This window comes from Rhinolophus hipposideros, assembly GCF_964194185.1.
Source record: "Rhinolophus hipposideros genome assembly, chromosome: 8".
Classification (NCBI taxonomy): domain Eukaryota; kingdom Metazoa; phylum Chordata; class Mammalia; order Chiroptera; family Rhinolophidae; genus Rhinolophus; species Rhinolophus hipposideros.
In genome coordinates, this window is record NC_138054.1 from 38,386,077 (window position 1) to 38,592,084 (window position 206,008).

The 206,008-nt window shown below is 39.0% G+C and overlaps 1 protein-coding gene and 2 pseudogenes across 5 annotated transcripts; 2 read left to right on the forward strand and 1 right to left on the reverse strand.

The window, feature by feature from the left end:
• Nucleotides 1-244: 244 nt before the first annotated feature.
• On the reverse strand, nucleotides 245-200,532 carry AK5 (adenylate kinase 5). 3 transcript variants are annotated; one of them, XM_081056817.1, is made up of 14 exons: nucleotides 200,067-200,532; nucleotides 195,627-195,813; nucleotides 190,856-191,023; nucleotides 186,540-186,709; nucleotides 186,328-186,441; nucleotides 155,822-156,013; nucleotides 103,148-103,238; nucleotides 96,135-96,211; nucleotides 62,727-62,769; nucleotides 58,158-58,202; nucleotides 30,247-30,410; nucleotides 28,715-28,831; nucleotides 17,405-17,584; nucleotides 245-1,631 (listed from the first exon to the last, which is right to left on the reverse strand). In XM_081056817.1, the coding sequence occupies exons 1-14, from the start codon at nucleotides 200,124-200,126 to the stop codon at nucleotides 1,563-1,565; spliced, it is 1,677 nt and encodes a 558-aa protein (XP_080912943.1). In that variant the 5' UTR covers nucleotides 200,127-200,532; the 3' UTR covers nucleotides 245-1,562. The 3 variants fall into 3 exon arrangements, with proteins under 3 accessions (XP_080912943.1, XP_080912944.1, XP_080912945.1); XM_081056818.1 differs by having other exon boundaries at nucleotides 190,856-190,951; nucleotides 200,067-200,477; XM_081056819.1 differs by having other exon boundaries at nucleotides 1,431-1,631; nucleotides 17,401-17,584; nucleotides 200,067-200,395.
• On the forward strand, nucleotides 134,311-134,709 carry LOC308501104 (large ribosomal subunit protein eL32-like; annotated as a pseudogene). Its single transcript has one exon. The product of its transcript is annotated as a large ribosomal subunit protein eL32-like (transcript).
• LOC308501105 (small ribosomal subunit protein eS27-like) lies at nucleotides 164,364-164,566 on the forward strand (annotated as a pseudogene). The gene has a single exon. The product of its transcript is annotated as a small ribosomal subunit protein eS27-like (transcript).
• Nucleotides 200,533-206,008: the final 5,476 nt, after the last annotated feature.

Here is a 206,008-nt window from a genome sequence, read left to right on the forward strand (position 1 = left end):
TTAGCAAACACTGACATTTTTGTTTAAGAATGGCTAACAAGGAAATACAAAAATTACCATGTATCATGAATACACTGAGAGTTCTCTCTGTAATAGCTTCAGACTGATCTATGGCCAAAATTAAAACCATATGAGCATATCGTAAATCTCAACTATGACTGTTTGCTTTCAATTCTGTTTGGAATAGGCTTCAAATGCTTTCCAGAATGATGTGAGTTACAAATAAATAGAAAAAGAGTTATCATGTGTTCCATTTACTTTATTCGTACATAGCCATTTCAAGAAAAAAAATGTCTTTAAAAATACAATTTCGTCCCAGAAATGGATTCTTCACTGCACAGCCATTGAAGAAAAAAAAATCATGCAAACGAACTATGGTCTGTTGTAGTGACTGAATGGAGAAGATGCAGTTATTCCAGGAGAATATGTAATAAGCTCTGGTTTTGGCAACTGATAGCACAAAAGAGAACCCAAACTTCACTGGCTTGATGCGAAGAAACAGTTTTACATTTGGGGAAGATAAGGTCTGCAAAGCCCTGAAAAAGGCCCATGTGAAACAAATACAGCACTGGGGTCTGCTCAACGTTGTGCGCTGACATGTCCCTCTCACGTCCACGTCAGTTTTGTTACTGTTAGTGTATTTCTTTTTATTTGCTTGGCAACAGTATTAAGTAAATTGGTGATCATTTAAAATCAAAAGTGTAAGTTGACATTAATCCAGTGGATGCAATAATAAATCACCTCATGCTTTTAAATTACATTTTGTCATTGGTATTAATGTAAAATTGCCAAAATACACCACCAGGTACAGAAGTGACGAGGGTAGACAATTTTCTCCAGTTTGTTCTCTTAGCCATTATGACAGTATTCCAAACTGGCCAGTTTCATTCAAAATGAATAGAGCAATGTTATTGGTGACTATCTGGATTTTGCTGTCTTGGAAAAGCTATATAATTGCACATTTTTTTCTTATCAAATTATCAAATTTAATCAGATTTCTTAGCAATAGTTGGCATTGTCAAGCTAATCTCTCTGGCTCTGAGCTACTAGTGGATAAGACTTGAGCAAACAAAGAGACCGTCACCAGAGGAAGGTGCCCAGGCTTGGCCCCCACATTAAAGGCTTTCATCAGGAAGCAGCATGTAGATAGATCTTGGGGAGAGAAAGGCGAGTTAGGCATGCTAACTCCCATCTGATGAGAGTAGACCGAATGATCAGACTCTAGCAAGTCCTGAGGGCACAGCTGACACGGACTGGTACTGCACCGCTGCCCACACACTAACTTAGCTCTGAGGTGTAACCTACTGATGGGAAAGGATGCGTGCTGAGTCCAGACAGCTGTCTGAATTAAGACGAAAGTTTGGGTAATACCAAATACACCATGCATGATTTCCAGACGCCTCCCAGGTCAGGCTGGGAAGCAAACAGCAATGTCAGGATTTGAGGGGGGTCACAAAAAGTTTAACCTGAAACATATTGTGTTAAGGTATGAACCTTTTCATATTTTTCTCTGTCTCCACTCACAACACACGTGCCATTTCAACATACGTGCCATTTTGCCTTCAGAAAATAGAGTCAATAGCTGTGCAGAGTTGAAGAAAAACTTCCTCTGGTGTCCCCTCTGCATTTACCTATATTTAAAAGGGAAAAAAAGAGAGACAGAGTTATACTTAAGAAATGTTTGTAAATTTTTAATGAATTTTAAAGAAACCTTTAATAAAAAAAATTGCTCGCAACTTGCTATACAGAATTTTAAAACACAAGACTCCAAAAACAGAAAAAATGAAGAGTAGTTGTTCAAAAACTAAACGTTTAAATTAAAACGAGATACCACTACACACCTATTAGAAGGGCCAAAATTCAAAACACTGACAACACCAAATGCTGATGAGAATGTGGAACAACAGGAAGGCTCATTCTTTGCTGATAGGAATACAAAATGGTGCAGCCACTTTGGAAGACAGTTTGGGAGTTTCTTACAGAATTAAACATATTCTTACTATATGATCTAGCAATTGCACTCCCTGATATTTACCCTAAGGAGTTGAAAACGTCCGCACCAAAACCTGCACACAGATGCTTATAGCAGCTTTATTCATAATCGCCAAGCTGGGAAGCCACCAAGATGTCCTTCAGCAGGTGGATGAACATCGAGATAAAGGAATATTATTTAGCGCTCGAGAAATGAGCTATCAAGCCATGGAAAGATACGGAGGCATCTTAGATGCATATTACTAAATCAAAGAAGCCAATATGAAAAGGCTACATGCTATGTGACATTTTGAAAAAGGTAAAAATTATGGAGACAGTCAAAAGACCGGGTTGTGGGGAGAGAGGAATGAATAGGTGGGACAGGATTGTTATGGCAGTGAAACTGTATGATTCTAATGATGGGTACATGTCATGCATTTGTCAGGACCCACAGAAACTGGGCTCTTGGTGATACTGTGTTGATGTAGCCTTCGATTGTAACATGTACTACTCTTGTATGGGATGTTGGTAGTGGGCGAGACTGTGCGTGTTTGGAGATAAAAGAACTCTATGCTCAATTTTTCTGTGAACCGAAAACTGCTCTAAAAAAATTAAAGGTTTACAACAAAAACTAGGTGCCCTGTTAAGGTAAATTATTGCTAAGGGTCATGGAAAGACTGGACTTAATTAAAATGAGACTTGTGAGTGTTGGAACATTTGGAGCAGGGCAGAGGTTGGGGGCTGAGGGTGGGGGCTGTGGAGAAGAAAGCAAAAGCTGGGACCTCCACTTGGAGGTGTGCTAAGGGCAGAGTCTGCTTGGAGCTGTGTGCACCAGGGCAAGGAGCCAACAATAGAGGAAGTAGGGAGGGAGGGAGCTAATTTCCTGGGCATGGAGGCACTACCCTGTTTCCCCGAAAATAAGATCTAGTCAGACCATCAGCTCTAATGCATCTTTTGGAGCAAAAACTAGTAACATAAGACCGGGTCTTGTATTAATTTTTGCTCCAAAAGATGCATTAGAGCTGATGGTCCCGCTAGGTCTTATTTTCGGGGATACACAGTACTACCCTTTTCTTAAAACTTCCTACTATCGTGCAAACCACTGAGCTTTGTCCCACCACATATGTACCATCCACAAAACTAGAGGCTTGGTGGTCCACGTAAGACTCATGGGAAGGGAGAAGAGGATAGTGAGCTTGCTAAAATACAGCTTTTTCAGGCTTCATCTCTAGAGGTTCTCATTTGGTAAGTTTGGGCTGAGCCTTCATCTGCATATTTAAAAAATTATCTGGATGATTTTAACTTGGACCATCTTGGACTACACTTTGAGGAACACAATGATTTTTTTTCAACTCTCGTTTACTTTTGTTTGGGCAAACTAGTTTCAGTTTTACAACACTATGGAATTCATTGATTCTAGAGGTAGAATGAGATCTCAAAACATTTAAATATCCCAGAAAATAGATACAACTGTGTTTATAGAATCACTGTTTGTAATTGCCCCAAACTAGAAAAATCTCAGAAGTCCTATTGGCAGTAGATGGATAAACTGTGGCATAGTTACAGAATGAATGCTAGCATAATGGAAAAAACAAAACAAAACTACAGCTACATTCAACAACATGGATTAATCACACAAAGTTGAGGGAAAGAAACAAGTCTCAAGAATATGCATACTGCGTGATTCAATTTATATAAAGTTTAAAAACAAGCAAAGCTTAAGTTATATTGGTTAGAGATCCATGCATAGGTGGCAAAATCATAAAGAGAAGCAAGGAAATGATTATAAAAGTCAGGATAGTGGTTACTTCCTGGGGAGAGGAAGGAAACAGATCAGGAGAAACACATGAGGGAGCTGGGATTCTCTTACTTTCATGCATTCCTACATGTATATCTCGCAATAAGAAATTAAAACAAAAATATTGAGGTCTCCTTAGCCCCATAAATGTGTCCTATGGAATCCTCCAGGCTGGAGACTGTTCTGAGAGGGCAGGGACTTCGCCCCTGCATGTGTGGCCCTCACAACACCTCACCTGTGTTGCTTTACCTCACCTTCCTTTTCCTTTCAACCAACACATTTCCTGGGTGTGTGTGAACAATGTGTTATGTGTTGGAGATACCAAGTTGAATAAAACACAACAGTTCTGCTCCCAAAAGCTCACAGCTCAAAGACTTAATAGGAATTTACACTATTATGTGGTAACCATAGGAGCTAGAGATAAAAGAGCACCTTCACAATCGTGGGAGGGCACAGAAGCTTTCCGAGGAAAGTCATCATCATTTAAAATAATAAACTTGACCACTACTGACTGAGGCAGAAGTGCTTTTTTTAAAAAACATTTTTTTTAAATCCCTTCCACTTTCATTTCACTGCTGCCCTTACTAGCTATCTTCCTTCTTCCCTCTCTCCTGTCCTCTATCCCCCAATCCGTGCTTTCCTCACAGCGTACCTTCCCTTTCTAGCTCCTACTCTCACTTTCCCTCTCCTCATTTTCTCCATTGTTCCATCCCCTGCTCCATCCCCAGCTCCCTTCCCTAGAAGTGCTTCTTAAACAATCAGGGAATTCTAACAATGGCCTTAGAAGACAGGTGGTGTTTTCCCCATTTCACAGGTGATGAAACCTAGGCTGTGGAAGATGAATTGTATTTCCCAAGGTCGTGCAGCTAAGTGTCACTGACCTGGTTCAAACCCATATCTCTGACTCCAAAGTCTTTGCACTTGTCGACTATTCTACTACATCCACCAACTCAAAGTGGCTGGATGGTTGAAGTCGGTGGGAGTGGTGAGAGGGAAGCTAGAATGGTAGGCAGAGGTTGATTTATCAAGAGGCTTGTGTACTCTATTATGTGAAAATAATGGGGAGTCACAGAAGGGTTTTTAAGAAATGGGTTGATACGATCCAACACAGGTATATAAAAATCTGTGATCAATATTTGTTTCATTGGAAAGAATTGCCAAAAGTTTGAAGCATAAGGCAAAGAGTGACGGTGCCTGGTACTGTCCCTAGTGAGCTACGGCTCGGACTAGCCCCTCATCCTCTTAGCCATTCGTACAGCTGACTGACACTTTTATAGGTCAAGTAAGTTCTCTGTCCCAGCACCCAGTGCGTTGTTCCTGGCACAGACACTTCCCAAAGTCCACTTCAGATCTCCCCCAGAAGAGGAAGCTAACTAGACGAGGGACTGACCCCAAGTTACCTTCTACTTCATCTGCATGTAAGTATTCTTAGAATTACCTAGTGGAGGGCCTATGGGACTCAAAAGTGAGTGATACCTTTTGCTTCATTTGGACAACTATATTCTGGAACCTCTACAGTCCTCACAAGGTGGTTGATACTCTCTCTGCAGTTTCCCTCTTTGTTCTGCAGTGTCTTGCTGAACTGTACTAGTTCCTTGCATTGAACTGACGTAACATGCCCTTTCCTAACTAGGCCTGAAATACATCCCTCCTCCAACATATTCTCTAACCAGTACTACTCAACTCTCCTCAACCATACATGCTTTTCTAAATTTATCTTCCTTCCGAAAGAAACCCATGGCTGTATTTCCCATTCTTGTCTCATAATAGCGATCAGGTCTCTTAACACTGGTAAATTATTAGTACAAAAGAAATTTTTTTTAAAGAATATTGATTATATCCTATTTTTCTGCATTGTTTGTTACTGATAACCTGGTGTTGGAACATAATGCCAGTGTTGGGTTCACGTAATTTGGTCTGACCATTATCCAGAATTTCTTTTAGACTTTGGTGGAACCGTATTTGTTCATTATAACTCTTCAGTCCATTGTCTTTCCTTCCCCCTTTTGTCATCAGAATGAACCAATGGCTCCTTCAACACAAACAACTGGTCGTAATTCACGGTGATGTTGAACTTTTCACTTCTTGGCCATATATTACCCTCCATTCTCCCACATCTACACACCCAGCTAGATGGTAGCTCTGTGAGGGTAAGGTCATGTTCAGCACTGTATCCTCACTGCTGGCTTTAGATAGGTAGGCAAAGAAAAGCCGAGTGAAAGAATGTATCCTCATTTCCGTATTCCCTCTTCCCTCTCCTCACAGAATCGAGCGAGTGTGGGACAGAAATACACGGTAGGAGCTCATTTTCTGACCCACAATCTGGACTTCATGGAAAGATACGGGGTTTTCTCTTATACAAAGTAGGCAACTTAGTTTCAGAAACAAGGGCTAATGTGCACAAGCACCTGAAGGGAGATACTTGTTTTCCGAGGACTGGGAGGTGGAAGGCTTAGCTGGAACATTTCCTGCTTCTGTTTCCATCTAAAACCAAACTCCTCATTTTGTTTTGTGGCTGAAATACAGGGATTTATTAATTTAATTAAAAGGAAGTTTGTCATTGCTACTCAGCCAGACTCGGTGTGATGTGTGGAACCCAGGGACATGAGGAGATTTAAAGACAAAATCAAATAATCAGGCTTTCTAGATGGAAAAAGCAGCCTTTGACTTGAGTGAGTAGGCGTAGGAAATCTATGAAGCTGTCTGGGGTCCTCATTAGGGCCCAAGAAACGAAGTTCTGAGAACAAAATTCTAGAGGCAGTGAGGCAATTAATAAAAAATTATAGAAGGGGCGTGTGTGTGTGTGTGTGTGTGTGTGTGTGCAACAAAACAGCCCAGCTGAAGCGGGTGGCACCAAAGCCTTCTCTGTTTACTCTCCAAATTTCTCCCTCTGTTCTTCACAGGTTACCTGGACATTTCCTGAATCTCAAAGCGTCTTCTCCCTGCTCATCTAATTCCCACATGGAGAATATTTTAGGAGAACAATAAGTGGCTTTTACATTTTCAGGTATTACTGTGTAAGGCAAAGGAAATGAAAAAAAGCCAGCTTACTCAGTACTTTTTAAGTTACAGGAACTATTCTCGCTGCTTACAACTTTAGCTAATTTAAACCAGCTAACAAGGTGCTAGTTTAACATCCTTAGTGAACAGATAAGAATGGTGTGTAATTAGCATATTGATTGTTTTGAGTGAAGGAGACTCCCTCAGCAATTGTGCAAAATGAAAAATAAGGTGTCTTCCAACATACAGTAAGGTTTTGCTCCATAATCAATACTGACAATACTAATTTACAGCAACTGTCTTTTCCCATGAATAGGAAAAGTAAGCTTCACGATGTCCTTTACTCAAAAGAACTCCAGTTCGGAATCAGCAAAGTCAGACTGTATGAGGTTTTAATGTATTTTAATTGAAAACTAGGTAAGTGGATTTGCTCTGACTTGAAGAACTTAACCGTTTTTGGTCTGAGACTTGATATAAAATCATGCAATAAGTGATGTCCTGATCGGTATACAATTTTTAAAAAAATAAAACAGCTAAAAGCCAATGAACAGGAAATGTGATTAAATTTCCGAATTTTCACCTGACTTCTCGGAGAGCAGTCAGTGATAATATGTCCGATCAGTCAGTGGAACATATTACTAAATGAGGAAAGTGGTCACAACACTTTGAGAATTGCACATTTTGTCTACTCTTCCTCTTTAATTCTGTGAATTTGAAACCATTAAAACAGTTGGCTGGTTCAAACACTGTCCAGATCTATTTGTGTTTTTCCTGAGTTTTTCCACACTGTTCAAAACATTGCCTGAGTTTTACTTTTGTTTTTCATATCTTGGCGCCACGAGGCTTCTGGGACAAACCAAGCTGTCACAAAGTGCTTTATGATTACTGCGTGTGCAACCGAAGTTCTTCCTCTTCTAATCTTGTCCTCTGTTAAGAGGACAAGACGCTCAGCGCAGGGAACCCTCCCTGCCAGAGGAAAGCAGCAGAGGCTCAGCCAAGGCAAAGCCCTTCAGAGGCAGCAGCACCTGCGCCCCATCTGGGGACAAGCATTAGTTGCAATTTTTAAAAGTTAGGGTTATGTAAAGACTGCTCCTGGGGAGTCAGCATTTCACATGTCCGGTCAGGCCACGTATTTCTCCTCATCCTCAAGGTCATAGAAAGCAGGACTACATATACCTTTACTTTAGAGAGCATTAAGGACAAGCTTTAGCAACAACTGGAGAATGGTTTATAATCTGCACTTTTATGGCTTCTCTATATACAGGACTTCCCAAAGGATAAGCAGTTCGTCCATTTAAAATGTTACATGGTACTGCCTTTCCTTCTTTCTCCTCTTCCTCCCAATTCTGTCTGAAATTTAAGTTTGACTAACAGATATGAAAAATCTATCCTTTCTCAAATTGACTTTCCTAAAACACATCTGATCAGTCATTCCCTGTTTAAAATGGCTCCCTCACTTACCCATAGTATTTAGTGCACATTTTCTAGGCGAGTCTAGCTAGAACTGTGTTATCCAATGTAGCAGCCACAGGTGCCTTCTAAACACTAGACTGGTGGCTAGTACAGCTGAGGAATGGAATTTTTAATGCTATATAATTAAAATTGGCCTAACTTTTAAAACTGGTATTTGACTCCATGATTAAAAAATTCAGTTATATTGGCACAACTTGGGTATGTGAAATCTACCTTTTCAACCATAAATTTTATGAAACACAAGTACAATTCTAGATTTTTGATGAAAATTTAGCATGTTAATTGAGATACACTTAAGTACCAGATTTTGAACACATATTAAAAAAGAATGTAAAAGCATCTCAATAATTTTTATATTGATTACACGTTGAAATGATAATACTTAGAATATATTAGGTTAAATAAAAATATATTGTTAAATTAATTCCACATGTTGCTTTTTAGTTTATTTGTTATTAAAGTGACTACTGAAATATTTTAAATTACATATGTGGCCCACATTGGACAATGTTGGTCTAGAAAATTCATTGAATGAGGGAGGAATGAATGAATGAATGATTTGGATTGGATTCAAGGCTCTTCACAGTCTTGCCTCAACCTTGCTTTTTCATTTTTTTATTTTTCTAATTTAAAAATTTTTTTATTGGGGAACAGCGTGCTTCTCCAAGGCCCATCAGCACCAAGTCTTTGTTCTTCAATCTAGTGGAGAGCGCAGCTCAGCTCCAAGTCCAGTTGCCGTTTTCAATCTCTAGATGCAGGGGGCACAGCCCACCATCCCATGTGGGAATTGAACCAGCAACCCTGTTGTCCAGAGCTAGTGCTCTAACCACCTGAGCCATCCGGCCGCCCTCAACCTTGCTTTTTTCAGTCCGGTCTCCCACTACTTTAGTTCATCTGTAAATCACTACATCTTGTGCTAACACTATTGGGCTCTTTTACGTGTCAGTGCTGTGTCCCCTCTCCATCTGAGAGGGTTAAGTACAAGGATAAGAACTTGTACTTATCCTTTAGGACCCAGCTAAGATGTCCTCTTTTCTCTGAAACCTTTACCCACCTTTACAGGCTCAAGCTCTGTGTTTCAAAAGACCTGGAACATTCTGTGACTCCTTGCTGTGTGTGAAGAGTTTCATAGATTTCTTTTCCTCTTTGAATTCCCAGCAGTTTGCATCATGGCTCGCATATTAAAGATGCCCCCTAAATGTCTGAATATGCCAAGGACCTTAGATGGAATAGAACCAATTCTCTGCTGTGGAATCCATGGCAATGGCTCCTGGAGAGGTTTTCAGTTAAAGTGACCCCAGTTAAGGGACTGAGCTGAGATCGGCCAAGGCAAAACCCACCATGTGATTAAAGCAACCACAGAGGAAGAACATCAAGAATGTGCACGGAAGAGAACAAAGGTCTGGAGTTCTTTCCTGCCTGCTGTTCTGGGGGGATACAAACAATCCCTGAGCACAACTCATTTCAACAGGACCACAGGGGTGCAAAGAATATTGCACCGAATGAAAAGCTCTTTTCAGGAAATCTAGTCGAGGCCTGCCAATCAGGAAGGGAGGGGGTGGCAAGAAGACTATTTCATGCAGTCATAAAAATGAGTTTCATAGGAGTCTCAGAGACAGATGGAAGATTTATGCCTCCTTTGTCAAGTGAGAGGACAGAACGTTAGGGGTCCTCAAAGTCCCATTCTCCTTCATGCACCTTTCTTTCTACTGGCGGGTGGAGGGAGAGTTGTCTCAGATCTAGGCTGTGAGTGGAGCTCAACCCCCAGCAGTTCCAGATTGAATCCTGGGAGGCTTCAGACCCAGAACTGAGAAGTGAACGCAGCGGAGGTGGGGCATTGACGAAAAAGGCCAAACAGCCAGGAACTAGGAAATCCCTGAGCTTTTCTATATCCAAAGACTCATCTCAGGGCAATGTGCAGAGAAAGGGAAGTGGAAACGAATGGGTTTAAAAAAAGCCTCTGCTGACCACAGCTCAGCAGTCTCTCCACAAAAACAAAAGCCTAAACAAGGAGGTTTATTTCCTGCACAGTTGTTAGTACTAGACAAATACAACCAAACTGGAAATAAACTGAATAAACTATAGAATATCCATATTACAGAATATTACATAACTATTAAAAAGAAAACATTATTGTGATATGTATTGATTTCCAGATGTTTCAGAGAAATGTGTACAGGGTGGAATTTTTATGAAATCAGAGCTGTCCACCACATGGGTGTGTGTGTGTTTATACAGGGTAGATAGGTCAGGTGAGAGAGGGGAGGGGTGGGGGGGGAGAGAAGAGGAGAGAGAGAAAAGGAGGAGGAGCAGGGTGGGAGGGGGCTGGAAAGACACATAAACTGCTCACACTGGTTATTGGAGAGGAGCGAGGTTGGAAGGTGCATCGTTAGCTTTTTTTACTTTTCAGTTTTTTATAATATAGATACTTTTCACTTATGATAGTGAGCTTTTATTACTTTAGTAATTTCAAAAAACATCTGTTGAAATAAATCTAATCCCAGCCACCAACATGGACACAACAATTTTAACACAACTAGGGCCATTGAATCTCCTGCTAATGCTGTCCTGTATTAGCCTACTTGGTCTTCAGAGAATCTCAAAGGCAGTTCCTCCTACTCCCTTACCTTCTGGGGCATGACGATCTGGCAAGCATTCCTTGATATGGCCCTCTCCTAGATTCCCACTAAAATTCCCGTGGAGATCCAGAAAAAGATAATAGTCACAGGCATTCTGATAAATTGGATTGTTACCTATTGCCAGTGGAACTAGATTCCATTTTCTGATCCTGACTTAGAAAATGACCAGAAAAGCAGGCATCTGTCCCATTCTGCTATGTTGCCACGACTTTCAAAGGCAAGAGCTGTTCTCCCTATGCCCCGCCAGGACATCTTTTTCTATGTCTAATTTAAGACTATATTAACAAAAGAACAACTGAGGAGAGGGGGGACTCATCCCAAACTACCAATCCTGGTGCAGAAGGGGCAAGCAAGAAGAGCCCCGGGAGGAATTGTATCCAGGGATCTTAGGGGACCCCGCTCAGCAAGCCTCAGCCCCGAAATTCCACATTAGGGGAGGAGGAGCTGTGCCTTCCAGTGTAAGATCTGAGTGTGAGCAGTTTCGAGTAAACAAGAGCACGTAAATGCGACTAATGATAATCTGCCCCTCCTGTGGGTCTGGAGGGTCCCCTCCCCCTCCACCCTTGAGTTGAAGAATGAGGCACATTATAGTTTCCAAAGGTGGCTGCAACAATCTGTCCCACCCCACATCCTCTTCTGAATGTGATCTTGCCATTCACCCATGGAGCGATGAAGTATAATCATCCTCCCCTTGAACCTGGGCTGGCTTTAGTAGCATTTTTGTAACCAGTAGAATGCAGTAGAAACGATGCTGTGTGACTTCCTGGGCTAGGCCAGAAGTCTTGCATCTACTGCCTCGGTCTCTTGGAACATTTACTCCCTGGAGGCTCTCTTTGGGATGCCACTTTTGGAACCCAGGAGCAATGCTGGGAGAAGTACAAGCCATTCTAGCGAGGTCACATGTAGTTGCTCTGGTTGACAGTTGCAGCTAAGTCATCCCAGCCCAGGCACCAGACGTGTGTACAAGGACTGGTCTTTGAGGCAGAGACAGTAGCCCTCATTATAATGGCCCCCAGCTGTTGACTCATCCAGCTGAGGCCCCAAGCACCGTGGAGCAGAGAGGAGCCATCCCCCCTGTGCTTTTTCCAAATTCCTGGTGCACAGAAGCCATAAGTATCAAATAATGGTGGTTGTTTTATGCCACTAAATTTTGGGTGCTTTGTTGTACAGCAATAGATAACTGGAATAGAAGATAAGAGTAAACTTAAGACAAACTGAGGTTTCTGAGGAAATCAGCTACAGAAAAGGCAAAGGCACACCATTCCAGTGACTCGGGAGGTAAGAAGACCTTTGAAAATTACAAAATATAGAAATTAGAAAAATTTCAAGTAAAATTTTTTGAATCTTCAACAATAAATATTTGAGTACCTTTTTTCCCCCTTGCACCAGGCACAGTGCAACATACTGGAGGTCACGCTGTGAACAAGACAGAAATAATTCTTCCCACTGGAGAATTTACTTTTTATTGGTAGATATAGAAAAGTAAAGAAGTAACTGTAACCAATCATGATAAATACAAAGATGGAGAAAGAAATAGTGCTGTAAGGCGACAGAGGCGGGACAATTAATGCATACTGTTGCTAGTTTAAACAGCACGTGACAAGACGTGATTGCTCTGAAATAGGAGCAGGAAGTCATGAAGTGAGAATAGGCTTAGACTGAAAAGGAAATGGCATGAGATGGAAAAAGTGTGCTAAGATAAGTAAAACTACACGTGAGAATTAAAATCAATGTTAGTAGCTGAAGAACAGGAATGAGGGTGTGAAAAATTGAATTGGTAATGTGGAAAACAAATCTGGGATTTCCCCCTAGAATGTAGATAGCAAAAAATGAAAATAGCGGAGTGGGTTATGTAACTGTGCTCTCCAATGCAGAAGGACTATTGAACACTTGACATGTGGCTACTCTGAATTGAGATGTGCTGTCAGTATAAAATACACATCAGATTTCAAAGACTTGATAAAATTAGTGTCACCCGTTCCATTTTGCTTTTTAAAATGTGGCTACTAGAAAATTTAAAATTACATAAGTGGCTCACCTTATATTTCTAGTGGACAGAGCTGGTATGAAGGAAGAGAGTAAGATCCAAGAATTTTGTATTTTTGAGGAATTTTGAAGAAAAACAAGGAACAATGGCACATAAAAAATAATCAAAGAATAATTGATTATTCTTTGAAACTTTCTTGAGTTAAAAACAATATGTCTATGCCAGTGAAAAATCAGTGAAAGCAGACTTAGATCTGGACACAACTTTTGAAATGCATGGAAAAATTGAAAAAAATTTTTTTAAAGATACCAGTTGCAAAAAAGTTTACTTCCAAATTTGTCTCTGCCTTTCCTCCACAATACTTAATGCTTGAAAACAGTGGAGCAATGTTTACTGACTTTACATTGAAAAATATTATGATCTAAATTTTATATCCAGTGGAACTGTCATTTGTATGTAAAGCCCCTATAATGACATTCTCATATAGTCACAGATTAATCGAACTGAAAATTAGTTGGAATTACTTTAGCCAATGGAAAGAAAAATCAAAATTAAGAATTCAAGTATAGAGAGTTCAAGATATAAAAGTAATTTGGGGGTTTTCTTTTACAGTCTAACACAATTAGACTTCAAACTTAGGAATTTGGTCGATAAGGGTTATCAACTGGATTTTGCATCCAAGGGGTGAAATTTGACCTTACGGTGTCTTTTGCTTCTACTCTTTCATGGTCATACCAAGAACTGCATTTCTCATTCTTTATCCCTCCGTTCACAGGAAGTCTCCTGCCAGGTTAGATGACTACCCAGAACAACAATGGGTACTGTTGTATTTCAGGACTTAACTAAAAACGGGTAACCTATTTATGAAGTTCGAACACTGCAGCAGAAGAATTGCTGACCAAAAACTTATTGTCTTCTTTACAAAAGCAGAGTTGCCAAGGAACTTGATTTTCTGCATCTGTAAAATGCATGTTTAATGAGTCATTGGCCTCTCTTTATTTTTCTTTAATGATTAAGACTAATAAGTAACCTAGGGACTTTTTACTCTGACATGCTACATTTCAATTATTTTTTTCAATAACAAATTATCTCACTCTGGGGAAAAAAAGGCTTCCTCTTATGGGTCACTGCTAGTGAATTGGGCCTGCCTGCGGCACCGCTGTTGAGGAAGTTTCAACAGTGACCCTGAGGCAGCGTCCAGAGTGTATAGGAAAGAAGTGTCAGTAACCACAACTGGTTGCTGACATCTATCCTCAGTGCAAGGAGAGAGGGAATGGAGAAAAGTTCTGTTCTAACTCTTTCTCAGATGCAGAGAGAGGCTGGCTTTATGAGGGGTTGGGGTGGGTGGGGGGAAACAGCTGGAAATTCAGGGGATCTATTTGTATCACATATGCCTCTATCCCTTGGTTTGTTACTAGAAGTTCGAACATTATTTTATGATGACGGCATAATAAGGACAAAAGGAAAAAGGCAGTGACTGTATAAATTCTGCTTTGCTTTTTTATTACCTTTGTTTGAAATTTCATTGCACTTTTCCCGGCTAGCTGGTGGCCCAAAAGGTGGGCTGTCATTAGGCAGTGGTGTCAGCTGATGGATTCACCATAAGCATAACTGGCCACACTGAAGCCTGAAGGAAGTGTTTGTGGCGGGTGGTCTCTTTCTGGGCTGGACCACGGTACGGCTCTAATTTCTAAGTAAGTCTCACTGAGCTGCTGTTTGTCTCACTTGCATCTTGAATTGCATTCATCAGCCCCACCTAGTTTTAAGAAAACTCCTTACATGATTTGGGAACCCGTGTGGATGGTGAACAGCCCTGCTTTGGGCTCGGTAAACCAATGAGAAAGGGAGGAGGTGTTGACAATCCAAGAACATCACGGGAACAAGACACAAATTATCACTTGGAATCACAGGAAGATTAAGTTGTTGAGAGAAGACCAGGCAGGAGCCCACAGGCCAGAGAGCACAAAGGGACAGAGACTTTCCCTTTCTTTAGTGGAAAAAAATAAGCCTGTCCCTCCCTTTGTCCTGCTTCCCATCCACTCCCCCTTCTGTAGCCTGAGCCATTGGCAACACACCACCCACCCACCCACGGAACACCTGCAAACAATTCTCACCTCCTGGGCCCAGCACTCTGCCCTCCCAGTCTCTATGTGAGGTGGGAGGGAATTTGCTCATTTCCACAGGCGGCTGTGTTGGTAGAGGACAGCCCTGGGCGAAGGCAGTCGGATAAAGTAGCCCCTCTGAGAAGTCCTCTGGGAGTTCTGCGGGCTGGAGCCCACACGGCTCTGGAGTCAGGGCTGGAGTGGTTTTAAATACTTGGGAAGTGGATCATAAATGTTAGCTCACCACGGACCTGGCTGCCAGCATCTCTAAAATGCAGGGGAAGCTGAAGAGGTGAGCCAAGTGGCACTTCCTTTTCTAGTAACTTAGATATTTCTAAGGAGGATTCCAGGACTCAGATTTATCTGAGAACTTGGTTAGCCCTGCACCCATCTGCCAATCATTTGTGAGTGTGTAGAATTTTTGTTGGAATAATACAAGACAGAAAGCAAAAGGATTTTCCGACTCTGAAAGTGGTTAAATTCTCAATTACTTAGGGATTTTCCCACCTCTACAAATCTTGAAAGTCGAAGACATCTCTTCTGTCTCGATAATTTCTGTATGTGTTCCAGGCTGCACACGGGGTGGAAATCACTCATCTTGGAAAGGCCTTTGCAACACTGAATTCTTAAGCCCCTGCTTGTATACAATGCACTTTTTGTATGCTTGTTTTAAAAGGCCTAAATTTTTATTTTATGCAGGCAGCAACCAGAGATTACACGAAGCACAGCAAAGAGGTTTTATCTTGCACATCAAGTCCTGTTAATTGATGTAGCTGCTTGGAGTGTTGTGCTAACAAACAGACATATTGAGGCCACATCTGGTACTGTAGGAAAGAGTGCGACGTTGGATTAGCAATGTCTGCCCTGAATCCAGAAGTTGAGGACTATGGCTCTAATGCCACCTATTGGACATCGCTGTGTTAAATCAAGGGACACCTTTCAGACCTCCATATCCAGGGCTAAGTTCTTGGATTCTGGGAAATGGGCCATTAACACATTTAGAAGCTAAGAATTCATTATCAATTGTTTTCCCCAAGGAATGTTAATGAAGCTGCCAGAGACAAGTTCATTATTTGTGGATTGATGTCTCCTATCAACTTTCTGTGAATAGGAGAAAGTAGATGTTTACTCCTCCTGTTCTGCTTTGGGGCCTCAGGATTTTGTTCCTGGAATACTGCCCCAGCCTCCCAGTGATCTCCCAGGCTTACGTTTTGGGGATCTGTTCTCTCCAAGGCTGATGGAGTGAGCTGTCTAAATGAAAACCCTGATTACGTCTGTCCCCTTCAGTCGTTCCCATCATCCAAAGGACAGTTATTTGCTCTTACATAAATAAGGTTCATCTTAATCTGTTTCTAGCTTGCCTCTCCAGCCTCGTCTCTTGTCCCTCTTTCCCTTGGCACTTTATGTCACAGCCAAGGCGAATTCCTTGTTCCTCCTGACCTTTTCCACTTGGGGCTCCTTCCATGTGGAGTGCCCTGCTCCCCTCACAGCCTACCCTCCCCAACTATCCCACAGACTACCCTCGAGGATCAACTGAGTTGATCTTCTTCAATGCCTTTCCTTTTTCCTTAGATTGGGTTAAAAGGCCTTTGGAAATCACTCTGCTTGCTTTGACCCCTTATTTATCTATTATATGTCCCCTGCTAAAATCCTAAGTTCTACCAGGCAAGAATCACATCTTATTATCTACATCCAAACCAGTAGGGCAATGGATGGCCCATAGGAGGTGCTTGAAACATGTTTATTAAATGAGTATATGAATTGGGTAGTTTTGGGTAGTTTTCCCAAATTAATGAAATTAATAATTTCTGTATGTGTTCCAGCATGGATTATCACTTATGATCATTAAGTTGACACTACTCATTTCCCTATGGTATCTTCATTGTTTTATCAAATTATCTGCTCTCTTGGCCCCATATACTGCTTCTTTGAATAACAGTAATTGTAAGAAATTGAGGCAAAAGAGCCGAGGGCCAATTATGAACTGTGAAAAAAATCTAGAAATTCAAAGACGTTGAATTTTAGATCTAGAAGAGACCTTCTAGATAATTTTGTTCAGCTGAGGTCTAGAAGGCAGAACTTACGCCTCATCCATGCCTCCCTCTCTCCCTTCCTCTCTTTCTCTCCTTTTTTGGGAAAGGCATTGTTTTCAGCAATTATAAAGGCATCTGTGAAAATTGTATGACCAGATTTCATGGTCCATATGACGACAAATAATTTAATTTTGATTGCTACAAAAGTGAAGAGAATAAGGGATCCATATTTTGACCCAAATTGTGCAGCTGTGTGCAGCTGTAATTCCCAGATTCCTTAACCAAAAACGTCCTGTTCTCTCTCTCTCTCTCTCTCTCTCTCTCTCTCTCTCTCTCTCTCTCTCTCTCTCTCTCTCAATGGGTAACTGGCTCATTTGGAGCAGGAAAGGGAAATGATTCACCTTATGTAGCTGTGTCTTTGTCTCATAGTAGGCGATCACCGGGATGGATGCTCGGTAGTAGGTTTCAAGGCGCTTGGCGATGGTGGACGTGTTGTCTGTGCCCGAGCTGCTCTGGAGGAGGCGGGCGGTCATGGTGTCTGCAGAACAATCCAGACAGATCACCAAGTGCGGGTCTCCAATCTGGGGAATGAGGGAGCATGACACGGTCAGAAATTCTACTCCATGATGTTCTGGAAAGGCCTGGGACCCCTAGTTCTTCCCATTCTTGGCCTTTTGGTTCTTCTCAAGGTCCCAGAAATGCATCATGACATCGTTGGGACTGGACTTCATGGCTTCTCATTTCCAGGTCAGTGGCTTTCCACATGCTGCCTCAGAGCTCTTTCTTGCCCTCAGCTGGTGTCACCTCATGTAATGCAGGGATTATATAGAATGCTATCCAACGCAGTTACGATCTGTTCTCCACACTAAGGGGAGGTGTGTGTGTGTGTGTGTGTGTGTGTGAGGTTTTCTCGTGGAAGCTTTCCCTGACCTACTGAGGCAGAGTTAATCACTTCCTCCTCTGTACCTCCATTATATCTTTAGGTAAAAGATTTTTATTAAAAATATAGCTAACATACAATATTATGTTAGTTTTAGAGGTAGACCATGTTATTCAACATTTATATACCTAAAGAAGTGATCACCATGATAAGTCCAGCAACCATCTGACACTGTACTATGCTATCACAATATTATTGACTATATTCCCCATGCTGTTTGTTACATCCCCATGACTTGTTTTATACCTGGAAATTTGGACCTCTTTTTCCCCTTTCCTTCTCCCCCCTTTAAAAATTTATCAATTACAGTTGACATTAAATATTATTTTATATTAACTACAGGTGTACAGCATAGTGGTTAGACATTTGTATAATTTAAGAACTGGTCCCCCTGACTAGTCTAGTACCCACCTAGCACTATACATAGTTATTACATCATTAGTTATATTCCCTATGCTTTACATCCCCATGACTATTTTGTAACTACAAATTTGTACTTCTTAATCCCTTCACCTTTTTCACCCTGCCCCCAACCCCCTCCCATCTATCACTCCAATAAATCTAGTACCCATCTGACACCATACACAATTATCACAATATTATTGACTATAATCCCTATGCTATACCCTACATCCCCATGATTACTTTGTAACAACCAATTTGTACTTCTTAATCCCTTCCCCTTTTTCACCTCTGCTCCTCCGTAACGGCCCTCCCATCTGGCACCCATCAAAATGTTCTCTGTATCTTTGAGTTTGTTTCTGTTTTATTTTGTTCTTTTTCAGGATTTTTCTCCTGTTCTTTCATCTGGGATGCATTTCTTTGTTTCCGCATTTTGGCTGCCTGTCTGTGTTTGTTTCTATGTATTAGGTAGATCTCCTATGTCTCCCAGCTTGGCCAGGTGGCCTTATGTAGTAGGTGTCCTGTGGGGCCCAGTGGCAGTTTCCCTGGTCACCTAAGGTGGATGCTACAGAAGTGTCCCTTGAGTAGGTTATGTGTCCCTTGAGTGGGTTGTGTGTTATAGTTGAGCCTTAATTGCTATTGGCACATCAGTGGGTGGGGTTGACCCTTAGGCTGACTGGCTGTGGGGTTTGGCCTCGTCCATAACTTATAGGCTGCTTTGTGGGGAGCTTACCCAACTGAGTGGGATTCTCCCCAGCAGGCTCTGGTGCCTGCTGAGATTGCCCTTTGGGTGTGCCATTTGTAAGGCTAATTGGGTGGTGATCCTCTGTGGTGTGAAACCAATTTACAGGTATGTTGGTGCTGGGGCCTCTTGGGCGGGGCTCCCTCTTGGGTGGTGCAGGCCCAGGTCACCCACTGCCTGTGACTGGTGGGGGGCTACCTGGTAGGAGCTACACAGTGATCTGCAGTAGTTTGCTGCCTGTGCTAACCCTGGGGGTATATGGGAAAGGCCATGATGTGAACCGAGGATGTCTGCCACTAGTACTGGGCCTGGAGTAACTCTGCAAACAGCCAGGACATCTGGAGGCCTGCTGCCACCTGCCGGCTCTCTTAAGGTTCAATTACTGATAAAGCTTCGTGCAGTATGCAAGTTGGGTGAGGTAGGGTCTCAGGGAGTCTCTAGATTGGGAAGAGTTGTGGTCACCAGGTTAATGTAGACTCTAGTTTGGTGCCAGTGCTGAGCCTGGAGCGACTCAGCAAAAGTCTCAGAGCACACCGAGGCCAGTTTCTGCCTGCCTGGGGCCTGTGGACTCAGATAGTTTTCCAAGAAAGAGTGTAATGTGGGAGAGGCTGCTGCTCATGGAGAAAGTGGCTCAGGCAGTGCTCAAGTTGAGTGGGGCGGCATACTAGCTGAGTCAGCAGGGCAGACCAGTGGAGCTCACCAGGCCAATCAGATTTAGATTTGGCCTGTGGGGGTGGGCTCAACACAGGAAAGATGGCGCCCACCTGCTGGCTGCACCAGCTCAGGACTCCTCACCAGGAAAATGCCGACTGTCCTCCAGTCCTCCCCCTGAAGCCACACATCTCAGTCTGCCCCCTGTATGTCTCTGAGGTCCCTCGAGTCACCGTCCCTCCTCTGGAGCTCAAGGTAAGGGTCTGTGAGTCAGTCTGTGTGTGGGCTGTTTAAGAGGATATCTGGGTTTCCCACAGCCTTCTGTCCCACCCAAATGGTTGGAATCACCACTGTTTTTTTACAACCAAGTGGTGTAGGGGCTCCTCTTCTTGGCACCAGTACTCCACGGCTGGGAAGCCTGGTGTCGGGGACTGGGGTGCTTTGCTCCTCTGGGGGGGGAATCTCTGCAACTGAGATATCCTTCCTGATCCTCAACCACCACAGGCAGATTGGGGACTGTTCTGTGTTTCCGCCCCTCCTACCAGTCTCGATGTGGTTCCTTCTTTATATTTTTAGTCTGCTTAGCTAGACTTCAGATGGTTCTCCAGGTTGATTATTCTATAATTTAGTGTAATTTTAATGTGTTCAGGGAAGGATGCAGCCACAGTGTTTATCTACTCTGCCATTTTTGATCTCTCCGTGCCACCATTCTATCTTATATCAGCCAGAGGCAGTGTAGTGTGACTGTGTCTATATTATGTGGGAGTTAGTAAGCATAATGGTTGAATACACGAAGGTTGGAGTTAGGCTGCTTAGGGTCAAATCCTGGTGTGGTGACTTGTCTCCAAGATAGTCTTAATTAATTCCTTGCCTCGATGTACTCCAAGCTCTTCCCATATTGAGACACAGAGCCCATACCTCCACCTCCCTGATTCTAAGCTGACCTATAACTATTATAACCAACAGAATACAGTGGAAATAATGTAATATGTTTTTAGAATCAAGATCATTAAGAAATTTTCCAGTTTCTGCCTGGTCAACTGCCAATCAAGATGTCTAACCATTCTGACTGCTAAGCTGTGAGGCAGCCCAAGCTAGCCACTCAGACAGAGGCCATGTGGACAGGGATACCCATTCAGCCCTTGGCTGTTCTAGAAATCCCAGCCCTGGCTCCAGAAATGTAAACTCAGCTTTAGCCACTATCTGACTGTATAAAGGACCCCAAGTGCCAACCAGCCACCCAAGTCCATCAAACCCCAGAACGGTATTAAAGACAATAACAAATTGCTATTTTAAGCTACCTGACTTCATCATTAACTGAAAGTGTCACCCAACTTCTCTACATCCCAATTTTCTCATTTTTACAATGAAGATAATTACAGAATTGCTGTGTGGATTACACTAAGTAATGTCAGTATATTGTTTGGCATTTAATAATAAGTATTAGCTATTATGCTCATTTCCTCTATTACGCTATGGTCTCTTTGTGTGCAGGGGTTAGGAGTGCTCAAATCCTGGTTTCATGTCTTAAATATATAGTAGGTAGGTGATTAAAAATGTCTTAATGAATGAATGATGATGATATAATCAGTAGCATGAACCTACCCATCTCCCCTTCTCTTAAATGTTCTTTGGCTCCTGATGTCTTTGTATCTGTGTTGCCTCTATTACCAACCCCAATTCTGTGTCAAAAGAAACTGTGACTCCCTCCTGATCTTGCAGTAATTAGGCTGTAAGTAATACAGGGAGGATTGCCACCTCACTGTGGAAAGTGCCTGGGATGCATGGGAACAGTCAGGCTGGGGAGGACTTTTAGGTAACACACAGAATGATAAGTTGCTACTAAGTGTTGATCAAACATTTATCTACCCTCTCTGAGGGATGTACTTTAAGGGACAGAGTGGAAAGAGTCTCCAAAATCTAGAAGAGTGAAATAAACCTCTGGAATATGTCATGCAACTTTTCTGCTGTATTAATTGAAAACAAAAATGAGCATTTGAGCAGCAAGAAAGGCTAGATGATAGTTTAGAGGAAAGTGACCCTTGTCTACCAGCAGAGGGCGAGCTAGGGTTCAGTTACAGAGTTGAGCTCCCTGGAGCTGTTTCTGGTTGGAGCTGCATGAGAAGACTAGGAGATTTTTCCATTTGTGGGGGTTTCCCATTCTTGGGGACAGGAAAGATAATTCAGGGACTCATTCAGATACAAATAGAAATAATGTGTATTTGAGCAGGAGCTGTCAGTAAATGACCCTCTGGACCAAAATAAGTGTAGGAGGTAGAGGTCGATTTGTCTTCTACATTGATTCTCAAATTGTGGTCCTTGGACCTGCAGCACAGGCATTATCTAGGAGCTTATTAGAAATGGAGTCTCAGGCAAAATCCAGGACCTGCTGAATCAGTCTGCATTTTAAGGAGATCAGGGGATTCTTCACAAAATAATTGCTTGAGAAGCTGCTCTACCAAGCCATTTCCTCATGCTTAGACTATATGAGGTTTGAACTAACCTATCTCTCCTGGAATCAGCACTCCCTTCCTGCATAAAAAGCCATACAGCATCATTCCATTTGGAAGTGGCCTGTACCACTGATGTTTTTAATACCTAAACATTTTTGAAATGTTCAAATAAGATACCACTTAATTATTTTTCCAAGCACTTTGATATGTATCTTTAGAGAGTCCCTCGGAGAAGAGTCTCTTTCACTGGACTGTGGTTAGGCTCTAGCCTCTAGCATCCTGTGATTGGGAGAGCAGAGAGCTCTGCCTTTGTCTGACTCACAGAAACTTGGGGACAACTCCCTGCTCCCGGCATCACCCTGCTGGTATCCTTGGGGTTCTGCCACATAAGCACTGGGTTCTCCATGTGCTGGGTATTCAGAGGACCTCTAGTAGAGCACAAGTGCCCTAGGAAGGGTGGCTGAGATACCACAAGCAGCATTTCAGCGGCTAAGGGCTTTACATAATGGCCATCCCTTTAACCCGTTCAGCACCCCTGCTGGGAGGTATTATCTCTGCTTTAAGGATGAGGAAATGGAACCTCACAGAGGTTAACTTGCCCAAGGTAATTGCGGGCTAGTTTGTGACAGTCCTCAGCTAGCTGTGTGTAACTCTGAAGCCTGGTGACTTCACCCTCGGGAGGACACCAGAGCCTTTAAAATGGGGTTCAGGTCCGATGCCTGGAGGGCCAAAAGGAGCCAGGAGAGGAGGGCCAGACGGTGGGAAAGGAAGTGGGCAGTGTCAGAGGCCACTTTATTTTTTGGAAGCTGGCTCTTGCTGCCTCTTGGGATGTTGTGTGATCAGCACTCACCCCAGCTGAGAGCAGCCACCAAGATGACTATGTCAGCTTCAGTGACTTGTGCTGATGGTTTCGGCTTGGTAATCCCAGCAGGTGAAGTGGGAGGGGGAGTGTGCCTTGCTCGCCTCTGACCCTCACTTTAGTTTTCTTCTGATTAAGTAAGGACTCCGGTTGGGCCATGTTTACCAGTGGGCAGGGTCATGCCACGTAAAAACTCTCTTTTGTTGAGGATGACAGCTATTTTGTTCTCTCCGGATGCCTCCTTTTAAAATAACTTTTTCTACCTCAATAGAACGACAGTGGGGATTAAATGAGTTAATGTAGGTCAACCGCCTGATCCATTTCAATGTCAGCTAACATTATTTAACATGGGTCTGGCAATATAGTCATCCCTTTGAATTGTAACAAGCCTTGATGGTCAATTTAGATTTAGAAAGAGTCAGAGGCCCCACCCACGCTTTTAGCCTGTCACACGCTCCAGCATGCTTACCAGTCTTTGCTCTTGGGGTAAGGGCCCCTGGCTAACAATAAAGAGGCATGCCAATATCCCCTTTGCCCTCACCCTGAAGTGTGTCCCCTTGGGGAACCTTACTAGAGGAAGGGTATCTAGGTCATTCCAGCATTCCTAAATATGTAGCCCTAATAATAATAGTAATACCCCCTACCCCCTTGCCACCATAACTTCTGGGCCCACACTGCCATTACCCAGCTCAGAGTTCTGCAATGAACCAGATGTCAGATGAAGAGAGCCGAAAATCTCAAGTGGAAAACCCCCAGGTGGTTCCCAAGGATCTTCACAATTCCAATTCCGAACAACTAGAACACACCCACTACAATGTCCACTGGCCAGACTCATAACCTTTTTTTTAAACTAAGAGTTTATTCTGCAGGTTAGAATACATTTATAAACAGAATCATTGATTCTGTAGATGGAAAGTGTTATGGGATAGTTAAGAGTAGTCAGGCAGAGGGCTAGTAATGTCATCATTCACATATCCGGGAAAATTATCTACATATTCAGGCTAAGGGCAGAATTTCAGCTAACAGGTTGTTGGGAGGGAAAAACTAAGAGCAAACGCATGTATTTTGCTTCTGTTAATGTGTTTAGTTTGGCTATTCTTGAGTAAACCATTGGGTTAATAGAGGAAAGTGTTTCAATTACACACTAGGGAGACAGGCTAAGCACATACCCCTCATCAAGATGGTAATCTATAAGTGGGGATAATAATATTACTGAATAGGATTGTAAAGATTAATAACATGACATGTGTAAAGCATCTAGTTCAGTTCCCAGCACATTTTAAGTGCTCAAAAAAATAACAGCTATTATGCTAGTAGTTATGTATTCTGTATGATTTTAACTATAAAAATGGGTACAACAAAAGAAAAAAATGGGTACAACAAAGACTGGAAGAATATACAACAAAATGCTAATAGCTGTTGCCTCTGGGTGATTAGTTATTCTTTGTTTTATACTTTTCTGTATTGCCTCATCTGAATAATTTTTATTTCTATAATCACAAAAACTACACATAATTTTGAAAACTGTAATGATTTATTGAACACCATATGCAGGTTTATAAACATGTAAGGCACTTTTCAAGGATTCCATCTAATCTTCCCAACAAGCATTGAGGTAGCTATTTTCCATCTATATTTTAGAGAAGAGGAAATTGAGCTTTGTGTAATTAAATGACTTGCCAGGCATTTGAATACCGAAGTCACTGCAACTGAGGGTTCTCAACTGGGGTGGGAGATGGGGATGGCGGTTAGAAACCTCAGCTCTTTTTTCATATTCCTTCTGTCCCTGTGTCTCTCTCACACACACAACTTGCTGATACCCTGCCCTTTTCTAATACACCATGTTGGATATGGAAGGCACAGATTAATCCAATGGGGGCAAAAACCAGCCTTGAGAATAGAAGGAAGATAATGGACAAGTCATACACAGACTTACCCCTAAGTTGTGAACATAGCTGTAGTCTGCTATGGTTTTTAGTGATGTCATGTACAGTAGCCAAGCAAATCCTCAAAGGACCTTGCATCTCAGAGAACTCAGCTATAGGTATGCAAGTGTCCGCCTAGCTAACAGAACTGCATTTTTCAGCTACATATGGTCCTGTGCAGCAGGCACATTAGTCTTTGCGATACAGAAAGGCTGGTGTGATGTCCGCAGGCCAGTTAAAACCATTCCCAGGCCTGAATGGGCTTAAAACACAGTTGCAGGCCTGAGGAGTGTACAAGAAACACTCACTATGCTGCCAACCAGGCTGACTGCTCTGAATCTCTGGAGAAAATCAGATGTCTGTATTGGTTTTTGCCAAATTTCAAATTAATTACTCGCCTGTAATTTAGAGAAGGCTGTAAAAATGCTAGGGTTCCTGCTGGGCATAAATGAATCAATAGCAGCTTATTCTGTGTTTGCAGCATCTTTGTTCTTCTGGTCACGTGTAAAGCCAGTGCTTGTTTCTGTGAGTTGGATGTGTTCTCTTGCACAAAAGCCTGACTGGTATTAGAATTAATATCATGCTTGATCTTTGCAACTCCTCCCAGCATCATGTAAAAGCCTGTTTTGGTAGACATCTCACTTGAAGGTCATTGGTTTAGTAATGAAATGCTGCACTTGTGTATTTTTTAAACTGGCATCATGAATTTTAGCATTGGTGGAAACTGTCTAGTCACCATGTGATGTCTCCTTCTTACTCCTAAGTTCCAGTTAGGTTTCTTCTCTGCACCATTCTAACACCTGTTTGACTGGGGCCCACAGTGGGAGAGGAAGTTTCGCTTTACTTTAGGGAAGATCAGATGGGTGATTGGAATTTACACACAACCAAAGGCCAGGGACAGGCCAATTGTGTGTCTAAAGCCTTAGCTCACTCTAACTGGGTTATAAGCAAAGGAGAGACGTGTGACAGAGCAGGGATTTACAGGTGTGAGTCCTGTAAATCCTGTAAAAATAAATGATTCCAAACTGGATAATAGCTTATGGCCTTTTATAGCTTATAAATTCATTTATGTTTGTTATATCATTGGATGCTCACAAAACCCTCTAACTAGGGTTTGGCAGACACATTATCTCCATTTTACAGAGGAGGAATCTGAAGTTGAGTAACTTGCCCAGAATATGTGGCGGAGGTGAAAATCCAATTCCTATCAAAGTCCCAATAGCATTTTTTTTTGCAAAAATAGATATATCCAGCCTAAAATTCACATGAAATATCAGGGGACCCTGAATAGCCAAACAATCTTGAAAAAGAACAAAGGTGGAGGTCTCACATTTCCTGATTTAACAACTTATGACAAAGCTACAGTAATCAAAACAGTGTGGTACTGACATAAAGACAGAAAAATAGACCAGTGAAATAGAATAGAGAGCCCAGAAACATGGGTGCCAAGAGCATTCAGTGGGGAAAAACAGTCTTTTCAACAAATGGTGCTGGGAAAACTAGATCTTAAAAAGACATTTGTACACCCATGTTCATAGCAGCACTATTTACAACAGCCAAAAAGTGGAAGCAACTCAAGTAGCCATTGACGGATGCATGGATAAACAAAGTATTACTCAGCCTTACAAAGGAAGGAAATTATAAAACATGTTGCAACATGAATGAAATCTTGAGGATATTATGTTAAGTGAAACAAGCCAGTCACAAAAGGACAAAAACGGATTCCACTTATAGGAGGTACCTGAGAGCCTTCAAATTCATAGAGACAGAAAGTAGAATGGTGGTTGCCAGGAGCTAATGGGAAGGGGAAATCAGGAATTGTTTAATGGCTGGAGAGAGTCAATTTTCTTTTCATTGATGACTTGAAAAATTTATTTTTCAATTACAGTTGACATACAATATTATATTAGTTTCAGGTGTATAACATAGTGATTAGATATTTATATACCTTACAAAGTAATCACCCCAATAAGTCTAGTATCCATATGGAGAGTTTCAGTTTTGCAAGATGAAGAGTGTTCTGGGGATTGGTTGAACAACAGTATGAATACACTTAACACTACTGAACTGTACACTTAAAATTGGTTAAGATGGGAAATTTCATGTTTATGTATATTTTACCATGATTAAAAACTCAAAGGAGAACAATTGTCCCAACTCCACTTTGTAAAAATGTAGTTGATTTATCTTGAAGTCTGAGCTCTTAAAGTGGTTTGTTTTGTTGGGAAAGGGTCATTAGAATTCTGGGGCGTGCTCCCCCATCAGGAATTGTCTGGAATCACCACAGTCACAGGCTGTACCACACAAATCCATTTCTCCCTGCCCACCCTACCTCGATGGAGGCTCTGCAGCTGCAGGGCAGCCCTGGTGGTTTCAGGGCCCACCCTTGCCAGCTAAGCCAGGGAATGTTTTTCTTTGACTCTGGTTGGAAGCAAGAAACATAGGGGAAGGTGAGCAATTGTCCTTTAACTATTTAGATACCATCTAGGAAGATAAATAAAATAGAGGCTCAGAAGGAGGTCAGACTAATACCTAGGAGGCACATGAATACAATTGACCTTAATATTGCAGTGCTGGAGATGGACGGAGATGGGCCCCCAAATCTTAGTTCTATCAGCGGTTGCTCCTTACCGGTGAGTTGTCACTTACCAGCTGTGTGACTATGGGCAATCATGTAACTTCTCTGGGCTTAATCAATCACCTTTAACATGAAGAAAATACCTCCTTATCTATCTAACAAAGCTTATTAAATGTATGTATTAAATGAAATAATACAAATGAAAATGTTTTAAAGCTAGTCTACAGAGATAGCTATATAAATATTAATTTTTGTAGGCTCTAGAGTCTTTGTTTAATAAATGGGACCAACTGTCTCCCTCTTGCTTGGACTTTGTAAAATTAGAGATAGTGTATATAAAGTGTATGGCACAAGACCCAGCCCAGAGTATGGTCAATAAATGATAGCTGTGACGGTGTTTACCTACTGCTCTTTCCCTGTGAGTGACCCCTCCTAGTGAAGAGAGTGGGACTGGGGGTCATTGGGATGGTGGGAGGTTGGAGTGGTGCATATATTTGATTCTGCCTGTCCAACATGCATTCTCCTGCCTTCTTCTAAGGGTATTCCTATTTTTCCTTGGGTAATTTCCCTTGCCTTTGTCAGTGTGTTGGTTCAGGTGTGGTACCCATTCCGTCTGCTCCATTCCCATCCCTGCCCTGGTCCTCCAGGCTGTATGAGGATATTCCCAGATATGCCATCATATGACACCCTCCCATCTTCCCCTTGGCCACAGTGGGTTGGTTCAGTGATGGGCCATGGCCTAATAATCCAGGATAATGAAAGATCCTGGGTCTTTTGCTGGACCCATTGGAAAATAGAAATACTTTTTTGTGAGATCACTTAGATAGGGGACTATAAGCCTGGAACAGGAAGAAAATGAAGTCAACACACAGGAAAGAAAATCCAAGAGATGGAAAAAGACAAATGATGAACAAATTTGAATAGATGGATTCAATCAAGTGTAAACTACTCCTAGATGGTTTAGTTACTTATGCTGATAAATCCACTATCATTGCCCCCTCCTGTTTATTTCTTTTTTTGCTAATTTTTGCTGAGTTTCTGCTATTTGTAACTGAAAGTTTTGATTCATGTAATTGGGAAAGGGATAGATTTTGAATTTATCCTCCAACCTCAAGGATACCCCCACTTTTCTTCTGTGCTGATCCCCATAACAAAACTCACCCAACGTCCGAACTCTTCCCCTTGCTTCACTTCCCGAGGATAGCCGTCAATCAGGAAGCCCTTGGTGTGGCCTAGGCTGGCCACCATGGCCTCCTTCAGGAGCTCCAGAATGATGCCCTGCAGCAGAAGGAGAGTGGTCAGGACCTGAGATCTTCCACAGAGCAATACTAGAATTCTCTCAGTTCTCCTAAGGCATCCCATTGCGGGAGGGAGAAAGGTTCAGATAAGAATAACAGACAGACAGCCAATATGCTGTATTTCATTAATTCTAAGACTCATTCTTCCTCCCGACCCACATTTTAATGTCTATGAAATTGGCAGGTATCTTATAGCAGTGCTGGGGTATAGTTTAATTGTAAGTGTCTTGTCTTACTGGTATATTTTTACCAATTATATTTTACTGGGGTGTCTTAAAATAATGCCATCTTAGACTAGACTAAATATAGTGGCCATATTTCCTATGGTAGCCCTCCATGAATTAGGCATAATGGCTGTTTAAAACCAGGCAAAACAATGTGTAAAATGTATTTTATTGTTGATTTTTTTCCATAAATATTTTATAAAATTTGACATCCTCTGACTTGAGAAGACTTTCAAGTGCCTGAGGCAGAAACAGCCTGGCCTGTAGGAGGAACAATGAGGCCAGGGTGGGAATGAGCAATGTGAGTGATGGGAAATAGTATTGGAGAGGTAGCCGGAGGCCAGTGCCACAGGAAGGACTCTGGATTTCATTTTAAGTGTGGCGGGGAGCCATTGGAAGGCTCTGGGGAAGGGAATAACACAATTTGACTGACACTTTGAAGAAATCCTTCTGTCTGTTGTAAAACGAGTAAACTGTAGGGGGAAGAACAGCAGGCACAGGGAAGCCAGCTAAGAGGCAAATGCAATGGTTTGTTTTCTTTCATCAGGACCATTCTGTCTTCTCAGTGGGAAAGAGATTGTATCTGGTTAAGGAGGAAGCCCAAAGCTCTGTTAGCTAATAGGGACTGGATTGTACAAGCCCTAATGACAGGGCCTGGGACTTAGTATGGCAGGGATGAATATTTTTTGATACTCAATGGCATCCAGCTTCTCAGAGTTGGATGGTGACTTGAAAAGAAAATAGATACATAAAAAGATACACATTCTTTACTTAAACTTCATAAGGAAGATACCAAATTTCAAAATAATGCTATCATACCTCTTTCCTCCCCCCCCCAAATAATGGAAACTTTATTTTCTATTTTCCAGATGGTTCTAATTCTAGGTTCTGTTGTACCATGTTCATCTCTGCTTTAAATATTTTAACTCTATAGTGGAGACGAGTTTTAGTGGAAAATATGAAATGGGCTAATATTCAAGGGGCTGGGAGAGCAACAAGACAGAAGGAACCTGGGCCTGGACAACATAGACGTCCTGCTTGCCTCCGACTGTTACCTAAGAAAGAAATAAAGTACAGCCAGTGTCCTTTTGAGTTTCTTTGTTGCAGCAGCTTAGACTAATAGCAACACTCCAAAATATCTCCCCAGCCAAGGAAGGAAGCTATTGCTTACTGAGGGCACCATGTCTCCCCGTTCCATGATGTCTCTGATCAATTTGCTTCTTTCAGATTCCGATGACAGCTCATTATGCAGGAGCTCACCAGTTGAGAGATGTGTAAATCCATATTTTCCTACCAGCTTTTCACACTGTGTGCCTTTGCCAGAGCCAGGGCCACCTAGAAAAGAAGTCACGTATCTGACATGCATCCCAAGTCTGGTGCCTCATTTTTGACTATATTCACCATGGTGGGAAAGCCTCAGGACTTCGCTCACAAAGCATGGATTGAGCACTTACGATTTACTGGAAGCTGTGCTGGGAGATGTGGGTACAGTGGAGAATGGGAATACAGTCCTTGCCCTCAAAGAGCTTACTGTCTGTGGAGTGGGGCAGGTATTACAACGAACAAGCAGTTTCTATAGGTGGTCTAGTGGGGAGGCCCTCAGGCCGCTACAAGGGGTACGGGAGGGATGCAGGACTGCCTTTGGTAGAGATGCAAGTCAGGTGCAGGCTTCCTGGGGAGACAAATCTGCTCATGTGTAAAGCACTGACCACAGTGCCTGATGCATGTTGCGTGCTCACCAAATGCTATGTGTTACTTTTTAAAATAAATTGTTTTCATTTTCAGACAATCATAAACTTACAGAAGACTTATAAGGAGAGTACAACAAACACTCTCAAACATTTGAGGATAAGTTGCCAACCTGATGCCTCATCACTACAGAACACTTTGGTGTCATTTCCTTCAAAAATGGAAGCAAGCACATCCTTGTACATAAACCACATCTTCATACTCCCTTCAGATTTCAAGGCAATTGTCTTCATTGTTCCCATAATATCCTTTAAAGTTCATGGATCAAGTTCTGAGTCATGCAGTGCCTTTAGTTGTCATGCCTTTCAGGTTTCCTTCAGTATAGAGCAGTTCTTTTGTGTTTCCTTGACACTTTCGAAGATTATAGTTATTTTGTAATGTCCCTTGATATGATTTTTTTCTGCTCTTTTCTGGTTATTATTGCCAAGTGCTTACCGTCCCAGTCACTGTCCTAAGCATTTTATGTGTATTAATTTAAAATAGTCTTAAGAGGCAGGCACTGTTATTGTCCCCATATTACAGGTGGGGAAGCAGAGGCGCAGGGAAGTTAACTGCTTTAGGCTAGTAAGGAGCAAGGCTAGGATTGGAAGCCTGGACTGTGGTTCTCAGAGGCGTTCTTTCCTCTCTTCCCTCATGCCCTTGGCACACGGCCATCATTCTGCATCTACATGGAGGAATGGGAGAGGCTTTGGACTTGGGCGACATGTCAGCAGGATGACTTCCCTGAAAAGCATGTCACTTTCCAGCTCCATAGCATTCAATAGTTTGCCATTCCCCACAGAATAGAATCCACGTTAGAGGGGCATTTCAACCTTCCAGAACCTAGTTCCATTTAAGCTCTCCAACCGTATATTTTCATTTCTCATCCTCGTCCAACACTGTCATGTCCAACCACATACTGTCCCTTCAATGACATCTTTTTCCAGGTTGCTGTGCTTTTGCTCCTTCAGATCCTCAGCCTGGAAAACCCTTCCTTTCTTCTCTATCAAGATCTTCTTCATCCCTTAGGCCTAGATCAAACGCTTGCCCCTGTGCCATAAATTAGACCTCTCGCCTCGCCTCTGTTGGAGTGAGTGGCTTATACAGCACTTGGATGCCCTCGGCCTGTCTTACCCTTGGTCCCTAGGTCTCTCACTAGCACAGAACCTTGCACACAGTAGGTGCTCCATAAATGCCTGATGAATCGAGGTTTTCCTGTTAAAGGGAATTTTGAATATTAAAATGCAATACATGATTGAGATTTCAGTATGGAAGTAAGGATTTATGACTTATTCTGCAATTTTCCTGGCTTGCTTCTCTTCAGAATCAAAACTCCTATCTTGGGACAGTTGGAAACTGTCCCTCAAGAGGGACAACATTAATTGTTGTTTCTCATTCATAGAAGGGCCTCTCATCTCTTCTTTGCCTTGGCAGAAAGGAAAGGAAAGGCCCACGTTTTTCCATCTTCTGCTCATCCACACAGCTGCTCTAAGCCAAATGGAGAGGGTTCAGATCTCTACCATTGTTGTCTCAGATGGGCTAGATGTCATAGGAAAACAGCAATTACAAAGGCACACCAAAATACTGCAGGCCACTTAGAAGGAGCAAGCGACTGCCAGCTAATGCTACATTTACTCCAAGTCTATGACTCCTGTCTGCTGAGATAATAGAAATGGGTGAGTGGGAGAACAAGGAAAGGCCACTCAGGGAAGAAGTGCTTCCAGATAAATGAGTAAGGGGAACAAGGGGCTGCACTCCTGCAGAGGCCATGAGGGCTTCTGTGACCGGATTTACCCAGAAACTCTTTTCCTAGGATGGCTAGAAGCCAGTCATGTGGGAAAGATATTTTCAGACTCAGCTTACTAGGCAAAAATGCTGTGTTCCAGTTATTTTCTCCCTTCAGCATCCTACTAATACAACTATTATAGTTTTTGTTTCTCTAAACTGTTATTTAACAAATCTCGACACAAAGGCAATTAAAAATCTTCAGCTCAAATTAACAACAGCTGTGTGTTAAACAGCAGCCGCCCTAGTTAGAAATCCTTCCTGGGAGCAACAGCTGTGAATTCTTAGCATTCTTTGGCCAAATGGTGCAGGCACAGTGGAATTTTAAGTAATCTACACAATGCTTTGATTCTTCCCATGGCTCCGAACTGGAGAACAAAGTGATTTTTATCACTGCGATGAAGGCACAAAAACTGCTAGTAGAAATATGAGTTTTCATATACTGTCACTTAGATGTCTTCGAGGCCTTAACTTATGACTTTTAAACAAAAAAACAGTGGGGCCTTCATATCCCTCTAGGGTAATTTGTTGCATGGAAAAAAAATCTTTTGAGGTGCCACATATCACAATGAGTGGGCTGTGTTCTCTGAGGACAATATGACTGATAGCAGATGATGAGCTATCACATTTACTGTCATCTCATTGATTTTCAGTGTACCATTCAAGCCTTAACCCCCAGAGCAAACCTATACTCAATACAGTGTGTGTGATTCACAATGAGAGTTTGGAATGTAACATACCATGTTGAAGGGGTCTGTCAACACTTCCAAAAGCAAAAAAAAAAAAAAACCAAAACAAAACACAAAACAACAACAAAAAAAAACCCGGTGAAAAATCTTTATTCTCAACCTCAAATGTAATTTAAAATGTTTTCATGTGAGGCCAAAGGTGCTATATTGCGAGAGTGGACCGTGTGAACTCCCAGAGAATTCGCAGTCTAATGGGAAGATGACAGGGAACCCAGCATCACAGGAACTCTGGGAGGGACTCCTCAGCCAGGCAGGGGAAGGGTGACCGATGAGCAGGCACAGTTCTCTTTGCCAACACAGGGGGAACGTGGAAAAGAAGAAGATAAGGCTGAGCTTGGTATATTCAATAAAGTGACTTGGAGTATGATAGGGTCCTGCAGAGAATGGTAGGAGGGGAGAAGTATGATGTCCTGGAAAGGGCACAGGACACATGGAATAAACCCTGGCTCTGCCACTTACTAGTCATACGGCTATGGATGAGTCTTAATTTTTCCGAGCTTCAGTTTCCTGTCTGTAAAATGGGAGGGGCAGGGGGAAACAAACACCAGTTGTCTGCCTCCTTCTAGAGTTGACTCTCCTTCCTCATCTCCTATACCGACCAGTTGCTAAGCTACTGTGAAAAGTTGAGTCTACATTTGAAAAGTCTCTGAAATATGTCCTTTTGTCCCAAATTTTACTGAAAATTTCCCATGTCCCATCTCTCTTCCAAGGAATTGGTGCTTGGTAAAGGCTACTTACAATGAGGGGAGGTTACTCATCCCTCTAGCTCTTCCTGAGTTACGTATGCAGGCTGTCATCTAGCATATTGAGGTTTGAATGAAACGTAATCCAGCAAATCTAGGGACTAGCCATCACCTTGGGATGTCCAGACCACTTGCAGGTAATTAAGATATATATCAGTGTGTGTGAGCACACACACATATTTGACAATATATGTACATAATATATGTATCTGGTTTAGAAAATGCATAAAGTTTATTTTCTCTAAGGCACAGCAGAGAGGACAACCTTCTCTGGATTCGAATTGCTCTCAGAAAAGCTCTCCGGCCTTAATTCCCACCGCACCCCAGTCTCAGCATTCTTTAAACCTCCTCAGCAACAATCACTTGGCCTAAGTTTAGGTCCCTATTGATCTGGCTGAACCTGAGAGTTCATCATTATGTAGGTCTGTCCTCCCACTCTGATCATGTCTTCCTCTCCCTTTCTCATTTCCCTTGATCTCACTTCTTCTCAACTTGTTCTCTGTTCTCTTGGTCCTCAATGCGACCTCAGTGAGTTGGCCCATCCCCTTTGGGCTCCACTTACCTCCCTATCCAGCCGGACACCAGGCCCTTTCTAGTATCTTTGAATCCTTTCTTTCGTTTCTCTTCTGTTGTGCCTGCTATGAGAACCACCAGCCTGCTCTCTCTGCTCACCCCATCACTTCTTTATTTGCATCTATTCTGGGTTGCTAAGAATTCCCTGAGAAAGTCAGAAAACCAAGCCAACTGGGTTATACCACCTAATTTCATAATAGCTTTTAATGCTTCTTGGTAAATGTATTCCTCTTTTGCTGATACCAAATAGGATGTCCACGAATGGATTCTAATATATTTCCTATTGTCCTCAAATCCTCAAATGTATTCTTATTCGTCTCACTCTTATGCATTTTTAATCCTCCTATTCACTAAGAAGGTGAAGATTATCTTTGCTCAACATTTTCTACACATATTATGTATCTTCATCCTTTGCCCTCTATCCCTTCTTTCTCCTGTTTGGAAGACTTTATACAACTATTCAATGTAAGGCTAACTTCTTTGCTGTGGGTCTTATAGTACTTTGGCATTTTCCTTCACAGCGCTTTTCACAGTATATAATAATATGCATATGCACTAAATAATATCTACATAATATGTAATCACTGTATATCATACATATATAACCATATAGTACATGTATATAATAACTATATATTGTATATAACCACATATGTTTATAATAACCATATATATATTTACTGTGGTCCACAAGTACAGGATGTGTGTATGCTTTTTGCTCACCAGTGACTGAAACACAGTAGACACTTTATAATAGTGGCTAAATGAATAAATAATTTAATGACAAACGGATCTCCTCCACCTCTCTGCTCCAAAATCTTGATCCTTTCTTTCTTGTCCACATTACATTGATTCCTCTCAGTGGGCACAATCTCTTCCCTCTGCTGTGTAACAACACACTTGGTTCTCTCCAATCCAAATGAAAGTATGTCCACATTGTTCGTATCCTCTAGTTGTCTTTATATTTTTTCTCTTTGTTTCCAGTAGCCTAAACTGCCCATTTTAATTCCCTCCTCTTTTATTGACTCCCTATCCTCTTGCAAACTACCTGCTACCCTAATCCCTCTCTGAAACTGATCTTTTAAAGTTCAACAGTGATTGCATAATTGTCATATTATTCAATAGCCTTCTAGTCTTTACTATCTTTGACTGTTTAGTAGCAGTGAACACCACTGATAACCATCTTGAGGTTCTCTCTTGCCGTCTTCGAGGACACAGTTTGCCCACACTCTCTTCCTTCCTTTGCCAGGCTGAAGCTCAGAGAGAGAGTAGAAAGGGCTGTATCTCACAGATCCCGGTACAGTCTCACAGACAATTGGTTTAGGGCCAATGTCTAGGAGACAATTGGTTTAGCGCCAATGTCTATTTAGGGCCAATGTCTAGGAGCCTCGTGGTCCCCACAAACTCTATTCCCTTTTACATAAAAGGAACACTGAACCAAAACACCTGAGTTTCAGGTTCAACTCTCAGACCTCTATGTGGTTAGATGACTTTAATCAGATTACTTATGCTCTATGAGCTTAAAGCTCTTCAACACAAAATAGAGATGATCATAATGCCTATTGGCTGTGAGGACAAAATGAGGTCATACATGTAAATTGCTTGGAACAGTGGCTGGCGCAATAAAATACTCAATAACCACCATGATTATTATCTGTAAAACAAGGCAGCTAGTGTTAGTGAAACTTCCCATCCTCCCAGCTCTAACATTCCAGGCTTTTACAAAGATTAGACACAGCATTTTTATATTATGGTATTATTTTAACATCTTTAAAGATGGATACTTTTCACAGTTATAGCTTGTGAAGGTATCAAATATCTTTTGCAAATCAACTTAATCCTATTTTTGGAAAGTTTTCAGAGTTGTTTTAAAATCTATCAGATTTCTAAACCTTGAAATATTTTTTTTTCCTCTTTGAATGAAAATGGGCTCAGGTTTTTATGAGGATGGGTTCAGGTTTTTATGCCTGAATGATTCCTTTCAGAGAAAAGCTATTATGCTATCAGATCATGAGCTGACGGTGCCCTAGGAATGATCCTCAACCACTGTGAGCCCGAGAGTCACTTTAAACCTTCTGTGTCTGGGATGAGCTGTATCGCCATGCCGAGTTTCAGCAGGCTGTTGCCAGGAATCGACTCTCTCTGATGGGAAACAATTAAGAAAAATAGATCTTTATCCTCAGAAAGCCTCTCTATCAGTCTGAAATGCACTGCTGCTTCAGGTTATTTGGTGATAGGATCAAATATACCAGTGATAGGGGCAGTTGAAGGTTACATGAAAGAACTTTACATGGGACTGGGCACTTCTTTGTTTTTCCTTTTTTAAAATTAGTTTCGGGTGTACAAAGCAATGTAATAGTTGGACATTTAAACCCCTCATAAAGTGATAACCCAGCCCCCCAAGCTACTACCCCCCCTCTGACATCTTATATAGCTGTTACAATACCATCAACTATCTTCCCTATGTTGTACTTCACATCCCGTGACTATATATACCTATATATTTAGTTATAGTTGACATTCAATATTATTCTACTTCAGCTCTTCAGGTGTATAGCGCAGTGGTCAGGCATCTACACGGTCTATGACGTGATCCCCCTGATAAGTCCAGTGCCCGTCTGGCACCTTATAACACTTTACAACACTGTTGATTATATTCCCCATACTGTATTAACTATCAATTTATATTTCTTACTGCCTTCACCTTTTTCACCCTGCTCCCCAACCCCATTACCATCTGTCACCCTGATAGATCTAGTACCTATCTGTCACCACACCTAGTGATTACAATATTATTGAGTATATTCCTTATGCTATACCCTACATCCCCATGACCACTGTGTTACAACCAATTTATACTTCTTAATCCCTTCCCCTTTCACCCATCCTTAACCTCCCTCCTATTTTAAAGAAGTCTCTCTTAAATTCCTTGTAATACTTGTTTGGTGGTGATGAACTTTTTCAGCTTTCTTGTCTGCGAAGCTCCTTATCTCTCCTTTGTGACTGGGCACTTCTTCTTTTTCTTTTTTTTAAAGATTTTATTGGGGAAGGGGAACAAGACTTTATTGGGGAACAGTGTGTACTTCCAGGACTTTTTTTCCAAGTCAAGTTGTTGTCCTTTCAATCTTAGTTGTGGAGGGCGCAGCTCAGCTCCAGTTCCAGTTGCCATTTTTCTAGTTACAGGGGTTGCAGCCCACCGTCCCTTGCGGGAGTCAAACCGGCAACCTTGTGGTTGAGAGCCCACTGGCCCACGTGGGAATAGAACCAGCAGCCTTCAGAGTTAGGAGCATGGCGCTCTAACCGCCTGAGCCCCCGGGCCGGCCCGACTGGACTCTTCTTGATGACAGGGACTGTGTCTCATTTTTATCAGTTTCTAGTGCATAGGAGGCACTCAATAGCTGTTAGATAAATGAATGAATGAATGAATGAATGGATGGATGGATGGATGGATGGATGGTGGACAAGCTTCAGGGAGGTAGCCCTGTATATGGCATTGGGAGTTAGGAGACTTTGTTTCTGGAGTATTCCCGCATAGGACTAGCTGAGTGATCTTGAGAGAGTCACTTTGTCTCTTTGGATGCTAGCTTCCTTGTCTATGAATTAAAGAATCTGGATTAAATTAGGGGCTTCCGGTGTTATTTTGTATTACTCTTCCTAAATTTTCCAGTTTCCCTTCCATAGTGCTCCCTGAGGAAAGATTATTCATCCTCGCCTTTTGGAACTTGAGTTCCCAAGTCTCTTGCTTTGGCTAATGAAATGTGGGCAGAGGTGAATGTGTGTCATATAGGCAGAGGTTTTTTTTCCTCCCCTTTGTTTCTTTTAAGCCAATACATGGCTTTCCATGTCTCTTTTCTCTTTGCCATGAGCCTGACAGTATTTTGGATAGTAGGGACTCCATCAACATGGTTACCAGAGTGAAGCCCAGTCAACTGTTGAACATAAAGCATTAATCGAACAAGAACGACAAGGAGAGGAGGAGGAAGAGGAGGAAAAGGAAGAAGAAACATCTTTGTTGTTCTGTAGCAGAGAGATTTTTAGGAGGGCTTATTTGCTGCTGCAGTATAACCTAGCTTCTTCTGACTGATACCGTCCCAAACTTGACTGGGGATCAGAATCACCTGGGGTATTAAGAGACTTTCCTGAATCAGTAGATCTGTCAACCTCTGGGGTTGAGGCCTGGAAATTTACAGTTTTAGAAAGTTCCCCAGGGAAAGTGTAGAGATAGATATCTGTAATTAACTTTGAAATGTGTAAGGAAAAAAAAAAAGATATACTGATGGATGGACAAAGGGATGGATAGAAGGACAGATATGGGATAAAACAAGTCATAGTAAAACGTCCAGGGTAGGGTATACACGTGTTCACTGTGGAATTCTTTGCCGAATGTGTGAAATACTTTCGTAAGAAAAAAGTTGATCTTTAAAAAAATCCCCCTGGTGACTCTGATGATTAACCCGATTTGGAACTTCTAGACAAGATAATCTAAGGAAGGCAATTTGCTGTGAACTCCCAGTGGGCACTGTAGGGAATCTTTGTGGATATTTAATATTTACAATGTAATAATGCTGAGATAATGATTCTATCATGAATGACTACTTGTTTTCATGGTTAATAAAAATCCTCATTGCCTTATCAATAGCAGAGCCATCCTCTGTTTTGCAGACGAAGGGAACTTTTTGTTTTCTCAGCGTCAAGCCAGAGAAAATAGGAGGGGAACTGTGGCCTGTTTTGTACCAAAGGAGTGGTTCAGAGACAAACATCTTTGAGACATCATTGCAGACTGCTCTGATACAGGCACCATTCACAACACTTCGGTCTTGATATTTGACCTAATAAGTATCTGTTCTATGTGACTTATTTGTAACAATTCATTTAATCCTTACAACAATTATTTGAAGTAGGTGCTATATGTAACCTATTATGCAGATGAAAAACTTGCCCAAGGAACCACTATGTTTTGGTAACTGCTAAGCTCTAGAGCTTTTCATATGTAAGATCATTCTGGAAATCAGAGAGACCTGCTGTGCAGAAATATACTACACATTCTCTAGTCAACCAGGAGTGGGGCTTTCATCATGGCCCCATAAGCTTGCCAGATGAAACACAGGATGTTAATTTCAATAGTGTAAGAGACATACTTACACGAACACTGTCACTGTTAATCTAAAATTCAAATTGAACGAGGTGTTCTGTATTTTTATTTGTTAAATCTGGCAACCTTATCAGACCCCACCACTTGTTAGCCTGATGACTTTAGGGACCTGATTTCATCTCTGTTTTGACAACTCTAACAGTCTATGATTTTGTGATTAATTCAGCTGAAACCCACCACAGACACAGCAAGACATGTGAAATGTCTAATTAAGACAAGACTCTGAAATTGTATTTCATGACTCTAACTCTTATGTTGACAGAACACAAAGAAGGTTCAGGTCTTGGGTGAGAGGAAACAGCAGGAACCATGGTGGTGATTCCTAAATATTTCCACCCCACGGTGCTGGGTGAGCTCCTATAGTTCATAGCGCCCTAATCTCAGCTCCATCCTAACCCCATCTCCAAAGGGAAAGAAACAGGATTCCCAAACTACTCATGAAGAAACACCACTGAAATATCTGTCTTTTGTTTTTTCACCCAAGCGGTCTCCAGGGCCTGTTCCAGATTTAATCCACCGAATTTATAGGCTGGAGTCTTCCAAAAGTTGCTTCATCTGGCTCTGCTGGTTTTGGTCTCTGAATCTTGGACTTCATTGTTCTAGAGTGCTCTGTCTTTTCTAAATTCTTCTTAAACTTATGAAGCCACCTTATTTCCTATTTTGTAGCCCCCTTCACCTATGATCTCAGGCATGCCTTAATGATCATAATAGGCAATTTATAAACATAGCCTCTCCCTTCTATTTTTAATTCTCTTATAGAAAAGTTTTTCTCCAGTGTAAAAATATATATACTCTTTATTGATGATTTAGATAATTCAGAAAAGCAAAAAGAAGAAAAATCTCCCATGGCCCCACTCTCTAAAGGTAACTGACAAAAACACATTTTGTTTTGTTTCTTTGCAGCTTTTTTTTACACATGGTTTTCTGGTTTGGTTTCCATTGGGAATCTGTTTGCTCTGATATTTCTCCTCTTTGGACTTCTGTATTCTCATCTGAAAATAAGCTTATTGGACGAGATAAATTCCAAGGTCATTTCCAGCCCTACCAGTGTATGTTTTTGTCTTTGTCAGAGAACTTACAGAATATCTGTGCTTGCAGTCCTTTCTTTTTTTTTTGACTTAGCAATTTTTTTTTATTCCTCTTTACCTTTCCCCACCCTTTTTAAATTTTTCAATTACAGTTGACATTCAATATTATCTTGTATTAATTTCAGGTGTGGTTAGACATTTTATAATTTAAGAAGTGATCCCCCTGACTAGTCTAGTACCCACCTGGCACTATACATGTTATTACCATATTATTGACTATACTCCCTATGCTTTACTTTACATCCCCATGACTCTTTTGTAACTTCAAATTTGTACTATTTAACCTCTTCACCTTTTTCACTGTGTCCCCGCAAAACCCTTCCAACCTATCACCTCAACAAATCCAATACCCATCTGATACCATACATAGTTATCACAATATTATTGACTATATTCCTTATGCTATACCCTACATCCCCATAATTACTTTATAACAACCATTTGTGTTTTTTAATCCCTTCCCCTTTTTTTCACCCACACCTCCAAACCCCTTCCCATCTGGCAATCGTCAAAATGTTTTCTGTATCTATGAGTTTGTTTGTATTGTTTGTTAATTTTGTTCTTTAGATTCTACATATAAGCTAAATCACATCGCATCTGTCTTTCTCTGACATATTCCACTCAGCACAACACCCTCCAGGTCCATCCATGCCACTGCAGATGGCAAGAACCCATTCCCTTCCATGGCCGAGCAATATTCCATTGTTTATATATATTATCTCCTTTTTATCCATTCTTTCATCAACAGATGCCCAGGCTGCCTCCACATCTTGGCCATTGTAAAGAGTGCTGCAATGACCATACGGATACACAGGTCCCCTTGAAGTAGCATTTTGGGTTTCTTTGGATAAATACCCTGAAGTGGGATAACTGGGTCCTTCATTGTCTCTTGTTTTAGCTTTTGTTTTAAAGTCTACTTTGTCTGGTATAAGTACTGCTACCCCATCTTTTTTTTCTTTTCATTTTAATGAAATATCTTTTTCCTTCTCTCTACTTTAGGTCTGTGTGTGTCTTTTAAAGGGAGTCTCTTGTAGGCAGCTTATGTAAGGGTTTTGTTTTCTTATCCATTCAGCCCTCCTTTGTCTTTTGATTGGAGCATTTAATCCATTTACACTGAAAGTAATTGTTGATAGATATGTAGCTATTGCCATTTTATTATTCACAATTTTGATTTTTTTTTTCTGTCTTAAAGAAGTCCCTTTAACAATCCTTGTAATACTGGTTTGGTGGTGATGAACTCCTTTAGCTTTTTCTTGTCTGGGAAGTTCTTTATCTGTTCTTTGATTTTAAATGATAGCCTTGCTGGGTACAGTAATTTTGGTTGTAGGTCCTTGCTTTTCATCACATTGAATATTTTGTGCCAATCCTGGTGGCCTACAAAGTTTCTGTTGAGAAATCAGCTGACAGTCTTATGGGAACCGCCTTATAAGTTACTAGTTGCCTTTCTCTTGTTTTTAGGATTTTCTCTGTTTTTAACTTAACTTTGCCATTATAATTATATGTCTAAGTGTGGGCCTGTTTGGGTTCATCCTGTTTGGGACTCTCCGCACTTCCTGAACCTGTATGTCTATTTCCTTCGCCAGGATAGGAAAGTTTTCAGTCATTATTTCTTCAAATAGTTTCTCAAGCTCTTGCTTTCTTGCTTCTCCTTCTGGTGCCCCTATGATGGGAATGTTGTTATGCTTGATGTTGTCTCAGAGTTCTCTTAAACTATCCTTATGTTTTTTTCTGCTTCTTTGTTCTTTTTTGCTGTTCCAAGTGGATATTTTCTGCTACGTTGTCTTCCAGATCACTGATTGGATCCTCTGCTTCATCTAGTCTGCTGGTGATTCCTTCTAGTGCATTCTTCATTTCAGTTATTGTATTCTTCACTTTGGACTGGCACTCTTTTATGGTTTCTATGTCCTTTTTTATGCTTACTATCTCTCTGTTGAAGTTCTCACTAAGTTCCTTGAGCATTCTTATAATCATTGTTTTGAACTCTGTCTCTAGTAGGTTGTTTGCCTCCACTTTTTTTAGTTCTTTTTCTGGAATTTTCTCATTGTTTCATTTGGGATGCATGTCTTTGTTTTCTCATTTTGGCTGCCTCTCTGTGTTTGTTTCTATATATTAAGTAGATTTGCTATGTCTCCCAGTCTTGGCCAGGTGGCCTTATGTAGTAGGTGTCCTGTGGGGCCCAGTGGCACAGTCTCCCTGGTCACCTGAGCCAGGTGCTCCAGGAGTATCCCTTGTGTGGGTTGTGCGTGCCTGCCTATTGAGCCTTGATTGCAATTGGCACATCAGTGGGTGGGATCGACTCTCAGGATGACTGGCTCTGGGGTTTGCCTTCATCCACTTATGGGCTGCTGTGTGGGGGGCTTACCCCATGAATGAAATTCACCCCAGTGGGCTCTTGTGCCTGTTGAAATTGCCCTTTGTGTGAGCCACTTTGGGGCTAATTGGGCAGTGCTGTGCTGTGGTCTTGAAGCCAACTTCCAAGTATGTTGGTTCTGAGGCCTCTTGGGAGGGTGTCTGCTGGAGGCCCAGGTCAGCCACTGCCTGTGACTGGCAGGGGAGCTACTTAGTAGGAGCTATAAAGCAATCTGCAGTTGTTCGCTGCCTGTGCTAAACTTGGAGGGATGTGGGAGTCGCTATGCTGTGAACCAAGGACAGCAGCCATCAGTACCAGGCCTGAGATAACTCCACAAAAAGTCAGAACACTGAGAGGCCTGCTGCCACCTGCCGGCTCCCTTAAGTTTCAGCTACCAATAAAGCCTTGAGCGGTATGCAAGTGGGTGAAGCAGGGTCTCAGGGAGTCACTAGATTGGGAAAAGTTGTGGTCACTAGGTTAATGTAGACTCCGGTTTGGTGCCAGTGCTGAGCCTGCAGGACTCAGCAAGTCTCAGAGCACTGAGGCCAGTTGCTGCCCACCTGGGGCCTGTAGACTGACAGTTTTCAAAGAAAGAATGCAGGGGGGAAAGAACTGGTTGCTCATGGAGAAAGTGCCTCCGGTGGTGCACGAGTTGGGTGGGATGAGGACCCAGCTGAGTCAGCAGGGCAGAGCAAAGGAGCTCGCCAGGCCAATCAGATTCAGATTTGGCCTGTGGGGGCGGGCTCAACCCAGGAAAGATGGAGCCTGCTTGCCAGCTGCACAGAAGCAGGACACCTCACAGGGAAAATGCTGACTGTCCTCCAGTCTTCCCTCTGAAGCCACACACACAGCTCAGTTTTTCCGTATGTCTCCGAGGTCCCTCGAGTCACTGTCCCTCCGCTGGAGCACAAGGTGAGTGCCTGCTGCGAGTGAGTGAGTGAATCTGTGCGAGGGCCTTTTAAGACGACGTCTGGGTTTCCTGCCGCCTTCCATCCCACCCAAAGGAATCCCCTCTGTTTTTCACAGCCAAATGTAGTGGGGGCTCCTCTTCCTGGCACCAGTACTCTGAGCTGGGGAGCCTGGTATGGGGGGCTGGGGTCCCTCACTTCTCCGGGTGTTACCTCTGTGGCTGAGCTATCCTTCCTGATTCTCAACCACCATACAGAGGTTTGGGGCCTGTTCTGAGTCTCCACCCCTCCTACCAGTCTTGATGTGGCTTCTTATTTATATTTTTAGTTAGAGGACTTCTGTTCAGCTAGACTTCAGATGGTTCTCCAGGTTGATTGTTCTATATTTACTTATAGAAATATAAGTAAATGTGTTCACAAAAGGATGCAGACACAGCATTTATCTACTCCACCATCTTGGATCTCTCTGCTTGCTGTCTATTTTTGTATTGTAAAAGGAAGTGAGGATATTTAAGACAGGTGAGGGCATTTTTGGTGGATGTTAGTTGGATTACCTCTGGGGTTTTGCATTGGGCCACACCACAGAAACTGGAAGTCTCCTATGCTGTGACGAGAATATAAAATTGGTACAATCTTTCTGATGGGCAATTTGGTAATATAAGTCAAAGTCTTAAAAGTTTTCACATTAATGAATTTATCCTAAGGGGGAAAAAAATCACTGTTTTGGTTACATAGATATTCATTACAGCATTTTAAATAAAAGCAAGAAATTGGGGAGAAATGCATTGCAGTAGGAATAAACTGAATAAATTATAATATAGTAATACAAAGGAATAGTATGCAGTCATTAAAATTTATTGAAAGAAGATAGATACAAATAAACACATATAGTATGGTTCCATATATATAAAGTTAAAAAATATCTATGGCATTCCTTGCAGGGGGCAGTGAAAAAGAGGTGGTACAAGGGGGTTGGCTATGTTCAATTTCTTGATCTGCATGTTAGCAAGATGGGTATAACCAGTTAGTGAAAATTCATTAAGCTAAACACTTATGATTTGAGTGCTTTTCTGTTTTCCTATTTCAGCTTTGTTACCAAAAATATTTAAAAAATGAGATAGAATATTAAGTTTTACAGTCTGAGAAAGGTGAATATTCAGTTTTACAGTCTCAGAAAGGCATGATATTTTGTTAAGTACAAAAAGTAGGTTTCAGTTTCTTGATATCATTTTGATGAAAAAAATGTATATTTAAAAAATGTCTACATAGAAAAAAACTAAGAGGAACACAAATAAAAATTTTGATAGTATTCATTCTCATGCTTTGAGATTTTGGGTGATTTATTGTTGATACCTGTTTTCTAGAATGAACATGTATGATTTTTGTAAAAAGAAAAGAAATCCTTGAATTAAAAAAAAATTCTGGCCAATTTGATTTAGGACAGATTTTGGCTACATGTGTTCAGAGAGACATGAGACAGTGGGAAATGATAAAAATAGAATGTATTAACTCATTCCACAAGTAAATATATAGAATCCTGTATTTTAGTACTGAGGACATAAAGATGAGAAGACAAGTACCCTGCTCTCAAGAAGCTTACATCTATAAAATAACAGAGTAAACTGGATATTTTTAATCAGACAAACATATGACTCCTAGGAAAGTTATATATGTCTTTAAATATTTGAATGGATACAATGGCAGGGGGAAAGCTGATTTGCTCTGTGTTGCTCTGCAGGTCAGTACTAAACTAAATAGTAGAAATTTTGCAGAGCAAGTTTTAACTGAAGCTTAGGGAGATCTAGGTAAAAACAGTAGCTGATGAATAGAAAGAGACCCTTCAGCTAAAGGGGAGACCAACGAGATGCAGTCCATGCCTCCAATAGGGCTCAAGGCTAGGAAAGTCCCATTCAAGTTCAAAGACACCACAGTGGGGTATGAGAGAGAAGGAGTGGCATTACTGGGGCTTTGGTGGGTAGCCCAAGAGGCATCGCTGGGCAGCTCAAGAAGAAATACTTCAAAAGTAGGGCTGCAGCCTCTGCCCACTTACCAGGCTACTGTCCTGGCTTTGAGAGTAGACTGCAGACCTCTTGGAGGCCTAGCTTAATTCTACTTTCTACTGCTGCCTTGGACATTGGTGGTAGTTCCACAGAGGAGCATCTTCTGTCTATTGTTTTGGTAAGCTCAATCCTTTCAGGGATGATTAATAACCAAAACTGAATAAATTATAATATAGTAATACAAAGGAATAGTATGTTTTGTAAAAGTCAAACCCACTTTCCCTGCTGCCAGGAGGAGGCCCGCATTAGAATCTGCTGTAGAAACACAATTTCTATTTTCTTTTTCATTCTAAAAACAATTAAACCTTGTGATTTTTAAACGGACACACGACAATTTGAATATAGACTACATGTACCAGCTTCCTTTGCAGGTAAAAGTGTCCCTGTGACCAATGGGATAAAGGCAGCAATGGCGAATACAACATCCAGGAAGTAGCCTTAAAGGGACGAAGGATATTCGTCTCCCTTATTTCCTCTTTCCTGTTTAATAGAGTTAGGACATAATGGCTGGGGCATCAGCAGCTGTTTTAGGACTTGACGTGACTCTGGAGAAGCCACATAGAAGAGTAATGAAATATAGTTCCTTAATCTGAGTGTTAGGGACCACAGCATATCATACCAGTCCTATGGCTGCTTGCTCCTAGAATTTTACATGAAAGCGATATTTCTACTTGCTTAGCAGCCATTATTATTTTTGAAAACGTGGAGTTGAAAAAAATCCACATTGATTCATTCTCTAAATAGGGCTAGTTATTATTAGTTATTCCATTATTCATAAATAATAAGTGCCCTGTTCCTTCAAGTTTGAAATAAAGGTTGGATGATTATTCATCAGTGATGCTCAAGATTCATTTCCTAAATTTGTTGGGGAAGTAAGCTAGACTGACCTCTCTCTGAGCTCTGTGCTTCTTTTGCCGGGGTGGAGTGAGTACAGTGGGCACAGTCTCTCATTTTACACCATCCAGTGATGTTGTGCAGTGTTGGAGATAACACTTTAATTCCAGCTTCTTCTTTGGAGAGGACTTGAAAACAAGTGCTCTAATCAGTTATTTTTGTTTGTTCTGAGATACTTCAAAGGCAAACCTCTCTAAGTTTTGCAATCACTTCTATTTTCCCTGAGAGCATTAAAACACACATACACGCACAGCCTGTACAACTAGACGGGTCAATATGAGATGTATATGGGCAAAAAAGGGAAGTTTTTCCCTCTTGGTGCTACCTTGCCTGGTCACCAGCCCTGGACTGGCCCTTGGTCAATGTCATTTTTATCACATCATTCCACAGCATCCAGGGCTTCTGTGATTTGGCCCACCTCCTTCCTGTTCTTGGGCCATGAGGAGAACATTCATACTACTGAGACTGGTCCTCTACTTAAAACCTCCCTTCTGGAACTCTTCTTTCCCCAACCCTCTCTTGAACTTAGGGGATCCCATCCATTCTCTGAGGTCCCTTTGATTCTCAGCTTCTATAGGAAGAGGCTCCTGACATTCAGCCATTGTGCTTTCTTTGTCCTCTCATCCCTGCTCACATTCACTGAATAGCTTCTTTGTCAGTTAATCCTACACTGTCCTGTATTCGTTCTAAAGTTTTCATAAGCATCAATTTTTGCTTCATCAAATAGATCATAAGCTCTTTGAGGGGTGGGGACATTAAAATTTTTTAAACAAAATTCTGCCCCATACTTATTGCAGTAATGATGCATGATACAGCCTTTGCTTGCTCTTCTATCTTTAATGAGAATTTAACAACACATTAACCCCAGTCCATACTCCCTTCTTTGAAGAGTGGTAACACTCAAAATTAGTACCACCAATGTGATGATTTACTAGCCATTTGTTTGGTGTTTTGCTTCCTGGCATCTATGTCAGCTACATAATAGTAGATTGGAACTTGATTCTGATATAGAACCCATGTGCTACCTAACTCAGCAAAATTTATCAAATGCTACAATTGTTTTTGTTTTTTGGTAAGAAGTGGTCAGAAAAACTTTATGAAGTCTCCATATTAATCTTTCAGGACCAAACCAGAGGAAGCGTCTGTTAGTTATGGCTGGTTCTTAAAAATGACCAAGCCCTATGGTTTTACTTCATACCTCTGCTCTTATCATTATGACTCTGAAATAATTATTGGTAGAAGACAGACTAACCGATTTATTTCTGATAATGGGTCTTTATTTACCATAACTGAGCTTGGGGAACTTGGGTTGGGTATATTTATCTGAGTTCTCATCACCTTGCATTCCAATTAAGTCCATTCATTCATTCATTCATTCACTCATTCACTCTACAGACCTATATTGAATGCCTACTAAGTGCTTTGCACTGCTTAACAATCTCTGTTTCTCAAGATCAGATGTTGGAATGAGGGGCAGTCTCAGATCTTGCCTCAACAGCTCTACCCAGTCAAGCTGAGGACTTCCAAGAAAAACCAGACTCTGTTCTGCATGCTACTCTGCCTGTGTCTGCTTTTCATGAATTTACTATAAGACTTACTGCAAGCAGGAAAATATTGTTAATTTGACTAAATTGGTTTCTTCCACTTTAACCCGAGGTCATTGGGCTGGCGTGGATGGGAGAATATGTGGCAGTAACTCGGTGGCCGACTCTCTGGTAGAAGGCATTCCTCGAAGCATAGGAAAGACACGAGGAACATCTTTAAAGTCAGTTTCTCCCACAACATGAGAAAAAAATATCAGCTGGGTCACAGGAACCTGGTTTCTTAAAGCAAAATAACTGTACTCATTTACAAGAGCAAAGAATCTTTCATTGCCTTGACCACCTAATGGTTGGTTTAAATATATTTCATTTACAGCTAAAATGAAACTCTTGGTGATGGAGCTTGGAGCAAAATGCGGGGGAAGTACTTCAGGAATGTTACATTCAGGAAGGCTAAAAACTGTCCCCTGAATCACTGGCTTGCTGTTTTCTTTCATTCCTCAAGGCTAGATATGGTCTCCTATAGGAAAACCTGTGTTGTGCTGTTGTAAACAAATGCAGGAATGTGTCACAGGAGGAAATGGCAGCTGATAGGTGGGTTTAAGCCAAAGGCCTAAGAGATACTTTATCACTTCAACTGGCCCTGATCCCAGCCAACAACAGCTGCTCTAGGTGAAATGCCACTTAACAACAGGTCAGCCCCTTAGGGACTGTTCAATTTTAACAAATGACACCAGAAACAGACACAGGATTTTACACAACCTCTTCACCTCTGTTATGACTCTCCCATCTTATAGGTATCTTTTCCTTGTCTCCCTTTTTGTAGAATCCTCTCTTATTGGTTGTATCCTTTCATTTAGCATATACTAGTAATAATGATAGCTAATTCTTGTTGAATATTTACCAAGAGCACTGTGACATGTGTTCTTGGTCATCGACTCTATGACCTAGGTACTGTCATTACAGGTGAGAAAACTGAGGAACAATGGATTTGCCCAAGGTCACACAGCCAGAACACTGGAGAGCTGGGATTTGAACTCGAGTAGTTCATGCTCTTAACTAGACTCTCTTGAAACAAATGTGCTTGATTCTCTCATACTTAAAAAAGATTCCACTTTTGACCTTCCATCTGCTTTAGAAACTGCCCTAAATCTTTCCTTTCTCAGTCAAGTTTCTCGAAAGTGGTCTGTACACATCCTCACTTCCGTACCTAATTGCCCCTGAACTCAATGGCGTTACTCCTTTCTGTTCCACTGGAACTGTTCTCGTCAGTCACTAATAACTCTTTGGTTGCCAAACCCAACAGACAATTTTCATTACATTGTATTTACCTTTCCCAGTGGAAACTCTCTCCTCCCCTGTCTTCTATGACACCATTTGCTCCTGATATTCCACTTTGCTCTGTTCTCTCCTTCTCTGGCTCTGGCCCAGGTGTTTATTAGACTCCAGGTCTCAGCTTTCCTGCAGCCTCACTCTGCCTAAGCTCACTGGATGATCTCTTGCACATACATGGCTTCCTTGCCATGGATACCCTGGGGAATTCCACATCTCGGTCTACAGCCAGAACTAGTATTTTGGGTACCAGATGTCAAAAACCTCTAGTTCAGTGGCCATCACCTCATGGATGTTCCATAAACATCTCAACCTTAAAATGTTTAAAACTGAATTCTTTATCCATCTCTCAAAACCCATTTCTTCTCCACATTCCTAACTCCTCGAATGTGGCACCTCTGTCTACTCGGTGGTTTAAACTAGCCACTTCTGAGTCTTGCTAATTCTTCACATTCACCGGTATACACAAATGGATCCTTCTGTGTATGGATTCTACTTCCTAAATCTCTTGGATCTATTTCCTCTTTTCCATTTCAACTGTTTCTTGTTCCTCTTTTGTATGACCATCCAGATGACCCCCTGCCTGGCCTCCCTCCTGCAGCCTAAACTCCCTCTCACTGCTACGAGAGTGGTCTTTCCGAAATTCAAATCTGATGACACGTGACTGAGTAAAAAGCCTTGAAATTTCCCCATTGACACAGGATGAAGTTCATATATCTTAGCCTGGTGTTGTCAGCCTTTCGTGTCCTGGACTTTGCCTCTGTCTCCAGCTCTGCCTCTCACTGCTTCCTACCCTCTCATCTCTGAGGCTTGCTCTTGAACCCTTGTTCCCTCTCCTTGCCATGGGAAGAAATTTAGCTTTCTTCCCACTTAGCACTTGGCTAATTTCTTTTCTTTCTCCAGAATCAACTCTGATTTCCCCACTCCATCCCTATACCCCTTCTTTAGTCTTTCTCTCCATCACCTAGGCCTCTGCCATTGCAAGTAGCAAGCTGTGCTGTTTGCTTTCTCCCTATAACATGAGCTCTTTGAGATTACAGAATGCTGCCTTTCATCTTTGTATGCTCAGACCTATAACTTGGCTGCTACATAGTAGAAAATCAATAAATGTATCAAATGAATTAATGAAACTCACCCAAAGGAATATATATTTAATGGAGGAATTTAATATAGTGGAGAGATCATCTATTTATCGTTAGGGACGTTTAAGCAGCATCCTTAAAGTCTTTATATCCCTTGGCCTAGGCTATTTTTTCCTCTATCTCCATACTAAGCCATTGTTTGAGGTCAATATGTAGTCAAACACTTCACAAACACTTGCTCATTGTTGCCTGTGGCCCTCTGAAATAGTTTTGGTAATGCTCATAAAAGAGGTTCCCATGCTATGTCTTCTTAATAAATATGCTGACATCAATGTGTGTTAGGAAGGGGTTCAGTAATGGTTCAGATATTTTTATGCATTCAAATCATTTCCTGTTTTGAAATTTTTACAGAATTTCACATAATTGGGAGAAACATGGCTGGGGCACTCAGAGGTCTGTCTCATTGATATTCATTTGATGTCTTATTATTTTGTCTTTGTTTTCAGACATCAACAGCTGTGTAAACAGGAACAAAGTAAAATAGAAAATTGAGGCACTTATTCAAATAAGTATGACAAATCCTTCCCTCCCCCTCTGTACTCCCATAACCTCACCTACATTTTGGCTCCTTACTACATATCTCTATACACTTATAGAGCATAGGCTTGGAAATCTGAGAAACTTTGTTTGAGTCTTAACTCTATCACTTATTAACTGAGTAACCTTGGGAAAGTTACTTAACTTTTCTGAGTCTCCATTTCTTCATCTGTAAAATGGGGAAGAATAGGAGTACTGATGATTGGTGTGAAGGTTAAATCAGATAATATGTATAAAGACAGCACAATATCTGGAACATAGTCACCAGGATACATTAGTTTTAATATTGTTATGAGGTAATTCAAGTCAATATTTTGGAGGTAGAGGATGAAAACTTGGACTTACTTAATTGCCTTTGCAGTTCACTTCCTTCCTTAGGGCTATGGCTCTGTTATTCATGCTTCCAATTAAAAGAGCAGTTAGCAAGGTCAACTCATTGACTGTTCAAACTTGGGGTGGACAGAGAACGAATATTATTTTGCCATTTTAGAAGAAATTCAGAGAGCCTAAGGGATTGGAGCCCCAGAGCCTTGCTACAAACACGAGATTTTGGGTGTTCTCTCATGTTCAGTGCTGTGTGCTTCTAGAGTCCCCAGCATCGCCAGGGGCCACTGATCATTCTTAGTGGGTCTGAGAACAAGCAAGAGAGGCTTTCAGTGAGTCAGGTCTGGAGATGTGGCCCTTGCTGAGTGAACAGGCTGAACGTCTAAAACTTCACGAGGTGATTCTGTTGGTAAGTTAATGGTGCTTCCAAAAAGATCTCAACAAATGGGTAGGGAGACAATGAGTGTGAGAGTATGAGGTCTCCATTCACTTCACCTGCAAAATTCAATGGCCGTGTTCCTTTCTTTTTAGCAGTAATTTGCCCTTCTGGATGATTGTTAATTAACTCAGTATCATTGCTTTCTTTGAGGAAATGATTTAAAAAACATGGAAAAGAAAACCCATTTCTGCCCTGTGATACAGTGTTCCAAGGACTGTTTAGTGTCTTTTGAAACTCAAAGCTCTTTATGCATAGCGAGCCATTATAAAGGTTTATTAATTTGGTCTGATTAAATTAAGAAAGTGTTTTGTTCCAGTTCGACATAACTTAGAACCTTTTCGTAATGAGTTTTAGGGTCGTTGCCAGCATGAAATGCCTGCATTTCTTCAACATTAGAAAGAGAAACACCCCATGGTTTGTAAATGCATTTGATGTTCTCTTGGAAAGTGGCCCAATATCTCTCTTCCTTTACTCTCCCATCCTGAATAGTCTGGACTTTGAAAATATGGGTGTCGGCTTTGGAGAATGTCAATGGGACCCTTCCTTAACTGCATCCCTTCAGGGGAAAAGAGCTGTGACAATTACGGGTCTGTATCTAGAGTAGGGGTGATGTTTCATAGTGAAGGCAGGCCACAGGCTTTGGAGTCAGATGGAAACTTATTTCTCTATATGCACCCAGCCTAGCTCATGAGCTGCCTGTTTTCACTTCATAGTGGAAACTCAACCAAGTCTAGCCTACGGTTTCTTAGTCCAATCCAATGATTTTTGATAACCTTGATAGTCCACTTCAGCTACAAAATTCATATGTTAAATCCTAAAGTCCAATATGATAGTATTGGGAGGTGGAGCCTTTGGGAGGTGGCTAGGCCATGAGGGTGGGACTTTCATGGATGGGATAGTGTCCTTATAAAAGAGGCCCCAGAGAGCTCCCTTGCCCCTTCCACCGTATGAGGACACAGCAAAACATGGCTGTCTTCCCAACAGGAAGTGGGCCCTCACTAGTCATTGAATCTGTTAGTACTTTGATCTTAGACTTCCCAGCTTCCAGAACTGTAAGAAATAAATTTCTACAGTTTATAAGGCACTCAGTCTATGACATTTTGTTATAACAGCCCAAGCAGATTTAGACAAGTTCAAAGTTCAGACAAGTTCAGTCTCCAGGTCAAGGCTCTTCTCCCACCTCAAGGGTTTTCTTTACCCTTCCTCCAGTCCTGGTTTTTCCAGTGCTGTGGATCCCTTGAGGTGTACCCTTTCCACCTTCCTTCCAGACTCTGCTTTGGAGTCTCCTGCTTGTCCTCCTGATGTATCCTCTTTGTTCAGTTCTAACAAGCACCCAGACTTTTTTTTCAGGCAACCATTGGGTACACAGAAACATTCAGAACTTTTCCAGACCCATAGGAGCCTAGAGAAACAGGGGCTTTTAGTAGATGCACCCCTTTTTCCCAGATCCCTTCCTCACATTTGTGAGGTTATTTGCTTTTGAAAAGACAAGTGAAACCAAGGCACCAGGAACTTTTTCCTCCAAGACCTCGGGTGTTGGTCCTCAAAATGAGGTCCACAGACCCTGGGTGGAGGGCCCTATTTTGATTACAACACTATTTGATTAAAACTATTTTCTTTTCACTGATGGTGCAGAGGCAATGGTTGTAAAACTGCAGCGCAAATCCAGGCAGCAGCACCCAAGTCTGCTAGTCACGTATTCTGTACCACCGTGAACTCACAGTAAAAAAAAAAAAAAAAAAAAAAAAAGAAAGAAGTAAAATGCCACTGTTACTTAGAATACCTTTGACGAGCAGTAAAAAAGGTTGATGTAATTTCAACTCTTATGCACACTTCATTGTAATACTTTGTGCGACAAAATGAGAAGCACACACAAAAGGCACTTCAGCACACGCAGATATAATGGTTTTCTTGAGGCAAAGCACAGCGTGATTGTTGAGTTGTTTAACTAGTTGCTTTTTAAGATGAACATCATTTTCACTTTCTGAGAGACTGACTAACAGATAAAATATTGTTTTTCTGACTTCAGTATCTGGCAGACATTTTCTTAAAAAGAAATAAAGTAAGCCATCCTTTCAAGGAAAACAACTGGCAGCATTTGTTGCTAATAATAAAATCCAAGCTTTCAAACCCCGATCCATCACTGACTAGTGAATTATTTAACTCTCTAAAGTCTTGAAATATCAGGATGGTGCTGCTACTCCATAGAATAGATACAAGCATTAAATAAGATAATATTATAAAACATTTTATATAGTGCCTGGCATCTGTTAAGTATTTCATAGACATTGGCTCCTATTATAGCTACATCAAGTTAAAGCAATTTGATTTGTTATTCATTTTTAATTTAACCAAATATGTGAGTCAATTTCACCAAAAATGTTCAACCTGAGCCGCAAAGAGATACTCTCTAAAAATTAGAGTTATTCATAGTTCTTTAATAATAGGGTAACAATGAGATGACAATAGAGCTATAATGGAATAATGACAGGCACTGAAATATTAAGCTTTGAGCAAAAATTCTCATTGCTCAAATTTTCCTCCAGGAAATAAATAGGACGAGTTGTGCAGTGGTTAAATGCACAGAACACAAAAATATTGTACAAGTACCTCCCAAAGCTTACTATTTAAAAGCAGTTTATCAGCACCAGTGCCAAGATACACAAGGCCATATGTGTCCCGGACACAATGAAAGTTACAGCCATTGAATGACGTCTTGATCATTATGCCATTAGTATCACGCCTCACCTATAAAGTCAGATGATTTTCCATACTGAAGCACTTCTACCAAGGCTTTGGATAGGAATTAATGGGAATTCAAGTTGTGTTACATTTTTGGGCACAGGCACGCTATGAAAAACAGAGAAAGGAAAAAGAAGCCAAATAGATTGGATTGGAGCAAGATAATGCTCAAGAGATTAAAAAAGAAAAAAGGAAAAAAGAGAGAAATGTACCAGAAAAGATTGTGAAAAACTGTGGGCTCCTGTTAATGGGATATAATGAGGCACTTTAAAGGGTATTTTTACATTTTTCCAAATATTTTTCCATTTTCAATAATGACTGAGTCTCAGTTTTTATATATTAGCACAGTTCTTATATCTTGTGTGAATAACCAAAGTCCTTAGGACGCTTTTCAGTCCTTTTGCTCACCAGGTTCTATTCTGTGAGATCTCTTACAGTATGTCCTTTAGAAGGTACTTCTATATAAACAGCTATTGAGCTGTTTATGAACCTTCTTCATGAACCAAGAGGTAATAGTCACACAACATTCAAAGGGCCAACTAGGTCCGTCCTTGCCACCTTTCTTTGCCTTTGTCCACTTTCCCTGGACATTTTTTTTCTAATCAGATGACAGTGCTATTATCTACCACTACTTATAACTATTTTGCGAATGAGCAAGAAATACCATCAGCTTAGGTGGGGGAGCGCGGGTAGGGGGAAGTTGGTATTGCTTGTTCTCAGTGAGAGGGTGGCAGCTACATGGAGTAAGGAGCATCTGATTAGGCTCATAATTAGCCTGAAAACCATCCTGCCAGAAACAGCTACAGCAGCAACCTGCCTGTCAATTCCATTCCAGGAATTCCAGTCACTAGTTTGGTTGTTATGGAAACTGACCACACTGCTTCCTAAAGAATTCATTATTCCAACAAATATTTGGTTTTTTAGTCTTTACAGGTATCTAAATGAGGGATGTATACACAAGAGATGAAGGAGCACGGAGGAGGAAGGCTGGTGATTAGACAAGACTTCACAGGGAGTTCTAACTTAAACCTGACCCTGGGGCACGATTAACTCTGGGAGAAGACATTTCAAGTGAAGAGGTTGGCAAATGCCAGAGAAGTTCAAGAGATAATAATGATGTAGGTGGAGCTGGAGGCAAAAAGTTGGGGTGTTGTGGGAGATGGGAAAGACAGTAGGAGAGAGCAGTGAAGGCCAGTCTAAGGAGTCTGGCCCTTTTTGTGGACAAAGGGGAACTGATGGTTACGGTGAAATAGAAAGAGTGCTTTAGGAATATTACTGTTATCTTATGACTAACATTGAGGATGTTAGCCTAGTGTCTGCTAATATAACAGCTCCACTGTGGTTCTGGTAGACGCCGAGACAATAATTTAATAAGTGAAAAATCCAGTCGTCTTCTTATATAACCACACTTGTTTCATTGAAATCAACTGACTCTGTTCATTAAAACTACTCAAAACTGCTAGGGGTGTGTCTATAGCATCCTGAGTATTTTTATAAGCTCAAATTGACCTGCAATACTACAGCCCCAAAATACCACTCTACCGTCTGTCAAGGAAGTGTTTAGAACTAAGGCCTTTATGTTCAAGCGGAGTCCAGTAAATAGCCTAGAAGTGATCAGTGATTTTGTACCTTCTACGGCCCAAACAGTAAGCTGAAATCTTTTTTCACCACAATTGTAACTGACCAGTACGTTGAAATACAGGAGAGTTTGGTTGGCTATAAGAAAAACTTTTTGTTTAGAGCAGCAGTTTTCAGAGTATGGTCTGTGGAGACCCCTTCGGGGTCTCAACCTTTTCTGATGCCAAAGATTTTATATTGTGCTGTTTGACCTTCTGAAGGGCACAAGATTTAGGAACAGGTGAGCTGAAAGCCTTAGTTATACCTAAACAGAAGGAAGCGACATTTGAAAATACATATCGAAATTCAACTGTGAGTGCTAAACAATGAGGAAATCTGAAACAGTGTTATTGCTAGAGTCAGTGACAACCACAAAATGCTATATTATTTGTAGAAGTATTTTTGGACCACATTATTCAAAATGTAGCTATCTGTGTGACAATAAAGGCTCATTCTTTGGATTCCTGAACACCAAGTTTAAAGGGTCCCCCTCTTCCTAATTTGGCTCCAAAGATAAAAGCTAAACAGATAGACAGTATAGTTTATTGTGTCTTGGCCTTGATGCCAAGAAAGCTGATTAAAGTTGATGTGGAAAGGGAAATTTTCTGTGAAATTAGGATGATGAATTCCTCTTTAGTAAAAAGGAGAAATAGTATACTTTTACTTTCTGAAAAGAATGTGAAATAAGTGTGTCAAGAGTCCATCCAGTTCCCCAGGTTATGGTCACCTAGAGGCAAGCAGGTCAGAAACAGAACTCACTTTGGCCTCAAGGATTGTCACTGCTTCAAGACATGTTCTCCTCGGCTAGAATTCTTCCTTCTCTCACTTCTCATCAATCCCTCAGTCACCCCATTCCTTTAGTTCCATGCTTAAATGTCACTTACATAGGGAAACCTTCCTTGGTCAGTCTATATAATTACCCATTTCTATCTCAAACACTCCAACAGGTTCTCTGTTTCAGCTCTTTGTATGCCTCCTAATTTTGTGACAATAACTTGATTAGTTCTTATTTTCATCTAAGGTGGAAGCTCTGTGATCCCTGCTCATTGCTCAGCGTGGGCCCAACACTCAGTAAGTGTCTGGTGGATGATTGAATGTGGGAGACGGTTGGGGTATCAACCCACATGACTGAGTGGTAAAGGGGGGAGAGACCACTTAGAGTCCTGCTTTGTCTATGCTGAAAAGATACAAAACCTAAAATAGCATAAAACAGTGTAAATAAAAGCAGCAATCTGAAAGCCTGTGTGTGAGTGTGTGTGTGTGTATCTTAACCAGGAAAGTGGCAAGACTTCAAAACAGGGTGAGAAATGAATTGCCTTTTCTTTTCTACTAAGTTGTTATTATTAGCAATCGCATTAGAAAATTTGAGGTTACTCACCAATTATGAAAATAATTTTACACTTCCTCAAATCTTCCATGACACCTTTAAAGTAAGAATAATTTATTAGCAAGAAATACTGTGTTTCACTTATGTTATGTAAAACCCAAAATCTTGTAGATTTTTTTATAAGAAAATTGAAGTTGAGTAAATGTGTTAATAGGCCATAATTAAAGGGCACCGATGACCATTTCAGCCTTATTCCCAGAGCCAGGTAACATATTTTCATTTTAACATACAATATCACTTTTAGGTAGTAAAACTGGTAAGGCATTAAATAGCATGAGTCACAAAGAAAGATAATTTAAAAAAATATTAGAGAAGTTTCTAAGTGTCTCAGTTCTGAGTTATTTCACATTCGTAAACATTCGCTAATCTCTCTTTTTATAAAGAGGCGTTAAGATATAACTAGGGAGTCTGAAAGACAATATTTTAAAAATAGTTGCTATTTACAGAAAACAATGCTATTTTCCACATTTAAGGTAGTGATATAAAATTTCTTTTTAAAATAAATGTATATAAATAATAACAGTGAGTCAATTTACAGAAAAATATGAAGTAAATAATATATAGTGTAATAAGTCGCACAGAGATGATGCGAAAATCAAGAAGGTGGCAAATGAAGACTAAATTTTGGGAACCACTGCTTTAAGGCAAAGAAATGATTAGAAATTTTGGCGAAGTGTGAAGTCCTGTAGAGCAGGAGTGTCCAAACTTTTTTCAACGTTTTTCACCAAGGGCCATATGTGGTAAAATACACAAACAGCGGGCCACTCACTCGAGGTGAAGTACGCATTGCCTCACCTGGTTTATTTAAGTAAACTAAATGTATTTTTGGAATTTGCTGCGGGCCAATTAACAATGGATCACAGGCCACAGCTGGCCCGCGGGCCGCAGTTTGGACACCCCTGCTCTAGAGTTTGTGGAGCTCTAAAAGGTTTTCAGCTGTCATGGGGTGTAGTAGGTAGCCATGGGGGATGGGTAGACAAGAACTCTATTTTAGTCCTGTTGTCAACTGACTTGACCTAGACAAGTGACTTACTTTGGACTTCAGTTTCTCCATCTGCAAAATAAAGGTGTTGGACCCAGTGATTGCTAATGTCTCTTTTGGTTCAAATACTTGTGATTCTGTGGTTCGTATAAGTCAATAGGCCACACAAGGAAGTAGCCCTCATTGTCCCTTGGCCACAATTATGATGTTATTATTGTAAGTTTAAGATATCTTCCTAAGGTAATCCAAAATTCTAAGAGCTCTTGGGTGAGAGTGAGGTCCCCCAAGGAGATAACTACAGTGAAAAACTTGAATTGGGAATGGCTCCGTGGGGTTGGGGTCTCTGGACTTGGAAAATGCCAATGGTTGCTGCTTGAGTCTGGAAGCAGGGGGTCCTCAAACCAAAAAAAAATCAGTTTAGAGTGAGGACCTGAGGACAGAGGAAATAGCAGTCCTACCTAAGAATGCTTCACCAAGCAGCTTAGAAAAGTAATTCACCATTGCTTTAAGCCCATAGGACTTTATGTATGAAGATTAGACTTTACATGTGCTCAAGAGTTGAACCCACCCTCACAAGGGAGTCAGTCAGGCTTCCGCCCTGGAGGCAGAGTGTTTGGGCAGGGCAGGGCACAGGTGTTGCCTAGTTCAGGATGCTCTGAAGTTCAATGAGAACCAGTAGAAGCCACTTAGGGAGAGGTACTGCTCCAACCCAGAGGCCGTTGGGGCAAATGAGGCTGGTGAAAGCTAAGAAGTAGGCCCTAGGAGACTCAGATACTCACCATGCTCAGGTCCATCCTCTAAGCAGCTTGTCTAACACCCACGGGGGTGGCGGTGGGGGTGGGAGGCTGAGTCCCCAACAAGAACTTTCAGAAAGGTTTCTTTGATGTGCTTAGGCAAAAGCCAGGCAAAGGTTCTAAACCAGTGAGGTGGGTGGGTGTGGAGTGTCGCGGATTATGGTAACAAGAGTTAACTTCAAAGTCAAGTTTTTGGAGCACCATGCTGGACAAACAAACAACATCTGAGGCTGAATGCTTCCCTCAGCTGGACAGTTGTGACTGCAGACAGAGCAACTGAAGATAGTTTTTAATACTTTACTAACCCCTATGCTAAGGGAGCTACTTTTCAAACTGCAAGACACATTGAATAGACTAATATGTTACAATGTAGGATACTATGATTTTTTTTTTTACTTCCTGAAAACTGTGCATGCAGTTTTAAAGTAAAGACACTAGTGTTCACAAAGGTATTAGGTGTTTTTTGTTGGAACCCTGGACTCTTGGGGTGTGAATTCCAGATCCTGGTCTGGGAAGATTCCCAGAGCAGTCTTCTCAGTGGGGAGAGCCCTAGAAAGTGGAGCAGGATTGGATAGAGTCAGCCCTGAGTTCCTAGTCTAGGTGGAGCTCTGGGCTCTTTTCCTGGTTCTTTTGCTCATCCCATGGGTGTGAATTGACTAAAATGACAAGTGGAATGTGATTACCGGAGAGAGAGAAGAATGTTTTCATTTCCCATCTTGGTGACAAAATTGCAATTTTTATATTTAAAATGGACTTATAGGACTCTGACTTATATACTTCATAACGTATGTGCATGATCAGTACTTTCATAAGTTAGAGCATTCTTCTGACAGTTATAAAACCTACTTTTTAGTGGCATTGGAGTGGTTCATTTATATATACAATGCTACCTTTTTACAGTACTCCACTGTTAGTTGAATGAAAGGCCCAACTCACAAGGGGGTGGCGTGGGGGAGGAGGGAGGGAGAGAGAGAGAGAGAGGGAGAGAGAGAGAGAGAGAGAGAGAGAGAGAGAGAGAAAGAGAGAGAGAAACATGAAAAATTAGGTTGGGAATAGAAAGGGAAGGAGACGGGAGAAAGTTTTGGAAGCGGAGGTAAGAAGTGAATTTTGGGTCTTTGGAACCATTTGCTTTTCACACTGAAGGATGATTTTTTTTTTTTGATAGTTCTTTTTAATCAAAGAGACGCTACATTCTCTTTACAGAGTAGCCCATGGTGATCGGAAAAATCCTATGTTACCTGGCGCTTTCTATTGAAGGCAAATACATTGTGCCCTTAACACATGGGACCAGATGGTCCTCTCACGTTCTCTAGACTTCCAGTTTACTTTTACGAAGCTGAGCAACTTTTAATCTATTTGCAATCTAGGAAAGTGGCTATGTTTGCTATTATTATGATGATTTAGTATAGTTGTATTCTAGTCCAGTTTTAAAAAATAGTTATTCTTTTAAAATTAATGATGGTACATTCATGCAATATAGTCATTACAAATTCGGGTTATAGAGAGTTTTTTTTTTGTTTTTTTTTAAGGGAGGGCGCAGCTCACAGTGGCTCGTGTGGGGATCGAACCAGAAATCTTGGTGTTATTAGCATCACGCTCTAACCAACTGAGCTAACCGGTCACTCCCTATAGAGAGTTTTTAACGATAGAAAAAGTTGGAGATAATATTTGTATATGCACATGTATTCTCAACAATGTGAAAATAGGTATATACAAGTAGACAACATACTGGAATAAAATATACTAGAATATTGTCATAAGGTTTTACATGACTCTTATTTTCTACTCTAAAAAAAATTTCCGCTATGAATATGTGTTAATTTTATAACCAGGAAAAAAGGAAACTTTATTAGGCCATCAATCCATCCCTGTCCAGTGGGGACTGAGCTGATTATTTGCACTTGGCTCATGTTTACGTGCCTATCCCCATGAATCGCCATGATGTCATCTGGTGACTGAGATTTCACATATTGCTATTGCCATTACCATCAATTGGCAGTTTATCTACCACCTCATACTCATGGGTCAGTGCAGATTTGAGCTGGGGTTATTTAGAAAGCTGAATCACTTACTTGTATATGTTTGTAGTCAATATAAACATATTTCCATGGACCATAATTATAACAACATTTATTACGGAGGGGAAATGTCAGAAGGTATTTTACCTAGGGCAATCGTGAACCTTATGTTTCTTGGACAATCTCAAATCCACATAATTTTGTCTATTTTCAGTTCCATGTGTAGCTAATTATAGTTGGATTTTTAAATTTTTGCAAGACTTTTAACATGACAAAAATGACAAAGCAGCATAATTTGGGTGTCTCTTAGATTGCGTACCAAGGGTACATCACAGAATAGTAACCACTATCCAGGAAAATGACTGTGTCCAATAAATTTGAAGAATCTTTTATTAAGTTAGGTGGCTCTCAGTAAATGCAGGACTTGTGGGAGCCTTGCTGTGCTATCATACATGTGACTCTTCCAAAGGCAATCGAGTGCTAAGTGTTTGTCAAACATATTTTACCAGAGCATCCTGTTAACTGAGTACCTCAGGGATCATGTTCTCTTGGCAGTGAGGAAATGCATCTCTTAGGCAACCTGTGTTTCTTTACACGGACCAAGAGGGGAGAGATCCAAAGAGTTCCCATCTTGACTGTGTTTCCTGGCTAAGGGAAAAGTACATGCTATTGGTAGTTTATTATCTTTTTATTGGTGTTTAATAAAAAAGACATGCTCAAAGCCACTAAAAGGACAACACTAGTCTGCTCAGTAAAGGAAACTCACCTCCCGTGGCGTCCTCTCCAAATATATTTAACTGGTCATCACCCTGTTTATAAAAAAATCAAAATATTAGATGATAATACTAAAGGTATGGTGTTAAACTTCTGGCCAACACTAACATACTTAAGTTTCCAAATAACTCTGTAAAGGAGGTGCTGTCATGATCACCTTTTACAGATGAAGAAATTGAGTGTTGGAGAAGTTAAGTTTACAAGGTCACATAGCAGTGTGGGACAAGGTCAGATTCGAACCTGGGCTGTATGAGCCCAGAGTTCATGCTCTTCTTAAGTGGTAAGATATCCTGCCTCATTTTCTTGGTGCACTATCTATCCGTGGTCAGAAAAGCTGATTTCAAGAAGACAAAACCCTTTAGTACCCGAAGGTCACTGATAGGTATAGTCACAGCTATTTTACAAACAACTCTGTAATTTAAAGCTGGACTTGGCAAACTGTCTGTAAAGGGCCAGACACTAAACATTTTCAGCATTGTGAGCCATCTGGTCTCTGCATATTAACCACTGGCCATTGTTTGCCAATCCCTGAAAACTAAGGCACGAAATAAGGGAAGTTGGAATGACCAGCTTTGATTGATGCTTGCCTTTTAAGCTTTCATTTTATTTTCAAAGCAAACATCTCTCTATTTTCCTTATAGAAAAACCAACCCATGGTGATTGGAAGAAATCCAGAAAATCATTTATAAAAAGGCATTTGGTGAGAATTTTCAATCCCACTTAGTCTCCATCCACCCCATTTTCCCACTTCCTCATCCCTTATAGGTAACCACTCATAGAAGTTTTTTTCTTTTTTCTTTGGTATCTTTTCAAATACACAAAAGCTGACTTTCAGATATCTATGGATACACTTCAATATAAGTATATAATCTTATTACCTCCATTTTGTATGTAGAAAGAAGCAGACTTATACATGCATATGTGTGTATACTTACCTACTGATCTATACTATGCTTCCCCTTTATATTTTCACTTGTCAGTATTTCCTGGAGGACTTTCCATATCAGCACAGAATGTTCTTGGTTGTACAGTATTCTATTGTATCGAAGGTACTGTAGTTGCTGCTGTTGTTTTTAAATAGTTCATTAAGTAGTTTCCAATCTCGGACCATTTTTGAAAAAGTAGCATAATGAATAAATGTATATAAATGTCATTTCATTCACATATACCTGGAGGATAAATTCCCAGAGAGAAGACTGTGTGGTCAAAGAGTACATGTATTTATAATTGATAGATTTTGCTAAATTGCTCTCCACAGAGGTTTTGTCTGTCAGGGACAGTCTCTGGCTCACGCTTTACTCCAGCCTCTGGCCTCAATTCACTTTGATGCAGGACTCAGTTAAATGGGATTGCCTGGTTGCATTAAGCTCCCTTGAGGTGATCTGCCTTGAAAGCACTTTGTTGGAAAACAGAGACTTGCCATCCTTTTTTAGAAATTATGCCTTCAGGTCAACTTTACTGCTTGTCTTCTCACATTTGCCTTTATGTCCAGAGTTATTCCAGGTGGGAGGAGAGGACTGAGTGGAATGGTCATTCAGGGACACTCTACATTAACTAACTCTCGTCCATGAATAGAAACGTCTTCTGTTATTCGTTAGTGAGCCTCCCCAACCCCTGCCCTTGTTGAAATTATTGCATTTTGGAGCTGGGAGTATAGGGATCATCTAATCCGATCCTTTGTCCCCTCTTCTATTTCACAGCTGAGGAAAAGATGGTTAGAGAGGTCGTGTGAGGGGCCCATGGCCATGTCATCATATCCTTAGTGAAGCGAGGGTTGGGATGAGAACCACATCTCCTACCACACAGCATGGCTCCTAGAGAGTTAGCTACTATAGTGGATCTGTTACTGTCCTGCCCTCACCTGGCCAGTGCCTCCATCCCCCAGCTGCTGCTATGGCTCCCAGGTCAGCTGGCCCCTCCCTCAAGCTGGGATGGCACTAGTGTAAGTTGTCCTCTAGTGGTCCCCTGGAAACCGGCTGACCACATCAGGCTGACCAGCTGGGACCACATCCTCGCTCAATTCCTACCCCTGCCCTATCCTGTATCTCTCTCCACCTCCTAAGAGTACCTCCTAATAACATACTTACAAAGAATCCCCATCGCAGGCTCTACTAGAGAAGCCCACCTGAGACAGGGTCCTAATCGCAGCAATTATTATGTTTGCCTGAAGTGCAGCTACATCAAAAGAGGCTCAATAGCCTTTCCAGAAAAGGATTGTTTAATCAGACTCCGCTCATTGCTTGTCAAACAGCTATTGCATATATTCAGGTAACATTAAGAGGAAACCACCGAGTCCTCTCCCTCAATTTTAAATATTATTGTTGAATTATCAGACTTACACCCCCCTTCAGGCTAAATGGTATCAGATCTTTCTTGTACCCGACCATTATGATTTGGGAGTTTGATCAAGGTTAATGTCAATTCATAAAACAATGCACCATGTTATAAAGGGGCTGATCTCACCTCTATTGGGTCGCTTGTGCCTGACCTGTTTTTAGCCATAGCTCTTATGCACAGCCTTCTAGTCTGTTGGCTCAAATACTTTAAATGAACCCCCGCTTTATTTCATGAATGCGTCCATAGTGACCACGTTTCTGGTGCACTGAGGCAACTGTCGTCAGCTCTGCCAGGAATGTGGCGCGTGACTCTCACTGACAGGAAAGCCCAGGCGAATGGGATGTTCGATTGGAGGGTGTTTTCAGTGATGCTCAACACAAGCCTGATTCCAATGTGAATCTTTGGAAATAGAGTCATTTTGGCAACTTAGACACACACACACACACACACACACACACAAAATACCCAACTAATGAATAACAAATCCTTCTGGTTTTGTTGAAAAAGGTGCTGTCTAGCCCCTGGAGACCCTAACTCTTCTCTTTCTTTTCAAATACGAGGTATACGAGTCTTCTTCATGATTGGCATTAATTTCAGAATGTCAGTTATATAAGGAGCAAAATGTGATACTCGTATAAGCTCATTCGAGAAGTATCTGGTAAGGTGTTCACATCCAGCTGCATTGCAGGGACTTCTTCAGTCAGATGTGCTTCGAGAAAACACAATATTGACTACCAAGTGCCACCTGCGTGCCTGTGGTGCTTCTTTGTGTTACAGCCTTTTACTGTGTTGTCGCTCCATCCAGTCAGCCCTTTGTCACCTGTGAGTCAAAACTGTGGGGTGAGGCTTTGTGGGTACACCGAGACAGATGACTTTCCACAGTAATAAATAGGTTTTGGGGGGCGTGGAGCAGTATACCAAATCTGAACAAACTGACACAGAGAGATAGTACAAATATAGGCACAGATTTTATGTAATTGCCACTTATGACTCACGAGCATGGAATCAAGATACAGCCAACAACGATGTGATTAATACTAACGACGGTGGGAAAAGCTGCAGCAAAACCAGTAAAACACACAAAAATCAAAATCAGGTTGCCATATCTTTTTATGCTACGTATATGGTAACATGCTAGTAATTGATGGGGGAAAATCTAGAATCCTGTTGAAGTGACACATTTAGATCATCAAGATAGGATTTGTGGCTTTATGGGGAGACTACATTTGGGCAACAGAGTTGTTTTGGTCTCTATCCGTCATTCTTCGGTCAAACCAGAGCCGTAAGGAGAACAAAAGCAACTTGCATTCAACTTTATTTCCCCATGTGGATTCGTAGGCAAGAAACTGCTTTGGCAAGACTGGATTCTGGTATTACTTATAGGGAGAGCAGCTAATTGGTGTGTTTTCCTTTTTGATTAGAGCTCCTATTTCACGACGATGTGTAAGAGGACAGAGTACAGAAGGCGACTACATTGAATAGAAACAAAGATGGATTCATTTGCTAAAAGAGGGACTGAAGCTGGGTTATGGGGATTTGAAAGTGAAATTCTTATTTTACTGGAAGCTGTGAATGAAGTTCTGAAATGACTTAGATCTCCAGCAGGAGACTATTAGAAAATAGAAATATAACTACATTTTATCAGCAGGAAGAAGGGAGATTGGTACTTGAGGCATGTTCTGAGTGTTTACAGTTCTCCGCTAAAGCATGTTTTCATTGAAAGTAATGGGCAAGTTGAAAAAAAAAAAAAAGATGGGAAGTGGTATGTAATTTAGTTACAGACAAGAATTTATTTTATAGCAAGTCCCATTTCTGTTTTACTAAAGTATATACAATTAGAGGTCTGCTTGCTGTGGAAACCCTTGTATAAATGAGCAAACAGGGATGAAAAAAATATAGGGGATGTTAGCCTAACCTTTTCCCAGTCTTATTAAATTGCAAGTTCTCTACATGGACTGCTTTAAACCATGGTTTATACATCCAGTTCTCTAGGTGGAATAGTATTTCCCTTCTTTTATGTATAAATTGAATTTATACATAAAAAATTATGGGAATTGAAATGTTCGTCCCTCTAATAAGATATTTTAAAGCAAGAGTTTTTCCTGGTGTCTTCCTAGAATTTCCTGTTTTCACCTCACTGCCAGAAGAGCATGTGAGAAACACTTCTATCTTGTCTTCATCTGCCCAATGCAGCACCTTTGTCAAGCCGGGCTTCATAAGGCTGGTGGTATAAAGGAAGGAACCAAGGTCCCATTCTGATTTTGTCTCATTTAAAGTTAATGTTGACCAGAAAGTCACATCTGACCAGTCTTACCAAGAAGACGTATTATACTTGGCCTTTACCTCTGTTTTCAGCTTCCTTGTAAAACACATACAAATGGCAGCTTAGCTTCAACCCCTGGGAACTGTAGAACATACTGGCCTGTCTCTAGCTCTTTTGTTAGGAGCTATCAGACTGTAGACTCCTGATGAGATTCTCTACACAAAATGGAAAATCAGGTTAATTAATAGAATAAAACAAACTGTGTGCCCATGTGTTTATCAGGGAGAGAAATATCGCCCAGAGGAGTCAGTCATCCTTTGTCTCACCATCTTTCTTTAACAAGGAACTAAGATTGGGGAAGGTAGACGTGAATGAAGGGAGCAAGAGGAAGGTTCCAGACTCTGACAACTCCTCTATTCCTCTTCTGAGTTCTCTGCCCATCATGGGTGTACCCCAATGCCTTCTCTGCAGTCTGAAGACTTCTAGATGATCACCATCAGTCATAACTAAGTTTTCCTAGGACCACCCCTAAATTTACAGTCCAGCTCTGACCTTTCCCTACTTCTATTGCTTTCATTATTCCCCCACATGAATGCCTGCATTCAATTCTCTGAGGTGCTACAGGGCCGGGCTGAGTGAGGAGTCGGACAGGGTTAGTTAGTGGCTGTGGGGCATAGAGCAAAGGAGGAACTAAAGATAACACCTGGGCTGGAATTCTGAATCAGACAGGCAGATCAAAAGAAGTCTTCTCACTAGAAACAATTTGTAGACCTGAGATGATGGGGCTTTAATTAGTGCCAAACAAGTCTCAGGAAGGGCTTAGGGAGAGACAGACTGCTGAGCAGTTGCTACCTACAACTTTTATCAAGTTCAGGCTGTTTTGCCCATGCTAGTTAAGATAAACTCTACATGAGATAATGAAGCTATTAATTTTCCCAGAATGTGACCTGTTTAATCTGGCCTCTGTATCCATGCCTATCATGTTTGCCCTGCCTAGAAGGCCGTCTCATTTGCCCTGAGCGTGTTTATATTCTGCCTCTCCTTTCAGCTGCTGTACAAGGCCTGGTAACGTTGGGTGCTCCCACAGAGTGTGATGGGCACATGTGAAAACGGGCAATCTTACAGTTTTCAGGAAGGATACTTTGTTGCTGCTATTCTTGCTTTTTCATTATAAACTATGATCACTTTATCTTCATTATTATCAATTTAATTTGTCATGGGTCATTTCCTTCATGCTTCCCTGCGTGGTGGTACTTCTTTGCATTGACAGTCTTTGGAGATAGACTTTAAGGTCTGCAAGTTGGATGGTTCACAGGTGAATCTCCAGACTACTCCAGCTACAGAATTTACGTCCCTAAACACCTCAGTGCCCTGTGCAATAAAGGTTAGTGCTGTCGCAGAGTTACAATTTTCCCAAGATCATGCAGAAGGTGCTACCAGGCTGCTTTCTGGAATGACCTAGGTGTGTGCCTCCTGGAATACGTCGTACTCGAAGGCCAACCTTCACATCTCCTCTTTGTTTTAGCACCTTAGTGCCAAGTTCCACAGGAGGTACAAGAGAAACATTTTACTATCTTTTGAAAATCCTTTGGCAAAGAGTATTTGGGGAATACTGAAAGGCATGATGACATCATATTGGAAAAGCACACATTTATCTCACTACCAAACAACCCAGTAGATGCAGGAGCCAAGGAAACTGGCCTGCTGTTTCCCACTTCTCAAGGTCTCTCACACAGAATGCTGTACAGAGAAAAGCAACAACTACCAAAAGCACAAATAAGAGCAGCTCAGAAAAGACAAACCTGTAAGACAAGTTAACCTTTACAAGCTGGAACATTCAGAATGCAGGGCTGGACTCCTGCTGCTGAGAGAAGGCCCTTTCCCTGGGGCCGGAAGCTGGAGGCGTTCTGCCTCAGAGGCACAAAAGCTGCTGTGTACAGTCCTGCAGTTGTGCACAACGCCAACACTCTTGGCTAGGGGGCTGAGTGGGACTGAACCACTCACCAACCTGTGCGTCCCCAAGGAGGTGTATACCTAGAGGATTATTCACTTTTCTAATTTGCACAAAGGCACTGCTTGGACTAGCAGTGGCCTGCCTTGAGGTGAAGTTTGACCAATTTTTCCTTCTACTAAGTATTCAGAATAAAAAATGAAGAGTAGGGGGTGGGATGAGAAGCAAAGAGAGTTTTCCAGCTCTTGCAAATGTGGCTTCGGTGGTATCAGTCAGATGCCACCTCAGCTGCTCCGAGGATAAGCCTGGTGCTTCTGATGCCCACATGGCCTTGGGCTGGCCCTCGGGCCCCGCTTTGATCCAGTGCCAGCACCTAAGCCCCTCCTCTGTCTCCTTCCCTGATTCATAACATAGGAACTAGCATTCCTTTCCTACTTCCACAGTGATACTGTTTTGAGGATCAGGCGGGGCCTGAAGAGAAAAGGCAGGTGTAAACGCAGGGTGCGCTTACTATTATGAAACTGCTCTACCTTGGGAGAGGGGCAGGACCAGTCATAGACGTGTCTTATGAGCGCAGAGTGGTTTCCTTCCCCTGAAGTTGTCACTTCAAAGGACAATGGGGATGTCCTAAAGGCTGGAATGAATCCTTCTCATCAACGCCTTTTTATGTCTTTTCTGCATATGTGCTAAAATTAAAGAATTAAAAAACACTTAAGAGAAATAAATATGGAGGAAATTATGCCACGGACTTCACACTGGTATGTATTTTAGAAAAAAAAAATGGGTAGAAAATTACCATATGAAATTGGTGAAGGTACAAACTTCTGGTTACAAGAGAAGTAAGTCCTGGGGATGTACAGCATGGCGACTATAATTACCCGTGCTTACTGTATTATCTGAAAGTTGCTAAGAGAGTAGATCTTAAAAGTCCTCATCACAAGAAAAAACAAATGTGTGACTAAGGGTGATGATGGATGTTATCATGGTGATCATTTCACAATATATAAAATATCAAATAATTATGCTGTACATCTGAAAATAATACAATGTTATATGTCAATTATATCTCAGTTAAAAAAAATTACTGTATGAGAACTGGGTGGCCCATCAAATAATTATTTTATGCTATAAACACTGTTTACCTTTGAACTTAGCTTCACAAAAACACACTCATAAATCGTCAACCTTGGTCTCCCAAAGCGTTTTCCCTGCTCTGATTCGACTCACCACTGAACAGCAGGCACTGTACACGGAGCTCTACAGGGAGGACAGACGGATAGTCACTGTTGTGAATGTGTTCAAGAAACCCTGCAAAGGAGGAGAAGGAGCCTCCACATTGTAAGAAAGGAACCTGAGGATCCGGGGGTGACAGAACTGCTGTCACACCTCTGGCATGGGAGACAACCGATACCTGAAACCTTCAAAGACTTGGTGAGCTTTTCCCCATCGATGAGTGAGCAAATGAGGAAACTTGGCATTATTTTCTATGCAGGAGTGTGTTAGCACATATGACAGGACAGTTACTGTTTGTTATATGTCCAAAAACATCCATCTTGAAGTTCATCTGGTTCCACAGAACCTATGGTGTATTCTTTAGACTTCAACGTCTTATATTTATGCAGTACTTCACACAATGGAGGCGATTTCCACTTCTAACACCCGAAATGCAGTGTGGGATGCTAGGAAAGGCACTGCACTTCTTCCTGGGTTTGGGTCCAAACTGGTATGTGTTCTTGGTAATCTGAGGGTCTGTCCTTCCAGGCACCCGCCTGGGGAGGCAGACAGACATGGCCCCTGTGCCTGTGAGCTTCCTGTCTAGTTGGGGAGACTCTTATTAATTAGATAATCATATCAGTAAATGTACATCAAATATGAATGCATATAAATAAAGAGTTATGGGAAAATTAAAATAGGAGCTCTGATGTGCACTGGGGTTGGAGAGTAGGCTTAAAGTTGGCTAAGTGGGGAACGGAGGGGAGGGTGGGCGAGGGACTACAAGTTTGACCCAGGAAGAGCCCTCAGCTGACTACAAGGCCCAAAAGAGGTTCAGCCTGCACCCTAGAGAAGCTGAAGCAGGCCAGTGAGCCTGGGTGCAAAGCGCTGGGAGGATGGTGACCTAAAGGCATGCTGCAGGGCTTGGGGTCTCAGTGAGGGCTCAGGTTTTATTCCAGGAGCAATGGGAAGAAAGGCATTGTGGGTTGTCCTGGAAAGTGACGTGATCAGTTCTGTGTTTTTATAAAGATTGCTTTAGATTCTGTGTGGAGCATGGATTGGAGGTGTCCTTCTGTTTAAGGTGGGGAGAACAATGGCCACCCATGAGGCTGGTGGCTAAGAGGAAATGAGATGGTCAAAAGTACTTTGTAAACAGTGAATTGTTGTCCAAATATAAGATGGTATTATTATATCCTTTTTGTCTTAGTATATCAAGGTAGCCATTATTCTCCATGTCTTCAGGAAAGTCACAGTTCTTATTCGAGGTTAAATTTGGGGTCAGATCCAGTGCTAGAACCCATCCACCAATCCCACCGATTCTTCCAAATACAGGTTCTACTCTACCACCTTAAAAATAAAAATCAATCTAGTGGGCTTCGGTGGAATTGGATGGAAACAAACATTTCCCCAGAACGTTCTGAGGCTCCTGTGTTTCTGACCACAGATGACAAGCCCAGCATTGATCTCGGCTTGGACTGGGTGAACAGGACATGGGTCTGAAATGCAAAGTGAAGACATGCAAAGTCTTAGAAAAGCCTTGGGGAAAATAACTCACCAAACGTGACTTTCCTTTTTTATTTTTTTAAAGAGTATTAAGCTCAAGAGCAACTACAGTACATATGTTTCTTCATTTTTTTCACTTAATTGAGCAGTTGCCATGGCAACTCAAGAACAGCATACTCACTGCCTTTCATGAATTGCAGATACACATTATTCATCTAAAAGTTGCAGCGAGCTTTAAAGGGTAATCTTGAGCTGTTCCTTTTTTTCTTGGCCTGATATCAGTATTCTCTCCTCATGGGACCGTGAAGTGGCAGCCCTTTGCTTTCATGAATGAGAAAATGAGAGAAAGTTTGGAAATTTCATTAGAATTCAGACCTGCCAGCCAGTCAACGACATTGAAATATCAGTGTGTTGAGCAGGAGAGCAGAGAAGCAAATGGAAGAGGGGGCTCTCTTTTTCCAGGAGCACAGCACGACATTATCACCTTCGTGGCGAAGAGCTCCCAGAGTTAGTCTCCAGAATATGATCCTGGAATTAGGATGAAAGGTCCTGCAGCTCACTCTCCCGGGACCTCTTACGTTTCTCTCCTCTCGTCAATTCCTCTGCTTCTGCCCTGGCCCCAGCTCCTGTCATCTCTTGTTGCCTGAATTACTAAAATATTCTCCTAACCAGCTTCCCTGCAACCAGTCTTCCCACTTAGTCCATTCTTCTTCACATAGGTGGCAACAATATATTTCTAAAATGCAGATCTGATGGTGTCTCCCTGCTCCAAGGCTGACAAGGAATTCCAACCAGTGTACACTTAAAAACCTTCCTGACCTGGGTCAGGCCATCCCTCCAGGCTCGTCTGTGTCATTGTCCACTCCCACAAGCCCTCCTGGCTGTCTCTCTGTCTGCACTGTATTTCTAATCTCTGTATTCAGCCTATTATGTTTCCTTAGAATGACCTGTCTCGTTGCCTACAACTCTTCTTATTAAAAGACCCATTTTAAGAGTGAACTCAAGTCATTCTCCTATCTCCCATTGGAGTTAGAAGAAATAGGTCTGCAAAGAGAGAAAAATAAGGTCATGCATAGAGGGGTGCAGACATACCATGGAGAGGAATTCTTAATAGCCTTTCTGTACTAGTTCTGCATTATTTCTAATAATGCTTAGGTGCATTCTTCCTTGGATTTGTGAGAGGTCCCTAAAGATTTTTTTTTGTGGAAGCTAGCTTAAACTGGTTTTTGTGACTTGCAAAAAGGTTTTTCTTTTTGGTTTTCTGTAACCTCCTTTAATGTTATCACAATCTGTCACCCTAGATACTTTCTCCTCCACACATCCCAATATTCAAAATCTCCCTTCTTATTAGATTAGGTTTTCATAATTAAATCCAAATTTAATTGATCCAAATTTCCTAGAATTCTTCAATGCTGTTTGTTGTTCATTGTGTTTTAGTGGAGCCTAGAGTGTCTCCAAGACAGTTCTAACACTGTGACAGACTCAGAGGGAAGATTGGGGCTTTTTGTGCTGTCCTGTGAGAGCGTCTGACTTGGTCTTTACAGCAAAGCTCTTTAAAAAGTCAGAGGGAGGATTGAAGGTGGAGGTGTGTTGAAGTGTCCCCTATGTATGTACTGACAGAAATGTGTTCATGTTTACAAGCTTTTTGTCTTGGTGATTCCCTTTGGCTTGGTTCCCAGCACTTTATTTATTTGAATTTTTAATTATTTATTTTTTTCAGTTACAGTTGACATTCAATATTACTTTATATTAGTTTCAGGTGTAGAGCACAGTGGTTAGACATTTCCATATGTATGCAGTGATCCCCTGATTAGTCTAGTACCCTCCTGGCACGACACAAAGTTGTTGCAATATATTGACTATGTTCCCTATGCTGTACTTTACATCCCCATGACTATTCTGTAACTGCCTATTTGTATTTCTTAAACCCTTCACCTTTTTCACCCAGCCTCCCCAATTCCAATTCCCTCTGGAAACCATCAGTTTGTTCTCTGTGTCTACTATGAGTCTATTTCTGTTTTGTTTTATTTATTTTGTTCTTTAGATGCCACATATAAGAGAGATCATATGGTATTTGTCTTTCTCAGTCTTACTTATTTCACTTAGCATAATAACCTCTAGGTCCATCCATGTTGTCGTAAATGGTAAGTTTTCATTCTTTTTTTATATTTCACTGGATAAATGTACCATCTCTTCTTTATCCATTCATCTATTGATGGGCACTTAGGTTGTATCTTGGCTATTATAAATAGTACTGCAGTGAACATAAGGGTGTATATATCTTTTTGAATTAGTGTGTTATATTTCTTTGGATAAATACCCAGAAGTGGAATTGCTGGGTATAAGGTAGTTCTATTTTTAATTTTTTGAGGAACATCCACACTGTTTTCCGTAGTGGCTGCACCAATCTAAAATCCTACTAACAGTGCACGTGGGTTCCCTTTTCTCCACATCCTCACCAACACTTGTTTATTGATTTATTGATGATAGCCATTCTGACAGGGGTGAGGTGGTATCTCATTGTGGTTTTAATTTGCATTTCTCTGATGATTAGTGACATTGAGCATCTTTTCATATATCTATTTGCCATGTATATGCCCTTTTTGGAGAAATGTCTATTCAGTTCATCTGCCCATTTTAAAAAATTGGATTGTTTGGTTTTTTTTGGTGTTAGTTGTATGAATTATTTATAAATTTTGGATATTAACCCCTTATCAGATGTATTATTGGTGAACACCTTCTCCCATTTAATAGTCTGTCTTTTCATTTTGTTGGTGGCTTCCTTTGCTGTGCAAAAACTTATCAGTTTGATGTAGTTCTATCTGTTTATTTTTCTTTTGTTTCCCTTGCCCCAGGAGATATATCAGAAAAATATTACTAGGAGCAATGTCACAGAGTTTACTGCCTATGTTTTCTTCCAGGAGTTTTATGCCTTCTGGTCTTACGGTTTAGTTTTTGATACATTTTGAGTTTATTCCTGTATATGGTGTAAAACGGTGGTCCAGTTTAATTTCTTTGCATGTATCTGTCCAGTTTTCCCAACACCGTTTATTGAATAGACTGTCTTTACCCCACTTGCCTCCTTTGAAATAGGTTAAATGACCAAATGGATGTGGGTTTAATTCTGGGCTCTCTATATTGTTCCACTGATCTACCAGGTCTGGCAATTAAGTTTGCGAACTTGTTGCAACGATGTTGCTAACCTTTTTTGATGTCAGAGGCATTATTCATTATGAATTTGTAACAACTGGACAAACAGTGAACCAAGTTTACTATTCCGAAGTGCTGAAAAGGCTGCTTGCAAAAGTTAGACGACCTGAACTTTTCACCAACAATTCATGGCCCTTGCATCACGACAATGCACCAGCTCACATGGTACTGTCTGTGAGGGAGTTTTTAACTAGTAAACAAATAACTGTATGGAAACACCCTCCCTACTCACCTGAACTGGCCCCCAATGACTTTCTTCTTTACCTGAAGATAAAGGAAATATTGAAAGGAAGACATTTTGATGACATTCAGGACATCAAAGGGTAATATGATAACAGTTTTGATGGCCATTCCAGAAAAAGAGTTCCAAAATTGCTTTGAAGGGTGGACTAGGCGCTTGCATTGGGGCATAGCTTCCCAACAGGAGTACTTCGGAGGTGACCATAGTGATATTCAGCAATGAGGTATCTAGCACTTTTTCTAGGACAAGTTAGCAAACTTAATTGTCAGGCCTTGTATGTGTCTGTTTTTATGCCAGTACCATGCTGTTTTGATTACTATAGCCTTGTAGTATAGTTTGATATCAGGCAGGGTGATACCTCCAATTTTGTTCTTCTTTCTCAAGTTTACGATGGCTATTTGAGGTTTTTGGTGGTCCTACATAAATTTTAAGATTGTTTGTTCTAGTTCTGTGAAAAATGCCATTGGTTTTTTTACACGGATTTCATTGAATCTATACATTGTTTTGGGTCGTATGGACATTTTAATGGTGTTAATTCTTCCTATCCATGAGCACGGTGTTGAGTTTTACTATCCATTGTATCTTCTTAAATTTCTTTCTTCAGTGTCTTATAGTTTTCTGAGTACAGATCTTTTACCTCCTTCATTAAATTTATTCCTAGGTTTTTCTTTTGTTTGTTTGTTTGTTTTTTTGATGCAATTGTAAATGGGATTGTTTTCTTAATTGCTCTTTCTGATGGTTATTGATGTGTAAAAATGCAACAGATTTTTGAGTATCAATTTTGTATCCTGCTACTTTATGGAATTCATTTATCAGTTCTAATATTTTTGTGTGTGGATTCTTTAGGGTTCTCTCTCTATAGTATTGTGCTATCTGCAAATAATGACAGTTTTACCTGTTCCTTTCCAGTTTGGATGCCTTTTATTTATTTTTTCTTGTCTGACTGCTGTGGCTAGGACTTCCACTAAATGTGGTGAAAGTAGCCATTCTTGGCTTATTCTTGATATTAAAAAGAATGCTTTTAGCTTTTCCCTGTTGAGTACGATGCTAGCTGTGGGTTTGTGGTATGTGGCTTTTATTATGTTGAGGTATGTTCCCACTTTGCTGAGAGTTTTTATCATAAACAGATGCTGGATTTTTTCAAATGCTTTTCCTGCATTTATTGATATGATCATATGATTTTCATCTTTCATTTTGTTTATGTGGTGTGTCACATTAATTGATTTGTGGGTATTGAACCAACCTTGCATCCCGGGAATAATCCCACTTGATCAGGGTGTAGGACCTTTTTAATGTATTGCTGAATTCAGTTTACTAATATTTTGTTGAAGATTTTTGCATGTATGTTCATCAGAGATATTGGCCTACAATTTTCTATTTTTGTAACATCTTTGTCTGGTTTTGGAATCAGGGTAGTGGTGGCCTCATAAAATGAGATTGAGAGATTTCCCTACTCTTGAATTCTTTGGAATAACTGGAGAAGAATAGGTTTAATTCTTCTTTGAATGTTTGGTAAAATTTGCCTATGAAGTCACCTGATCCAGGTCTTTTGTTTATTGGTAGATTTTTGATTAATGATTTGATTTTGTTTGTAGTAACCAGTCAGTTTGATTTTCTGTTTCTTGTTTCAGTCTTGGAAGATTGTATGCTTCTAGGAATTTAACCATTTCTTCCAGGTTGTCACATACTGTTCACAATATCTCCGTATAATCCTTTGTATTTCTGTAGCGTCAGTTGTCACTTCTCTTTCATTTCTGATTTTATTTATTTGGGTCCTCTTTTTTTCTTGATAACTCTGATTAAAGGTTTGTCAATTTTATTTATCTTTTCAAAGAACCAGCTCTTGGTTTCATTGATCTTTTGTATTGATTTTTTAAGACTCTATTTCATTTATTTCCATTCTGATCTTTATTATTTCCTTCCTTCTTCTCATTTTGGGTTTTGTTTGCTATTCTTTTTCTAATTCCTTTAAGTGTAAGGTTAGATTGTTTACTGGAAATTTACTTGTTATTTGATGTAGGCCTGTAATGCTATGAATTTCCCTCTTAGCATTCACTGCTTTTGGTGTGGTCATGGATTCTGGGTCATGGATTTTATTTTCATTTGTCTCAATGTATCTTTTGATTTCTTCCTTGATCTCATCGTTGACCCATTGATTATTTAGTAGCATGTTATTTAACCTCCATGTGTTTGTGTGTTTTTGTTTTTTTTTCTTGTAAATGATTTCTAGTTTCATACCATTGTGGTCAGAGAAGACACTTGATATGATTTCAATCTCCTTAAATTTATTGAGACTTGTTTTGTGGCATAACATGTAGTCTATCTTGGAAAATGTTCCATATGCACTTGAAAAAAAGTATATCCGCTGCTTTGGGGTGAAATGCTCTAAAAATACTAATTAAGTCCATTTGGTCTAGTGTGTCCTTTAAGGCTTTGTTTCTTGATTTTCTGTCTGGTAGGTTTTTCCATTGGTGTCAAGGGGGTGTTAAAGTCCCCTACTATAATTGTACTACTGTTGATCTCTCTATGTCAGTCAATATTTGCTTTATATATTTAGGTGCTCCTATGTTGGATGCATAAATGTTTACTAGGGTTACATCGTCTTGTTGAATTGATCCCTTTATCATTATGTAATGTTGTTCTTTGTGTCTTGTTATAGCCTTTTTTTTTTTTATTGGGGAAGGGGAACAGGACTTTATTGGGGAACAGTGTGTACTTCCAGGACTTTTTTCCAAGTCAAGATGTTTTCCCCTCAATCTTAGTTGTGGTGGGTGCCATTCAGCTTCAAGTTGTTGTCCTTTCAGTCTTAGTTGTGGAGGGCGCAGCTCAGCTCCAGGTTCAGTTGCTGTTGCTAGTTGCAGGGGACGCAGCCCACCATCCCTTGCGGGAGTTGAACTGGCAACCTTGTGGTTGAGAGGATGTGCTCCAACCAACTGAGCCATCCGGGAGCTCAGCGGCAGCTCAGCTCAAGGTGCCATGTTCAATCTTAGTTGCAGAGGGCGCTGCCCACCATCCCTTGCGGGACTTGAGGAATTGAACTGGCAACCATGTGGTTGAGAGCCCACTGGCCCATATGGGAATCGAACCGGCAGCCTTCGGAGTTAGGAGCATGGAGTTCTAACCGCCTGAGCCATCGGGCCAGCCCTGGCCTTTGTTTTAAAGTCTGTTTTGTCTGATATAAGTATTGCCACCCAGCTTTTTTTTGTTCATTTCCATTTGTGTGAAACATCTTTTTTAATCCCTTTACTTTCTGTCTGTGTGTGTCTTTTGATCTGAAGTGGGTCTCTTATAGACAGCCTTAGCATGATTTTTCAGGGTGACATCCCCTGAACATAAGCCCTAATGTATCTTTTGGAACAAAAATTAATATAACTCCTGGTCTTATTTTCAGGGAAACATACTAGCTGTACATAAAGAAGACTGATAAACATTGAAGTTGGAAGAGTAGACATCTCTGGGGAGGCCTAGGGGAATGTCACTGGATGAGGGTGCACCAAAAGGCTTCAGTTATTTGCAATATTTTATTTTGTAAGCTGGAAAGTGGGTAGATGGTATTTGTTATATCATTCTCTATAGCTTTTAGTCTGTCTTATATATCTTTCAAAAATCTATTTACTTTTATTTCTAGTTTTGCTTCTACAAATTTCTTTTATTCTTGTGAAGAGCGTATTTTCCTCCACAGATAATAGGGAGGTCAAATGGAATATAAAAAGATTAATGGATATTAACTAGTTCTGGGAAATAATGGATATAGTTAGTTCTGGGAACTAGCTGTAAGTATTTAAGGAAGCCTGTGTGTTTGGAAATCACAACAAGTCTTGGATGTCTTGAATAATACTGTTGCTAGAGAAAGGTTCTGCTTCATGTTCTAGGGGCTTAACCTGGCCTGGCCGCATCGGTGACTGGCATCTTGGGGGACTAGCTTATTGATCAACGAACTGCAGATACTCTAGCCTTTAAAGTACGCTCTGCATCCTGAATCACACAGGACTAAATTGGCCTCAGTTTGACAGCTTTTATTCAAATAATTTAAAACAGCCTTTCCTCTTTAAACCTTTCATCTTTAGAATCCTTTTGTTCCATCAATAATCTTTGCTTTATTATTGAAGTATATCTGATTAGAAATAAGTGGAAATACCACAGTATTACCCTTTTTACCCTCTGGCTCAGTAATCCCCATATTAGGAATTTCTCCTTGAGTAATCAGAGATTTGGGCAAAGTTTATGTGCAATGATATGTCAGGGAAGCATTACAGTTGACTCTTGAACAACATGGTGGTTAGGGGTGCTGACCTCCTGCACAGTCGAAAATCCATGTATAACTTTTGACTCCCCTAAAACTTAACTACTAATAGCCTATTTACTGTTGACCAGAAAAGCCTTACATTGCATAAACAGTCTATTAACACATAGTTTGTATGTTATGTGTATCATATACTGTGTTCTTACAATAAAGTAAGCTAGAGAAAAGAAAATGTTATTAAGAAAATCATAAGGAAGAGAAAATATATTTACGGTACTGTACGTATTTATTTTTAAAAATCCACATATAAGTGGATGAGCACAATTTAAACCCCCTATTTTTCAAAGGTCAGCTGTATTTATAACATTGAAAAGGTGAAAAGAAAAATAAGTGCCTTGGAGGAGGAGAATGATAAAAATAAATACAGCATTCCTATAAAATTATATTTTATACTGTCATTAAAAATGTGTCCACAAAAATTATTCAACGACATGGGAAGTTCTATATTATTAAATGAAAAATTTGATGATAACATTATTAAATATCTAACAGTCAAGGAAATACTCCAAAATGTTAATACTAATTTTCTTCTTCATGATTATAATTTTCCTAATTTTCCATAGCATATAGTTTTGCTTTTACAAATAAGAAAAAAGTTATTCAATTTAAGAAAATAACAAGGAAATGGAAGCATATTATGTATCGAAAAAGAAGCAATCACAGAGTTGACATTTCTTACAATCTTAGACATCCATTTGTTTATATGGCTTGCTCCTTTTATAAGCCAGTGGAGAGATTAGGATAATCTCTTCCTAATCAAATAGTAGGATAAAATGCAAGCTGTTTTTCTCTTTTTGGAGGATGAGGAGAGGTGTTCTAGGGTTTTCATTATTATGGATTCTGGGGCAGCAGTATGGATTATTGGAAAGAGGGATTTGGAGTGAAGACATTACCGTGTTTCCTCGAAAATAAGACGTAGCTGAACAATCAGCTCTAATGCATCTTTTGGAGCAAAAATTAACAAGAGACCCAATCTTATTTTACTATAATATCAGACCAGGCCTTATATAATATAATGTAATGTAATATAATATAATATAATATAATATAATATAATATAATATAATATAATATAATATAATATAATACCGGGTCTTGTATTAATTTTTGCTCCAAAAGCCGCATTAGAGCTGATGGCTGGCTAGGTCTTATTTTCAGGGAAACATGGTAGTTGTGTGAGGTTGAAGCTAATGATACTTTCCTCCCAGGGCTGTGGGGAGGATTGAACCAGATCACAAGAGCTTCTGACAGGATAAGTATTTAATAAAAGCTGTTGACTCTGGATTTTCTTCAAGATTATGAATACACTACAATAAAGAAACTACAAGTTTTAGGTTGTGTTCTCTGCCGGTTTCCCCCAGACAAGACTAACTAAAAAGCAAAGTGCTTTTAAAAGGAATGTTGTTGCATTTACTGTTTAGAACCAAGTGTATTCTTCTTGAGTCATAAAGCTTCTAAATTAAAGACAAGACAAACAAACAAAAAGCCCACACCTACTACCACGTGGCATACCTCAAACGTTTATCCCATCTGCTTCTCTCTGGGTCCATTCCTGCTCCTGCCTTTGTGGGAAGTTCTAGCAAATCATCAAAGAGGTAAATGGGCACTGACTGTCTCTGATTCATCTTCACCCGAACACCCTGTCTTACTTTGGATCTGGGACTGAATATGGTTTCCTGATTTCTCAAAGTCCCTAGCCCCACCGAAGGCTATCCTGAAGTGGAACTATAGTGTGTGTGGTTAAAACTTAGTCTCAGTGATGTCAGACTGCCTGGTTTTGAATCCTTGACATGTTACTTAACTTCTCTGGGCTCAGTTCTACATCCATAAAATGGAAATAATAGCAAAACCTCATAAGGTTGTAGTGAGGCTTAATGCATGTAAAGTGCTTTGAATAGTACCTGAAACATAGCAAGCACTCAAGAAATTTTAGCTATTATAATTATTACTCTTCCTCCAGGTTCTTGCTCTAAAAATGTCTCATAAATACAAGGCCAGAAAGCAACTTCCTCAGTAAGAAGGATGTAGAGGTTAGAAGCAACAAATTCTGGTGCTGGACACTGGACAGAGTGGAGTTGTATTACAGCTCTGCCACTCTAGCTGTGTGACCTGGGGCAAGCTGCTTAATATCTCTAAGTCTCAACTGAAACTTGGGGCTAGAGGTAGGATTGTTAAGATAATTGAATAATGTTTAGCCTTGTGCCTGCTTTGGTGTAAGTACTTAATACATTTTAGATATTATTATTGTTCTAAGTGTATTGTGTGTATCATCTCATTTAGTCCTCACAAAGCTCCCATTTTTCAAGTGAGGAAACTTTGGCAAAGAGAAGCTTAAGATCACACAATCAGTAATTGGCAGAACGGGAACTCAAATCCAGGCATTCTGATTCCTCAGCCCATGGTTTTAACCACTGTACTCCCCTGTACACTGTCACTTTTGCTTGATGATAAAGAATTCATTCTTATTTTAGGGCCAGTGGGTGACAATGAATATGCTTCTACTCATCCTCACAGGGTTACCCTTAAAAAGAAAAAACCCACAACAAAACAACAACAACAACAAAAAACCTATGATTTTTTTTTGATATTTGATAGTACAATACTTTTTACTGGTTTGAATTTAAGTCTGAAAAGGATTGTACAATTACCAATGTTCTAAGGTGACAGAAATTTTATTCAGCTGCAGTTAATTCCATTTGGTTAAATGATATTATATAACTTGATGAAAAATTGAGAGAGACCTTCTAATGACACAATATCACCCTCCTTATATTCCTCAGGCATGGTATTTCAGGAACTAAAGAAGGTTAGTGGGAGGGATATTTAGATATCTCTGGGATAATGGTGGTGGGAGTCGACATATCACACACACACACACACACACACACACACACACACACACACACACACACACCACACACCTTGGCCCTTCTTAAACAAATAGACTTAGAGATGGAAAAGACCTTAGGAGGCATATAATTTTTTCACTCACAGAAATCACTGGTTTTTACAAACATCCATGAGGAATTGTGACCTAGAATTGGAACATCTTCAATGAGTTGGTCAACTGGATGACACTATTGAGGAAACTCCTCGTACGTTGATCTGAATGGCATCTATTTGTAATTTCCATCTCTGGAGTCCAATTCTCTCTTACACAGTAATACAGAAGTCTATTTCCCTCTTCTAAAATGATATAGTCCCTTACAGAATGGAATTGCTTCACTGAACAGTTAATGATTGAGCATGAGTCAGGTGCTATGCAAAACGTATTGGGAATAGAGCTGTAAACAAGACCACAAACCTCACCAACCATGGTGTGGACAGGCTAGCAAGAGCCTGGTCAGGAAAATGTTCTTCTTTTCGTATTTCCAGATCCTCCCACCACCTTTTGTATGATAGTTTTTGAATCCCTTAACATCCTAGCTAACCCCTTTGAAAACATGTAAACTAAAAAAAAAAAAAAAAAAAAAAAAAATTGTAATCATTGCGAAGTAAATTTGTTTTAGTCTTGTTCTCCATTTAGAGTTTACAGAATGTCAGATTTCTTCCTGTACTTCCCTTTAAGATTCTTCTTCATTCTGTTTATGGAGAAAATATTTCTGAATTGTCCTCCCGTCCTTTGTCAAGCATTATGCAAGGAATTAAGGAACTATGGTGAAGTACACATTGACCATCTCCCTAGGTATAATCTACTGTAGGAGAAAGATGTGGACAAAAGTAGCCATAATCCGCACAAGTGCTGTAACAGAAACAGAAATACATGCTGGTAAAAGTAAGGAAAGCCTGCTAAAAACTTTCAGGATGGTCCTGGAACACCAAGTAAATTCTTTATTTTCACTATTTCACTATTTTTTTCTCTCTGTGTCATTATTTAATGTATTTCAAGGAGGGGTCCTTTAAAAATTCTCAGTGGTAAACACTGTTGTTCTGTATTTTCTATCTACATTGAAAAGAGGATATGAGAAACTTATAGTAGATAATCATCATGTTAAGACTTTATGTTTGTATAACCATGTGTATAGTTCTCTTACATTTGACAGAATCCTTGATAGGATTCAGTTCTCTAATCTTCCCATTATTTTCTTCATTTTATAGATTTGGAAACTAAGGCTTAGAGAAGGAAGTGATGTGATAAAGTAGTAGAACAATTCAAACCCATCTAGACTCTAAGCCTGGAGGTCTTCACTTGCTCTAGCCACAACCACCATCCCTAATGAAAACATGGACTCAACAGGAAAACTGAAGTCAGGATATACACTGTGGCCTGAAAACCCATTGAAAGAGAAAGGTAGTTCATCAGTAGGTGGGCAATGATAACTGCTCCTTGGCAACGAACTTCAGGGAGCAAAGGACAACCTCATTACATCCCTCTCCTGCTAACTCACATTTAAATTTCTGTAAGCCTGTGTTTGCTTTTAGATTAGGTTTTCAGGTTTTTGCACACTCTCCTCACCCTTACTTCTGCAAATACACAATAACCCCAGAAGGTTATTTGGTTTCCCATGAACAGTTCCAAGGCACATCAGATGATGGGTCACATGTGAGTTCTATTTCCTCCCCTTTATAAGGCCATGATACTATTGTGTTATCACAAATATTTTCATTTTGCCTTCAAAATGACAGGGCATTCAAGGTTATTCCAGTTAATAAGACGTCATAGGAGCCATGAAATTAATTACAAAGCTTGTCTAACAAGAATAATAAGGTTTTGAAAAGAGAAAAGCAAACAGTCCCTACTGGTCAGTATATGTTTTTACCCTCTGGAGTATATCCTATTGCTTTCAACTAAAGAATTCTATCAGTTCTTATTTCCTTCTGCAAAGATCTCCCCTATAGTCCTGTGATGGGGCATGAGCGAGGTGCATAGCGATAAGGCATTTACTTTTATGTCTTCAGAGTGTGGAAATACATCGAACTCTATGCTCAAAATGGTAACCTAAATGATATATTGTCTGTTTTTTAAAATTACTGGAGTGACATTGGTAAATACATTATATAAGTTTCAAGTGTACAATTTTGTAGTACTACATCCTCTGTATATTGCATTGTGTGCTCACCAGCCAAAGTCTAGTCTCCTTCCATCATCATATATTTGGCCCCCATTACCTTCTTCACCCCCCTTACCCTCATCCCCTCTGATAACCATCATACTGTTGTCTGAGTCTATGAGTTTCTTTGTGCACGTGTTGCTTTCTGTTTTATAGCCCACATATGAGTGGAATCATATGGTTCTCGTCCTTTTCTGTCTGTAATGTCGCTGTTTAATATTTAATATCTATACTGAAAATATGAAGGGCGTACCTGACTTTGTAGTCAAGAATGGTGAAAATATATTCTTATTAATTTATGAGGTTTAGAAATATGGCTAGTCTTTCCTCTTACAGAATCAATTAGCTCCAAACTGCCTATGGCTGATGGAGACAGTCCGGAAGAGCTGGCTTCCTAAACCTGCAGCAGGTATTTTTGTTTCAGTGTTTGGGAAAAGCTAGACTTACACCTTTCTGACCTCAGTCCCTTTCCAACACCCTTGCTTTCATTTTTCTAGTAGGCCACCGTTAGTTTTCACCACCAACTACAAGCGTTGAGAGGTAAACCTGGCTACTCCAGCTTCCCAGCTTCAGCCAGCCCTTGTAGGACTCACCACAAAAACCTGACTTATCCATCAGAACAGGACTCAGTGTATCAGCGACACCTTGATAAGTCCCCAAATTATGATCAGTGCTGTGTTACTCAAATACACTGTTTTAAGTCAGCTTTACAAATACAAGCTAATGCGTGTTTTGGTAAATGTAGTATTTCTTGATTGAGAAGCTGAATAGCTCTTAGGAAATACCTGCCTCCCAACCCCAACTGTTATCTGCTGGGAAATGTGGCATTATGAGTTTATAAGTCTGTTTTGGTCCTGACAGTGTGTCTGTCAGTGTGGCAGACACAAAAGAAATACCTGAGTGTCCTCCCTCTAGAGAGGAAAGAAAGAAGAGGAAATATTTACTGGATGGTCTACTGTTCCAGGTGCTTTTACAAAAATTATCTCTTTTAATACAAATAGCTTACAAGGTCTGCTTTTATAGATGAAGAAACTCAGGCTTGAAGAGGTTCAGTAACTTGCAACCCATAAGTGTGGCCCTGCATTGGAAGGAGGTGTATGCGGCTCCATAGTCTTTCTCATACTGGATGCATGTAGGAGACTGTGAGGGAGCATATGAGTCAACATACACTGAAGCACAAAATTAAACAGAATCAAGTGCTAAGGCTTAGTGTATGAACCTCAAATGCTTTAGGTGTTCAGTAGAGCAGGCAAGAAATGAATGTTTAATTATTAGAGAAGGTCTCAAGAAAGAAGCAGGATTTAAAACGATCCTTGCAGGATTGCTAGGATCAAATCTTCTTTAATAAAGTTCTTTGATAAAGAGCTAGCACATATTTGTGACATGGAGTTAAATTTTTAAAGAAGTCACATGTACTTCTAGTTCTTTGGGCTCTGCCTCCAAACTGTCCTCTAATCACATCCCTTCCTGTTCTCGGTCCACCACCACTGACGCTGCTAATGCTCTGCTCTCTGTCTCTTTGTAGCACATATTTGGTAAAACTCCACCACTGAGTGAAGCAAACTATCGACCATCTCTGTGCCCCATGGAAGTTCCACAGTACTCTGTACCTTTAGTGCCTAGGAGAGTGTATGGCACCTATGGGACACCCAATAAACATTTGCTAAACAAGTGGGGAAAAATTGAAAAGGATCACTTGGCCAAAATAAGTTAGCAGGCACTAACGTCAAATGGGCACTCGGACAGCTTGCCTAGTCTGCTGTTTCCTTAGCTCACTCTCTGCTGGATTCCACAGTTCAATCCTCCACCTGCTTCAAACCCCGGACTCTCAGTGGACAGCTCTGTCTTGGAAATCATCTCAGAGGTGCTCATAACTTCTTACCATTAAACATACAAACCCATGTTCCCATCCTGTCTGTGTTTCTTGTTACAAACCACATGTGGTCCTTCTCTACCTGGGCATTAGAACCCAGCCCTACTGCATTCCTCTCTCTTGCGTGTTCTCTTTCTCTCTAACGGGTGGATCCTTTGTATGAGTTTTTAAACATGCTCAAGTGTCTTCCATTACAAACAAACCCAAACAAAGACAACTTCCCCAATAGCAATTTGTAAGGTCACCATTTTCCTCCGTGTTTCTATATGCAATGTCCATTTTCCATTCTCCCTCTTCCCCATCCTCCCATCATTTGACACTGTCTGCTTCTTGAAATACTATTTTCTTCAGCTTCGGAACACTACGTTCCTCTGATTTTCCTCCTGTCTCTCTAAGAGCTTCTTGTATATCATTTTGCTGCCTCACCTTTCTTTACCAGCCTTTAAGTTCCCTCAGGGCTCAGCTTTGGACCCTCTGCTCTTTTCGAGTCTGCTTTCTTTCGCTAAGTTACACATCACCACTTACAGTGTAAACTTCTACCTATATTCAGCAGCTCACAAATTAATATTTTCAGCCAAGATCTTTCTTCTAAGCACCAGACCTGTATATTTAATTGTTCACTTGAATCCCATATTTGAATGCGTTAATACACTTTGAACTCAACATGTCTAAAATTACACCCGTGCTGTTTTTTTATGAAACTGGTGTTTCTTAGTGTTCTTTTTCAGTGAATGCCACTACCATCCACCCAGCTGTACAGATTCCATCTCCCTTGGCTCGCATGTCCATTCCAACAGGAAGTCCTGTTGATTTTGCCTTATAAGTACCTCTCAGATATGTCCCTTTCTTTCCCTCTCCTCCACCACCATAGAGCAATGTGGCATCCATGCTATCTTGTCTGGGCCACTGGGCCTGTCACTGGACTCCCTAGATCCATTCTTGCCTTCCTCCGAGTGTTCTCCACATTGCGACCAAAACAACCTTTCTTTAAACACAAATATAGTGTTGACGCACCCTCCCGCCTCCTTCCCCCCAAACAAAACAAAACTACTATTCCAGGCTTCCCATTGCTCTTAGGATAAAATGAAAACACCTAAGCTGCTCTACAGAGCCCTAATCTCCAGGTTTATCTCACACACCTTTCCCCTTACCCTGCTTTCCAGCGGCACTGGCCTTCTTTTGGATGCCATGTTTCTTCTTGCTTATGCAAGCTATTTCCTTTTTCTGACCATCCCCTTTGAACCCTTTCCTGTTACCTCACTTTCTCACAATCCCTGCTACCCTTTACTCATCTTTTAGATTTCAACTCAAGCATCTTGTACCTTAGAAAAAGCTTCTCATTACCTCACTCAACATATCTATGTACTTTTCCCAAGCATTTAACACAGGTTTAACTTTATATTTATCTATGTGATTATTTTATTATTATCTATTTCTATTTTAAGCTCCATGATAGTAGGAACTGTGTCTTCTTTTGCTTACATTATATCCCCAGTACTTCATATAGAGTCTGACACATCAAATATTCTCAATATTAAATGAATAAGTACATTAACAAAGTTGAAGGCACGGGCATAGATGAAACATCTGTGTAGTGAGAGAAGAGGTGCTACGATGGAACTTGCACGCAGCATTTTAAGGAGAGGGCAGAAAAAGGAAAACCATGTTGAGGGGAAGAGAAAAAGAATGGCCACAGAGTGGCATAAGACAAGGGAGCCCAGAGTTTTGAGAAAGCAGAATGTGTTATTGATATCAGAACTGGGAGACAACCTCCTGACTGGCAGTGATGAGATGACTTTTAATGGTCTCTTAGTGGAACAGAGCAGGCAGAAGTTGGTTTATAGGGCAGAGTGGGAGGTAAGGACACAGACTCGTGGGAGGTGATTTCTCTTTCTCCAAATTTGGTGTTAAAGGAAAGGGAAGAGGAAAGACCGTCTCCCACTTGACATTTCTGTGACACTTGGCAGTCTTCATGGCTCCTTCTTTCTTCATAGTGGGGCTGGTGGGTTGGTAGATAGAGAGAAAGAAAGGTACTTCAAAGATGAAAGCCTTGAGAAAGATAAAGCAATAACCTTAATGGAGCAAGGTCCTGGGAGAGATGGAAGGGAGGGGATCAAGGACTTGGGTGGACAGTGTAAGTACCTTATAATAACAAAACATTCCTAATTCCTCCCTTCTGTCTCTTGCAGTCATTCATTTCATTTATACATGAGCATATATAATCACTCGTTCATTGTTGCTATGATTGTTTTGAACAAACTCCTCTCTGTTAGATCAATTAAGAATAAGAAAAATAAAGGTTTTTATTTTGCTTTCACTTGTTCATTCTCTGATACTCTTCCTTTCTTCATATAGATCTGAATTTCTGACCTATGTCATTTTCCTTCTCTTGAAAGAACTTCTGTTACTTGCAAGGCAGATCCACTGGCAACAAATTTCCTTAATTTTTGTTTGTCTGAGAAAGTCTTTATTTCCCCTTCACTTTTGAAGGATAATTTTACAAGATACAGAATTCTAGGCTGTTGTTTTTTTCTCTCTGAATGCTTTAAATATTTGATTTTTTAATATTTAAATATTTGACTTTTGAGAAGTTGAGTATATTTCTTATCTTTACTTCTCTGTAGGTAAGGTGTAATTTTCCTCTGGCTTCTTTCAAGATTTTTTTCTTTATCTTTAATTTTCTGCAGTTTGAATACGATATGACTAGGTAATTTTTTTTTTGTATTTATCCTTCATTTATGTATTTATCCTTGTATTTATCCTGATTGGTGTTCTTTGATCTTCCTGTGTCTGTGGTTTGGTATCTGACATTAATTTGGGGGAAATTCTCAGTTATTATTACTTCAAATATTTCTTCTGTTTCTTTTCTTTCTTCTCCTTGTAGTATTACCATTACATGCATGTTATACCTCTTGTAATGGTCCCACAGTTCTTGAATTTCTGTTTTGTGTTTTTTTTCTTAGCCCTTTTTTCTTTGCCTTTTAGTTCTGGAAAGTTCTATTGTCCTATCTTTGAGCTTAGAGATTTTTTTCCTCCAGTCTACTAATGAGCCCATTTAAAGACATTCTCCATTTCAGTTACAGTGTTTTTGACCTTTAGCATTTCTTCTTGATTCTTTCGTAGGATTTCCACTTCACTGATTACATTATCTATCTGTTCTTGCATGTTGTCTACTTTTTCCATTTAAGCCTTTAGCATATTAGTCATAGTTTTTTTTTAAACTTTTCTGATAAGTCTAATAGTCCTGCCATATCTGACTCTTGTTCTGATGTTTTGTCCAATCTCTTCAAACTATGTTTTTACCTTTTAATATATTTTGTAATTTTTTGTTGAAAGGTGGACATGATGTACTAGGTAAAAGGAACTGAAGTCAACAAACTTATAGAAATGTGGTGGTAAGGTATAGGAGGAGGGGGGAAAGTGTTCTATGAAATGCAAGTAGTTTATGATTAGGTCCCACTCTTTATGATTAGGTGTCGGTCTTTTGATGAGCCTATGCCCCTGCTTCTCAGGTTTTTTCACCCCTTAAGTGGGGTAGAGTGGCTTGAGGGGACTGAAATCGAGTATTTCCATTCTGCCAGGTAAGTTAGGCTGTTAAAGCCCTAGCAGGTTAGGTTCTGGTAAAATAATTTCTCCTAACGGTAGACCTTGTTAAGAACAGAATGCTCTGGTGTATTTCAAAATGGTTCCTTTCTCTCTCCCCCTGCTGGAAGCATAAGGAGATTTTTCTCTGATGTTCACTGTGGAACCTGGTCAAATTCTTGGAAATAAAACTCACAGAAGCGTGGGAACTCTTATGACTGGACACTCTGGAGTTTTTAACTCTCAGACTTGCCCACACAGAGCCTCCAGCAATTTGTTGATTACAGTTTGGGTTTCCTACCCGGCACTGTTTCCTGTGGAGCTTCTTGCTTGTGGGTTTCCGCTCTGGTAAGTTGTGATTCCCTGAATCTGCCTGTCTTTCCAATTTTTGCTGCAGTGGTTTGCCCTGGGACCTCAATTCTCTAACAGATCTAAGAATTGTTGATTTTTCAATTTGTTCAGCTTTTTACTTGTTCTTCGGCAGAGTGGTGACTTCTAAGCTCCTGCCATACCAGAAACCAGAAGTGTTCAGACAATTAGTATTCACCTAGTTGAAGATATGGTGGTCTCTGTCAGCTACAGAAAGGCACCAATTCCTGAAAAGTTCAGTAAGTTGGGTTTAGAGGAGGAAAGAAAGGGTGTTCACATTTATGGAGTATTTGTTCTGTATGAGGGAACTTGCATTCCCCACTTCCTGCAACAGCACTTCCTAGTGGAGTCATCATCATCATTTTCCAGGAGAGAAAACAAGGGCTCAAAAGTGTTAGTAAGTTATCAAAACAATCATATATTAAGTAGAAGAACTAGGAATAATTTTATTGGCTTTTAAAATAATAGACAATTTAGGAATAGAGACAATGGAAATGTAATGGCTGTACGCAATGTCAGAGGGGTAGTAGATAGAGGTGGTTATCACTGTATGAGGGACATAAATGATAAATGTTTAAATATTACATTGTTTTGTACACTTGAAACTAATAAAAAATAAAAAATAACAGACATTTATTGAGCACATGCTGTGTACCAGGTTGTGTATTAGGCATTAATGATACACAGAGCAGAATACAGCCTCTGCAATACAAGAGAATATCACAACAGAGGGTCTCAGGGGACCCCTGAGAAGGTCAACTGAACATATAACAAGAGAAGGGCTTTCTCAAGGAGAAGCTTGGTCTTAAAGAAGCATGAGTGTTATCTGGGACAGAGGTGATGAGGTTGGGGAAGCTTCCATATAAAGGAAAGGGACTATGCAAAGCACAACTCATTTGAGGGGACTGTAAATGGCTTGATGTGGATGGAGCATTCAGTGTGTTTGGTGATTGGCAAGGGATAAGTTTGGGGAGGAAAGTAGGGGGTCAGATTCTGATTTGAAGGTTCCCACGTAAATGGTAAGAGATTCCAACTTAATTCTGATAGCAATGAGGAGCCAAGAAGGGTTTTAAGTAGTGGAATGCCATGATTGGTTTTGCTTTTCAGAAAGATGATTTTGGTGGGTGAGGAGCTGGGGTAGGGACACTGGTTAGGAGGCTGTCTCAGTGGTCCCTGAGACAGAGGGAGGCTGAGGGTGTGGACCAGGGTAGCAGCAGTGGACCCGGGAAGGAAGGAGCGATTCCCTCCATAGGAGAAGTGACCAGCTTCCTGATCAAACTGATATAAGGAGGGAGAGAAAGAAAGGAGGCTAGGAAGACGCTCCTTTTTCTGGCTTGGGCAGCTGGGAGAACATTGGTATCACTCACAGAAATAGTGAAAACAGAAGGAAGAACAGATATTGTGGGGGAAGATGGTAAGATTGGTTTTGGATGTGTTGAGTTGAGATGCACATGGGAAATCCAACCATTGCTGTTTAGCTGGCAGACATGAGACAAGGAGCTCACCAGGGAGCTCTAAGTGAAGCAGAAATCATGGCTATGACTGAGCTTCTAAAAGAGAACGTGTACAGTGAGGAATGAAGAAGCCACTGCCAGGATACTGGGGAGCACCCACATTTAAATAATGGACTGATGGAGAGGAGTTCAACAAGAAAACCAAGAATGAGTGAACCAGGAAGTAGTGGGAGCACCAAAAAAGAGCAAGCACATTGCAGGGCAAAAGCTTTGTGGCTCACCAAATGGATTTCTCCCTTCCTGCACACTAAGGAAGCTCCATTTTTCCAGCTTCCTTGCGCATAGGGAGAGCCAGGGACTGGGGACGCCAAATGAATGTGAGAGCAGGTAACATGCAATTAAGAGCAGGTCTGTCTTCCTTATGCTTTTTTTCCTTCCCATCCATCATCCCTTTGGATGCCACATGTAAAAGAACCTCTAGAAGGAAAGCTCTCAGATTTTGAGTTTCATTTGTTACCGTAACAGAGCCGAGACTAGCTTTCCTGGTCCTGGCTCTGCAGACAGTTGTGTTTGAATTCTGTTTTTACCTTTTGCCAGCTGTGTGACCTTGAATAAACTGCTTAATTTTTATGTGCCTCAGTATCCTTATAGTAAATATACTATAAATTAGTATATTAGTATATAGTAAATATACTATAAATAAATAATCATATAATAAATAGAATATATTTTATTATTTTAATATATATTTTAAATAAAATACAATAAATAATAATAATAATATAATATCTATCTCATACAATTGTCTGAGGATAAAATGAAGTAATAAATGTGAAGAACTTAGGACAGTATGAAATACTCTAGAAATATTAGAAGCTTGTGGAGAGGAGAATGTCAAGAATGGGGATTGGTTTACAGCTAGGGTTAAGCAAGCTATGGCCTGCAGGTCATATCCACTCTTCTACCTATTTGTATATGGCTTCCCAGTTAAGAATGGGTTTTATATTCTTTTTAAAAAACATTTATTTATTTAAGTGTGTTTTTCCAGGACCCATCAGCTCCAAGTCAAGTAGATGTTTCAGTCTAGTTGTGGCCCATGTGGGGCCACAGTGGCCCATGTGGGGATCGAACCCCACAGATCGAACCAGCAAACTTGTTGTTAAGAGCATAGCACTCTAACCACCTGAGCTAACCAGCCACCCACAAGCATTTTACATTCTTAAATAATTGAAATAAATTACATGAAAATTATATGGAATTCAAATTTCAGTATCCATAAATAAAGCTTTACTGGAACACAGATATACCATACTAATTTAAGTATTGTTATGGCTGCTTTTGTAGTACAATAGCAGAATTTGAGTAACTGAAACAGAGACCATTATAGCCCACAGAGCCTAAAATATTTACTACCTGGCCCTTTACAGTAAAAGTTTGGTGAATGAATGCAGCAAAGGCCAAGAAAGATAACTAAAACGTGTTAACTGGAATTGACATAAGATTACCGGTGACCTTGACAATGGCTTTATTTGGAGTGGCTTAAAGTAAAACTAGATTTTGGTGGCAGGCTGATCATACTTTGATTCCTGACTCTACAGCTTGCTAACTGTATGGTCTTGAGAAGTCATCTAACTTCTCTGAGCTTCAGTTTGGTCAGCTGTAAATTAGGTGTAAATAGAGTTACCTTCTTGAGTGACTGTAAGGATTAAAAATAGAGCATATAAACCATAAAACACAGTGTTTGGCTTATGTTAGGTGCTCAATAAATTCTAGTTCTTGCTTCATTGAATCTGCTGCCACCAAAGTTGCTGTTCCTTTATAGGTAGTGCATTTTCACTTTTAGTATTTTATTTTTGTCTTCTGTGTTCTGATGTTTGACATTCTATGCCAAGTCTTTGCTCGAGTCGTACCTCTTTAATGAGGCATCCTAGTTAATACTGATCGTCCTACTTAATACTGTAATCTGTCCTCTACCCCAGCATTCCTAACTCTTACCCTGTTCTACTTTTCCTTTTCTCATAGAACTTATCATTTCTGAAAATCTAGAGAATTTAGTAATTTATGTTTATTGTTAACTATCTGTCTTCCCCACTAGGATGTAAGCTCCTTGCCTGTTTTTATACAATCATATATTTCAAGTGCCTAAATAGCACCAGGCATACAGTAGGTGCTCAATTAGTATTTGTTGAATGACTAAATGAAAAAAGAATAGATGAGAATTTTAAAATCCTGCTCAGGACTGGATATGCTCCTTCAATCTGGGGACTTGTCTTTTCTCTGTAAAATTCTCAACTATTAAAGTATAGCCTCTGCTTTATCCTTCCATTTTATTTTTCTGGAATTACTTTTAGAATATGTTGGCGCAATCATTCTGTACTCAGTAGCTCCCAAGTTCTTTCTTATATTTGACAACTATTTAGCTCTCTGTTTTCTTTTTTTCTGAGACAATTTTCTCAGCTCTATCACTAAGTCTCTTTTTAGCTGTGTCTAGTCTACAATTCAAGACTATTGATTGAATTCTTATTTCAAGGACAATATTTTTTTGTGCCTAGAATTTCTATTTCTTCCCTTTTCCTTCCTGTACTTTCCATTTTTTTCCTGGACTTATTTCAGGGTTCCTAATCTTTCTTTTATCTCCTTGAATATTTAAAATATTCCTATATTAAGATTTCTTTCAGACTTCTCTGCTATCTTTAGTTCTTGGGGCATGAAGCCTTCCATTTGTTGAATCAGCTGGATTTCTTGTTATGACACATTCCTTTGTGCAGCCTGTAATTTTGGATCATGAGCTCATCTTCAATAGTGGTTGTGGGGCGTTTTCCTTTGCCTGGGGTCTGTCTTACAGGATAGCAACTGAAAAGCCTCCAAAAATGTATCACTGAATGGCCTGTCTTGGAAACTAGGGTGAGAGGCAGTATAGTATGAGTGTTAGGGAATGTGGTCTGAGTTCACTTCCCCACTGTGAAACTTGCTGTGTAACCGTAGGCAAATTACTCTTTGCTTAATTTTCTTTGGAAAAGAAATAATGGAAATAATTATGGAATTAATGGATTCCGTAAATTAATGGATTTGTCAACAGCAAGGCTCAGAAACCAAAAAGAAGGGGCTATGAAATAGAAATAATAATTCCTATTTCCTAAAGACGTTGTGAGGAATTAGTGAGATAATCAAATTAATAAACTTAGTACAATGTTTAGTATGTATTAAGTGCCTAAAAATGCTAAAGAATGTAAGAACGTGGTGGCCATTATATCACTTGTCAATAACTTCTTGCTTTGTGATATAAGGGAAGAAACTTAATGCTCATATAAATAGCTTCTGAATATGTATATAAAATGTATAACCAGCTATTGTGTTTGGACAATGGTCAGATCCACCTTTATTTGTGACATATATTAATTGAAGATCGTGAAAGAAAACCAAGAACAGGTTTACTTGGCTTTCAGCTATGGCAGAGGAGCACAGATGAGAGGTGGAGGGAAGTTTCACACATATCCTTTTTTTAAAAATAAAGCCTAATTAGAGAGTTGGATCATTTGCCAACTACTTTGGAACATTAAACTATAGCAGTAGGGAGAATTCTGTTGAGAGGAAAATAACCTAGATAAATTTCTTTGCTTTATTCAAATAGAAAATATGTTTAACTCCTTGGCTGTGTTGTTGTTGGCCATCAGGCTCTTTTGAAGGTTAGAAATAGAAAAGCCCCAATCCTGTAGCCAGCGTTTACTATTTTATTATTGGGAAGGGATACAGACATTGGCAAATTCTTGGGCAAGAGAACTTCACGTAACCTCATTTCTCTCACATGTAACTTTTGACCACACAGCTTTCCTTAATTAATTGTCATTTTGGATCTGTGATAAGGGAGGGCTAAAGGACCAAGCTTAATGAATGAAAGTTGTAGGCTATTATAATTTATCACAGGATATAATGTTACCAGTTATCTGTGAACATGTCACAAAATGATTTATAATCCTCCTTTTCATGAAACAGTAACAAAGGCTAAAATTAAAAATATTTAAATAGAGAAATATTTTTAGAGTTTAATTACCTGATCTTCATAATCAGATCCTGTATCAATAATCTCTCCAGGGCCCAACATCATTGAAGGATCAAGGTCACTTGAGCCTAAGATGAGAAAAGAAAAGATTACTGATGGAGGCTGTCTGTGTCTGTTTCTAAAGCAAACAATCTCCCACCAGGTTTCCGTATTTTCCTCATAATTATATTACATTTGCAAACATTTCTAGACTCTTCCCACCTGCCAGGCACTGTTTGGACTGCAGATAGAAAATGCAGATGCTGTGGACACTGTTTTCCACCCTTAAAAAGAAGACAGTCTTGTGACTGAGATTGATTTGTCAACAGCAAGGCTCAGAAACCAAAAAGAAGGGGCTACCAATTCTGACAAGTAGTGGAGGTGGGATTTGTCACAAGGAACTAATTTGTGAGCCTGAATTGTGAAAGTAAATAAGGGTTATCCAAGACGAGAAACAGTTTGAGGTGTCCAATAGAAACTGAGGTAGAAGGAACACCAACCATGAGCCAAGTACAGAGCAGGAGAAGAGCAGAGTTCCAAGAAATAAGAGATGCTGAGCTTGTTTGCTTAGTCCCTGAAAACCTGAGAAGTTTTTCCTCCAGCCTTCACCTTCTCACCCATCACCCAACCCCCTGCCATCTATCAGTCATCAGTTTTTTTCTCTGTATCTATGAGTCTATTTCTGTTTTGTTTGCTCAGTTATCCTGTTCTTTAGATTCCACACATAAGTGAGATCATATGTTATTTGTCTTTCTCAGTCTAATTTATTTCACTTAGCGTAATATACTCCAGGTCCATCCATGTTGTTGCATGGTAAGATTTGATTCCATTTTTATGGCAGAGTAATACTCCATTATATAAATGTACCACAATTTCTTTATCCAGTCATCAATTTATGGTCATTCTGGTTATTTCCATATCTTGGCTATTGTGAATAGCACTGCAGTAAACATAGGGGTGCATGTATATTTTTTGAATCAGTGTTTTAGACTTCTTTGGATAAATACCCAGGAGAGGAATTGGATAAATACCCAGGAGTGGAATTGCTGAGTCATAAGGTAGTCCTATTTTTAATTTTTTGAGGAACTTCCATCCTGTTTTCCATAGTGGCTGCACCCATTTGCAGTCCCACCAACAGTGCATGAAGGTTCCCTTTTCTCCACATCCTCGCCAGCACTTGTTTGTTGAAGGATGACAAGGTTTTCAAAATGGAGATACTTGACCCATCAAACCATTTTGGAAAAGTAACTAACTGTAGAGTTACCGTGTACAGTTGCATAGTTGTGTGCAGCACAATTTTAGGTGATGCCAACCACGTCAGAGCAGCCCTGGACAATGCCATTGTTAATAAGGCGCTTGCTAAAATGGAGTTGGGAAGCCTATGTATACCACATGCTATTAACAGAGTGAGACCAGAAGGGTGTTATGGAAATTTTCACTGTGTATATAATTTTTTCAAGTCACGGGATTATATATAATTTTTCTATCTTTGTGTTTTTGATATTATTCAAATAAAAAATTTTATAAGGTGTATCTTAGGGCCTAAATACTTGATTGTCTCAAAACCCAGTTTGAAGACCAGTTTGCACTTACGAGCTGTGAGGTAGTAAAGATATCAGAAGTAAAATGTATATATTTCCATTATAAGATCATAGGCATTTTAGTATCAGTACTTCACACCTTCATTTTAGAAAAGAGAAAAATAAGCTAGGGAGCAGTTAAGTAACTTGGCCATGTGCATGCAGAAAGTGAGTGAGATAAAGACAGTAATCAAAGCTCCCATTTCTCCTTAACATATCCTGCTGACTCTAAATTCTAAGCAGGAGTAAGCCCAAATGGATTTATAAAGAAAACTTCTCATTCTAACACTCCATGGGAGAGGACTTAGAGCAGTATGCCATCTCTTCTACATTCTGAGAAAATGAGGAACAGTGAAAAGTAAATGACAAGATGGGTCACTGGGTGGCTACAGAAATGGAAGAATCAGAAATAGAATCAAAGAGTGTCACTACAACCGGTGACTATCAAGGGGCTGCCGCTGACAGCATCATTCAAGGTGATGCCAGTTTTATTACTTGCACAGTATGGATATTATCCGCCAGTGACTAGGGGAAGTGGTGATAGGTACGCAAATGATAACCCTTCCCTGGCATGCATTTCGAGTGATTCATGTGAAGTAAGCAACGTGATCTGAACACAAAGGCTTATGAAACATATAGCTGTTTTAGTTCCTGTGTCCTACTTACTTTACTTAATTAGTAACTGTTCCTTTGGTTGTTTTTTTTTTTTCTAAAAGTACAAAGTGCAGGGCTCTTAAACAACCCAGTTAGCAGATATTATACGTTAATATTTGAAACTGCAGCAAGATTATTAGAAAACTATTTTCAACAACAGTAGAATGAAGAGATCTTTGTAAAAAACAACAACAACAAAAAAAACAAAAGCAGAACCAAAACAACCAGAAGATATTGGCTTTCCTAATAAAACACTTTTCACAGAAATTTTACTGTATCGTTAAGGGATGGAATTTCTTGACACGTTGTTGCTCTTGGCAACAGTACTAACATATCATAAAAGGCAGTAGACAAAGGATGTCATTTTCAGCTTATAATGATTGAATAGCTTTCATTTTCTTTTGTATTGGTTGCTTGGTTGGCTGAAAAGAATAGCCTAAGGTTTGACATACAAAATAGGGAGGTAAATATAGCCATATGTATCCATTTTGCCTTCTTTTGTTGGACCATTTAGTACATAAGACAACTTCAATGATCTGGTTACTCCGAAAAGACAGCAAAATTAGGACATTTTGAAAAAGTGATAGTATGGCTTTCATACCCCCCCCATTTTGAATTTGATTTCTTTTCAGATTTAAAAATATCCTGTCTATAGGTAACAGAGAAAAATGCAAGCTGCAACAGAACCCCACAGAGAGCATTTGGTGTCACCAGTTTTTGATGTAGAATGGTCTTTGGAAATATTTTCAGGTTGTACTTTTAAATTTAAGTGGGAAGATAATACAAATTGGCTTTAGAGGTACCAGAAGGCTAACCATCCTGCTTTCTGGGATAATGTTACAGACGTTTTTCCTCCTAGTGGATTTTCTGAATGAAGTTTTAGGAAGGTCCTCCTCCCACTTTGCGGACCAAATAAAGGGACAGTCCTGCGAGGCAGGGCTTCTTGAGCAGTGAAGGGCGTCTGTGGATAAAACTCCTCTAACACTTCATCTGCCCCCTCCGAGGAAAGTGGTTTCTCCCTTGTCCTGTCTCTTCCACTAAACTGTAAGCAGTTTTAGGTAGGGATGTATTTCTTCTTCTTGTCTAGAACAAAACCTAGACATTTTATGCATTCGGTACATATATGCCGAATGACTGAAAAATGAATAAAAGGACATTGACATTTTATTTGCGCAGGTCTTGATCTTCTTCATGAGCTCTACAAGCGTGAAATCCCCTCTAAGGGCCTCAGGCATTACCCATGGGACTCCAGCTCTAATTCCAACAAGCATGGGAAGCGTTAATAATACTTTGCATTAGAATTGTTTAAAGCACTCTGTGTGTGTGTGTGTGTGTGTGTGTGTGTGTGTGTGTGTGTAACTTATTATTATTTAAATATCCTGATAGTATTTGGGACTAGAAAGTGAGTTCCTGGGGGATGTCGTACTGGTAGACTGTTCTGAGTGAGAAGAGAAGAGGGGATTTTTCAGTTATTCCACACTAGGGGTGAGGAAAGGGAGGAAGACAGACAGGGAGAGGAGAAGCAGACCTAGGGAAATGGGGAAGAGTTGTGCTGCATACGATGCGGTCTCTCCTTGTGACCCCTCTAATACTCAGCGAAGACACTAACGCATATATAGTTTTTGCAATGTGACAGCCATATGCTTTACACACGTATATTATTTACTCTTCACAGCAATCTTCCGAAGCAGTACTATTATTCTCCTCTCTTTATAGATGAGGACACTGAGGCCCAGAGAGATGTGCGTGATATAGCCAGATGGCTCTACCAGAAGTATTCATGGAGGGCTTTAGGGAGACGGGGGAACTCTACAGATGGGGCTGGAGTTTGAGGTTTGAGAGAATGGTATTCTATGACATGGGGTCAACAAATGCATGCTCTGCTCTGGAGACAGAGAAAATTTGGCGTGGCTGTGAGTCAACATACTCAGATGAGTGGCCCAGCTGAGGTGGCCAGCTGGAAAAGAAAGGCCTTATGTGCCATCTCCTGTGAGATTCACACTGGATCTCTTCCCCCCCCCCCCATGAAGTCTTACACTCTAATAAGGGAAATAGATTTTTAACAATCACATCTAATTATACAATCACGGTTGTGATAAATACCCTGAAGGAAAAGTGTGGGGTCCTTCTCAAGGGCCTAATTTAGTCTGGGATGGGATCTGAAGAAGCTTTCTGAGAAAAACCCCATTTAATCTGAGATACAAAGTAAGATCTGGCCGTGGGAAGGATGGGGCTAGGAGTTGGGAGAGTACAGTGATGCACGTGGGCCAGGCAGTTCCAAGTAACTTGTGCAAATAAATGGCCACAGGCAGGCAGAGACCTGAGGCTTTCCAAGCCCTGGAGGAAGCTGGGGTGAGTAAGGAGGGAGGTAACGTCACTGCAGGAACAGGACCGCTGTAGGAAAGCTACGGATATTTTCTTCCATGTTAACTACACTGATGCTCAGCCTGCGGAAAGTCGTTGAAAGTTTTCTTTGTTGTCAGGGAGGCAGGGTGATCTGAGCTGCAGTCTGTGAGGATCCCCATGGCAGCAACAGGATTCGTGACAGACAGGAGAGGCCAAGTATGAGGTAAAAGCGGGCGGGGAATGACACCGCCTTAGAAGAGTGCTGTGGGGCCAGAGAACAAGGACCCGACTCCCAGGGTGTCCCTGGGGAGTGACGATGGGTGTGGGCTGTGAGGGTGGGGACATTTCTGCCTGGCTCTCTTAAAAGATAACAACTGCATGATCGCACTTACATGTGGAATCTAAAAGAGTCAAATACATAGAAGCAGGGTCCAATGGTGGTTACCATGGGTACGGATGTGGGGGAAGTGGGGAGATGCTGGCCACAGAGGACACAGTTGCAGGTAGGTAGGATGAATAAGCCTAGAGATCTCACGCACAGCAAAATGACTGTAGTTAATAATACTGTATTGAATACTGGGATTTTTGCTGTTTTAGGTGCCATTCATCACACACAGAAAAATGGGAACTGTGAAAAGAAGATATGTTAATTAGCTTGACTGTAGCAGTCACTTCACTATGTATATTTATATCAAATCACCATGTTGCACATCCTAAACATACACAAATTCTATTTAAAAAATTTAAAAGAAGAACTGAAAGCCATTCACAGGGAGGTAATATAGGAGCCACAGGGCAGCTGAGATTCTGCAAAGAGAGTTCAGAGAGAAGTGAAGCATAAAGGGACAAAACCTGGGGGCCGAAAATTCACAGAGCAGAGGACATGACCAGTCTTGTTTAACTGGATGAGTCACCAACATTTACAAGCCTAGAGATTTCACCTACAAACAGCAGGTTTCTGTTTTCTCTTGAAAGAGAGCAGAAACTAGCAACACGGGCCCATTCCTTAGTGGCAACCATAGCCTGGGGCTGTGAGGTGGCTGCCTCCTGTAGGGGAGACATCCTTTCTTCTTCCACCATCCCTCCCAGGCTCACTTCACTCAGGGATCCTATAGACGGAACAGGCTTATTTGAAGGCTGGAGGAGAACCCAGCTTTCAGGGACTTGGGAGTGAAGGGACCTAGCAGGAGTTGGGACCGTGAGCACAGACCCCTCTGTTCATAAGCTTGGAGGTGTAGCGAGAGAAGAGTAGGCCCCTTCCAACCTCTGCTAAGGGCCAGGCACTGTGCACTCTGCCAAAGGGACTTGGAGAGAATGAGGACACAGCACCTGCCCTCAGGCAGTTTACCGACTAGCACAGAAGCCAGCCCAGCTGCATTACTGCAGGACGAGGCCACCTGGGAAAAATGTCACAAAATGCCGCCAGTTCTATAGAAGGGGCAGCTTAAATCAGCTCCTCCATGCCACTGTATTAGCAAACTGCAGATATCTAGCAGTTAGATATTTGTTGTTAGAAGTCTACATAAATGTTCTAAATAAAACATTAACAAGCACAGGTGTCATAGCATTTTTCGGAGCAGCAGTAGTCTTGTTTGCATGCTTCTCAATATTCCATCTTTCCCTGCAAGAGGCCATGTTTTTGTAAATATCACTGGAAAATGAGGTCAGTTATCTGTGGTCTATGGGTCTGCTCAGGAAGACTATTGTGTTTCCTTTCTTTTTATTCTGCCATTCTCTAAGGCTGCTCTCAGTGGGATTTAAATATGGTTTACAATTTTAAGTGGTTAGCCTTTTTCTTTACAGCCCCGGACTTTTTGGCCACTGAAGCCATTACTGAGAAAATAGATCAGGACTGGGACAAAGATTTGAGAGTTGAAACCATGAGGGACAATGGGTTAACACAGATCAGAGAGTAAAAGAGAGTGAGAGAAGGGTCCAGGACAGAACTGTGAGAACTGCCTACTTAAGTATGATTGCTCTTCATTGCTGTCCAATGTCAAACTTCTAGGCCAGAGAACGGAGGAAGAGAAGGGGCGGTGGGTCAGGTGGGAGTGGCTATCACATCCAGGGCAGGCTTTTTTCAGGTGGCAAAGAAGAGACCTATATGGGACTCCTGGAGGAATTGTAACTTTGAATTCTTGCACAAAGTATGAGCTAGATTAGATTTTTTCAATTATAGTGACATAGGTCTTATGTTCCATTGTGACTACCTGCTAATTTACACGTGTAATGACTGGAAAAAAATTAAGTATACGAGACAGACGTATAGCCACTTTTTCTATTTTGTTTTGTACCTTTATTTTTAACCAGAAAGTATAATGCTCCGAGGACAGTATGATCCTTAAAACCTTACAGCAGTTTGTTGAGCTCCAACCTTACTAGAAAGCCCCAGGCACCTGGCAGGCGATCAGGGTATACTGTTGCCCAAAGGACACAGTGACTTACCCGCCGCAGCCTCTTTGTTTGGAAATAGCTTGCTGTCAACTGCCACACTGATGTCGTAGAACACCTCATCCTCGTTTCGGTCAGCATCAAACTGGGGGAAATCAGGACAGACAAGTTGCCAACATGAGAACATATAACTTAGTTCATTCCAAAATACAATGAGCATGCTTCACACAACTGTATCTCTAATGAAACAGGACAATGGAAATGAAAGCCCTTGAGTCTTTAACCAGACACCTTGAGGGTTTTTCAGCCCAGACCTTCTATCAAACAGGAAAGGGCATTAGAGAGTAAACGTATAGTCAATTATGGTTAAGAAAAATGTATAGAATTTTCTTAATTTATAAAGTAGGCTTTGGAAAAAATGATAACCAAAATACACCTTGTGCCTTTCTGGCTCTTAGTTTTTTTCGTTTTGTTTTGTTTTTTGTTTACTTATTTATTTGTTTACTTTTTATTTTTAAGGAGGGCACAGCTCATGTTTTGTTTTTTAAATACCCATGAAAACATGCTGTTTTAAACAACAGAAGGAAATATTTTCTAATATTGTTAAAAAAAAAGAAAAGAAAGAAACCCCTAACCAAACTTTAATTTCAGTTATTATTCTAGGTACTACAGATACCATACTGTAAATGTAGTCTATAGACACTAAAGATTCAGATGTAATAAAAATGACAGATTTAAATATTTATTTTACCATTTTCTAAAATTTACAAAATTTTAAATATTAAAAAAATGTGGTTATATTTATAAGTCTTCTACATCCCAAGCTGTGCAGTCATTTTTTTAAGCACACCTTTATCTCTTTAGTTTTTAAAAATAGCTTTACTGAGTTATAATCCATATACAATAAACAGCACGTATTTAAAGTGTACAAACTGATAAGTTTTGATATGCGTACACACCTGTGAAACCATCATAAAAATCAAAATAGTGACCATGTCCATCACCCCCAAAGTTTCCTTGTATCCTTTGGGAATCCCTTCTTCCTGCCCCCTCCCAGGTAATCATCGATCGGCTTTCTGTAACTATATATTAGAATTTCATATAAAAGGATCTTCTAGAATTTCATATAAAAGGATTTGTACAGCATGCAATCTTTCTCTTTTTTTTTCTTGGTCTGGATAATTTCACTCAGCAGAAGTATTCTGGGATTCGTCAATATTGTATCCATAGTTCATTCATTTTCATTGCTGAGTAGCGTTCCATTGTACGGATATACTGCTAATTCCATCTTGCCTATTGGTCAGCTCAGACACTGTAGTTTTCATCTCTAGATGTCTGATTTGAGTCTTTAAAAATATCTTTGTCTCTATTTAAGGGTTGAACATCTGAAATATAATTATAATAACTTTTAATGTCCTTTTCTCCTCATTCTAGCATATGGTGTCAGTTCTGAGTCAGTTTTGATTGTTTGCTATCTTTTTCCCCATTATTAAGAGCCATATTTTTCTGTTTCTTTGCCTGCCTAGTAATTTTTTTTAATGGATGCCAAGCATTGTCATTTCAAACATGTTGGACGCTAGATTTTTCTGTATTCCTATAAATATTACTGAGCTTTGCTCTGGAATGCAGTTTAGTTACTTGGAAACAACTAGATCCTTCCAGGTCTTGATTTTAGTATTTGTTGGTCTAGACCAGAAAAGTATTTAGTTTAGGGCCGATTATTCCCCACTGTTGAGGCAAGGCTTTTCTATATAGTGTTTGTTAATTAAGAGGTTGTCCATTCTGGATGGTAGACGTAGGCACTGTTCCATGTCTGGTGTGAGCACCAACTACTGTTCCCGCTAATTCTTTTGGGTGGTTTTTCCCTCAGCTTCAGGTACGCACTGATTAGTACTGTTTTAAATACTGGAGGGGAACGCTCTGCAGATGCCCAGCATTCTCTGTCTGTGCATGTCTTGCACATCTGATACTCTGTCCTCTGAAGTCCAGCTACCTTGCTCTCTTGGACTCTGCTCCTTCTGCTCAACTCATGGGGTGCACCAGTCCCCACAAGGCTTCTTTCTCTCTGCCCTGGAAACTCTCCAGCAGTAAGTGGGGGCAAGTGTAGGGCTCGCCATGTTTGGTATCTTTCTCTCAGGGAATCACCTCATTGCTTGATGTCCAATATCTTGAAAATTACACACACACACACACTTTTCTGTTTTGTTTTTTTTTCACGTGGGAGCTAAAATCTAGTCTCTTTTGATGAAGTCTCAACCCTTTAGCTTTTAATCTTAATTATTATCTTGAAGGTATTTAAGATTTAAGTGATTTATTCCATTATATTTTTTCTGCTGTGTTTAATTATTTTTAGTGACGGAAATGTTAGAAGCCTAAATTAGAAAGTTATTTTCTTCCTTACCTCCCTTTACACAGTAAAAGCACACTTACATGGTGCCTCAAAGTGCTCTCACCATTGTCACATCAGCCCATGGAAACGGTGAGGCAGATAGTTTTCTGTTTTACAGGTGAGGAAATATCTAGTCAGAGTTATTATGACTTTCTCAAATCACACAGCTAATAAGCAGGAGAACCAGAACTTGAACTTAGGATGACTGACCCTTTCCATCCTACCAGGCTACATATACCGCGACAGTAAAACAAACATAGGCCTTCTGTTCAAATAAATATTAACACGCCCTTTTGTCTAAAAGTAAGGGATGAAAAGCAGGTATGTGCTGGCTAAGGTAGATACAAGGAGACTGTGAAGGCACAGTTAGTACCATCTTAATGCTGCTGCCCACATCATATACCATGGCTGTGTTTTTTTTTTCCAAAATATCTGTTACCTATCAGTAGTAAAGAATAATATCGACTGAGAGGGGTTTTGCTTTTTTTCTTCTTGGACTTTTGAGGGATGGGTGAGAACATTGTCATTTTATAAATCACAGAACATTAGCTTATGTTTTAACCAGGGATCCCTGGAAAACAGAGCCTAAGGCAAAACTTATAGGTGTTAACCTTTATTAGGGGTGGAATATGTGTGAGTGAGTGAGTGAGTGTGTGTGTGTGTGTGTGTGTGTGTGTGTGTGTGTGTATGCAACCCCAGGGCAGTAAGCTTGACCAGAAAAAGGGAATGGCTTTTGAATCATCAAACATTTTACTTATTTGTTTTTGTACAAACCATACACATCAATGGTTCGCAACCAGAAGTAATTTTGTCCATACCCTCTCCCCGACCCCAACATCTGCCAAGGCTAGGAGACATTTTCGGTTGTCACACCTGGCAGGGGGAAGGCTACTGCCCAAGGATGCTGCTAGCTGTCCCACAGCCTCTAGGGCAGCCCTTTCACAACAAAGAATTATCCAGTCTAAAACGTCAGTAGTACCAAAGTTGAGAACCCTCACCTACACCACGGCATTCTCAGCTTTTGGGTTTCCAAATAGTGTTTTGAAACTACGTAGTGATGATTTTTCTTTACCTTTTTTTTTTTTTAAAGGTTTTAAGCTGCAAAAATGTAAATTTCAAAATACGAAAGATAGCAGAAGTGATCATGCTGCAGGGGGTAGCATAGGCAAAGAGTAATGAAGGGTCTAGGAATAAAAGTGTATTTATACCTTGTGGGTCAGAAACAAGCTTCAGAGGGCAGATGTAATTGTGTGCTACTAGACTAGACGATGTGAGGTTGCTCCCAGCTCTGACATTGCGATTAGATGGGCACTTTATCTTTTCAGTGATTGCTATTTAATGTCTAGCAATATTAACAAAACTCTTCTCATTCTGAGGAGAAGAACTCACAGAGGACATGGTCTATGCAATCTGTTTTATGATTTACTATAAGAAGGCTACGGAGGTCAAGTGGAAATTTCAAAATGAAATGCTTACTGAATTTCCTAGTTCACTCACACGTTTAATTTGACTAGCACATGTTGTAACAGCTTTCAAAATTGTACAAAATATATCTAGATTAGGAAAGGAAATTATAGTATATGGAGTAGAATTAGGCACCATCTGACGAGAAGGCAGCAATGACAGTTTGCATTTTTAATGGCAGAAATGAGTTTTCTTCTTTTGGCTTTCAGGCTGCAACAGGCTGCCCAAATCTTCTCTATAGAGACAGGGCTTTCTGCATTCTTACCTCTGTTATCCAGGAATGTTAGATCTATAAAACATCCTAAATGGACTTGAGAGGGAGGATATCAGTTCCACCTTCCCGATTTCACCTTTCATTAAATTTGGTTCTGTCTCCCATTTTTCCTTTGTCTCATCATTTGAGGAGGAAACAAATTGGCTCAGTTTTTGTCTCAGTTTTATATAGCCCATAAGTATCATTCTCTGAGCATCAAACCAGCTTCTTGAATTTTTTATTTCTCCCTGATTTCATGCAAAGAATTTCAATTAAGCGTGTTTTTCACCAATGGCTTTTGTCATTTGCTACTGGAGATCTCTCAACGTGCAAATAACTCACCCTTCAAATTTTTTCTTTTATAGGTTTAGAGACTTCCCTCTAAACGGCTTGGTTGGTAGTCTCTGTACAGTGACTTTGTTTTTCTCCAACAAAAATTGGATATTGCACAAGAATAGGAATAATTTTAAAACTTGCGGTAATGGAGTGAAATCTGTAGTTATCAGAGATGCAGTAATGCCAGTTTACATTATTCTACAGAATGATGTTTTCAAAGCTTCATAATTAATCACAAAGTTTGAAAGAAAAATACTGAAGTGGCTTTGCTGGTGTTTGGGTAGAGACAATATTCGTCGGAGACAGTCAAGTCAACCCCATGTTTGGATGAGCTGAACTCTGTGGTATGACCCTGCTGAACTGAAACGTGTAGAATATAGTTCTTAACAGAATGAAATAAGGGCAAAACATGAAGGAAGATAGGGCTAAAAACAGACAATGACTGCTTTGCAAACTGATGAGAACAGACAGCTACGGATATCTGAGTAAAAACTCTTTTCTCCGCTTTTTGTACAGAATCTTTATTTCACTGGATATTCAAATTATAGACAACACCTAGAAAATTTTGTTGGGAAAAAGTCAACACAATAAAGAGATTCCAGAGAAAATTGTTGCAAAAGTTAAGAAGGGTTTTAAGAAAAAATTTCTTCCTCAATTTGAAACCTTATTGTAATAATGACTGACTTATCTTGCTCTAGAGAGCTAGAAAAGAAGACTAAACCCAGATAGGTTTGATTACTCTTACTACACTAGCTCAGAGGACATTTTTCAGAATCTTCACGGTAGTCAACAACAAAAGAGTGCTAAATATTTTTTGAGCATCTCTTCTGTGCCATTTCCCCAGATTTAAATACTGAGCCTCAGAAATTAAATAACCTGTCCAAGGTCATGTAGATGGTCAAACGAGGAATGAATCCACATCTATCTCCATGAAACTGTGAGCCCCACCACCCACCCAGGCTGTCGGGACCAGCTCTCAGTTCCATGCAGTAGCCTTAGGTCTTAGCTGGGTACTTGCAGAACAAATCAGGGCTCTTAGGAGTTCTCTCAGGACAAACCTCTAAGAATCATCAGAAGCCAAGCCAAGCCAGGTCCAGATGCAAAATACTCAAACATTCTTGATTTTATTCTTCACGTTAGGGCCAGAGTGATTTTCTTTCTCTTTATGATGCATGTACCCATCCAGGTGGCTGTGGCTGTTGACAGAAAAACCTCCCTGCAGGCAGGCCAGAGGAATCAGAAGGAGAAAGGACTGGCAAAGTTGACTGTAAGAAGCAGATGACTTCCACACTTTGAATAGAGATCTCTCCAGGGGAGTGGGGGGGAGTCTGTAGTTGAAAACTATCAATTTCACAGGGAAGCTGGCTACTACTCTCCAACCCTCTGTATCTAATATCGATTCTAGTTCTACCCTCCAACAGCCTTATAAAACTTCTCTCTGCAGACAGCCCTGCCTTTTAGTTGTTGAGAGGACTGAAGTGATCCAGCGTGGATTCCGTTTTTTCTCCTCTTATCACCACTCCTTTCTCCCTCAGTAATCAAAGAAAGAGTAGGCCTACCCTCCTTCTAAGAGCCTGTCTGGGATTGAAGGATAGATTTCGGATGTCGATCCATCTATGGTCTGGCACTTCCTGTGGAAGCGCTCTGGTTCTGCCCCAGGATACCATCCACCAGCACCTGACGCATGGCCTGGCTTCTCCCACATCCCTGCCAGCGACAGCCATGCCTCTGACTGAGGGGCAGCATTCCATACTCCTTCCCAGAGCACCTTGCTTTGGTTGTCTCATTAGGGAATGATGGATCCAAAGCCAGGCCACCCACATATGAAAGAAGAGACTAGATCTTAGGTTGCTGTTGAGAGAAAAGGGCCAAAGCTTAAAGAATCCAAGTTGGTGGTGGCAACTGGGGTCTGGCACAATTCTTGATCTGGAGGATAGGCAGCTGCAGTAGAATGATGATGGAAATTTTGCAGGCTCAGGTAGAGACCTAGGCAGACATTCTCATTCTGACCATATCCAGATCATAAACGGGTAGCAAGCACCCCATATTTTGCTCACTCATCTGTGGGCACTGTGATAGGACACATTTAAAATTAAGTTGCGAGAACTGACTCTGGGTGGTGAACACACAATGGGATTTATAGACGATGTAATACAGAATTGTACACCTGAAATCTATGTAAATTTACTAACAATTGTCACCCCAATAAATTTAATTAAAAAAAGAAAAAAAAATTAAGTTGCTTCATGTGGAATCTTAAAAAAAAAAAGCTAAACTTATAAACACAGAATGTAGAATGGTGGTTCCCAGGGGCTGGGTTGAAATGGGGAAATGTTGGTCAGAGGGCACCAACAAACATCCAGTTACAAGGTGCATATGATCTGAGGTCTAATGTACAGCATGGTGACTATGGTTGACAATGCCATATTATATACCTGAAAGGCGCTAACACAGTAGATCTCGAATGTTCTTACTACACGCACACAAAATCATTATGTGAGGAGATGAAGTTGTTGACTAAAGTCATTGTGGTAATCACCTCACAATGTATATGGGTACTAAATCATCACATTGTACACCTTAAACTGACACAATGTTATATGTCAATTATATCTCAATAAAGCTGGGAAAAAAGTAAAATAAAATTAAGTTTCTGGAGAAAGAATATAAATAGTATATATATCTATTCTAATGCAGGTAGCTGAAATAAATCCTTAGTAGATGCCAAAAGCATTTAATGTTGCATTATGATGCTACTACTGCATGATACATTGCTTCTCACTAACTAGAGACTAGATCTGTAGCCCAGCAAATAGGTTGATGCAATGGATTTTGCCAAATAAGTAAAGTTTTAGAATACATCTTAGAATCAATATAGATTCTATCCAGTCCTTTATACCACCTACATGATGCAATTCAATTCAGTAATGATTTATTGAGCACTTACTTTGTGCCAGGTATGTGTTGGGCATTGAAAATACATAGAGGGAAGATCAAATCATATTAGCTTTTCTGAACTTACTACGGCACCAATGAGGACTAAAATACTTTGAAAAGGCTTCATGAAGAAAGGTTAAAAGAAGAAAACGGAGAAGAAAAGACATTATATATTCACTGGAGACAAGAATCACACTGTGCAGGTCCTATTTTTTCTCCACGATCCCTAGCAGGGTCCTGAGCCCAACAGTTATACAACAAATACTCATCAAACTGAATTAACCAGAAAATTCAATTAATTAAAACACCCCTTTCCTTTCCTATTTTCTCTTCCAAGATTCCAGCAATTTGAGACCTTATAAAACTCTAAGTTGGTAGGATAAAGATTCAAACCTTTGCCAAGAAAGCATCCAAACTAAAGAAACTAGTTAACCGTCTCAGAAGTCAAATTTCAGTGACATTTGGTACCTTTCCTAATTACAGGCTCCATTCTCTCCAGTGCTCAAATGTCTCCTGCTACAAAGCCTTAAGTGGTACCCTGGAAGCCTGAAAAAAACCGCTGTGCTGCCTAAGCGCCAGATGTGTGACTAGGGGCTAATTTAGGCCCTGGGAGGATCAGGCTTATTCTCTTTTCTTTATTTTTTTCAATGAGACCAAAGCCAACCAAAATCTTTTAGGAGCCTCAAGGCAAAAAGCTGAGCCTGAGAGAAACAAAATTAATGCCAACTTCAAATGCAACTTTCAGGCTTACAGAATGCAGCAGCTTTGATCATACAAAAGCAAAGTCAGTGTGCTGGCCCTTACAAAATGACAGAGTGACTTTGTAGGACACCTACTAGGAAATTGATCACATCCCAAAGGACCCCTATCCTTCTAAACAAAGCTCTGTCCTTATCCTAAAGTAGAGAATTTACCCTCCCCAGGAGCCTGGGGATCTGCGCCATGCTTGAAACTCTCCGAGGATATCTCTGGTCTTTTCTCTTTCCTTCAACTGCAATCCTTCATTGCAGAAGCAATTAGGGGAGTGGAGGGCCCTCATATTTACACCTCCCCAATAGTGGATGAAGAGATATACCGGCGGTGCCAAAAAGTGTATACAAGGGCACACCATTGGTCAACGTTGCTCAAGCAGTAGTTCGCCTTAATCAGAAGTGTCTGGACGCTGATGGTAACCACTTTGAGCACCTCTTGTAATTGCAGAAGTCAAATGCGACTTGTATTCATCTTTCATTATAGGTATATATTGAGTATTATAATTTCAGTACAGTTTTCCTTTCTTAAAATGTGTATACATTTTTTTGGCACCATCTGTATTATTGAGGGAACTCCAGATTTAAAGATCACTTGGGTATTCTTAAGTCCTGGTATTTTAAAAGCTGTGAGTCACAATCAGTTTCCCTATTCCCTAGTAAATTCTTGGGTTTGTAAGCTCATTGGAAGATTCTCATGGTTGGTTTTTAGTTACTCAACAAATGTTTATTGAGCACCTAACATCTGCTGTGGGTATAGTATGCAAAGGTGTTTTACTCTGGTATCATATAATAGAGAGGATTGTGTTTTCAGCTCTTAAAAATGTCTTTTCCCTGTCCAAGTAGGACCTTCCATTACAGGTACTTGAGAAAGTGACACTATTGAGTGTTTGAAAACCTTTATTAATTCATTGCAAAACACTTATTGTGCACCTACTATGTGCTATACACTGGAGGATCAGTACCCTTAAATAGTTCATAGTCCAGTTGCAGGGGCATTCACTTGAACCCTAACATTAGTACAGAAAAAGGGCTTTAACAGAGCTATACGGAATAGTGGGAGATCAGAGGAGAAAGAAGGATTAATTGGTCTCTATTCAGAGAGGGAAGGAGAATTAAGAATGTAGTGGATGGGTGGGATTGAAGGTTAAAGAAAATATTGTGGGAGAGAGGGCATTTGAGTCCAAAGTATTCAAGACTCATAAATGTCCCTGTCTGGATTATTGGCTGTTCCATCAGATTTAGTAAAGGTATTTTTCTTTATCTGACAACAACTTATGAATCAGAAAACACTCAGCTAGATCAACTATTTTTCATCAGGTTGGAGAATTAGGTTTCTCAACAATGTCAAGAACAATGCACTGTTTTGCTTTGACCACACATAATGCTCAAGGGATGTGATAGGGTGTGGAGCGAGATTCTCACTCAAGCTAGACCACCTGGATTCAAATCCTAGCCCTACCATTACTAGTTGTGTAACTTTGGAGGTGTTACTGATTCTTTAAGTCTTTTTCCTCATCCATAAAAAGGTGATAACCATAGTGCCTAAGTCATTTGGTTGTGGATTGCTAAAACGGGTAATTAAGTAAGAGAATCCCCATGCTCACTAAAAGAGCTAGCACATAGTAAATCTCAAAAAAAGTGTTACCTATTACTCTATTGAGGGGGCAGCTGAAGGTTATCCATGTAAAATCACGTTTTCTGGGAACATTTAAAAATGAGATAAATCCTCTTAAGTCCAAAATGATTTACATCTCTTTCTGACAACTTCCTAAGTCTCATTATTGCTTTTGCTTTTTGAAAATCCCCCTGGTTTACATTTATTTTGTAAATACCATTACAACATTGATAAAGGAAATAAAAGCCACAATAGCCCAAAATCCCCCCATCTGTGCCTCACTTTCACTTTTCCACAATCTCTTTTGAACTAAGCAGTCACCAATCTAGAAGAGGTGCTGTGCAAGTGAATAAACGAATAAATAAATGACTTTTTTTTTTTAAATCTCAGTGCTCCTGCCTCAAAAAGAAGTATAAGGTGTTACAAAAATCATGCCCTAAAAACGAGGCTACATTTGGGTTTACCCTGAGAGCTGGTAATAACTACAGTATCACAAAATGCTTGCTTGAATTTTAAAATCTTTTAAAAGACATATAACCACTATTTCCTGGGTGGAAAGGCAAAATGGGAGATTGTGGGCAAAGGGATGAATTTGGAATATGAAACTACAGCATGATGTTCATAGTAGCTCGCTGTAACAGGTTTTCACAGAGGATAAACAACAGTCCTTTGGCCACTAAAAGGCCATTTCCTTTTGGCATAAAATCATGACCTACTTAGCTGTCTTGTCAGGAGAGTCAGAACAATTACTATGAATGTGCCGATGTGGGTTCTGCTTAGCCCAGTCACAATTAACACAGCTGGACGACAGCCGACGGGGTTCAACATTATCTTCTGAGCACACATTGAAGAGAAATCAATATAGGTTCCCTTTTTAAAGTTCAGATACATAATTTGTAAAGACTTGTAAGTAGCCAGATACTTACCTCACTTTAATATTAGTATTCATTTAAAATGTGTCATTTTAAGTTTTTCTTAAATGTATCGAGTGAATTACAGAGCGATTTGGCTTAAACTTTAAGTTGATTATCTCATATATGGCGCAGAGCAAACTGGTAATTACCCTAAAGAAGAGTGAAATGACTCATTAGAAAGGCCCCATATGTGTTAGAGGATTTTCCCCATAAGATTCATGAGATTTTCAGTTTGAAAACTTGAGCCTTGGAGGAATGCTGAAAAATAATTAATATCCATTTTAATCTTATGCCTTCCAATAATACTCATAGCATATATTTTTTTAAACTACAGCCAGGCCTCAAAAAAAACCAAGCGGTTTAGAATGTATAATTATATACGTGTATATTCAATGGTTCATCTATCATAGAGCAGAGACAAAAAGACTGGGAAACTTCTGGATGTTTCAACTAATGTGCATGACCCAAGGATTCTAGAATTTCTAATTTTTATTTAAGGACCATTTGGAGTCTACATACCTGACCTTTAAGAAGGAAGGAGACACAGCTGTTAATATTCAATGGTTAATCTATCATAGGTGTTAATTCCACCTTCTAAAAAGAAAACAAAGCCACTCCATATGACCCAAGATCAGTGGTTTTCAATATTTATTTTACTCCATATATTCCACCTTCCTCATTTCTGAGCATTTGGTACAATGAAGGGGTTAAAGGGGTGGCTTCTCATACTATATCAGCTATGAGGATCTGGAAAACATATGCATCTCAGTTTCTGCAGGTATAAAATGAGGCGGTAACAGTCTCTACCTCACAAAATAACCCAGGCATGGTGTACTGTGCATGGCAAATGTTTTATAGATGCTGGATATTCTTATCTATTTCTTATGATCTAATTCTTCAGTGTCTTTTCTGTGGCATCTATTCATGTGCGTATTCAACTGTTAGCTATTAATTGAGCACTTGATATGGACAGGCACCATGCAAGAGCCTGGGGATGTTCTTACATGGAGAAGGTACTGAGACAGACAAATATGGTGTATGCACGGAGGGTGCCAAAAAATGTATACGCATTTTAAGAAAGGAAAAAAACTGTTAAAATGGTAATAATAAATACCGATCACAAAAGATGAATACAAGTCCCGTTGGACTTCTGCAATTACAAGAGGTGCGCAAAGGGATTACCATCAGTGTCCAGACACTGCTGATTATGGCAAAGTACTGCGTGAGCAACGGTGCCCAAAGTGTCCACTTGTATACATTTTTTTTGGCACCCCTGGTATATACACACAGCAGGTTAGTACAGCCATCCCCAGCTGTTGCGTGGGTTGGCTGCTAACAGCTCACCCCGGGACCCTTTTCTGGAGGACTACTCTTGGCTTATGGGTGCTACCTGGGAGCAGCCCTCAATCCCTGGGGCATCTTTGTGCAAATTCCCCCTATAGAGTTGCTGGTGAGGTCAGGCTGAGCCTGGAATGCTTTTGAAACCGTTTATTTGTGTCTGCCTTCTTTCCCTGCCCACGCCATTTCCCTGTCTGCAAGGCAGGTGTCTTCTGAAAGCACATTCTCAATAGATCTCCTTGCAGGCTTTGCAGAATCCAACCCAAGACAAAAACAAGCCCATGTATTATTTCATAAAAATTTTGGTCATGCAGCTTTCAAGTAAATACATCAATAACGACTAACCAAAAATTTCTAGAGCTCTTTTAAAATGCATAGGTAAAAATAATCATTTGTCTTCTAAAGTGATTGAATACATACTTTTAAAGTATTCTTATTAAGGCTTCGCCCTGCCTTTCCCTATTATCATAGCTTCTTTAGAACTTCCTTAACCTTGAAAACTAAGAAATCATGCTATATAATGGATGTAAAGCAACTAGAACAAAAAACTCATGTAGGAACCTTTATAAAATTTGGGGGGTTTGTTTTTATTTCCTATGTATTTTCAAAATTGAAATAAAAACCTTTCTTCTTCTTCTTCTTCTTCATGGATTGGTGACTTATTATCTCCTTGGGTCAGTGTTTATTGCAGTGATTTTTTTCCTTTACTCATCACAAGTGGCCTGAGCTTACCATTCTGTGTGTGAGTAGGTTGTTAGCTTCATACATTCTGAGCTGAAATGGGTATCTCCACTCTCGCTGAAGTGTCGAGTGTAACATTTTTATCAACCGCGTACTGATACTGATAAGGGGGCCATCCAAGATACATGTACAGTAGTCTGGAAAAATATGTTTCACATAGTGAAACACATGATCTGATCAAAACTTTCACATCTTTGTTTTATAAACGATGACAAATCATGCAGTCATGAGTAATGATGGGTGAGTGTGTGGTATGGGCATTTCACACTGTTAGAGATGGTGTTATATCAAAGCAGCTCTTTTAAATGAAACTAAACATAACTGATTGTAATTGGTAAGGATAGTCAGACAAGAACAGAATGAGCTTCTTTATATTCTGCAAGTGTTCTATCAAATGGTTAATTATTCTTCATAACTGGTGATACTTCCTCAAATCACAGAATCACAGGGTTAAATCAGGACTCGAATGTCCAGCTGAAGACCTCTTTGCACTCCTGAATTCAGGCAGACCCAATGTGAAGCCCCTGCTATGTGAACCATACTCTTTTTAAAAAGAATTTGAGAAAACCTGTGGTTTCAAAATAATAACAACTTGTTAAAATAGTAATAAAAATTTTGCAATTATTTTACCTCCCAAGTCCCCCAAATTCCTTATTAATCACACTATCAATTTCTTTAAACAGCTAAAATTGTGTTTATTTCCTCTGTCTTCCTCTTCTATGCAGTCTTCTACTCCCTTCTCACTACATTTTCCTGTCACTTTTTTGTACTTTATGTACTTCAGCACTTCTGCTGTGCCACACAACCTCTGTGCCCCAGATAACGCTACTTTGTCTCCTTTCTTTTTTCCTGTTAGTGAAACCCAGGAACTGTTCTTGTGGTAGCCATGGATTCATTTACTTTCTTTCCCAGCATTTGGAACAAGAATTTGCAAATACCTGTCCTACATGTTTTAAAGTTGAATGCTATTATTCCTTCCCTATCTCCGCTATTATGTTTTCTTCTCTCAGGCAGATGTAGTTTTGACTTTCACCAATAGTGTTTCACATCAAAGTAGTTCCCCAGCCTCCCTCTGGAAACATTAAAAAATCATCCTTAGGATATCTAGTTTCAATACAGTGAAGGGCTCCCAAATACAGTGCTTTGCAATTCAGGCTTTGGTTTAGTTAGGAAGTCAATTACTAAGTTCAATACCGTAAGCTTTACGGATCCTTAAAAAAGCTATTTGGTTATCACTAAGTTATTTATTTTCCTAACAGGATAATTCTCATTCCATGAGCTAGCTCCTCTTCATCCAGTCTTCCTTTTGTCTCTTACTTTCCTTCACCAGAATTCCCTGGTATTCTGAATTTGCTTCCTTAACTTGTGGTCTGTGACTCAGCCTGTCCATCGAAACGGCAACTTTTCTATTCACCCCAACAAAGAACCTTCACTCCTTACATTCTCCTTTTGGCTGAGTAGAGAAAGTTCAAGGCTGTAATCAATCTTTTCTTTTTTTTTACATAGATATCACCCTTTCCACACTTTGTTTTCAGTAGTGCATAATAGTTCTCTTAAACATTAGGTTTTATGTAGCTGACAAGATTTTAAAAGTATTTTCCCCACATTTCATTCTAAATTATCAGTTTCCCACATTTGAGGAATGCTTAATGTGAAAAAAGAAAGTTCCAGAATATTTTGTATGGATTTTGCGTTACTCTGAGATGTTAAAGATTTGGCAGAAAAGGCTATACCTGAATGCCGAGAATAGTAGAGAGAGAGAGAGAAAGAGAGAGAGAGAACGATTGGGGTGATAATTCAGGGTAGAATACACATACTAACTTGTTCCCTAAATGTGACATGTAACAGGGACCAAGAATCTGTGACTGCTGTTTCACTTTGCCTTCCCTTTAATGACAACCATCTGCTAATCTAGCAGCTAGACTATTACCATAAAATATGAACATCACTACAGAGATATGTGAAGCTGGTCCGAGTAAGCATTTAATGCCCAGCACTTGTGATATTCCGTTTACAGAGTCAGGGAAGAAAAAATATGTCATGAAATGGAATAAGTGGGGTTCAAACCTTGAATTATGTCTGAATGGATCAAGAAACAGTAATACTTGTTCTGTTTCAAATATAGGATGATAACAAAATACACAGCTGAGAAATCAATGTTAGAAAAAGTATCCAGGTGGTCGTTTTAGCAGCCAATTTTAACCCCAAAATAAAGGTTTACCTTGCTTTAAGCAAACCTTTAGTAATGGAAAATACAGTCTCGAGCAAAAAATAAATGAGGGGATCATTATTTGCTTTTCAAGCGACTTAGTTTTTCCCTAAAAGTGTTACTAGTCAGACACCAGGCACTGTTAATACTCAGCAGAAAGCAACTCGTTTTAAAAAAGATGCAGGAGGTTTGCTCTGGCTCCATTCTGTGAATAACTTGAAGTATGATTTGGGATTTGTCTGCATTTAAGTATCTTCACCTTTAAACAGAGACATTCTGGGTCCAGTCAATGGTTTCCAACTTGGGAGTCTCCCTGGGGTTTCAGAAAGCAATAACATACATCCATAAGTTACTTTTCTATCTCTTTTGTATTTCAGAATGCCTAATGGAAATTGTACTTTTGTCCACAGAAATGCTCTAAAAGCCAACAAAAACCTCGAGTTTCTTTGCTTGTCATTGCCCAGTTGGTAAAGTAACAGTGGTTAGTTCATGCTAAGCAAAGGCTGTGATTGGCTGTAATGACATTCTAGAAATTTCCAGTGACAATTAAAAGAAAATAATTTTTAAAGTTCCTTGGAGCTAAAAACATTGTGAATCCTTAAATTTTCCATCTGTCACATTTTAATACCCTTACTTTCTGCTGCCTTGTGGGATTTGTCTTGCAAGTCTCTATATTCCTCTATAGAGTCAAAAGTCATTTACTGGGCTTACTAAAAGACCTCAAAGATAGTTAATATTGATTGATTTATAAAAAATTATACACATTGTCAGAAACGCAAGTCTTATCATAAGCAAGGTTTTGATTATTCCTAGCCTTTTTAAAAATTTAAAAATAATTATATCAAAGTAATACATCCACAGAGTTACAAAGGAAAACAGTATGTTATTGAAAAGCTTAGTGAAAAATAGCACTACTCTCTCTTGCAAGAAAAACACATTTTTATTTAACTAGTTTCTTCTGGAAGTTATTGCTTTATAAATAATATACTCTTACTGTTAGTTCTTGGTTTCTCAATTTTAGGATTTATCTCTTATGCCACTTTCCACCTCCTATTGTAATCTTTCAATAATATTAGGTCACTATTTTCCATTAAATAATTAATGCTCTTTCATGTACCCTGCCATGATGATACTCATTTTCTCCCATCACTCTGAAGGTGTAATCAGAGTGTTATTAACGTTTTCTCTCACTTTCTGCATATCTCCATGTCTTCCAGTTTCATTATTTTCTGTTGTTTGTATTGCACACCTTTTAATACTGGAAGATTTTCTCAAAAGTTTTTTTTTTTTTGCTAGACCAGGCAATTTATGAGTGAGGCCTTTTACTGAGAGACCTTTCAAATGTCAGAAGGTACTTCAGTCGGGTCCATCCGTCCCTACAGAGAGCTGTGACTGATTTCCAGTCACAGGACAGGATCTCGACGAATTAGTGCTGTGCAGTGGGCAGGGCAGGGGTCTGTGGTCTGAGAGCGTTGGGGGCAGGTTCTCAATCCACTTGTAGCCTCTATTTCACCTTGGCTGCTGTACTAGGTGTTATAGGCTGAACTGTGTCCCTCCCAAATTCATATGTTGAAGTTCTCACTCACAGCACCTCAGAATATGACGGAATTTAGAGATAGAGTCTTTAAAGAGGTAATGAAGTGAAAATGAGTTCATACGGGTGGGCCCTAATCTGGTGTAACTGGTCCTTATAAGAAGGGGAGATGAGCACACAGAGCACACATGTGAAGACCTAGGGAAAAGGCAGCCATCTCCAAGCCAAGGAGAGAGAGCTCAGAAGTGACCAACCCTGCTGACACCTTGATTTTAGACTTTTAAATCTCCAGTATTATGAGAAGAATTTCTGTTGTTTAAGCTGCCCAGTCTGTGGTACTTGGTTATGGCAGCCCTAGCAAACTAATCATATGCTTGGTATTTCTTCATCTTGAGATTTTCCTGGTTAATTTCTATGGAGAAGAGCCTTCAAAATTCTTCCTAGGGGGTGGGGGAGGGATAACAGTGTTCTCTATGTGGGTATCAGTGGGGTGGAGCCTACTCTTCTGGACGCTAATTTTCTATAAATTTCTGTATTTGGTGCTGAGCTTTATCTTTATGTTCTGCTGTAACTCATTGCGTCCAAATCCTGACCCTCTCCAAGGCTTTGTTTGCTTTCCTTCTTCATAACCTCCTTGTAGACATTTTAAACTGTGAGTTCCCTCTTCCCTGTTAGATCAGTTACTTGTATGCCATCAAGTTATCACGTCTCGTGTCCTTCTCCACTGTCACGCATGGATCAGGTACTGTTCTCAGTGTTCAGCATTTATCCACTCACTCAGTTCACCAACATTTCTATGAAGTAGGTGCTATTTCCTCCCATTTTACAAAAGAAGTGAGGAATAGAGAGTTCAAGCATTTAATCTTACTCTTCTATACCCAGTAAAGGCAGAGGCAGGGCTTGCACCCAGGCAATTCATTTCCACTCTACTTCTCACTCCACAGCTACTAAATAACCTGTATCCTGCTATTCACCGGTGGTAATGGTGTCATCATCACATTATCCTAGAAGCAATGCTGCATAGAAGGGGCGTTCTGGTTTTAGTAGATGTTGTTCTATTCTTTGAATTTTCATCATGGTTGTTGGGTATGGGTTATTTCCAGTTTCCTTAAGAGTCATATAGACCAGTAAAAAAAAGGTTCCTATTTCTTTTCTTCCTTTTTCTTTTATTTTGTTTCCTTTCCTTTCCTTTTCTTTTCTTTCTTCTGTTCTCCCCTTGTTTTCTCTTCTCCGTCTCCTTTTGTTTTTGTTTTTGTTTTGCATTGTTTCAGCACAAGCACAATGTGGTAGCTTGGGTAAACCAAAATTTAAATCTCTGTGACTTGGGTGATTTATTTAACTTTTCTGGGTCTCAGTTTCCTTATGTTTAAAACACAGTCAGTAATATCCACCTGTCGTATTTTAGTAAGGATGTGATATAATATCTGTTTTAGGCTCTACTGGCTTTCAAGGCCTTTGTTTTTCTGCTAGACCAGGCATATTTATGCACACTTATGTGCATATAAATGCACATTTTAAGCACTAACGAAGATCAAGTATTTATGGTTCTAAGGTTCATTAGATATACAAGTTACAATCTGAGAAATGCCATGTAATAAATGCATGGGCATCACACAGTACTAATAAAGTCTACTCTCTCTTCTTTCTGTCCCCTACATTTATTTTGTTTTCAGATTTCAACATGGTCATGTTGCCTCTACTTTAAAGACAGATATGCCCTGTTTTAGCCCAAGTACTCTAGTTACAGAGTTAAGAAAGCCACTAATTAACTCATGAATCCATGACTTAGACCATGCACCTCCATCCTCAAACTTAGTTCATTTTCAGTCAGGGCTGCTCACCGCCACCATGAAGATATTTCGATCACTAGGAACAAAGGACCTAAATGTAACAGTCAGTGGTCCTTTAAGTCTATTCAGAGCACCAGCCTTTGAGCATCTCTGATGTTAATCTTTAGGGCTCCTAAATACAAAAGACAAATAACTCTGCTGTCACTTGCTGTCAGCAGAGAAAGGAAATAAACGTAGTCAGGGGTCTGTGATGATGATGATTAACGTGCTCTGCAAAGCACAGTGGGCAAATCTCTAGAGGGGGTGCTGAGGATGCCAGCTGCATCCTTTGCAAGGGGTCCCTTATCTATTAGGGAGACAGCCCTCTGAAGCTTTCTGCCAAGGCTTGCCCAAAGCTAGGGATCTCTGCCATACACTGCTCCTTTCTATGTAATCACTGGTCCTTCTACTGGATCATCCTGGGCCAAGGTCAAAGGCACATGTCATGTGCAGACCACAAGACTGTGGAACAATGCCATGTAGGTGAGTGGGACTGGGGAACAAAATTAAGAAACATGGTTTTTACAGAGCAGGAACATAGTTCTGTTCTCTTGTGCCTGCTGTGGTGTGGTTTTCCTCCCAAGACTGTGAAAGCACGTCCACCTCATACAGAGCAGCTGAGATAACAACCCACCTCAAACACTGTTTATTGTACCTCTTCTCTGTTCCAATCAATGACAGTTTGTTGTCCTAAGAAATCTAAAACGTGCCTCTGCCTAGAGATTGTAAGTACTTCTGACACTTCAGTTGCATCAACCCTAGTCCTTGTTGCCTTAACAACTCAATTATTTCCTTGGAGAGCTTCCTCCCTTTTGCATATTTCTTCATACACCCTCTCTTCTGTTCATGTGATGACTTCTCCCAAGATTCTTCATCAGCCCAAACTTGCTTTAATATACATCTTTAATTAATTAAAATCCACCTTTAAACACAATTACATTGCTTCACATGTAGTGTAAAGACCTTGTGACAGCATATTCCCAAATCCTACCTCTCATATTTTGTGCTCATACGTTTTTTCTTTTTTTAAAATTTACATTTTCTTATTTTACTTCTTTAAACAGTTTTCTTTTTGAGTAATTAAAAATGGGATAAAATGAGTTTTCCTTAACATTTCTTGAATTGTAAGTCTGCTGGCAATAAATTCTCTCAGTTTTTGTCTGAGGAAGTCTTGATTTATTCATTTTTGGAAAATATTTTCACTGTGTACAGAATACTTTGTTGACTCTTTCTTCATTTTAACATTTTAAAGATGTTATTTTATAGTCTCTTTCAGCTTGTAAGTTTTCTGACAAGAAGTGTGCTGTAATTCTTATCTCGGGTCCTCTGTATACAATGTGTCTTTTTTTCTCTTCTGGTTGACTTCAAGATTTTCTCTTTGTCTCTTTTATTTGCATCAGTTTGATTATTATATGCTTAGATGCTTTGTTTCTTTTTGTATTTATCCCTCTTGGTGGTCTCTGAGATTCTTGTGTCCGTGGTTTGGTGTGCATTATTAATTTTGGAAAATTATTTCTTCAATTTAAATTAAATTTAAATTCTTCTGCCCTTTCTGTTTCCTCCCCATTCTGGGATTCAAATAACACGTATGTTAGATTGTGTGGTATTCTTAGTTCATCTTTTTTTAGTTTTTAAACTTTTTTTTGTCCTTCTGTGTCGCAGTTTGGGTAATTTCTAGTGACCTGTGTTGAAATTCTCGGATTCTTTCCTTGGTTGTATTGAATAAAATTGTCTCATGAGTTTTAGAAAAACAGCATCATAAAACAACGTGACAAGTGCTATCAAGGAGGTATTTACAAGTTGCTATAGAAACGCAAAGGAGTAAGGTTTCAAGCGAGTGTGACAATCAGGTTGAGTCTTAGAGTATGATTGAGGGTGCTCCAAGGGTAAAAAGTATGCAAAGTAACATCTTTCACAGAAGCACAGACGTATGAAACTGTATTCCCCATTTAAGGAACCATTAATATTGCAGTAGAGTCAGAAAGAAACATGGTAGAATACCCCTACATTCATGCTCAGGAATCTTCGCGTTATTCAAGAGGTAATGGGGAAGCAATGAAGGATTTTAAGCATTTGAGAGACATGATACTATAATACTTATCACCCATGAAACTGTGGATATTGTCTGGAAGGGCCTGGGTTGGAAAAAAGGTATGCAGTGAGTTATTGTAGGAATGCCAGCAAGAAAGAATGGGGGGTGGCAGGTGGAAGGCTAAATGAAACCTGTAGCAGCAAGAATAAAGGAGAGAGGCCAACCTTCACCTTGGACATGAAGGTCTGTGAGGGAGGGGAGTCAAGCGTGACTGAGGTTTTTGATATGGGCTCCTTGGGAAATAGTGTTGACATTTAGTGAGATAAGGAATGTAGGACAGAAGCAGGATTGGAGAAGAGCAGAAATCGTAAATTCAGTCTTGGACAGGTTGTGTTAAACTGGCCATTGGACACCCAAGTATAGAGAGGACCCCATTCTCAGGGAGGCTGATATATTATTTTTGAGCTCCTACAGAGTATGAGGAAAAGAGAAGAAGGTCAAGAGAGAAACAGAATGACAACATAAAGTCTGAGAGGAGAAACACAGCCCATAAAAGATGGGGACAGGATGCTCTTTTGATTGTCACATTACTTTGAACACTCAAGTATAGAGCGATATAATGACTTATTTCACCTTTACTACAGAGCAGTGCTATGTAATGGTGTCACTTAATGAAAGTGGGACTCCTGCTTATTTATCATTTTATCCATATCCCTTTTACCGTGGCTGACATTGTACAACCTTTCTAGTAAGCACAGCGCCAAAATGCCAATGGTTCTTTTTGAAAATCAAGAAGAAAAAAAAATCAAAAAGAAGATCCATAGAAATAGCTACATGGAGCACTGATCAAGTCGGTAATAATAATAATAATAATAATAATAATAATAATAAGTAAGACAGGTTTATTTCTGGCATTGAGTGCCCTGAAGTTTTCACTACTTAGCTTGGTTTTGCAACCACTGCAGACATAATAGGCTCTCTTTCCCCAGTTGCTGTAGAGTAGGTACCCTCAGAGCCTGCCTCAACCCACTGGCCCTGCCTCTTGATTTGCATTAAGTGAGTATGATAAGAGAAGGATGGAGCCTGAACTGTGTGGCAGTAGACTCTAAATTAAATTATTGTCATGTTCCCTAATTATTGTTCAGGATCTGGAGTCTCAAGTGACATAAACCAGTGGTGTCCTCTTGAGTTTTTATGCAGCGCCAGAAGTCTGAGGCTGTGGTGAATGTGTTCAACACTGAAGCATGACTCTTGCTGCTGTTTTTTCCCATAGGAAACTGAGAAACATTTTTAAAAGATTAATCATTAGCTATTACACAAATCTCTAGTAACTAAAACACATAGCTCTTGATAGTTTACAATATATTTGTACCTACATTCTCTCACTTGAGCATCACAGCCACCTAGTGAAATGGCTATTTCCATGATTTATCAATTTCCAAAGGTGAGAAAACAGAGGGTCAGAAGTTAAGCAATTAGGTCATGCATGTAGCAAGTGGCAGGGCTGAAAGTCAATCCCAGGCTTCCAATTTCCAAACCATGATCCTTTTCTTACATGGCACTCTCTCCAGGATGAAACCAACACTTTGGATCTGTTTGATGATTGCAGCCTCTCTTACTAGCTGCATTTTATTACATGGGCCTAGAAAAGAAGTGGCTAATGCAACATTAAGATTATCCAGTGGGATCCAGTTTCCTAGCCTTACAGATTATCTACTTACTGTACAATAACCCTAGACAGGGACCTAGGAAGCAGCCCTAACGAACAGCTGAAAATTCAGTCCATCAAAATATTTCGGACCTACAGAGATTCTAAAAACAAAACCTAAAAACAAACAAATGAACACACACAAATCTCTTCTCATATTGAACAAAACAAAAAGAGACTGTAGACGGGGCACAGAGCCTCAACACTAGGGCAGTGCCACTTGCTCCAGTATTGTTCCTTTCCGGCCTGGCACGGCAGATCCCCAGCACGCAGCCCTCGCCTCCCTTTCCTGCATTTACAGCAGGCACTACTAGGTGACTAAAACGCACTTTCTGATAGAGCTCAAATTACTCACCTGCCTCAGGATATCACCTGGGTGGGCTACTTGTCAAGTTTCGCATGCTAGATAAAATATTTTGGCATTCCTGTTTTACGTCAGTGATCTGATCTGCTTTGTGTTATATCGCAGCACCATGAGCACAGGTTTTGACCTGGTTTGAATCACAGAGCTCTTTCTCTTCAGTTGCATGATCTTGGCCAGTGCTTGAAGGTCTCTCTATAGCCTCAGTTTCCTCATCTATAAAATGAGACTAATAATACTTTAAAGCACAGCATTATTGAGAAGACCACATGAGGTAACAAGTATGGGTTACTTAGCTCACTGCCTGACACAATAATAAGCACAGAGTAAACAGTGACCTTGTTATTCATGTTACATAAGGACCACATGAAAAGGAAGAGTGATTAACTTTATATTTCAGAAGAATGTACCTATTAATATCATTAAAATTGAGGAGTCAGATAAACTTAACAAACATTAAAATCATGTATTAACTGCTTTTGCAATGACTTTTAGGTTTCTCTATTATATACTGTCCTTAAAACAAACCTGTCCTTATGGAAATGCATCTCAAGAATAAAGCATTATTGGAAGGATTATTGCTAAACCAGACCTTTTGGCTTCCTTCTCTTGGTTCTTAAGACAGCATTACCTCAATTGGCATAAAAGAACTATTGTAATAGAGAATTTTAACTGAAAAGGATATTTTTATTTGGGAAGATTTCACAATAACAAATTGCAGAGTTGAGGTTACTATCAAGCAAGGTAGGAAAGACTAAAAGCAAACCCAAGGGCATTTGCTTGGCTAAGTAAACTAACCTAGGAACTGTTCAAAGACAAACTCCCATAGCTTTTCTGGAGTGGATGGATTTTAAAAGAGATTTGCATACATATTTTGAATTATTATAAGACAGTATTAAAAATGGTAGGAAAAAAGAGGCTAAAACTAAATTCCATATTTTTGTCACATGCTTTGGTCAAGAAATTGAGATGCCAATCTAATTTCAGTTGAGTGTTTACAGATTCCAAGCTAGAATTCATTCAGTTGGAAAATGACCATGTTCTAAATGGAAATTGCAGAAATGACACATTTTCCCAACATATTTTATGGGCTGAGAGACATACATATTCTTGGGCAATTTTTGATGTTATGTACAATAATATTTTTTAAAAGGCTCTTCTGATATAATGATATACTGATTACAGTTAATAGTCAAGATTTAGAAATTAATTCTAAAGCTGAGCATATATTTGTTTCATCAAAAGCATTTTAAATTAAATCCAGAGAGTACACAACTAAATTTTAAATAATGATCTTGTAACCATAGAGCCAGCTCAAAATGGTGCTTTCCTGTTTCGTGAGGTGCTGAGTTGTTTTTCAGCAGACTGGGACCTCGGGTCATGCAACCAAAGCATGTGCAGAGGAGAGAACTTTGACCTCCAGCTGCACCTGGAACCAAAGTCTTGCCCTCTGCCCACCGAACCAAAGGACCAGGACATAACTGGGACCTGAACACCAGAACCCTTTCAGAAGCCAAGGGTCCATTGTCCAGGAAGATCTGGTGTTGACGCCCCTTTACCATAAGTGGCCAAGTTCCAAGGCCCTCCCATTCATTAAAACTTGCCCCACAAGCACTTCTGCATACCTGCTCCCTGTAATCCTTTAAAAACCCTTAACCTAGTCTAGTGAGTAAGATGGATTTGAGAAAATTAGGTCACCCATCTTCTCGGTTGGCACCTTTTATTTTATTAGTTTCAGGTGTACAAAACAATGTAATAGTTAGACATTTATCATTTATATCCCTCACAGTGATAACCCCTCTCCCCCATCTACTACGCTTGTGACATCGCATACAGCTGTTACATTTCATTGTCTCTATTCCTAATGCTGTACTCCATTTCATATATATATAATTAGTTGACATTCATTATTACTAGTTTCAGCTTCACGTGCACAGTGCAGTGATTAGGCATCTACATCATCCCTAAAGTGGTCTCCCTAATGAGACAAGTGTCCATCCGATACCCTACAAAATCTTTACAACATTATTGATTACATTCCCCAAATTGACTTTCGTATCCCCATGGCAATCTTATGGTTACCGATTGTGCTTTCTAATCCCCTCACCTTCCCCCTTATCCCCACCCCGCCTCCCATCTAGCAACCCTCAGTTTTTTCTCTATGTCTCTGAGATGATCAATAAACTTGTCTTACTCCAAACTCTTATGTTCTCGGTTTTGACCTTTTGAAGCATTGGGTACACAAACTTTGGTTCGATAACAATCTGGCGATTGGACAACTATCTACTAAGGACGTCTATTCAATCATATATTTATTCATTTATTTATTCTTTAACTCAACAAATATTATATTATTGTATATTAGGTTGATATTATAATGTTGGATAAGATAGAATCCTATCTTATCCATGTTATAGGATCAAGAAGACAAATTATCTATTGAATAACAGGTAACATTAAAGGGCATCTAAGATCTCTTTCATCTTTGAGTATATGTCTCAACTACGAAATATTTTTTAAAAATGGTAGTGTCCAATGCTGGCAAGATCATAGTGAGGTCAGAACCCTTTGTATGCAACTAGTGGGAGTATAAACTATTACAAGCTTATTTTGGAAAGTAAATTTGCAATATGTATCAAGAATCTAAAAAAAAACTCACAAATTTCCCTTCTTGGAAACAATTCTGAAAAAAATGATTGAAAGTGTGGACATGGATAAACAAAGGTGCTTATCTTATCTTTATAATGGTGAAAACTTTGAAATCTAAACATCAAAGAATAAAAAAATAGCTAAGCAAATTAGATAGATCCCTATAAGAGAATATAAAACATCCCTAAAATGGTGTTTATGTGGGACTTTTTTTTAAATTAAGTTTATTGGCGTCACAATTGTTAGTAAAGTTACACAGATTTCAGGTGTAATACATCTGTAATACATCATCTACATATCACATTGTGTATTCACCATCCAGAGTCATTTCTCTTTCCATCACCATATATTTGATCCCCTTTACTCTCATCTACACCCTCCTGCCCCCTTAACCTCTGGTAAACACTAAACTATTGTCTGTGTCTATGAGTTTTTGTTTCTTCATTTGTCTTGTTTTTTGTTCTTTTCAGTTTTATATACCACATATCAGTGAAATCATATGGTTCTCTACTTTTTCTGTCTGACTTATTTCGCTTAGCATTATAATCTCAAGATCTATCCATGTAGTTGCAAATGGTACTATTTCATCTTTTCTTATGGCAGACTAGTATTCCATTGTTTATATGTACCACAACTTCTTCATCCATTCATCTATCGAAGGACATTTTGGTTGTTTCCACGTCTTGGCCACCGTAAATAAAGCTGCAATGAACATTGGAGCACATATGTCTTATGGATAAATGTTTTCAGATTTTTTGGGTAGATACCCAGAAGAGGGATTGCTGGGTAATATGGTAATTCTGTTCTTAATTTTTTGAGGAATCTCCACTCTGCTTTCCATAGCAGCTGCACCAGTCTGCATTCCCACCAACAGTGTATAAGGGTTCCTTTTTCTCCACAGCCTCTCCAACACTTGTTACTATTTGTCTTGTGGATGATAGCCATTCTGGTTTGAGATGATATCTCATTGTGGTTTTTATTTGCGTTTCTCTGATGATTAGTGATGTGGAGCATTTTTTCTTATGTCTATTGGCCATTTGTATGTCTTCTTTGGAGAAATGTCTCTTCAGGTCCTCTGCCCATTTTTTAATTGGATTGTTTGTTTTTTTGTTGTTGAGTTGTATGAGTTCCTTATATATTTTGGATATTAGGATGTGGGGCGTTTAATTGGTAAATGCTCATGCAAAAAGTCTAGGGACAAAAATTGTGCACTCAATTATGTACATGATGCTTTCATCTTACATGTACACATATACTATATTTAGTTATTTACATTTTACTTAGAGGAATGTCAAATGTTTGTAAATTGTGGCTTAAGATTTTTTTCTAGTGGCATTCAGGTGACTAGAAGAATTTCCAGAATTTCTTTTACTTAATTCTTTTTTGCATGAGTAAATCCGAGTCCTTATGTATCCAAAGTAATTTGGTAGATACTTTAAAAAAATATATTATTATTAAATAGAGAATAGGCTCAGAAATTCACTCTTAAACATGGGCATTTTGACATTAGTAAGTTAAATGTATTAAAAATAACTAAGTCATTGTATAAATGTACCACAATTTCTTTTTTTTAATTGGAGAATACTGGGGGACAGTGTGTTACTTCAAGGCCCATCAGCTCCAAGTAGTTGTCTTTTAATCTAGTTGTGGAGGGCACAGCTCAGCTCCTAGTCCAGTCGCTGTTTTCAATCTTTAGTTGCAGGGGGCGCAGCCCACCATCCCATGTCGGAATTGAACCGTCAACCTTGTTGTTGAGAGCTCACACTCTAACAAACTGAGCCATCCGGCTGCCCCTCTGGAGACCCTGTTGCAACTTGTTGTCTTTAATCTATTTGTGGAGGGCGCAGCTCACTGGCCCATGTGGGAATCAAACTGGCACCCTGTTGTTAAGAGCACATGCTCTAACCACCTGAGCCAGCCGGTCGCCCCCACAATTTCTTAATCCAGTATTACTTGGCCATAAAGAAGAATGAAATCTTACCATTTGCAATGATATGGATGAACCCAGAGAACATTATGCTAAGTGAAATAAGTCAGACGGAGAAAGACAAATACCACATGATCTTACTTATATGTAGAATCTAAAGAATAGAATAAATTAACAAACTAACGAGAAACAGTCTCAGAGATATAGAGAAAAAACTGAGGGTTGCTAGATGGTAGGAATGATGAAGTGCCATTGAATTGATTTACAAACTTACTGCTTTTGCTACCTCCTTTGAAACCTCTTTTCCAAATAACACCTCCAGGGCTATAAAATATTCTTTCCATCTAGAGATTTTTAGACTGCAGGGAAAATTACAAGATTGGACCCCTGCCCCCTTTTGCTTATCTAGACAGCCAACTCCTGGACAAGCTACTTTAAAGTAATCCATATAAATATGTTCTTGGAAGGCTCTAAGTAATGCCAAGAAGGGCTCCTGGTCATGTGAGAACTGTAGTTAAGAATAAAAGCACACTGTCATGAATCAGAGTCTAAGCAGAATTCTGACTACAAGAGAGAAGCCACTTGTTGTTTGTTGATTTATTGATGATAGCCATTCTGACTGGAGTGAGACCATTTCATGGACAGTGTAAATGCCTAACCACTGCACTGTACACCTGAAGCTGAAGCTGAATAGTAATGAATGCCAACTATAATTAAAAAAAATATATACATATATATATATATATATACACACACACACATATATATATGGTCACAAGATGTGGAGTACAGCACAGGGAATAGAGTCAATGAAATTGTAACAGCTATATATGATGTCAGAGGGTAATAGATTGGGGGAGGGGGTTTATCACTTTGTGAGGGGTGTAAATGTCTAACTATTATATTGTTTTGTACACCTGAAACTAATTTAAAAAAATGAAAAAAAATACAGAGAAGCCACTTAACTGTGTGAAGACATGCGAATGGAAAGAGAGTTTGGATATTTATAGTCTCATGCCCACATCCTCTCTTGTTCCGCATAGGATGGAGTTAGCAGGTAACGAAAAGTGACATTCAGCCAAACGCAAGTGATTAAAAAAATAAAGAAATAAATAAAGCAGCACTGGTAAAGGAAGGCTTTAGAAAGATGTTGTAGAACAAAATATGGCAGTCATTGTTAACTTCAGGAGAGTAATGGACAGCCAGAAAAATCCCCGAAGTACTTGAATGGTGAAGGAGGCATTGGGCTATTTTGAAGCAATGCCCAGCTGGGAGGAAGGGTCTTAGAGCCCGGTGCCCGGGCTGCTGGCCATGCCCTGCTTGGCAGACTTGTTAAGCTGCACTGGGCTGGGGCTGGAGGCCGGTATCTCACTCCTTGCACAAGGGAGGTAAAATACTCTTTTCCTTCCACTCTCTGTGGCTTTCCAGTACACAACTGTACAAAATAGGGGAGAATCATGGAGAGGAGGAAAGTCATTCAGTATTTCTATCCCATTCATTGTCCCTTCTGACAATCTTGATCTATGGCTGAAGTTTTTAAACCCCAATCAACTAAGAAATATTGGATTATTCATATATCACACGTGAAATTGGAATATAAATTGTAATCCAACTTGCCCCCCTGCCCCCGTCTGTTTACAATTTCTTCTCCTTGGTGTGAAAGGTTACTCTGAGGAAGCCTGTAAGGCTTTGAGGCTGACTGAGAGTTTGTGAGAAAGACAACATAGGGGATTTTTGGTAGAGGCTGAAAGGTACAATTTGCTTTCTTTCAGCTTTGAGTGACTTATGGGAAAAAGTATCAGGCAGCCAAGCTCACTGCTGGAATTCTCCACAGGGCTGGAGGTGAAGTGTGAAAACAAAAGCCATGTACCCGTTGTGTGGGACAGGAGCGAGCAGGTGAGAACCAGCAGGGCGGGATCAGAGCCCCGAAATAGGCATCTGCTTCATCTCTAGTCCCGCACACTCAACCAGCTGCTCCCTTCACGCCAGCCTCTGTCTGCAAGGGCAGAAACATGCTGCTGAGAAAAGTTTCCTCCAACAGCACGGGATGCTATCTCCAGAAGAAAAGCAATATCGGGAAATTATATGGCTTTCTCAAAGCAGATATAATTGCTATGTCACAACAACAGTAAATGCCATATTGGAAATGGCATGTACTGGCAATGGCTTTAAAGTGTGTTTTTTAGAAGAGCAGAAAAATCCTCTAAGCTCCAAAACGTGTCTATTTTCCTTTAATAATTTATCCCAAATGTTTTTGTCAAAATGTTTCCTGGAACTATTTAAATGTTTACTACCTTTTAAAAGTAATAATTACTTCTGAAGTAAAATATAATTTCCTTGTAATTCAAATTATTCTAATTTAATAGGTTCTTTATTTCACACAATTTGCCTTTACCATTTTCATATTTTACAAAAGGCAGTACAGTACCATTTTGTCTTCAGATGGACAAATGGAAGAAGCCAGAATTAATATATCTCTCATGCTTAATTGTACAGGAGATACAAAGATTATATGTGTGATAACAGACTATGATGATAACAGAAGAATATCAACTTGAATAATTTAGGAGAGCCTACGACTTTACAAGAGAGATGTATATATTACTTATTTGAAGATGAAAATTAGGGAAAATAAAAGTAATGTTTGTTTTCATTGAAAAAACAACTTGCTAATATAATGCTTCCTTAAAATTTTAGATTGCTATCTATGTTTTAAAAGTAGATCTTGCTAACATGTATATTCTTTTGACTACATTTAAAGTTGTATATTGGAGAGGAAACAAGCTTTGGAATTAGATCCATCTAGGTTTGAAATCTGGCTTTTTCACGTACCAACTGATTGTAGAAAGGTCATTTAACCTCTCTGAGCCTCAGCTTTCTCATCTGTAAAATGGATAACAAAACTGCCTTTGAATAAGGATGAAAATGAACATCATTTCAATGAACCAAACATTTGATAACCTGGTATTAACTGCAAATGGTAGGTTGATTTGGATTAATGCATGACCACTTTTGATTGTTAAATGGAGCTGGATTCTTAAGTGAAGATTACATTACATATATTAATCTTTAAAATGAATGTATAACAAAATATTATCACATTATTCAATCAGAAGACAAAGAACCCTCTATAATACACCTCACAAGCTCTCTTGAGAATACTTAGTTTTGGAACCAAAGGCCAATAGAAAGAAACTGCAGAGTCTCAGCACTTCCGAGGTGTGATGATACCTACTCACAGACCACTGGCGATCAACAATGATGGGTGAAGGCTAATAGGCACCAACTGTCATTATTCAAGAAATAGAAAAAACAAAACAAAACTAAGTCCTCTGCTTGGAAAATACATAACCTAGGAGCCAATTTTAAATTACTTAGTAATTTACCAGCATTTTAGCCTAGTCCTTCATAATATTTACTACCGTGTTTCCCTGAAAACAAGACCTAGTCGGACAATCAGCTCTAATGTGTCTTTTGGAGCAAAAATTAATATAAGACCCGGTCTTATTTTACTAAAATATAAGACCGGGTATACAATACAATACAATACAATACAATACAATACAATACAATACAATACAATACAATACAATACAATACTGGATCTTATTTTCATTTTTGCTCCAAAAGACGCTTTAGAGCTGATTGTCTCTCTAGGTCTTATTTTCAGGGAAACGGTATCTAATAGGGAGAGGTAGACAATGAAGAAAATTAAATGGTATAGTAGAGGGTAATAAATGCTCTGGAGAAAAATAAAGCAGGTAAAGGGGACGGGGAGTGTGGGTGAGGATGCTGCAATTTTGATGCTGCAAAGTGGGTCAAGTAAGATCTCAATGAGAAGGTAACACCTGAAAAAGCCATAAATGGGGTAAGAAGCAAGCCATGTGGATATCAAGAAATAGCATTCCAGGCATAGGGAACAGCAAAAGCAAGGCCCTCTGGCGGAAGTGTGCCTGGTACATTCAGAGAACAATAGGGAGAGCAGTGAGTGAAGTGGAATAAACGAAAGGAAAAGGAGGAGGCATGAAGTCAGAAAGATAACAAGACTCCAAACAGGAAACATAGGACCAGGCAGGCCAAGTTGTAAAGAATTTGGCTTTTACTCTGAGATGAGACACCCTGATACCCGCTGAAGGATTTGAACATATTATATTAGCTATTTACAATGTTTCCGTGGGCTCTTCCCCAGTGTTGCCTATGGAGGTGGCAGCCATCACCTACTCCGTATCATGGCTGCCCTCAGACCACTCGTGAAGCATCAAAAAGAGGACCAAAAAGTTCATCTGGCACCAGTCAGACCGACATGTGAAAATTAAGCGTAACTGGCAGAAACCCAGAAGCACTGACAACAGGATGTGCAGAAGATTCTAGGGCAGATTTTGATGCCCAACACTGGTGATGGGAGTAACAAGAAAACAAAGCACATGCTGCCCAGTGGCTTTCAGAAGTTCCTGGTCCACAACATCAAAGAACTTGAAGTGCTGCTGATGTGCAACAAACCTCACTGTGCTGAGACTGCTCACATCGTCTCCACAAACCACCGCAAAGCCACTGTGGAAACAGCAGCCCATCTGGCCCTCAGAGTCACCAGTCCCAATGCCAGGCTGCGCAATGAAGGAAATGAATAGACAGCTTATGTGCAAATTGTGTGTGTTTTAATAAAAACATAAAATTCTGCCAAAAAAAAAACCACATCAAAAACACGTTTCCTTGGGCTGCTATGTGGCTAGTCTGCAGGTGGGCAAGGTTAGAAGAAACGAGACTGGTTAGGAGGATAGTGTGATAAGCCAGGTGTGGCCTGGACTAAGGTGGGAGTGGTGGAGGTCCTGAGAAGCAGTGGGATTTTGGAGGAAAGAAGCAATAGGATATGCTGAGAAATTGGATGTGGGGTGTGAGATTAGAGAGGAGTCAAGACTACACTGCTTTTGGTTTGAGCTGCTATAGAAGGTACCAGCAAGTGAAATGGAGAAAACGAGTAGAGCAGGGTTGACGGTGTGTGCATGGTGGGAGACCAGGAAGCTGGTGGTCAGTTTGTACATGTTAAGACTGAGATGCTTATGAGACACCCAAACGGAAATGTAAAGTGGGCAGATGGATATTGGAGTCCAGAGTTCAAGGAAGAGGTTCTACTTGGAGAAATAAACTTGGGAATCACCAGTGTTTAGAGAATTTATAGATATGAGGGTGGATGAGATCACCAAGGAAGTGAATACGATCATCTTTGATGATTATTCTTATTCATAAACACTTATCTTCATCTATGGTCATTTCATCAGGATAGTTTTCTAGGAGTGACATTATTGGGTCAAAAAGGCATGCAGGAGGCACTGGATACACATTGCCAAATTACTTTTCAAGGTGGCAACTATATATATATATATATATATATATATATATATATATATATATATATATATACACACACACATATATATGTATATGTATATATATATATATATATATATATATATTACCAGCCAACATTGGATATTACACTTTAATCTCTTGATTTGCCACTCATATAATAAGTCTTAATTTTTATTTGATTTTTCTGATGATTAGTGAAGTAAAAAATTTTTATAATGTTTTTGTTGATCATTTTTACTTTTGTGCATTGGCTGTTAACATAAAGCTTAGAGTAAGTTTTCTGTTGGCGACTGATATAAAATGTAACTTGCATAATCATAGCTTTATTATTTTAATTACTTATTATTCTTTGTTTTTTATGTATATGACAAGGAGGTAAAAGCTAAGAAGAGGGATCAAATTGATGCCGTTGTGGTCTTTCTGGTAACTGGTGAGTAGTGACATTCAAAGTCATTTTATATGCTTGGGAAGATAATGACAGCTGTGATATTGAGATTTATAATAAGAAATATAAACCTGGTCTTTGTCCCGTTTCTAAAACCAACCAAGCTCCTAAAACACTTGGAATTTCCCAAGTAAAGAGAATGGTAAAGATGTCTTTTGTTATGTTAATGGAGATTTTTGGACCCCACCTCAGGATGGGGGCTGGTTAGAGAACAATCAACCCTGTAATTAGAGGGCTGAAATTTTCAGTCCCATCATGGAACCTCTCCTGGGAGGAGAGAGGAGCTGGATAATGAGTTTAATCACTAATGACTAATGAATTAATCCATCGTGTTATCTAATGAAGTCTCCATAAAAACCTAAAGGAGAGTGGTTTCAAAAGCCTCTGGGTTGGTGAACATGTGGAGATTCAGGGAGAGAGGGCATAACTTGCCCCAGCATTTCTTCCATCAGGCTCTTCCTGAGTTATATCCTTCAATAATAAATCAGTAATCTAGTAAATAAACTGTTTCTCTAAGTTCTGTGAGCCACTTTAGGAGATCAATCAAACCCAAGGCAAGGTTTGGTGGAACCTCCAATGGACAGCCAATGGGTCAGAAGCACCTGGGCTTGCGACTAGCTTCTGAATTGAGGGTGAATGGGCATTCTTGTGGGTCTGAGCCTTCACCAGAGCGATCTGATATCTCCAGGGAGACAGTGTCAGACTTGAATTGAACCGTAGGACACCCCGCTGGGGTCAAAGCGTTTCTCGTTGAGCAGGATACCCCTCCTTCCCCCTCACACAAATTAGAATTGGAACCAGAACGTGGAGCAGTTTTAAAATACTAAAATATTGAACTACAATTGGGGAAGCATACATAATGTAGGCCATTTAAAAAAAGCACATAATGAAAAGAAAAATCCAAACAATGCAAAAGAAGCTTTTAAAAATTAAAACACTGTGCTCACTAAAGTGAAATTATCTGAAAACTAGAAATATTACTAATGTTGCTAGAGAGTGAGTAGCACACATTTTATACAAACTGGTTTTTTACTCTAATAAAACATGGCAGTAAAGAAAATGTAACTGCCAACAAACATTTACATAGTACTTACTATATGCGTAGTACTGTTTTAAGCCCTTTTATCTATATTGCCTCATTCTTCTCTTTTGCCCCATTCTTCTCAACAACTCTATCAGGTAGGTACCAGTTAGGAATTCTTTTTTATAGAGGAGGAATCCGAGCCACAGATAGGTTAAGTAACCTGCCTGAGATGCGAGAGGAGAACCTGGACTCTAACACACATTGTCTGGGTTGCGAGCCCCAACTGTTTCCATTGTTTTATACACATTGTTTCATTTACTCTTCATAGCTTTCAGAGGTAGATTTATCTCCCCAGTCTAGAGATGGAGAATCTCTATCTCTAGGGACTTGCTCAGATCCTATAGGGAGAAAGTGATAGAAGCTGGATTTGACCCAGGTCACTTTGAGACCAAAGGTGGTGTTCCTTCCCCTAAGACCACACTGCCTCCCAGGGAATAACAGTTAAGAGCCAAAATGTGTGACACAAGTGTTAAAGAGTAACGGAATTCAGAAACCAAGAAGACTGATAGAGGCTGCAAGAGTCAGGGGTAAAAGGAGAAATAATGAGGGACAAAAGACAGGACGTGAAAAGGAGAGTGGAAGAGAAAGGGCAATTGAAGCAAGAGGCGCGACCCTTGGGAGGGTGAACTGGACATGTGTTGGGAGAAAGCGTTTATAGTGGCTTGTGGGCTTGCTGTGGTCTTTCTTATTCTCCTGGCAATTTTCTTCTGGACTTTATGTTGACAGATATTAAGTATGTGGCCTTCTGTCTTTTTCCTTGGATACCCTTCCCATGAGCAAGTTTCTATCCAATTCTAGCTTCTAAAAGGCAAGGGATTCATGCTTTTCGTTTTCGATTCATAGCTTATAAAGACAACATGTATTTGTTGAAATTAGTTGAATTGTTGTTTTTGACTTATGCTAGACTTTTAGATGAGGCTGCTATTCACAGCAGTGTGAGTCTCTTCTTTTCAATTGTGTCCCTTCTCCCAGCATTAAAACACACACGAGTCTCCCTTCTCTAAGACAAAAACAATGTGATATAAAACCAAAGCAAACCTACACACCAACAGCCCAACTCCATTTTCCCTTCTAATTACTGCTTTAGTTTTCTTCTTTCCTTCACAGTCAAATGTTTTGAGTTTCCAACAGCTGCCAAACCAGGTCCATTTTTTCACCTCCCACTTAGTCCTCTGTCTACTCCAAACTGGTTTCTCTGTCAATCTACCAAACGAGCAATGGGTGATAAAATTCACAAACTACCTTCCAGTTGTTTAGATAGACAGGCTTTTTCCAGTCCTTAACTTGCTTGACTTCTCACAGAAGCAACTCTGGACAACTGGCTCCTCTGTCCTTTTCTCCCACATCTTCGACCACTTTCTCTTCTTCTCCTTGCCTCTTCTTCCTCTATCTGCCTTAAGATGTTGCTTTTACCCAAACTCTGTCTTGCGGCAATGTTATTAAATTACTATCTATTCATCAACAACAATACATACTTACTGAATTAATAAATGGACAAATAACCTAATGCTTTCCTCTATGCTGAGCCTTAAGAAAATCCATGTCTTTCTCCTTTGTGCTAACTGTTTTGTTTGACCTTTTCCCCAGGCACTTCTTGCATTTTGTTCTCAATCTTGCTAAACTCTCTACCTGGTCCCATTATCAATTTCTCCCTGAGCCTCAGCTCACCCAAGAGCCATCACTTGGTTTGTTAATTCAAGTCCTGTTAATTCAAGTCCTTGTTAATTCACTGGCCAGGTTATGTAGCTTTGGATGACTTTTGATAACATTAATTCCCAGTAGACTTCCTTGAATGGGAAAACAAAAAGACAGAAAACAAAAACCCACTGCCACTGAATTTGACAGTTATATGACATACCCTGAAACCAAATAAATAAAGTGAAGTAAAGCTAGTGAATTACCTAGGGAGAAGTTTTACAAAGAGTTCAAGTAAGCTTAATATGTGTGTTTCCCTTATGAAAAAAATATTTCATTGGTTTCCTATAGTTATCACATTGCTGTGCTTTGTTTATTTGAGCTGAATTCCCCCACTTCGTATTTATTGAAGCTGACTGATCTTCAAGTGATACAATTTTTGATAATTTTTATTCATTTTTTAAAGATTATCAGCAGAATATGTTGTAGTAGAAAAACTTATAGAAAAGTAGAAGAAAAAACGTAAAAATCATTCGTAATTCCACCCTCCAGATATAGCAAAACACATGAATTTTCCATAGTAACATGATAATTATGCATAAATACTCTGTATATGACATGGCCAAAAGAAATTGTTTTAATTTTTTCTATAACATACATTAACAGAATCTTAAGTAGCTTTCTCATTTTAAAATTCTCCCTTTGTTTCTTTTACTTTTTTTGAGTCTAGGGGATTTTTTTTCTCCATAAAAATACTAGTTTTAATTTAAACCAATCATTATAAGTGATCTGAGTTTATAAAAATAGGCTTATTTCTTTTTTTCTTTTTTCTTTTTTGAGAGGTGCTGGAAATGTACTCTTCAACTGGCTAATTACATTATTGTGTGTAAATTTATAATTATGTCTGAGGTAAGAAAAAAACCAATTCCCTAACGCATGACTCATTTTAAAATCAAAAGAGCCAAGGATAGAAAGAATTCAAGTTATAAAAACTCTTCTTAAATAATTAAGGCAAAGTTCTACTTGCCATCAATAGGAGAGCTTAACCTTCTGCTTTTTTCAAATGTTTTCATGTTTTAACTTCATCTCTGGGACCAGACGGTAAAATCTCTGGTGTAAAGCCCTGTCTTTTCTGGATCCCGACAGTGATCTGCTCTGCAGATGCCTAATAAATATGGACCTTTGGACTCCTCAAGTTGTGTGGCTCAGAATAAATAATAATTTCATTTGTGTGCTCTGTGACTTACAAAGCACTCTCACATTTTTTCTAATTTGAGTTTCACGTCAGTTCTGTGAAGTGGAAACACTAGATCATTACTGTTGAGGCTTCGAAAGGCTAAATAAATTACCCAGCCGATATCATGCAAACATGCGCGTGATATAATTTTAAGTTAAAACAAATTTAAGGCAGAGTGCAATATGTCATAATATCATAGAAAAACACTACATAGAAAAGACCTAAAATGTTAACCGTAGTTATTTCTGGGTTGTAGAATAATGGATAATTTTTATTTTGTCCTTATAATCATCTGTATTCTTTACCCCCAACACTCACCCACGCATTGGTGAGTGCGCGTGTGCACACACACACAACCTCTCCATAAATACTACTTGTTTTAAAGTGAAAGCATATAATTTTTACATAAAAAGAATTAAAAACAGAAGTAAACAGGACTCTATTTCTCCTTCTCTAGATAGGAACTTGAAAGCTGCTCATCCTTCAGGCAGCTCCATTTGCCAATGTTGAGAAGTACAATGATAGAAAATAACATCACACGCATCTGCCAAAACAGATTTGTGGTTGACATTTCTTCTGAAACATGTCTTCCTTAAAATAAGTAGCTCTTGGTGGTGTTTCCTGATTTAGTCATTTTGAAATATAACGAGTAGGTTTCAGAACTGGATTTCAGCTTTCCCATGGAACCATCACTTTGAATGGATATACCTTAGATGTGATCGAGCATATGCTAGAGGAGAATTTACCAGTAAGCACATGTCATCTTTCTAAAACATATTTGCATGATATTGTTCAGAGCAGTGAATCGCTCAACAAATACAAGCTATTATATATTATTATTATTTAGCACATAATTTGATTAGACTCCTTTCTAGGTGTTTTGGAGCAGGGACTATAGACTACATTAATAATGACAGATAGCATTTATTCAACTACCCATGTGATATGAGGGCTTTATTCAAATTATTTCTAATCCTTAATCTTGCAAGTCATTTAAGTCCATCCCCTTTTTACAGAGGAGGATACCCCAGCTTAGAGAGGTTAAGAAACTTGCCACGATTCAAACCTTGGTCTTTGTGACTTCAAAGCCAGCTTTGTCACACCACAAGACACTATGTTTTACTTAATGTTGTATTTATCATAGAGTCCCTTGCAGCATTTCCCCAGTACAGAGTTCCTCTGAATATACTGGAGATTGAGCAGGGTTTTTGAATGACACAGGCATGAACAAATGTATAAAACTGGCAGTCCTACCCAATGTTCCTGGTTGTTTACTGAGAGCATCCTTAGGAAGAGAGAAAGGGGGGAAATCAAAAAAGAGAATGAAAGCAAAATTGGAGGAAGAAAAGAGAAGAGAGCGAAATCAACACCAAGAGTCTTTAAAATAGATTCTGAAGGACTTTTATAACTGGTGACGGGTTTGGCAACGCTTCTTTCAGACTGTTAAGCTGTGTTCTGTTTTCTCAGTTCATCATTTCATAGGAGCTGCAGCAGCCACCTTCCTGAGGCTTAAGAAATGTCACTGGAATATAGAAATTTCTCTCTTGTCAGAAATGCAATATAATAAAAAAATTAGGAGGAGAAAGCAGCCCAGCACAGGTGGTTGCTATAGCATTAATAATACTTCTGGCCAGGACAGGGGCAATGCCATCAAAATAGTAACAATGACAATAGCCATGTCTGATTAGAACTGTCTTTGTGCTGGACACTATGTTGAATGCTTTAATTACCATTTTTTTCACTCAGTTTTCACAACTTACCTAGGAGATAAAGATTATAAGGTTCTGTTTTCAGATGTCATAACTGAGGCGCTGAGAGGTTCAGTAACTCGCGCAAGGTCGAGGGCTGCTTAATGGCCTAGAACCATGATCAGTTTGCCTCTGATCTCTGAGTTTTTCATCACTGGCCCTGTTTTTCTCCTGTGATAAATGATTCATTTGTCTGGCACATTCATTTTTTTCTAAAGTCTTTTCTTTATGTCTCCAAATCCAGAATGTGATGAGGGTGTTGGTTTAAATCTCTGTTTCATTCAATAAATATTTTCTGGGTACCTTCTATGTGCTAGACAGTATTCTAAGAATTTGGGATATAGTGGTAAAGAGATCAGTCAAAATAGTTTCCCTCATTTAACTTTTGCTTCAGTGAGATAAGACATTCTTTCTGAAATTTGCCTTAATGGAAGAATTCTAATTTGCCTGATGACATTCTGGAACAAAGATATCATAATCTGATGTGCAATTTAAGAGTTAAGTTTTGAATCAAGAGGCTTAACACTTAAAAGAAAAACAAAGCATGTTTACAACAATGTAAAGACTAGAATTATTTTTTTAAATTTATTGGGGTGACAATTGTTAGTAAGACTAGAATTATTAAAAGGTGTTATCTGGGATTAATTTCAGAGAAGATGTGAGAAAAGGTTTTCAAGCTGAGAAGTTTTTTCTGGCTTTGTTTTTGCCTCCTGTTAAATATATATACAGAAAATGCCAAAAAAAAATACACATTTTTTAAAAAGAAAAAAAAACCTGTATTAATTGTAATGCTCAATATATATTGATAACAAAAGATAAATACAAGTCATGTTTGACTTGTGCAATTACAAGAGGTGCTCAGAGTGGTTACCATCAGCATCCAGACACTTCTGACTATGGTGAACTACTGCTTGAGTATAGATAATATCTCTTAAAATGTGTATACATCTCTTAAAATGTATATACGGCGGTGCTAAAAGTGGACACTTTGGTCAACGTTGCTCAAACGTGACTTGTATTCATCTTTTGTTATCAGTATATATTGAGTATTACAATTTTAATACAGTTTTCCTTTCTTAAAATGTGTATACATTTTGTTTTGGCATCCTGTGTGTGTGTGTGTGTGTGTGTGTGTGTGTTTGTGTGTGTATTTAATGCGGGTCATCATATAACTAACAACCCCTGGTGTATTTATTTAGTAAATATATATTGAAGGTGAATTTATGGGCTCCATGGCAGGTGCTGAAAATAAAATACTGAAGACAACAGTAAAATTACGAAGAAGAAAGTAGACAGTGGAATTATAAAGACAGAATTATGGTAGAAAGATACTGGAATCATAAAAAAAGTAGAATGATAAAATGGTGTAAGAACTGCCATGATAGGGATCAGAAAGGGATGTTAGGGAAGCTCATAGATGGGGCATCTCTCCCCATTGGGGTGGTTTCCCAGAGGAAGCCATCTCAAGTACGACAGCCCCGCCAGGTCAAGGCAGAATGGTGGGATTGATCAGGGTTCAGGGAGAGGGAGAAGTCTGGGCAACTGCTCCTAGCTGAAGAGAATGCAGACTGTGAGCAACTACAAGTAACAGAAGATAATCTGAGCCAATGGAAGTTTCTAGTATGTTTCTTCTTTTCTCTTCCAATTTTAAAGCACAACTATCATTTCACAGAACGTGGGGAAGAGCAGTGCCATTAGGGAATTGCCTACCGATGCAAGTCTAGGAAATTAATGAATTGATATCATTAATACCAAATTTCAGTGTTTTAGGAATTCAGATCGAATTGATGAAATGAACAGGCAACCAGAAGTAAGATGCAGCTCATACAATTTTGCTAATAGAGCCGAGAGGATTCACCAGAGGAGTTTTAAAATCTTCAGAGACAGGGTTTAGTTAGAAATGATTGCTGAATTCAAACTGTAAGGAATCGTATCTTTTTGGACTTCTGTCAAAACTAGGTTCTTATGAATATATGAATTCTAAAGCTTTGGTAGAAAAACTAAAACATTATCAAGTAAATATCAAGTGATGGTGGTAATGTCTGTATTCAGATTTTTAAGCAGAGGTTTCAGGATAGAAGAAAAAATCATATCTCACTTGCATAACAATCTCAATACCTTCAGATTAAATTTTCAGGTAAGGAAAAAGGCTTTACCAATAAATAAATAAATAAATAAATAAATAAATAAATAAATAAATAAATCAATTGTTTCTCTTTTTCGGGATCCTGAATTTGACAGCAGTGGTAGAAATTGTTTGAAGTAACACTCTGGTATTTTCTGAGAAATCTCTCACGATTGCTGACACCTTCAAATAACCTGTGAACTGAAATGGTTAGAGGCCAGACCACAGGGGAAAGCACCAATTTTTGAAAGCCTGAGTTTAAAACACTACCTGAAAGGTACTTATCCAACCCAAATAAATGAAGTCTAAAGAAGGGCTTGTTCACTCTGAAATTCTTAGAACTAATTCATTCAGTCCAACTCATTAATTTATGCATTGATCCAACAAATACTCTTAAGCGCTCTCTATGTATCTGGTACTCATTTGGTTGCAGTTCCTGCTAAGCTGGTTACTGAAGAGAGCAGCCAAGGGCATTCTACAACTTACACACATCAGACTTCTTTTCTATACACATCTTTTTAAATTCAGGGTTGTTTTGTTACTTCATCTAGGAGATCTGAAAGCCAGAAAGCAAAGTCTTCCTTAATATTTGAGTACCCCATGCTAGCCAGAAATTTTGAAACAATTGCCTAAAAAGAAATTGATGAATGAGTGTATTTTAAAAAGAAATTGATGAATGAGTATATTTACTCTGCTAAGTAAATTCCTAAATTAGGGAGGGGGGAATTAAGAAGAAATCAGAATGGTGACAATAAAATTTCTTTAATTTTCTTACTCCTTCCCTGACTGTTCAGCCCGATTCAGGTTTTTCTCTCCACTTATCCCCAGTTCCAATCCTGAATTTGGTAATGACTATGACTCCTTACTCAGTAATTTCAAATGCCTGATTAATTCTTTGAATGCACAGAATAACCTTCGTAGATTGTCCCAGAGTGCTGTGAGATCATTCAGTCCCACAGATTTCCCAGGGACAAGGCAGACACAATTTACTCCACCCTGTAGCTCTCTCTACATCCTTTCGTCATAATATGGTCAGATAACACTGAGGTCACTTGTTTGTCTCTTCTCCTCCCCTGTCTACATGAGCTCCTTCAGAGCAGGGACGTCCCTGCCTATCTGTCTGTGTCCCACCTGCTGGATCAGGGTTAACTAAGATGGAGGCACCATCCCGGGGGCTGTGCCTGCGTAGGACCCTTCCAGAGGCTGGCTGGGCAAGAGGCAGGATGACAGATGAGGGGAGCCAGTCATAGCAGACGAGACAACAGCATGTGGTGAGCAGACCAGAGAAGAAAGAGAAATGTCGGTGTGAGACAAGCGACAGGTTGGCAGTTTAGGATTTATCTGAGAAAGGAAGCAAGCTCTCGTCCTTACCTGAAGTGAGATAATTTAGGTAAGACACCTGGCACATAAAAGGCACTAAATAATTTGAACACTGCCTACCTTAGTGGGTTGAGTTATTGAAAAGAGATAAAGTTTGTAAAGCAGCTGGCATGAACACTGGATATAGTATGTGAGTTCTTCTTGATTTCTGTTTGGATTAGATTTCTCAGTCAACATCAGCAGTTCACAATATGGCATTATCAATATCTTTCTGACTGTTTTGAGTGGCGGGAGTTAACTCTTTGCTTGGATAAAAGGCTGGCTCAATCCCTTGTTACTAACTAAATGGACTCTAGGAGAGGGAACCTATTTCAAATCTCAGTTCTCTCTTTTTTTGGTTCTGGCATTTGTGGTATATTCTTGAACCTCTCTAAGCCTCTTTCCTTCACTAAAGTTTAAAGACAGTTGTGAGAATTAGGTATAAAGTGAATAAAGATCCTGGAATACTGATTTGAAAATGCTTACTGAAAAGTAGCTATTATTATTAAGCAGAGATACTTGCTTTCTTACTTTCTATTTTAGATAGAATTACTAGGAAATGTATTTCCCAGATCTTCTTAAACAGAGAAAACTGTGCTTGTTTTTTTTAAACCTTGTAGTGGTTATTGTAGAGTGGTTTTCTCCACATTTATTGTAACTCCTTTTTCCATTGCTTTCTTTTACATTAGAGGCTGAGAAGCTAAATACTTCATCTCCCAGTCTCCCTTGAAGGCAGGGGAAAATGTATAACCTAGTTTTGACTGATGAGATCTAAGTGCTAGTCAATGAGGGTGGGAGAGGGGCTTTATGGAAAAGCTCTTCCTAATAATGGGTAACAGATGTGGCTGCCCAGCCTTTCGCCCTAACCCATTTGTCCTATTTAGACTGTGGGTCTGATGACTGGAGCATCAACAGCCATTTTGTTACTGTGACGAAACACATTAAAGAGGGTGGAACATAAAGATAGAAGGTGCCATGGGTCCCTGATGACACCATTAAGTCACTGGACGAGCTCTGGTTCATCCACCTCTGTACTTATTTTGACACAAGTCAAATAGATGTGTCTGTTTACGCTGCAGCTCTTCACCTATTCTGACTGTAGTCAAACACATCCCGAATAGATAGAAATCTTTTCTTTTTGATAACGGATGACTGTGCTGTGCCTTAATTGAGCTATGTCCTCATAGCCATAACGTATATAGGTCTGCCTGCCATGAACATAAGTGGTTCCACAGATATCTATAATTTTTTACTTAAGTCATTAACTTACACTTGAGGAGTTATTTTGAAACCATTATTTGTGGAAAAAAGAATTGGTGATTCCATTGACCGCTATCTCTTTCCTTAGATTTTAATGTTACTTTAGAGTGCTTTAGCTAACCTTAACACATAGTCCTTAACACATCACTCTTCCTTCCCGATCCCCTTTCCTTTCAACTCTGCCATGAATGTTATCCAAATGGGAAATCAACATGGCTAAATTGGTAAAATTTATGTTACATCTCCTACATAGGTGCTTTATGAGTGCATGTTTTCCTCAGAGCTCTTTTTCAGTTGCTCCCATGTTTGCAGTCAGTTCCAGATGGTTGTAGCTGATGCCCCATGGAGAAGTAAAACCTTGTGTCACACAGTTATCATCCCAGTTTAGGCCCTTAGCCAATCTTTTCCAGCCGCTTCTTCCATTCAGTGTTTTGCACACAGCTACCGCTTAATATTTCTAGTTCTGTCATTCCTTTGCCCAGAGTCTTTGAAGCTTGCCGCTGCCCACAGAACAACGCTTCCTCCTTCGCTTAGCACTTCAGTGCCTTCCCCAGTTTGAGTCTAGCACAGCTGTGCCCTTCCTTTCTAATTCTCACAACTCGGTCATACACCCTCCATGTCTTGTGTCTGTGTATAATGCCCTTCCTCCCCATTTCTGAGTTCCAGCTCTCACCTGCTCCTCAAGGTCCAGCGTTTCCAGGAATGTCTTCCCTTATCGTTCCAGGAGGAGGTCATTGCCCTGCTCCTGACTCTTCCGGACTGATTATACCTCTGTGTGTGGCACTTCCCCCTTCCTGTGCTTTGTTGTATTCGTGTTATGTATGTTTATGCCATTGACCACATACAAACACCACAAAGGCAGACCTGACTCCACATTATCCTACTCCCTACAGCGCCTGACGTGGTCCCCTACATGGGGAAGTGTTATTGTCCGGCATGCAACAGGCCCTCGATAAAATTGAATGGATGGCTATAAAATGACTGTTGTAATCGGAAAGAGGAACAGTAAGACTCAAAGGACTCAAAGTACAGGGCTTTGCCTGTAGCCAAGCTGCAGCTGTGGCTTTACATTTGACTTGTACAGCTGAGCAAGGTAAGACGATGATAGCTAGCCAAAAAGACAAGGCCCAAGAATTGCCATTTGTGATAAAATTTCCTTCTTGTAATAATGTGCTCAGATTAATCAACTGTAGGAATTATTTTAATTATTTTACACCTGTTACCTACTAAAATTACCTTTTAAAAACCTCTCAGTGTAATATACTAACAGAATTAATTTTCTCATTTATTCTTTCTTGAGAAACAGATATGAAGAGATTACCGTTGAATAGAGTTGCTTATCAACAACAAGTACCCGGAGAAAGCAGTAATGAGCTTTCTCTTTAAGATCCACAGTGCGGAAGTGTCCTGTTTTAATGAAGGGACATCATAACAACCACAAGTGCCACCTCTGGGGTCGGTGTCCCAGGTCTGGGCTAAAGCTCCACTGCTCTCGTTCAGGATCCTGGGCAAGGTGCACTTCCATGTGCTTTCCTTTTCTCATTTACAGAATGGAGATAATGATAATACCAGTCTTGGGGAGATGTTGTGAGGATTAATGACCCGCCAAATGTGAAGCACTTTGAATAGAATCAAGTACTTATTAACACTCAGAAACTGTTAGCTACTGTTTTTTAAGACACCATCTATTCATAATATTTTCTTGTTATTTTCCTGACTGGCAAGCCTTATGTGCCTGTCCTTTTTCTTTTCTTTGTCATCTTCTTTTTCTGTCACTTAATTTAACTATAGTGCCACCTCTCTTTAAAGATATTGATGAATTCCAATTAGTTTGGTATTAAACATGAAAAAAATTTTAGCTCAAGAACTTTACCAAAAATGTTAATTTCTTACTCACGTTCCTGATAAGTTTCAGTACAACATATTAAAGTAAACTAAGACCTAATTCTAAAAGTGTGGAATATTCGTTGACACCATTGTCAAAATTATACTGATCACAGAGCATCTCCTGGAGAAGTGACCAGCTGAAAAATGTGTGTGTGTGTGTGTACATTTTCCTGTCAGTAACTGTACAGTTGAAACCAGAGTTTATAGAAAGCTGTCAGCATGACATGACATTCAGCTGCCAACTATCTACTAACCTGTTTTATTTCTTTAAAAAAATTATAAGTAAAGACAAGCTGTCGTGAAAGCCAGTCTCACAGAAATAGGACAGGCCTCAACTAAAGTATTCTTAGATAGATTTGTCAATACAGTTCTTGGAATTGGCAGTTTTTAAATGTGAATCTTCCAAATGCAGTCACTTGAATATCTCACTTTATCCACATCATTTATTTCATGGTTATCATGTGAGGACCCTACTTGATACTTAAGATGATGAAAAAGTTGTTCATGGGGCTTTTTGGATTCTGTTTCAAGGGTACACGGAATAATAAAACCAATAGAAACATATTTTACCTCCTTTTGGGGAAGAAATCATGCTCATTCTTTAAGTTCTTCCTAATTTTTCCTGTAAACACCTGAATGAAACATCACAATGGGAGTAGTGCAATCGTTGTGGGAGAGCTCTTATCATCTGGCCTTGACCATCGGGTTGCCATGTAATCAGCATCAATTTCCCACTTTGAAAGGAGTTTTATTCGCTGAGTCATTTGATTTGCTCTCTGCCCGTGGAGAATGAACAGCACTGAACCTGAGCGAGCTTTGGGTATGGCAAAGTTGTGAGTCAGGGTGCTTGCTCGTTACCAAGACAGACAGAATATCAGAATAACCTATAAATACAGTATCTGCTTATTCTCCCTGTTGTTTTGATGCTGTTTAGGATCTAGTATAATCTGCCCCAGAACTGTGTATCTTACTTTGTGATAGGTGGGTTGCCACTTTGTGAGCAAATGGCTTTATCATTTCAGAGCTTTATTTTTCTTTCTATACAAAAGATCAGAGAATGAAACTGGCATCATAGTATTTTAGCTTTTAGAGGCCACAATAATGACAGTTTATGAGAGTAACTGGATTCATTTTTCAATTTAATTCTGGGTGTTTTGAAACCAGGATTACAGCGATCTATATTAATAGGGAAATTAAGTGAGCACCACTGACTAATCCATAGAGAGGTTACCCTCCTAAAGTAAGCAACAATACTTTTTCTAGGGCAGAGCTCTCTTGCCAGCTCTGCACACAGTAGAATTTGGTAAATGCTTGTTGCCCAGACAATGCAATTTCTTATAAGCTGCTCTTTATTCAAGTTAAAAATGGGTTTTCTCATGTGACTTCTCGGCTCTCCACATGGAGGTTTTATCAGTCTCAGGTTTGATGCCAAAAGGTACTGTCTACTTAATATAAAATACTTTGGGCAACTGAAAGACAATCCAGAGGGCCATATATCCAGGCTCACATATACACCATTGTCACCCAAGTAAATATCTTCCAGAGTATATCCACAGCCTTTCCTATTTATTAACCATTGAAAACTCCTCCTTGACGATTCTCAGTCTTAATTACTAATTCCACCAAGTAGGGATTAGTGGGGGCTTTTGGTTACATGACAATGGATGTTTAAATAGGATGTAAGTAGTGCTGGTACTTACGGGAAATACAGCTTCACTGTTACATATTACAAGTTCATCAACCTGTTAAATATTGAGAAGCAGTAACAGAATTTTCCTCCTTATAATTTTACGAGAATGGCTTTGTTTGGGTAAACTGTTATCAAGTGTTTTCATTGCCTTTCTTGAGTTGTGTCTTAGTTGAGATGTGGAATCTGCTGAGGGTTTATGCTGTTTAGGTTTCTTTTCCACTTCCCTGAGCAGAGATGCTGGTGGAGATGGGAATAATGAACCAATGGCTGCCCACTGGGAGTTTAGGGATAAGTGTACTTGCATTTTAAATGTTAGTGTTGATTCACATGAAACTTGAAGTTAATTAACAAATTACTATTCAGCAGTTCTAAATTACCTTTCACCATTCTTGTTTGTTTTCCCTTTGGCTATGAGTATCTGGTGGATGGGAATTACATAGTTTTGGTGGTAATTTGAAATATATAATGGGTGTATTCTCAAACTTGAAGGAAGTCATACAGGGCAAATTAAGCAAATGTAGTGTAAATGACTTATTTGGAGCTCAGGGACAATGTCTGATGACTCAATAATAGTGTGGGTTTGAGAGGGATGTGTTTTCTATGTCAGGGGTTCCCCAGCACTGATGCCAGTTTGTGATGAAGGCTCTCTAACCCACAGCAGAATGAGAAAAATAAGGCAAACATTGGGTGTTTTTCTTAAAGCCAAAAAGATTCATTTAGAGACTTTATTTGGAGTTATGTCATTCCTAATTTTTTTGTGCTAAAAGTATCCCTTTTTAAACAGTAGCAATTATAGGTTTTTTTCCCCTGCCCTCAGTAAAATAAAAAAAGCCAACTAGGGAAATGACAATTAAAACAACAATGAGATACCACTACACACCTATTAGAATGGCCAAAACTCAGAGAACACTGACAACACCAAATGCTGCCGAAGATGCAGGGTAACAGGAACTCTCTTTCATTGCTGGTGGGAATGCAAAATGGTGCAGCCTCTTTGGAAGTCAGTTTGGTGGTTTCTTATAAAACTAAACATACACTTATGTTACCATCCAGCAATCGTGCTCCTTGGTATTTATCCAAATGAACTGAAAACTTATGTCCACACAAAAACCTGCACATGGGTGGATATTAATAGTATTATAGCTTTATCATAATCACCAAAACTTGGAAGCAACTGAGATGTCCTTCAGCAGGTGAATGAATAAACTGTAGTACAAACAGACAATGGAATATTATTCAGCACTAAAAAGAAATGAGCTATCAAGCCATGAAATGACATGGAGGAAACTTAAATGCATATTACTAAGTGAAAGAAGCCAATCTGAAAAGGCTACATACTGTAAGAGTACAATTCCATGACATTCTGGAGAAAGCAAAGCTATGGAGATAGTAAAAAGGTCAGTGGTTGTCAGGGTCAATGTAGGAGGTTGGGGGGAGGTGGGGAGGCATGAAGAGGTGGAGCACAGAGGATTTTTTAGGGCAGTGAAAATATTCTGTATGGTATTATAATGGCGGATACATGTTATACATTCCTCTAAACCCATAGGAAGTGCAACACCAAGAGTGAACCTGCATCCTAATGTAAACTATGGATTTGGGGTAATTATGATGTGTAGGTTCATCAATTATAACAGATGCACCCCTCTCGTGGGGGATGTTTTTAATGGGGGAGGTGGTGCATACTCGTATAGGGGCGTAGGGAGTCTATATGGGCCATCTCTATAGCTCCCTCTCAAATTTGCTGTGAACCTCAAACCGCTCTAAAAATTAAAGTCATTTTTAGGGAAAAAAGCCAACTTCATCTTAGCCCAATTAAAAAAATTTTTTTTCTGCTCTATTAAGCATGAGGAAATCACTGGTCTATGTGCCCTTGTTATATGTCAAGGTGTTTTATAATTAGTCCCTCACCAAATTTCCCAGGAAAATTGGTGTTGGTGAACAAGAAATAATCCTGATATTAACATTTTTCAGCCTCTGCCTTTCCTGGCTGAAGCAATCCAGTCAGTAAATCTGGGTATTCCTTAGTAGACCTCTCAAACATCCTATGACTAAAGCGTGCTTTTCATTTAAGTTATGTTTCTCTTGCTTCCTCCTATAAAAAGTTCAAAAGAAAAACAACTATTTGCTTACTTCACACCTAAAGCTAAATATAGACTTTCACTGATGACTGCCCATCTTAAGTAGAGTTCAATGTACACGTTTGTGCAACCATTTCCCTGCCAAGTTGCATGCATGTTATTCCAACTGAATAGAATATCCAATGGCACAATGCATTTTGGAAAATACCATAAATATTACATCTTACCATATTATTTTTAGGCATTTTAAAACACCGTTTCTTAAAAAAAAATAAACAAAGCTACATATATATTTTAAAGAATTCATTAAATTCACAAAGTCTTGACTGGTCTTAACTAATGCTATTTCTTAAAAAAGGGGTTCAAACTTAGTGAAGACGATAAAAACAAAAGCTAGTAGGTTTTTTTTTTACAGCTTTAAAACTAAAAATTATCACTAAACAAATATACTATCAAGGCTTTAAAAATCTATAAAAGAGACATTATTGTTTGAGTTACATAGTTTCATCAAGTCCAAGTGCTTCAAAATGTTATAAGACATAGGTTACTCAGTAAGACTCAATAAGCAGCTTTCCTAGTCTCAGTAACACTCAAACTTTGAAGAAAACTGACAAACTTTGGGAACCCACAGCATCCTAATCATTAATTAGAAGCATCAAGCTGTAAAAGACGTGATGAGCAATTACATTCAACCTTAATGGTAAGTTAAAAAAACAACATATAAGCTTGTTTGAAAAGATTCTATGAAGTCCCTAATAGAGTAGTCTTGTGACTTCATATCATTTAATTCATACCTACACAGATGGCTGTATGTAGACAAGTACAATAAACAAGTAAAAATGAAGTGGCCCATGTGATGGGAACCATGTAAACAAGATACAGTATTCAAGCAATAGCATGTTTTCCCTTGCTATTTTGATTAGGTTTTCTCTTCAGTCAAACTAGTTCTTTCATAACAAACAAACAAACCCTAGTTTTTTTCTTTAGTCAAATTTATCAACAGGTAGAGAATGATGAAGTAAAAAAGAAAAAACAATGCGGTGACATCTGTTAAAATTCAACTACATTATTCAATCACTATGTGCCTTAATTACATGGATGATTAGAAGTTAAAGAAAACACTGGCACGATTTTATAACTGATTAATAGACACGTTTAAAGGAAAAAATGAATGTGGCATGAAGTTTTTAAAATCTAACTTCTTCATTTTGGATTCCTTCAATAATCTAAGGGAGAAAAAGCAACAGAGTCCCCTCAAAGAGCACAGAACTGTTACTGGTAAATATGGGTTCCAAAAGATGGGCCTTAGAGGGAGAAGAAGAGAAGAAGAAATAAAAAAAAAATTATAAAGTAAATATTAATTATTTAAATTGCATAACCTTCCAGGCATTGTTGTAAGTACCTAATATCCATTTACTCCTCACAGTTATCGTGAGGTAGGATCAACAATTACACACATTTTACAGGTCAGGCATCTGAGTCACAGAAAAGCTAAGTAACCTGCAGAAGGTCACACAGGTGCAGGTGGTGAAGCAGGACTCTGAACCAGGCAACGTGGCTCCATGGTGCATTTTAAACACGTCCTCTGAATTGCCACCGTCTGCCATGTTACATGCGTTCTCTCATCTCACCCGTGTAACAACATTACCCGGCAAGTAACAATATCTCCAATTATGGATGAAGACCAAGTTATAGGGCATCATGAATTTATTAAATGGCAGTGGAGCTGAAATTCCAAGTGAGAGATTTCAGATTCCAAAGCCCTAGGGAAGAGGAGCATCAAGATGACGTTTCTCAACTGGACTGAAGAAGGATGTGAGTGAGCTCTGTGGTCCTTAAGAAGAAGCAAAAGAAAAAAACTGCAGAGAAAAGAAAATATCTGTGTTTGATCTATTAACCCTCAGATTTGTATTAAAATCTTTAAATGCTTGTGATTAATAAGGATAACTATTTGTATTATTTAACTCACCTTTACAATAAGCAGAAATACTACCAAACATATTTTAATTGTAAGAACGAACAATGATCCAGGTTTTGAAGGAGGACATGTAGTTTCAGGATGTAACACTTGCTCCTTTGTCAGATTAAATTTTCAAATTATATTCCCCAGAGTTTAGCCTGTGTTTGTGCTCACCACTTTTCAAAAGGTGACTTTCCAAGGCAAGTCTTCTCCAGATAATTAGAAGCGTTTATCTTAAAGCTCATTTGGTTTTAGCAGTGAGGTGACACGCTGTCATCCACATTGTTACCGACTCCCTCAATTAGAGGCAACAGCGTTTCACTTCCATGCAAAATATTAGTAAATTAACAATCCCCACTCTGCATTCATTGGGGAAATCTGCTCTGCTTGTGATGACCAACGTGACAAGCAGGGAGTAAGCAGAGACTCTCCAGTAATACCTTTAAGCCTTGCAAACATCAATTAAAACTCTGGCTCTGCACCTTCTCGTTGGAGGTTTGGTCTGTTTGGTAAATTTATTTTTTTTTAACACAATGAGGAGTCAACATTGGTAATTTGCAAGAGAAACAAGCAGCAATCCCAACACAAAACAGCCACAGAAACAGGCACCCTGATTTTTCTGGAAGCTTTCCCGTTAATCAATATCTCTTTTATAACATAAAATGAACTGTGGCATTGTGAATAATTTTCAGAGCAGATTTACAATTGTCTGACATGACAACTTTGACTCAAAGAGCAAATTCTAATAAATACTTCTTTATAGTGCTAAAAACGACTGCAAAGAGATTACCATTCAAATGTCGTGACATTCTCTTTCAGATCTAAGGGCATCTTAGTCTAATGAAGAGATTGTTAACCCAGTAATTGTTAGGTCATAGGAGCTCTGTGGATGGACTTCAGTAGATTTACCTAAAATTTGTGAAAAATGTGTATTTTATTGGGATAAGCATGGTCATTTTTAACAGACTCTCTATGGAAGCTTGTAACCCATTTGACAAGAAACTCTGGTCTGGTGAAAAGGACTGAGGGGTTAGCTCTGCTGAGGTCTGCCTCCATCTGACCGTCATGGAGTTGTCCCAGTTTTGGTGTCCTTTGTAAAATGCTGTCTTCAGGTGGCCTATGTTCCGCTTTATCGCCTGTGTTTTAATCTATGATGTTTGTAGGGATCATAAATTTAGCTGAATTATATTCTAATAATAATATATTCTATATATTCTAATAATTATATTAACTAATGATTCAGCCTCATCCTTCATTGACACGTTAAGTATCATTAACCACAAAACAAACGAAACATTTATGAAAATATTAATATTTGCATTGTATCAGTGGAGCGGAAAGATCAACACCTTCGATTCTGAGACAGTATCACTTCTTCACGACAAGGCAAACCCTTAGGAAAACTTTTTTATGCCATCAGACTCTCATTTCTTTATGTGGTACAGTATGATAAAGCCTAACTCAGCAATTTAAGTCTAATACAGTACTATGTCAACTGTGTTTTTAAGTTTATCAATTTTATTAGATTTCCAAAGACAGAAGAGTTGAGAAACTGGGCAAGTATTGCTTAAAATTATACGAATAATTATTTCAAAATCCTCTTTTTAAATTTTTATTTGGGAGCTACGGAATTCTAGCCAAGGTTAAAAATTATCTTTTGTAAAATCAAACTAAAATGAAAGTATTTTTTTAAAATCATGATGGCTTAATAAAGGCAAATCAGGTAAAAATTACCAGTTTTTTCGTTGAATTTGCACCCAAGAAAAAAACTTTTTTAATGTAAAGATTTCTAACCGAGAAAAAGGCTAATGAGAGATCTGAAAGATCACTCTTGTACTAGACATATAAAACTATAGCTAACTTACGGTCATGATGAGCCCTCTTTCTTGGAAGTATTTAACCAGTGGAGCAGCATTCTGTTTGAAGTTCATTAGTCTCCTCTGGGTAGCTTTCAGATTGTCATCAGGACGCCCCTGTTGCTCTGCACGCTTCAGTAATCTTTCTTTGAGCCTCTGATTGGCGCAAGCCAGGAATACCACCAAATCAGGAGTACAGATCTGTGGAGAGCATCAAACAAGTAGACAGGCATTCAACGTACCAACCAATGCAAACGCAGACAGCAGCATTCATCTCTTTTGGTTCTGTTGCAGCTGCCATACTTCTGTTTTTTCCTAGCACATTTCCAGGGCTATCGCTCTACACAATGCTAGGAGGAACCATTGCCCTTGCAGTCCATGGCATACATACCCCAACCCACACAACCATCCATATACAGTGACCCTATTTATTTCAGGAAAATAGTTTTTGTTTATGCTCAAATATGTGTCCTTGGTTGAATTAAGAATATAGGCCAAACTTTGCCAAATGTGACCTGATTTTAGAGGACTATTGGGACACAGAGGTTGTTGACAGTAAATAAGCACTGCTGCTATTACTATGATTTGATGTCCTTTTAAAAGTATCTACTGTATGCTAGGCCCAATGCTAAGTTATTTCCTATGATATTGCTAAACTTCACAGTAGTCTAAATGGAGGTAAATATTACCTCCATTTTACAGATGAGTAAACTGAGGCGCTGAGAAATTAAGTACTTGTCTGAGGCCATATGGTCAGTAAGGTCAAAGTTGATATTTGAACAAAGGTCTCTCTGGAGTAAGGCCTGTGTTCCTTCCACTATTACAAAGCACCAAATGGCCCAAAGACCTTTGTGAATTTCTGAAAACACCAAGAATGACATGGAAAGAACCTGTGAAATAAGCAGTTTTTATTTAACTCAATTAGAACTACTATTGCATTTAAAAGGTAACATGGTCATATAAAGTGAATGTGGCTTCTTGTTGAAGATGGGAAAAAGACATGAAAGGCAGTTTTGCATAGTGGTTTAAAGCAATAATCTCCCAAATTTTTTATTGCATCCTCACATTAGTAAATCATTTGAGTATACACCCCAATAAATATATACTTATTAGTTCATAAATTATGCATGTATGTATGATATGCATGCATTACCACACTAACAAAGGGTACATGTTGTAAAATACAGTCATCCCTTGGTATCTGCGGGGGATTGGTTCCCGGACACTCACAATACCAAAATCCAAGGATGTTCAAGTTTTCATATAAAATAGTGTTGTATTTGCATGTAACCTAAGCACATCCTCCCCTAAACTTTAAATCACTCCTAGATTACTGGTAATACCTAATACAATGTAAATACCATATAAATAGTTGACGTACTGGATTGTTTAAGGAATAAGAACAAGGAAAAAAGTTCATGTACAGACATGTTCAATACAGATCCCTCTAGCATAGATCTAACTACAGAATACACATCAACAATAATGTAACATTTAAAAAAGAATATTTTTCATCTGTGGTTGGTCGAATCCGTAGATGTGGGACATGTGGATACAGAGGACTAAGCATGTACAAAAATACAATTTAAAAAGCATGAGTTATAATAATCTTAATTTTTATATCTTCTTCTCACATCACAGCAGTTTGCCCTGTGCTCTCTGAATAGCATTGGTTAGAAAATGGACTCTGGAGACTGGAAATACGGATTCCAGTTTTTGCTCTTGGACTTACCAGCTGAGCAATGGGCATATAACATACCTTTGCTAAACCTCCCTGTCCTCCCCCTGTCAATAGTGATACACAAACCTACCTCCCTGAGTTATTATAAAAATTAAGTAAGATAATATATGTAAAATACACAGCACAAACTTGATTCATGTGCTCAATAAATTTTAGCTACATTTATTATCACTTGATTTTCAAGATTCTATGTTGCCCTAGTTCTCCTTTAACTTTTTTTTTTTTTATGTTATTTTATTTTATGTTTTGTTTGCCTCCATTTTTTCCTCCTCAAACCAACAAGTGGGGCTTTCCTCAGAGGCTTAGGTAATGTTTTTTTTTTTTTCCCCTCCTCACTCTCATTCTCTTCTCATTCTCTCACTGCCCTTCCACTCTTCTGGTTTCAACCACTACCCTTTGTTGATGGATTCCAAATCTACATTTTCAGCACTGACTCTCAACAGTACTTAAATCCTATATTGTCAAATGCCTATAATGACAGCTCTACCTACCTGTAAGTGTTAATGTTTTATTTGTGAGTCAGCAAGGCCAAAATAAATCCGAGCCCATTTTTACCTCAATGAAATTCCCATATTGTTTGTTTATTTATTTTTATGGTAGCAACACTACTTTCCTCAATCTCTGAACTAGAAACCTTAGTATCATTTCTAGCCCTTACTTACCACAACTCAGTCTCTATTACCATTGCCTATGGATTTTGCCATTCAGACCTCTTTTGTCCCAATTCCACTGCCAGTGTGTAAGCACAGGCACATACTACTTACTACATAGCATAAGTGAGTAAGAGCATGACTTTTAGGATCAGATTGTCGTGAATTTGAATCTAGAATCTGCCATCTGTTAGTTGTTTGTCCTTGGGCAAATGATTCAATTTTTCTGAACCTCAGTTTTCTCAAGTGTAAAATAAGGGAAAAACTCCCCATCTCAGTAGCTTAGTAATTCTCAATTAAAAAAATATGTTCTAAATAACTTTTCAGAAATCTTAACAATTTAGAAAATCACTTTGTAATTTGAGTATGATATATGATGTAGATATTATCCGAAGTTAAACCTTTTTTCAAATATTATATTATAAAATTCATACTTACTAAAATCTTTGGTAACATTTAGCCTTACTCAATATAACTAACTGATATCCTTTTCAACTGACTTTAAATAAATTATATAAGGGAGAAGACAAATAAATTAAAATGACATTATATTGTGCTTGGTTTGGTCATAATGTACATTAAAAGATGGAAAAACCCTGAACTACTAACTGTGTACTGAATGCAGATAAAAACTTGCATTTGGAAATTCTTGTAGTTTGCATTTTAAAAAATTAAATGGTTCAGGTTAATATATTTTATATTTTGTTTCAGACTGCAATGTAAGTGTTTCTCTCTATATAACACAATGATACACCTATATATGCAATCATGACTATATTTTGTCTTTTACTATTGGCTTTTGAAATACTAGAGACAGCTCGAAAGACATATAAGATTTTTTGTTTACACTTGGAATAAAATTGGATTTGTTTATTTATCTTTTTAAATCAATCGTCCTTTTAAAAAAGCAGTTTTAGGTTTACAGAAAGCTTGAGTGGAATATCTAAGATTTTTGATCAACAAATGCACCTTCAGGTCTGATAAAAATGACTTTGAAGTGAATCTGCAAAGTTGCTCAGTTTGCTAATTGTGACTAACTTGCTGTCTTTCCTTGGTATAAATTAAACAACAGATAACTAGGAATAAAAATAACAAAAACGTAGAAGAGACCAGAGCACCTTGGCAGCTAGGGACAGCCAGCTGATTGATCAACAGAGTGACAGCTGCCACAAAGCATGCCCATCCTTCTAATAACCACCATAGGGCCTTAAGTTCTCCTGACAGAGCTCCATTTTAAAGGAAAAATATTTAAATTGTTTGCTCTTTCCCCAAAATGTAAAATAGAAGCAGACATTATTCTGTTCCAAAAGGTGAAGCCCCTAGAAAGTTTTCATGAAATTCACTTGTGAAATGTTGAAAAGTCTCAACAAACAAAGTGAATCCTTGGCACACGTTTTCTCAGCTTATGTTCTCAAAATATGTTTGCTGATTGAATAACTGAGTGAATACATAAATAAGTAAGAATAAAAGCTGAGATATTGCTTTGGTCCTCATGGAAGTAAGCTTTCCAACTGCTGTTATTGTTCCTCCCAGCGAATCAACTAAATCAAACTTTTTTCTCTTTTCACTGTATAGACAAATCAATATTCTTCTATCCATTTTCATAAAGTCCCTAGCTGAGTGTTTACTCTGTGAAAAAGGACTTGTGCTTGCCTTTGATAAGCAACGTTGTGTTGATTCTCTGCGTCAGAATGCAAAGTGAGCTTATTTTAATACTCCGCGTTCTTAATTGTCAGCACTTTTTTTTAATTTTTAAATTGTATTTATTTTATTTTATTGTTTTTAATTTATTGGGGTGACAATTGTTAATGAAATTACATAATTTCAGGTGTACAATTCTGTCTTACATCATCTATAAATCCCATTGTGTGTTCACCACCCAGAGTCAGTTCTCCTTCCATCACCATATATTTGATCCCCCTTATGTCAGCACTTTTGACTGCCCTACTCTTTATGAAGACATACTAGAAGGCCTATACTCCATAATTCAGATCACACTGTCAGAAACCAGGAAGCAAAGTTCTAAAGAGAGATGGGGGTGGGGAAGAAGAGAGATCACAGCTGGAACAAAAAACTGGAATCACAGAAACTAAGAGATGGAAAAAAAGTTGGAGGTTATATAACCTAAATGAATGCCGAACCTGTAATCTTCTCCACAATCTCTTGACAAGTGATTTTTAAGTTTGAACCTTTAAACTTGAATGTTCTTGTGAATATTTGTTGTGATGGGTACTTGTTCCTTAAAAGGCAGCACCTTTCATTACTGGATGAGTCTAATAATTGGGAATTTTGTTCTAATGCTGGGCTAAAATTTGCTTCCTTATTCTGCCTAAAGGGAAAATGTAAAATAAATTATTTCTTTCACCCCTCAAATACTTATTGAACATACACCACTATCACAGAGGCTAGATAATAAAAAGAAACAAGAATAGATAACTGGACTTCATTATCATTTAAAATGGAAATAATTTCTGGGCAGAGCTTTTAACAGACTTTGGGGCTGAGGGACAAAAAACTGTAATACGGAGTCCACCAAGGAGGAACTCTAGAAAATACTATTGCTATCTCCTAGGCTTTTGGTTTGAATTCTAAATAGCTATACCATTGGAGTATATGTGAACCAGCCCTCATAGGACTAAATCCCATTTAGAATCATCCCAAATCTTCACTATACTGTGGTGATTAAATGTGTTTAACAGCAGTTGTCCCTTGGCATGTTACCTCCTGATTCTGAAAAGAGAATTAGTGAACTAAAAGGTCAGAAGAAAATATCCAGAATGAAGTAAAGGACAAGAAGGGGCAGGGAAAAGTACAGAAAAGAACAAAAGAGACATATGAGACAATGAAAGTTTCAGAAGAAGAGTAAAAAATGAAGAAGCAGCATTTGAAAATATAATAGCTAAGAATTTTCCAAACTCACAAACAATGTCAAGTCCCAGATTCAAGAAGCAATATAAAAACCAAGAAGAACAAACAGAAACCTCAGATCTAAGCCCACCATTGTAAAACTGTTGAAAGTCTAAACAGACAAATTCTTTAAAAAGAGAAAAAAGAAAATGAAAGATTACTTTCAGAGGAACAACAATAAGACATAGCTACATTTTCAAAAGAAATAAGGACAACCAGAAAACAATGAAACAATATCTTTGAAGTTCCAATACAAAATAACTACCAACCTAGGTTTCTAGATCCAGGAAAAATCTTTCAAAATGAAAAGTAAATACAGACATTTTCAAACAAACAAAAACTGAGAGAATTTGTGATGAAGAATTCTACACTAATATAAATATCAAAGAATATTCTTTAGGTAGAAGAAAAACGATCCAAGATAGAAAGTTGACCCAGGGGAATGAATGAAGGGCAATGAGATGATAAACATGTGGGTAAATCTAAATAAATATTGATCATGTAAAAAGAGTACTGCAAGTATTTTGTGGTATATAATAATAAAGATTAGTTATGAGGCAGGTAAATTAAGTTCAGTTGTTCTAAGGTCTTATTCAGGAAGTGGTAAAAGTATTGATTTCTATGAGTCGTTCATAAATTAGCGATGCATGGCATAGTCCCTAGCATGGGAGTCAGCAAACTTCTGTCAAACACCAGATAGCAAAGATTTTAGGCTTTGCAGGCCATGTGGTCTAGTAGCATGAAAACAGCCATAGACAGGAAAGCAAGAGTGGGAGACTGGGGTGAATGCAGAGGAGGAGGGCAAGCCAAAACCAAGGTGCAGGGGCAAGTTAGTCACTGCGACAGGACACTGGGACTCCGGGGCTTTATGACTGATCCAAGCATCCAACTCAAAATGGTAAAAAAAGAAAAATTAGAAGGACAGAAAGATGAAGAGCAGAAATTAATAAAATATAAAATAAAGATACTATAGCTAAGGGGTTGGTTTTTTAAAAAAGATTCACAAAATTGATTCTCCCTGGTAAAACTAATCAAGAAAAAGAGAAAAGGCACAAATAAATACTGAGATTAAAAGGAAACAGCGATTGAGATGATAAAAGAGGATATTAAGAAAAACTTCATGAAAACAAGTTGGAAAGCTTCTATGAAATGCACAAATTTCTAGAAAAACACAACTTTCCAAAATTGACAAAAGAATTAAACAGAGAATCAGAATGCTTCTATATTTATGAAAGATATTAAATCCATAATTCAAAACTCTCACACAAAGAAAACTCCAGACCCTGCTGGCTTCACCAGACGCCAATCTAACAGAAACACTTACATTAAATATAAAAGGAGGGAATACGTCCCAATTCATTGTAGGATGCCAGCATTATCTTGTGTCCAAAGCTTGACAATGACATTAGAAAAAAGAAAAATTATAGACCAATCGCACTCACGAACATAAATGTAAAATTCTAAGTAAAATATTAGTAAATGAACTCATCAACATATAAAAAGGATTATGTATGTCATGACCAATTTGGATTTATTTCATGAATGAAAAATTGGTTTACCTTTCAAAATCAAGCACTGTAATTTACCAAACTAACAGAATACTAGGGGAAAAAAATCATATGACCATCTTAACAATTAAATAAATATGGAAAAAGCATTTGGTAAAACGATATTCATGCTTGATAAATACTCTTATCAAACTAGGAATTCAAGAAAACATCTGTAATATGATAAAGAACAAATACATAAAATTTATAGCAAGTATCATACTTAATTGGGAAATGCTGAAACTTTCCCTCTGAGATGAAATAAAGATGCCTAGTGTCACTATTTCTAGTTAACAATGTCATGAAGATTTTTAGATAGTACAATGAGATAAAAAAGAACTAAAACATAAGACTGGAAATAAAGAACTATGAAGTAATTTTAGACAATATGATTTTATTCATAACATATCCAAAAGAATTTAAAAACCATTAGAACAAATGTGTGAATTTAACATAGTCTCTGCTTACAAGGGCAGTATACCAAAATCAATATTATTTCTATAAGCTAGCAATAAACAATTTTAAAATGAAACAAAATGCTACTTAAATTACCAAATGAAAAACAACAAAAAACAAATCACTTAATTACCTAGGGGACTATCTAATGAAAAAGGGTATAAAAATACCACACAGACCTTGACATAAATTAAAGATTTAAATAAATGAGGCATATGCCGTATTCATGAATGGAACACTTAATATCATGAAATATGTCAATTTTTCCTAAATTGATCTCTAAATTCCTCATAATCCCTAAATTCCATCAGTGTGTGTGTGTGTGTGTGTGTGTGTGTGTGTGTGTGTGTGTGAATTGAAAAGTTGACACTGAAATTTATTTGGAAATGCAGAGGGCCAAGAGTAGCCAAGGCGATCTTCAAGATAATTTTGAGGAAAAGAATAAATAATACAACTTACTGTCAGATGATAGGACTTATTACAAATCTACAGTAATTAGACTGTGTGGTATAGGTTTTAAGGAAGACTAGAAACCATTTGTAACAGAGAGAGAACCCAGAAACAGATCTGCTGCCCAAATACATGAGCATATGGTTTATAACAAAGGTGGCTCTGCAGTGCAGTGGAAAAAGCCGGCTTTTCAGTAAATGGTACTGGAACAATTTGATTTTCATATGGAAAACAGTGACTCCTGACTCCCGACATACATATTATATGACATGCAAAGTCATTCCAAAAGGATTTTCAGATCTACATGTGAAAAGTAAAATGATAAAGATTTTAAAAGATAACATACAAGACAATAGTTTCTACACCTTAGGGTAGACGGAATTTCTTAAATAGGACCCTACCCACAATGAAAAGTTTGGTAAATTTAAAGTTTGACTTTAATTTTTTTTTTAAATTATGTATTAAAATACACTATTAAGAGAATGAAAATGCCAGCTACACAGTGGGAGGAGAGATTTGCAACACATATAACCAATAATGGGATTGTTTTGAAAATACAGAAAGAATTCCTAAACATTATTTAAAAAAAAAAAAAAACACACAGAAAGCATAACTGAAAAATGGGCAAGAGACTTGAACCAGCATTTTCATAAAAGAGGATATCCAAATGACAAATGGATTGAAAAGGTGCCCACTCATTAATAATCCAGCAAATGCAAATTGGACCTACATAGCCACCAGAATGACTAAAATTAAAAATACCAGAGATCTGTTCAGGCTGGGCTTGTGAAAAGATCAGCATGTCTTTGGCTAGAGGTTTACTACATCCATCCTCGGAAGAAGAAAAGAAAAAAGCATAAAAAGAAACAGCTAGTTCAAAGTTCAAATTCTTTCTTATTTTATGGATGTAAACTGTCCAGGTTGTTCAACAGTGTTGTGCCAGCTGACAGGAGGAAAGACCAGACTCACAGAAGGGTGTTCATTTAGAAGGAGGCAACACTAATAATCCATACAACTTCCTGAATTTCTTATAGCACAGGAAGTCTTATCCATTCACTAATTCTAGTTAATCTGCCAAGATAATGTACTTTCATTTAATTTTGTAAGTACACAACAGTGATCTCTCCTATTTTGTTGTCAGTTTTTCAATAAAGTTTTAATTATGGGCAAAAATAAATACTAACAATACCAAATGTTAACAAGAATATACAGCAATGTGAGCAAGTTTGTGATAACTCCTCAAACAGCACACTCGTACCTAGTCTGTGCTAGATTCGATTCTATGCTCCCAGGACTAGGAATGAGCATATATCAGGTATGTTCTTGCTCCAACAGAGCTTATGCCTAATTGGCAGAGACAAACTTTAATCAAAGAATCTCACAAGCAAATATAAGACTGTAACTGTGGTAAGTTCCACAAGATAAAAATGGAGATGTTACTATGAGAACGTATAATAGGGAGACCAAATTTAGCACGGAGTTCATGGAAGGCTCCTATGAAGATCTGACAATTGAACTGAGATCTGAAGATGATGAAGGATTAACTAAAGAAAGAAGGTCCTTCCAAGAGAACACAAATTCATAAAGAAGAGAAATGCAACACCCAAATTTTATGTAAAGTATGCAATTTACAAGATGAGAATCTTTTAGACATCAGCCTTCTAGACAGGACATAATCTAAACAGGTAGATATTTTTCCCTCAGGGTGGGTTAAGCAATTAATGTCTTGATGGGGGATTTTCCAAATAAAGTTTAATGTTTACCAGTGGAAGATTCTAGACACTGGAACAGATGAACTGGGACCCTGGCAAAAATGAAGTTCTGGTATCTTTTTTTTTTTTTTTTTTTTGTCTACTCTCTTTTCCCAGTTAATATGTATGGGCTCTGCAGTCACCCCGCTTGATTATAAACTCTCCGACCTGAGCTATTAAGACCTTTGGGTTTATTGAAAAGGATAAAAAGTAGGAGAATTTTAATCGCTAAGGAAAGCAAGTTCAGGACTCCTCTTCCATTGTTCCTCATCTCCCCCTCTTCAGTTTGAGGAGAAAAGGTATGGTTAAAGTTGGTCAGAGCAAGACTTTTCGCAGAGCTATAATACTAGGTAGGGGTGTGTTTCCTCTCACTTAGGATCCTGTTTTATTTCCAAGGGACTGGAGAAGTGATATCCATTTCTCTTTCTCTCCGATTCTCATCTTTCTTTATGAACGTGCTTCTTTCTGTGCAGCTAGTGAGATCTGCTGGACTGAATTGTCAGAAGGCCTGCATTGGGCAGCTCTAAGAACCGGCACAACTTATGGTTTTCTGGCTCTACTCCCTGTCTTCTCCTCCATGGGCATTCTCTGGATTGATGTTTCTGTGACAACAGTCGTTACAATCTGAGACGTGGGGGTGAGATTAGGGTTGCAGGAGGTCTTCTGGCCTGCTTGGTCCTGGGCTCTAGTCTTCCGGTAGCCTGGATAGCAGGAATTCTCCACATGGTTCAGAGAGTAGTCTTGAGACAAAGTCTCACAGTAAAAAACTTTTTTTTGTTATTGTCCCTGTATGCATTGATTTAAGGATCATGATGGAGGACTGACAGACTGAAGATAGGATTTGTTGTTCCTCAAAATTTTAATCTCCTATGTTTCCAGTGATCGGTAGGTACTGGGGATTAGGCTCTGATTAGAAAGCAGAATAAGACACTTTCCCTGACCTTATGGAGTTCATAGTCTGGTAGTTGAGTGAAGAAATAATTATAATACAATATTATTAGCACAATGTCTAAGAAAACATGGGAATAAAGAAGAGGCCACTTCCATATGGCAATTCTTATATTACCTGATGTCAGTTAACCATATTCTCCATAAGTCTTCTTTTCTCTAAGACAAATACCACCCCCCTCTCTATTATTATTAAAATTACATGAAATACATGAATTAAATGAAATCTCTTTTGCTAAGTCAAATTCTGATAACAATGTGAAGGAGACTACAGCTATGTTACTGAAAGAGTATTCCTTGCATTAGGAGCCCTTATGTGGGCATATCCTGGAAGCTTGTTAGATGTACAAATTCATAAGCTCCACTATGTTCTACTGAATCAGAATCTCTGGAGATGGGACTCAGGAAGCTGTGTTTTAACCTCTGCTTTACATTATAAGAAACCATATATATATAAATCAGTGCTCAAAACAGGAGCTTATTGAAGTTGCAGGGTCTTTAACAGTAAAATAATGACAACAACAAAACCCTAAAGTACAGCAATATGATTAAGTACAAAAATGAAAGAACTAACATAGGGAAACAACTAACATGTGAAATCTTATTTTTATAGTTTGGGAATTTCTTGTTCAAAAGCTATATTCTATCAATTTCCATGACCCTGTATTAATCTCCTGTAGTTCAAAATGCACACTATTTCTTTTACTTTAGTTAAGTAATTACCTGGGTTATTTTGTCTTTCACAATTTGTCACAAGCCAAATTAATCATATCTGCTGAACAGAGAGTATTAATGGTTTCAAAAAACTATCAGATTATGAAACGTACACTTCTGTGGTTTGCTATTTATGGTGCAAATCTTCATTTCAATAAAAGTAGTTGGGGTGCATTAAGCTGTGAAGATATAAACATTTAATGAAGAGGACAAGATTAAAATTTTGTTTAATATATACCAGGTCGACAATATGGAAATGAATGTAAACTTACAATTCTATTTTTTCCAAGATGTCTTTACCCCACCTCTAATTTGATTATATAGGCAATTACTTCATTTTCACTTAGTCTTTCTTCTAATATTTACTAAGATCCTATTATGAGCTAGAAGTTGAAGTTCTGGAAAGGCAGACTGAGACTAGATGGGTTGGCATCACCTTCCACACTAAGTAGTTAGGGTTTTACCTTATAAACACGGGAGTATTACGTTTCATTTTGTGCCTGAGAATGAATATCAGTGGTAGTGCAGAGGGTAGGCTAGATGGGGAGAAATTGGAGGCAAGAGGTTCATCTGGAAGAACTAATGAGTCTGACCTCTACAACGATGACTCCCTTTATGAACAGAGGTCAAATAAAATATAATGCAAAACATGAACTGTTTTTTGATTGTCTTTATAGATGTGCTTGATTTTAATGGTCATTTAGGAAATTGGGGGAACCATTAGTGCCAGCATTAGGTTAACAGCCCTGCAATAAAACCAAAGGACTTTCTGAGATTGGAGAGGAGACAGGAATGAAGGCAAATTGGCGAGCCCAAAAATACATCAACTGTTTCTACACCTGAGGGATGAGCCATGCCTGCCTGGCTCGTAGTGGTCAGTTTATGAACTCTTCATTACTAGTGCATGAGACAAATGACTGATTAGACCACAGAAAAGAGTATCTATTAAGAAGCAATCAAAGGATTGGGTGATGACATAGGATGATGTTTTTAGACCCAGACAAGAAAATCACCATTGGGACAGACCTTGAAGCATATGATCTCAACATATGCTCACCATTTAGCTAACTTCTAAACCAGCCCCTCTCTGTACCTTGCCTCTTTATAAACATTTAACTTTTAAATCCATAGTATTGACAATGGGAGTAATTATCCATGAGATACTGTTGTTGGTGTGTGGACACAAACCTGACACATATGAGGTCTGACAATGAAGTTCACAAACTCATCCTAGAAAAAGTGCTACATACCTCACTGCTGAGTATCACTATGGTCACCTTCGAAGTACTCCCCTTGGGAAGCTGTGCACCAACGCCAACACCTAGTCCATCCTTCAAAGCAATTTTGAAACTCTTTCTGGAATGGCCATCAGAGCTGTCATCACATTACCCTTGATGTCCTGAATATCATAAAACTGTCTTCCTTCCAATATTTCCTTTATCTTCGGGTAAAGAAAGAAGTCATTGGGGGCCAGATCAGGTGAGTTAGGGAGAGTGTTCCAATAGAGTTATTTGTTTACTGGCTGAAAACTCCCTCACAGACAGTGCCCTGGGAGCTGGTGCACTGTCGTGATGCAAGAGCCATGAATTGTCGGTGAAAAGCTCAGGTCATCTAACTTTTTCATGCAGCCTTTTCAGCATTTCCAAATAATAAACTTGGAGAACTGTTTGTCCAGTTGGTACAAATTCATAATGAATAATCCCTCTGATATCAAAAAAGGTTAGCAACATCAGTGTAACAAGTTTGCAAACTTAATTGTCAGAGCTCGTATTATCTACTATGTTATAAATTCATGGAAGGAAGCAAAGAACATAAGGAAGAATTCTTAAAGATCATATGCTCCAGATCCCTATTTGATCTGTATAGCAATCAGTTTTCAAAAATTAATGAAGCTAGTAAATAGTTGTATAATTTTGATTTTATCATATAAATATATTCATTTTAAAAAGCAAGAACAGTGAAGTTTTTCTCTGATCTACCTCTTTTGGACAAGTGAATTTCATGCTTTGAGACATATTGCATCCATTCAAAGGAAGCATTAGAAAAGTGGTTTTGAAATTCTTAAAGCAAGTGGCAAATTTTCACATCTTTTAAAAGCATTTCTTGGAGGAAAATAAAATTCAAGAGTATATTAAATGCTAACTGATATTGGAATACAAAATAGATAAAAAATTATTTAATAGTTCCTTTAATACTATATGCCCAGACATATTGAGTGGAAAATAGACTGAAAATTCCCCACAAAATGCCATTATTAAAGATTTTCTTTGAAGTTTAGTTGGAAATACTTTTTAAAAACACTGGTGTCATTGTAAAGAAAAATTGTTATATTTCTCAGAGATATAAGCTTTCTGGATTTGTATGGCTTAAAGAAGTTAACACTTCAAAAGAAGATGCATGCCTCATACAGTTCTATTTCACACTTATCTGTGGTAAGTGATTATTATTCACTCAAATACGAAAACCGTCTCCACGGAAATTCAGAAAAGACTATTAAGTTATTACTGGCTGGAAAGGAAGTAATAGTATTCCACTCTATTCCTCAGACATTACTATATCTCTCTGCTTAGCTTAGCTTAGAATAACTATTCTCACTGATATTGATTATGAAGAAAAATAATTTAAACTCATATCCTCAAACAACATTTGAGGCATTAAGACCCAAACAAATTCCAACCAGAATTTGAAACATATATTTAGGACATCTTGTTCTCAAGATTTTCTTGAATATCCTAAGGAAGAGCCCTTCATTCTTATATTTATTCAATTCACAATTAAAATTTTAATATGTGCCTACAAATAGTTAAACTAGGTCACTATTCTTTCATTCATTTCTTTTTCTTTTTTGAAAAAAAAATCTCCTGATTATTGGGTGATCACTTCATAAGTTATATAAATGTCTAATCACTATGTCGTATACCTGAAACTAATATATTGTAGGTCAAATGTAACTGAAAAAATAAAATACATTACAAAAAATCTTCTGATAAGTAGAGTTCTAGCATCACTTGGAAATGTATCCATAGGGGTCCATTTCAGTTCAACAAATATTGAGCATCTACTATGAGCCAACTACCATACTAGATGAAAGAGATGCAAAATGAGTAAGACATGGTCCCTGCCTACAAGAACCTCCCAATCCAATATGGAAGCAAACACATAAAGTATTATTTCAACACAGTGAAGTTATATGGAAATTCCACTCTATTGGGATACAGTTCCAAATGGAAGCCAGGGCAGGGTACAATAGAGGCACAGAAGAGGACCTGGAGTTCTGGAAACTTGTGACCCATGTGAATACCACATGACTATAGGAATGGCTTCTCCCCAGAAACTTTCCAGGGCTCTGCTTTTTCTGGGGAAATTGTGTAGGGAGAGAAAGGAACAAAGAAGTTATATTCAGTTTATGTTTGGTAGGCAAAAATAGACCTATGAGAAAGTCTGCTGATACAATTAAATCATTCTATCACCCACCCACTCGTTCACTTAGCGGGATTTTGCTGAGTACTACCAAGTACCAGAAATATTTTGTATCAGAACAGTAGCTCATAATCTGGCCTCCAGCTCTGAATTGCTTTGGCATAACAATATAATGGACTCAAGGTTTATTTTAGAAGATGATGGTCTGATAGCTGTCATCATATCCAGGGTAGCAAACTAAGCTGAAAGACCACCCAATGAAGTGACTAGTAGACTATGTGAAATCAGGATTCTTTCTGACAATCAGGAATAGTCTTTGTGGGTACCCCTCTCCAACCTCATGCTTCTTCAAATACAATCCTACTTCTAGGAGAAGGGTAAAGTTTTTATTCTTTTTCCTATAAAGATCTAACAAATGGCTTGGAAGATTCAGGGTTCTAGAACATCTGATATGGGAATTCAAAGTGTTATGATCTCCAGTCTGTACAGCACAGATATGGCCCATCTCAGAGGCTTTCTATCTGGGCTGGGCAGAGGATCATCATTGCTAATAATCACAACGCTCTAGATTTAGCTTCAAAAACCTTCTCAACATAGCAGGCCAGGAAACAATTACCATTTGAATATGATGAAATCTTTTTGCTACAAGATGCAATCTTTTTGCTACTGCTGGTTTATAAACACTAGTGAGGTGGCTCTGTTTCAGTCTCATTCTATAGGCATAATGAACATACACATACACACAAAACTGGATTTCAATGCTAAGTAGTGGTAAACAGAATAGGTTGTTGGTTTTTTTTAATTAAAACCAATGAAGTTATTTACCAAAATTGTTGATGTCCACTTTTGCTGTTATACTCTGCATTTTCAGTGAGCGAATATTTAGCTGATTTTCTCACTAGTAAATGGCTAATTTTCCAAGGCTCTAGAAGATAACAGCTATTGTAAGAATGGGTCTTTTCAAATTGTGCTGATGCCATTGATTTGAAACCAGACTTTCAAGTCTCTTTTGGCCACAGCAGCAGCTGCCTTCACCTTGGCCTTTCTTTCTATCAGGGAGCCAGAGCAGTGAAGTACAATCACTCTAACAGGATATTTTTAGATTATTAATTTAGTTCTTTGAAATGTATGAGTGATTTGGGCAGAAACAAATCAGAGCCGAAAACCCTTTCCAAATATTTTGTGTGTGTGTGTGTGTGTGTGTATTTTTCTTTTCTTTCTTTTCTCCTTTCCTCTCCTTTCCATCTATCTATATGTATGTATACCCATACATACATACACACTGCCTAAAGAATAATATTCATTAGAATATTTGGTAGTTCAAATAAACACACGAGTAAATTTTCAGAAGGTTCATTATTAAATTTTAATAGAAATCAAAGAACCATGGATATGGAAAGGTCCACCAGAGGGTTTAAACCGTTAACCATTTTATTATTCACTAATTCATTTACTCATTAATTCAGTAAATAGTGAGTGTTTATTGTGTGCAAAAGTAATATTAAAGAATTTCTAAAAATTTCTAGGCAAGTAGAATGGTTGGCGCTAATAATTTGCTTTAATGCTTAACAATTGGTACTTTCAAGAAGATTTTCCTCATATGTAATTAAAATCTATTTTCTTACATACAAATACATTTACTCAGCAGAGAAAACCAGACAATATACTATTTATAAAACTCAGACTTGCTTGGAACACAGTTATGAGGAGATGACTGAAGACAAACAGTGATTTATGTCAGAATATAATGGACTTGTAAAACTGGATGTGCTTTCTCCTTCAAATAGACCTTTTGGGAAATTAAAAATTCATTTTACTATGTTGTCCACTGTTCAAAATGTTTTTGGAACTACCTTTTGGATCTAACTCCAGAGAGGTTCTTTTGGATGGTAAATCCCAGTCTTTTGAGACTAAATTCAACCATTTTTATTCTCAGGGACACAATACAGGGTGAAAAGAACCCTGGACAAAAGAGTGTGGGTTGTTTCTTCCAGCTCAGAAGTTTGAGTTACTTACTTTAGCTCTACTTTAACTAGATTTGTGAAATCCAGCCAGTCACTTAACATTACTCAGTCTCAATTTTCTCATTTACAAAATGAGATCAGTAGCTACCAAGCTTTTTTAACTTAAAGATTCTATTTAAAGTTTAAAAAAAATACTAAAAATTTCTGTGTATTAAAAGCTGTATGTATGCTGTCAGCTGATTGGAAAAATGCTTATTTTGCCTAGTTTTGTTTGCCTCTGCAATGACTCAGCAACCCTCAGATGCAGGGACAACCAGTTACAAGATTCAGGATAAAGTAGTTTCTAAAATTCGTGCTTCTATGAATTTGTGTACTCATGAAGGGTATTATTTAAAGCATGAATGGGAAGATATTTTTTGTCCATGACTCATGGGGAAAAAAATGAACTGAGGACTACAACAAATTAAATGCAATAATCAAGGGCTACTTACCACATTACAAAATTAGTCGCTACCACTTTTCTGATGCAAACTTAAGTACTGTATATTACCCTCTAGCCCATCCACATATGTAAACAAATACCAATAACTATCTATTCGAATAATACTACAAAAAGATATCCTTCTAAGTCAATATTTTAATAAGGAATCTTGGGAATTTAAATTAAACAATAAGCCAGAGATGGCTCACCCTGTTTTTATACTATATAGCCATTTATTTTTAATATGTAGGACTATAATTGATTTTATATTGACCTTGTACTCTGTGACCTTGTTAAATTAATTAGTTTTGGCAGTCAGTTTGTAGATTCCTTAGAATTTTCTTTGTAAACAATCATGTCACCTACAAGTACAGTTTTACTTCTCCCTTTCCTATATTTATGCTTTTTATTTATTTTTCTTATCTTAGAACCTCCAGTACAATGCTCAATAAAAGTGGTAACAGTGGACATCTCTGCAGTTCTCAATCTTAGGGGAAAGCATCAAAAATAAAGTATTATATTACTTTTACATTTTTTTATAAATGTCCATGATCTGATTAAAAGAATTCCCTTCTAGTCCCAGTTTGCTGGGTTCTTTTTAATGAACCAATGTTGAATGTTTTTTTTTCCCATTGTGGTCAAAGAACATACTCTATGAGATTTCAAGCTTTTAAAATTTATTAATACTAGTGTGATGGCCTAGTCTACAGTTGATCTGGAAAATAGTGTGTACAATACTGTGGTTGGATAGTGTATTCTAGATATATTTATTGTTCCTCACATCTTCTAGACCCATAGTCCTATTTTGTCTAGTATTTTTTTTTAATCAAATACTGAGAATGGATTGCTAATATTTCCAACCATGAGTGTGAGTTTGTCTATTTGTGGATTTTTGTCCCTTTATTTTTGTAAATTGTTTGATTCATGTATTTTGGAAGTTTTTTATTAGGTATATACACATTTATAATTTTTATGTCTTTCTGATGATTTGACCCTTTTATCACTATGAAATAGTCCTCTTTATCTCTGGTAATATTCTTTGTCCTAAAGTCTACTTTATCTACTGTCAATGAAGTCACTCCAGTTTTTAGGTTTAGTATTTACATAGTATACCTTTTTCCGTCCTTTATTTTCAACCTTTATTTTTAGAAAGCATCTCTTAAAAAAATAAAGTATGTTCACTTTTACCCAAGTAATGAAAATCCCAGTTGAATAGTTCTATAAAGGCAGGAGACCTTTTGCAGGGTAAAAAATTATTCTGTTTATTCATTTTAGAAATTCGGCATCTCTGACATTATTTTTTCCAAACATGAGACACACTTGTGCACACATTTATTTTTTCACAGAACGTAATGAGTTTATAGTCAGTGAGGCTAAATTGGTAGGATCTGAGAATAGTACTTTGGGCTTCCAAAATATATGACAGCCAGTTTAATTTGAATTTATATTTTTGGTAATTACTTAGGAGCTTCAAATTATAACTGTATCTGCATTTTCTCAAGGAACTGGCCTTTTCTCTTAAAGACATTAAGGGAATTGGGCCTGGAAATTAAGGAAATACAGTAGTTTATGTTTGAGTGAATCACTGTACAAAAAATACAAAAAGTTAACATTGAGAAAGTCTTTTGTCACTGTTCCTTATCAAACATTCTGGGGAACTGAAAACAATGTATGCTGGCATCAAAGATATAGTAGATATAGTTATTTATAGTAGATATAGTTATTAATAAAGATATAGCTATTTAACAACTACTATATGCAGTCTGTTATAGGGCTGTGAGAAAGACAAACAGTAGACGCAAGACTGTGCTTTAATAAATTTGTAATTGTGCTGTCTATTTTCCCTTTGCCTCTCTAGCTCCATTCTCCACCATTCTTTCCCCAACTCTGGGCCCTGGGTGATTGACTCTTTTGAAATGAATCAATGGGTTCTCTGGCCCTCTGGCTTCCAGTTGGTGTTGGCCTATGGCAAACATCAGCAGGAGATCAGAGGAAGGGAGGAGAGGAACATCTGGGTATTTATTCCCTTGGCTCTTATCCTCTGGGGTCATTATAGGCTGGCTCCTTCTCTCTACTGAAGGTCAAGGTTCCTATAAGGAAGTCTTCTTCATATATCTGTCTCTTTTTTCTAAGTTTAAGTAACTGCTCCCCCATCTAGCATCTGCAGGCCTAACAATGGTAACATACCCCACTTTTTACTAGCCTCATTGTGTTGAACTACCCTTTGTAGGTTCCTCATGTCTTGTGTACACCATTTCAATAGCTGCTTTACTAAAGACTTCTGTTTAGCCTGTATGAATGGGCCATATCTTTCCTGTTGGAACCTGACTGGCACAGCAATCTGATGAACTAATCAGTTAACAATTTAAGGTACTATATGGTAAGTGCCATATAAATGTTACAGGCATTACCATGTTTTGCAAAACAAGCTGAAAATAGAGGGAAATCTCCAAGGCTTGGGATCCTAAGGGAAGGTGTTGAGGAGGTGAGATTTAATAAGTAAAAAATGACTACCAAGGAGAGACACAAACACGGAGCGAGCAAGGATAAGACATGTCCAAAGGATTGCAGTAAGACAAACCAAGGCCGAATCAGATCAGGTCGCATGGGGGCAGTGATTCCACAGAAACACGAGAACCTTATGACATTAATACTGAGAACACATCTTATGTGAAATTCTTTATCTCCTAAGGAATTTCTAATTCACTCAAGAAAGTAGGTGTGAAGACTCTGAAGATGACATTATTGGGGTCATTCTGGACATGCTCTAATTTCAGTACTTTGGTATTATTAGCAATAGCCTGCTTGCTCCATAACTATGGCGACATGCTACGGCTGAGAACCTTTGCTGTGTGCTATTAAACACTGAATTAAAATGTGCATTTCAGTGTGCTTAAGAATCATCCTTGCTAAAGGTTATTAACTTGGTAATGTGTAGATTCTTGGGTTCCACCCACCAGAAATTCTAATTCAGTAATTTTGAGAAGGGGCTTGAACAATCCTCATTTTTTAACAAGGCATGCCCCTGATTCTGAAACAAACCATATAGAGAGAAACATATTTATTGGCATTAAAGGCTTTCAACCAGAGGAATGAATTCATGACAGTGGTCTTTTTTAAAGGATTAATCAGGACACATGACAGACTGGATGTAGAGAGAATAAGGACAAGATAGATAACAGACTGGAGTGAGCACCGGGCTTGAAAAGACTAGGAAGAAAGGAAATGAAGGGAAGGGACCGATAAGAGCAGAGTGAAGAATGGGCTAGTATTTATTTATTGAGTGTCGTGGCGTGGTGGTTTAAAACATGTTGACAAATTTCTTTAACACTCTCCGTATAAAAATATAGTGTATTGTAATTCCCCTCTCCTTGATTATGGGTAAGCTCTAGTGACTGTAAGGAACAGAAAGGGGTAGAAGTGACATAATGACTTTTGAAGCTAGGTTAGAAAAAGGAATGGGGCTTCCTTCTTGCTCTCTGGATTATATCTATTTGGACCCCTGAGCTGCTGTGAAGTTCAGCCACCCTGAGACCGCCAGGTGGCAAGATAAGAAGAGATACCTGAGGAGCTCCAGGTGTTTCAGCCCACAGCTGTTTTGAGTCTTTCCAAATTAAGCATCAGACATGTGAATAAAGAAGCCTACCTCCAGCCACCATTTAAATGAGCCACCATTAGAGATACGGAGTCAAAACCTGAGCAGCTCCTGATTTCCCAATCCATAGAAAGCATGTGAAATTAAAAATATTGTTGTTTCAAGCCACTAAGTTTTTGGGCGATTTGTTATGCAGCAACAGTACCTAATTTATATGCCAAAGTCAAAGATAGCTCTGATTTTTTTCTTTGTATGAAATTTGGAAATTGTCTTTTCACTTTACATAGGGCAATTACAAGAATCTCATCAACCTTTTAACTTTAATGGTCTTTTGTAGTCACAGCACATCACAGAAAAGATAAATGAATAATCATCTAGTAATATATTCTCAATTTCAAAACCTAATTATTAAATAATTACAAGCAAGCTTCTAAGTCAATAGTTTCAGGGGGAAGATCCACATTTTTTTTTTTAGTATTTCGCATGGAAGTGCTAATGCTTAGGAAAAAAAATCGTCATTAAAATTAAACCACTCCCTGTTAGGACCAAATCATATTTGTCCCCCATAAGAACAGCAAATTGAATTATGAGTCTGCCAAGTCAACTTGCTATGCAAGTAGGAAGACAGCCCTCTGAAGATTGATTTCTTTGGTCTCTAAGCTTTTTGAAAACATCTGTATCTAGGTGAGAATTTGTCATACATCCTATGTCGCTCAAACTCAGAACTTAACTGCATTTTTAGGCTCCTTTTAAATGGCAAAGTTGAGGCTAAATTATAGGTCCTAGAGGAAATCACCACTAGAAAAAGAAAAAAATTTTAAGGACTCATATATACCTGCTCCAGCAGGTCTCACACACTTTTATCTCACAATGGAATTCACCAGGGCTGTGTGTGCTCATGGGCCACAACCCATTCAGAAGCAAAACTCCTGGAGTCCTTTATTTCTCACTCAAGAAGCCTGAAGGTATGCAAGTGAGTAAGAGTGGATTATTATGGGGATAATCTTGCTTCCATTACTTTATTTAAAATAAATACTCCCCAAGCACTAATGAAAGCTACTGTGGCTTGGGGTTGGGGGGGGGCTTTAAAGTACCTTCATTACCCCCCTCACCACTTCACTATAACCCAAGTAAAAATGCTTAGTCCCTGCTATTACTAAGCATCAGTACTTTAACTAAGAACATCATACCTCAAAACTATGAATAACATATCTCAGAAAACAAACGATGGTGAACTACTGATTTAAACAAGAGTTTGGATTTGTGTTAGAGAAGCCATTACTTCAGTTATTCCCCTATATGCTCTCTAAGTGTCATGAGTCAGACATATTTAATTCCTGTCCATGATCCCTTAAGAAGGATATGTGCACCCCAGGAGGATGACTCAAGATGATGAACTGGAGTGCAGGAAGAAATATTAGATCTCCTATTTCAATTAATTTTTTTTAAAAAATTTGACAAGTAGTAGAAATTAAGCTGCATAAATATTTAATATGTAGGCTGATTGTGTGACCCCCACTAGGTCAGGCAGCCATATGTCACCTACGTAGGGTCTACATATCTTTGTGTGTTTTTGTTTTGTTTTGTTTTTGTGTGACAAACAACACTTACAATCAGACACAGCTGACTCAAGGGGAGGACAAATGGCACTGTTAGGGTATGGACTCCAATGCCTTGTAAGGGCCAGGCCAGTGATACAAAGGTGAGATCCGACAGAGGTGGGAGTTGGGGGACTGCCATGACCTACAGACCACCTCCACTGTCCAATGACAGCAACATCACTCAGATTTAGGAATACAGACTGGGAATTACCAAGTCTCCAAAATTTTCGAGGCAAGCCAGAAATCTGCTTTTTAATATAAAAGCTCTCAATTTTAGAATTTGGTACACATTAAAAAAAAAAAAGTTGTCTAAAGCCCACATTCAGCCTAAAGGCTGCTAGACTATGATCTCAATATTAGAGAAAGCTAGTGGTCTAGAATATCTGTATCACTTCCCTTGGAATCTTAGCTCTGTCTTCACTTGCTGCTGGCTTTAGGCAACTTACTTAACTTGTCTGCTTTAGTTTCCTTACCTGGAAACTTGGAATAGCAACAGCTCGTGTTGTGGGGTAAAGTGATAACACAATGAAAACAATTATAGAACATGTGTATTCAAATATAATTTTCTAGAAACAATATACTTTGCTTGCACCAAAAACAGAATCAAGAGTATAGGAACACTGGAAAAATCAGGTCAGTAGAACACCAACTGGTATCTATAAATACAACAGAAGTAGAAGTCTGGCTCTTTGGGACATCTGGGTCACGGAAACATAAAATGTCTTTTCTTGACTATACTTAGAGGAAAACCAACCAACTTGACCATCAAGGAAGTCCTGCGCAGGTCTCAAACAAGACAAAGAAGGCACCAAACCACTGCCACAGGAAAATCGTGTGCAAGTGGATTCACCAGCCTCGCCAGGAAATGGAACCGAGGCAGCTCTGTGGGACTGCTCCTGGGGAGGGAGAAACTGGGTGGAATCCAAAGAGGGTACACAGAACAGAAGGAATTTTTGTTGTTTAAATATGTAAAACCAAGATGAGTACTGAGAGCACCACCACTAACTGGTGGGGTTCCAAGTGCTTTCTGTCTCACAGTGTGAATGTCCCAGAACTCCAGCTGACAGGTCACTGACTAGAATGGTTTCCAGCCATTTCTAGCAGTAGAAAAATTTCTTCCAACAGTTTTACCTGGAAAACTCCAAACATAAAATAAAACACAGCTGTTCTGGGCTGCCTTAATACCTCCAGGTAGCCTCTAAAGGGCTCCATCAATCAAGTTGAAAACAGCCCCTAGAAGGAATCTTAAGTCCCTTTTGCCTTCAAAGCCTCTGGCAAAAGAAGGGAAGAGTAGGTGAGGGCCCTTTTACTGTATGAATCTATGGAGTGTTTATCCTCAACCTGTCTAACAGTAATAACCACTTCCTTTTGTTGAGTGGTTACTATGAGCCAAGAGCTATGCCAAGAACTACAGGTGCTAATCTTACTTAATTTTAACAACAATCCTGTGAGGAATGATTATCTTCATTCTTCAAAGGAAAAGACTGAGCTTCAAGAGGGTCAATAGCACATAGTAAATGAGCATCAGATCCCACTGTCCTCCCTTGACATTGTAACCAATTCCACTGACTTATATGAGAATCTGAGAAATTGAACTCATGATCACTTTTTAAACAATCCCTTGATGCCCTCCTCTTCTGGATATCCATGACACTAATATTTATTTTCCGCCTCAAATCAACAAACACTTAAAATCCAATATAGTAAAGGCATGCGCTAAGTTGTCAGGGTAGGTACAGGGATCATGCAAGTGGTTAGTGCTGAGAAAGGAGAAAAATGGAAGGATGTTTACAACGTGAATGAGGCAGCTTTGCCCTAAGGAGAATGGAATAGAAGCCTGTCTGGGGGAGAGACAGACACATTCCTAAACAATAATTCTTCAAAGATCAACTGACCACTAAGAAGAATTTGTTAGGAAAAAAAGTAGCTCATTCATAATAGTAGCAAAACTATAAACTACCTAGGGACAAAGCTAACAAAATAGGTACAAAACTTTTCCATGGAAAACTATAAACCTTTATCTACTGGAAAAGATAAAACAAAACCTGAATAAATAGGGTGATATGGCAATGTTTATGGATGGGAAGATGTCAGTTCTCTGAAAATTAATCTATGTGTAATATAATCTATATTGAAATCCAAATAAAAATCTCAACTTTTTTTTTACGGCTCTGAAAAACTGACTCTACACTTCATAAAGAACAGTAAATGTATAGGCATAGCCAATTTAGAAAAGAAAAACAATGGGTGGGGGACTGTGCTTTGGACATCGGAATATAATTTAGAGCTCTTCAACTAAAACCATGATATTGGTGCAGAAATATATAAACAGACAAAAGAAGTCAGTAGAGAAACTGACCGACCCATGGTTTCTCCACTCACTTCTTTTGTCTGTTTATATATTCCTGCACCAATATCGTGGTTTTAATCGAAGAGCTCCAAATTATATCCAGATGTCCAAAGCACAGTCTCCCACCCTTTGTTTTCTCAAAAGAAGAGATACAAACGGCCATTAAACATGTTTTTTAAATGTTTCAGTTCACTAGTGATTAGGAGGATGCTAATTAAAATAGCAATACAAAAACACCTCTAGTCCAGCAGGTCACCTAAAATAAAAAGGTTTGAAATTTAGCATTGTGAGATGTGGGGAAATAGGAATAACGTAATCATAAATTTATTTGAGAACAGTTTTAAATATCATATTAACAAAATCCAATATATAGATTTAAAACCACACACACACACACACACACACACACACACACACACACACACCTTCCCTGTAGCTTAGAAAGTCCATTTCTAGAAATATTCCTGAGAGATTTTTTTGACATATGCAGAGGGAAATGTGTATAAGGATGTCAGTCATCGTGTTATTGGTAAAAGCAGAAATTTTAAGCAACCTGAAAGTCCAGTAGTAAGATATGCTATATTTATTGAATGTAACGTTATGAAACAGTTATAAGAAGGAGGTAGGTCTATATGTGTCAACATGGATAGAGCTCAAAATCAGAATGCAAAATAGAAAAAGCAAGTTATGGGATCATACAAACAGCACTGAGGAAACAGAAGGAGCAGGTCACTGTGAGAAGTACGAAGCAGTCCAGCATGTACAATGCATAAATAGATACACAACTCTGGAAAATCAGCTGGGGTCAGATAGTTGAATATATTGTACTTTTTTAAAATATAGATTTGGTATAGGCTTTCCTCCCCCATTTTCAGTAATAGCGTTATAGAGTTCTTGTTGGTTTCAGCTTTACTGTTTGGTTAATAAATCCTCAGTAAATAAATCTAGCTTTTTCTCCCATGGAATATGAAATTCTACAACTTTAATAAAAACCTGGCTTATTAAGTTTCGACGGTGGACTCTGGGCTTTGGAGCGAAATTTTGGCTACGCAGTATGTTCAGTTGGTGGTGAAGAGATCTTAGACTTCCCACCTTTGCCTATCTTGATTGCTTACTCCTCACAATCTGTTATTTTTTCAACGATCAGATGAAAGATGAGAAAAAAGTTTTCAGATAGGAAGGAACTACTATAAAATGCAAGGAGAATAGGAGCTGTACTGTGATGACAAGGAGAGTCTATCTTTCCTCTCTTCCCCTTGAAATAGCAGCCCTGAGAGATGGGAGAGCTCAGCTCTTGGATTGAGAAGCAAGAGTGAAAGGTCAAGATGGAGCTATGCACAGCATGTCACTTGTGGTAGAAACTGCTAGTTATCTCTCAAAATCTGTTTTCCCTTCTTCCATAATAACAGCTTTGTAGCCAGGCGCATGCCTGACCACAGGACTACATTTCCCAACGTCCCTGCAACCTAACGAGCCATATAATCTAAGTTCTCACCAATGAATTGTGAGAAGTGATGTGTACTACCTGGGAGTCTGGGGTTTAAGAAATGAAACATGTACCTTCTGCACTCTTTTCCCCCTTCCAACCTACTGGAACATGACCATTGGCGGTGAACTAGCTTTTCATCATACAGATGTCAACCATGTCCCAGGGCAGTGGTTCTCAAAGTGTGCTCATGAAACCCCTGGGGATTGCTGGGACTCTTTCAGGAGGCTACGGATCAAAACTATGTTTATATTAACCCTAAGAAACTATGTGCTCTTTTTACTCTCATTCTCTCACAAATGTACAAGAGAGTTTTTCAGTGGTTACATGAAGTGTGGTGTCACAGCAGCTGGAATGCAAAACCAGACATAAGAATCCAGCTCTCTTCTGCTAAGGTAGACATTAAAGAGATTTGCAAAAATGTAAAGCAATGCCTCTCTTATCACTATTTTTTGTTTGTTTGTTTTGGAAAATATGGTTGCTTATCATAAAGATGTGTTATTTATATCAACCTGTATGAATTTATTGCTATTTTAAGATGACTCCATAGTTTTAAATTTCTCAGTTTTAATTTCTCATATGGTAAATATCAATAGATAAAGTCCATGTAAATGAAAGCTTTTTGATGTCTTTTAAACTATTTGGTCCCAAGACCAAAAAAAAATTGAAAACCATTGCACTAGGGGTTGGAGGAACAATGACTTGGAAAGACCGTGCAGCATCTCTGAATGATGGTGAGGACGGAAGCTACCCTGCTCTCACTCACAGTGTGGCTGTTATGTCCAGAAATATAAGTTTCTGTGTTATGCCATCATATCATTGTGTCTTTTTATTATAGCATCTTGTACTTACTCTACATAATATAAGGACGACACGACTATACCAAAAACTAAAGTATGTGCCATTGCTTTGCTCGGGAAGTAAGGGCACAGATATTTTGGGCTAGTTGATGAACCTTGTTATGCTCTTGCAAGCTATTTGGTACAACTATTACTTGTGATAATTTGGAAGGCATGTCATGTTCCTATATGAGAAAAAATAGCTAGAAAGAGCTAGAATGTTGGTATGTGTTGACAGCTTTCTGTCGCCTTAGCAACATATTCCAAGAAAGAGATCAACCCAAGAAAGAACTGGCCAATTTGCAAACAGATAAAGAAAAAAGAAAGTTTGAAAACGCCAACTTCTTCTATGCCTCCAAATAGCAGAAGACTAGGCTATTCTTGCTCAAAGGACTCCCATTAACTTCCACTTCCAAAAAAAAAAAAAAAAAAAGAGGGTCTAGCCCTGAGGCAAAACCCAGACTATAGTCTTCCTACCCTAGACTGTTGTTTTATATACCTCAAGGTAACTGCCAGCAAAATGAGAAAACAAAAAAATTAAGTAGTTTAATACTATATCCAGAAAAGAATTTTGGGTGTGGTTACAGGCATATGGAAGTAACTGGAGACAGAAAGAGAAGTCTACCAAATTTTTGAGGAAATGGTTTTACCAAAGCAACCAAAAGCTTATTTTTTTTTTCCAAACTTAAAATAGCTCCCAGGGAGGGCAGAGTCCCCAACACAGCACTCTGCTGTGACAATGCAGTACAAGGATAGCAGGAAGGACTTCTCAGAGGACCAGGGGCCTTCTGATGAAAATGGATAAGGAGTTACTCCACGAGACAGAGGAGTTGCCAGTGGGCTAGCCCAGGAAATGACTGCACACCAGGCCAAGGACCATTTGCAATCTCTGCCTCACAGGGCCTGTTACTTGCTATGGTCTGGGACTACTATATATGCATATTGCCCAACTTCCTTTTTCTGAATAGGAGCCTTTATTTAACGTCTCCTGGTCTTGTTCTCCTACTGTTTATTGGTGGCAGGGAGGGAAGACAATTTGATGTTTAGTTTACAGGTGACTGAGTATGAAGAGTGAAACCTGGACCTAATAGAGAGAACTGCACATCAAGGAAAGATCCTTGACTTTTGAACTGGACGATGGGACCCGGAGTTGTTTTTCTTGGGGAGTAAACAAGTACATTCCATGTGTGGGAAGAAGGAAGTATGCAGACATTTGGATGTCTGGAGGGGCAAACTGTGGTAGAAGCTGCTAGCTACTTCTCCCATCCTTCCATAGTAACAGAACTGTAGCCAGGCACCTGAATGCCCAGCTGGACTGTATTTCCCACAGTTACAACATGACTAAATTCTCAACACCACATGAGCAGAAGTGATGGATGTTACTTCCAGAGCTGAGACTTCAGCCTTTCACATTCTCTTCCCTTATGTGCCAGCTGGAACCCATATGTGATGGCAACCCTGCTTTGACCATACAGATGGTGACAGTGTCCTAGGAGATGGCAGAAAAACAACGTGGAAGGAACCCTGATCTCTAAATGACTTCAAGGAGAAAAGCTGCGCAGCTGATTTGGGCTGTTAACTCTGATGCTATTACCTAACAGAAAAACATACTTCTTTGTCTTATATGCCACTTAAGTGTTAGGTTTTTTTGTTTTAGGTCTTTTTGTTACACTGGTCTTACCACCACCAGTATGAGTGTATGGCTGACATCGGAAATCGCCCTTTTCACATACCCTGGACCTGTGAGGAAGTCTTGGGGAAAATTTCTGCGTGTGTGTGTATGTGCCCACATGTGAAAAAAACCTTGAAGAGTTGTGGTGTAACAAAAAATATACATTTAGTCTTTGTGCCTGATTCTTAGCGCAGAGCTTCTAAAACCCTTGGAATTTCCTGATAGGTGTGTCTTTTGTTGTTCATAATGAACCCCTTCTAACTACACTTGAGTCTAAGAATGAAGTGACTTAGGGTGGGGCCCCTAGATAGCATCAGAATGGGGCTTGTGGCTAGAAAGACCAAACGTGAGATTAGAAGATGGGAACTGAGCCCTTAACCGGTGGGATCTCTGCTAACTTCAGATAGTCTCAGAGTTGAATTCCACTATTGGACACCTAGTTGGTGTTGAAGGATTGGAGAATTGGTGGGGGAAATCCCCACATATTTGCTGTCAGAAATGGTACCAGAAAAAAAGATACCATAGGAGCGTAACCGTCCACAGGGTGTGGAGTAATCAGGCCTGCCCCTAACACTTTGCTTTACGTAAACACTTCAACTTTGCCTCTGTGCCCTCTGAATTCCCGCAGGTCAGCTGGGGTGGCATTGCTCTCGGGTACCACTATACTGCTCACAGTGGCCAAGAACCTCCAGGCTACAAGACCAACCAAGAAGAGGTTAAAATGGACTTCTCCAGACTCAGAGTGTGGTTGAGACTAGTACATGCAAGTGACAGCACCCTCTAAAGAGAGAGATAGATCCCAGACCATCCTATAGAACTTGCGAACAGGTATCCCCAAATCAGTACTGTGACCCTTGACCTGAGTCCAGGCTGTATAAGAGAAGGAGGAGATTGACCTGGTAGCCAGAGCGAGTTCCTGGAGAATTGTGTATTTCCTGCCCCTTTCCCCTCTACCCGCTCACTGCAAGCCACATGAGGAAGAATTGCAGTATTCTGAGACATTGCTTTAAGTATCTGATCCTGAACCAGGTGCAGGCTGAGGATAGCAGAGATATGTTAAACTGACTGAGAAAGTACAGTTTTGATTTAGATTGTACAAGGCTATTTTTTTTCTTATTAAAATGTTTTCCCACTTTTATTGAGATACAATAATTGTGGACTGGGCTTTTTAATACCTGAAAAATGAGAGTAGTTGTTAATGTTTTTAAAGTGACCAGAAAAGATATGGGATCTTCTTCAGTTATTAGCGAAGGGAGGAAAGAGAAACACGTGACATAGCATGTTTAAAGGCAGTAGAGTGAGAATAAAATAGCTTTTCCCGCTTGTGCCCGCCAAGTACATTCATTCCATACATAAGGTAGACCACGGTTGGATGGAATGCCTGCCTGCCTGGCTATCATACTTCCACCAAGAGCCAAGAATCACATGGGAATGGCTGCCACAGCACTCATTTTCAACAGCAATATCATGTGGCAGCAATAACAACAACAGTATTGATTTTTCTAGTTTTTCTCTCTAAACAGCCAGAGCAATTAGAACTAAGCCCAATGAAGAGGGCTTCCTTCATTGGGAACAATGTATGAGTAAGAACAGGTAATGTTTTATATCCTGGGCAGTACTGAATAAGGCTTGCTTTTAGTAATTAAAGATTAAAAATACAATCTTAGGGAAAGTATTTTGAAATAAAGATTACAGAGATTAGCATTTTTAATAAAAACAATTATTTCTATTATTAGTTTTTATCTTTTCTTTTTGGCAGAGACTCTTCAGTTTTTAAGCACCAAGGAAATGAACTTCTGCCAACCCACACTGATGTACTTGCCTGTTTTCAGACCAGAATTCATTCCAAATAACAGCAAATCTCCCCCAAAAAATCTTCTTTTGTCAACCTTAAGATTTTAAGTGAAAATTAAGTCATTTAAAATATAAGAAGACATTCTTACTTGGTCTTCAAAAGATAGAGCCTGGGCAACATCTCTTGGAAATCCATCAATAACAATGCCCTCTTCATCAGGAATTTGCATCAATTTCTGTTTTATCTCTGTAATTGTTGTTTCCTTTTATAAAGAAAAAAAGATGCAAAACCACATTTAAACTTAGTATACTCACAACTGGTATAAAAATGGCAAAATAAATGCAAATGATACAGCAGTACCTGTGGGGCCAATTCTCCAGTTGTAATTATTTTGGCAATAAGACTCCATTTCCTATTGCTGCTGGTACTGTGGATCTTCTTTCTCAATAATTCTCCCACTGAAATGTATTGGAATCCATAACGTTCTGCGATTTTCAAACTTTGAGTACCCTTTCCACTTCCTGGACCACCTATCATTTAAAACAGAGAAAACGGTGACCCTCTGGTACAATAAGAAATTCTCTTTTATGCAACTACTAAGTTCATCTTGAGAAACAGATTCCAGACCAACAGAGCCAGGGCAGGTAACTGTTCCACTAGCCTAACCAAGGAAAGGGTAGGTTTGTCGTGATCAACTGCATTAGATGAAAGAGACATTTTTCCCAACTATTTTAGTAAATAACTAATTTTAAAAATTTTGAACAATGCTGTTGAAAGAAACCATTACTATTTTTCTATGTAAGCTCTAGTAGTTTTTCCTCTGTAATAAAAGAAAAATCTATGGGATACAAAAGACAATGATTGAAATAACAGACATGTGCTTCATATCAACAAAGAGTTAATGTGCAATATGGTGAGATGTGACAAATATTTTTAAACCAAAGGCACACCAATATTGATGTGGCTTATTTAAACCTTTTTAAAAAAATCTTTCTGTTCACGCTGTGCTTGCCTTATCTCCTTTAAGTTCGAAAGAAGTTTTATGCAATAAATATGCAGAGTAAATGGAATAGTTCCTTACGGTAGAACAATTTCACAGATCTCATGCTAAGTTTGATTTTGTGATACATTAGTGTGAAAGAATCAACATTTTGCAATATAACTGTATACTAATCATTGGTAATTGAGATTTATTTTTTTAAAGCGTAATTGTAAATCTATGTCTCAAATTTTATTTCCAAATCTTATTGTTTTAGTTAATTTATATTTCTAAACAACCTAGACAAATTGGAATATAAAGTCTGAACAAATTTCAAAGTAAAGCACAAAGTCAGTCCAATCTGATTTGTTATTTGCTGGCAATTATCAAAATGAAATGTTTTCAAATACCTAAGTATAAATTATTTAATAAGCGGACAAAATATTTTAAAAAGTCAATGTCTAATAAATAATGAAATGCTTTGGTAACACTCATTGAAATATAGTTATAATTAAGCAATATTGAAAATAAAAATTCCATAGAAAAGTGAGTTGATGTCCTCCCTACTAATACAATATATCAAGTTTTTGGGGGTAGAAGTAATTTTCTACATAATTATTTAATAAACATCTTTTATTTGTGTTGCAAGTAATATAAGTAAGAAAGAAAGACAGGTGTTTTGTTTTATTTTTTGAAAGAAAAGTCCCAACTGGGTAACTTGGTTGGCCAGGGCTTATTTCCTCATTAAAAAATGTAGCATGCAGAATTCTAAGATCAGCTAATATAATGAGAACCATTTCTTAATGCCAACCCCAAATAATGTACCTACTATCTGGCTTTAATCTTATTATTGTTTCATTAAGCTTAGGGTAGGAACTTGTTTATATTTTTGATCATTCTCTTTCTAAAAAACTCTAAATCCTATCTTATTAGATTTAACATTATGAACTATTACCGTGTTTCCCTGAAAATAAGACGTAGCTGGACCATCAGCTCTAATGCGTCTTTTGGAGCAAAAATTAATATAAGGCCCAGTCTTATACTATATTATATTGTATATGACCTGGTATTATATTATATTTATACCCGGTATTTATTATATTATATTATATTATATTATATTATATTACCCTGTCTTATATTAAAATAAGACCAGGTCTTATATTAATTTTTACTCAAAAAGATGCATTAGAGCTGATGGTCCAGCTATGTCTTATTTTTGGGGAAATATGGTACCAGACTAAATTAATGACTTTGCAAATCAAAAGTTAGTTTTGGTTCTAAGTAGCTGCTTTGGCCTGTTAACCTATGGGCAAATCATGGATTGGCTGAAGGGAAAAAAAAAATTATATGACCAACTCCATCAACAAATTCAAACTGAGTTGATCCCTGAAGAATGAAAGTTATCTTTCATTAACTGTATTACCACACTTGATCTCACAAACCAACAAACTAAGATTATAAATTCCACTGAATTAAAAAAATATATTTAAACATACTGAGAAAGTTATAGCACCTTAACAGAAAAAAACCTGTTTTTTGTCAACTAATGGATGCAGTAGCAGACAACAAAAAATATGATTGGCAAAACTGACAAGAGAATAGCATTAATTTATTGGATGAGTTTGATTACTGAAACTTCTTCACAAATTAATTTTACTTTCTTCTCTCTCTCAAACCAGAGTGAGTTTAATTTTGCTCTATTTATGTATCTCTAATACTTACAAACATTAGGATCCATCTAATTCTTAGATTTTATGATTACGCTAACATAAGAGAGATTCATATCTATGCCAAGATGTCCAGCTTAAAAAAAAAAAATTCTGTATCACCAGAAGGGAAATTTGCTTTATTTTGATGTAATATCATGGGGAACTAATAACAATTTGTAAGGTTCAGGTAATTATTTTATAATTCCTCAAAAATCACAAAATTGCCCCCATTTTCTCATATAACCTAAGGTTAGTCTTTTCCTTTCATCTGTTATCTCAATCTTCTAAAAATTTTTACAGTCATTGGTTCTGCATCATTCTTGTAATATATAAAATGTTATAATACAGCATGTAAGTCTAAAACCAAAATCATAACCTTGGGAAGCAACTTGATTTTACTGAGTAAAAAGGAATTGTGTGTGTAATGGAGGAGACTGGGCATTTTTATCTTCTCCAAAGATCTTAGTTTATTGAAATGTTTTAATAATTTCATATAAAATTCACAATGCACAAAAATTCATATATGTGCTGTTTTACACAAGAGAAATTTGATATTACACTTTTTTATGGTCAATCAAGCCTCCACTTGTTCATCCTGTTAATAATCAATGATATTTTGCTAAGAGCAACAAGAAAAACAAAATTGAAAGACTATTTCATTATAGAATGGTGAAATAATTTTCAATTTTTCTTCACCTGCAGCTCTTTTAATAAAGTATTTCTTTGTGTTCTAGGTAAGGACCTTACATTTTCAAGCACGTGCAAAAAAAAAAAAAATCTCATTTTCAAGGATAGAGGTTTATGATGTAAGAGTGACTACCATACACTACAAGAATATTTTGACTTTTGTAAAGTCAATTTCCATATTCTCTTCTTATATTATTTTAAATAATTCAAGGTTAAATATATTTGCAATTTCATTTTCATTACACTTAGAGGTATACAAATGTTACTTTTTCTAGTCTGGTGAGCTTAAATTCTTGTTATAACTTGGTGTGTTTATTTGCATGCATTTTTCCTGGTTGCCATCATCATTATATCTTCTGCAAGCAGTACTTCTTTGCATGAAGACTGTATGCATTTTGCCCTCTGTTAACAGTTACTGGCCAGAATAGCTTTGAACATTTCACGTTAGATGTTTGCTTTTGGTCATCTCTGTGAAAGCTGAGTCAAACTGGAAAGGAGACAATGACTATCTATGTCGCATGTTCACAGGTCTCTTCATGATTTTTATAGATTCTGAGGAAGTTAGAATTTGCAAGAGTGGTAAAAATGCATTCTGGAAAAAATACTTAAATAGCTATTTTTCAATAGCTATTCTTCGTGAAGTGGCATCAGACTGATTACTTCCATATTCAACATATGGCAATATAAAAAATCAACTATTATTATTTTGATTAATACTCAAGATATTATGTGCTCTGTAAAACACTATTAGATTTGCTTGTCTAATAGCATCAAAACTTATATTTTATTGTAGTTACCAGTTTGCCATAAGGTATATTCCTTTTTTTGAGTCTTTACCAATATACTACTATTATTTATTTTTCCCTCTAAAGTTAATAGTGAATAAAAATTCAATTCGTTGAGTTAAAGGGAAAAAAACACATCATGTTTAGAAAACTTGTTTAGAATGAATTCAGTTATCTATGTTAAAAATTAAACACAAAACCACAGCACAATAAATCTTAAAGAGATTAGTACTTACTTTCAATTCATTATAGAGAACTTCTATGACATTATAATGGATTCCATAAAAGTGCAATAGGCATTAGATTATATAATTGTAACAGTTTGTTTTATGGAAAATTATGCTAAAAATATTTCCATCTACTGTCTTTTGAGCTTTTGTTTCTATTGCTTGTCATTTTTTAACCCAACTAAGTATTTACACATGCAATACATAATTGACATAATTTTTTGAAATATAAATATATAAACAAAGTTAGCAATAGTAACGAGAATTTTGCTTTCTGTCTTCGTACCTATGACAAGAATGATTTTTGGCCGAGGTCTACTGGGATCAAAAACCTCATATTCCTCAATTAACTCTGCAGTCTCGGAGAGGTCTGTATCACTTTCTATGGAGAATTGATGGATTGGAGGGAGCCGATCATACCGCCGATACGGAAAGTTGGCGTTTTCAGGCATTACTGCAAAAGAGTAAGATAACTTTGAAACGAAAAAAAAAATAGCATAACAAAACATTTTTTGCACTTAACCAATTATAGAAGACATTTAAAAACTAAATGAGTTTGATTTTTTTCAACTGTAAAAAGACCTCATCTCATAAGTGGCCACCACACTTTTTCTTAAAGGGTCAGATAGTCAATATTTTGGGCTTTGAGGGACACACAGTCTCATAGTCAACTTGGTCATGGTAGCAGGAAAGCAGTCAGAAACAATATATAAGCAAATGGATGTGCTTGTGTTCCAATAAAACATTATTTATAAAAACAGGCAGGGAGCTGAACCTGGTCCATGGGTCATAGTTTGCCAACCCCTGCTCTAGAGGAACTTTCTTAAGTACGGCCTAGTCTTGCTTGGTCGTTTGTATACATCTTGGTCTCTGCAAATAGTGCTCCCTACAGTTGTGAAGTACACAACTCCTAAACTTTCACAACTGTATGCAGCCGCCATGGAGCCCATGCTTATGCAGAATGTATTTTATTTATTCAATAAATACAGATACACCATCACTATGATTCAGGCACTCTAATCCAGTGGAATGGCTTGGTGGCATAATGCACCAAAACTTAGGGTACTGTTTTTATAGATAAAAGGATAGCAAGCAATTTCTACATTTGTAATATCTTTCAACATCACTGAATTTTGCTTTTCCAATATTTATTACCTTCAACCTCCTTGATTTAAAAATGTAACTATGAAGATTTAAGTTTACATCTACAATGGCTACAAGTATTTGCCATTTATTGCTAGACATGTTTGTGTGTTGAGCATGATTCCGCAGAAGAATAAGATGTAATCCTGTCCCCACAGGGCTTACAAACTGGAGCTTACATGCTTATATTTCACAGCAGTATGCACACCAGGAGGGTAAGTGCTAAAATGAATATTTCTTATGGTAAACACCACAGGGGTTCAATGAATGGGTAGATCCATTTGGGTTGGAGTGGTAGGAAAGGCCTTGCAAGAAAGAGGCCCGACTTGAACTTTGAAAGACAAGTACAGGTGATAAAATGTGGAAGGAATATTTCAGTTGGTGGAAACAAAACACTAAGACTCAGAGTCAGTAGTCCAAATGAAGTAGTCAAAAGAACAAGAGGACAGAGCTGGCAAGCTCAAATCAAGCAGATGGTCTCAACCAGTTGTCAATATATAATGCATGGTTCTTTCCCTTCTCACCCCATGTGTCAGTATTCCAAGAGGCACAGAGAAGCCCTAACTACCCAAAAGGTATCTGCACAAAGGAAACAGGATGCCACCTGGCATTCCATGAGAAATTCAGATAAGGGGACCACTGTATTTTAGTGTGGCATAATGCCCACATCTCCTCCCGAGATGTTTTTACTATCAGGCAGAAATTCCCATTCTCTGTTGATACAATAAATGAGGTCATTGACTACTGACCTACTGGACTCACTTTAGTTCCACAAAAGGAATGGAATAGTCTGCACATGACAGTGGATATTCTTTAGGAAATTCTGGGAAATTCTATGCCTTTACCCATCTCCATGACCACAACTCTTCCCCAAGTCACCATCCCTTACCTGGACTATCATAATAGCCTCTCGCAGGTCTGCCTGTTTCCATGCTTATCCCCACAATCCATTATCCATTTCTTAAAATGCTCTTCTGTTGGTCCCATGGCTGACTGCTTCTTATCATGCACATCCCACCTTAAATGTCACCTTTTACTTACTTTATAATCTAAAGCCACCTTCTTAATTTCAAAAACATCTCTGTAATAATGCTCTGTAAAACACCTTTCACTTCCTCATCCAAGAGGTCTCTTATTCATTCATTATTTGTCTTCATCCATTAGAATATTAAATCCCGTAGCCTAAGTTGGATCCATCCTCCTGTTAATATGGTTAGTTCTATAACATATGGTATTTCCTATAGCACCCATTGTGCTTCTACTTATATTTTTAATGCCTGGCTTCATCGCTAGACTGTAAGCTCCATGAGGCAGGTGCCATGTTTGTTCTTTCTTGGTGGCTACATGCTCAATCTTGAGAGTGTCTGGCACTCAATAAATAGTACTCAATAAATGGTTATTTTGCTCAGCTGACTCATTAACTGACTTATTGGAAATAGGAAAATAAGAAGGGAGTGCTGGTTTTGAAGCAGATATGGTATGTTAATATATTTGGTTTGGGATGTGTTGAGTATAATATGACAATGAGATATTCCAGGAGATAAGCTCTATGGACATTTGGAACTATGGGACTAGAACTTTTATTCAAAAAAAAAAAAAGTAATTTTTTATTCAGTTGTATATATATGGCAGAAAAAAATACTCATCTTGCATTTATAGTAAAATGCTTTAAAGAACTGTCAGTCAATAATTTATCCTTGCTTTTATCATATTTTTACTTAGCAAAGTAATTTGCTTAAATGATTAAAATATTTTGTTTCACATAATAATGTTTCATTATAATTACATATTAGCATGGCTATGTCAATATTTCAGCAAAAATGCATGAATCAATTTATATTCATAGAAATAATTGTAATGCTTTAAATTACTGGGAAGTTAGCAATTCTGTTGAATTTAAAACCTAGTCCATAAATTATAGCTAAAACTTATAAAGCACCAATGCATAAAGCATTTTCATAAAATAAAATTTTATTATTACAAGACAAATCATTCTCTGCCTTTCAGCATACATTCTAGATAAATGACAGTGTGATACAACATTCTTGTCACCATGGTACATGAAAAAGTTCTAATTGATGATTAATTAAAAGATCTCTGAGTTGAAATTCGGGAGAAGTATTAATAGGTATGGAGACTAAAGTTAATAAGCAATTTTTAATTCTAATGAAAGTTAAGCCTATCTTTTCTATTCCTGTTTTAGCTTCTCCTGCCAGATCAGGAGTTATAAACTGGTTATCTGTGGGCCCAATAGAGTCCCATAGATGTGTTTTGTTCAGTTTGACATTTTTCCAAAATTTGTACTTAACTGCCTTTAGACAACAACTGTTCTCTCTAGTTCTGCTCTCTAATTTGACCACAGTCCCCACCAATCTCTATTACACACTGGCCTGGTTGGCTTCTATGTATAATCAAGCCAAGTAACTATAAAATAGAGACATTTCATTTTGTTGCAAAACTGTCACTTTCTATACCCATTCTGAGAGCAGTTTTCGACTAAGTGAATGTCATATCCTCTTAGATTTAAATGTAAAAACGTAAAAATATCTTAGACTAAATCCAATAATACCTGAGGTTTATTAGGGCTTTAAGGTTTAGAAAGCAGTTACCCACCTATATTTGTTTCACTTGATTTAACAAGGGCGTAGGGTATGTATTTAACATTGAGCCAGATTCTAAGAGTATGACAACACCCTGGGACGTAAGGTAACCATTTCAGGAAGGTGTCTGAACTCTTCAAACACACGAAAATATCATTTTGTTCACCGAAGCAGTAATTTACCTAGCAGCGTGCTGCAGCAGTAACTGGCAAAAGGTGCTCTCTTGAGCACCCGAGCCTCAATCACCTAGTGATGACTCCAGTACAGACAGGAAAGGATTCTTCGCCTCTCTGGAGATGTTTCTGAGCAAATGTTGTTTCTGCTTTCCCTCCCTGCTGCGTTTCTTAAAAATTAACACATTTGATTTTCCCCCACACTGCATTCAAACAAACTCTAAGTGGGTCATGACTAAGTAGGGTAAAACAAACTGAGATATATTTCCCCTTGTATTTATTACAAGTAGAATGATCTCCACTTCAAATTCTGCCTGTATAGCTGAAACTTTTCATGGCACAATTTTTGAGAATGATTTAAATTTGGAAAATATAATGATCTTGACTCCTGGGAAAGAATTAATTTAGTTTCCCCTGATTGGAACTGATTCCATTGTGCACATGCTATTACACTTCTCAATTTCCTTCAGAGCCTAAAAGGCTTGTTGGCTGACGCTGAACCACTATTTCAATAAGCACATAGTTTAGAAAGCTATCAGGATACCGCGAATCTCCTCTAGCAAATTCCAGTTCTTTGTTTCACACTATTCCTAAAACTATTAAACAAGTTTATGCCTTTTACTTCTTTTATAGCACCCAAACACCTAATTAATGTATCACATTCAGTAGCTGCTTAATAAATCCTTATTGAATTAACTAGTATAAATTCTACATGCGTTTATGCAGATGTGTCAATAGGAACTCTGAATTTGAAACCATGTTAATAAGTCAAATCTCTTCCCAGAGAGTAATAACTATTAATTTTGTCTGTCATCTTCTCATTTATTTTGAAGTCTTATTTGAAATTTTAAGAACAATTCATAGCTTGCTAATGTAATTCATTTTGCAAAATAATGAAGTCAGTAATATAAAACTTCACTAAGCCTTTATAATGAAGTGCTGGACAATGGTATGTAATTATGTTTGTCTTATCATAGAGGTGATTAAAATTAGTGGCAGAGGAAGATTAATCATGCTCCAGGGCCAAATACCCTTTCAGGCATTTGGACACCTAACAAATTAAACTACTGCTTACAGTCTATACGGTCTGGTTTAAAGAGAACTGCTATAATTATAAACTATTATTCTGCATATACATTACCATTTCTCAGAAAGGATCTCCGTGACTGTCCTCCATTGAGTGGAGGCAAGGTCTTCTTTTCCTGGCTGACAAATGTATCCCATTTCACCTTGTCACAGCCACCTAGTTCCTTTACTTTCTGTAAACAACTTTCCAAGTACTCTACTGGGTCTTCAGGCTTAGAACACATCAGTCCATTCAAAAGGCTCTGAAACACAACAAAATATGCCCACATAAAATATGTTTTAAAACCCTCCCCTTTTAAAATAATGTATGTACCATCTCTAAATTCTGGGTTTTATTCTTTGCAATTGTCTTTTAATAAATAATTAGAGCTGAAATTATGATCTGATTAATTAAGATCACTCCTTAAATTCTTGACTAATTAGTTTTCAGCTCATCAGTCTCTGCTTTTTAAACAATTTAGGCAACGAAATAGTTTAAAATGGAAGAGCTCTATCAAAGTGAGATAAAGTACAGTGTGTAAAATACCCGTTATTATTGATCACATTTCTACCCATCCTTAAAGTCTCCAAGCCTCAGTTTCTTCTAGTGTAAAACAGAGGTAATAATACCTACCTCAGAGGGCTTTCTTAAGGACTGAAAAATTTAATATTTGTAAAATGCATATTAAATACGTGGCACACAGTAAGTGCTCAATAAATGTTGTTGGCAGTTTTAGCTAATATTGTTGTCATTATCACAAAGTCTCCCCTGACCCCTCAGGTTGGCTGTGGACCCTTTCTTCTGTGTTCCTATGGTACTCAGACAAAAACCTGTCATTTATACTGCAATCGTCAGTTTATCTGTCAGTCTCTTCATTCAAACTATAAACCTCTCAACAATACAGTGTGGGTCTTATTTATTTTTCAGTCTCCAGCCCCTGACACTTTCCCTGACACACGGTAGGTGAATACTGAACAGTTTCTAATTAGGAAAAAAATTTCACTCAAAACATGAAGTCTGAGACTCAAAAAATGCTATTTGATATATAAGTCACCATAATTCCCATTGAGGTTATAGAAGGGGGGAAAAAGCATGATCTTGTATTATTTTTTCTGTTCGTGGTATCTGATGCATCACATGGACTAGTTTCTAAAAATGCTACAAATTTGGAAATGCTGACTCCTAGGAACTAGAGTGCTGTACAAAATATTTTAGAGTATTTCATGGAAAAAGCATTGAGGATTATTATCACCAATAGACATTACTAATGCACAAAACACACACCCTTTGAAAGGTTGACATCTTTTCTAAGTACAGTATTTATTTTCACATTATTCTTGTGCAATTTGCTCAAAATGGTAGGCAATTCTTACCAGGTACAATTGTTCTCTGAAATCCTAAATAGTGTGCATTAGAGTGTTGAATCAGACAAGTTTCACTGTAGAGGGAGTGGAAAAAACTAACTTGGGCATCCACGCCGTTTTTTGTGTCAAAATCTGTGCTACACACACACACACACACACACACACACACACACACACACACACAGCTTTTAACTTCTCACATTCTCCTATGTTAATGTAGCTAACTCTGTGGCAGTGATTCCTCTTTGTCTTGTATACATTAGCTAACACAACGCATTCTCAGTCTTATGCAGCATTATTATTTACATTTTATAGATTAGGAACTCACGAGTCAGAGATGTTAATTGATCAAGGTTACTCAGATAGAAACTCATAGGCCCAAGATTCCAACTCAGTGATTCTGATTCAAAATCATATATATTACTCTTTCTCTACACCTTGCAAAAATATGATATGGGATAGAAAGAAAATGCCAGATTATCTTTGCCCCATACATAATCCAAACCAAGATTACATAATCAAGATTATGTCTTTTATTTTTTTAATACTGATTATTACATGCTCAATGAAGTTTCTTTTCTTTCTTTCTTTCTTTCTTTTCATACTGGAAAATAAACATTTCCAGCCTCTCTAAACAAAATTAACTCCCCAAAGGGTACTGATTTTAGAAGGGGGGATGGGTTCCACTCTTTCCTGGATAATTTAAGTCTTTTCTTCTAGTAGCAAGCCATCAGAAAGATCAAAGATAATTAGCAAACATTACTACTCAGTCTCTTTGAGTTAATTGTTTGAGGACTTGAATAACCTAATTTGACTTTTCATAGTATTCAAATTAATTGCCAAATCTCTGCTGTAAGATATAGCAGTATACTTTCGATATATACACCATAAAGTTAGCTAGAGTTAAAATACATGACAAAAATCAGGGGAAAGTGGTTTAAAAAGAAACATTTAATCTAAAAATGGAAACACATTTCAAACTTGAACCTACTAGACATATCCCATTTAGCCTATGTGATTTCTTCTCAAGTCAGGAAGAAATCTGAAAAAGTCAATTAGCTATACCTAGTTGTTTGACGATATCTAAATTCAATAATCAGTCACTTGGTCTATAATGGTGTTTAATATTCACATCTGGGCCAATGTTTTGGGTTTGACAGATTCCTAATTGTTAAACGTTGTATACCTATACTGTGGTTTTGAGGGAGAAAATCTAGTTTGGAAACTCATCACATGGAGAAGCGCCAGGTTTTTACTTCTCTCTTTGCTGTGCACACACAGATTCTTCTTACTGGAAGGCCTTTGGAGGTCACCAGCAGTCTCTTTCCATCTTCCGTTGTCCAGGATTGCATTTAAGTACACTGTGTTACTGCATTTCACCTAAGCCAATTGACTTCCTTTTTTGGGTGTGCTCTGTTTTTAAAATCTCATTCAAATGCAGAAAAGCCAATGAAAGAAAAGCACAGCACCTGAATAGAAATTCCTGTTTTGCATACACAGTGATTTTCATGAACAAACTATCAAAATGCTCTGTGGTTACTTTCCACAAAGGAGGAAAAACAATTATAGAAAAAAGATGTACTATGAAGCAGCACTTTACACTCAGGTGTAGATGTTTCTGGTTATTCTTTTAGAAATGTAGAAATGAAATTGATCTCAGTAGTAATATTTATGACAAAAACGTTCAGTTCTTCATCTCCATATTTACTTTTTAAAAATAAAAAAAAGGAAAAAGGAAAACTCTTAACAAGAATCCTACATACTCCCAAGACCCTGTCCTTACACAACACTTCCTGATTATTTTCAAGCACGAGTAACACACTTGATAGATTTGTGGCTTCACATACCAGGCTTGGGCTAAGTGGGTGATTTACCTGGAAATCTTGGCTTCAAATGGACCTAAAAACGGTGGCTTATAGAGGTGAACAACAACAACAAAATGAAGATCTGTAATTACAGCCCATTTAAAAGATAATTCGGAAAAACGGGGGAGGGGGGCAAAATTGTTTTCCCAAGTGGTATTTTAAAATTCCTTTCAGTAGAACAATACCCCCCTACCCCCATACAGGGGAAAGAAAAACTCATGACCTTTACTGTATCAGTCTACAGTCTCATCTTTCCGAAATAGGGGGCCAGGTTTGCCGTGAATGGATGGATGTCCCCTGTCAGGGTTCCCTCTATGGAACTTGGCCGGCTTCCATGTTTCTTTCTTTCTTTCTTTCTTTTTTTTAAACCTAAGCAACTGTCTTAAAATTCAAATATGGAGAGAATGAAAGGAAGCAAAACGATTGGCGACGTAGGCTGTGGTTTGGAGCTAACCAAGGTTCGTTTGGTTCCTCAATCCTCCTCCTCTTCCACATTCACAATGTGTCCCGCACCCCCGGGTCCCTGGTGCAGATGATGCTGTGATGCGGTCTGAAGACAGAGCAACAGGAGTCACGCCCGCCTGGCCGCTGCCTCTCGGACCTGCTTCCTCTCGGTGGGTTGGAGAGGGCTGGCGAGAGCTGGGCCGCCGGGGCGGCGAAGGGAACCCTCCCTTCCAAGGCTACGGAAAACGTGCTCAGGAGTTCATTCACCGAAAGCGCAGAGCAGCGCTGGTTGCCTGCCGCCCGGGAGGCAGCGCTGCACTAGGTGGGCTTGGATTTGTTGTTACATCTCCATCCCTCTCCTGCAAGCTGTCCCCGACGAGGGCTGCTTCGGTCCCCACGGCTGGGACCCCGACCCTCGGCGCGCGGAGGGGTTAGGGCTCTTGATACCCGGTTTCGGGTCCTTGCTGGCTCCCGGGCGCCAGCGTACCCACCTGGCCTGGCCCTCGCCTCCAGAAAGCGCGGGCGGCCGCTGCCTGTAGCCCACCCAGGATGTCCGCGTCCGAGGGGTGCAGCCTGCTTCCAGCACCCGCTAGAAGACTGAAACTTGACCTAGGAGATGCGGGCTCCTGAGCCCAGCCATCGGATAAGGACCCCGGCCACCCCCCAGGAAGGGCGGCTACCCCCGGGCGAGCCAGCGGGCGAGCTCCTGCCAGCCCCTGCACGTCCATGTCCCACGTCGGCAAGGTGGGACCGTCGCGGCTCCCTCCCCGTGAACCCCAAGACGCCCTCCTCACCCCGGTCCTCCCCATCCTCCCGCCCCTCTGCCAGCCCGAGCCCCCTACCTCGAAAAGCTGAGGGATTTCCCTGCGGGCCAAATACTCCTTGGCATCGCTGGTGCTCATGGCTGTGCCGCGCGTGCCTGGGGCGCAGGCGGGGAGGCTCCCGGGTTGCGGCGACTTGGGCTGGGGCTGGCCGGGTCCGCTCCGTGCACCGTGCAGCCCCGACTCTCGCGCGCAAACACGCGCTCAGCTCCGACCGCCCAGGCCAGAGACCCCTCCACTTGTGCCCCCGGGGCGACGGTCTCCGATCTCCCGCCCCGCCGCGCCTCGGTGCTGGCCCGAGCACCCCGGCTGCGGGCTCCGAGCAGCGGCTTCCCCGGCTCCCAGGCAGCGCGACCGCCAGGGGAGGGGCGGAAACGGCGGAGGAGGGAGGACAGCGCCGCGGACGCCAGACAGCAGCCCGCCGGCCTCTCCTGCTCGGCGCGCGGCTCTGCGCCTCCCGGAGCCCGGTCTGCAGCAGCGGCCAGTCACGCTGCGCGGGCGGGCGCGGGGTGCGGGGGTGGGGGCCGGCGTGCGCGGGGCCTCCGAGTCATACCCTCCACGCTAACCCGCCGCCCCCCGGACGCAGCAACCCGGGAGCAAGTAACCAAAGGAATAGAGTCGGGGGCTGTAGGAACCTGCGACCTTTTCCTTTCTCCGGACCTTCTCCAACCCCCCCACTCTCCCCCACACCCCCCCCCACGGTTACTCCTGCGTCCTTAAGGAGCTCCCGAATCCTAATTGTCACAGAATTTGTCATTTATTCATAAGGTTGCCGATCTTTCACAATAGGAAGCTGGGGGTAATGCGCAAAGGGGGATTCACGGTGTGGAATCCATCTCCTTAAGATAAGTTTTAGATCTTGGATATTTCTGTGCTTCAGGAAAGTTTTGTTAGCTGGTTTTTAATGTTTTAAATTCTTATACATTTCAGTATAAGGTCTTAGAATGAGCCTAAAAATCTTCATTAACAGAAGGATTAGTAAGTAGCCAACTAGTTAGTTATCTCCGTAAATAAGAGTGGAAGGTGGAGAAGAAAAGTGGGTGGTCGTGGAAAGCTGGAGACCACTGACATTGGAAACGTGCTTAGTAGGTGTGGGTGGCTTTGTTAATTACATCTGAGGAGTGTGCAGTCAGTGGGCCATCAGAGCACCCTTGGGTGAGTATGAAGGGGTGCGTTAAGGCAGTGATGTAGGTAAAGGATCTTCCTGTTACACACCGTTATTAAGGTGTACCCATCATCCTACTTCCCAAGATGACTCATTTTCCCCCTTAAGATATCTTTTTCATTGACTGTTTGAAAGATTGTGCCACCCTGAGAATGTGATCTTTAACTGTGTGCAAGGCCTGGATCTGTGTGTGGGAGGGTATGTGAGAAACAAGGAGGCTCTGAGAGGAACTGACATCTGGGGTCTGGCCAGAGAGAGAGAAGCAAGACTGTAATTGCTTCCAAAAACCCGTGTCTGAATGTCCATTTCGAGTTCATCTTTGCAGATCTTTTCTTGATTCTATTTCATGTCACATAAGCAACTGTTTCTTAAGCCTTAACGATAGTTGCGGTTTTGTTTTACCCAAGAGAGGAAACTCAAGAATTAATTGAATTTTGTAAAATAGTTGACGTTTTTCTGAACACTTGTGAAACCATCTGTCACATGGTGGTCAACGTTCCACATGAGGCAGATGTTCATGGGAGGCAGGTGTTCCAGTTCCAGAGAAATTGTTTTTTGCCCTCAATATGCCACATCACTCCCAGTCCCAGCTTCCATTCCTTTACTTTAAGAGCAGGTTACAGTAGCAGCGAAAGCATTGTCTTTTCCCTATGCAACAATGCTTGAAAAGTACCAGGTTCATGGCATGAAGGCTTACTTTGTAAGTAGTCATAGCTGAGATGAAGTACCTAGAACTGAAAAGGCCACTTTCTGCAGGACGTTTCAAGGTCATCCTTTACACACAAGAATTTTACAGAGCTTAGCTAACATCCTCCCTCCAGGGGAGGAATAGATCGTAAATGGAGATATAATTCTAAAAGCATCGTGTACCTGGGCAAGGATGGCAACTTGCTTACATAAAGAGAGTAGATAAGAAATACTGTATTCCACTAAATATTCTAGACAGCCTGAAAAACATAGCAACTGTATATATGGCAAGTTTTCAAGTAACCTTATACAGTGACAATCAGTGCTTTTCAATGCATTCCAGATGTATGAAAGAGGCAAAATGTTCCAAATTACTTTTGCAAAGGGAGTGATGGCCTGGTAGGGAAAGGCTATATGAAGGAAGCATAATGCTTAAAAACCAGGTTGATGGTTTGGAAGACAGGAAAGAGAAAGGGATAGGTACAACAAATATATCCTTGCCATGGGAAAGCTGGTCCATCATTCCCTGATATGAAGTTCCAAGGATGGGTATATAAAGGGTTCATGGCCCTTTGCCCTTTGTTTACTTGGGGATGCATTCCTGCAGGTGCTAACAAATCGAGATGATTGCTGCACATCTGATGTCTCCAGATAGACTCTCTTCTGCTCCCATGTGGGGAAGGTGTGCTAGGTTCTGAGATGCAGCAGTGAATAAGACAGACATGGTATCCCCGCTGTCAAGAAACTTACATCCTATGGGAGAATGCGTGTAAAAAGTGCAGATGGACAGTAAACAAATGAAAATGCATAAACAATATCAGATAGTGCTATCTCTCAAGACACCAGCAAGAACATATCAGATAGTGATAGATGTAATGAAAATCAGACAGGCTTAATTATTGATTTGAAGTGAGCGAGCAGAGACTCCAGATTTGTTTGCCAGAAGTGGCAGAGGAAAAGGAAATGGGCATAGCTATTGGGAAAATAACTAGAACTTTCCAAAGGTCCAAGCATTCTCAAGGAGGAGGCTCTTGGTGGGAATGTTTCTTTGGGTGATACTTAAAGAGTGCTCACTGCTAATATACAAGCTATGTCTCAACAAAGATCTGAGGCTGCTCTGTCCCTATTCATCAAGTGTTTGTGGGTAGGGACCATCTGCTTCATCCACACAAAGAAGGCTTGAGAGCTCTATAGCCAGGACAGCACTTTCCAAACCCCATAGATGGCTGGAGCCTATGCTTATTATACTCTGATCTACTTCTAATAGGTATTTATGCCATCTGTACTTTAACTGGGGCCAGTTTATAGAAATTTTAGCGATAAAGTGCAAAATATTTCTCATGTGGCAAGTTCCTTGCCCAAGGGCAGGAGCCCAATGAGATCAACCATAAGCACTGGTGCAGTTGGCAGTATTGACATAATGACAAGTTTGGCCATTAAACACAAGGTAAAAATATAAGGTCTGACAATGAAGTTCATGAGCTCATCCTGGAAAAAGTGCTACATACCTCATTGCTGAATATCACTATGGTCACCTTCGAAGTACTCCCCTTGGGAAGCTATGCACTGACCCCAGCACCTAGTCTACCCTTTAAAGCAATTCTGGAACATTTTTATGGAATGGTCATCAGAGCTGTCATCATATTACTCTTGATGTCCTGAATGTCACTAGAATGTCTTCCTTTCAATATTTCTTTTATCTTTGGGTAAAGAAAGAAGTCATTGGAGGCCAGATCTGGTGAGTAGGGAGGGTATTCCAATACAGTTATTGTTTACTGGCTAAAAACTCCCTCACAGACAGTGCTGTGTGAGCTGGTGCACTGTCATGATGCAAGAACCATGGATTGTTGGCAAAAAGTTCAGGTTGTCTAACCTTTTCACGCAGCCTTTTCAGCACTTCCAAATAGTAAACTTGGCTAACTGTTTGTCCAGTTGGTACAAATTCATAATGAATAATCCCTCTAATATATAAAAAAAAAGTTTGCAAACTTAATTCGCAGACCTCATATATTGAGTATTGCGTTAGGCATTGTGATAAACACTTTATAAAGTATATCACATATTTATACATGTCATATTTAATTCTTAAGTCAACCTGTAAGATAAATGTATTATTCTCATTATATAAATGAGAGAACTAAGACTCAGAGAGTCTAATTTCAGGTTATACCAACAGTGTTAGTCCAACTGCAAAACCTTATGAATTTTCATCCCTTAGGACATCATTACCATCATGCCTTTTAAGTTTACAGAGGCCTGTAACATCTTTTCCTTTGTACCTTTCGGTGTTTTCTAAGGGTCCTTCCATTGTTCCTTTCCTATTTCCTTCCTTCCTTACTTTTATTCAGCACATGTCATTTTATATTGGGGAGATGTGTTATTTAAAACACAAACACAACAACAAAACATGTATAAGAACAAGTTTATCTTTTCTAATTTCAAGGTCCTTTCCTGTTTGGAAGTTTTTTGTTTGGTTCAGAGGTTGAACAGACAATACAACATTCCTATTTATTGAATTCTTGAATGCTGAATTTTTCTCATTCAACACAAAAACCAATATCTCCCTCCTAGTTATTCTATTTCCCTCACAAATTGGCAACTTACTGGGCCATTTGTACATTCTAGGCCATTTGTAAATGTTTTGTTTACCCAGAAAAAAGCCTAAATATAGAAGACTTCCATATGTGTGTATATTGTCCTGATAAATGTGCTCCTTGTTTACATGTATTCTTTTTAGAAGGTCTTTCTGAGGCTTTTACGTTTTTGTTAGTGTGGAATGTAAACGCTGGTCTGTGAGATCTGGGGTAAATGCAGGCTAAAATAATGGTGTGTAACACACTTCTTTAGCCAAAGCCGAATTTTCCTATGCTCTATTTTTTTCCCCCACACATGGCTGAGTGGCTGAGCCAGACACATTCTGTATCTCAAAGGCCTCTAAGAATTCTTGGGTTAGAGGTAAAAGATTTAGAACTCTCCCCTAATGTTTGAAAGCATTAGGAAAATTTCAAAGTATATAATAATATATACTAAGAATAGGTAAGATTTGGTAAATTCTACCTATTTATTTATCTATACATTAATTAATGCACTCATTGATCAAACAATTATGGAATAACTTTTATGTTCCAGATCCGTGTTTGGAGCTGGGAATGCAAAAAGTAAGACTCAAGGGGTTCACTGTCTAATAGGAAGAGATGGACTTGTAATAATTAAGTACAGATAAATATAACATGCTAATATGATAGAAGTAAGTAGGTGGAGTAAAGTTCTTACGGTGGGGATACAAAGGTACATAACTCATAACAATATGCATATGGTAAAAAAAGCACTTACAAAGTTTTAAAAATATACTTTCTTTCAATGTTTCTTCACCACCCTTAAAAATAATTATTTGTTTTTAGCTGCTTTCCCTTCCAGTTTTTTCCCCCAGATACATAACTTTTCAGAAACATCGTCATGGCTATAATTACATACATTTCCGTGTTCTACATAGCGACCTTTTAAAATGACTTTGTGAGAGTTCATTGAGAAGCTTTGACATAAGCAACTTAACTGTTTCCTCCTATGGCTGCACATTTTGGTTGCTTCTCCTGTTATGCCACATAAGCGATTCTGATATAAAGAACTTTGTGCATATTTTTTCACATTTTAAATTATTATTCAGAAAAATTTCCAAAAATGGGATTACTGGATAAAATGGAAAATGCATTTTGTGGTTCTTGATTTATTTATCAAATTTCCTGAAGGGTCTATCCACTTACAGTGCCATAAGCAATGTTTTGAATGGTTGAGAGTTTCAGTTTTACTATATATATAGCCTCACTAACAAGGGATTATATTTTTATCCTTAATTTTACCTTCATAGATTGAAATTACACATTAAAAAAATTCTATCATAACTTAATTCTCACCTACTTTGCTAAGTCCTACCTTCTGTCATTTCCCTTCTCACTTGGGTCCTTTATAATTCCTTTTCCTTCCATTATTTATTCTTTTGCTGCTCTCCCATTATCATGCCTTTGTTTATGTCTCTATTATAGTATTTGCCATATGCTGCCTAGTGAGCAGTTACTTGCAAAACTGTCTGTGTCCTTCCATAGGCGATGCAGCA

What these genes read in the sequence shown, in the direction of transcription:
- AK5 (XM_081056817.1), bottom strand. Translation starts at nt 200,126, where the DNA reads ATGAGCACCAGCGATGCCAAGGAGTATTTGGCCCGCAGGGAAATCCCT. An exon ending in AAACAAAGAGGCTGCGGCGG is followed by an intron (nt 96,212 to 103,147) that starts GTAAGTCACTGT and finishes TTCTCATCTTAG; the next exon opens with GCTCAAGTGACCTTGATCCT. An exon ending in GGGGAGACATGGTGCCCTCA is followed by an intron (nt 28,832 to 30,246) that starts GTAAGCAATAGC and finishes CTTCTGCTGCAG; the next exon opens with GGCATCATTCTGGAGCTCCT.